The 288,358-nt window shown below is 32.9% G+C and overlaps 12 protein-coding genes across 41 annotated transcripts; 4 read left to right on the plus strand and 8 right to left on the minus strand.

Moving 5' to 3' along the window:
- Positions 1-272: 272 nt before the first annotated feature.
- Positions 273-8,609, minus strand: LOC130629670 (receptor-type tyrosine-protein phosphatase kappa-like). 9 transcript variants are annotated; one of them, XM_057442964.1, is made up of 12 exons: positions 8,207-8,609; positions 7,986-8,131; positions 7,378-7,583; positions 7,045-7,123; positions 6,454-6,560; positions 4,352-4,541; positions 4,153-4,246; positions 3,448-3,593; positions 1,909-2,047; positions 1,583-1,673; positions 1,362-1,507; positions 273-442 (listed from the first exon to the last, which is right to left on the minus strand). In XM_057442964.1, exons 2-9 carry the CDS (start codon positions 8,002-8,004, stop codon positions 1,992-1,994), a joined length of 897 nt encoding a protein of 298 aa, XP_057298947.1. In that variant the 5' UTR covers positions 8,005-8,131; positions 8,207-8,609; the 3' UTR covers positions 273-442; positions 1,362-1,507; positions 1,583-1,673; positions 1,909-1,991. The 9 variants fall into 9 exon arrangements, with proteins under 9 accessions (XP_057298947.1, XP_057298943.1, XP_057298944.1 ...); XM_057442960.1 differs by having other exon boundaries at positions 3,380-3,593; XM_057442961.1 differs by lacking the exon at positions 1,909-2,047.
- Positions 8,610-8,677: 68 nt separating this feature from the next.
- Positions 8,678-14,164, minus strand: LOC130629671 (receptor-type tyrosine-protein phosphatase kappa-like). The gene is made up of 6 exons (XM_057442966.1): positions 14,024-14,164; positions 13,678-13,756; positions 13,087-13,193; positions 10,985-11,174; positions 10,786-10,879; positions 8,678-10,226 (listed from the first exon to the last, which is right to left on the minus strand). Exons 2-6 carry the CDS (start codon positions 13,754-13,756, stop codon positions 9,893-9,895), a joined length of 804 nt encoding a protein of 267 aa, XP_057298949.1. The 5' UTR covers positions 14,024-14,164; the 3' UTR covers positions 8,678-9,892.
- Positions 14,165-14,623: 459 nt separating this feature from the next.
- On the minus strand, positions 14,624-28,168 carry LOC130629669 (cytokine receptor-like). 9 transcript variants are annotated; one of them, XR_008982006.1, is made up of 17 exons: positions 27,660-28,168; positions 24,715-24,859; positions 23,929-24,185; positions 23,571-23,706; positions 23,240-23,375; positions 22,738-22,910; positions 21,863-22,022; positions 21,071-21,418; positions 20,644-20,849; positions 20,311-20,389; positions 19,720-19,826; positions 17,618-17,807; positions 17,419-17,512; positions 16,714-16,859; positions 15,166-15,304; positions 14,840-14,930; positions 14,715-14,764 (listed from the first exon to the last, which is right to left on the minus strand). XR_008982006.1 is itself a non-coding variant. In XM_057442955.1 (16 exons), exons 7-15 carry the CDS (start codon positions 21,966-21,968, stop codon positions 14,845-14,847), a joined length of 1,362 nt encoding a protein of 453 aa, XP_057298938.1. In that variant the 5' UTR covers positions 21,969-22,022; positions 22,738-22,910; positions 23,240-23,375; positions 23,571-23,706; positions 23,929-24,185; positions 24,715-24,859; positions 27,660-28,168; the 3' UTR covers positions 14,624-14,764; positions 14,840-14,844. The 9 variants fall into 9 exon arrangements, 4 of the variants coding, with proteins under 4 accessions (XP_057298938.1, XP_057298936.1, XP_057298939.1 ...); XR_008982003.1 differs by having other exon boundaries at positions 16,646-16,859; XR_008982004.1 differs by lacking the exon at positions 15,166-15,304 and having other exon boundaries at positions 14,624-14,764; positions 16,646-16,859.
- A 150-nt stretch (positions 28,169-28,318) lies between these two features.
- LOC130629668 (uncharacterized) lies at positions 28,319-81,936 on the minus strand. 4 transcript variants are annotated; one of them, XM_057442948.1, is made up of 49 exons: positions 81,833-81,936; positions 81,425-81,705; positions 81,232-81,292; positions 77,612-77,916; positions 75,657-75,798; positions 72,581-72,837; positions 64,015-64,150; positions 63,686-63,820; positions 63,211-63,383; positions 62,938-63,100; positions 56,916-57,260; positions 56,555-56,760; positions 55,230-55,296; positions 54,847-55,151; positions 51,885-52,026; positions 51,343-51,599; positions 49,849-49,984; positions 49,537-49,671; positions 49,056-49,228; positions 48,790-48,949; positions 43,225-43,569; positions 42,862-43,073; positions 41,922-41,997; positions 41,246-41,547; positions 41,025-41,163; positions 40,731-40,951; positions 39,874-40,006; positions 39,648-39,800; positions 38,950-39,119; positions 38,656-38,800; positions 37,600-37,968; positions 36,947-37,210; positions 36,624-36,844; positions 36,425-36,500; positions 36,052-36,158; positions 35,787-35,976; positions 35,073-35,166; positions 34,543-34,741; positions 33,760-33,802; positions 33,406-33,499; positions 32,888-33,170; positions 31,763-31,814; positions 31,215-31,532; positions 31,105-31,131; positions 30,154-30,272; positions 29,852-29,916; positions 29,539-29,708; positions 29,248-29,385; positions 28,319-28,883 (listed from the first exon to the last, which is right to left on the minus strand). In XM_057442948.1, the coding sequence occupies exons 1-49, from the start codon at positions 81,885-81,887 to the stop codon at positions 28,543-28,545; spliced, it is 8,700 nt and encodes a 2,899-aa protein (XP_057298931.1). In that variant the 5' UTR covers positions 81,888-81,936; the 3' UTR covers positions 28,319-28,542. The 4 variants fall into 4 exon arrangements, with proteins under 4 accessions (XP_057298931.1, XP_057298932.1, XP_057298934.1 ...); XM_057442949.1 differs by lacking the exons at positions 81,232-81,292; positions 81,425-81,705; positions 81,833-81,936 and having other exon boundaries at positions 77,722-77,847; XM_057442951.1 differs by lacking the exons at positions 72,581-72,837; positions 75,657-75,798; positions 77,612-77,916; ... (1 more) ...; positions 81,425-81,705; positions 81,833-81,936 and adding an exon at positions 64,705-64,815.
- An 11,947-nt stretch (positions 81,937-93,883) lies between these two features.
- Positions 93,884-132,230, minus strand: LOC130629674 (spindle assembly abnormal protein 6 homolog). Its single transcript, XM_057442971.1, has 20 exons — positions 132,107-132,230; positions 131,672-131,732; positions 130,872-130,951; positions 129,661-129,765; positions 127,226-127,385; positions 110,062-110,139; positions 109,443-109,562; positions 108,682-108,750; positions 107,961-108,008; positions 101,376-101,450; positions 100,693-100,839; positions 100,051-100,098; positions 99,373-99,462; positions 99,012-99,065; positions 98,653-98,706; positions 97,575-97,646; positions 97,101-97,182; positions 96,114-96,229; positions 95,254-95,367; positions 93,884-94,644 (listed from the first exon to the last, which is right to left on the minus strand). The coding sequence occupies exons 1-20, from the start codon at positions 132,187-132,189 to the stop codon at positions 94,333-94,335; spliced, it is 1,968 nt and encodes a 655-aa protein (XP_057298954.1). The 5' UTR covers positions 132,190-132,230; the 3' UTR covers positions 93,884-94,332.
- LOC130629679 (uncharacterized) lies at positions 125,198-126,994 on the plus strand. The gene is made up of 5 exons (XM_057442985.1): positions 125,198-125,367; positions 125,520-125,652; positions 126,212-126,274; positions 126,375-126,449; positions 126,559-126,994. Exons 1-5 carry the CDS (start codon positions 125,288-125,290, stop codon positions 126,751-126,753), a joined length of 546 nt encoding a protein of 181 aa, XP_057298968.1. The 5' UTR covers positions 125,198-125,287; the 3' UTR covers positions 126,754-126,994.
- Positions 132,231-146,859: 14,629 nt separating the features above from the next.
- LOC130629673 (transitional endoplasmic reticulum ATPase-like) lies at positions 146,860-164,154 on the minus strand. Its single transcript, XM_057442970.1, has 13 exons — positions 163,999-164,154; positions 153,112-153,214; positions 152,086-152,261; positions 151,808-151,888; positions 151,329-151,712; positions 150,473-150,516; positions 150,201-150,254; positions 149,909-150,124; positions 149,078-149,355; positions 148,449-148,784; positions 147,684-148,151; positions 147,333-147,493; positions 146,860-147,090 (listed from the first exon to the last, which is right to left on the minus strand). Exons 1-13 carry the CDS (start codon positions 164,010-164,012, stop codon positions 146,973-146,975), a joined length of 2,433 nt encoding a protein of 810 aa, XP_057298953.1. The 5' UTR covers positions 164,013-164,154; the 3' UTR covers positions 146,860-146,972.
- Positions 164,155-164,624: 470 nt separating this feature from the next.
- LOC130629675 (reticulon-4-interacting protein 1 homolog, mitochondrial-like) lies at positions 164,625-170,312 on the plus strand. Of its 8 annotated transcripts, none has more exons than XM_057442974.1 (4): positions 164,625-164,725; positions 167,416-167,512; positions 167,811-167,969; positions 169,100-170,312. In XM_057442974.1, coding segments are annotated over exons 3-4 (1,164 nt in total). In that variant the 5' UTR covers positions 164,625-164,725; positions 167,416-167,512; positions 167,811-167,967; the 3' UTR covers positions 170,262-170,312. The 8 variants fall into 8 exon arrangements, with proteins under 8 accessions (XP_057298957.1, XP_057298955.1, XP_057298959.1 ...); XM_057442976.1 differs by lacking the exon at positions 164,625-164,725 and adding an exon at positions 168,568-168,622 and having other exon boundaries at positions 166,720-167,512; positions 167,811-168,255; XM_057442975.1 differs by lacking the exon at positions 164,625-164,725 and adding an exon at positions 168,170-168,255 and having other exon boundaries at positions 166,720-167,512; positions 168,568-170,312.
- Positions 170,313-170,430: 118 nt separating this feature from the next.
- On the plus strand, positions 170,431-173,836 carry LOC130629678 (ubiquitin-like-conjugating enzyme ATG10). Its single transcript, XM_057442984.1, has 6 exons — positions 170,431-170,572; positions 171,158-171,286; positions 171,762-171,867; positions 172,530-172,624; positions 173,051-173,136; positions 173,698-173,836. The coding sequence occupies exons 1-6, from the start codon at positions 170,471-170,473 to the stop codon at positions 173,780-173,782; spliced, it is 603 nt and encodes a 200-aa protein (XP_057298967.1). The 5' UTR covers positions 170,431-170,470; the 3' UTR covers positions 173,783-173,836.
- A 340-nt stretch (positions 173,837-174,176) lies between these two features.
- LOC130629672 (uncharacterized) lies at positions 174,177-181,551 on the plus strand. 3 transcript variants are annotated; one of them, XM_057442968.1, is made up of 2 exons: positions 174,177-174,315; positions 179,021-181,551. In XM_057442968.1, exons 1-2 carry the CDS (start codon positions 174,310-174,312, stop codon positions 181,466-181,468), a joined length of 2,454 nt encoding a protein of 817 aa, XP_057298951.1. In that variant the 5' UTR covers positions 174,177-174,309; the 3' UTR covers positions 181,469-181,551. The 3 variants fall into 3 exon arrangements, with proteins under 3 accessions (XP_057298951.1, XP_057298952.1, XP_057298950.1); XM_057442969.1 differs by lacking the exon at positions 174,177-174,315 and adding an exon at positions 176,490-176,553; XM_057442967.1 differs by lacking the exon at positions 174,177-174,315 and adding an exon at positions 177,390-178,037.
- A 4,782-nt stretch (positions 181,552-186,333) lies between these two features.
- LOC130629677 (uncharacterized) lies at positions 186,334-190,581 on the minus strand. Of its 2 annotated transcripts, XM_057442983.1 has the most exons (5): positions 189,936-190,581; positions 189,428-189,519; positions 188,576-188,652; positions 188,099-188,258; positions 186,334-186,834 (listed from the first exon to the last, which is right to left on the minus strand). In XM_057442983.1, the coding sequence occupies exons 2-5, from the start codon at positions 189,512-189,514 to the stop codon at positions 186,589-186,591; spliced, it is 570 nt and encodes a 189-aa protein (XP_057298966.1). In that variant the 5' UTR covers positions 189,515-189,519; positions 189,936-190,581; the 3' UTR covers positions 186,334-186,588. The 2 variants fall into 2 exon arrangements, with proteins under 2 accessions (XP_057298966.1, XP_057298965.1); XM_057442982.1 differs by lacking the exon at positions 189,936-190,581 and having other exon boundaries at positions 189,428-189,846.
- Positions 190,582-203,398: 12,817 nt separating this feature from the next.
- On the minus strand, positions 203,399-213,981 carry LOC130629680 (uncharacterized). The gene is made up of 15 exons (XM_057442986.1): positions 213,820-213,981; positions 213,028-213,126; positions 212,559-212,615; positions 211,726-211,753; positions 211,326-211,380; positions 211,044-211,195; positions 210,131-210,253; positions 209,059-209,106; positions 208,816-208,921; positions 207,530-207,636; positions 207,001-207,092; positions 205,571-205,597; positions 205,393-205,469; positions 205,002-205,160; positions 203,399-204,918 (listed from the first exon to the last, which is right to left on the minus strand). Exons 2-15 carry the CDS (start codon positions 213,118-213,120, stop codon positions 204,681-204,683), a joined length of 1,362 nt encoding a protein of 453 aa, XP_057298969.1. The 5' UTR covers positions 213,121-213,126; positions 213,820-213,981; the 3' UTR covers positions 203,399-204,680.
- Positions 213,982-288,358: the final 74,377 nt, after the last annotated feature.

Here is a 288,358-nt window from a genome sequence, read left to right on the forward strand (position 1 = left end):
GATTCATGCACACAGCATTATCATCACAGTATTTAATAGCTGAAGATTCGCATTCATTAAAATCTGAAAATGTCAAAAAATGTTTTTATATATCTTTCTGCCCCAAAAAATAAAATAACAAAAAATAGAAAAAGAGGGCATTTTTTGGTTACAATTAAATGGTTATAAATTAAATGGTGTCAGGAGTAAAATACATTATCAAATATAACAAAAACAAAAGTTTTTGTTATCTTTGATAAGAAAATATATGGAAAATATAGAAAAACTGTTACCCTTTACAACCATTGATGTCATGATAATATCTGCTTGAAAATCTGAACTGTGTAAAAAAAGCTTATATCTGTTTCTTTGCAGAATAAAGTGAATCAATTTCTCAATTTCTTTCACATCAGCTGTTATATTGTGTTGCAAGGTCATGAAAAATTCAATTGAATTTTCGGTCCTGAAATGAAATTACGTCTAAATTTCACGATTAACAAAAATATGTTATAGACGTATGATATAAGTAAACCAGCTTCCAAAACACACACGTTGACATTCATAATCAATTTCAAGCAATCAAAAATGGTGTTCAATGTTTACAATTCGTGCTACTGCGCTTCCGTAACTTTGGATCTCCTCATAAATGTCACGTTGATACTTTAGGACTGTAAAAGCCCTAGGTAACTAATCTAGCTCAATAGTTTTATCACAATGTGTATAATTAGCGAAGTGGTAATGTTCCCGCTTGGGAAGTTGCTGATCCTGAGATCGAAACTGATGACGTTAAGATCCCACATCTTTATACGGACTTTTCAATACATGCAGCTGGCCAGACTATTTTACTCTTTTTGCCTTTTACTATTCACAATTAAACGAACCATTTCTTTGCATACCAAAAAAACTCAGCTGTAGTACAGTTATGCTAGGCTACGAGATTATTTTGATTAGCGCGTGCTAAACCCAACTTTGTTCCCTGTTATGGCCCAAACTATAGCAAAAGCAATGACCAACCAACACAGGCGTAACTTTTAGTACCAAAATATTGTACATTTGTTGATGTGATTTAAAAATAAACACTTCTAATTACTGCCACAGTGGTCAGGCAGCTAGAAATGACAATAAATTTCTTCTTCTCTTTTTCTCATTTTTTTTGCTTTATGTTTCAGGAAACACATTGTTAAACCTCAGAATAAAAAATAATCGCGACTTTCTGATAAAATCCTAGCAAAAAAAATAAATTGACCTGGGTGGGGTTCAAACATACGTCAAACACGGGAGGCACTCAAAATCAGTGAAAAATCCCATTGTCAGACACCTTAGCTCCTTATCAATATCTAGTTTCTACTAGTAGATAAAAAGACTAATAATATAGTGCTTACACAAAACCTCATTAAACATAGCTGCAGAAAATTCAGATGTGATGTATGGATGACCAGGCTTTACAGAATCAAAATAAGGTGTAAGATTAGTTGGTTCAGGATCACTAGAGTTGATAGAGTCTTCTGCTACTATTATTTGATAGTACCTAAAAAAATAGAAACTATTAGTTTACGTAGCTCGTCAAACTTTCCTTAGGATCATTCCCTTCATGACAATTTACCTTATCTAGCTTAGCCCAGCGGATAATTTTAATGAAACAGTGTTTGAGGTAACCATTGTAGCCTTACCAATTGCCCTTAAATCATTTCGTGCTAAAAACAAATAAACAAATATGTATATGGAAAACTCTCACATTAACGAAACATGGTTATTCACGCACAAAAAAAATAAAAACATCAAACATCTTTAAAATCTATCTACTGTGTACAAAGCAACTCAAGACAGGGTGTCTCAAATTTTTTAATACTTCCTAGGTTTATAGCAACACACATAGCAACACACCCTAAAATAATAGATAAATTAATGTATGAAAACTATTTTATGTACCTCAAGCGCCTTCTGCAGTAAGTTGTTATTATTGTATTGGTCTCCATATTTTATGTATGTATTTTAAATTGATGGTGATAGGTCTATTCCAGACTTTCCAAAGAGTAATTCACAATCTGACAAGCAATTTGGTCGATGTCTACAAGTTAATGCCTAGTTCGTCATAAAAGGTTTAAATTCGTACAGCTTCTGTTCTGTTCAAGACAGGCTTTTCACTTGTGTTTGCATAAATGTGTTTTTTATCAATAAGCATCACTGTGCAAAAATTCATCTTTTTTAATTGGTCTCTTATAACTTTTTGAGCTTTATAAGGCACAAATAACAGGGAAACTTTCTGGAAAACGATACAAAAATTTTCTTGGCCACGCCATTGAAAAAAAACTTGCATAGCAAAATGTGTTTTTAGATTGACAAGTTGGAAATGGTATACTTGCCAAAATTCAAAGAAAAAAAGGCTTTGAGTAGCCAGTATTTATTTAGTATAGAGGACAATTAGTTTATACTTGTAGTGGCTAAGAAATTTATATTTTTTTTTAGTTTTTTTACCATTCATACCGCAGTTAACCAACTTGCAACATATGTTTCACCTGAATCTCTTATAATTATACAGAGAGTGTGTCTGTCTGTAACAGGCAAGGTGGATGTGTTCATTTTTCTTTGATGTAGCCGAAGAACTGATGTCTCAAATGTTAAATTTTCTGACGTTACGGCACGACGTCAATAACATTACTTGAACATCCATATCTTATATTAAATTTATGAAGCCATCACAGTGTACTTAAAACTTTGAGGCCACATAACTTAGAAACGAGGAAGTGATGTCAGTGATTTTTCACTGCATGGGTTACTAGGGACCCCCTGGGACCAATTTGGGTAGATTTTCCAAACCTAGGTACCCAAATCCGTTTCAGAATGGACGGGTTAATGAAGTAATCAAAAAACCTTTAAACCCTAATATCTCTGTCAAAGATACATGATCCTATACATTTACTTGATCAGCGTTTCAAGATCTATACGATGAAGGCGTCTGTCAAACACATATCATCCTATACATTATTTTGATCAGCTATTCAAGCTCTACACAACAAGTGAAAGAATTTCTAAGAAAAATCCTTTGATGGGTTTTTGCTGACATCATTAAAATTCCAGTGACGGTTCTCTTTGTCATTGTTCTCCTGTCTAAGTGAATTTTTCCATGGGCTCTATCGACTAGTTTATAAATATAAGAAAATAATTTACAAAGAGGTGGCAAGCCACCGCAATGATGAACTCAACCTGTTAGGTCTTTGGAAATAAGCTAGAGGTTGTACTCCTCTAGAGAACATGCCTCTAAAAGCACAATTCTCCCTTTTTACAAGGAATTAATTAAAAAAAATATAAAAAAAATAAAAAGGACACAACACATTTGAAAAGATGAACAGAACTTTAACCAAGGGCAGGTAGGTTTCGACCCATATAACCAAAAGCTTACTGTTTCATTTAAAACTGCCCTCCAGCAAAACAGATATGTTTCTGTGAGGGAGAACTTTCTAATCGTACCAGCAATAGTAACATCTTCAACACCTTTGTATATGTCGACATTTAGAGGCACATGGGTGGATGCTGTTTCAATCATTAATGTGGTATTGTTTAATCCATATGAACAGTCTAATTTCCAGTATTTTTTAATGGTTAGTTGGTAGAAACTAAAAATGCATAAAATTGTCATTAGCAAAAAGGTAATATTTTCAGCTTAAAATGATAATATTTTGCAGATGTTCCCTAACATATAAACATTTGAAAATAACCTAACATTTTCTATAGGTTGGTAAAAGTCTTTTCCATAAAAATAGAGGGAAATTTGACCCCTCCTTTACGTTTGTCTTAACTATTTTTGGTATACAGAATTATTTGGTTTTGTAAATAGAAAAAGCTCTACTTTTTACTTTCATCGGTTCACTGTCAACCATTGGATGAACTTGATGAACTTGACTTGCTGTAGAATTTAACAAAAATTTCAGAAAATATAAAACAATGCACTGCTAAACACCGTTGTGTCGCAGTTATAGGCACTGAAGCACAGGTAGAAAAAAGTATCAATTTTTAAAAAACCAAATGTTGCAAGCAAGTTACAAGATAAATGAAGACTCAAATTTAAACACCTGTTATATAGAGTTAATACCACATTTTGAAGAATTCCTATGTGTTATAAAGAAGGTTCACAAAGGGTAAAACTATTTTATGGTATTCTTTAACCATGCCTACCGTATTGGTCCAGTTTCATCTGACGCTGAATTCAATGTCAAAACAGTTTCTTGCATTCCGAGCTTTTCTACAGTTATGGGTGGCGCATTGGGCTCTAAAGTATGAAAAAATATGAGATAAGCTAAGTAGTTCTACAAATAAATAAACTCAAGTAAATATAAAATAAAATAAGTAAAATAAAATAAACTCAAAAACACACTGTCATATGGAGTAACTGTAGTTGTTATATTGGAAGCAGGTCCTACGAAAGCATTGTTTTCTGTTTTGACATTAAAAAAGTAGGTTGTTCCTGGATAAACATTTTGTATATCAAAGTGTGTACAGTTGATGGCAATAGTTTTTTGATGTAAAAAGGATGAGTTGTATGTCTTTAATCCCTTCAGGGTAACCTACAAAAACAACAAAACATAAGCAAACACCTGTTAATATGTTAGTTAGCTGGAAATACATGAACATTTATGAACTAATATGTTTTCATATTTTTCTTAATCAGAAGCCACTTTGGTCAGATTAATGCAATAAAGAAAACAAGCAAAGTAGTTCTATTAATTTTATATAATAATACGAAGTGTCTGTGACAGGCATAATGGTTGTGTTTATTTTCCTTTGAGGTCGCCAAAATTTTTTTTAAAGTAACCCAAAAAATTATATATTATTTAACGATCTAGACGTAACGAGACGACGTCAATGTATTTACACTGGTGTCAAAACCTTATTAATTAGAAACGGCTGGAAATAACTGACGTCATTCTCCGTGTGGGTAACTAGGGGCCACCAAAGACCAAATTGGGTCAGTTTTCCATAGCTGCATACCACCCGTTTTGGAACAGGCAGGTTGATGACGCCTTTGAAATACCTTTAAAGCCCAATATTATACACTGGTTTCTCTTTGCTGATGACAGCAAAATTTTTAAACCCTTATATCTTCTTAATCGTTGGTTGAAAGTACATGATACTACACATTATAATGATCAGCGTTTCAAGCTCTACACATGCAAAGGGAAGGAAGGCTAAATAAATTTCTAAAACATTTTTGTGTATGGACGGGTCATTTCTTATGATGATGGGTCTTTTTTATTTCATCTTTGCCAAAGTAAATTTTTCAACGGGTCTTATCAACTAGTAATAATAATATAATACTCACATGCAATCGCATACGCATGTGCAATAGTTCTTTTATGTGAAGCTAGAAATTAACTAATGGTTGCAAACAGACAAATTATGGAATATGACTATAGGTGACCTGGTAGCTTTTTTTCATCTTTTAAAACCTTAAAATTGTGAAAGAGCTTTCATATTACATTTTTGTGCGTTTAACAAGCTCATTTGCACATCTAAGTCGGATGATTGATTTTTAATGTCAACTATGTTCTTGTAAGCTAACAAACAACGGTGGCGCATTCTGTGTGAATACGATGTCTCCTTCTTTCTTTTTGGATGGGTAGTTTTTTCGCCAAAACGGTGTCAGCCAAAAGACTTAAGTCAAAGAAGGTCGACCAAACAACATCAGTCAAACAATGTCAGTCAGTTTGAAAGTCAACATTACTTCTTATATAGAGTCATTAAGTATTGATTAATTTGATATAACTTGATAATACATCAGAAATAAAGACTAATTTATTTTTTAAAAATGAAATTTAGTTAAATCCATCCTCTTAAAATGTGTTAATTGTTCCTGACGTGAATTATATTGTTGGCTGACGCACTAGAGAAAGCTACTAGCAAATATTTAAACTTTTTCCTACGCAAAATTTTGAGCATTAGAAAATACTTAGAAGTAATTCTTAAATAATTTTTAAAAAAATGCTTCAACTAAAATTGTTAAAGAACGTGATCACATTAAAGAAAATGTTAATACTCAATGTAAAGAACACATTTTTAAAATACACACGATCGAATACACTAATTGTTAAACTAATAGACATTGAAAAGTAAGAAAATGTTACATCTTTTGTGATTTCCATACAGTACGAAAAAAAATTATAAAATTTGTAAAAAAAAATTATCATGTAAAAATCTTACCTTTATTTAATTATATTCTTACAAAAATTTTGAGTGTCAATTTACACTACACTTTCACAAACACCATCAGGTAAAAGATAACATTATCAACGCAATGATAAACCTTAGAATTTGTCACAATATTTCATACTTCGAAAATAGGACTAAGAAATTTATTTTCTTATTCTTTTTAAGTGTATCAGATAGTAGACATATGCCTAAGCTCTTCAAATAATATTTATACCTGATTATTATTTCTTCGATTTTTAGAAAACATATAAAATGTTAAATAATACTTGCCAGATATTGTTTTAAAATACCATTAATATGAAGTGAATTTTTCGAAATCAATTTTACATGACTGGGTGACATGATGATCGCTTTTAATTCTCTTGGTTGTGACGGTACTAATATTAAAAATGCACTTCTTTAAATTAAAAATAAAAAAATAAAATTGCTTTACTCCCTCTCATTAATTTAAATCAAATTTAAGTTCTAACATTATGGGGAGGTATTATGATATTTATTTAACAGTTCTGTAAATAAACTAGTGATAACCAATTTAAAATAAATTTGTTATCTTGTTTTAAACTTTTTTTACAAAACCAACTAGTTAATATCACTAAATCATTATCATTACAATAAAATTAAAAAGCTTATGGTTATTACAATTAAATGTTTTTACTGAATAAAATGTAGATATAAATAGTTAAATATAAATTTTTTCATTACCTATCCTTATACTTTTTTTTCACATTCCATGCTATTACTTTATTAAAGACTAACAAGAATCAAACTAAGCTAAATTAATACACAATGTCTACTAAATTATTAAAAGAAAAAATAATTCATTCATAATTAAAAGCTAAACTGTATTTACAAATTGATTACCTGTTGTGTCAGTTTTTACAGCAACTACAGAATTCAATAGTACTGCCATGTCTGATGCAAATGAGAAAAAAGTTTTCATCTAAAAACCAAAGCAAGGAATGAATTCTTTAATTTTAAACAACTACACCTGATAACCTACACTTGTTAATCAGTATGTGTCTTGCTGAAGCATTCAGCAACTGTATTGGTAAGTCTAATTTACACGCATACTGTGTTCCTTTAAATTAAGAATTGGATAAATAAGAAGTTTTAGCTAACTTAAAGTCACACTCTACGCAGGTAGCAGTATTGTGCATAGTGGATAATTGTGGGTGTACCAACATGTTAGATTACCTTACATTCATACATTGTAAATGGTAATAATGGATGAACTGTGGCATACGCTTTTGTGCTTGATATGTTGTCAATAAAAATAATCTTTGCACATCTTATTTGGCAACATTCAATTCTATATTTAGATATGTATTCTTTTCCATTTAAAATCCATCCAAATGTTACAGATGTTGCATTTTGAGTAAGTACAGAAAAGTTTTTTGGTGCTAAAAACAGGAAAAAAAATTATTGAAACAGTGTGTAAAGTGTGTATAACAAAATACAGAACATAACATAACTGGAATCAATATTTTTAAAAATAAACACTTCTAATTACTGCCACAGTGGTCAGGCAGCTAGAAATGACAATAAATTTCTTCTTCTCTTTTTCTCATTTTTTTTGCTTTATGTTTCAGGAAACACATTGTTAAACCTCAGAATAAAAAATAATCGCGACTTTCTGATAAAATCCTAGCAAAAAAAATAAATTGACCTGGGTGGGGTTCAAACATACGTCAAACACGGGAGGCACTCAAAATCAGTGAAAAATCCCATTGTCAGACACCTTAGCTCCTTATCAATATCTAGTTTCTACTAGTAGATAAAAAGACTAATAATATAGTGCTTACACAAAACCTCATTAAACATAGCTGCAGAAAATTCAGATGTGATGTATGGATGACCAGGCTTTACAGAATCAAAATAAGGTGTAAGATTAGTTGGTTCAGGATCACTAGAGTTGATAGAGTCTTCTGCTACTATTATTTGATAGTACCTAAAAAAATAGAAACTATTAGTTTACGTAGCTCGTCAAACTTTCCTTAGGATCATTCCCTTCATGACAATTTACCTTATCTAGCTTAGCCCAGCGGATAATTTTAATGAAACAGTGTTTGAGGTAACCATTGTAGCCTTACCAATTGCCCTTAAATCATTTCGTGCTAAAAACAAATAAACAAATATGTATATGGAAAACTCTCACATTAACGAAACATGGTTATTCACGCACAAAAAAAATAAAAACATCAAACATCTTTAAAATCTATCTACTGTGTACAAAGCAACTCAAGACAGGGTGTCTCAAATTTTTTAATACTTCCTAGGTTTATAGCAACACACATAGCAACACACCCTAAAATAATAGATAAATTAATGTATGAAAACTATTTTATGTACCTCAAGCGCCTTCTGCAGTAAGTTGTTATTATTGTATTGGTCTCCATATTTTATGTATGTATTTTAAATTGATGGTGATAGGTCTATTCCAGACTTTCCAAAGAGTAATTCACAATCTGACAAGCAATTTGGTCGATGTCTACAAGTTAATGCCTAGTTCGTCATAAAAGTTTCAAATTCGTACAGCTTCTGTTCTGTTCAAGACAGGCTTTTCACTTGTGTTTGCATAAATGTGTTTTTTATCAATAAGCATCACTGTGCAAAAATTCATCTTTTTTAATTGGTCTCTTATAACTTTTTGAGCTTTATAAGGCACAAATAACAGGGAAACTTTCTGGAAAACGATACAAAAATTTTCTTGGCCACGCCATTGAAAAAAAACTTGCATAGCAAAATGTGTTTTTAGATTGACAAGTTGGAAATGGTATACTTGCCAAAATTCAAAGAAAAAAAGGCTTTGAGTAGCCAGTATTTATTTAGTATAGAGGACAATTAGTTTATACTTGTAGTGGCTAAGAAATTTATATTTTTTTTTAGTTTTTTTACCATTCATACCGCAGTTAACCAACTTGCAACATATGTTTCACCTGAATCTCTTATAATTATACAGAGAGTGTGTCTGTCTGTAACAGGCAAGGTGGATGTGTTCATTTTTCTTTGATGTAGCCGAAGAACTGATGTCTCAAATGTTAAATTTTCTGACGTTACGGCACGACGTCAATAACATTACTTGAACATCCATATCTTATATTAAATTTATGAAGCCATCACAGTGTACTTAAAACTTTGAGGCCACATAACTTAGAAACGAGGAAGTGATGTCAGTGATTTTTCACTGCATGGGTTACTAGGGACCCCCTGGGACCAATTTGGGTAGATTTTCCAAACCTAGGTACCCAAATCCGTTTCAGAATGGACGGGTTAATGAAGTAATCAAAAAACCTTTAAACCCTAATATCTCTGTCAAAGATACATGATCCTATACATTTACTTGATCAGCGTTTCAAGATCTATACGATGAAGGCGTCTGTCAAACACATATCATCCTATACATTATTTTGATTAGCTATTCAAGCTCTACACAATAGAGGCAACAAGTGAAAGAATTTCTAAGAAAAATCCTTTGATGGGTTTTTGCTGACATCATTAAAATTCCAGTGACGGTTCTCTTTGTCATTGTTCTCCTGTCTAAGTGAATTTTTCCATGGGCTCTATCGACTAGTTTATAAATATAAGAAAATAATTTACAAAGAGGTGGCAAGCCACCGCAATGATGAACTCAACCTGTTAGGTCTTTGGAAATAAGCTAGAGGTTGTACTCCTCTAGAGAACATGCCTCTAAAAGCACAATTCTCCCTTTTTACAAGGAATTAATTAAAAAAAATATAAAAAAAATAAAAAGGACACAACACATTTGAAAAGATGAACAGAACTTTAACCAAGGGCAGGTAGGTTTCGACCCATATAACCAAAAGCTTACTGTTTCATTTAAAACTGCCCTCCAGCAAAACAGATATGTTTCTGTGAGGGAGAACTTTCTAATCGTACCAGCAATAGTAACATCTTCAACACCTTTGTATATGTCGACATTTAGAGGCACATGGGTGGATGCTGTTTCAATCATTAATGTGGTATTGTTTAATCCATATGAACAGTCTAATTTCCAGTATTTTTTAATGGTTAGTTGGTAGAAACTAAAAATGCATAAAATTGTCATTAGCAAAAAGGTAATATTTTCAGCTTAAAATGATAATATTTTGCAGATGTTCCCTAACATATAAACATTTGAAAATAACCTAACATTTTCTATAGGTTGGTAAAAGTCTTTTCCATAAAAATAGAGGGAAATTTGACCCCTCCTTTACGTTTGTCTTAACTATTTTTGGTATACAGAATTATTTGGTTTTGTAAATAGAAAAAGCTCTACTTTTTACTTTCATCGGTTCACTGTCAACCATTGGATGAACTTGATGAACTTGACTTGCTGTAGAATTTAACAAAAATTTCAGAAAATATAAAACAATGCACTGCTAAACACCGTTGTGTCGCAGTTATAGGCACTGAAGCACAGGTAGAAAAAAGTATCAATTTTTAAAAAACCAAATGTTGCAAGCAAGTTACAAGATAAATGAAGACTCAAATTTAAACACCTGTTATATAGAGTTAATACCACATTTTGAAGAATTCCTATGTGTTATAAAGAAGGTTCACAAAGGGTAAAACTATTTTATGGTATTCTTTAACCATGCCTACCGTATTGGTCCAGTTTCATCTGACGCTGAATTCAATGTCAAAACAGTTTCTTGCATTCCGAGCTTTTCTACAGTTATGGGTGGCGCATTGGGCTCTAAAGTATGAAAAAATATGAGATAAGCTAAGTAGTTCTACAAATAAATAAACTCAAGTAAATATAAAATAAAATAAGTAAAATAAAATAAACTCAAAAACACACTGTCATATGGAGTAACTGTAGTTGTTATATTGGAAGCAGGTCCTACGAAAGCATTGTTTTCTGTTTTGACATTAAAAAAGTAGGTTGTTCCTGGATAAACATTTTGTATATCAAAGTGTGTACAGTTGATGGCAATAGTTTTTTGATGTAAAAAGGATGAGTTGTATGTCTTTAATCCCTTCAGGGTAACCTACAAAAACAACAAAACATAAGCAAACACCTGTTAATATGTTAGTTAGCTGGAAATACATGAACATTTATGAACTAATATGTTTTCATATTTTTCTTAATCAGAAGCCACTTTGGTCAGATTAATGCAATAAAGAAAACAAGCAAAGTAGTTCTATTAATTTTATATAATAATACGAAGTGTCTGTGACAGGCATAATGGTTGTGTTTATTTTCCTTTGAGGTCGCCAAAATTTTTTTAAAAGTAACCCAAAAAATTATATATTATTTAACGATCTAGACGTAACGAGACGACGTCAATGTATTTACACTGGTGTCAAAACCTTATTAATTAGAAACGGCTGGAAATAACTGACGTCATTCTCCGTGTGGGTAACTAGGGGCCACCAAAGACCAAATTGGGTCAGTTTTCCATAGCTGCATACCACCCGTTTTGGAACAGGCAGGTTGATGACGCCTTTGAAATACCTTTAAAGCCCAATATTATACACTGGTTTCTCTTTGCTGATGACAGCAAAATTTTTAAACCCTTATATCTTCTTAATCGTTGGTTGAAAGTACATGATACTACACATTATAATGATCAGCGTTTCAAGCTCTACACATGCAAAGGGAAGGAAGGCTAAATAAATTTCTAAAACATTTTTGTGTATGGACGGGTCATTTCTTATGATGATGGGTCTTTTTTATTTCATCTTTGCCAAAGTAAATTTTTCAACGGGTCTTATCAACTAGTAATAATAATATAATACTCACATGCAATCGCATACGCATGTGCAATAGTTCTTTTATGTGAAGCTAGAAATTAACTAATGGTTGCAAACAGACAAATTATGGAATATGACTATAGGTGACCTGGTAGCTTTTTTTCATCTTTTAAAACCTTAAAATTGTGAAAGAGCTTTCATATTACATTTTTGTGCGTTTAACAAGCTCATTTGCACATCTAAGTCGGATGATTGATTTTTAATGTCAACTATGTTCTTGTAAGCTAACAAACAACGGTGGCGCATTCTGTGTGAATACGATGTCTCCTTCTTTCTTTTTGGATGGGTAGTTTTTTCGCCAAAACGGTGTCAGCCAAAAGACTTAAGTCAAAGAAGGTCGACCAAACAACATCAGTCAAACAATGTCAGTCAGTTTGAAAGTCAACATTACTTCTTATATAGAGTCATTAAGTATTGATTAATTTGATATAACTTGATAATACATCAGAAATAAAGACTAATTTATTTTTTAAAAATGAAATTTAGTTAAATCCATCCTCTTAAAAGGTGTTAATTGTTCCTGACGTGAATTATATTGTTGGCTGACGCACTAGAGAAAGCTACTAGCAAATATTTAAACTTTTTCCTACGCAAAATTTTGAGCATTAGAAAATACTTAGAAGTAATTCTTAAATAATTTTTAAAAAAATGCTTCAACTAAAATTGTTAAAGAACGTGATCACATTAAAGAAAATGTTAATACTCAATGTAAAGAACACATTTTTAAAATACACACGATCGAATACACTAATTGTTAAACTAATAGACATTGAAAAGTAAGAAAATGTTACATCTTTTGTGATTTCCATACAGTACCAAAAAAAATTATAAAATTTGTAAAAAAAAATTATCATGTAAAAATCTTACCTTTATTTAATTATATTCTTACAAAAATTTTGAGTGTCAATTTACACTACACTTTCACAAACACCATCAGGTAAAAGATAACATTATCAACGCAATGATAAACCTTAGAATTTGTCACAATATTTCATACTTCGAAAATAGGACTAAGAAATTTATTTTCTTATTCTTTTTAAGTGTATCAGATAGTAGACATATGCCTAAGCTCTTCAAATAATATTTATACCTGATTATTATTTCTTCGATTTTTAGAAAACATATAAAATGTTAAATAATACTTGCCAGATATTGTTTTAAAATACCATTAATATGAAGTGAATTTTTCGAAATCAATTTTACATGACTGGGTGACATGATGATCGCTTTTAATTCTCTTGGTTGTGACGGTACTAATATTAAAAATGCACTTCTTTAAATTAAAAATAAAAAAATAAAATTGCTTTACTCCCTCTCATTAATTTAAATCAAATTTAAGTTCTAACATTATGGGGAGGTATTATGATATTTATTTAACAGTTCTGTAAATAAACTAGTGATAACCAATTTAAAATAAATTTGTTATCTTGTTTTAAACTTTTTTTACAAAACCAACTAGTTAATATCACTAAATCATTATCATTACAATAAAATTAAAAAGCTTATGGTTATTACAATTAAATGTTTTTACTGAATAAAATGTAGATATAAATAGTTAAATATAAATTTTTTCATTACCTATCCTTATACTTTTTTTTCACATTCCATGCTATTACTTTATTAAAGACTAACAAGAATCAAACTAAGCTAAATTAATACACAATGTCTACTAAATTATTAAAAGAAAAAATAATTCATTCATAATTAAAAGCTAAACTGTATTTACAAATTGATTACCTGTTGTGTCAGTTTTTACAGCAACTACAGAATTCAATAGTACTGCCATGTCTGATGCAAATGAGAAAAAAGTTTTCATCTAAAAACCAAAGCAAGGAATGAATTCTTTAATTTTAAACAACTACACCTGATAACCTACACTTGTTAATCAGTATGTGTCTTGCTGAAGCATTCAGCAACTGTATTGGTAAGTCTAATTTACACGCATACTGTGTTCCTTTAAATTAAGAATTGGATAAATAAGAAGTTTTAGCTAACTTAAAGTCACACTCTACGCAGGTAGCAGTATTGTGCATAGTGGATAATTGTGGGTGTACCAACATGTTAGATTACCTTACATTCATACATTGTAAATGGTAATAATGGATGAACTGTGGCATACGCTTTTGTGCTTGATATGTTGTCAATAAAAATAATCTTTGCACATCTTATTTGGCAACATTCAATTCTATATTTAGATATGTATTCTTTTCCATTTAAAATCCATCCAAATGTTACAGATGTTGCATTTTGAGTAAGTACAGAAAAGTTTTTTGGTGCTAAAAACAGGAAAAAAAATTATTGAAACAGTGTGTAAAGTGTGTATAACAAAATACAGAACATAACATAACTGGAATCAATATTTTTAAAAATAAACACTTCTAATTACTGCCACAGTGGTCAGGCAGCTAGAAATGACAATAAATTTCTTCTTCTCTTTTTCTCATTTTTTTTGCTTTATGTTTCAGGAAACACATTGTTAAACCTCAGAATAAAAAATAATCGCGACTTTCTGATAAAATCCTAGCAAAAAAAATAAATTGACCTGGGTGGGGTTCAAACATACGTCAAACACGGGAGGCACTCAAAATCAGTGAAAAATCCCATTGTCAGACACCTTAGCTCCTTATCAATATCTAGTTTCTACTAGTAGATAAAAAGACTAATAATATAGTGCTTACACAAAACCTCATTAAACATAGCTGCAGAAAATTCAGATGTGATGTATGGATGACCAGGCTTTACAGAATCAAAATAAGGTGTAAGATTAGTTGGTTCAGGATCACTAGAGTTGATAGAGTCTTCTGCTACTATTATTTGATAGTACCTAAAAAAATAGAAACTATTAGTTTACGTAGCTCGTCAAACTTTCCTTAGGATCATTCCCTTCATGACAATTTACCTTATCTAGCTTAGCCCAGCGGATAATTTTAATGAAACAGTGTTTGAGGTAACCATTGTAGCCTTACCAATTGCCCTTAAATCATTTCGTGCTAAAAACAAATAAACAAATATGTATATGGAAAACTCTCACATTAACGAAACATGGTTATTCACGCACAAAAAAAATAAAAACATCAAACATCTTTAAAATCTATCTACTGTGTACAAAGCAACTCAAGACAGGGTGTCTCAAATTTTTTAATACTTCCTAGGTTTATAGCAACACACATAGCAACACACCCTAAAATAATAGATAAATTAATGTATGAAAACTATTTTATGTACCTCAAGCGCCTTCTGCAGTAAGTTGTTATTATTGTATTGGTCTCCATATTTTATGTATGTATTTTAAATTGATGGTGATAGGTCTATTCCAGACTTTCCAAAGAGTAATTCACAATCTGACAAGCAATTTGGTCGATGTCTACAAGTTAATGCCTAGTTCGTCATAAAAGTTTCAAATTCGTACAGCTTCTGTTCTGTTCAAGACAGGCTTTTCACTTGTGTTTGCATAAATGTGTTTTTTATCAATAAGCATCACTGTGCAAAAATTCATCTTTTTTAATTGGTCTCTTATAACTTTTTGAGCTTTATAAGGCACAAATAACAGGGAAACTTTCTGGAAAACGATACAAAAATTTTCTTGGCCACGCCATTGAAAAAAAACTTGCATAGCAAAATGTGTTTTTAGATTGACAAGTTGGAAATGGTATACTTGCCAAAATTCAAAGAAAAAAAGGCTTTGAGTAGCCAGTATTTATTTAGTATAGAGGACTATTAGTTTATACTTGTAGTGGCTAAGAAATTTATATTTTTTTTTAGTTTTTTTACCATTCATACCGCAGTTAACCAACTTGCAACATATGTTTCACCTGAATCTCTTATAATTATACAGAGAGTGTGTCTGTCTGTAACAGGCAAGGTGGATGTGTTCATTTTTCTTTGATGTAGCCGAAGAACTGATGTCTCAAATGTTAAATTTTCTGACGTTACGGCACGACGTCAATAACATTACTTGAACATCCATATCTTATATTAAATTTATGAAGCCATCACAGTGTACTTAAAACTTTGAGGCCACATAACTTAGAAACGAGGAAGTGATGTCAGTGATTTTTCACTGCATGGGTTACTAGGGACCCCCTGGGACCAATTTGGGTAGATTTTCCAAACCTAGGTACCCAAATCCGTTTCAGAATGGACGGGTTAATGAAGTAATCAAAAAACCTTTAAACCCTAATATCTCTGTCAAAGATACATGATCCTATACATTTACTTGATCAGCGTTTCAAGATCTATACGATGAAGGCGTCTGTCAAACACATATCATCCTATACATTATTTTGATCAGCTATTCAAGCTCTACACAATAGAGGCAACAAGTGAAAGAATTTCTAAGAAAAATCCTTTGATGGGTTTTTGCTGACATCATTAAAATTCCAGTGACGGTTCTCTTTGTCATTGTTCTCCTGTCTAAGTGAATTTTTCCATGGGCTCTATCGACTAGTTTATAAATATAAGAAAATAATTTACAAAGAGGTGGCAAGCCACCGCAATGATGAACTCAACCTGTTAGGTCTTTGGAAATAAGCTAGAGGTTGTACTCCTCTAGAGAACATGCCTCTAAAAGCACAATTCTCCCTTTTTACAAGGAATTAATTAAAAAAAATATAAAAAAAATAAAAAGGACACAACACATTTGAAAAGATGAACAGAACTTTAACCAAGGGCAGGTAGGTTTCGACCCATATAACCAAAAGCTTACTGTTTCATTTAAAACTGCCCTCCAGCAAAACAGATATGTTTCTGTGAGGGAGAACTTTCTAATCGTACCAGCAATAGTAACATCTTCAACACCTTTGTATATGTCGACATTTAGAGGCACATGGGTGGATGCTGTTTCAATCATTAATGTGGTATTGTTTAATCCATATGAACAGTCTAATTTCCAGTATTTTTTAATGGTTAGTTGGTAGAAACTAAAAATGCATAAAATTGTCATTAGCAAAAAGGTAATATTTTCAGCTTAAAATGATAATATTTTGCAGATGTTCCCTAACATATAAACATTTGAAAATAACCTAACATTTTCTATAGGTTGGTAAAAGTCTTTTCCATAAAAATAGAGGGAAATTTGACCCCTCCTTTACGTTTGTCTTAACTATTTTTGGTATACAGAATTATTTGGTTTTGTAAATAGAAAAAGCTCTACTTTTTACTTTCATCGGTTCACTGTCAACCATTGGATGAACTTGATGAACTTGACTTGCTGTAGAATTTAACAAAAATTTCAGAAAATATAAAACAATGCACTGCTAAACACCGTTGTGTCGCAGTTATAGGCACTGAAGCACAGGTAGAAAAAAGTATCAATTTTTAAAAAACCAAATGTTGCAAGCAAGTTACAAGATAAATGAAGACTCAAATTTAAACACCTGTTATATAGAGTTAATACCACATTTTGAAGAATTCCTATGTGTTATAAAGAAGGTTCACAAAGGGTAAAACTATTTTATGGTATTCTTTAACCATGCCTACCGTATTGGTCCAGTTTCATCTGACGCTGAATTCAATGTCAAAACAGTTTCTTGCATTCCGAGCTTTTCTACAGTTATGGGTGGCGCATTGGGCTCTAAAGTATGAAAAAATATGAGATAAGCTAAGTAGTTCTACAAATAAATAAACTCAAGTAAATATAAAATAAAATAAGTAAAATAAAATAAACTCAAAAACACACTGTCATATGGAGTAACTGTAGTTGTTATATTGGAAGCAGGTCCTACGAAAGCATTGTTTTCTGTTTTGACATTAAAAAAGTAGGTTGTTCCTGGATAAACATTTTGTATATCAAAGTGTGTACAGTTGATGGCAATAGTTTTTTGATGTAAAAAGGATGAGTTGTATGTCTTTAATCCCTTCAGGGTAACCTACAAAAACAACAAAACATAAGCAAACACCTGTTAATATGTTAGTTAGCTGGAAATACATGAACATTTATGAACTAATATGTTTTCATATTTTTCTTAATCAGAAGCCACTTTGGTCAGATTAATGCAATAAAGAAAACAAGCAAAGTAGTTCTATTAATTTTATATAATAATACGAAGTGTCTGTGACAGGCATAATGGTTGTGTTTATTTTCCTTTGAGGTCGCCAAAATTTTTTTTAAAGTAACCCAAAAAATTATATATTATTTAACGATCTAGACGTAACGAGACGACGTCAATGTATTTACACTGGTGTCAAAACCTTATTAATTAGAAACGGCTGGAAATAACTGACGTCATTCTCCGTGTGGGTAACTAGGGGCCACCAAAGACCAAATTGGGTCAGTTTTCCATAGCTGCATACCACCCGTTTTGGAACAGGCAGGTTGATGACGCCTTTGAAATACCTTTAAAGCCCAATATTATACACTGGTTTCTCTTTGCTGATGACAGCAAAATTTTTAAACCCTTATATCTTCTTAATCGTTGGTTGAAAGTACATGATACTACACATTATAATGATCAGCGTTTCAAGCTCTACACATGCAAAGGGAAGGAAGGCTAAATAAATTTCTAAAACATTTTTGTGTATGGACGGGTCATTTCTTATGATGATGGGTCTTTTTTATTTCATCTTTGCCAAAGTAAATTTTTCAACGGGTCTTATCAACTAGTAATAATAATATAATACTCACATGCAATCGCATACGCATGTGCAATAGTTCTTTTATGTGAAGCTAGAAATTAACTAATGGTTGCAAACAGACAAATTATGGAATATGACTATAGGTGACCTGGTAGCTTTTTTTCATCTTTTAAAACCTTAAAATTGTGAAAGAGCTTTCATATTACATTTTTGTGCGTTTAACAAGCTCATTTGCACATCTAAGTCGGATGATTGATTTTTAATGTCAACTATGTTCTTGTAAGCTAACAAACAACGGTGGCGCATTCTGTGTGAATACGATGTCTCCTTCTTTCTTTTTGGATGGGTAGTTTTTTCGCCAAAACGGTGTCAGCCAAAAGACTTAAGTCAAAGAAGGTCGACCAAACAACATCAGTCAAACAATGTCAGTCAGTTTGAAAGTCAACATTACTTCTTATATAGAGTCATTAAGTATTGATTAATTTGATATAACTTGATAATACATCAGAAATAAAGACTAATTTATTTTTTAAAAATGAAATTTAGTTAAATCCATCCTCTTAAAATGTGTTAATTGTTCCTGACGTGAATTATATTGTTGGCTGACGCACTAGAGAAAGCTACTAGCAAATATTTAAACTTTTTCCTACGCAAAATTTTGAGCATTAGAAAATACTTAGAAGTAATTCTTAAATAATTTTTAAAAAAATGCTTCAACTAAAATTGTTAAAGAACGTGATCACATTAAAGAAAATGTTAATACTCAATGTAAAGAACACATTTTTAAAATACACACGATCGAATACACTAATTGTTAAACTAATAGACATTGAAAAGTAAGAAAATGTTACATCTTTTGTGATTTCCATACAGTACGAAAAAAAATTATAAAATTTGTAAAAAAAAATTATCATGTAAAAATCTTACCTTTATTTAATTATATTCTTACAAAAATTTTGAGTGTCAATTTACACTACACTTTCACAAACACCATCAGGTAAAAGATAACATTATCAACGCAATGATAAACCTTAGAATTTGTCACAATATTTCATACTTCGAAAATAGGACTAAGAAATTTATTTTCTTATTCTTTTTAAGTGTATCAGATAGTAGACATATGCCTAAGCTCTTCAAATAATATTTATACCTGATTATTATTTCTTCGATTTTTAGAAAACATATAAAATGTTAAATAATACTTGCCAGATATTGTTTTAAAATACCATTAATATGAAGTGAATTTTTCGAAATCAATTTTACATGACTGGGTGACATGATGATCGCTTTTAATTCTCTTGGTTGTGACGGTACTAATATTAAAAATGCACTTCTTTAAATTAAAAATAAAAAAATAAAATTGCTTTACTTCCTCTCATTAATTTAAATCAAATTTAAGTTCTAACATTATGGGGAGGTATTATGATATTTATTTAACAGTTCTGTAAATAAACTAGTGATAACCAATTTAAAATAAATTTGTTATCTTGTTTTAAACTTTTTTTACAAAACCAACTAGTTAATAACACTAAATCATTATCATTACAATAAAATTAAAAAGCTTATGGTTATTACAATTAAATGTTTTTACTGAATAAAATGTAGATATAAATAGTTAAATATAAATTTTTTCATTACCTATCCTTATACTTTTTTTTCACATTCCATGCTATTACTTTATTAAAGACTAACAAGAATCAAACTAAGCTAAATTAATACACAATGTCTACTAAATTATTAAAAGAAAAAATAATTCATTCATAATTAAAAGCTAAACTGTATTTACAAATTGATTACCTGTTGTGTCAGTTTTTACAGCAACTACAGAATTCAATAGTACTGCCATGTCTGATGCAAATGAGAAAAAAGTTTTCATCTAAAAACCAAAGCAAGGAATGAATTCTTTAATTTTAAACAACTACACCTGATAACCTACACTTGTTAATCAGTATGTGTCTTGCTGAAGCATTCAGCAACTGTATTGGTAAGTCTAATTTACACGCATACTGTGTTCCTTTAAATTAAGAATTGGATAAATAAGAAGTTTTAGCTAACTTAAAGTCACACTCTACGCAGGTAGCAGTATTGTGCATAGTGGATAATTGTGGGTGTACCAACATGTTAGATTACCTTACATTCATACATTGTAAATGGTAATAATGGATGAACTGTGGCATACGCTTTTGTGCTTGATATGTTGTCAATAAAAATAATCTTTGCACATCTTATTTGGCAACATTCAATTCTATATTTAGATATGTATTCTTTTCCATTTAAAATCCATCCAAATGTTACAGATGTTGCATTTTGAGTAAGTACAGAAAAGTTTTTTGGTGCTAAAAACAGGAAAAAAAATTATTGAAACAGTGTGTAAAGTGTGTATAACAAAATACAGAACATAACATAACTAGAATCAATACAAAACTCACGCCATGTTTAAATAAATTTCAAATTGCGTTTTACTGCAAAAACAGAAAACTATCTTAAGAAAGAGCAAATTTTCAAACTAAGGAGTGTAACAAAAGAGTTGAATCTGATATTTGCTAAACATTCTAACCTTCGTAAATTTTTGACAGAACAAATGACGATATTTTAGCAGGGAGAAAATAATTTTGAAACATGTACTGATCTGCACACATATATTCTTTGGTACACTTCAATTTTCCATTCACTTGATTATCACATTCACCAAATCTCAACAAAAACTTGTCAATATTACTCTTAAAAGTGAGTAATGACTTATATAATGTAGTTGGGCTTTGGTTCCAAATCTCAGTGATTGTATAATTTCCATCATTTGAAATTGTTTTGTCATTTAAACTCCATTGTATGTTTGGATGAGTGCCAAATGCTGCACATTGTAAGCTGTTGTTTACTCTGCTAATTACAACACCAGGAAGTTTATCTAACACAGGAAGATAATCTAGTTTGTAAAATCTACCTTTGCTACAAGGTTAAGGTTAATATTTTTATACAGAGGAAGTTCAGATATTGTACTGAAAAAACGGAAAAGATAAACCCTATTTACGAAATATGGTAATAATACGAAATTTCATAATGGATTATTAAATATACTATGTTAATTTAAACATGTTGTGTGATCAGAAAATTTTATATGCTCAGCGGTAAAGTAGGTTTTTATTTTGTTACTGGCTACATGAGTTAAAAGTCCAAACTTTTGTTCTCATTGACATAAAATTTCAAGTCGTTTGGAAGAATGTCTAACAAATTCGAAACCAAATCAAATCTGCTTTGTTATAAGTAATAGTAGCAGCCTGATTCCCTTTTATTTTTTAATGGTTTTTTAGGTTGTGTATATTTATTTCAAGAAATTTAGTCCTGCACAAACCTCCATTGCTTCCCATTATCTCCAATCTTCCACCACACCCTTGATCATCATTTACTTTATTATTACAATCCATTTCATGCAATCTAACGCACTTCGCTTTTAACATAGTTGGAAGAGTAGCTAGTTGTGTTTTGTATCTATCGTTGCTCCCTGTGAATTCCTGAAGAATAATCAAAACTATACCAAGTGAACTCTTTAAGCCTATTTGGTATGGGGCGTTTTGATTCATGTAAGCATGGGGGGCATAAACTGCTCACAGACTGTAACTTTAGATCTGTTTGGTTTTTATTGGCGAAAATTGGCACAAAGAAGCATCAATATGTTGTGACTTAATTAGTGACAAAATGTTTGTGTTAATATGTCATCACAGGAAGTGATAACGTAACATATTGGAAATTCTCATTTTTTATCTTTTTTAAAACTCTTTACAGTACTAGTCATTAAAAAAGTATTATAAGAATGCAAGATATTATCAGAAACATTTACAGGTGTTATGAAGACAAACAATTTTTCTGGGAAGAAAATGAAAATCCATTAGAATTCCTACCCTTTTGAAAAATCAATATTTGAGAACCTTGGTAGCTGTCACAGAGTAATAGTTGGTATATCTATGCGCATTAATATCAGTAACTACACAATCAAGAGAAATTGGATTGACAAGTAACAAAGTGACCTATGACGTCATGACAATAGAAAATACAAATATTCAGTTCTGTAAATTACTAATGTTCCGGTCGATTATATGATGCCGTTTTGTCACTATAACATACATAATCAATTTATTTTTAGCTCTCCATACCAATACACTTGTGCAAGAAAATAATAAGTTTAATCACTTTTAAAATATGTTATATAAACCAGAATACATTACTCACATGTTTGATATTATTTATTTTGTAATCATAAATGGTAGAATCATGTTTATATCCATATTATATTTTGTAGGTCTTTATTCTATCATTCCATATATAACCCAGACCTTGCAGAGCAACTCCAAAAATGTATTTTGTATCGTTAAAGCACACTTGAAGCCAAACGTTTGGATCACCTAAACATAGTATATAAAAGTATATAAAAAATAAATTGGCCATCATGAAATATTTAAAAGCAAAAATTTAAAATTAACAAAACATATCAGGTATGTTAGTTATTATTATCTGTCAAGAATATGTAAGAAGTAATGTAATGTATAAACATTTTGTCTGTTGAAATGTATTTTAAACATAAAGATGTTGTTTGCCAAGATCTCAAAACTGACCACAGAAATATAAAGTCAACAACAAAATATACAAAGAAATATGTTTAAAAAACACAGAAAAGCTTACAAATAAGAAGTGACTTTAAAAGTACGGGAAGCAATGAGGTTTTTTAACATACCAATTTTTTCTTGCCAAGGCATATCTAAGACTATTCAATCGAGCTTTATCTGGCAAATTATTATTTGAAAACGAACCAGAAGCAGATAAAGTTATTCCTGGCTTTCTCCTTTCAACTCCAAGTTTATTCATACAACCTAAACACAATAGGAACTAAAGTTCTATTCAAATTGATCATCAGTACTTTTTGTAATAACTGGATAATTGGTGAGGAGGCTTGATATATCAACCAAATGCTTTTAGAAGTTTTGGATTATTATGTGAAACTTTATATATCCACAATCCATGCAATTTCCAAGTAATCAGAAACCAAGTAATCAGAAACAACTAACTTGTTAAACAACCAGTAAAACCAATCTTTATACATCATCCACTTGATTGAGTGATGATATCAATAATACTGCATATTAATGGAATGTCAAACCAATGTGTTATTATGGAATTCGTTGTACTGTTCGCAAGAAACATCTAAAGAACGAAATGGTTAAGTAGCACTCTTTGTACAATCCCATCAATAAATATTAAAACAAGTTCTCTGCTGATTCCAATAAGTTGAAATCTAAATAAAAGTTCACTGTTTGATTAATACATATATATACAATTAAAAATGGAGTAAAACTTACCAAAACTAATCAAATATGCACTAAGTTATCTTAACCAAGGTATTTCTAACGAAAACTGACATCATACCTTTTCAGATTTTCCTCTTTTAACAAAGTTTAAATACTTCACAGAATCTCCGTAACGCACTTTAAAATTACGTGTTGATTTTGCTTCACTAGTTTGAACTAGCATACCAGTTAACATAATCTTCATACCAAACTGATATCTTAGAAATTCTGGAGTAAATGGGCACCAAGATCGAGAAGAATAAATATTTGGTGGCAACAGCGAAGTTGTGCCATTGATTTTCGGGTAAAATATTGACTGGATTCAAGATGAACATGCTAAATACACACAAAAATCAAAATTTTAGAAAAACAGAAATAAATAGTAGTGATATAAAAAACAGTTATACAAACAAGAAGAAATCAAATATATCAAAAAAGATTTTGCAGCTCACATGCAACAAAAATGTACACAATGTTCACAAATCAAATCAAGCTCATTCATATAAATTTTCAAAAATCATCTGGAGTGGACGTTCCATAAACAGAAACCAAAAAGACCAATTGTATATTATTTCTTTAAAAAAAGAAACTAGGTTAATTTGACTTTCTGTGCTACTCATTTAATAGTATGAGTAATAATCAGCCAATTTTTACTAATAAAATCAAAAATAAACTAATGTTTTTATTAGTAATTCATTGATTTATTTATTCCTTATTATTATCAACGCAGGAAAATTTCTTTTTTATTTTAATGTGAAAGACTATATTTTGTTTTAAAAAATAAATGTTTGAATAAGTCAACAGTATGGTGGAATGACAACCAGTCACACTGAAATAAATGTTGTAGATCAAATCAATTACTTACTTTCTGCACATCCATATAATTTAATTTTCAAACACACAACTTTAGGGGGTGTTACAACTGGATAAATACGAATATGACGAACAGTAAATGCACCCTGCTCAAACCAATGTCGTTTTAAGCATTTAATTGCAGGATATGCAAAGTTCTATAAAATATATAGAAGGTCTTATTCCAAAAAAAGTATTACATTACCTTAGGTAAATACAATGTATGTCATGGTAATTTTCAAAGTTTTCAAAAAGTGACACAAACATTTTTGAAGGTTTAAATTTGTTTTGTAATTTTTACTAATTCTGCCACTTTTCTACACCTGGCAGAATTAAACCTGTTGTTTTAAAAGTGTTAGTGAGCAGGAGAAGTGAAATTTTGTGTAAGATTGTTAAAAGTTTTGTCCTCCAGTGCTATCATCTTTCAGATAAATTATTTTGATTAATAAATCTTTACTGAGCAAAGATATCTTTATGCTATTTAATAAAGTACAAATTAAATCCGATGATTTTACAGCTTTTAAATTTTTTTTTAAGTTTACACATGTTTTGTAGCAAATCTATATATATAAAATATGACCATTTTTAAGGTCAGTAGTGGTTATGGCAAACAGACAAAAAATATTATTAATAAACAAAAAGAACTAAATTTTAAGACTTTTTTTTCAAATTCCAAGCCCGAAGCTGCCACAAAATTCTTTAATAGAGTTTACTCCCTTATCTTAGAACTGTCACCAATGTTATTTTGACTAACCCTTATGACCATGGCTACATTTACACCAGAAAAAGAATACATCCTGATGTATTTTGATTCACTCTTGGTTTGTCACAAGAAGCTATGACAGGTTTGATTGAATCCAATCTTGACACATATTAAGTATCAAAAATAATGAAGATTACACTCTTAAACAACAAAGATATAACCATTACTTAGCACCATGGTTTGTTTGTTATGATCATATTACAATCGCCTACCACCTTCATGAACTTTCCAACATGGCAAAAGGACTGGGTAAATTTATTATTCAGCTTGTGACCTAGTTACCTGCATTCTTATTAGGCGAACCCCTGACTTGCAAATCGAATGACTAATTGTTTATTTATAATTTTTTTCCTTTTCTTAAAATAAGTTTCTCGTGAAATAGCAACGAGTAAAAAATAATTGGCAGGTTCTATGATTTCAAAAAAAGCAGTGAATGATAAGATAGTACCGAATTTTCCAGACATAGACAAACATAACATTGACAGAGATCTTGTTGCCCCTACTCGCCTAAATGTTGAAGTAGATCTATGGTGCCAGTGTGATAAATGTGATAGGATGCCTTCTGAAGTAGAATGTTTTTACTGTCACGAGATAGACTCTATTATATACTTTTAATTACATGGTATAAAATTTTCTAGCTTTGGTGGCACTCCATCACAGAGAGAGCAAATGATTGGCAAAACGTTTTGATCCTTGGGTAGGGAAAAAACTTTTAACTTGTTTTTTTTACTGTTGTTGTTAGTGCAATTCACAACAGCACACCACATTATTCTGCCTTTCAACCCTACTGAATGTGCAATCTGAGTCTAATCTCTCTGTGGCGGGACATCTAGTAAAGAGGAAACTAATTCTTCACTTTTGACTGGTTAGCTTTATAGTAGCTGGAAACAACTATGTAAACGTAAGGCCGAAGACATATTGGACCTTAAGTTTTATTAGCGAATGTGTACAGAATTGGCACAATGTGTGTTAAACTTAAGGTCTAGACACCTCTCCCGCCTTCGATTTTTAATTCATACTAGTCGACAAAGCCCGTGGAAAAATCCACTGAGGCAGGATAAATATGAAAAATAAGCGTCATTCGAATTTTGCTGGCCCGTCTAGACCTTAGAATTAAATTTTTTTTTAGAAATTTGTATACCTGTTGCCTTCATCGTATAGATCTTGAAACGCTGAGCAAGAAAATGTATAGGATCATGTACTTTTGACAAACGGTTGCAGAGATATTAGGGTTTAAAGGTTTTTTGATGACGTCATCAACCCGTCCATTCCGAACGAATTCGGGGACCCAGGTTTGGGAATATAACCCAAATTGGTCCTAGGTGGTCCCTAGTTTCCCACGCGGTGAAAAAAAATCATTGACGTCACCACCTCGTTTTCAAGTTATTTGGCCTCAAAGTTTTAGGTGCACTGTAATGGCTTCATTAATTTAATATAGAATATTGACGTTAAAGTAGTGTTATTTTCATCGCGCCGTAACGTCAGAAAATTTGACATATTAGAGATGCATTTTTCGGCAACATCAAAGGAAAATGAAGAAATCCACTTTGCCTGTCACAGACACACAGACAGACACACTTAGCGTATTATTATAGAGATGAATAATTCATGAAAAACGGTCTTTCACAATACAGAGGGTAAGATTTTTAAGCATATAATACAAGTATAAACCTAGTCCACGTTTTATCTATTTTGGTGAGTTCGGCACGCTACGGGTAAATACGCCACACGCTACATATTATTTTAGCCTTAGGTTAGTGCCTATCATCCACCATCCATATAAACAATCGAAACGAGAGATCACATGCTCTTTTTGTAAACAAGAATGAGATGTTGTTCAGTTGGTTTTAGGTAAGAAAACAAATAACTATTTACTTATTTTATAGAAATTAGTTACAAATATGATTTTTTTGTCACAATGGTAGTTGATTTTTAATCAAACAGTACCTTTAATTAGCAAGAAGAGTAGTTTCCTGTGCATTTCAACTTCCAGAGATAAATTTCATGTGCAGTAAAAATTGATTCAAAATAAGAGCACATATGAGGTCAATCACATAAGGAATTTTATTTCAGAATGGTAGGCTAACTTAATTAAGTAATTTTAAGGGTACACAACATTTTAAACCACATATACAAAATGCTATGCTAGAAATATAAGTAACACACATATAAAAGTATAAAAAGATTAGATTTACCCTCTTAACATTACGGTGATTCACAATCTCTTCTTGCCAAAGATCAACTAAATCATTTGAACTTGTTATACCATATTTGATGTTTACATATGGCACATCCTCTGTATCACCTTGTATTGCAAGACCAGTAATTGTCATAATTCTTCCCAAATGAATCTGAATGGATGCATTTCTACTGCACCAATTGAAAGGACTGTTCAATCGAACAGAAGAAATATTTATATTTGTAAAAGGAGCAAATGATTTTAACCTGTTATCAGGTATTACGTTATTTTCCATCCCAAGCGGCTGCAAACATGGTGCTAAAATTAACAAAATAATCTTAAGGTATTTTTATAATTTTGTAGCAAAGAAAAATAAAGGTATATACACCATCACAGCTTCTTTCTCTCATAATCTAAGTCATACTTTTCTGCAATTTTTAAAAAGAATATTACATTTTTATACGAAAAATAAAGACACAAAGTCTAAAGCACATTATAACAGTATCACACTGCTATTTGATAAAAATTGTAGATTCCTATAACTCATACTCAGCTTAGTTTGAATTGTTCTAAATTCATAAAATTTGGAATAACAACTAAAACAAATATTTTTTTTCTTGTAATAAATCTTGCAATATTGAAGAGTAAAACATATATAAAATCACAAACAAACAGTAAAACAAAATTTAATATTTTCAGGATCATAATGATAACCCTTAACAATAAAAACTCTCTCTATAAATTCTCAATAAAAATTTACAACTACTGAATATGGTATTTGTTAAAATTATATTTTCTTTAAAAAAGTAAAAAACAGGACTCGTGATACAAAAATAGTACAAACTGTACATTATTTAATAAAAATTTGTGAGTTATAAAATCATGACTACAAATTGTTGTTAACTGTTTACATAATATTCTGACTTTTTATTCTTGTTTGATGTCAATTGAGAGTAAGCTACCTCTTCTTCAGTAGGTACTAAACCAGTGTAATGTGTCTGTAACTCTATTGATTCTTTCACATCTTCATATGTTTCATCAGTAACAGGATTTTGAACCACAGATGCATTGGTAACATAAGGAAGATCAGTGTAAACAGGTTCAGGAAGCGATTTGTCTGCAGACTTCGTTTCCTGCAGTCTTTTGAATTTCACAATACATACAACAATAATTATTAATAAAATAATGGTGACACTGATAACAGCTATGATGGTATAGGATTGGCTATTCCTTTTTTCCACTAAAATAGAGATTTAGTTGTTAAATAGTGCAAAAATTAGGATTTGGGAAAACAAGGTACACTTATATTTCAACAGGTAATTTTTACAAACGCTTTATTTTCTTAATCTGCATATTGTTGTTATAAACAACATAATCAATGTAAAAATATAAGAACACCAATTAATCCTAAATTGCAGTAGTGGTTACACTCGACTACTACCCCCCAAAAAACACCGGAGCAGTGATGTTATACTATTGTATAAGAACCTAGTGACAATATGTTAATGATAGCAGAGAAGAAACCAGAGGTATATTATATGTATATGTATGTCAGAACATAATGCATAGCTTAAAAATATGTGAAAGTAATACACCCTCTTTACCTTTTCTGACACAAGTAAAACCATTTCCTTGATAATCTTTAGAACAAGAACAGGCATATGAAAGCCAATCAGGTAGATTCATACATACAGCATTATCATCACAGTATTTAGTAGCTGAAGGTTCACACTCATTAAAATCTACAAGAGTTATAAGGCATTAAAAGTGAAAAACCTATATTGTTCTTCTTTAATAAATACAATTCTGGTTATTTACCAGAACATGATCTTTTGTAAAGGTTGTAAAGTAGAAAAACTATTGCTTTTATATTTAATAACTAAAAAATGAATTACCATGCACAAGTAGGGATGATTTCACAATATCCGCTTGAAAAACTGAGTTTTTTAGAAAAAGGTGATACTGATTCTTCTTCACAACTCCATGAAGAGCTTTTAAAACCTCTTTTACGTCAAGTGGAACAGAGCTTCTCAGAGTAATGACACACTGAATGGATTGTCCTGTTCTAAAATGCATAGGCAAAAGGTCGTTATTAACAAGCAAAATTTTAATAATGGACGGATGCGTGAACGCACAATATGCTTAAAAATATTTCAGCATTACATAAATATTGTCTAAAAGCATAAAATATGTAAGTACAAATCTTACACAGAATTGTTCATTTGAATTAAATCACTTCCCACTGCCATGACGTTCAAAAACAAAAGTTTTACCTAAGAGAAATATTGTTACTTGTACAAAGCTTATTTTAAAAAACCAAAAACAAAAAAACATTCTGGAAAAGCATTCTGCAGTATCACCGAAGACAGTAATGGAATGCTATGAAAAATTTCAGTTTAAGTTTTATGAAATAAAACTTTGCTTGCAAAACTACCAACCAAGTTAAAAAATATTTAGCATCTTAATACATCTAAAACTAAGAACAGGTCACTATATAGAAATATACAAACCCTGTCATAGGCGGCTTCAAGAAAACTTGATTTTAATTGCTTTAGATGTTCTTTTTCCAGAACTTTACCATTAAAGTACACATTGATATAGTCAAAGCGAATCACAATATTACGTTGAGCTAAAGGTAAAGAACGTGAAATTAAACATTTGCAAACAATTTGTTAAAACAACTAGCCATGAACCTGTGAAAAACCAAACATTTCTATTATGTGTATGCTTGAAATTTACTTGAATAGGGGTTATTACTTTGATCATGGATGTGACATCATAGTGTTTTTGATCTCCAGGCTCCCAATTGTTTTAAATTAACTTGCAGGCAAACAAGAGTATTATAAAATAAATACATTGAGTCTGTGTCTTTTGAAAGTTTTTTTCCGTAATTTTCTTTAACAATGTTAATAATTTCCAATCTGGAAACACCATCTACTATAATTTGTCTAATACAAAGTAAATTGCTTTTTATTATTTGTTTTTACAACTCTGTTTGTGGCTTAAAAATTTAGAACCTCATAATTCCGTTTCATAAGAAACGTTCTTTTTTCCAAAAGAATTACCTAAAAATACATGCCAATTATGGTAAATGGTCATTTGAACATTTTCATCAATAAAATGGATTGATATCATTACATTGTACCTGCAACTCCATAATGCATATGGAATCTGTATAAATATGTACAAACAAGCTAAAATCAGAACATTGGTCATTTTTCCCTGGACAGGGCACACATTTCAATTCTGCACACGTGGGGTAATGACATCAATAAAACCTTGAAGCTTAAAACCAATATATTATAAGATGTTAAGCTTTAGACAATGGAGGAAATAGTAAAACATGTTTTCTGCAAACTAATTAATGACAACGTGAAACTATGCTCATTGGTTGCCCTATAAAAAATGTCCTCTTCCACGGAGCTTACATCTCGTAACCAAATAGTTAAATTTTCACTTACTAGATATGTTATAAGTTCGTGGTATATCTAAACAAAAGCATTCGATGGAAAAATATTGTTATAACGTTTTTAAAAATTAATTCATGGGAAAAAAATTAAACTATTAGTACCTGTTACAATAACTTTAATGTTCTCAATATATTTACGGGAATTTGAATGTATTGTCTCTAAAACTGTGCATGTGTACAAACCAGTGTCTTCATTTTTTGCATTCTTTATTTCTATGTTATAGCTGTCATGCTTTAACAGTGTTACAATACTGTCCCCAAATTTTTTGCTTGGAGAAAAAACCTTGTTTGTTCCAAATGCTATGAGCACACCATCCTTTGTACAACTGATTGTGTCTATGTTACCAGTTCTGTATATATTCCAAGTCAAAACAGCTACCATACCAGCACGTAACAACATCAAATTTCTATCTGCTTTAACTAAAGAGAAAAAAAAATTGGGTTTACTTAAATAAAACCATCTTTGGCTCGTGTCCTTACACAAAAATATATTTACACATTTTTCAAAATATTCCCATCCCCAACATAAAATATTATTAAGTGCACTAAGAACAAGATTTTTAAATGTAAATCCACACAAACATGGTTGTTATTAAAACAAAAATCATCTGAAAATGTAAATATAATAACACTAAAGTCTAAAACCATACCGATTCGAAGTGATGTCTTGTCATGGAACCAAGGAGTTGAATAGTAACCTCCCTACATAAAAATTTTTCTGAAAAGTGTATCTAAATTTAAATAATTTTTTAAAAGTAAAAATTCATTTGTGAAGAAAGTTCTAGTGATTCGGTCATGTAAGATATTTTTTGCAAATCTCATATTAATAATAGCTTTATTTTCTGTCTCCATGCAAAATGGTATCACAGTAGCGAGACACACAAAATGCAGTATATAAAGGACAGGCAAACAGGGATTTCCATGGGTCATTGACCAGTAAACAATTTATTTTTTGCAAGAAATTCTTTCTGTGAATGTACTAGTACTTTTTGTGCAATTTAAGTTATTAGAACAGATTATTGAGGTAAAGTGGTCTTTAATAAAACTTATTCATATCACAGAAGATATGAGTAAGTTTTAATTTTTATCAGCCTTTAATAAAACTTACATTACAGAAGTTGATTATCACTTTTATCAGTTACAAAGAAGAGAAGTTACCAGAAAAACAGGAAAATAAACTTCTTAAAAGGTTTGTGATGGTTAGTCAACAAATTAGTAATTATTGTTACATATTGATCTTTCAAGAAATTTGGGTGCTGACAGACAAATATTTGTAAATAAAGTTAAAATCAGAAAAGAAAATTAGCATAGGCAAGAAATAGGCAAAAATAGGCAAGTTGCACAAACATTTTATGCCAATTTTTTATGTTGGAAAAATATTTAAAAAGTAATTTTTGAAAGTAACAAACTTTTTGAACATAAAGTAAAGAAAAATATTTTAATGTTGTAAGCATGTTAAAGCTTAATAAACAACAACAACAAGTAGTGATGTATATTTAAATTTATACCAAAGTAGGATAAAAATAAAGTGTTTGCTCTGCTGCATAAATGCTTAGGGATAATCAGAGATTGATTGTCTGATTATTGCCAAAACAAAAGAACATTAAACTTAATGCAGATCATTTGCTCAGCTAAGAAATCAATTGCATAGTTTTCATATGTTTTATTTATTGTTTAAAAAAACAACCTCTCGTCACCACACTTATTTTTTAGTAGCAAAAGAATCCATATTCTAATTACTTTTACGTTTAAGGATTATAAAGATCACAAGCTACCTGATAATATGCCCTCTGTAATATTGAATACTCAGTACCAGGTTTTAGTTTCACATTCAAAAATGAGAAGAACTTGTCTGTCAAATCTATCTTCTGTCTTAACCTTCTTCGAGTGTATTCTTTTCCATCTCCTAATTTGAACTTATAATAATCACTGAACTGTTCAGCACGAAATTCTGCCGCAACATAAAGATCTTCATTGTTTTCGCCATATGGTTTTAATGAATCATTCGGAGGATCAAGTGATGTTTCTCTGCTTTTAGTTACAATTATTTGATAGTACCTAAATCATTTAAGACTTATAAGAATCTTTCTGTAATAAAAAATGTTTAGGCAGAGTAAATTGAGTTGAGTTATGAGTTAATTGTTACATAGCTTAAATAGGTGAACATTACAAAGCAAATTTAAACTGTAAAAAATATAAGGAGTTTCGCAATGACCAGATACAAAAAAGTATTTATTTTATCAATAGAAAGTATAGAAAAAAAGTAAAAAAGGTACAGTAAAATAAGACATACTTAACATTGTCTGGACCTTTTGATAATTGAATTGTTATTGAAGCCTGTGTTCTTGCTGAATTGTTTTTATCAATTCTTAAAAGATCTCTCCGTTCTGAAATTAAAGATATAAAAGTTAGGCTTTATTTATAGCCATAAAATTAAGTTATCTATAATTGTCATAAAAAATGTTTTAAAACAAGAACAAGAAGAAAACACACACTTGATAAAGAATAGCAAAAAACAGTTTTTTATTTACAGCGGTAGTTTTTTAGTCAAAAGATAAAGTCATAAACAAGAAAAAACATAGTTTTGATGCTAAATACGAATAACATAATCACTCTCTTGGATAATACAAAGTACCAATTAAATTACTTATAGTTTTGCTTGAAAAGTTGCCATACAACTTGGTACCATTCTAAATAATAATAAAAGAAAATAGTGTTCACAACAGATCTGGTAGCAGATTGTTTATTAACTAGTACAGTAGAGTAGCTTCAAACACTGATGATACAATATATTACTTTTAGTGCTTAGCATGTGACGTAATATCAGTCCTATGTTTGCATACCCTAGTATCTTAAATGGGAACTGAAAAATTCAATAGCCCTTAGAAAACACCCTATATTCTGCATTTTATAAAACTTTTGTTTATATTTTTATCAGGCTAGAACAATTGATGTAATGAAAATAAAGTGATTTGATACACTGGGAATTGTATTTTATGCCAATTTAACTTTACCATGGCAGATTTAAAACGATGATATTGATTTGTTATAAATTAATGTTGTCATTGTTGTATATTTCGTTAAAGACGCTATATTTACAGCCTTTTTAATAAACAACAAACCGTTCTTTGATAAATGGCACTATTTTTTTCAAATATTTTGTCAGTGGACTGTTTCACGGGATTTAACAACTAGTAATCTTAATAAGTGACGTAACCTGCAAACAATTCTTGAGCAATACTTGATGAGCTGTATATAAATTTTTGTACCAAAATTAAGAAAGAATGTTAAGGAATATATATAGAATATATGGATGAAATATCATCATTTTTGTACTTCTTTGCACAACCAGAAAAAAAGTCTACATCAAACAAAAATTGTTAAGCGATTTTCAAAAACATTGTCAATGTCAACACAATGAAAACCTTACCTTTGATGTAACTACAGCACGGAAACAAAGGATGAAATTTCCAATCAAAGGGATGTGTACAGTTTTATCATGGATAGTAGGATTTTCTATTCCTTTAAAAATGGTCACATTAAAGTTATGAGGAACTTCTTCAGGATTCAATGTTATAATCTCTTTAGTTAAAATGCATTCTGATCTTGAAACAGCAAATTCATATGCACTAAAAATACATGTATCATTAATCTCCTTAAAATTCGTGACAGTTGAAGTTTGCTAAAATATTTTACAAAAAGAATGGTCTATTTTAGTTTCAATTTTATGCTTTGACAATAAAAGAACTCATTGCGGTAATTTGTAAGAGTTAATTAATGCTCGTGAAACTTGCTAAGATAACTACTTTGCAAAAATTTCCATCCGCAAGAGTTTCTTTACTGGAAGTATGTGCAACAGTTTGACGGCTGCTAATCAAATCTATTTATATTTATTTAGCCAACTAAAGACATTGCAAATACACGCATAGCAAAGTCCACTTACTGTAACACGAGTCTTACCTGATAGGACCTGTATATGATTGCACTGAACTTAAAGAAAGAACCTCCTTGATCATTGGATATTTGAACAAAGACACGCTTGGAGAATATGGTCCTGTTAAAAGTAAAAATTGCATTATAATTGTGATACATAGTAAAATATTTATGTACTATACTTATGCTTATTATGTTGTTATATACTTATGTAATATACTTATGCTACCATCAGTTGGAATAAAATACTTTAAGAACATATATACATTAACAAAATAAAGTCGTTAAACAAAAAGTAAAATAAGTTAATTTCATTAGTGATCTGCCGGTACTGCCTTATAATTTTTGATAATATATTCATTAACATGATGGCACTTAGAAACAAGTTTATTAACTTGTTTTTGAGTTGACAATGTGGACCTTTTCTGTTAATATTTCTTTTAACAACTTTATTTTATTAATGTACGCATGTTTTAAAGTATTTCATTCATGAAAGATAATCGCATACTGCATTAAACTTGCAGTTTTGTAAATACTTTATCCATGTATAAAATTTAAAAAAATATCTAACCCACTTGTCAAAAACACGTATTAAGGACTTTTGTCCGACTTAATCATTCCACATACATATATAGTAACTAGTATGTATTAATGTGTTAATTTGAAAGCTTAACTGTAAATAACTGAAATAAAACAACAACTAGAGAAATAAAAAATCCATGCATAATAAACGTCACTTACTATCATAGTCAGTCTCAAACTTTTGTTTTTTCGACAATGGGCCTGCTCCACCACCAGTGGTGGCATGTATACGAATTGTATAATTTGTTCCTGGATATAAATCTTTCACTGTTAAAAACGTAGCATTGGTGTGGCCTGAGACATCATGAGCAAATTTTTTGTAGTAAGTCTTTTGACCAATGAGTGTAATCTAAATTTTAAAATGAAACATTAAACAGAATGAAAGTGGTTCCAGTACAAAACATAAAAAGTAAGTATTTCTTACATTATAAACTTTTATAATTCCATTTATTTGATAAGGTTCTTCCCAATTTAAATAAATTGTAGTGGGTGATTTCTTTTGAACACTGATATTTCGTGGTTCAGTGGGCTCTAAATAATCAAGAGGTAATAAAACAGAAATACAATATTTGATTTTTGGTTTTAGAAGTAAACAGAGTTTGAAGCCAGGGTCAAGACTTAACAATAATATGGAATATAAATTACAATAACATAAGTAATAAAAACGCTAAATTAAAAAAAGTTTATGACTATAGAATACCAAAACTCTCAGGAAACACCATGTAAAATCAAAACAAAAATTAAAAACACAAAAATAAGAAAATAGATAAATAAACAAAAGAACTATACATAATCACCTCCTTCCAGTGTTTTTGTTTCTACAACATCACTCCATGGTCCAATAAAAAAGTTTTCTTTTGTGTAAGCTCGAACCTGTACCAAAAAATTTTTAAAACAATTGAAACTGTAAAAAAAGGCAAACCTGAAAATCTTCCACTCAATTTTGATAAATTAACGGAAGTATATGCTACAACGGGCACGTACGAAACTAATTACCTGAACTTCATATTCTTGGAAATTACTTAAGTTTTTAATGGTGAAAGACATATTCTCTGAAATGCTTGTAACATTTAAAACAGCTTGTAAATTGTATTTTTCTTTATATTTTATCTCATATTTACTGATAACTCCACCAACAGGTTCAGGTTGAAGCCAAGAAACCAAAATTTCTTCTTTGGACTTCGGCATTAATGTAACATTTCGAGGTATTGATGGAACTGGAATATATAAATGTAAACAGTCAGAATTATCGTAATCCTTCCTAACTATATGGCAAGCAAAATGCTTTCTAAATTATGTAAATAAACAACATGTTTTACCTCCTTCAGCAGTTTTAAAAGATACATTTTTCCTAGTAGATTCAGTCAGCCGATTGTAGCTAGAAACAGTTACAACGTAATCCGTATAGGGCGTTAGTTTGTCAATAATTTGATTCGATGCCCTACCAATAATGGATGTGTTTCCCTTAAACAATAATTTAATCCCAGTTGTGGGAAAGTCGCCAGTTAATTGTCCAAAATATACAGAGATTGTAGCTGTGGTATTCGTCGATGTGATATTTACATTTGGTGGACTAACAGTTGCTGAAACAAAGGTATGAAACATTTTGACTTGTTGACAGATGTGTAGCAATATTATCTTTGTATGTAAAAATGTCGCTACAAAGAATATAAAGTCACACCAGGCTCTTCTCTCTGTTGTAACTAATACTCCAAAAACGGAAAACATTCTATCACGATTTTACAAACTATACTAGTATATTTCTAGCAACCAAATGTTGTGAATTAACTATTATTGTGCCCATCTAAACATAGGCCACTAATTTTTCTTTCGTCAAAAATTATAAAGTGTAGATTTCATATTTTATCTGAATGAAATTTTAAAAAGGCTTTATGTTGAGTTCCACCGGGCAAAAATTACTTAGTTTTAGCTTACATAAGAAAAAAGGAAAATTAAATTTAGAAAAGCATACCATTAAAACCAATATAACTTGCTGTCACAATTTGTTGTCCCTTGTTTGTTGAATCACCAGGATAGTATGCAGCACAAGTATAATTTATATAACATGTTGTGTTACTGATATTACTAAAGTCACATGAAATATTGTTTTCAATAATCCAATCAGTCATGTTTCGATGAATTTGTAAGTTGGAGATGTAAGTACCATTGACGTTATTGGAAGACCCATTTATATTCATGTTATGATAAGCAGATAAATCTTCTGTAGGAAAATTCCACTCCTGTTGAAACCCAGGTTGAGCTTCAACAAAACACTTGATTGATTTACTGGTGTTTTTTACAATTGCAACTGATTTAAGAACTTCTACTTTAGGATGAGTAGCTAAAATACAAACATATATGTTACAAAATAAATCTGATAAACACAATACGACAATTTAATGCTGTATCAATTTTCCCAATTTTAGGCAACTTCCCTTTCATTTTTATTTTAATATTTAACAATTTTTAACTATTGTGTGGGAAATACAACAAAATACCCAAACACTAAACCGGTACATTAATTCATAAAATTTTCTAGGCTTGAAATTTTCAGATATAAGTTGCACGTGTACCTGACACAGGTATTTAATTTCTTATATACAAAAATGCTTTATCAGTACTTCGATGTCTTGCACAACTGTCAAAATTAAAAGTTTATAAAGTTCTATTTGTGTTTTTATGTAAACGGAACGTTCGCATGGCTAATTAGCATTTGAAGCCGCATTAATGTTTATTACGCAATTAACGCTGCTAATATTGTGATTGTTGGTGATATTAAACTATATGAATAATTTTGTAAAGAAAAAACAAAACAAAACTTAAAGTATCATTATTCGTTTTTTCCAATTTTTCCAGTTCTTGAGTAATAAAATTATTGAGTCCAATTTAAAAAAATATTCCATTTCAAATTTCCGTGCAGGGCAAAACGCAAAAAATTGGCTTTTCCGCACAACCAATTATTCGACCAGGCCTTTGTGCAAAAATGTGCTAAGTTACGCTATCTAGTTAGTATCAAAGCAATGATAACCTTTATGACAGCCAAGCAATTCCCAACGCATGCTGCAACCATGTTTGTTCCAAGATGTTGGATGCAAACGAACACATTTAGCAGATATTGGAACGGGAAATTTTCTTACTACTGTACCATATCTACTTGTTGCTCCACTAGACATCTAAAATTAAGACAGAGAATTTTAATAATCTTATCATAAATACACCATAGACAAATTCATCGATTCAATTTATTCAATACTACATATGTAAAATAATAAGTTTTAAATTTTAAATACAAAGTAGGTATAGATCAAGGAAAAACACATACCGTAACAATATTGCTCAAAGTATAATTATATAAAGTTCTGTTTCCTTGATATCCATATGATATATAATATGATAAAACTCTTCCATCATTGTAATATCCTTGTCCTTGTATTGCAACAGCATTAATAAGTTTATGTGAATCAAAGCATACTTGAATCCAAGGTTGATGATCTGCAAAAACAGAAGTCTTATTAGTCTTATTTTCTTAAAAAACTACCTTGGGAACAATAACTTAGGTATTTCAACGACAATTTTCATATACCATGCATGGCATGCTTTCGTTAATAATGTTAGAATGGTTAACCTAATGACATGGGACAATCCGTCGCTGATTTTTATCATTTTGGAATGGAAACACAAACACTTTTTAGCAGGTGGTATATACCGCCCATTTTCAAAAGCTATCATTATATTGATGTCTTGTCATTACTGTTTGTTTTTTCATTTAAGTTCTATACTATAATTTGTGCGTTGTAAATAGTTTGAATATTTAACATCCTTTGATACAAAACTCATTAACTGCCCCGCGTGTTATGTTTTTTAAAGTTACACCTTAAAAGTTTTGTTTGTTAAAATTGTTTATTTTGATCAAAAACAGTAAAAAAAAGACTTATACCCAATATGGACTAAATAAATTCTACCTGTTTCGAATAGTACAGCTAGTTAAAAAAGTTGAAACTCACAAAAAAAGATATTAACCTTTATTTTCATATTTTGTCCAATCTCCAATCATGTTATTAAGACCGCTATTTTTTGGCCCATTTGCTGCATCTACACTACCATTAGCATATACAGACGACGAGCTCAATGTAACACCATAATTACCTTCTATACCAAGTTTGTGCATACAACCTAAACAATTATATATGACGAAAATGTGAGATAATTTAGACAAACACACATCAATATCGGGAAAAATAATTACCATTATCACATCCAACAAACTGAATTTCTCCACACACGTTTGTTGACGATGTTACTATATCAATAACTTTACAAATAATTTCTTCGTCAAACCAAAACATCAATGCTGAATCATCACTTCTAGGCTGCGACAACTAGAGAAAAAATCAATATAAAAATTCAAGAAACAGAACATTTAATGGAAAAGTTTGATGTACATATAATAAACTTTATCACCCAACTATCACAAGATGGCAATATAATTTTTTGAAATCTACGACTATGATGAAACTTGTAGAAGGAGGAAATTTGCAAAAAAATATTATTTTTATAAACATAAACTACATAAACTAGCCAAAAGTTGCCCTTATAGTTAATGGATTAATTCATAAAACCTAATCTTTTATTGTCTTCATTTTCTTCATGTTGAAAAAAATTTCGCATCAATATTCTTGGAAAATTTGACGACATAATTTCTTTCAAATTCGACCAAAAGTAAACAAAAACATAGTGTTTAAACTTTTTTAAAAAAACTAAATATTTAAAGGCCACAACGCATTTGGTTATGCTGCAATTAAAGTTACGAAAACAATCATAGTTTATTTTATCTAATCTGCAAACCATGAAAGCTTTGCAAAAATAGCTTCTTACCAATTTAATAAAAAAAAATAAGAAAGGATGTAAAAAGTTGTTTGATTATTAGTCCATGTTAAAGATAAATGAGTGATGCTTTGATTAACATCAGAACTGTGAAACCTAAAATTTTTAGTCTTTAAAATTAATGAAAATTACGAAATGCTATTTTGCATAATAGCCTTAATACACAATCACTGATATTATGTTAAAATAACACTTTATGTAAATTATCCAAAACATTACCTTTGTTAGCTTAATTTTCTCTCTTTCAGTCATGTTTTTAGGTGACTGCCCATATCTAATGTGAAAATCACTAAAATTGTTGTTATTTAACCTAAGTCCTGTCAATGTAACCCTTTTCCCAAAATGATAACGGATGTATGATAAGTTTTTGCTGCAGATTTGTGAAAATGGTTTAGATTGTGGCAGGTTCAATTGCACAGGAAAGACAGGAGATGAACAAGCTGAAAATAAATAGTAACAAAAATTAGGACAGTAGACAAACCTAACAAAGCACTGAGTAACATTACTACTTACTTTCAGCACATCCATACAATTCAACCTTTAGACAAGCTTGGTTATCTCCAACAAAATGGAATTCGATATAACGTAATGTTATCTCTTTGTTTTTAAACCAGTATCGTCTTGTGTATTTGCTTCGTGGATAATCATACGACTAAAAAAAGGTTTAATGGTCACAACTTACATTTCACACGGCACATATCTCACATTTTTATTACGGTAGATGTCAACCTTACCCTACGAGTGCCACTCGAGGTATCATCCATTTTTACTATTTCAGTGTTGTTCATACTAGATACACTGTATTTGAACCAGACTTGATGAATGGCAAATGAGTATCCTTGTAATGCCATCCCAGTCACTGTCATAAGTCGACCAAGATCAATCTTTAACCAAATTATGCCTGAACTTGCACACCAAAATTTATCACTGTTAAGACGAGCATTTGATGCCTTTAAACCACCATCGGGTTTGGATGATGTGAATTGAATATCATTGATAATCCCATTCTCAAATCCCAGGGGTTGCATACAAGGTCCTAAAGGGAGCTATACATTTTTGTTGTGTCCTTTTTAAATTTTATTATAAAAGTGCTACCTTTTAGTTAAGTTTTAAAGTTGTATTTTGCATATATTGCTGTGTTTACTAAAACTTTGTTTTGGCAAACACCGTTATCAAATAAAGGATTAAATTAAGACAGAAAAAAATGTCAAAATGTCATTAACCGCCACTGTCTAAACACTAACACAAAACAAAAAGTCACATACTACAAACGCTAAATTTTAATTTACAAAATAAAACACTGTACAAATTACGGCTTCCGTGAATTTATTAATTTCCGGTAGTTTCTTTTAACTACGGCAATAGGTTTTCTGAATAAAACAAAACTTAAATAAAGGTTAATGTTCAAACCTGCCGGAGAAGTCTTAACTGAAATTTCAGTACTCCAATTGCTACTGGTACTGGGTGATAATAAAAGAAACCGCATCTATATGAAAGCACAAAATAAGACATTATATAATTTTATTTATATAAAAAGGGTAAAAATAACCCATTACAAAAACTAATATACCATCCTACCCTGTCAGTTTATCTAACCTATCCTCACCTTCCCGTGTTGTAAAAAAATTAAAAGGGTTTTGGAATAATTTATAAAATCTTTCAGCCGGCATCATTTATACATTTATAATTTTTTGCAACACTAGGTTTACATTCACTACTATATTTTTAACTTTATCATTTACTTTACAATAAAAGGCAAGTTTATGTTATTTGTAATTATCTTTCTATTTAATGAAAAAAAGGGAAAACGAATCGGTTTAAACACCCAAAATTACACTTAAGAAATTCTCAACTCTATAAAAGTTTCTCTTCCAATTGCAGCCCTATGATTTGGGACTATTTATTTACCATGAGCACCTTTGCTCTGCATCTTATTCTGAAATCCATGTCAGTTATATAGAAATCGGTTTTGCATTGCTTTGAATATAATGTTCAAAATTCGCGCTCGTTTTTATATAAAAAAACACACAAGACTATCTTACAATTCTAGGTATATATATATAAGCTTTCACCCTACACATTGATAAATTACAAGTAACTATAAGCCAGAAAATGAAAATACCACTGGATCCTTCATATATATTTTATGGGTAGCTTTTTCAACAACCTTAAAAGAAATATATTTAAGATTTGTACGAACTACCAACGTTCAGATTTACAAAAAAATAAAAAGAGGGGCAAAAAAAGCAGAAAAATCTGTAAAATAAGGATCTGTAATAGACAATGAGAAAACTCATGGTGCTTTTAGTTTTTTGTTGTTCAGAAATTAAGTAACCATAATAAGTTTTACCTTGCACTTGTATGTAGTAAAGGGTGCAAGCTCGTAAACTGTAGCAGACGTAGCTGTGTTTGGTATGTTGTCCGTAAAAACGATTTCTCTACAATTCTGTCGACAACATTGAATTTCATACTTTGTTATGTGCATATTCTTAAGTGGTATCCATGAAAAAGAAATTGAAGTTGCATTCTGTGAAATAACTGAAAATTTTTTTACGGCTAAATCTAAAATAAACAAATATTATACTTCTTTTGCTGCACTTTTTTAAGTTAATACGTTAAGAAAACAATTACAACAACTATAAAAATTTTATTTTTATTAATTTATAATAAACCAATTCAGAGGTAACATGCTACTAGAATATATGGGTTATACCTTGATATGACCAAGTGAGATTAAAAGATGTCTTGACAGGAACAGAGGAGTTTTGAAAGATGTAATGATATGCACACACAAATTCTTTAGTACACTTGAAATTCCCGTTTGCTTGTTTATTACATCTGCCAAATCTCAGCAAAAACTGATCAATATTATTTTTAAAAATTAGAAACGATTTATATATTGTAGTTGCATTTTTGTTCGACATCTCGGTTATCATATAATTTCCATCATTTGTGATGATTTTGTTATTCACACTCCATTGTATATTTGGATGTGTACCAAATGCTGCACATTGTAAGCTGTTGTTTACTCTCCTTATCACAACATTAGGAAGTTTATCTAAAACAGGAGGATTGTCGTAATACTAGGTTGTATTATACACTTTGTGAGAAGTTCTTAACCCTCAAACAATTTGTTGAAGGTTAAGATTACTATATTTATACAAAAGAAATTCAGACTATTGAGAAGACATAAGGAGTGATGAATATGAACAATAAAAACACATTGAGTTAGACCCCAATTTAGCCTATTTGAAATTAGTTTTATGATAACATTTATAAAGGGGTTGATATTTAATTATCTGTGTTAAAATTATTTATTTACGGATCAACTTCACATTAAACTATAAAAATATTACTCTCTCCCCTTTTGATGTATTCTCGTTCACATTAAAGAAAATGTATTCTTTTTCTGTTTTGTTTTTCATAGCCTCAATCATAGAAATAAATGACAAAAAAAAAGTTTATTATGCCAATCAAGACTTCGATTTAAATCCCATACCTTATTAGCTTTTACAGATTTTAGGTTCGCATGGTTAGCAGTTAATAAGAATGAAAGCTAAACCACAAACAGGTCTCTAATCTCTTCTTAATAAAATCTCTTTTCTCGAATCTTCTTCCCGAAATCTCATTTTCAAAACAATCCTTTTCCAAAGTGTAAAACACTTCTCTTTCAAAAATCTCAATAAATTCTCAGATCCAATTCTGGTTCACAATATTAGAGTTAGATTTTGATTACTCACGTTTTTGTAAAAATGACATACTAGTCTGATATTTTTACAAAGCACTTTCTTAAAAAATAATCATGCAGTTTGCTTTGTGGAATCTACCATAAATTTGAGGACTCTGGACGGCCTTTTTTGCCATTTATTGTGTTTAGTCCTCTCCTACTAAGCCAAATTGAGTCGGGATATTACTTTATTCATGCAAATGCCTTGTGAACTGCCACGACATAAAGTTGTTGGTAAATTGAGCACGTGTTTTGGGCCACTTGCAGAGAAGTGTCAATATACAGAAGAGAAGTGTGAGAATACAAAAATTGAAAGAGAAGTGAGCCATAGATGCATCGGCATTGTCAACTTTTTTTGTAATATGTAACATGTAAAGGTTAATATATCGCCCCATATCTTAAACAAACCCATCTAAAGATTTTGGCTACAAACAAAGATTTTTCTGGAAAATTATCTCGCAACCCGGTTATGGTCCTATGCAGCTTAATTCCGGAATTGCGCCAGAACCGGATAAACAACATAAACATCTTACAGAGGCCATTTAGTGTCACGTTTTCAAATCTGTTTGACCATTTTGTCTTCCATAAGCTTTTCTTAATTTTATAGTATTTGTTTTCACATGTTAAGGCACATATATTTTTATGGTTTATTTTACCCACGTATAAATCTAAATCACTAATTTTAAAATTTTGACGAAGAACATAGATTTTGAACTAGCTTGTGGCTAGCTATACTGAGTTGTACTTAGTCCTATTCTTTTAAAGTTTATATTCAGTTCGGCATCCTATTATTCATTTGTGTATGGTGTTGTGGCTATCTAGCTACAGAGTTAGCTGCTTTTAACTAAAAAGTGAAAAACGCAAAGTTGCATGAATGTTTTTGCTATGATGGGGCAACAATGGGTTGCAAATGTTTTTGTTTTTGATAAAGTTTCAGCAACATTTTTTTTAAAAAATATATATTTCACCTGAGACATTTTAAAAATATTTCGACTTGAGTAAAAAAGGTTTGTAAACTCTATTTTTATTTTAGCTATCATTGCGGTAAAGTTATTTTTCAAAAAAATATGTTGCAACACTATAATGGTGTGGGCGCTTCAATTGATTTACGACATATCTGTACTAAAGTGCTCCACCTGATTGTGTGGCACATTGTACGGCTCTTATGTAGTGCTCCACAGAGTATAAAACATTGGGTCACACAGTTACTTGTAGCTTAAATCCGCGCTTTGACGCTTCCGGCTAGCCATAAATTTCTTACATAGAAAAAGGTAATAAAGGCACTACCCGACTATTACCAGCATCCAATATTCATTTTTCCATTATTAGGGCGATGATTCATCAAATACCCGTCTACATTGATAACTATATGGCAAATATCAACTTGAAAGCGTATGTATCAATAAAAATGATGAATTACCAAAATTTCGAAGAAATGAGACAATAGGCTCTAAAAGTCAGACCTTTGTTGAATGAAGAACAACTTACTATAGTAGATTCCATTCTAAATGTTTTGATAATAATCACAATAATTATATTATTATGGAAGTTATTACAAGAAATTTGTGTGTTGCTACTTGTGCATGGACAGGTATTGCTGCTACATTATTGCAAAATGGTAAGACTGTCACTCACTTTTCAAGTTACCAGTCTCTGTTTTAGACGGCTCTACAAGTACTGTTAAAGTCAATAGTTACAGTATGATAACTAAATATTCTCTTAAGGCGATTGATGACATGTTTAGGGTTATATGTAATAGCAACACACCTTGCGCTGGTAAAGTTATTGCTTTGAGAGGAATTTTCTTCAAGTATTTTCAGTTGTAGAGAGAACTGGACGAGCACAATTTTTAAAAGTCTGCTTGAAGAGTTCCACTCTATTGCTCTTGACTAGCATTTTTCACCTACATACTCACTAAGAGCTAGATAAGGAGAACAAGTGTTTTCAGAATTTCTTTTAAATCTTGGCAGATGTCTTAACTCCAACTAATGAAAAAGCGTTGGAGATTAATAAACACATTTTGAATCAAATTCCTGGCGATACAAATACGTACCACAGTGTTGATTCTGTTGTGTCAGACAACTAAGAGGAAATTAATATATACCCTATTGAGTTCACGTATGCCACCACACCACTTCAACATGACAATCAGATGTGTTGTAATGCTTTTGAGAAATCTGTGTCTCAAGGATGGCCTTTGCAATGGTACAAGACTAATCGTTCGTAACCACCATGCCAATGTTATTAACTGTGTAATTGTTACTGTTATTTGTAGAGGTGATTGTGTTCTAATTTAATTAAAGAGTTTCACTCTGCCCAAATGATACGAATCTACCCTTTCAAATTAAGCGAACACAGTTTCCTTTAACATTGTCTTATGCATTGACCATAAAAAAAAGTTAGGGTCAAACTTTTGAGAGGGTTGGTATATACTTGCGCAGACCTTGCTTTACCAATGGCGAATTGTATGTTGCTTTTTCCCAAGCACGGTCATTTGCTGCAGTAAAGGTAAAAGTTGTCAGTACTTATCAACAAGTTTATGTAGGGAATAAAGATTCACAAAGAAATATCGTTTTTCCACAAGTGTTGTGAATATTTTAGGTGTCAATTACTGATACAATGTTGACAGCAGGTTACTGTTACCTCTTGAAAGGTATGTGAGCTGTGTTGCGGCAAGTTATTGTATACCTCTTAAAAAGAATGCGTTTTGTGTGCCAAGTTACTGAGGACCTCTTTAAAGCTATGTTTTCCATATTAATATAGTTAATAGAGTTAGTTTATATATAGTTAGTTAGTATTTTACCTCAACTTCCTAAGATTTAGTCAAAAATTTAGCCAGCATTTAAATAACTCTTACATAATAGTTTGCAATGCTAACTTTTTTAGTTTAATAATTCTTTAAAAAAAATTCTAGTCACCAAAACTCTGTAGTGCGTTGGTGTTTACAGAATTGTCTAAACCATTCAGTTATTGTGTTAATAAAACACACAAAAGATTTCATATTTGTGAAAAAATTATTAAATGTTATCCCTGCTACATGTCAAAGTTTGTGTATCACTTGTTTCACATGTTTCAAAGCTTGTTACAATGAGGTTGAAGATTATCCAAAAATTTGGCCTTTGGATAACCTTTTGGCAAAACTGACACCCCTGCAGGTAAAACGAAGGGACCAGCAAGCCTGAATCTATTATACATGGTGTTAATTTTTTTCCTTTTCTCTAGAAGGATTAAAAAACGGAGTTAATAACTGAGCTTTTATTTTGGAAACGTTGCTCCTGCTCTACTTTAAGGTCCGCGCATTATTTCATCCTTGTGTCTCTCCATCCGGCGTTATCGTTATCTTTTGACTCGTGTACTTGCATGGCAGGAAAACAGATGGTAAGATTTAGTGAAAAGAAGTTTTCCCCTTTGGATTTCTTTTTACAGAAACATCGATGAGATTAATACTACCACTTACCTGTTCAGTTATTCTAGGCTTTGTTTTAACAGCTACAGCTGTCATCGACGGATAATGATCGTAATCATCTTTGGCTATTTGTCCGAAAGACAAAATTTGTCTAGAGAGCCAATGTAATATTGTCTACGAAATCCAGTGTAAGGATTGTGACGCTTTTTATGACGGCGAAACGAAACGAATGCTCAAGCAACATGCTTAAGAGCACAAAAAAGCCGTACACAACGCAAATACAGACAAAAATGACATTGTGGACCATTGCTGGAAGAATGATCATATTATTGACTGAGAAAATAAAAGACCATAGACCAAGAGTCTGGTTGTTCAACCACTGATTTAAACTAACGCTTACAGAAACACATTTACAAAATTTGTTTTACAAATAGCAGCAGTCTGATTATCCTTTATTTTCTTCAGTGTTTTCTTAGGTTGTGCATATGAATTTGAAGATTCTAATCAGTATTACCTGCATTTTCTCATATTTTTACACTTATTTTACATATATCAAATTTGCCAACACATTTTTTTAATATTTCCATTTCGTTTTAATTTCATGCAACAGAAAAATCTAACCCATTATTATCGATTGTAAAAATAAGTTTAACAATTTTAGAATTAAAAAAATTTAAAGAGATTTATGTTCTTTGCATTAGATTAATGAAGTAGAAGATTGTAAACTGTTATTATACCTTATGACGCTAAGTCAGTCAACATAAATGAAAAATCACTTTAAAAAAAGACTTAATCTCAGAAACATGATCAACAACTTACAAGATTTTGGTACTTTTTTGGCAATGTAGACTGACTAATTATACAGGAAACTAAAAGATGTCTCCTCAAAATGTCGTTAATAAAAGATAGCTGTATGAATATTTTTCATGCTCGCAATTTCTTGTATGTCATGCAAAAACATGTTAATAGCAATCTTATGTACATTATGGCTTCAAGCTTTCAGTTAAGTAAAACACATTTTGTTTTAATTTCATGTAACAAGTATACCAGAAAAAATCTAACCTATTAAATGAAGATGTGAATAAATGTTAAGGAATTAAAGTTAAAACATTAAAAAAACTAATGAAATTTAGTCTTGCACAAACCTCCATCACATCCCATAATCTCCAATCTTCCACCACATCCTTGATCACGATTTACTTTATTATTACAATCCATTTCATGCAATCTAACGCACTTCGCTTTTAACATAGTTGGAAGAGTAGCTAGTTGTGTTTTGTATCTGTTTTTGCTCCCTCTGAATACCTGAAGAATAATCAGAACTACATGAAGTATACACTTTAAAGCAAATTTACACTTATGCAAAAAACAATTCTTAAAATATCTTATAAAAATAAAATACTTTACTAACATGTTTGATACTATTTATTTTGTAATCATAAATGACGGAATCATGTTTATAACCATATTTTATTTTGTAGGTTTCAATTCTGTCATTCCATGCATAACCAAGACCTTGCAGAGCAACTCCAAAAATGTATTTTGTTTCATTAAAGCACACCTGAAGCCAAATGGTTTGATCACCTAAACATATAAAAAAATATAAAAAATATCCTACTTCATGAAAAGTTAAAAACTAAAATTTAAAATAAACAAAACGTGTTTAGGTATGTTAGTTATTAACAATAAGTAAGAAGTAATGCAATAACATTTTGTCTGTTGAAATATATTTGAAACGCAAAACTGTTGTTCACCAAGATCTGAAACTCACCATGGAAATATAAAATCAACAATGAAATATAAAAAGGAAGTATGTTAAAAAAATCACAGAAAAGCTAACAAATTTGAAGTGACTTTGAAAGTACCAGAAGTAATTAGCTTTTTTAACATACCAACTTTTCTTGCCCATGCATTTCTAAGACTATTCAATCGAGCTTTATCTGGCAAATTATTATTTGAAAACGAACCAGAAGCAGATAAAGTTATTCCTGGTTTTCTCCTTTCAAGTCCAAGTTTATTCATGCAACCTAAACACAATAGGAACTAAAGTTCTGTTCAAATTGATCATCAGTACTTTTTGTAATAACTGGATAGTTGATGAGAAGACTTTATATATTAACAAAACTATGTAAAACTTTACATATCCACAATCCATACATTTTCCAAGTGTGTGTATTTAAAATATTTAATCAGAAACAACTAACTTGTTAAACAACCAGTAAAACCAATCTTTATACATCCTCCACTAGATTGAGGGATGATATCAATAATGCTGCATATTAATGGAATGTCAAACCAATGTGTTATTATGGAATTATTTGCTCTGTTCGCAATAAACATCTAAAAACAATATGTTACTCAACACAAAATAGTGAAGTTGTCACTTAGATCGCGATGATTTATGACTTAAAAAGTGTTATCCTTGAAATTGTTATATCGATTATAGAAACTTTTAAATTCTTAAGAAACATGACGCCCTTGTGTCCTAAAAAACTTAAAACAGGTTCATCTCCTCCAGCGTACTTTACAAATCGTCTTAGAAACAACATATTGTTCTTAAAATATATTATGAGTGTTTACTTTGACGGATGCTCAAAAAAGGAAATAGCTCTAAATATGCATGTTGCACACCATCAAGACTTTTTATATAATAAGTATACTCTAACTATAATTTTCCTTCAAATTATATTCTGTTTATCATACCTAAGCAACAAATATTATTTAATAAGAAATTATAAAAAATTTAATTTTTTTAGGCCATATATGTTGCTAAACTAAACTTTAACAATTTTAGAATTAAAATGTTTTTAGGAGGTTGTATGTTCTTTGCATCAGATCAATAAAGTAAAAGATTGTAAACAATATGAATATAGCTTGCAGCTCAAAGATGTATTATTAGTATCTTGTTTTATAGATTTTTTTCTGTCTTATCAATGCTTTTATTATGCCTTAAGTCACCTAACATAAATAAAAAAAAACATTTTGAAAATTGAACTAATCAAACAAACATGATCAACAACTAAACTAATACATGTTTCCTTAAAATAGTGTTAATGATTATTAACATAGTATCTACGCATTTTAAAGCTAGCTGTATAAATATTTCTTATGCTCCCAATTTTCCACATAGCATGCCAAACATGTTAATAGCAATCTTTTGTACTAGCTATCACACGGTGCCTTCTACAATAGACAATACAACAATAGAGTTAAGTAAAATTCCTGCAAAGGTTGAATCATGAAAAAAATGTCATTTGAATGTTTTAAGTTGAATATATATGTTTAAAATAAAACAAATTGTTAAAACACAAGGCATTTCAAGGAGCCCATATAATATTAATTTAATCTTTCTTGTGACAATTTAGAACTACAAGGTGATAACTGATAACAACTAAAGCAAATTATATTCATCTGCCTTGATTGACCACTTACTTTGCTGATATGTTGTGAGGTACAAAAAAGTTTATTTTTAATAATCCTTTGTGTTTTAGCCCTTTGTTTTCACCTGTTTCACCATTATAAGCTATTCAATGCATTTATCTTAGGTTTCTCCTAGCCAATTAAGCTGGATTAATTTTTAATGCTAAAGATAACAGTTGCATTTTTGCGGTGTTTACATTTTTGTAGTGTGTGTATAGGACGGAACAGTCAGTGATAGAAGTAGGTTACAGCTGTTAACGTTACAAAGAATTTAATACCTTGTTAGATGCTCCCCTTGTGACAATTCTTAAAGACTTTAAATTATTACCAAATCGCACTTGAAAATTATGCACAGCTTTTGTTGCATTGGCTTGAACAAATATACCAGTCAATGTAACCTCCATGCCAAAATCATATCTTAAGAACTCTCCAGCTGATGAACACCAAGAATTAGAAGAGTATAAGTTTGGTGACAACACTGTGGTGGTATCATTCATTTTTGGATTAAAGTCTGATTTCATAGAAGAGGAACATGCTAAAAAAGATAGCAAGTGTTCAAAACAAAAATAAATAAACAAGGCAATTTTACTTATCAGCTAATAAAATATAGTACAAAAAATCTGTTAGTATTTTGCTAAATTATTGAAGGAACTTTTAGCCATGATCTACATATACACTCCATAGATATAAAATAATTTTAAAAATTCAGTCTAGGACAAACACCTTCCTTGTCATGTATTTATTCGGATAAAACATTATATGTATAGGAATGCTGTATTGAAGTCCAATTTATAAAGTTATAATAAAGTAAACTGCTTACTCTCTGAACATCCATATAATTCAACTTTTATACACACAACTTTGCTTTGTTCAACTGGGTAGATGCGAATATGACGACCTGTAAATGCATTTTGATAAAACCAATGCCGTTTTGTGTTTTTGCTGCCTGGATATGCAAAGTTCTATAAAATATGCCGTCTACAATTTTTTCATGAAAACATAGTTGGAATATAAAGGCGAAACCTGAATACAAGGTAGTCTATAAAAATGATAGGTTTGCATTAACACAAAGTACACTAACTATAGGGTTAGTGAATCAGTGCATAAAAAGTTTTAACTAGACTTAAACCTAGGGAAAAAGTTATTGTTTGTATGTAGGGGAAATAATTTTTGCGGATAAAAACTAGTCTTTTAAGGAAACTAGACATGTAGCAGTAATATGTTAAGTATTTTAGGCATACTTTAAGATATGCTGCATTATGCAATTTGGCTCATACTGCTAACAGCGCAGTTAAATTGTTCTGTACACATAAGCATGCTATAAAATGAAAAGAATTCAGGCCTGATCTAAAATACGTTTTTGGATAAAGCTGGGTTAAGGCGAACAAGAAATTTGAGTATGACATAATAAAAAAAATCATTTTTTAAAAAACAATTAAAACGGTAGATAGGTTGGACAATACCACTGCTAAAACAACAGTATGTTACACTCGCAATAAATTTATTTTTATCTGAACATTCAGCATTTTAAGTGGAATTCTTAATTTTAATATTAATGATGCCATTAGGTTACTAAGGTAATTATTTTTCAATATATAAACTTTTTTTAAATTTACTTCAACAGAGTGCAGGTAAAGTTCCACACGCAAATTGTAGCCAGAATGGTAACAATTTCCCAAGTGAAAGCATTTTCTATTTCTAACATCCTTCTGATAGCGAAAATTTATCCCGAATTTACCATGTAAACAATTAATTTGCCGTTGGAAAATTATTATTAAAAATAAAATGAGTTAGGGGTAGTCTTTACTTGTTTACGTTCTTAATGTGTTGCGATTACAGTTTTTAACTTTAATGTCAATGTCAGTGGTGTTAAGAGTGTGTCTGTAAACAACCCAATGACTTGAAATAATAGCAAACATATTTTAGGTAACAAGGGGCCATATTTATCTTTTTATTTTCTAAATGCTTCGTGTTTGTGAAATATTTGTTGTCTATACGTTATTACACTTTTGGGGAATATTACACGTTATTATCTACGTACAAACACTTTTAGCCACGTATAAATCTTAAACAAGCTGTTGGTGTGTGTGTTAAAAATCAAAAATCGAAGTTATTAGAGGAAATGTTAAGAATTTCATTTATAGTGATCAAGAAAATCTTTCTTAACATTGTTGATATTAGGTACTAATGTTCTCAACTTGTTACTATTTTCAAGGTTTTCAAACAATGACCTAAGTTTAATCAAATTAATCAAGTGTGACTGTGTCTATAACAGGCAAAGTTAATCATGTTTCTAATGCTTTTCTTAGATAGCGTATTTAAAACATCCCTTTTTTGCATTTTATAAAAGTTATTATTGAAGATATTATTTCGGTTTGTCTGTTCAGTATTCATGTTACTGTGGAAAGTTTATCATTTCTTGAACATGATAGCTTAGTAGGCGACATTTCGAGAAGTGCAGTAGTATTAGTGGAAGGTTAAGAGCTGACATACAGTTTGTATGCAAGCGTTGCAAAGGTGAGATTATAGAGAATGAAGTATTTCCAGCTTTAATGATGTACAACAGTGGCTCGTTAGAGATAGTTGAGAACTTCTGTTATTTAGGTGATATGTTGGGCAGTGAAGGGGGTGTTGGAAGAAGTGTTACTTGCAGGATAGGTTCTGCTTGGAAAAAGTTCAGAGAGTTACTTCCTTTGTTGACTAGCAGAGTCCTGTCAATTGAGGTAAAAGGTAGGTTGTATGAGGCCTGTGTAAGAAGTGTTATGTTGTACAGTAGTGAGACATGGGCAGTGAAGCAGTAAGATCTTGACCGTTTAGAAAGGAATGATTTGAGAATGGTTAGGTGGATGTGTAACGCCAGTCTGAGAGACCGAAAGAGTTCAGATGAGCTAGGAAGCAGGCTAAGTACCCATAGAATTAAAGATGTTATCCAGATAAGAAGATTGAATTGGCTGAAGCACTTGGAAAGAATGGAGGGGGATAATTGGGTAAGAAAGTGTAGAGACTTGATAGTTCCTGGGACAAAGCCCAGAGGCAGACCGAAAAAGACTTGGCAGGAGGTTTTAAGGACAGACTTGATACAGAGGAAGTTAAGTTTAGATCTAACACAGTCTAGATCAGATTGGAAGAGGGTCATTAATATACCCCGTCCAACCCATGCTAACATGGAAAACCGACGTTAAGCCGAGAATGATGAATGATGATGACTATTAAAACTATTACTATTATTAATACGTTCCAAAATTATCACCACAATTTACACATCATTGTAATTGAGATGTAAGAAGTAATATTGATTTATCAAATGATGTTTTAAGTAAATTATTTTCAAAGAGGAAATATATTAGTTGTGAGCCGACATTGCGAGTAGATTTATGAAAAGGTAAACATTTGTTATTTGAATTTTATGATTCGCAACATCCATATTATAATACTACAGGTATTATAACATAGATCGTATAATGATATTATATGTCCGTCTGTCCGTCTGTCTGTCACGCAAAATAGTAGCCTAGCTGCGCAATGAGCGAGACGCACGCAATGCGGTATAAAAAGGACGGGCGAACCCTTGGATTTTTCCACAGGCTAACAACGACTAGTTATTTCGAAGACTATCAAAAAATAATCCAGCTTATCTATTTTTAAATCTAAAATAAAACTTTGGGACTGGATGAGTGTGTTGTATTTGTGTAATTAGTAAACGTTTTAGTTAGACCACTGCAAAGTCGAATATTTAATACTACATGAACACACGAAGAAAAATATATTTAAAAAGAATTTACCCTTTTTTTATTCATATAATCAATTATCTTTTCTTCCCACAAGTCAACTAAATCATTCGGATCTGTTATACCATACTTTATACGCACATTTGTGACTCCTTGCGTACTACCTTGTATTGCAAGACCGGTAATTGTCATTATTCTTCCCAAATCAATCTGTATGTAAGCATTTCTACTGCTCCACTTGAAAGCACTATTTAATCGAGCAAAAGATACATTCATGTTATTTGAAGAAGGAGTAGATGTTTTCAATCTGTCATCAGGTATTACATAAGTTTCCATTCCAAGTGGCTGCATGCATGGACCTTAAAATTGTAATTCAAAAGTAATACAAAATTGGCTTACGCCTTACTCTTGAAAAAAAAAATTTAAGCAACACAAACCTCCTTTTGTTGTTCTTACAATAATCGATCTACTCCATATCACCCTTGAAACAGTAAAAACTTGCACCTTAATATAAAGATATATAAAATAAAAACTACTTTAAAAAAACCTTTCGGAAAAGTTATAATTCATGATTCATAGTTGTATGAAGCATAAAGAGTGAAATATGATACATTGTCAAAACAAATATGGCGCAACATTTACATAAAGTAAAATTTCCCCCAAAAAAACTAAATGTACAAATTAAAGAGAAGGCTAAGTTTTTGTTTGATTTCGTGAAGCCTAAAATAATAAATAATAGACAGTTCTTTATTGCATGAATTAAGCTTGGAGAACTGATCGATAGTATAAAAAGAGTGGTTACAAATATATTAACATTGTCATGAGCCTGGCGGTTTTGACACTGGTGGGTTGACCTAGCTTTAGGGAATTAGATCAATATTTATCTAGTGGTGTCTGGTAACTAAATAACCAAATAAGTTATTTTAATTATTAATTTTAATTAATTCATTGACCTCTGTCCGACAAATTCCTTTCTTTGTGGTAACATTATAAAACTTAACTTCAGTTTTTACATAACGCGAAGAAAAATAATTATATCCTGTCACAAGAGTTGTATTAACCTAACAGATCACAGTCTATCAAACTGTGTACTCGTGAAAGAATCAACAGATTTCTTTTTAAATTAATATAACCACTAGCTAATGTAAAGAATACTAGTTACCACAGCTTGCTTGAGGAAATATGGCATAGATCATTTCGATTTTATTAACTCTTGCAGAAAATTACTTTACAAGCCTTAGGGTCAAGGATCTTTATTGTTTTAAGTCATTTTAACTTAAACAAAGCTGCGTTCCTTTAAGACTTAAGTTAAAGCTGATCATACAAGAATAAATGATCTCACAACTTTATTCCCAAAAAAACAAATAAGAAAGAAAAAAAAATTCCAAGTCCACTAATACCTGTACTTTTTCCAAGAAATTAACATAAACATTAACATAAAGTGAAAAAAAAAAAGCTTAAACGAGATATGCTAAGATTTATATTAACCTGTATGCTCAAGTATATTAACCTGTGTGTATAAAAAAACTTAAATAGGCTGCAACTGATTTTTACAATTTTGAAAGTGAGGTAAGTTTTATATGTGACCCAAAAACCATAGATAAGCTCATTTTCTGGAAAATAAAAATTAATAATGTATATTTTAATAGGACACACCTTTAATATATTAAACTTCATTTGAGAATAAGAAAAAACTTTTGATTCTTTCTACTTAAATTTTTTCAAAAGACACTTTATGCTAGTATTAATAAAAGCGCATTACCTTGCATTCATAAGTGGTATAGGGAGTCAATTCATTAACAGTGGCAGACGTGCTTGTATTTGGTATCACATTTGTAACAATCATTTCTCTGCAATTAAGTCTGCAACATTGAATTCTATATTTTGTTATGTACTTCTTTTCATTGAGAATCCACGAAAAATTAATCGAGGTTGTATTCTGAAAAGTAGCCGAAAAATTCTTCAGAGCTAAAATAAAATGTTATAAGGAAAACTTAAGAAAATTAGGAAACAATTAAAGCCCATTAGCAATAGCTAAATCTATTATGAGGTGTTTATGATAGAAATTAATCTTACATAATTAGTTAAAGTTAAATATTCTGAGTATATCTAGGATGTCTAACCTTGGAATGACCAGGTAAGATTAAACGTTTTCTTCACAGGAACGAGAGTACTTTTAGACATATACTGATATGCACATGCATATTCTTTGGCACACTTTAACTTTCCATTCTCTTGATTACCACATTCACCAAACCTCAATAAAAACTCTTCAATATCCATCTTAAATGTGAGTAATGATTTATATAGTTCATTTGTATTGTGATTCCTGATTTCAGTGATCGTATAATTTCCATCAGTTGTAACTACTTCGCCATTTAAACTCCATTGTATAAGTGGATGTGTCCCATATGCAGCACATTGTAGGCTGTTGTTTGCCCTCATCATAACAACATCAGGAAGTTTGTCTAAAAATAACAATAAAGAACATCAAAAAAGCATTAAAATCTCAACAAAAACATTCATCTGCTTGTATTAAAAACAGTTTCTAAAAACAATTAGTAATAGGTTGCTATTAACTTTATCAAAGAATACACTTTACTATGTATATTATTTTTTCTAATTATCACCCATGATCAGCTATACATGAAGGTACTGTGTAGTAAATCTTAAGTATAAACTAATAAGAATGTTTTGTTATTATATATATCTAAATTTAGGCTAAGGTTGCAAATGCCTGTTTCCTAAATAAAGTGTAGTTAAGAAAACGTTCCTATCTGAACAACAATGGTAGCCTTTTAACCCTATTTGTTATGAGTTTTTTGGGATCTTGAAAGTATGTGAGCAGGACATAAGTGTTAGTTATAAAATTTGCACAGTTGTAGTGTAAGACAAGAAATAAATTGGAATAACAACTTTTTGATGAGAAAATACTATACTACAAAAAATTCGATATCATATATCAAATTTCATATTTAGGATTGAAGTCATGAAAATCGGGGAAAACGAACTTGAGAGTTGGCAAAATAAACACTTTTCATGTGATCATTAGATCAGAATGTATATCACTTTTCTTTTTGGAGAGTACGATGGTTTCGGGCAATACCTCATGTGAAGTCAATTTTTTTGGAAAATGTACGAGTCATGAAAATATAATTAGTCATAAAGTTTCTTAATTCAAAAGATATTATAATTTGAAATTTATGCGTTCGATACCAAATAGGGCTAAAAGTTATTCACCTCTTTTGCAGGCAGATTATAACGCGGAGAGCACTTAGGGCATTTTCGTTTTGTTTCCATTGATTCATTAACAATGAAATATATAAAATATGTAAATATAGACAACTAAAGTATCAATCTATAGGAAAGGATTTACTAAACAAGTTGAAAAAATAATTATTAACGCTAAACCTGACTTTTTATGCCTTAACACCCATGTATCTAGATGTTGCTTTCATCCAGTTATCATAACTCTGCTCCCTCCGTTTATATAGTTATAGCTTTGCATAATTTAAAAGGTCTTTTTACCCAGGTCTGATAGCCACTTTTTTGTTAAGATAACTCTTTTGATGATTCCACTGACTACATGGACTGTACTGTCCAGTAATGAAAACACTACCATTTCTTTGCAGGACATTTGGTGATTAGATGTTGAGATATTGATCAGCATGAGTTAGTTTGATTTATATTGATAAGTTATAACCGTTGCCAGACACTAGAGTGTAGAAGAAATGGAGCATACTGTTCTTCTTGTGCTCGATTGTAAATTGAATTTTTGGGTGTATATTATTGATATGTTCATGAAATGCGTGTAGATGTATTTTTAAGAAAACGTTATCCGCAAATCTTTTTTTGGGGGGGCGTGATATGCAGCAGTCTCATAAGCCTGCATATATATTTTAGCTACCACAGAGGGAGATGAGCCACCCATAGCCACACCGTTAGTTTGCGTAGAAGTTACCGTCAAATAAATACCATGTTTTTGTGAGTACAACCTAGACCAAGGACATTAGCTTGTCTATAAGGATAAGTGTTTTGTTGTCATACTAATCATTTATTAAAAATTTTGCAATGATATAAAATGTGTCCTAATTCTGTGTACTTTCTGATAAATTTCGAAAACTCTTTCCAGTTTTTACAGTGACCACTCTTCGTGTAATTGCTAAGAATGGCAGCTAGATATTTTGATAAAATTACACAAAGGAGATCCTGTACATGAAACAATTGGGTGTACAGGTATTCCCTATTTATTTATTTTAGAAAGACTATAATCGAGACGGTGAAGTGTCTAAAGTACTATGTTTATTACACAATCTATCATCAATGCTATCGTCTTTATTTAAACTTATCCAGATGTTTTCCTTGTGTCACACTTGATTGTTTCTGTTATATCTCGTTTGAGGCGTGCGTATGGACCATTGTTAATGCTATCATAACATTTGTCAAGATAATCTTTCTTGTCTAAAATGACAGTCTCCGTTGCTGCTGTTCATGTTGGCAAAAATTTACAGGATCATAACGTAGCACATATAATTGTATTGCTACATTTATATTATTTAGGTGCTATAGACAAAGAGTAAGAATAACTTTAAAATTTGAAAATAAAAACCTTTTTAGATGTTGTCACAGTGGTAAGGTTGCATTACATTATTTATCTCTTTACTCTCACCAGCTAATGCAACAACAAATAATAGTACTGTTTAGGCTAGAAACTTTCAGGCAAATAGATGCAAGTATAATAGCGCAATTGCGTTTGCTTCTTTTGGAGCAAACCTTCAGCCCTGCATAGAAATAGACCACCATGTTTTCGAATATGTTGTTAAATAATTCAACGGGCTGGAGGCCTCTAACCTCCTGAAGGTCAAATTTCCGTTTTTAATCTATTGCATACTTATGAAGCAGGTAGAGCACTCAATGAGTGGATGGCTTGATTTGTCAGGAAGGCGTTATGCAAATTGTTCAGAGGTTAATGGGTTAGTCATTTAACTAGTACATGGGTAAAGTTGAGTAGGAAGAATTGAATTAAGCAGTAGCAGAGAATCATGCTCCATCTTTGTTGGCCAGGATAGAGATTTTTCTGGAGACAGAGATTTAGCCAAGCGGGGGTAATTTACAAAATATTTTCCACAATGTCTGCCAATTTAGAGCCAATAGTTTGTACCATTTTTTTAGCCAGATTTTCCATGTTGTGGAACGTCCAACTAATAGACACAATTGTACTACCGTGTTGTAGTATTATACTTACTATTTGACTGTATGCTAATTATTTAGCCCTATTCATTATGGCAGGAAAATGTTTCAGCAATATCATGTTGACTTCTATGTTAAAATTGATTGCTTAGAAAACACTCAAGCAAACTAAACTGCATGCTGGAAGTTACCAGGGTGTGGTAGAACACTTAAATGTACATGCAGAAGACTGGGGAATTCAACCAGGTCGAATAGCTGTTATTCCTTTAAGTTTTCATAAAAGTTCAACTGCCACGGCTTAGAATTATCAGGATGTTATGGCAATTATTGGTAAGTTTAGCAAACTTGATTTATTTTTTACTTTTAAGGTCAATTCCAGGTGGTGTGAAGTTACAGAAAGGTGAATGTGCATCATGATCGTCAATAAGGGCCGTGGAAAAAATCCAGTAAGGCAGAGAAAAGATAAAAAAAGAGCCGTCACTTAAATTTTAATGAAGTCAGTAGTGTCCTGTTCATATACATAAAAATTATTCTTAAAATTTTGTTTATTTGTAGCAATTATTGTTAAGAGCTTAAAACTGTAATCAAAATAATGTAAGTGAGTACATTTAATGAACAGTTGAGAAGATAACTACGTTTTCATAACATAAATGTTGAAAGGTTTCATCAAGTAAGTGTATAGAATCATGTAATTTTGACAAATGGTTGCAGAGATATTTAGGTCTGAACATTCTTTGATGACGTCTTCAACCGTTTATTTCAAAATGGAATTAGGGACCCACGCTTGAGAAACTTACCCAATTTATAGTCCCAGAGTGTCCCTAATTACCAACACGGTGAAAAAAAGACTGACTTCACCACCTCACTTCTAAGTTATTTGGCCTCAAAACTTTAAGTACATTGTATGGATTTATTCATTAAGATATTAACTTTATATTAAAGTTATTAACGTCACAACGTTAGATTGCCGATTAGCATTTGAGACATGCATTTTTCGGCTACATTAAAGAAAAAGAAACACACCCACTTTGGTGGTCACATACAAACACAACTTTTGTATTATTATATAAACTAGTGGTTTAAGCCCATGGAAAAATCCACTTACACAGAAGAACATTGAGAAAGATCCTCTATTAAAGTTTTGATGACTTTAGCAAGGAGCGAAACAAAATTAAAATTAAATGCTTGTTGCGTGTGTAGTAGAATCTGAAATGCTAATCAAAATAACATATAAGATCATGTGCTTTTAAAGAATGGTTAGGAAGATATACAAGTTTAACATTTTACTAATGCTAAAATAAATAAAAAAACTTAAATTTGCTTAGTTGTTATCTAGAAAATGTAGAGGATTGTGCACTTTTGATGGACGAGTACAGAAAAAATGGGGTTTAAAGGAATTCTGTTAGTGGAATTAACCTGTCTGTTCAGATACAGGTGGTATGACTCAACATCGGAGAACGTACTTGGGACCCGGGTGCCCATAGTTATGCTCTTGGGAGTTATTTCCATTCGCTTCCAATTAATTAGCCTTACAGTACAATGCTATGACTTCGCTAATCTTATTTAGTTAATAAAAGCCAGTCTAAATGCATTGGCGTCATGTTGTTTTGTCTAGGCAGGTTACAAGTTAGACACACTTCTTTGGTGACTTCTACAAAAATTTTAGCGACTTCAAAGGAAAACATCCCTTTTGCCTGTTATAGACACACTGAAAGAGGTGTTTAGGATTTTGTAACTCATTTGAAACCGAAATTCTATAAACGGTACGTCGACGTATAACAGAAGAAAACAGAATATTTCTGACATTCTTTACGAAAGATTAAATGCATACCATTCAAACATTTGTTTTACAATCGAAAACAATCCAAAGAAGTTTTTAAATACGGAAATAATTAGATCAAATAATTCTTTGAGTTTTCTTGTGGCTTGTATGGAAAGTAAGCTACCATTTCAATGAAAATCTGCTGTACCGAAAAAAACAAAAGGAATATTTTGTTGGGAGAATTACACAGGGCTAATAGAATAAGCTCTAATCTCGAAATAGAGATGAAAAGAATAGATATTGACTGGAACAAATGACATGATAATAATAGTTAGACAGATGTGTACCTTCAGTCTGAGAGATAGAAAGAGTTTGGATAAGTTAAACATCAGGTATTTATGACATTATACATTTTCCACATCAGACGATTGAGTAGATTAAAGCACTTGGAGGAAAAGGAGAAGAAGAAATGGGTAAAAGTTTAGACACTTGATAGCTTCAAGTACATAGCCCAGAGTGTAACAGCCTCAATGTCAGTTTATTATATCATTAGCGAAATATTGATGCATGTGTAGGACCTTTCTCGAGGTGTTACCATTATTAGTGTACTAGTAGTTTGACTCATGGAAAAAATCCAATTAATTCAGAAAAAATGGCCACAGCAATAAATTGATGCCAGTAATAACTCTGTCCTTATGCAATGCTTGAAATACTTATCAAAAAAAGTATATCATTATAAAGTTTTAATGAGATATTGACAAGATACCTAAATTTAAAAAAATTGGCAGCATCAACAATGATACGTTCCTATAGATATTTTATTTTTAGAAATTTTTAGAAAGCCATTAATTCTATTTTGTAGGCTCTCCAACGTTGATCACAATTATGTATAGGATCATGTGTTGTTACAAACAGTATGAAGGATTCAGGTTTAAAAGTTTCTTGATAATGTCATCAAATCGTACATTCCGATAATTGGTTAACCAACCCCTAAGGAACTTAACCAGTTTTATCATGGGTGACTCCTTTTATGAGTAACAATGTCAGTAATTCCAACATGTATCTAACATGTATCAAAACACTCAAAATTGCATACATTGCACAGTGTTTGCAATATATGAGGCATAAACCAGATTGTAATATTTACTTCATTAGACAAATAAAAAGTACAAATAAAATAAACCAGCACAAACCTCCATTACATCCCATAATTTCCAACCTTCCAGCACATCCCTGATCACCATTTGCATTCTTATTATTACAATCCATTTCATGCAATCTAACACAGTTTGCTTTTAACATAGTTGGAAGAATAGCTACTTGTGTTTTGTATCTGTTGTTGCTCCCTGTGAATATCTGGAGAATCATTAAAACTACACCAAGTAAACTCTTTAATATACACTTGTGCAAAAAAATAACTTTAAGCACTTTTAAAATATATTATAAAATCAGAATACTTTACTTACATGTTTAATATTATTTATTTTGTAATCATAAATGACAGAATCATGTTTATATCCATATTTTAATTTGTAGGTTTTAATTCTATCATTCCATATATAACCAATACCTTGCAGAGCAATTCCAAAAATGTATTTTGTTTCATTAAAGCACACTTGAAGCCAAATGTTTGCATCACCTGCAAAAAATATTTGACTACATGAAATGTTAAAAACAAAAATTTTAAAATTAACAAAAACGTTTCAGGTATGGCAGTTATTATTTTTTGTGAACAATAAGTAAGAAGTAATGCAATAACATTTTGTCTGTTGAAATACATTTGAAACGTAAAGCTGTTGCTCGCCAAGATCTGGAAACTGACCATAGAAATATAAAATCAACAAAAAAACTTATAGAGAGGGGATGTTAAAAAAAACAGAAAAGCTTACATATATGAAGTGACTTTAAAAGTACGAGAAATAATAAGGTTTTTTAACATACCAAATTTTTTTGCCCAGGCATTTTTAAGACTATTCAATCGAGCTTTATCTGGCAAATTATTATTTGAAAACGAACCAGAAGCAGATAAAGTTATTCCTGGTTTTCTCCTTTCAAGTCCAAGTTTATTCATGCAACCTAAACACAATAGGAACTAAAGTTTTGTTCAAATTGATCATTAGTACTTTTTGTAATAACTGGATAGTTGGTGAGGAGGCTTTATATATTAACCAAATGCTTTTAAAAGTTTTGTGATTGTTATGTGACTTTATATATCGACAATCCATGCAATTTCCAAGTAATCAGAAACCAAGTAATCAGAAACAACTAACTTGTTAAACAACCAGTAAAACCAATCTTCATACATCCTCCACCTTGTTGAGGGATGATATCAATAATACTGCATATTAATGGAGTGTCAAACCAATGTGTTATTATGGAATTATTTGCTCTGTTCGTAATAAACGTCTAAAAACAATATGTTATTTATTATCACTCTATTTTATACTTAAAATTAAAATATTTTTACTTAGTAACTAGACAACAGCTAAACCCAACCCACAAGGCCGAAGCCACTACTAGGCTGGAGGCTATGGGAAGAAAATACAGAGTTACAGAGACAGAGAAAGGCCTGGAGATAAAGTCCTAAGGAAAAAACAACTACGTGGTAGAGTTCCACAGATAAGCCGTGCAAGAAAAAAAGGTTGATGAGCAAAAATTTGTATGAAACCTAGGAACCTGAACCATCAAAGAATAACAGTTGGATAAGAGCTGAGTATTCCGTTAGAAAAACTAAGAGAAGTTGTCAGTCTATGCAAGTCATCCGAGCAGTGTCCATGTATGTACTATAAAAGAGCCATAAAGAAGCAACAATTGACACAGATGAGGCCACAGTATCACCAAATATTTTCTTTAAATGGTGGTGGTGGGGGTACTCAACTTTTCGACATTTCGCTATGATCCTTCGCAATTTTTTTCCTCTGCTACCACTTGTTAAACTCGCAAATTACTACTAAACTAACCTGTAGGTTATCTTTGCAGTTCTCCGTATAACGCAACACCAAATAAATCCAATTGATCAATACAGAACATAATGGAACACCACTATATTAAACACAAAGGCTCGTCCAATTCTAAGAAATGAGAAACAATGCCAAAAAAAGGTTTTCTGGCTGAGCAATATCACTTCGTCTCACATGGAAATCAATGTTCTCTTTCTTATTATTACTGGTAAAAAAAGAACCAAAATACATAAAAAAAGATAAAAAAAATAAAATAGATAAAAAGACTTTGTGATAAAATATGCGTTTATAAACTTATTCTATTTATTTAGATTGCTCGCCCAGTTTAAATTATTGTAACTTTGAAGGAGCGATTTATTGCTTGGGTGTTATTTTCTCATTGATAGGCCTGCGCATGCTCAAAAAAGAAAATAGCTCTAAAAAATTCTTGTGTTTCTAGTTAAACCTTCTTTGCAGATTTTATGTTGCACACCATCAACAGGACTTTTAGTATGACTGTTAGTGAGCGACATGATGATCTTCTGTTGCTCATTAAAAAATTATATTTGCAAAATAATAATTTTTTAAGATAAGTTTATAACCATAATTTTCCTACAAGCTTCTGTTTATCATATCTAAGCCACAAACATTATTTGAAAAAATAAAGTTGCCAAAATAAAGTTTTAGAACTACAAAGTTTAAATGAAGCAAAAGACTGTAAACAGTGTAATATAGCTTGCAGCTCAAAGATGTATTAATAGTATCATTTCGAGATTCTTCCGTCATATCTGTTGATCTTCTATCTAGGCGATTACTAATAAGAATCACTTGGTGGTGGGGCTTTAATTGTGTTGAACCAGTATCATTGGTAATAAGTTGTGTTTAGTTAAAGTGGTGTTCCGTAGTGTTGAGTTGAATCAATCACACTAATTTAGCGTTGCGTTATACACAGGAAAGAACTATTGCAAAGATAACCTACAGGTTAATCTTATATATATATTCCTAATTAACAATGGTAGCAGAGGAATAAAAGTGAAATGTCAAAAATTTGGGTCCTCCCACCATCATTAGACAAAGAGACGAGTTACAAAGATTGGAAAAAAGAAGTGCAAATATGGCAATCACTGACAGAATTAAAGGCAGAAAAACAAGGGCCAGTTGTATTCATGGGCTTAAAAGGGAAAGCTAAAGAATCAGTTCTACAATTAGACATTGAATAGCTAAGTGCAGCAACTGGAGTAAAAGCAATTACTGACACATAGGACAAAACATATTTAAAAGATGAGAATCAAACTGCTTACATATCTTATGAAACCTTTGAAAGATTTAAGCCACCGTCTGAGATGAGTATGAATCAGTATCTTATAGAGTTTGAGCGGTTATACAAGATCCAAGAACATCATATGGTACTTCCTGATGGATTGTTGGCATATAGAGTTCACAAAGTGCCAACCTTTCACCAGAGCAGCAACAGTTAGCAAGAGCAACTTTAAATCAATTACGGTATGATGCAATGGTTTGGCAGTTAAAGAAAATAATTAGGGATACTGTGGCCTCATTAGGAACAAATACTGAAGTAAAGATAGAACCAGTTCTTCAGGTAAGTGCAGATACAATTGAGCAAAATTACTTCACTCAAAGAGGGGGATATCAACACTCAAGAGAAAAAGAAGACCTGCAGGTGCTTAAAATCAGAGATATGCAGGAAGAAAAAACAGACCCAACAATAGAAGAATAAATGCACCCGATCAATCTGGAAGTCCATGAAGATGCAATATTTGCTAATCTTTATATCACTGGCCTTTAAACTGTCCACACTCTTATGAGAACCAGGAACCTGAGGATGTTAGAATAGATTACAGTCATTTTAAGGTTACGTTTTTTGCAAAAATAATGGACTGTTGTTGAAGATGAAATGCAATCTCTGATCGGTGAAACCCTGTCATGTGCAGTTTTAGACTGTGGTTGCACAAAGATCGTTTGCGGTAATACTTAGTATCAATGTTTTATTGATAATCTTGAAAATGATAGATTGCCCAAAGAGCATCCCAGCCAAATAAGATTTAAATTTGGAGATAGTGAAGCAATTTGTTCTATGGAAAGAGTGTTCTTACCTGTAGTTATTAGCTCAAAAGAAGTTTATCTCATCATCATCATCATTCTCGGCTTAACGTCCGTTTTCCATGCTAGCATGGGTTGGACGGGGTATATTAATGACCCTCTTCCAATCTGATCTAGACTGTGTTAGATCTAAACTCAACTTCTTCTGTATTAAGTCTGTCCTTATAACCTCCTGCCAAGTCTTTCTCGGTCTGCCTCTGGGCTTTGCCCCAGGAACTATCAAGTCTCTACACTTACTTACCCAATTATCCTCCTCCATTCTTTCCAAGTGCCCCAGCCAATTCAATCTTCTTATCTAACATCTTTAATTCTATGGGTACTTAGCCTGCTTCCTAGCTCATCTGAACTCTTTCGGTCTCTCAGACTGGCGTTACACATCCACCTAACCATTCTCAAATCATTCCTTTCTAAACGGTCAAGATCTTACTGCTTCACTGCCCATGTCTCACTACTGTACAACATAACACTTCTTACACAGGCCTCATACAACCTACCTTTTACCTCAATTGACAGGACTCTGCTAGTCAACAAAGGAAGTAACTCTCTGAACTTTTTCCAAGCAGAACCTATCCTGCAAGTAACACTTCTTCCAACACCCCCTTCACTGCCCAACATATCACCTAAATAACAGAAGTTCTCAACTATCTCTAACGAGCCACTGTTGTACATCATTAAAGCTGGAAATACTTCATTCTCTATAATCTCACCTTTGCAACGCTTGCATACAAACTGTATGTCAGCTCTTAACCTTCCACTAATACTACTGCACTTCTTATGTACCCAATGCTTGCAAGTCTGACAAAAAATTGAGTTACTATCAACCCCTTTCCTGCAAACTCCACAAGGCCACTTTCCAACTACAAGGTCACACTTGGCTGCAATGCTACTAATCATGACTTTAGACTTTGCTGTGTTTACCTTTAGCCCTTTCTCTTCTAGTCCTTTTTTCCACTTCTCAAACTTTTTAACTAATTCTTCCATCGACTCTGCTATGAGAACCAAATCATCTGCATACAATAACTCCCATGGACAACCTGTTCTGAACTCCATCGACAGCGCTTTTTAGACTAGAATAAACAATAAAGGACTAAGTACAGAACCCTGATGTACACCAACATTTACACTAAATTCATCACTAAGTAATACGTTAATCCTGACACGACTTCTAGCATTGCTGTACATAGACTGTACCATCGTAACTAGCCACTCATCCACACCTAATTTTCTCATAGCCCACCAAATAACTTTACGTGGCACTCTATCAAAAGCTTTCTCTAAATCTACAATCTGCAAAATAGAGATTCTTTCTCTTTCCTAAATACTTTTCCTGAAGCTGTCTGAGTAAAAATATTGCATCTGTAGTGCCACGCCCTGGAACAAAACCAAATTGCATCTTATCTATATCAATTCTTTCTCTAAGTAACTTATCAATCACTCTTTCAATAACTTTCATTACTTGATCAACCAACTTCAAACCTCTATAGTTACCCCTTTCTAATACATCACCCTTTCCCTTGAAACAATTCACTATTACACTCGACTGCCACTCACTCGGAATAGCACCATCCTTTATAATCTGGTTAGCAAGACTTGTAATAAGCTCAACTCCAATATATCCAGAAGCTTTTACCATCTCTGCAACAATACCTGATACTCCTGCAGCCTTGCCAATCTTCAATTTCCTAATAGCCTCCACTACCCATTCTGTCTTGATCTGCATAGCTGGCCCTTCTACAACATCATCATCAGACAAATTATCCTCGTCCTGGAGACAGCATTTGTCCTAAATGAAATTCCTTTGTTATTGAGTCAAGCTTCCATGAAAAAGCAGAGGTAGTTCTAGATATTAGCAACGATTTAGTTACAATGTTTGGAGAATACCATCCTTTAAAATTTACCACTACAGGTCACTATTGCATACCTTTGAACAACAACATAATAGAGATGGATAGAAATAGACATGACCACTTGTTACCCCAGGTTGCCTTTGTTTGTGCAAGTGGAAAATCAAGAAAAAGTAAGATTTTCAAACTTCATCGTCACTTTTGCCATCCAAGTGCTGAAAAATTAAAATCTCTCATCAGAGCATCTAATTCCTTCTTACTGAAGTTAAGTTATGAAAGTCATCGATGGAGTCTCAAATTCTTGTGAAATGTGCATCAAATACAGAAAACCAAGACTGCGCCCTATTGTTGGCTTACCAATGTCATCAGAATTTAACTAGTGTGTGGCTCTAGATCTTGTGCAACTTTCGCAATCATTATGGTTTATCCATATCACAGATGTTTTTACCAGATTTTCATCAGTAAAAGACAAAGATGTAATAACAGATATTATTTTTGAAATTTGGTTAGCCCGATTTGGTCAACTAAGGAAGTTTCTAGGTGATAATGGTGGAGAATTTGTTAACAAAGTGTATGAAAAATTGTGTGAGCAGCTTAACATGGGGTTTTCAACAGATGCAGCTGAAAGTCCTTGGTAAAATGGACTATGTGAACGACACAATGGTATGATTCTTTACCAAACAACAAGGGATTCTCACCAAATCAACTTGTTTATGGTAAAAATCACAACTATCCCTGCATCCTCACTGATCATTTGCTAGCTATGAATGACAGAGTTTTAAGGAAAACCGTGGCCCATAACCTTGCTGTAATGCATGCATCACGAAGAGCCTTTATAGCAGCAGAGTCTTCTGAACGTAAACGAAGAGCATTGAGGTATAATGTTCAGTGTTACAATGATGAGCGATATATCAATGGAGATAGAGTTTTCTATAAGAGGAAAGACAGTAAAAAATGACATGGACCAGGCACTGTAATTGCACAGGAGAATAAGCAAGTCCTTGTAAAACACGGTGGAAGTTATGTTGCAGTACACATGTGTCGCTTGCAGAAGTTGGACCACGTTTTGCATTCACAAAAACCTTTACAAAACACGGAAAGGAGTACTGAAGTGACAACTACACAAGTGAACAATTGCATTCCGCTTGAACGTGATAACGTTTTTGGTGAATGTGTTGGTACAGATGATTTTGACAGTAACAAACAACATCAGACGATGTCTCAATGAATGAAACAACAACACAAAAGATATCAACAAATGAAATCACAACCAATCGAAATGTTAGAAATTCGTCAACAGTCCAAGGAATACCAAAGTTGAAGACAAAAATAATTTACAAGCTAACTCCTGACAGTGAATGGGCAAGGGGATTATCCACAGCAGAGCAGGAAAAGTGAGCAGAAAAGGAAAAGAAGGCAGACAGTATGGTAGCTGTTTAAATGTCCAAAATGAAGACACAGGTGAAATAAATTGGTTAGATTTTAAAAGATGTGTGAGTGACTGGCAACCTGTTGTTGAGCAAACGAAACTGAAGAAATACAATTATCGACTTAAGCAACTGTTACAGATGAGGTCCTAAATGCAAAGTATAAAGAATTAGGCAATTGGGAAGACAACAAAGTTTTCTCCAACATAGAAGAAAAGGGTCAATATACAATATCCACAAGATGGGTGGTCACAACAAAGAATATAGAGGGCTACAAAACAGTTAGAGCTCGTTTGGTCAAAGAGGTTTCGAAGAAGAAGAGGTCAAAAATCTGACTAAGGACTCCCCAGCTTTTTCAAAAGAAAGTCTTTGCTTTGTAATTATGATGTTAGCAACCTATGAATGGAAATGTCACACCTTAGATGTCAAGGACGGCATTTCTTCAAGGCAACCAGATTGACAGAGAGGTTATCATAAAGCCCCCAAAGGAAGCAAATACAACAGGTGTGTTATTGAAGATATTATTTTGGTTTGTCTGTTCAGTATTCATATTACTGTGGAAAGTTTATCATTTCTTGAACATGATAGTTTAGTAGGCGACGTTTCAGAAGATCCTTCTCCCATGTATTTATATAATTGCAGAAAAATTAATCAATCAGAAACGAGCTGATAATTACAGTTAATTACGATAATTAACATTTTTGGACCCAGATGTAGGTATCTGCTTCTTCTGTAGGGCTGGTAACCAAATTTTAGGAAGTTGATAGGAGATGCTGTTTATGTGTTTGTTACGTTCTACACTGTTGATGGTTTCTTTAATTTTCCTGGCCGTTGTTCTGGATTTTCTGTCAATGACAACGGGTGTGTGTTTGGAAATTAAATAAAGTTGTATTTGGCCTTGCTGATGCTTCAAAGCTTGGTAACTACGTGTGAAGGAAGAGCTAATCGGCTTGGGGTTGAGAATGTCTTTATATGATGAAGCATTATTTTATTGGATTAAAGATGACTGCTGCTAAGGATTGATTGTAATACATGTTGATGATTTTCTATGGGGAGGATCCCATGATTTTCAAGTGAAGGTCATTTCGCCTATCAGAGAAACTTTTCTCATTGGATCTGAAGATTACTCCAATTTTAAATATGTTGGTGTCAATATTAACTATGACCAAAAGAACTATGTGGCAGGTATGGAACTGGTCAAGATGCAAAACACAACAGACAGACATCGACAACTATCACATGAAGTGAAACAACTATCAAACTTCCGATGCATATGTGGGCAACTAAACCGGATGTCATCGCAATCAAGGCCTGGCATTTCATTTGATGTGTGCCAGCTGCAGTATTTGTGCAGTAGTTGATGATGTCATGAGAGCCAATAAAGTGGTAAAAAAGTTGAAATTAGATCCCAACATTTCCTTGAAATTTGGGAAGCTTACGCTTCCATTACAACTGATCTTATATTCTGATGCTTCATTTGGGCACTTTCAAAGTGGGATTTTTATTTTCCGGAAAGGTGTTGAGAATCTTATGGCACCTATCACATGGCAGTCTAAAAAGATTAAGAGAGTTGTGCGTAGCACTCTTGCTGCTGAGACACTAGCTTTTGTTAATGGTATTGATACATGCATATGGGTAAAGAATGTGATAAATGAATGTGTTGAATACAAATCTAGAAGGCATGTCATGTCATACAGGTAACAAATCATTGTTTGAAGCTGCCCATTCAACAAAGTCTTTGAACTTTTGACCCATTGGTCAGAGTACATTCTTACAACAAAAAATTCTTAAAGAAAATATTTTCACAACAAGGAACTTAATATTCAAAGGAAAGTTTAGCTCTAAAAGTTAAAATGGCTAAACAATCGTGATACACCTAAATCCATTTTTGTACCAGATACTCTAAACAACACAATTTTATACCAGATACTCTAAACAAAAAAAATCCAATCAGTTTCTTACTTCGATTACTAAACTTCACTTCATCCCAAAGAGAACCAATTGAAAATGTATACAATTGTCTGATACATTTCCAATCAGTTCTCTTTGTGACTTTGGAAAAATATTTCTGACAGCAATATTAACTTTATATACTCGTTTGACAACACAGTTTTGCTTTTTACATTTTAGATTCGAAATATTCATATTCGAATGCAATAGTTTTTTATAAAGGGAAGCAACCTCGGTCCCAGAATACAAAAATGGAAAATATAGAAGAACAAATAAGCTTTAAGCTAACCTCATGATAAGTAAATATTGGCATGCCTTCTTTGAGAACTTTATTCAGGATTAATTTGGAGAAGAGACAACCCAAGAAACATAAGAAAATGATCCATGATTTTTGTGCCATGGCCTCATCATGCACACACACACACAAGGTATAATAACATAAAGATAAATTATTGAATTACAGTTGCATTTTTGCATTGTTTACATTTTTGTAGTGTGTGTATAAGACAGGAAAGTCGGTAAAAACAACTGTTAATGTTACAAAGAATTTAATACCTTGTGAGGTGCTCTTCTTTTGACAATTCTTAAAGACTTTAAATTATTACCAAATCGCACTTGAAAATTATGCACAGGTTTTGTTGCATTAGTTTGAACAAGTATACCAGTCAATGTAACCTCCATGCCAAAATCATATCTTAAGAACTCTCCAGCTGATGAACACCAAGAGTTAGAAGAATATAAGTTTGGTGACAACACTGTGGTGGTACCATTCATTTTCGGATTAAAGTCTGATTTCATCAAAGATGAACATGCTAAATAAAGATAACAAATGTTGAAAACAAAAACAACTAAACAAGCCAATTTAATAGAATTGAAATGTATGCAATGCCTATAAAGTACTTGTCATCTAATAAAATATAGTACGAAAAATCTGTTAGTATTTCGCTAAATTATTAATGGAACCGTTAGCAATGATTTATATATAGACTCTACAGATCTAAAATAATTTTAGAAATTCAGTCTAAAACAAACACCTATTTTGTCTATATACTTATTCAGGTTAAGCATTATGTACATAGGGATGACGTACTCAAGCCGAGTTTATAGCTGTGTGCAAATTAAAATATTTTAATCTCTAGATTTGGTGAAACCTGGCACCATAGAAGAATGCAGAAATCAAAGATATTATAACACATAAAGGAGATGAAAATTTTGAACATTGCAGCAAAGCGCAATGAAATACTCAACCTGTTAAGTTTTAGGGTTAAATCATAGAGGTTTTGTTCCTCCAAAGTTACTCCCAAGAAGACAGTTAAACTTCCTTTTGGCAGGAGACACAAACACAGTGAAGAAAAAAAAGAAACACACACACACACACACACACACACACACAACAAAAGATTTCACAATACCAACCTTGACACCAAACGGTTTCGCCCCAAAGCCTCAACCAAGGGGTGTCAGGATTCCAGGCAGTCTTGGTCATAAATGGCGTGCGATCGCACGCGCACACCTCCTCACACGGCATGTGAAATTCGGGCGTGCTCTTTATCACACGCCTCGTTCTACTTCGTACACACGCCAAGCAGAACTGAGCTATTTTAGATTAATCCCTTACCCAAACTTTACCCAATACATAATTGTTCTTCCGCGTTAGAATGTATCTCTAAAATGTATTTCTATTAAATACCCACCTTCATTAAAATTGCTGACGTGCGATACATTTCAAATGTTTTGCGTTGGCATTGCGTCGATAATATTTTTTTTGTTTTTCAGCTGGCAAAAAAGTTCTTCATTACCCTTGTATTGATCTCCTTAAGACGATGACAAATGGAAATGCTATTTACGAACCGAAGGTCAGGGCATTATTAAGTTGAATATCGCAGATGTCGCCGGTGATATGCTTCAAAAATGCTTGTCACAGGCACAGTTTAATGCAAAGCAGAACTGTACAGGAAACTCAATTGAGAGTCTTCGCAGAACATTTCTTCTCACCAAACCGAGGGCAGGGCTTAATTATGGCCTGCTCTGTCAAGTGGGAGAGAGAACTTCTGGACTTCTTTTTAATACGATATACATTCTTGTCGATCATTATTACGAATCGAAAGGCACCGCAATTTTTCTGCTGCTTGAATAATTTTTAGTTAGTGACATGTTCATTTTATGTTTACTTTCTTTTTTTTTCGTGAGTTGAATTAACAAATTTATTTGATCCATCAGTTTCGAATGAAATAAACCACCCGTCGATCAAAGATCAAACAACCGTTTTTTTGTCTTTCAAGAGTGGAAAGCGCTGCGATTCACCATCAATAATTTTTACAAAAATGTGAAGGCATCGACAGTTTGGGAAAAAATGATGGTGTAAGAGAAACAGGAATTTCCCAACATTCTACTCGTCGTCGAACTGGTGCTTTGTCTTTCCAGCTCAAATTCATCCGTGGAGCGTGTGTTTAGTACACTAACGATTTTATTGTCGGATCAAGTCATTGTTAATTGCTGGGAATAACTCCCTGTGGAGTGATGGAAAGAAAGAAGAAATTTTGAACAGCGCAGTCGATTCATACATGCAGAAGAGGAGGTTTGGCAGCATGGAGACACCTGTTCTAGTAACAGGTATGGATCACGATACACGCAAGAGCGACAATGAAGAGAGTAACGAGAGTAGTGATAGTTATGAAACAGACAGCGATGTATAAAAAATCTTTTAGTTCGTTAAAAATATATACCAAAACTTATTTATAGAGACAACAGCACGCGGGTTTCATTTTTAAAATTGTTTAAATAACACTTGCATCCATTAAATCCATGATAAAATGTCTATTCCGCCTGTAAGTGCATATTTGCAGACTTGCTTTATCCGTGCTCCGTCGGCGTTCACCTCTGCATTAGTTAAGAACCGCATGGCTGGATTTCTTGGTAAGACCTGGTTACCAACGACGACGGGGCCAGGCAAAAGAGATTTATGTCTACGTAGTTCTTTTAACTAAGTCAGGAGTCAGTGAATTAGCTAGGATTGGCAAGTTGGCTATGAATAGACTTGCTTATGGATTAAAAGGACCAGGATTATTCAATAATTCTTAGATCTAAAAGTAATCTATTAACGGAGGTACGTGGTTATTCCCGTACCTCACATAATTTAGGTACACGATAGGGCGTAGGAACGCGATTGCGTACCTCAAAATGAGGAGCCTGCATTTACTACTTGGTTGTTTGGGGTCTGGATCAAAGTTGGTTATTCATTTTTCACATGCTTCATTCAATATGGCAGCTTGTTGTGAACATGGTTTGTAAACATTTTGTTGCTGAAATAAATAAGTCAACAAACGAAAAAGAAGCAAATAAAAAGTAAAAAACAATGCTTCAAAAACTCCGCACTGCCGCTCTCCTGAATGTAATAATTGCACGCCAAAATCATAAGGTAGGCGTGCAATACTGATCGCACGCCTGTATTAGTGTAGCCGTACGTACCACTGCACGCTGGTGCAAATATTCATGACCAAGACTGCCAGGCGGGGCACCTCTAATCCGAGGTCCACTAAGTGGTCATCAGGAGGCCCTGGAATCCTCCTCTGTCATCAAATGTTCTTTAATCTGTGCAATATATTGGCATGTTACAAAATAAACAACTTACTCTCTGAACATCCATATAATTCAACTTTCATACACACAACTATGCTTTGCTCAACTGGGTAGATGCGAACATGATGGGCTGTAAATGCATTTTGATAAAACCAGTGCCGTTTTGTGTATTTGTTGCCAGGATATGCAAAGTTCTATAAAATACGCCATCTACAATTTTTTTCACGAAAACATGGTTGGAATATTAGGGCGAAACTATAAAAATGAGAAATTTGCATTGACACAAAGCACTAATAAAGATAGGGTTAGTCAATCAGAGCATAAAAAGTTTTAATCAGCCCTAAACCTAAGGAAAAAAGTTATGCTTTGTATGTAAGGGAAAGGCAGCCTATAATAATGATTGTCTATAATAATGATTGACACAAAGTACAAAGTACAATAAATATGGGGTTAGTCAATCAGTGCATAAAAACTGTTAAGCAGCCTTAAACCTAAGGAAAAAATTTATGCTTTGTATGTAAGGGAAATGGTTTTTGTGAAAAATAACTAGTTACTTCACCAAATAAACATGTAGCAATAAATATATGTTAAGTATTTTAGCATTCTTTAAGACATGCTGCATTATACAATTTGGTCATACTGATAATAGCGCAGCTAAATTGTTTCATACACATAAGCACACTATCAAAAAGCTCTCCTAAAAAAGAATATACTGAAAAGAATTCAGACTTGATGTGCAAAACGTTTTTGAATAAAGTTGAGTTAAAGCAAACAAATAATTTAAGCATGACATAATAAAATAAAATAATTTCTTCAAATAAATAAAGATAGGTTAAACAATACCACTGCTAAAACAACAGTTGATGTACCATACATCAACAAAATATTTATTTTTATGTGAACATTCAGTATTTCAAGTGGTATTCTTAATTTCAATATTAAGGGTACTAAGGTAATTAATTTCAATATTAAGGGTACTAAGGTAATTATTCCTCCATATTTAAATAAATTTTTTAAATTTACTTCAACAAAGTGCAGGCAAAGTTCAATTCGGAAAGTGTAGACTACCATGATTAACTAGCATGATTAAGCAGCTGGTAGTGTTTTAAAATTTAACATTTTCTATTTGTAAATATTAAAATCTTCCTTATAGCGAGAATTTATCCTAAATTTACCTTGCAAACAATTAATTTTATATTGGAAAATTATTATTAAAAATAAAATGAGTTATTGGTATACCAGAGTTAGTCTTTACTTGTTAACGTTCTTAATGTGTTGCAGGTTATTATAAAAGTTTTGTTTTCAATTTTATTTGGTTAAAAAAATCATGAGAGAAAATAAAGTGATTCCATTAGTTTATTTAGGAATAGTTGCTAATCTAAAAAGTCACGTTATTATTGTTTTCCGTTTTAAGTTTTAAATGATTGTTGGGGTCTTTTTAATGAAATTGATAACTAATTATTTTGTGATAATAAACATACAGAGATTTAAAATGTTTTTTAAAGAATTTTTCACAGGTTTTTGTTTGAAACTTTCTTTTGCAGTTTTTTTTAATGAAATTAGAATTAATGATCTGTAACAAAAATGTAAAGTTGAATATAGCATAGTTACTTTTGATAACTTATTAACATGTGGTAATTTGTTTTAAAATCATCATAACAAATTATACACATTATGGTAATTGATAAGATAATATTGATTTACAATGATGTTATAAGTAAGTAATTTTTTAAAAGGAAAAATTTTAGTTGTGAGCTTAGATCGCAAGTAATTTTTATTTTTGTAAAAACAATCAGAAAAGGCAAACATTTGTTATTTTAGTTTTGCAACATTATTTATAAAAAAATAATCCAGCTTATTTTTAAATCCAAAATAAAACTTTTGGGACTGGATGAGTGTCTTGTATGTGTGTAAATAGTAAACTTTTTAGTTAGACCACTGCAAAGTCGAATATTTAATGCTACATGAACAATTAACACATGCAAAAAATACTTAAAAAGAATTTACCCTTCTTTTATTACTACTATCAGTTATCCTTTCTTCCCACAAGTCAACTAAATTATTTGGATCTGTTATACCATACTTGATGTTCACATTTGCCACCCCTTGCGTATTACCTTGTATCACAAGACCAGTAATTGTCATAATTCTTCCCAAATCAATTTGTACGTAAGCATATCTACTGCACCACATGGATGGACTGTTTAATCGAGCATTAGAAATTTTCATACCAATGAAAGAAAAATTAGACAAAGTTAATCTGTTATCAGGTATGATACTATTTTCCATTCCGAGTGGTTGCATGCATGGAGCTAAAAATAGTTAAGATAACCAAAAAAAGTATAACTAAAAAAAACTTATCCATATAATAATATGATTTTATAATAGCTATGCAGTATGTCTTCTTTTTCAAGATAAGCTGCAAGTTTCTTTATTTCATTTTGCAATCACATAATTAAAATAATGTTCGAAATTTTTTTGGCAAAATATTCAAGTTTTTTTTGACAATTAAAACAAATGTTAAGAAGTCAATTTCAATTAAAAGAAAAAGATATAAATTTTGTGTATGTCCAAGAAAAGAGAGAGGTTTTTAAAAAATAAAAGTTTCAGAAATAAATGTGGAAGGTGTGCAAAAAAGCTTATTTTATTGAAAGAAGTTTTAATTTAAAATAAGGAATCAACAGTTGCTAATATGTTACTTTTTTCGCATACTCTCTTTGCAAATGTTCTGTTAGCTACCTAATTCTTTTTTCTGAATTTATGGTTCTTATAACTAGCTACCTATAGATTGTCTGATTGTGTTTAAATTATTTTTTGCCATGTCTAGCCTATTAGAGGATAATAACAATAGAAACCCTGTACATGGCTGAAAACTATTAACTAATGCTTAGGTTTGTGTTGTGTCTCCCTGAGGGTCAATAGGTATAATTATGGGTCAAGTTTCAGGCATTTATCACAAACTGAACTTTCACAAGAAGGCCACATGTATCAATTATTTGATGTGTCTTTTTGTGACAACAGACATCACAGTGATGCTGTTAGGCAGGCATATTGTAATGCTGAAAATAATGAGCAATCCATTAAAAGACATGCAGGAAATGCTGAAAGACAAGCTGTTGCACGCTAAGCACAAAATGATGATTAGGCTGTAATAAACGTGCTCAAGATGTTAAAAGGTAAGCTCTTGCTTAACAAAAGCAAAATCTTGAGTGGTTGCAAATAGAAGACAATCAAATGCATGACATGTTGCTGTTGCTAACAAAAATGCACCATATAATATTGAGGAGCTATGGAATGAAAATATACCACTGTCAGGCTTTGAAATAATGCAATCAAAAATTTATTCCTTTTCCCAGAGCAACTAAGGCAAGGTGTAATCAATATGCTAATCACAAACTAAAAGTCAAGTTAAATTTTAAAAACCAGGCAAATTTTTATGTTGGTATATATATTTTTATCTTTCTAACATCAATTTACTTTTCTTAAGTTAAAGTGCAAATCTCCATAATTTTTCTGGCATATTGGAAAAAGTGGGACGCGGGACGCGGGACCCTGTTAAGTGGGGACGCAGGACACAGGACTCCGGATGCGGGATGCAGGATCCTGGAAAATACATATTTTAACAGTTTCAAGGGACTCTGTATCGAATGTGTAAAATCAGGACCGTTGGATAGAAAATAAGATAAGTCGATGGTAGTCATTCCCAATGTGTGTTTTAAAAAATATACACGTTTTAACAAGGAATAAATAGAAATTGTAAAAAAGAGATGTAAAATAGAAATAAAAATTATACACAAAGCGTGTTTCCAAAATATAAACACATTGAACAAAGAATAAAAAAGAAACTGTAAAAAAGAATATTAAATGATAAAAACTAAGAAAGGTAAAATCAAAATTATACACAAAGCGTTGTCTGGTTTTACGCACCATTCAAAATGTGTCATGAATCGTAAACACCTACCACAATGTTTTTAAGCAAAGAGAAGAATATGAATGCAGGATTTTTTGTTGATATCACACTGACAAACGGTGTTAAGGTTTTTATAAGTGTGACGTTCTTCATCTTGTGAACAAAAGAGTGTACACACGTTTTCTTTATATGACAATACTCTATAAGAATATTGAGGTTGAAAAATGGAACAAAAATTAAGAATATCCTAAGAATATGTCCAAGCTCTAATTTTTACTCCAGATATTAAAATTTGTTTCTTATTATATATCACGTAAACTGAACTTCTTCATCAGTACGAAAGCAACAACGTAATGTGTCTATTACACGTCAAACTTACTCTAGAAAATTAGAGCAATCTTGTTATATCAAAGCTGATTATATGTTTTTATGTGTAGTCATGCTAAGAATATTTCAAGAATATTTGAGGCTGATATTGGTTAAAAAATTAAAAATATTGAGGCTGAAACGAAAAACACTTAAAACACAAAAAGACTTTATCCCGATATGAAAAAAGATTGTATTTACTTGTGTTTAATTTTGAATTCACTCCGGGTTAATATAAACTATAGTTTTTTTTTTGCAGGAGAAAAGAGCAAATCAGTAAAATTTCATCTTTTATTATTTTAAAATTATCTTACTTTTAAGCTTTTTAAAGATCTAAAATGTATCATCTTGTAAATGTTGTGTTTTTAATCACCTTTTCAAAGCACTCACACTCCAGTAGGAATACTTTTTTTATAGAACAAACATTATAAAAAATGCTGACTTATGATCTTTTTTATTATAGCGTGGGTCAGTATTTTGTATCATCTAAATTTTGGTGCATTACGTCCAATGTCCCGATATCAAGATCCCGCGTCCCGAGTCTCAAGTCCCCAGTCCCGACTCAACAGGTTCCCGCGTCCCAAAGTACATTATAATCATAGCTACATTGGTATATACGTTGTTGTTGCATCCTTCTAATTTTCTCCAACACATTCTGTCCTGGTATTGACATAGACATTTTTTGTATCCACAAGATATAATTCTTGCTTTAGCCTAGATGTTTCTTAATTTTAGTCACTATTTAGTGAAATACTTTTAATTTAGTCAAAATACTTATCAGCAAAATTTCCAGTCAGTTTCATATAGTACAATTAGCTTTATTTCAACTAACTTATGTGGTAAGATTTTATATTTCAAAAGTTGCTTTCCTTTTTTTTAACCCCTAGATTCTGAAAAACTCAAATTATTCATAGTTTTTTTGCCAACAAACTTTCGTTTTTAAACCAGATGCTTGGCCACTATTATTTTAACATTGGTAAGCTTAAACACTGCCAGATGGAAAATTTTTTTCCAAATGGGTCTCTATTTTGATATCTCAAAGTTAGGTGATCATTAGTTATAGCTAATAGAGTGGGTGAAATAGCTATATGTTTTCGAAGTTTGTGATTGTTTTCTGCTGTTGTTGGCCGTAAATAAATCTTTTTTATAAAAAAATCATATTTCTTGGGTTTGACCTAATTTTACAGGACATTTTTTTTTATATTTGTTGGTCCTTTGTGACGTCAATTTACTTGACTTTTTTTTTAAGATTTTTAAGCTAGCAGTATCAATAATCTCGGTCTCATGTTTATTGGAGAGAGCAAGTGGCTTTTTTTACAGGCGTATTGACTAGTGACATAATAATACATACCTCCTTTTAATGTTCTTTGAGTAATGGATGTACTCCAGGACCCTCCTAATGTAGCTTGAATCTACAGAAAATAAGACATTTTAAAGGGCATGATAAAAACAAATATAATCTAATATATTTACAATGACTAAGGTTTATCTTTAAAAGTATTAACTTTAAGTAAACATTCAAAGACTTTACTACTTAAGTATACCTTGCAAGAGTAGATACTATATACAGCTAGTCCATCAACTGTTCCTCTTGTTGTACTTCCCGAAAACTCTGCCACCACAATTTCTCTGTCATTTCTTCTTGCACACTCAATGTAATACTTGTCAATACTTAACAAGGTATTGTCAATACTTAATAAGGTATTGTTATCAATGCTAAATGAAGTTTTGTTTTTAAGGCCTCCTTTATATGGAGGTTTCCAAGTAAATGTGAGGCTTGTCTGATGCTGTTCTTCATTTTTGAACTGTGAAGGTGCATCAAGGGCTACAAAAGAGTGTAAATAAGTAATGCCTATTCAAACTGCTACAAAAGATGTACTTCTAGCATATGTAGAAGAAGAAGAAGAATTTGTTTATAGCTGAAAGAAAATATTCTGCACAAGTTCACTTACCTGCCACTGATAAAAGAACATTGATGACAACAAGAATTAAAGATATATACATCATCACAGCCAATTTATATTCTAATTCAAATCATTATTTTTTACATCTAAAAAAAAACAATCAAATTTAATATGTATCATTCATTAAGAATAATTCTTATGATTTTGATAAATTTCCTGATGTGTTCATTAGGAAAAAATGTTTAAAAATTATGGACGCTGTTGACTTTCATTATATACATGACTATAGTTGTAAGTTTTTGATTCGTCTTGTATTTTTAGAAACTAGCCGGGAAACCTGGCGTCGAAACGCCGGGGTAAGCCACAAGTCAAGGTGTGACCCGGCATTGAACACTCTGTGGAGTGCTTAGTAAGAGCTTTAAACTGTACCAAATGATCAAGTGAAGTGCTTTAGTACAGGTATACAGTATGACATAAATTAAGTAAATCACATACACCATTATAGTGTTGCGACTGTAGCATATTTTTTAAAAAAATAACTGTCCAGCAACTATAGGTGAAATAAAAACAGAGTTTACAAACCGTTGTTACTCCGTCATAGCCAAAAACAATCGGTCAATATTATCTTATTTTGGGGAGTTTTTGTAAAAGTTAAAACATTTGTGACACTGGGCTGAGGCGTACAGGCGTATAGGGATAATACCCTTTTGAAAAAAACTTTCTCGCAGACTGTTTAAATAAAAACAACAGAAACAGTCTATTGCTAACACAGGGCTGAGCGGTTAGTCCGGGTAAGCAGTGTTGCACATCAGAACAGGCGTGATTCCTAAGAAAGTTTAAAAATTAATTTTTAGTGGGTTGACCGCTTAGGAGAGGTAAACCAGGTCGCACATGGGCATAGGCGCAACGGCATTTTCAAAAAAAACAGTCTGTTTGTAACAATGGGTTAAGCGCTTAGTACAATTAAACAGAGTTGAACAGGCGTATAGGCATAATACCCTTTTCCAAAAAAACTTCATTGCAACTTTGGTTTAAATAAAAACATAGGAAACAACCTGTCATTAACCGTCCAGCTAAAACAATCGCTCAGCCATTTTATTTGCAGAAGTTTTCAGGAAAATAATAAAAGATGCATTTAGCATAAGAATTGTTGCTCAAGAATATTGTTGTAGCCAAACTGCATTTTTATACTCTCACTTTTTAGCCAACGATAGGAGCTAGCTAAATGGCTACAGCCTCAACATTAAAATAAATGTTGGTAGGATAAAAAGCTCTTATACCATACAGAAAAGTAATAATTAAGGCTCTAACTAACTAGCTAGCCTTCAAACTCTTCGTTCCTAGCCAAAAATCCTAAAACTGGTGCTTTTAAGATCTGTACGTGACTAAAAAACGTGACAACAAACATTTATCTTAACATTTTAGAACATACAAAAAACAAATATAACAAAAATAAAAAGCTTATAGAAGACAAAAAGGTGAAACAGACCTACAAACAACACTGACCACTATCACTTTAAAAACTAAAATGGCCTTCATGTTTCTTTGTTAGCATGTCCAGGCCGCGAAAGTATTGGATTGGTTTTTCAAAGAATCAGGCGTTTTGATTGGTATAGTACGTGCAAGTGGTCAAAACATAGTCAGTTAAACTGTTAGTAAAACTTTCCTATTTGTTTTCTGTGGCTTTCGGCAATCGAGATCACGGGGGTAATTATTATTAAAACTGGCATATTTAAATAATGCATTTATTTTAATCACTTAATTTATTTTTTCAATTAAGGTAAGTAAATTAAAGTTATTAAATTATTTAAGGAAATAAATTAATTTTTTATATATATTTTAATCAATAATAAAATTTACGATTAAACAACCCCCTGGTTTTTAAAAATCAAAAGATCAAAGGGATATTGGTAGCTACTTTGCGTGACAGACGCACACAGGTATTATAATATAGATGTGAAATTCGTTATTTTAAAAATACAAAATTCATATTTTTGGAAATACATTATACAATTCTATTATTTCAGAAATATGAAATTATACACTTTCAAAACAGAAGTTGTTGATTTCCTAGAGAACATCACAAATGTTAGTAAATATATATTAACATTATTAACAGGGTGCCATTTCCAAAATTCAACTTACTTGAACTTAAAAAGCTTCACCTTATCCAAATCAAAACTTGCAAACTACATTGGCCACTTCATTGAAGTTTTTTTTTTCATTTTTTGTGTCAAACAATTCATGTCAAGATCAAAATTACATTGTGAAATATTAATTAAAACTTGACTTAAAAAAGAAACTCATTACTAAAAATAGAATTAGAGTTAGCACAAATTAAGTTTTAGTAGGTTACAGGTTACAGACAAAAAGTGTATAACCATTGGCACTTGATGTTAATCAGATATTAAAAAGGAAAGTAGTTTCTTATAACTTCTTTTCTGGTTGTTAATAACTACTTTTATAAAAAAGAAAGTACATTACAATATTCTAACTAACCTTTCTGAAGCGTCAATAATTCTAAATTACAAAGACAAAGATTATTTAGTTTCATTCTATGAGTTTTCCAGTGGGAGTTGATCATTTTTCTAAGTGCCATAACCGCTTAAAAAAGATAAAATATCCTAGTTGACATAAGATAAATGTTCCTTTAGTCAAGAAAAGCAAAATAATTTAAACGTCTGTTTCCCTGCAGATTTAGAAAACCTTACCATGAAAACTAAGGTTTTTATAATTCATACTATTATCATATTCTAAAACCAGATATTAACATTTTACATATTCGACAATTCCTGACACATAAAATTTAATAGAATTTAACTATCACACATACTTGATAAAAACCAAAAAAAAGTCTTCCACAGTATACACCAAATAAATATCATATATAATGAAATTTTCACTGAATAATAATAACATGTTTCTTCATGTTGTAGAAACATAAGACACATCATGTTGCATCTGAATATTATATTTCCACTAAACCACCAAAAAGTAGATAAAACCATTTCAGCAAATAAAAACAAACATTGTTTGTTTTAGTTTCGACTTATGTATAAATATAAATATATTGTAAATATGATAACCTTATACAAATAGATGCTTATTTTAAAAGTGTTGTCAAGGTTATCGCCTGAGAAAAATAACATTAGCTAAAACAATGTAAAATATCCTTTTATTAAACAAAATAATAATACTTAACATTTTTCTGGAGTTTTAGTTAAAACAATGTTAAACTCATACCTTAAAGCTTCTTCCCTTAACTCACTCCTGGTGAGCATATTGAACTTAAGACAAAAAATTTACGTCATTCTCATTATTTTCACTAATAAAGCATCATAAATACATTACAAACTATATTTAAATATTTAAACCTTTGAAGCAGTACTCACCATAATATACCTTATATGCCATAGCAGATTCACAATATGCCATATTAAAAATTTCTTACCCTGCAGGCCTATCAATAAGGGGAGAGCAGTTGCTCTTGCTCACGCAAAGGCTCGCCCAATTCTGCGAAATGATAAACTAGCTGAGCAATTAATTGCTCCCCCTTCCAAAAACAAGTTTTTCTAGCTGAGCTAGAAAGACTTGGCAGGAGGTTATAAGGACAGACTTGATACAGAGGAAGTTGAGTTTAGATCTAACAGTCTAGATCATATTAAAAGAGGGTCATTAATATATCCCGTCCAACCCATGCTAGCATGGAAAGCGGACGTTAAAGCCGAGAATGAAGATGATGATGATGATGATGAGCAAATCAATTCATCTCACATGGAAATCAATGTTCCCTTTCTTATTATTTACAGTAAAAAAAGAACCAAAATATGTAAAAAGAGATAAAATAAAATAGATAAAAAAACTTATTCTATTTATTCAGATTGGGGGAGAAATTTATTGCTGTGGTGATATTTTCTTAGACCTGCACTGTAACATAAATTTCTTGCGTTATAAATCTATTACAATAATATGCTTAGATCTGTTTTTTCCTGTTAGAGAATTTGGTTACGTCTACGTTCAAGAAACTGACACATTTTTAAGGAAATGTGCAACTTATATGTCTTATTATATGAGATATTACAGTACAATCTGATGCAGATTCGAAGCTCGCATGAATAGTGACACAGTACAATAAAATTACGATAGATTTTTTTTTTAAGAATAATTGCCTCACTTATGACACCACGTGATCGATCATTAAAATTACAATAGGTTGTGAGAATAATTGTAATCTATTCTGTGCAAAATCTCTTAAAATTATTAATTGCAGTAGAAAGTTGTTTATGTTACGTTAGAAAACTACCCATTAGAGTTGAATTAGAAATAGTATTTTAATAAATTTATTTTGATGAAATTAAAAATATGTGTAAACCCTTGCCATCTTATTTGCACAAAGATATTTACGATTTGGTCATATTCTATTTCCAAAATAAAAAAATGGAAATAAAAATGGCAACATAGTGCACATCAGGATAAAATTTTTCTTGTTTGTTAAATCCCTAATAATTTTATAATTATGTATTCCAAAATGACCAATTTTTGCTTGCAAATGTTATCTGTGAGAAGCGAATAATGCTTGTTATTTTATTTAGATGATATAGAATTACCATTTGACCTTGCAGATTATTGAACTCACTTGCAGCAATAGGGTTGAAGATTGACATGTGGTGATAAGAAAATTGTTTACAAATGAAAAATATAACAATTGAATGCGTGGACAAACGGAAAATGATTTTACTTACAAAGTCAGTCGTAATGGAATTGTTAATTAGGATTGATAATGAAATCTTGTAGTTATATATACTTCAAATAAAAAAAATAAGTTTGAAAAAAAATAAGATAAAATGTATGGTGAGTTAATATTAGTTGACTACTGTTAAATTTTGGTTTCCGTAGATATTCGTTCATTGAATTCACAGTAGTACTCCATGCTTGTTTTTGTTGTGCTACATCAAAATAGGTAATAAAACATCTTTTACAAAGTTTTCTTTTTCGCGACCCAGCGGATCTTTGTGGAGAAATTTGCTGTTTACAATTTAGTGCATCTTATACACATTTCGCCCCTTCCATTCGTTGGCAGGTATTAGTTTCTTCATTATTTTTGTTGCGAAATTGCTTATTTTTCTATCACACTGGTTGTACTTGTACCCAATTGTGGTCATCGGGTAGAAGGAATGGTTTTTGTGAGTACTGTTAATTGATTAATTTGCAGTAAAAGGTTTATTAAAGAATATTGAGTATTAAGGTGGAAACATCTAATAAGGGAAGGCATTGTTGAACTGTAAAGTATATGTTGTAGCGTTGTTGTTAAATTGTGCTGGAAGTTGTGTAGGGGTGTCAAGTTGAGAAGGATGTGTAGAAAATTTGAGTTGTTTGTGTAGCATTTTTTGAGATTGCGTGGAAGAAGATATTTGAATGTTGAAGTTAAAACTAGTGTCCTCATAGCCATAATGTAAATCCACATTTTTTTGTTGCTCTTCTTGTTGACTTGGTGATGGTGGTGGCTGAAATAGTGGTTGTTCTTGCAGTTTTGCTGAAGGTGGCTGTTGTCGATGTTGTTGCTGCTGCAATGATTGTTTTCATGGCGGTTGTTGTTTGAGTGATGCTTGTGGTTGAGCTGTTTCTGTGCAGGTGGTTGTTCTTTAAAAACATGTCAAGCCATCCAAAAATAGAGATATAATTAAAGGGGTGAAAATATTTTTGAAATGTAACAAATACATTGATCATATATATAAAGTTATTTCTATTACTGTATAATGCTGTGGGAGTGGTTCTGGACACTTTAATTAGCTGCCGAGATGGAACAGTAGTTTGAGTAGTTTGGGCTTGTATTTTCCTCTGTGCACTACTTTCTGCTTCCAGCCCATTCTACAACTTTGACCAGCCGGTGTTTTAACTTGCTCACCCGTTCTTTGTGTTTACTCACATGGTTGTGATGATCAACGCTGCTGATGGTCTAGTGACAAGATAAGCTCTTTACTGACTGGAAACTGGAACTGGAAACGCTTGCCGAGTCAAGCTGTAAACAACAAAAACTCTGTTTATGTGGGCATTGCTGTATGTTTTCTACACCTTTGCAGAATTTATTTACATTCAGGAAACAAAGTGGCGACTGACAGGTAACTTCTTCTCTGGCTAATATTTTGTAACTTTATTGTTAAATAACTAATGTAAAATAATCAAAGCAAGTATAAAATAATATTATTTTTGTAATTAGTACAATAGATGACTTGCCAATGTTTACAATTTTTAAAAGTTTGTGGGTTATTTTGCACATGTGCAAGCATTTCTGTAGGCAGAAAAAATAAACAACAGACAACAATAATCAAAGAAATCCATCCAAAAAATCTTTAATCTGCACTAATAACCATTTTACCCTGTGCGAGTCCTGCTTTTTTGCCTACAGAAAAGTGCGCGCATGCCAATTGTTCTCAAAATGAAATCAAAACAACTACGTCACACAGAAAGTGGTCTATACACCTCTTTACAGTTGTTGCTCATTTTCTGTATTGAAAAAAAGGAAGTAAACAGAGTGAATTTTATAAGGCTTTGACCGTGGGCATTATGAAATTTTCTCAATTTCTGAGGAAATAATTAATCTCACGGCACGGAAATTTAGTATGTTATTGCCAGTAACCCTTAAAACTTATGCGAGGGAATTGTAACTTTACTTCTAAATATTTCATCAAAAAAATTATTTCACTTTTCGTCATGGTCATGGCCTTTTTAATTCATAATAGTTTACTTCCTTTCTTCAATTCTCAAAAAGAATGTGTGCCAAAATACAGATTTATTTAAACATGGTTAACTAAAACTGTAACTTATGTATACTTTAGAGTTGATTTTCGATAATTTTTTGTAAATAGGAGGTAAGGAAGAGTCAAAAATCGATTTTTTCAAAAAAAAAACGTTATTTCGACATTCTATCTTCAACACCCCCTCTCTAGCAGAAACGTCACACTAATTTTCGATATTTCCCAAATGCAGGATCTTTTGCATTCCCTAGGTTTCGCGTCAACCCTCTATGCGACCTGGCCTAACTATCTGTAAAAATAATCAAAGCAAATGAGATACCCTATCCTATACAAAGTTGGCATGTATTGGCCACTTCGCAAAACTGAATTGTTTTTTCTGTATATTTCTATTTAACAGTTTTTTAACCTGCTAAAAAAACACCTGCTTCGTTTTTGTTTTCTTCTTTTCTATATAAATGCTGCAAGTTCAGCACTAATCAAAAGGTTTTAAATTTAAACTACAAGGAATTTGCTAATGGAATTATTTTGGAACAATCGACAGATTTTTTTCTCCGATTATATCCTTTTGTTTCGTTTCTTTTATAAGACCATTGACCAACTTCAACCCCAGGCACCCTTTTCTTTAATATAATATGGAGTCGGAGGTACCACAGAGTCGATTGTGCTTCAAAATATATTCTGCAAATTAGCTACTTTGTAGTGCCGAGCTATATCTAGCTATTTTATAATGCTGATTGTATATGTTCCAAGAAACAAGTGTTTTATTGATATTTGTTTACTTCTTTTTAAAAAGGAAAATCGATATTTTGATAAACGTCATGGTCAAAACCCCCCTCCCCACAAACGTCGAAATGAAATCGATTTTTGACTCTTCCCTAAGCTGTAACTTGGTATAACTACTTGAAAATTAAAAACAAAACAAACAAATAAGTATTGTAAGTCACCCACAAGCTTACTTCATTTGTGAAAGAGAGATGGCCGCAAAAACCTCGTTGCTTTCACATTCACTTCCTGATCACGCATCTCTGATTGCTCATTTGCTCTTGAGAATATTTTTAATAAACCTCAGCTAAATGCTACTCATTCACAGACCTAATTTTAAAATATCGGGACTATAATATTTACTAACATGGCTAACTAAATTCACGTATACCGAGAATACCGTATTAAAGGTCAGCTCTCAGGCGAATGTGATTTAGCTCATTTTATGGATTTTCTGAGAAGAGTATCGAATTTCACAACTGTGGCCAGCCTTCCTAAATAATACCATATAATTTTTTTATATGAAACTCTTTGGAAATCTGGCCACATTGTAAACACAGCTGCGGTAGGGTCTATCTACACTTTTTCGTATTATACGGCCAGGCTTAGGGCCGGCGCAAAACCGATTAAACATTGCATCAAACATCGACATTTTTTGATGGAATGTTTATTCGGTTTGCATAAGAAAAAAATCGTGTTTCTTGGTGCTTGTTAAAATATGTTAGATAGATATTTTTTTTCGTAAACAAAGGTATATACAGTAGTAAAGTGTTACAGTATTAAATTCAATAAATTTAATTGTTACAAAATCAAAAATATGTAATAATGCTATCTAACTAAACACCTTTGTAAACCAGGAAACTCACAGAAGACAAATAACTAGTCCTATCATTGAGAACCTGTTGAAATATCATATCATGCTCTAGCTAAAAAGATGCTTTTATATAAAAATATGCATGAAAAAGAGAATTAAAATAGCCTTCGTAAAAAATGCTAAATAACAAATGCCTGCAAAGGATAAATAAAGATCTAAAAGTACAAGACTTCATTGTTCAATCTGTGTAGTGTTCCAGAACGTATTTTCATTAAACATTTTTCTTCATCAGAACGGAAAAATATGATCTTTGATCGGTCAACATGTCCTTGAAACTGACTCGGTCCTCCATTTTTAGTTCTTGAAGAATGTTATTTAAAAACCCCTTTCGCCTTTTAACTATCCCCTTGTTTTTTCCTCGTGTGTTTTGTGTCATTGTCAGAATCTACTTACCCTATTAAAATGACTAACATTACCATTGATGCTTCCCCCATTTTGAAGATGCGAATGAATGAACTACTAAACTGCATCACCACTGTTTGATGAAAATACGAAAATCGAAAATTCGATTCCATCAAACATCTGAATTTTATTTAAGCATTTCATCAAATATAGAAACAAAATGGTGGATGAAATGTTGCATCATTTTTTGCGCCGAGATTCTCAGGATCGCCTCTTAGACTTGCTTTTAGTTTTACCAATGTCTAGTAACATTTGGTAAGATTCATAATACATTAAGATATAAAGTGCGACAGGTCGAGGGATTACAAAGTGTGATTTGATTACAAAGTGCGACGAGATTACAAAGTGATACATTACATCGTGGCCGGCTTTTACAAAAAAAATTGCTTATATCAAAAGTGTGCCAATAATATTATTTTTTACAAGGGCGATACAATTGTATTGTCACAAAGTGTCGCCTTATCTATGCCGTTGAAGTAACAACAACATTACAAACTTACGATCTGCTATGGTACGCGTCAAACTAAACTTCAACCGACATTCAATTTTTCAATCTCACGAAAGTAATTTAAAGCGCAAAATTGCATAAAATGCCGCTCCGTAATAACGGTTCCGGGGCCTGTGGACTAGGTTGTATAATTTATGATAAACTTTTCCTAAAAAAAGAAAAATTTAATTTTTTCGCTGTTTAATAAACAAAATGTGAAAAAAAGTTAAAAAAAAGATGTTTTATACTGAAAAATGGCATAGAAAATGGAAACGCCGTGGCTCAAAAATTACTTTTGGAAATGATTGCCTTTGATTATCAAGCCAGTTAGCTAGCTAACTACGTTTCCAAATGCCCGAGAACATGAAACTAACTAACCTCCTTTTATATGTTAAAAATTCCTTAGCTGTAATTGTAATCTAGAAAAATATATAGCATCAGCTGTAGCGTCTTTGTAACGCGCATAATTTTAAAAGATTTTGTGAATAAATAAATCACCCTTTTTAGACTTGGTGTTGTTATCAAAAACATCGTCGTGGTCTTTATGTTAACAAATCGTTCGAATTATCAATATTCGATTGTTATGATTTCTTGCAGTTTTGCGGACTGTATTGCAACTTTGTCTCTGTTCTTCTTGGACAAAAATCTTTTTAAAGCTGCACTTAATGTTGTATGTTGTATGAAGTTAGAGTTGTTGCGTTGTGTTGAGATAGATAAGTTAGGCTAAAGGACGCTGTATTTCAAATGCTCAAAAGATAACTTTTGTTCTAACTAGCTTGATTAAAAACATCGTAGCTACTATTTACAAATGGCACAACACAATTTAAAACGGGTGTTTTCGTTTTTAAAACACTTTATAAAATTTGCTTTAGTGTTACTGTCCCCAATGTGATCTCCCTGTGATGGATTTAGAGTATAATATGTTAAAAGAAAGTTGCGCATAGATAGAAAATTAGCTAAAAAAAAACGATGACTTCACCATACACATGGACCTGTTTCTTATAACCGCTTCTTTCCTAAGTATTGATATCGCTCCATAATAAAGTGAACCAAGTCCTGTGTACAAACAGAACGTACGGTCAACAAAAAAATTCTATTTCTGCTCTCTAAAGAGCATAGACATCAGATTTCGTATCAGATAGAGTGTCTAAAACTGGGCCTATCCAATAGTGGAACGGAGCGATTTCATTCCGATGCTATAAGTGAAATGGCTTTTAATACGAAAACGGCATCGTGTAAACAAAAGTATCGAAACAAAGTGGCGACATGCTCAAGGTTTTTACCTTTTTTGGTTCTTCTACTTTCCCTGTACGCATGGAATGATCTTTCTTTCGTCTTTGAATTCACTGCAGAGCTACAAACTCATCGCTTAGAGATTAACCAGACTAACGAAATATTGCGTTACTGAGAGTGGATAAATCTTGAATCTATGTTTGTTGCCCTCTAAATTGTGTTTTCTAAACTGCGCTTTTAGATGTTCACAAAGTTTCCGCGCTAATAACTTTCGAATGCTTTTAACCAATCAGGGTAAAGTATTTAAGTTCAAAACAAAAGAAAGCAATGCTTAAACGATTTGGATGGTTGAAATCAACATGAAATCGATTAGAAATGAAAAAAAAAGAAGTTAAATTAGCAACTTGGTTCCCAGGTGTTGTGCTTATATAATTGTGTTAGAAAAGGTTTAGCCATTCGCGTTAATTTTGTGACGAGTAAAAGAATTTGAGTTCTGGTGTGATAAAAGCGGTAGACTTAGTTAAGTTAAAGGTCGCCGTATTTCAAGTCTTGTCAAAGGATTATGTTTTGACCTGATTAAAATGCAAACGGGCAAACATAATTTTTAAAACACTGCTTTTTCAAACACCTAATTCTTTAAAACAAATAATGATAAATTCCGCTGGATTTTAAAACTAGTTGACATAAATTCAAAACGTGATGGATAATCCCCCATTTGTCTATCAGACAATAATCCCTGGAAACGAGGATGTGAATGTCCGTATTCTCTGGCAGAAGATTCAGAGTATGTGTGGGTAAAAGGATAACCAGAGAGGCAAGGGCTTTCATTTACACGCACAGACCTTGCTTTTTGCACTGCTTTCTCCTCGTTGCGATGTATATTGAGTTACAATAAAAACAGACTGCACCAGAAGTAACCGCTTTGCACTCGAAGTCAATCAGAATCGCTTTATCCAACATGATAATCCTGTATTGAATATTAATATTAGATCAGCTCCGTTGTATTTATTTAATGAGGCATTTTGTATTGCATGAAAATTTGTAACACATATATTCGTAAACTGAAAGACTTGATAATGGGTGCACTGAACACCCGAAACATTGCCAAAATTTTAGATATAATTTTAACGTAGTCAGAAGTATTACGCAACTACGCCGTTCAATAATACAATAGTGAAACTAGATCGCAGTTTATATAACGCAATTTGGACGCAAGTCAGTCTCCAGCTGAATCCATCCTGTGACATTTATAGTTTTAACAGATAATCATGCGCCAGTTCTGTGTACAAACAGAACGCAGTTTAAAACGGGTGCGCTTCACCGGTCCACTTCAAAATTACCTGTGTGCAATCCGACAGCTCGAGTGTTTCAATGCAATTAGGTCTGAAAAGTTTCGTCGTTGTTATGCACAGGACATCGCAAAAAATAACTAATAATATTTCGAAAATCAATGGTAATGGTATGGTACTAAAAGCGCATGAAATATGGAACGTGTGTTCAGTATTCTACTTGTTCCCAATTTTTTTTGAAATCGAAACTTAACGCAAGAAGCACGGGTGATTTTAACAATCTTGCTATATTTTTTAGTATACAATAAAGTATAAACAATTGTTATGAAATTCCACTAAAAGATGTGAACAGGAAATGGCTAATTACTATTGACTAATTATTCTTCTGTTGTCTTAATTTGTTTCCGTTCTTGTCTGAAAGAAAAGTTGAATTGATTTCAATTGGAACGAACAGTCAGATTCCAAAGTCACCTGATCCACATCATTCTTGAGTTAAAAAAATAATTTTCTAAGATACATGATAAAAATATCGTTTCTTGGAGTATAACTTTTAGTCATAGTTCTAAATACCGCTGGGTAATTGCCACGGTGGGTAATAACGCCACTAATCATTACTACAGCCATACAATTGTCACAAACCTTACCACCGTGTAACTTCTTGTCAGTAATCATTACCACTGTGATACGGCGACAGACAATCGTCACCGTGTAACTGCCACACACCAGTACCACCGTGTATTTTTTAATCAAGTACTACCTTTTTGAGTTGGAAAATAAGAAGATGGTAAAACAAATGGTTTTGCCCCGCGAGGATTTATATTGTCCGAATTGTTTTGTTGCAAATTCGGGTCCGTATTTTCATCTATGTTGGATGGATTCGATTTAGTCTCAGGTTTTTTCCGCATGAGGTATTTCGGATCTAACACGGGTTCCGATTCCTCATTTATAACAGGAGTGGACATCTGCTTCGGTCGAAGAGGATTTCTCAGTTGAGAAACGATGGGGCTGATATTATCAGGCTCGAACTGAGGTTTCTTCAAAATCGGACGATACGGAATCTAAATAAAAAAAAAATCTAGTATATTTAAATTTTTTTACAAAGCATTTGATTTTGTTATTACAACAATTTTAGGTTTAAAGATAACCTTTTTTTTGGAAATTTATTGAATAATACGCTTATTCTCCATAAAAATGGTAGCCAACACTCTGAAAACGCAATATTAAATTATACTAGTCGATGGCCCGTGGATAAATCCACGGGCTCGCCCCGTCCTTTATAACGCATCACTGTGTGTGTCTCGGTACTTGCGGCACCATATTGTGCAGAGACAGGTGACAGATAGAGATTTTCATAGGATAACCAATAAAAAAATTACGAGATAGCAAAAACAATTTCATGTTTCTTTTGTTTTGCGAACTAATATCATTCAAATATTTTAATCACATGCCATTTTTTTCGACTTTACCTATTTAAATCTTAAACAAATTTGTCGGCCCCTTTCGAATGCGAGATAGAGAATTCAGCTATATAATTTACACGCTTATCGCTATTTATTAAAAAAATCAAAGCCAAAGTATTCTCTATAACTCGAACAACCACGACTGTTAGTAATTTATAACAGGTCAAAACAGTAACAGAACTAATAAAAATATAAGGCCAAACATACTCCAGCTTGCTGTGCCAGTCTGGGTGGAATTGCAGTTACTGGATTGGTTGTTCGTATGCTACCTTCCATTTTTGTATTATAGCCAGGTATGGTCTGCTGGGGTAACGAGGAAGGCTAAAAGAGAATGCAGAAACATTAATTTTGGATTTTTTTCTGGGAGTAAAAATCTTTTTCTGCCAGACAAATAGAATGAATTAGATGTGTTTCTTTGACGAAGTAAACAAAGTCAACGTTATCTCTCAACTCGAACGTTTTTTTGGTCTCTTCGGGTATTTCCCATCTATATCTCGAACACCGCAACTGTATCTATAACTTTATATGACACAAACAGTCTTTTTGCAATGTTTTGGCTCTGTAAATGTAAATAGAGTCTTAACTGATTTGAATGTTTTATATCTACATGTGTGAGGGACCTTAAACGACCTGAATGTCATGCGAACAAAACGTAAACACGATTTTTTGTATTTTTTATTTTTTCAGTCCGTTCTTAACCTACAAGGTCGAGATATTATTCTGTACAAAGATTTCGTCCCCGTTCCATATAAGGGGAAAAAATCACGCTTCATTGGCCATTAATACAAAATTTATACAAAAACTTGGAAAGACTCCGAACTCTCTTTTACCCGAACCTCTCTATAACTCAAACGGTTTCGGATTCCCCGTGGCTGTTCGAGTTATAGAGACTCCACTGTATTTATATACTTTTAAATCTACAATCTACCACCACCCAAGTATGGTAAATATTAATTTGCCAAAAATTTTTGGGTTTTCAATGTTAATATAAGCATTACTTGATATTAACGGTACTGCCCATCCTCGACATTGTATTGTTTGGAGACGCCAGTTATTAGAATACTTACCGACGTTCTTGTAACATATGGGATGCGTTGATTGGATGTTGATAAAGTCGAATTGTGTGTTGATGATAACTTGTTTATTGTTTGTTCATTTAATTGCTTATTCAACCAGTTTATAACTAAATATATAAAATATATAAAAAAATAAGTTAAAAATTTTTCTATCTAAAATAAACACGTTCTCTTGCTGTATTTTTCTTTCTTTTTCTATTTTCAACATTCCTGTCTGTCACTTTCAAGTTTGAGATTGAGACTAACACTTTAAGCTGTGATGCAGAAGTAACATAAAAATGATGCCTGAAACTTTTACGTTTAAAGCTGGAGAATGCCTTAAGGAAAACTACATGTTCTTTGTCAAAGAATCTAATGGGTTACAATGATCAGACCAATTTGCAAAGTATCCTTAAGGTAGAGAACACATCTGCAATAAGTAAAAGTTAAAATTATTAATTTTCAATTAGCTTTTTCTTTAACTGGTTTCTTTTCAGGGCGGTACTATCCATATGTTTAAAAAAGATCTCATTCTAGCAATGCTTATAAGGAAGCTAAATTAGAGTGCACATGTATTGGCTATCACAACTAAGACTTACATGAACAACTTACGATTTCTTTGGCACAAACTTTAGCGAAACGAAGGTTATTGTCGTGAAAAATGTGTTTTTTTGCCTCAATAATTGCATACATAGTTTATTTTTTCGTTAAACCCATGAATTCGCTAAGTTAATTTTCACGAAAAATCCAAAATCGGCTAATTCGCTAAATTTTTTATGAAAATTCTGCGATTAATTTGATTCGCGAAAATTTATTTTGTGAAATTTTCTACCTTTAAAGTAAACATATTTAAAAATTATTAAGGTAGGACATAACTAGAAAATATTTCATAGTGAGTGGTTTATTCCTACAGATATAAAGGTATCAGGCGTTAGTATGGACATCAACAGAGAGAAAGTAAATAATCAAAATTGAGACTCTCTTAAAACATTTACCTACCGTTTTCGTTATTCTTTAAAGTTTCTTGACTTTCGTTGAGTTTTTCATTTGTATCGTCCATCTTTTTCTTCATCTCTGCAAGCTGTATAAAACGAGTTGGTAAGACGATATTATAAATCACGACAGCAAAGCAACCTTACGGGCTGAAACTTTTATAGTTTACAGACTGAAATAGGGAAAATTCTGCATAAAAAGTTTTCATAATTTCTGCTTGTTGAAAATAAAGACAAATTTTGTTAATGCGTTTGTTAATGCTTTAAGGTCTTATACCTCCACGATTAAAGGCTGTAAAAAAAAAGTCATGAAAAAATAAAGTCGATTATGGTAATACGAGGTTGTAAAGAGATGAGCTACAACAATTTTTAAGAAGTCATAGGAAAGTGAAGTCAATCTGAACTAGGTAACACGAGGTTGTAAATAAATAAGCAAATGAAAGAAATGAAACAATAACAAAAAATTAGTCTCTTTATATACCTGGTCTTGTAAGTTGTTTATTACATTTTTATCCTCTCTGTGCTCCTTCTCTTTTTGTGATAATATTAAATCCTGAAATATCAGAACTTTTTTAGAGTTTTAAGCCAAAGAGAATAAATATGTTAAGTCATAATAGCAAGTCATGGGATTTTTATTAGACAAACCAAGTGGATGGTGGAAATTTTCTTTTATTTTACCTTCTATTTTTCGTGTAGTACTAGTGTGATTTATATGAGAAAAAGGATGTAAAAGGGAAAATAACCTTAAGGCCGGTTTTCATACAGCTGCATTTTGCGCCTAGTCGTAAAATGCGCCGCGACTTTTATCACATATACCGAACCATTCCCATTTAGCGATTTTTGCTCACGTATTTTTTGCAAAACATGACTGATGTAAACAGACGATATTTGTAGCTGCAAAATTTGAGAGTAGTCCTAGCAATATTTTTATGGCGTAGAAATAAACAACGTTGTAAAATACGTAAGAAAAACATGTGGATGAGACGACTTTTCATAGAAAGAAGAATCAAACTGTACAACGTTTTGCTTGAGGATTTAATGTTGTCAGAGTTTGTTTACAATGTTGTTTCTTTGTGCCTCCACAGACTCATTGTTATTTTGTTTTTCATCTAATTCACTTGATTGATATATATTCTGATTCTCTACATTTATTTGGTTTGACAAAAATTTAACACAGAAACGGGATGTTGCTAGCCATCTTGAAATGATCTAATTAAAAATTCTTTCGTAATTCATGTAAATTTCTACCTTTTGATTGGCTGTTAAGCTGAAGCGCAAAATATAGCTCGCAAAAAGTAGAGCCTGTTCAACTTTTTTTATATCGCACAATCGCATGCAAAAGCGCGGGGTCAGCGGTATTATTCTGATAATGTGCATGCGTAGATCAAAAGTCACGGCGCTTTTTACGACTGGGCGCAAAATGCAGTTGTACGGAAACCGGCCTTTACTTTAACAGAAGTTCTCAAACACTAAGTATTGTTTATGTTTGTGGGAATTAATCAAATTATTACAACGGGGAAATAACGAAACTTGGACAACATTTTTCTTTCGGTTTTTACCTTTTCTTCGATTAACAGTTCCTGTTTTGTCGTCACGATGTTCATCATTTTCACCTGACGTAAATAAAAATACCAAAATTTTCAAAAAATAATTAAACTAAATTCAAACATCATATTAACGCAATCACGAATTAAGACGAAAACATGTGGCGTAGATGGAACCCTCCATCACTTGTAACTACACACAAACAATTTTAATGGTATTGTTCCGGAAAATTAATTCCATAAGCTTTTTGTTTTATTGCGAAGACAAAATCCTAGCTTTTTTTTAAATAGAAAGAAATGAAGTCAACATTGTCACTTTTTACCTTTTTTTTCCACAACACATGAACACAAGGTAATATGGATAGCAAACTTACTCGCGGCTTCAAAGCTTTCATTTCAGTTTGTAGTTTTTGGATTATTTCATTTCCCTAAAAAAAATAACAGACATGTATATAACAAGATATTTGAATGCTGGCTTAATAAAATTATTTTTTATATATACTACATTTGTTTTCTTTGTATTTTATCTACAGTAGCATTAATTGTTCAAAGCAGAACTTGCACAAAAATAAATAAAATCGTATATAGGCTTCTCTGAATAGAAAAAAAGATGGGGTACGTTCTTTTGCGAAGACAGCCTCTTTATTATTTCACCGAAGTTATAAAGAACGCTACCCGCACCAATAGGTGTTGTGTACATCAATAAATCAGATACTATTACTTCCCACCACCCACCTTTATAACCTCTGCTGATACAGAACGAACTGTGTCTTCCAACTGGGTAATTTGTGTCTGTTTCTTTTCAACATCAACTTCAAATCGACTCTAAAAAGAAAAGAAAGCTTATATTTTAGCTCTGGAGAATAGATGAGAAAATTGGAAAAACCGCGATTGAGATTTTAGCGACTGATTAATTTAATAGCTTTGAAGTTACAACGCTTATATCTTATATAATTATATACAGACTTATATCAAATAAAGTTAGGCAAAATTAAAAAGGAATCTTCTGATTTTCTCTCATCAAATTTATCGGGTAAAGAAGTCAAATAGTAAATTATAACTCGGGACAGGCGAAACAGTTGCTGTAACACAGCTGCTGCCATACTACACTTTTTTGGTCAAGAGTTTTGAAAAATAAATAAATTTGTTAATAAATATATTAATAAATGAGGAGTGATAATACTTGTAGCATCACTCGCAACTTTTTTGTCTTGAGCAACCCGTTTAGACAGGGGTGTCATGACAGTGCAACCTTGGTCTGAGAATTTTTCTTTTCTTTTTTTAAAAAAAAAATCGACTAAAGAAGAATATAAACCTGCACTACTTTTAAAATTCTTCTGCAAGGTCTGGAACTTTTTTTAACACAGCCATGTATATTGTACTCAAGTTTTTGGGAACATTTCTCATACATACCTTCTGCTCATTCGCACTTTCTAATAAATCATTTGTTCTTTTTATAACCTACAAAACAAAGTTAAAATACAGCTGATGTAGAAATCAAGGCATTTATCCTTACTGTTGTCTGTCTGCTCGTGCAGACGAGCAAACCGGTAGATTTAATCACTGGCCACCGACTAGTCTGTAATTAATAGCCCCTCCCCCTTATATGGGGTGTTGAAAAATAACAAGTGTCATGGTAATTCTATCAAAGTGTTTACAGCTTCCTCGTAAAGGCATAAGTTGTAGATAGATTAGAATTAATACTGAAAATATATATTTAAGGAATAAAAAAAAATGTTGCAATATGAATGGAAATTTAGTAATACGAATGAAATATAAAGTAGAAACAGTCAAATATTTACTGTTTCTTTTTCGCGGGATTAGCACAACCCTTAGAAGAGCAAGGCTCCTATGATGATGAGAATATTCCACCCCCTCAAAGAACAGTAGATTACAAATAATTAAATGTAAGAAAACTGTCCTTACATGAGGTTTTGTTCACATACGTAAATCTCTTAGGTAACTCACGTAAATTTACTTCATGGTTTTTGTTTTGGTTCATTCAACATGGCAGAGAATATTCAACCCACCCAAACAACAATAGATTCTTAATACCTGTGTTTTATCCTTCAGTTCTTGTTCTAACACAGCAACACGTGTTCGAAGATGATTTAAAGTTTTATCACGCTCGTGTCGATCTGAATCGAGGTTTGTATTTTGACGACGTAAAGTTTGAAGATCGCGTGACGTCACATGTCTTTCCTAGAGAAATATTTTATGTTATCCTCTGTAACTTATGTTGTAACTTTTTATTGGTGTAGATAAAAAAGAGCTACGTAAATCAACGTAGCTGGTAAAACAAAACAAAAATAAAAATAAAAACTAAACAAACATTAACAAAGAAACAACAAAAACATGCCAAACCGCGCATATGTGGGTGGGGGAAAACAGACACAGAGTTCTCATACGCCCAGCAATAATATCGTCATCATTATATCATGAGAAAAACCATTACATCTTCATAAGAACATTTTAATCATATCATAGCCTTATTTGAGAATATATTTGAGAAAATATATAACTCCTAACTTATATTACTTAAAATATTGTAAAAAGAACGTTGTTACAATCGTTTTGGTATAATTAAGTTGTCTTCTAAAAACATCCTATTGTTTCAAAGTAGGAGGTCTGAGACGAAAATCATAGTTCTTGTAGTTAACTTTTTGTTTCGGATAATAGGCGTAAGAAACTCTTTATACTTCCACGTATAGCAGTGAAGACAAAAAAACACATCATACCTCTTCCAAACTTGAAACACGTGATTTTAATTCACGTATCAGTGATTCATATTTGTATTTTTGATCAGTTAAGTCCTACATAGAAAAGTAAATAACAACGTTAATCTCAACGATAAAATGATGATATATCTCTTACCATAGCAAAGCATTTATGAATCACAAAAATATCACTTTTCTGATTAACCTGTTCCCCTCGAGGTGATAGACCCAGAACATAAAGCCTCTATTGGAATACAATTATTGTTCTAACCATTGCATGCAAATAAAATATATTATCTCTCTTAAAATTGTTTTTGGCTGTGGCTGGCATTATAATACTTCAGTGAAATTTTGCAATACTTTTGCATGTTGCGAACATAATTGGGCCATTTTCAATGATTTGGCGACTAGTAACTTTCGCAAATTAAAGAAAAATTTAAGTTATAACAGCCCTCCTTAAACCAGGTAACCGAATTGTGATTTTAGAAAATAATTTCACTTTTACTATATTGACTATATACTTCAATTACTTCAATATTTCAGTTCAACAGGGAAGGGATAGAGGATTGGCAAAAAGTTGTGGTGTTACTAGTTGCAGAGTAGTCAATAGTGAAGTAGAGTAGTCAATAGTGAAGTGGAGTAGTTAGTAGTGAAGTGGGGTAGCCAGTAGTGGAGTAGAAAACGTTAATGACTTGTAAACTAATAACTATTAGTGAGTATTTTTAGATTAATGTAATGCACAAAAAAAATGTATTAACATTACATAATTTCGAAATAAAAGCACGAAGTTTTTTAAAAAAAAATATAAATCCTGCCAAATCAATAAAAAATAAATAATCCCTTTGAGGTTATGTCTAATATGCTCACCATCATATTTTTGACCATGTATGGGACATTTTTTAAATTTCGTGACCTGATTTATGAATAAATTTTTTTTTCTCTAAAATTACAATTGACCAACAGCTTTGTTTAAAAAATTAAAATGAAAATAATATATTTTTTTTAACAGATGAAATTTTCCTTGTTTGTCTCAAAAACGTACTAAGCACCATTATTATATATGATATTAACACCTAAGTTTGGCATAAATAATCCTCAAAATTCACTGGTTTCATGCTCTTACAGCATCTACACCTCATTAGACAGGGCATATAGTCTAGCAATCTAACAAAATGCCTAATTTAACTTTTTATTGTGGAATCTGATAGATTAGGTAGGAAGCTTCAAAAAACCACCGAATACCTTTCCGGGAAAACTTCCGGCGTCACGTGACTGATGGGGTCAAATGCGGCAAAAATTGTGCACAAATCCTGCGATAACTCGTGAACGGTATAAAATATAAACTTAAAAATGGCATATTTGACATCGGCTAAATAAGACCTTTTGAATGATATACAGTTTTATTAGTCTGCTACATATTTGAAATTTTCCTCCTCCGCAGCGTCCGCAAATTTTATTCTTTAAAGTCGTTATTCGGATTGGGCTATGCAAATAGAACTGACTTAACTCTTCCCAAAATTTTCTCTCTTTACTTTTAAGATAGCATATCACGCTGAAATGCGATGCCTGAAATAAACGATTAAGTACTCAACTACAAGAAACCAAACGCTGCAACGCTATTATGTACAAAAATGATCTAAGGTAAATAGTCACTGTCAGAAGAGTCCGTTTTTTCTTCTTCTGATGTCGTAAAGTCTTTTTCCCAATCAGAACTATCTGAAGCTCCTTCCGTTTCATTCATAGCACTGCTTTCTCTCTGTTCCATGTCGTCGCTTGTGTCGTTACTTCTTTTCGTCCCTCGGGGAGTGACTTTTTTCCTTTTCTGCGAAGGTTCCGTTTGCTCAGCTTCTGATTCTTTATCAGCTTCAAAACCATCTCCAGTGTTACCTGTTTTCTTCCTGGATTTACCCCTTTGTCGAATAAGAGATCTTGGCAACTGATTTCCAGTAAACCAAACGGGATTTACAAATTTCTTGTCGTGGTCAATTTTCCATCCGAAATCTTCAATGTTCAACGGAACTATGTGATGGTTTAAGCAGTTCAGCCAAATATAAGATTGTAAATGGACCCGTTTTATCTCTTGACAAACTGAATCTGGGTCAGGTAATAATGGTGCTGAAGATTTCACTTTCATTTTCAAATATTGCTGTACCCTCGTCTGGACATAGCTGTCTTTATCCTTTCCATGGTACATAAATATTTGAAAAAATTTCTTTGCGTTTTCCACCGTCTCATTAGAAATGGAAGTGCTCTTACCCAGTTGATCAATGAGAGCTAAGCCGCTTTTGTCTTTCAATATTTTCTTAAAAACTTTTATCTTTCCTTTATTGAATTTGTAGGCAGTTGTATCACAGCAGGTTAGAGCATGTATCTGAGGTAACACTGTGCAAATTTCAGGGCCAAAGTTATCAAATATCAATCGTACATCAACATACTTCTCGTGCTCAATCTTCATGTGCCATTCTTGTGAGGCGTGGCAGTGTACCATACCATGAAGCAATAGGATAAGCACGTCTGTATCCTTTGCAACAATCACAGCAGGTGATTTATCTTGAGCTGCATGAAGCACGAGTCTCGTGTCTGCTTTCTCGTGGTTGCAATCTTGCATTCGTTCCACTCCATTACTTCGAATAAGCAAAGTTTCCTCTTTGCAATTGATGATAAGCGGGATCTTCAACAACCGTCTGCCGTCTGTACTTCTGAAGAATGAGCTTGCAAGTCGAATAAGATCTTCCTTATTTTCGTTGTTGTGGAAAAACTCTAGCCATTCCTTTCCTTGAAGCATTTTTTGGTCTACACTTTCCAGACGTACTCTGCGAGATGTTTCTCCCCGCGCAATTCTCGTTGATGATTTGATGCTATTTTCCAAATCCGTCAATAGCACATGCTGAAATGTCAAATAGCGAGAGTAGTTTTGGTGGTCGAAAGCAAACACTTGCTTCAGCATTTCTCGTTCTGCTTCAAGATGTCTTTCGAAATTTCCTTCACGAACGGCAGAGACCAGAGCTAGTAAAGACGATATATCTCTCAAGTACGCAACAGTCATTGTTTGTTGAGGACTTTCGCAGCTACTTATCTCACGAACTAACTCTTCAAATTCATCTAATTCTATAACCGCTTCAAGTGCTTCTGTGGATGGATTTTCTCTCAGTGACTTCAGGCTCTCACGCAGACCATCAGATAAAGACGCGTAGTTGTCCCGTAGTTGTTCTGTACGATACTGGACAAGAGCAGCGAATGACTCTTTCAGAATTCGCATACACCGATAGTAATGCTTCCCTCCAAATGCTTGATCTACAGAACCAGCAGAAATTGTCCCTGCGTCAACAAACCAATCTTTGTAGCCAATACACGAATGCCTCTTAAAGATTAATCGCTGGCGAACACGTAATTGGTGAAAGCCACCCATAAGGACAATGATATTCTTATAGAGATCGCTATTCTTCCATATTATCTGCACAAGCCTGGCATATACCTCTTCGTCTGCGTGGGCGAAAATATGTTTTAATCCAAGATCATCCATTACATGTTTGAGGGTGTCAAGATAGTTCTTGCATACTGAAATATCGGGTGGTTGATTTATTACAGGCATGTATTCAATGAGCGATTTTTTCTGCTTGCGATCAGAAACCTTTCTATTGAAAGCAGTCCAAGACCCCAACATTGGTAAATCAGGTTCACCGTCAGTAGCAGGCAGACCACTTGCTAATGACCACGCTACATCTCTGCGAAAGCTTTCTTCAAGGAGCTCTGTGCCTTCATCATCCTGATAAGCGGGAAATGCAAGAGGATCCGCTCTCGCACCAAGATGATATTCTTCAATATTGTTAGTAACAATTTCCTCACAGGGAACTAGTTCTTGAATTGTTGATTTCGTTTCATGAAGAATGCTGTCACCTGTAATAAATCAAAATTAGGGTATTTAATTGTTCATAAATCTGGAATCTGCTCAAGTCTATACATCAGAAACAGAATCTAGAAAATCTACAAAAATTTACCTGGAATAAATGGCTGAAACAGTGTGCTGTTCGTATCATGAGTTATTGTTATCAATGGTCGAATGTAGAGGGTATCCTTTCACAAAACGTTTGTGTACTTCAATCTGAGCGGAGGACCATGCATCATTGTATTTTCTGATTTCATTGTACGAAATTGAATGGCCAAGATTGTGAAGATGTGCGGCTGCCTCTTTACTACCAGTAAGTCTGTGTATTGTCAGTCCTAGCATGGCTTGTTTTACATTCTTCTGGCGAGTGATTAGCGACTGCCAATCTGATGCTATTGACCAAATCTTATTGGCAATGTTACTTGACTGCGTAATGGCATAACCTTCATCATTGGTCTTAAAATTCGGATACATCGTGGCATATATAATATTGTATAATTCAGGCATCGGGCCCTTGTTGAAGTCTGCGATCATTTCATCAGGAGTTTTTGGTAAACTTTCTGGCTCTCGCTCTTTGACTTTGCTCTTGATGAAATTTGCAAGCGAACGAATGTGATCCATATCCCTCAGTCCATGGCCAAGCAGTGTTGCAACGCTATACTCGCAGGGATTCATGAGCGCCGAATGAACAATAACGTATTTCCCTGTTGTAAAAAAATCAATCTCAGATCCAAATTGCTTCACCAATTCTCTCTTCAATGACACAGTGTGCATGAAAGCAGGCTCTAAGTTATTTTCTTCGCATATAACCTTTATGTCTGATAATAACTGGTGGAGAAGATATGCCTCCTTCTTCCCAATTACTTTCCATCCAACTATTCTGAAGAACTCTTCGATTATGAATTGCTTTTCTTTGTCTTTCGAAGATTCTTGTTCTTCTTCAATACTCGAAGGCTGGTTTATTGCATACTTAAGGTAACAGTTTTTATGATAATAAATATCAATGGCATAAAGATCAAAAGACTGTCCACCTTGCAATACCTGCAGTCTTTTTGCGGCCTCGTGAAATCGGTAAGTCGGTTTAGAAATAAACAGCTCAGTCCTTGCATGAATCCTTTGACGAGAGCTTTCCTGTTCGCATCTACCAAGTCCAGCTTGATTATATGATCCACCGTCCGTTTCCCTTCTTTCATTACAAATAAAACAAATTTGTTTTCTTTTTTTGGCTTCTCTTTGTGATCTTCTAGTCTGAACATCACTTGTTAGATCCTCTGATTCTTGTTCGAGAACACTTGTCTTAATTTCTCCGTATCTTTTCCTGTAGTTTTCCACTTTCGTTCCAAATGTAATACTACAATTTTTATGAGCTTTACCAAATGCTTCAATAACATCACCAATTCGCGAGTGAACATAACGAAAAGAGAAATACTTGTCATTTCGATCGATATCAATACAGTTCCATTCTTCTGCAATCCTCTTCAAGTTCTCCCATCCTTGCTGTGAAAAACTTTTTTGGGAATCTTTTTGCGAAAAAGAACCATCACATAATAAACATTTTTCACTTGTTTGTTCAAGACTGAGAAATGAAGACGATAGGGCCATATTCTTTCATATTTTTTGAATGTGGTGAAACAATCGAACTCGACCAGCACATAAGCGATCAAAAAGAGTAATGCACGAAATTGTAGAGAAATGTAAATGATATTCCCATAACTAACAAGCAAGTTCATTCATTCTTTCAAACTTCATTTTCTCACCTAACATAACTTCGCTTTGTCGTCACAACACCGGAATGATCTTCAGGTGCCCCGACTCACATTCATATCAACTCTCAATGGGGCTTTTCCTGTTATTCTATAATATCCATTATGTTTTACGAGTAAAGATATGAATAGCGGTTGTTTTTAGAATCACGTTTTCGAGAATTTCTATTTGAATAGCGCAATTCGAGTAACAACTTTCAAAAAGTAATTTCGTGGTCGCTGCGGAGGAGGAAAATTTCAAATATGTAGCAGACTAATAAAACTGTATATCATTCAAAAGGTCTTATTTAGCCGATGCCAAATATGCCATTTTTAAGTTTATATTTTATACCGTTCACGAGTTATCGCAGGATTTGTGCACAATTTTTGCCGCATTTGACGCCATCAGTCACGTGACGCCGGAAGTTTTCCCGGAAAGGTATTCGGTGGTTTTTTGAAGCTTCCTACCTAATCTATCAGATTCCACAATAAAAAGTTAAATTAGGCATTTTGTTAGATTGCTAGACTATATGCCCTGTCTACATATAAAACTAGCAAACTCAAGACTGCAGGTCAGTTTCTGTTATATATATATTTACAGAAAATAATTTTTAGCGATTTGAACTGTTACAGACTTCTCACTTTTTTGTTTAGTTTACTGAAACTAACGGTGTCAATTTTTGCCTGAACCATGTTTTCACAGCATCTGCACCTTAAATAAAACTAGCAAACTCAAGACTGCAGGTCAGTTTCTGTTATATAGAAAACAATTTAGTGTCAATTTTTGTCTGAACCATGTATACTGGGACAGACAAAGGTTGCTCAATATTTATTTAACCACTGTGTAGTGAGAGAAAGCCTACTCTACTAACAATAAAAAATTTAGGTTCCATCAATAATGTGAATTATAATCGATATAATTAGATATTTTTTTATAAATATGCAACACAGAATATATTTTTTAGCATATAAACTCACCTTGTTATTCGTTTGTGACTCTCTCAACCTGTTTTCAAGTTCTCGAACCTAAAACGAATGACATTTTAAACCAACAAAAAAAATGATTAAGATCAATTCGTGATATCTCAACAACCACGACACACTGCATGCAAGACCCTACATTTCAAGATGATGTTGTAGTCAGAAGTAGCATTACCCAATAATTTTCCTGATTTATGACAAGTTAGAATCAACAGAATATAAACACCAAGCAACATCAGACAAGACAATACTTCTTTTAGGTCTTTCAGTATGTCTCACTCAATTTGATTAATAAAAATCAATAGAAATGAATAGAAATCAATAGAATAAATCGAAATTAATAAAAATCAATAGAAATTAAACATCAAGCAACATCAGGAAAGACAGTTCTTCTTTCAGGTCTTTCAGTAACTTATGTCTCACTCAACTTGATCAATAGAAATCAATAGAAATCAATAAAAATCAATAGAAATCCATAAAAATCAATAGAAATCAATAGAAATCAATAGAAATCAATAAAAATCAATAGAAATCCATAAAAATGAAATGAAAGAACATCAATGTTTTATATCTTAATAGTTATAATCAAAGTAGTATAGCCTACTGGTTATGGGACAATAATTTTTTCAGGCCTTCGAATAACTTGTCAATTTGACCAATAGAAATAAAAGGAATAAGTGTCAGTTTGACCAATAGAAATAAAAGGAAAAAAACCCACCGTTTTATTATATCTCTCATCAAATGTGAGTCTTTCATTCTTTAATCTTTCTTCATAAGAATGTCGCAACTGAAAATAATGAGAAGTGTCGAAATTACAAGCAAAATAGGCGTTTTGTTTAGTTTTTCTTTCACAAAGTTAACTCTATACTTCATCAACACAGCACAAGTCATTTAGAAGTTAATTGAAGTGGTTTAATCCACCCCCTTTTAGGATATTTGATACCAAAAAAGTATCAATGGGGCCTTTTCTATCCAAATTCATTCTAAGAATTGAGAAGTCAGTTAATAATTTAAATGAAAAATATACACAGGATTCCCACTCTTTTTTTCAAAACAAAATTGAGGAGATTTGAGGAGAAAAACTTGCACTTGTAAAAATGAAGGAACACACAGACTGTCATCTCAATATTTTCTTACAAAAGATAACTAAGAAACTTTGCTTCCAATACAAACACAACAAAAAAGTAATGTTTGCAGGCCACAGCAAACACAAGTTGTGGTGATTAAAAATAAATAATATAAAAAAACAAAACATATATAAAAAATAACCAAATGTCAAAACCTTTTTGAGCAGAATTGAGAAGAAAACCTAATTTTCAAAAAAAATTGAGGAGATTTCAGGAGGATTGAAAAGACCTTTTGAATTTGAGGAGATTTGAGGAGTTATGAGGAGGCGTGAAATGAGATAGTAACTAGACAATTATTTTACTCTTTCCCTGGATGTGTAAATATTAAAACTTTTTAAAACATTTTCTTCACCTTCTCTTGGTTTTGTTTTTCTCTGCTGACTTGTTCGTTCAATTGAGATGTTGTCTCGCCCAGTTTATCTCTCAGCTGAATCTTTAACTCATCAAGCTCCCTTGTTCTATCTGCTAATATCTAAACACATCGAATTGCTGGATTAACACAGCAAGATAAAAACATCCAAATTTCTCAGGACTACTGTTCCACATTCATGGCCTATTCATACAAGCCTAACCATCACTTATAGGACCACCATCATTTTTACTGGTTGCTATACAAACTTGAATATAACAGGTTTCGCAAAGTAATTTGATTTTATATAAAATTATTACATGCTGTTTTACAATTAAATAAATAAATAAATAAATAAAAATTATAAAACAAAAAACCATGGAGTCCTTGCTTCTTTCCCCTTTTTTAAAATAAAAGGAAAAATATAAAACCATAAATTAAAAAGCATTGTTTACCAAGATTAATTTTTAGTTCTTGAAGAAAATATTTTTTTCAGTACTGTGTAATTCTCGTGGATAATGCAACTAAGCAAACACCACAGAAGAGAAGGAGACAACCAATAATATTAAAAGGTAACACAAGAAATAAAATCTTCCTATGTAAGAATGTGAATTGAACCTACCTGGTTGGTGGAAGATACTCGGTTTGATAGTTCACTTTCTTTGCTTGAAAAATTTTTTTCTAACACAGTCTTCTCTTCCTAAAAAAAATCAAACCTACATACAACGTGTTTCCTGATATTACATTTGAAGAATCATTCGGTCAAGCAAAATAAACTTTCCTGAATTGTTTCTAAGGTACAACATCTTAAACAAGATGCTTAGTAACTAAAACAATTGTTACGTTACTTCAAAGGGGCTTTGCCTTTTATTGATCCTCAATCTTAAACAAAATATTTACAGACAGTAAATCTTAAAGATTGTCAATCAATTTAGTTTATTCAACTAAATTGGCAGCCTAAAACAATACTAATGTAATACTAATGTGTAATATAGATGACCTTGTTTTCTAAATTGTAAATGTTGTGTGAAAATTCCTGACTAGTGTCTTTTAACAGGATCCTGAGGTGGAAAATGATGTGAGGATGATGAAGACCTTTTTCGTTGCATTTAAGGTATTTAAAGTTAATTATACTGCATAAATTATGCAGTTACATTTACGAAATAGCAACTTTTGATATGCCAAGATGGTCATGGTTTTCTGGATTTTTTCAACATTTGACGTTAATCTCATAACTTTGTGTCGAATTGTAATATTGAAAAAAATGTAAAAGAACAATTTTTAAGTACTATAACATAGGCCCAAGAACAGTTTTTACCTTAGTATACTTTTAAATGCTGTGCACTCGACCAGACCAGAATTTTAGTTAAATTAAGCTATACACAAAATTCCACACCATATTTTCTAACTCTAGCGAAAGTACTATCTTTTGACAATGAAAAATAAATATATTTTAAAATACATATTTGAGGATATATAATTTTGTACAGAAACCTATAAGATAATTAAGTATTTCTGCTGAGGAAGTAACAAACAAAAAAGAACTAGAAATTAAAACTCAGAAAATTCCCAAAAAAAGACATTCACATACTTTTTGGACAAAAATAATTGTATGTGCCTAGCTCTTTGATTATTATTATTAAACCGTTGCTTCAACTGTTAATTGCATTTGCAGCGTAACTTTTGCTTTTTTAGAGCATAGTCAACTTAAATTTTAAAAACCTTATACGGAAGAGAATAAATAAACAGGATACAGAACAAAATACAAACATGCACAGGGTAACTATAATGCCATTAGTAAATGTCCTATTTTATAGAACAATAAAGAAACGTTTTTAATTAAATTGTCAGCTGATATTTTTTTAAGGAATTCTAAGCCTCTATAATAGCCTCTACAATAGAATTAATATAATATAATATAATAACCATATTCGCAGAAATAAGAACAGAATAAGAAAAAAAATCCTCATCACTTCACATCATGCAGATTAATAGACAGATAGTATGGATTATACACAACATTCTACCACTTGTAATGATTCGAATTAGTGCCCAAGATATTTTAACCACCCCTATTTAAATAAACACTTGTAAATGTCTCAAAGCTTAATAAATGCTCATATATTCTAACAAGTGCTTTTGTAGGGAGTGGTTAATAGAAATTATAAAATCTTATTTTAATTCAACCCATTTTAAAAGCCTATGTAAAAATTGAAAAGGACATCAATTCGGATCATTACTAAAATGTATTACACTGAGTAAAAATTTTGTATTGGTATTTATGTAGGAGTTAGTATATTATTCTTTAAGGGAATTTAAACCCTATTTTCAATTATAATTAATGAGAAACACTTTTTGTTTATCAAGTAAAGGAAGGCTGTAGATGCTGGAGATGAGATTTTGATAATGAATAGAATGTGATTTTCCAGGACATAATGAAGCTAAAAATAGATTATTTGTCATATTTGTTGAAGCAAGAAATAGAAAATAACTGTAGCTTTCATATAACTGAAATAGAAATGGCTATTCAACATTCTTTTTGATGGTTTTTTAACATGAATGTTTTATGACTTCTTGGAAATTGTTTTAGAGTTCATCAATTCATTGTGAATAATTTTTGTTTATAGTCCTTGTATTAAAAATTAATGTTTTAAAGATTCAGATAAAGTTTAAAATTTTGATACATTCGATAGAATGCTATTGGATGGACATACAGGCTTTTTTTAAAGAAGTTTAATGCATTGGTTCAAAAAATAATACTTCAATTGTTTTTTTAGGTGCTGCACTAAAACTTTAGCAGCTAAATAATTTTGTCTGGGAGTAAGCAACTATGTCTGCTGATACTGTCAATAAAATGTAGCGTCAAGAAAGGTAATAACTTCACACAGGTATGTATTTCTATGATGTCTATGACATCTATATTACACTGTTAATTTTATTCCTTACTACTGGAAAAAATGGATTTTCAGGACTTTATAAATATTATTAAAATTTTTGACTTTTATCACTGATGATAAATTATCCCAAAAATTTAAACAATATTTGGCAATTTCCTGTTTTATTATAGAATTCTTATATGAAACATTTTTAACATTTTTAGTTGTTATCATTTATTTTAGAAGCAACAGTTCAATAACTACAGAATATCTACTACATTACCAAGAAAATACCAGCAACTATGACAACATGACAGAATGTTAGCATAAAATTGTTTAGTGACAACAAATTATTACATAAGGAAATGGCTGTTTTTGACTTAGACAAAATCAAACATGGAATTCATATGTATTTTATTGGTGGTAAGTATTCTATTGAAAAATTGCAATAGATAAAATGCAATAGACAGATTAATATATAATTAAAAAAAAAATGGGCCCAGCAGGTCTTTTTTTTATTCATTCCATTGAAATATAACGAGTTCCATTATCCGGCTAATACTATTCCGGTTAAAATCTGTTCCGTAAAAGACTTTATTAATTTATTGATTTATTGATAGCAATTATCCGTAAAAATGGCGGCCGTACAGGTGAGCCCCTCATGACAAATTTATAACACCTGTGTTTTACAGATTTAGTAATGTATTTTGGTTAGAGAAAAACTTCTTACAGTCTTTACATAAATAATTTTGATTCTTTCTAGCATGAACAGGATTTTAAGGTCAGTCATCTAATCACTGGTACAGTTGCAAGTCAACAAATTCATCAACCATTCAGCCAACATATTCATCACTTTGCCAGCCAACAAAGTCAGGACACCCACAATCAAGTATGTTGGTTAATTTTATAATTATTACCATAATTATGATAATTTACCCAAGATAACCTCTTCAGTTTGCATTAATACTGTTATATATGTCCTGCAAAGCTAATAAGCTCCACTTGAGTTACGAAAGGAAGTCATGCAAGTAAAGCAACCACCAATTAGACACCAAATAGACATTTACCTTACACATAAATTTTATTCTCATGCTTAACGCTTAAGGCTCGATTTATACTTTGATAATCTCTAGTATGATTTAACCATGGGATTAAACCCACAACTGGAAAGCTCTATCACAAGGTTATCAATTGGCTTCTCTGAATTGCACTAATAAATAAACAAATAAAAGTGCTCAATATTGCTGATTAGAGTTTCTATTCTTTAACACATTTACATTATCCACAACTTGCTTGAAACAATAATCTAATCTACATCCACTCTAAAGCTGAATCTCCACTACACAAGTTTCCTGATAACTTTTAATCAAGTCACATGACAAAAATCACAGATCAGAAAATCTAGCATTAATTTTTTTTTTTTTTTTTTTGGTATGACGAAATATTGGTCTGTCCAACTGGATTAATGGTACTATTTTTAATTAAATACATGGGGAATAAGTGCAGTTAAGTTAAACCGGCCAGTAAAAATTTTGAGATTTGCATTTTTATTTTAGCAGTATTTTAAATTGTTTCAAATTATAGGGTGCGTTTAGTAATGTTCAAAATAAAAACAAAATAAAATAAATCAATGTGTCCAGTGTACCAGCTGGATAAAACGTTTTCTTAAATGTGGCTGGAATATGCAATTTTAGTCTTGTTTTATTTGTAATAAATTTATTTAATTTTTTTTCTTTTCTCTGTATACTAAAACTAACGAGGGTGAACCGTTCTCAGTAGAGAATGATTACACGCATGTGCCATGCTTAACTGTCAACTTTAATGTGTCAGCCCTTAAAATACAAAATGTGGCAGTTGCGTTTGTACTGCAAAATGTTTAAAAATTTGATTCTATCTTATTATTTTTATAACCCATAATTCAAAGATGTACAATATTTTCTTTTTCTACAATTTCGTTTGAGGATTTTTAAACAATAGATCTGCAGTGATATTTTTGGTTTTACAATTTGCTAAACTACTTTTGAAAAACTGAAATGCTTTCTTTAAATTTTTACTTTGTACATGTTAGTGTGAGCATAAGGAGAAAATAAAACCAATTAAAGTGTTTCCCATATTGTTTCTGAAGAAAGGAAATAGTTTTGTTTGTTTAACTCGTGGTCTTATAATATTAGTTTGATATTATTTTTGTAGGTGGGTTACAAATAGTAAGCAAAGTTTTAGTAGCAATTTCTTAAGACACCTTGACAGAAGCCAAAAGCAGTACATAAAATAATTATGGCATGTGCATGTGTGAATCACCGAAATATTCATTTTTATTAATAAAGAAAGGATACTTTTTATACCGATTCTACATGACAGCAAAAGAGTATGTTTTTAAAAAATAAAACAGCATTGTAAAAGCAAAAATATCACTGCGGATCTGCGAATTGTTTAAAAATCATCAAACGAAATTGTAGAAAAAGAAAATATCATTGTACATTTTTAAATGCCATTAAGACAGAATTGTAAAAAGAGCTTAGACACTTGCTTCTCATGTTTGGGGTTCACAAATTTTAACATTTTTAACCTGTCCCCAACATGAAAAAATGCCTTACCCCTGGCATAACGACTGATATTTTTGCAAACATTTTTTCATCTTGGTAATACCAGATAAAAGTTAGGAAAATTCACAGAAGGGCAAGGAATATAAAGCATTTAAAAAAAAGGTTACAGCACAGCACAACATGATTTTGCGTTCTAGAACTTGTGTACATTGAATTAAAAAAAGTTTAAACTTCATAGTCATTCTTAATCATTACTAAGAAAAAATAAAAAAATTTTTTTCATTTTTAACACATAACATAGATCATTAGAATATATATCATGAAATTTGCAGTCCAAGTTGGGCATAATGACCTGCAGCATTTTTAATGTGCTGTAACCTTTTTTTTAAATGCTTTATATTCCTTGCCCTTCTGTGAATTTTCCTAACTTTTATCTGGTATTACCAAGATGAAAAAATGTTTGCAAAAATATCAGTCGTTATGCCAGGGGTAAGGCATTTTTTGCAGGGGGTAAAGAATCTGAAATTTGTTCTTTTATATGCCATTTATATAGAGTATATATATATGATGTTTTTTCAATTTTTATAACTTGAGTATTTGGTGGAATGTATGAAGTATTGTATTTATTATTTGGTGAAAAAAAACAGGTGGTATATTTTACAGACCGGAATTTGAAAAAATACGGACCAGCTATTAGAGCCAAGAACGTTATCAATTTTATAGTGTTTATTTCAAGTTTTTTATATAGCTTGAATATTTGTTGACATGTATAAAAATACTAATACTAATAACTAGCAACTTTTAAGTCCTAATTGTTAGCTGACTTTTGTGAACAAAATCAAAGAAAGTCTATTTATAATCCCAGTATTTCATTTAACAATAGTCTTCTGATCGTAAACAAATTCTCCCAACACGGGCTAATATTTACCAATTTGATTATATTTTTATTTTATTTAGTCATACTAACATTATTAAATATAATTTTGAACAAATTTTGGTAAAATAAACAAATTTCAGAGATATCTATTCAAAACTTGTAGTTTTCAAGTACCACCTTTCATCAAGGACGTCATACTCAAAGTGATGACGTCATAGATGAAACTACCTACTGGCCAAGTTTTATGTTCTAACTCTCAGCTGTTCTCTAAAAATCAAGTGCCCCCCGTGCCTTTACCGAACCAAAAAAGCCCGGGCTTAATAGGGTTAAAGAAAAACAAAAAAAAGAAGGAAAAATTGCACACAAACAAGAATAAAAATAAAAATTTTTCAGGTTAAAAAAGAAAATATACAAACAAATATAATTTAAGAAACACAAAAAAACATTGAACATAATCGTTCTTGAAAAATTTCTCATTGCTAACGTTTTAGCAAGAGTAAAGGGAAGTTTTGCAAAAATATTTTGTGAAGAATTGTCTTCTAGAAGCTTCTGATGATACCTGTGGGTGGACGAAAGGACCAGCTAGACATAGACAGACCTGGTGGTGGAATAATGAGGTTGACCAGTGTATAAAGGAAAAGAGGAAACTTTGGAAAGAGTGGAAGTCAGGTGGTAGTAAAAATATTTACTTAGAAGCTAAGCGTCGGGCTCGTACAGCAGTGTATAAGGCAAAATCAGAAGCAGAGAGAAACAGATTTGCAGATGTGTTAAGAAGGGAAGACCAGCGCAATGAGGTATTCAAGATAGCAAAGCAAATGAAGAAGACTAATCAAGATATTGTAGGTGAGAAGTGTATACGTAATGATGAAGGTGTTTTGGCTAGCACAGAGGAGAAAAGGGTAGCTTGGAAGAATCATTATCAGAGGTTGCTTAACACTGAGTTTGATTGGGACGAGGATAATTTGTCTGATGATGATGTCGTAGAAGGGCCAGCCATGCAGATCAAGACAGAATGGGTAGTGGAGGCTATTAGGAAAATGAAGATTGGCAAGGCTGCAGGAGTATCAGGTATTGTTGCAGAGATGGTAAAAGCATCTGGATATATTGGAGTTGAGCTTATTACAAGTCTTGCTAACCAGATTATAAAGGATGGTGCTATTCCGAGTGAGTGGCAGTCGAGTGTAATAGTGAATTGTTTCAAGGGCAAGGGTGATGCATTAGAAAGGGGTAACTATAGAGGTTTGAAGTTGGTTGATCAAGTAATGAAAGTTATTGAAAGAGTGATTGATAAGTTACTTAGAGAAAGAATTGATATAGATAAGATGCAATTTGGTTTTGTTCCAGGGCGTGGCACTACAGATGCAATATTTTTACTCAGACAGCTTCAGGAAAAGTATTTAGGAAAGAGAAAGAATCTCTATTTTGCCTTTGTAGATTTAGAGAAAGCTTTTGATAGAGTGCCACGTAAAGTTATTTGGTGGGCTGTGAGAAAATTAGGTGTGGATGAGTGGCTAGTTACGATGGTTCAGTCTATGTACAGCAATGCTAGAAGTCGTGTCAGGATTAACGATTCACTTAGTGATGAATTTAGTGTAAATGTTGGTGTACATCAGGGTTCTGTACTTAGTCCTTTGTTGTTTATTCTAGTCTTAGAAGCGCTGTCGATGGAGTTCAGAACAGGTTGCCCATGGGAGTTATTGTATGCAGATGATTTGGTTCTCATAGCAGAGTCGATGGAAGAATTAGTTGAAAAGTTTGAGAAGTGGAAGAAAGGACTAGAAGAGAAAGGGCTGAAGGTAAACACAGCAAAGTCTAAAGTCATGATAAGTAGCATTGCAGCCAAGTGTGACCTTGTAGTTGGAAAGTGGCCTTGTGGAGTTTGCAGGAAAGGGGTTGGTAGTAACTCAATTTTTTGTCAGACTTGCAAGCATTGGGTACATAAGAAGTGCAGTAGTATTAGTGGAAGGTTAAGAGCTGGCATACAGTTTGTATGCAAGCGTTGCAAAGGTGAGATTATAGAGAATAAAGTATTTCCAGCTTTAATGATGTACAACAGTGGCTCGTTAGAGATAGTTAAGAACTTCTGTTACTTAGGTGATATGTTGGGCAGTGAAGGGAGTGTTGGAAGAAGTGTTACTTGCAGGATAGGTTCTGCTTGGAAAAAGTTTAGAGACTTACTTTCTTTATTGACTAGCAGAGTCCTGTCAATTGAGTTAAAAGGTAGGTTGTATGAGGCCTGTGTAAGAAGTGTTATGTTGTACGGTAGTGAGACATGGGCAGTGAAGCAGGAAGATCTTGACCGTTTAGAAAGGAATGATATGAGAATGGTTAGGTGGATGTGTAATGCCAGTCTGAGAGACAGAAAGAGTTCAGATGAGCTAAGAAGCAGGCTAAGTCTCTGTAGAATTAAAGATGTTATCCAGATAAGAAGATTGAATTGGCTGGGGCACTTGGAAAGAATGGAGGAGGATAATTGGGTAAGAAAGTGTAGAGACTTGATAGTTCCTGGGGCAAAGCCCAGAGGCAGACCGAGAAAGACTTGGCAGGAGGTTATAAGGACAGACTTGATAGAGAGGAAGTTGAGTTTAGATCTAACACAATCTAGATCAGATTGGAAGAGGGTCATTAATATACCCCGTCCAACCCATGCTAGCATGGAAAACAGACGTTAAGCCGAGAATGATGATGATGATGATGATATAGCCATAAAATTTACTTGTGCAATCTTTCGTTCTTATGGAAACCAATGTGCAATAATTACATGATACTCACAATTCGAAATTTGCAATTACATCACGATGAAGAGAAATCACAGAAGATTACAATGTCTTTTTTTTAAATTAAAAAATTAAACAATTGTGTGGTTTCTTGCTCATAGAAGTAACCATTTTGTAGTTGAAGTCAAAGAGAGTCTCTTTATTCAACGTGATAGCGTATTGAATATCGTATTGAATATTAATATTAGATCAGCTCCGTTGTATTTATTTACTTAGGCGTTTTATTAATTGTACGGAAACATTTTGTAACACATATTTTCTGCTGTTAATTGGAAGACTTGATAATGGGTCTACTGAACACTCACAACATTGTCAAAAGGTTTTCACTTCCTAAGTCACGATTCGTGTGCCAAAGAAAATTTAGAGAAACAAACATATCAGAAAAAAATGTTTTAAAGCTAACAGTTTTTTATCATTTGCTTGCAACATTACTATAGTTAACCTTGTTTTGCATGATTGGGGGAGGGGGAAATAATTCAAATTATACAACTTTGACTGGATATTTCCAAAATACAAAAATGCAATCAACTTATGATATATAGGTGATTCTTTACCATGGCCCATTTGTACTGGGGACCGCGGATCGAATCTAGCTCACTGCCAGGCAGTATATGTTAGTGATGCACAAAGTAGTTCTTTTTCAACATAATTTATGATATATTTAAATAATTTTATCAGCATTTCTGTTGATTACATACTGCTTTTTTTTTAGATTACAGGGGTTCAGGAAACTTGCGCCATAACCAGTAGATTGGTTACGCTGAATAAGCCTATAAATAGAGAGGTAATTTTAATATGCTATCCTGCACACAAAGGTCATTTGAATTCTAGTTTCTAGTCAAATGTTGACAAAGTATTCAGTGAATGGTCAACATGCTTTTGGTCTAAAGGGAAATACCCTTTTTTAACTTCTTTAATAATTAATTATAATAAAAATAAAATAATGTGTCTTTTCATTTGTATACTTAAATTTTACTGCATTTAGATGAAAAATATTTTTACTATTTCATTTCTACTTATTTTTTCTCTTGCATTTTATAGATGGATTGTGCCTGCACAGATACGTAAACAATGACAGAGAAGAAAGATTTATTAGAGAAGAGAGAATTATTTATTAAATTTTTTTTTTAATAAACTTTATTATTAAACAAAAATTATGAGCTTTTTCTTGTCTTATGCATAGCTTTCCTAAAGCATGGCGGTATGTAATATTTACAAAAGCGAAAAATGAGGCCACAAACACAGTTTATTATGATGTACGCAAAGCAGGAGTGTTAAATAGGAATATATATATAAGACTAACCTGTAGGTTATCTTCGCAATAGTTCTTTCTGTGTATAACGCAACGCTAAATTAGTGTGATTGATTCAACTCAACACTACAGAACACCACTTTTACTAAACACAACGAATTACCAATGATACTGGGTCAACACAATTAAAACCCCACCACCAAGTGATTCTTATTAGTAATCGCCTGGATAGAAGATCAACAATCTCCCTCTATTTTCTTTCTGTTTGGCGTTCAGTTGGTTATTCGAATGTTGAGAGGAATTTATAGCGACTCCTACTCGCTTAGTACAGTGGTCTAGGGGCAAAACTGGCTTTTCACCAAAACCCTCTACTGTACTAGTCTTGGTTAAGTCATCACTACATGTATCTCTCTTTCTTTGTGTGATTACTTGTGTGGAATTTAAACATAAAAATTCTAAAAGATAAAAACTCAAAAAAACTTAATTTTTGAACACAATATTCAAATTTTCATAACTCAACATTTAATTGGTCCCTATTATTCTTCATGACCCCTTTGTAGCACATTCATTAAGAGTGTGCTATTTGCTCCTTGTTTTGTTAACATGTCTGCTAACTGATGTTTGGTAGAAATCCACTTCAATTCAATCTCTTTCTGATTGATACTCTGTCTAAGGGAAGCCATATCAACCCTTAACCGTTTGTCTTCCAAAGATTTTGTTGAATGGGCAGCTTCAAACAATGATTTGTTATCTGTATGACATAAGATGCCTTCTAGATTAGTATTCAACACTTCATTTATCACATTCTTCACCCATATGCATGTATTAATACCATTAACAAGAGCTAGTGTCTCAGCAGCAAGAGTGCTACGCGCAACTCTCTTAATCTTTTTAGACTGCCATGTGATAGGTGCCATAAGATTCTCAACACCTTTCAGGAAAATAAAAATTCCACTTTGAGAGCTGCCATCTTGAAGGTTCCCAAATGAAGCATCAGAATATAAGATCAGTTGTAATGGAAGCTTAAGTTTCTAAAATTTCAAGGAAATGTTGGGATCCAATTTCAACTTCTTTACCATTATCAGCTAGAAACTTCCTTGGTTGAACAAAATTTTTCAAAGATAATATTTCAAAGATAATATCTGTTATTACATCTTTGTCTTTCGTCTTTGTCAATTTTGCTGATGAAAATCTGGTAAAAACATCTATGATATGGATAAACCATAATGATTGCGAAAGTTGCACAAGATCTAGAGCCACACACTGGTTAAATTCTGATGACATTGGTAAGCCAACAATAGGGCGCGGTCTTGGTTTTCTGTATTTGATGCACACTTCACAAGAGTTTGATACTTCATCGATGACTTTCATAATTTCACTTCGGTCATTTAAGAAGGAATTAGATGCTTTGATGAGAAATTTTAATTTTTCAGCACTTGGATGGCAAAATTGACGATGAAGTTTGATAATCTTACTTTTTCTTGATTTTGTACTTGCACAAACAAAGGCAACCTGGGGTAACAAGTGGTCATGTTTCTTTCCATCCATCTCTATTATGTTGTTGTTCAAAGGTATGCAATAATGACCTGTAGTGGTAAATTTTAAAGGATGGTATTCTCCAAACATTGTAACCGAATCGTTGATAAAATCTAAAACTGCCTCTGCTTTTTTCATGGAAGCTTGACTCAGTAACAAAGGAATTTCGTTTGGGACAATTTCTGTCTCCAGATAAACTTCGTTTGAGCCAATAATTACAGGTAAGGACACTCTTTTCATAGAACAAACTGCTTCACTATCTCCAAATTTAAATCTTATTTGGCTGGGATGCTCTTCGGGCAATCTATCATTTTCAAGATTATCAATAAAACATTGATACCAAGTATTACCACAAACGGTCTTTGTGCAACCACAGTCTAAAACTGCACATGACAGAGTTTCGCCGACCAGAGATTGCATTTCATCTTCTCTGATTTTTGCAAAAAACGTAACCTTAGAATGACTGTCATCTTTTCTAACATCCTCAGGTTCCTGGTTCTCATAAGAGTGTGGAAAGTTTGAAGCCCAGTGATATATAGATTCGCAAATATTGCATCTTCATGGACTTCCAGATTGATCGGATGGATTCATTCTTCTATTGTTGGGTCTGGTTTTTCTTCCTGCATATCTCTGATTTGAAGCAGTTGCAGGTCTTCCTCTTCTAAACCTTGAGCGTTGATATCCCCCCCTTTGAGTGAAGTAATTTTGCTCAATTGTATCTGCACTTGCCTGAAGAACTGGTTCTATCTTTACTTCAGTATTTGTTCCTAATGAGGCCACCGTATCCCCAAATATTTTCTTTAACTGCCGTACCATTGCATCATACCGTAGTTCATTTAAAGTTGCTCTTGCTAACTGTTGCTGCTCTGGTGTAAGGTTGGCACTTTGTAGAACTCTATATGCCAACACTCCATCAGGAAGTACCATATTATGTCCTTGGATCTTATGGTATAACCGTTCAAACTCTATAAGATAGTCATTCATACTCATCTCAGGTGGTCGCTTAAATCTTTCAAAGGTTTCATAAGCTAGGTAAGCAGTTTGATTCTCATCTTTTAAATATATTTTGTCCAATCTGTTAGTAATGGCTTTTACTCCAGTTGCTGCACTTATCTGTTCAATGTCTAATTCTAGAACGGATTCTTTAGCTTTCCCTCTTAAGCCCATGAATATAGCTGGCCCTTGTTTTTCTGCCTTTAATTCTGTCAGTGCTTGCCATATTTGCACTTCTTTTTTCCAATCTTTGTAACTCGTCTCTTTGTCTAATGATGGTGGGGGGACCCAACTTTTTGACATTTCACTTTTTTTCCTCTGCTACCATTGTTAAATAGGAATATATATAAAGACTAACCTGTAGGTTATCTTAACAATAGTTCTTTCTGTGTATAACGCAACGCTAAATGAGTGTGATTGATTCAACTCAACACTATTGAACACCACTCTGACTAAACACAACGAATTACCAATGATACTGGTTCAACACAATTAAAACCCCACCACCAAGTGATTCTTATTAGTAATCGCCTGGATAGAAGATCAACAGGAGTCCCATTTACGAGGAAAAAAATAAAGTCTTACTCTGCAAAAACAACAGAAAAGACCAAGGCAAAGTTTTTTGAATTTTTCTTCAAATATCTTCTAAGAATGGAGTTGCTTATTAACAAGGTTTGTGTTAATTCATATTTTTTTCTGTTTTAATCAGTACATCACAGGAGACCTGATATATTTGCTTTCCTCTTATACATATTTCAATTTTTTTTGTTGACATGCTTTGTTGACAATGTATTTCCACAATTGTTAGTCTTACAAATATTATACTAAAAGGGTAAAATAACTGAATAAATTAATATAGAAAATTGATAACTTCTTTTGCTTGGTTAACTAGGAAACACTTGTTTCAACCTGTTGTCCACATAGTTGGGTGATCTCACTTGCTTCAGAAACATCAGTTGATGATATCATCACAAACATAACTTTTCATCAAAAAATTAGAACCCTATATAAATTATGTTCTATCCAATAAAAGCAATTGGAAAAGAAATTCTTTAAAAAAAAATTTTTCACAACACTGTTTTTCCGCATAAAACCAATTTTTTAATACATTTTTACCTTCTTTTCTCATACTTTCATTAATAAGTGAGATAGATCATACATGTACGTTTATTAGAAGGCCAATTTGCAATACAAAAATATACAAACTGAGATGTCTAGAACGAGCAATGAGAACTATTTCGATATTTTTTTTGTTAATTTATTCACTCATATAATCTATTATTATCATTATTATTATTATTATTGCAATTATTTACCCAGGAAAGCCTCTTCAGTTCCTATTGGTACTGCTATCAACGAGGGCGAAGGGGGTACTACAGCATTTAAAGCTCCCATTGGAGCTACAAAGTCGTGCAAGCACAGCAATCGTTCAACTAGACAACCGCCTAAGATATCAATCCTATTCTCATGCTGAACACTAAGCAGAAAGGATAGATTCACACTTTTATAGTCTCTGGCATGACTCGACCTCCTGACAAAATTTAAAGTGGAAAAAAGGTTTGGAATCCTTTTTTTAGATTTTGAATTTAAAATTCCAACTTATTATGCATGACATCATGAAGTAGCTCTAGGTGAGGTATTGGATTTACCAGTTTTAATAAGGCATATGGGTTAAATATGTGTTAAGCCATTTAAATAGACGTTATGAAAATTTTACAGCAATCACAATGAATAATTTCGCATAATCAGCGAAACTTTAAGCTCAATAAAGAAAAGCGATAAAGATTTTTCAAAACAATAAAATATTCCTAGACAACTTTCCAAGTTTTCACACATAAAACAAGCTCGATTTTTTCACAAGAGTTAAGCTATAATTCTGATGCCTAATTTATGCAGCATAATTAAAGTTTGATGCAAAATCTTGAGCAGAAAATAAGCTTGATAAAAAATTGTCATTAGCTCTACATTTCTAGCTTTTACTGGAAGACCCTTATGCAAGTTAATTCTAAAATGGAAGGCAATGCAAGTATCCAATATAAAATCTAATGTACAAAATTTTATTAAAACAAAGATTAGTCATGTGCTTTTAACTTGATACAAATTCTTACAGAAATAAATAAGAAAATAGAGTTTTCTAATATGATATTGAATCACCAATGTTGGTAGATTTATATTTGCCCACAAAGAAAAATTTCAATGCAGGCTTTGTTTGCTCAAATAATTTGATCAGTTTTCCACTCTAAAGCTCTTGGATGCCTCGAAAAAGCTCTTAGCAGGATAAATAGCTTATTCACAGTCAAAAGTTTTATTTCCATTTAAAAACCCTGAAAACAAAACTACTTCTTTTGAATTTTTAAATAAACTACTTTTGGTACCTTTTTCATGCATTAATTCTGCAACAAATCGGAAGATATAAGAAGAATAAAAAAAATTTATGTAAGTAATTATTTTTAGTAACTGTTGATGACTTATTTCATGACTTTAAATACAAAGAGATTATTAGTCAGTCTCAGTAAACTTGATGTTGAATCTAATACCTTTTACTTAAGTGTGAATATTTATTTTTAAATGAGTTTTTTTTGTTTTGTGCTTAAAATAACTTGTTTTATCATCAGAATTTTTGCTTCTGTGTTATCATTATCTATTATAACTTACTGTTTTAAAATGTACTTGCAACACCTAAGGAAACAATAAGTTAAAATGCCAAACAAGTCATTCGAAATGAACAAATAAAAAAAACAGGTCACATTTTTCGCTATAACAAAATATTTTGTCATAGAAAACATTACTTCACTTCCTTCCTTATTGTTATGTTTATTTATCTTCCTATTTTAACATTTTATTTGTTTAATAAATTCCACATTCGTCTGGACCTTTGTTGTTTAAAATTTGTCAGCATTACGAGAAAAAATAACAAGATTGTTTGAAGTATTCATGAAAACAAACAAAACATCATAAGGCAAATAAAACATTTTGAAAGGAAGGAAGATTGTAATGTTTTTAAACAATATCTTCAACTTTATAATCCGACAATTTTGGTTGTGCATACAACACACAATACATACAGATGACAGGTTCTTAGTTTTTTCTATATCATAGTGGGTTTATATATTAGGCTACTGCTACTGATGACTGCAATAAAAATTATATGTGTCCAGTTAGGCTTATTATAATTTAAACTAAACTTGATGAAGCAGATAAAACTGTTTCAAACTTCAAATTCTAGATCTAAATTTGCAAAGAATTCCACACATGCAGGAATGGTGACACAAAGAAAATTAAGTATTCGTAAGGGCATGACCGAAAGACAAGTCAAAAGAAGACGACGCATTAACCATATGATTGACGCCATTTTGAATGTAAGTTTTGAAGTATTTCACGCCAGACACAAATTATCTACCATGTTTATCTTCTTGTCTATTCTTATCCTTACCTATATTCCAGAAAATTATCGAGGCACATTAATGTTAATTAAATGCCCCCCAGGACGTTAAAAAGGCTACAAATTAATTTCACGTGTAATAAAGTTTAAACATATATAATTTTCTAGCAATCGAAATACATCTTGGCTTGATTGACGCAAAAAAATTAGTATTGTCCTGATATGTTTACTCAACTGTATGTAAGACATGCTATTGGGCAGATTTTAAGGATAAAAAGAGCTAAATTGAAAAAATTGAATTATTTTTATTAGATGTTATGTTTGTATTAATTTTCTTTGTGTTATTGTGTTATTTCTGTGATTGTTTATTTTATGCCTCATTAATTTCCTGGAATATGGTATATTCAGCTTGGCACAACGACTTCAAATTTACATGTCCTATTTCAATAACTGATGCATGAACAAAAATCTTGATAGTTCAAGGACCTTTAGCCAGAGTTGTTTTATAATTTTTTTAACTAAATTTTCATTTGCAGGAATCACACATTAAACCAATTGAATGCCCTTACCAGTGTGGTGAATTTGGTCACCCTGACGAGGTATATTATACTTCAATTAACAAACCACGCTACTTAACATTAATAAATACCAATAAGTGCTCAAACTAAAATTTTCAGCTTTTGAATTTGTGTTATTTAGATCATCAAGCACAAAAAGAATTGTCCCAATCAATTTGTTGATTGTTCATTTTACTTGGCAGGGTGTCATGCGCAGGTATGCAAAATTACAAATTTGCTAGCATTTTGACATAAGAAAAAATTCAAGCTTAAAGTGTGAAAGTAGAATGTTGATCAAGTAAAACTATGTTTGAATAAATTTTTAGATGATGCGAAAGGATGTAGCAAAACATAACACCGCATGTAAAGAAATTCATGAATTATTTAAACGTATCGACGCTTTAGAGAGTTTTCTCATAAACATAAAAACAGAAACATTTGCTCTGTGGAATCGTTTTCATGTTATGGATAGAATGTTTTTAAAGTTTACCAAATGGATGGCAGCTACAGCTGTGTCATAAGTATGCAGAAAATTTTAAACAAAGTCTTAGAAAGACTAAAAATACTTTTATTTAGTCGAAAATATGACAAGTCAAAGAAATATGCTTCATAGAGAAGAAAGATTATCAACTTTTTTTGTCTTTCTTGACATTTTTTTTATTTATTTATTTAACATTATTTAGTGATGTAAAGTTGTAATATAACATACTACTTAACTAAAGTTTTTAGCTAAGTTTGAATTAACAATTGCATTTATAACTTCCGATGTCCCAATTTTTTTGCACGTAGACACCTAACTATACAACAAGCCTAATTTTCCATAGACAAAGCTCAATTAAACTTTATGAGCTATACAGTCGAATTAGTAGGACACTATTGTTTAGCAACCATGTGCATCCGTCGTTTGTTCTGATCCTCAAACTTTGTGACTGTTGATGCTCCTGGACCTTTGTAACTGCAGAAAATAAGCACATCTACTATAAAGACACTCACTTTCAAGGATTTTAAACATAAAGCCAAGTAATTTTTTATTTCTTCGTTGTTTCCAACAACAAACTTCAATGACAGGTGAACTAAGTGTTTAAATGGATTAGTTTCAACAACATCCAAAACACCATGCGATGGGCTGGAGGTTGTAAAATGGAGTAGAAATCTGAAACAAAAATAATAAAAAAAAGATTTGAATATGAAATTAACAGACCAAAAATTCTCATTTCAAAAATCACACCATGTATCTGCATGGGAGACACAAAGTAAATTGCATTATTTTAGGCTGTGACAATGGCTTTTTAACTGAACGTAAAAAGTGCAAGAAAATATCCTGTAAAGACTTTCCATGCAGCTAATGCCTAATACTTAAACAAACTATAAAAGCCATGTTTTCAAACTGAGAAATATCTTCAGCTGATTAATATTCTATCACTCATGCCTATCCTAAGGAGTCATATTTTACTTGATGCATTCAAAAGTTGAAGGGGAACTCCAGTAAAAATCACTTTTTTTCTTTTTTCTTTTATACGTACTCAGAAAAGCATAAGAAATCAAAAAAAAACTTACTTCACTTGTTTTCCTTATTTAAAATTTTTGTACTAGCCTTCGCATATTCAACTTTTTTCTCATAAAAAACAAGCAGGCGCAATTTCATTTAGGACTGGACCCGATTATAAATAATGACATCACATCGTGCAGAAAGTTTAGGCGAGTGCAGAGAACGCTCATGTTAAGACCTATAGCTTACATTAAATCGCTTTTTGTATGTAATTTACGTTTAAATCTTTTAAAAATGGTTAGTTGCTTTGCGTTTCGATGTACAATCGGCCAGAAAAGTATAAAGAAGTAAGATTTCACAGAATCCCGTCTGTGAAAAAGAAAGAACTCAAACAAAAAAGGCTAAACAAAATACGTCGTGCAGGTGATCTACCAAGCGATCAAAGTTTTTATACTTAGTTGGTGCACTTCACAGATAGTTCTTTTAAAAGAGATCTCCAGGAAATAAATTTCCATATTAAAATATTGCCACTTTGTAAAAATGCCAATTTAGCTGGTGAACGCGATCAAAGTTTCTCATTTCTTCTCATTTCATTATTTGTACTTATATCCACAGAACACAACCAAATAACGTTTTGTGTATTTTTATAATAAACAAAAGAACATTATACCAATTTCCAATACAATCACCGACAAAAAAATTTTCTAGTTACACATGTATCTTTCGTAGCGCTCAAGTTTCTATTCTTTGTTTTTCAAAAAAAAACCTTTTTAATGGCAGGACATGTCGAATATTGTTAGGGGGTAAATGTACCCATTTTCTTCAATCTTTGTTACTGTTTAAGGCTCTATGTAATGCTGATAATGCAGTTTCTAAAAAAGCTTTGTCAAAACAACCATTTATAAATCAGTAGCTTCTGCAACACATTTATGACCTATCATAATCATAAGAATGATTTTTATTTACACAATAATAATACCCCCATTTTATTAACTTATCACGACCCAAACATTATTCGATCTTTCAATCACGCATTTCAATTGTCCTCCATCACGGAGAAAATTCCAACGTTACATAAAATTTGTTTGCATTTGTGCGGAGGAAAAATATTACTGAACTGAAATTGGCTGTAAAGTAGGAAAGATTTTTTATTGAAGCGAATGATAAAGTTTTTTGAGAAAACGAATGTTAAAAAAAGCGATTAAATATATTTTTTATTTCTTTACAAAGAAAATATTTTGCTAAGAGCGTTGCTTTGAGTCAGTAACAGACAGCTCGTCACTTTGCATCATTATTAATTTCTCCCTTGTGAGACTCAAGAGGTTCGAAGTTGTGTGGCTGTAGCTTTGTAAAGTGTTTTTCATGAAGAGAATTATCTGATTCTATGTTTTCAATTTATAATCTTCGTCATTATTACAAGACGTCTTATCAACGAACAATGTAAACAGTAAGTAAACAAACTTTTAGAAGGTGTGCTGCTGAGCTCACGGACTTTCTGCACAATGTGACGTATGCTCATTTATTCGAACCTAGTCCCCTCGACCTTGCAAATTTATTTAAAATTGAAGATTTTTACAGACCCGATTAAGATATAAAAAAATATTTTTAACGATTGTAAAAGGTTTATTCTAACATTTTTTTGCATTGTCTTATCAAAATAACAATTTTTTCAAAAAATATTTTTTCACTGGAGTGCCCCTTTAAACTTAACACCACAGAACTATTCAAACCAGTCTCTATAAAAGAACTCAAAAAATGGTCATGTTGATAGGTTACATAATTCGGATTTTACTAAAGTAGCCCAAGACAATATGACGTAACATTACATGACGTGAAGTTTACCTTTTATAATGGAAGAATGTTTGGTTTTTGCTTACATCACTAAAGCAAAAAAATAAAACCTCTTCCTAAACTCCTACGTGAGTCCAGAAATGTTTACCTTGGCACTGTATTGTTTTGTTCGGTGATGCATAGTTCCAATAAGTCAATAAACTTTTGCGGAAAAGCAGAGAAGTCAACCAGCAGTCCCTGTTGGTTCTTTAAGCTATTAAAAAAAAAAAAAAAAAGTGAATGTTTTTATTCAAAATTGCTATGAAAATAAACATTTTTTTAACTAGAAAAAATAAAGAATAAACTAAGAAACTATTGGAGTTCTATTATTTTAAGGGACAGAATTAATTTGAAAGTGAATGTTTAAGTCTTTATAAAAAACCCTGTTGCATGGCTGATTCCATATTAGGAAAATTTTTAGAGTTTTAGTCTTCGCTCATGTTGGCTTGAAAATAGAAAAAGCATGGGTGATCAATTTTTAAATCTTTGCATGTCTTTACACAAATATTATATAACTGTTGTCAACCTGTCTTTTATATATCGCATTTCATGTTTCCATAACAGATACACAAACAGACAGATGACAGCTAATTAAAGATATTAATGATGATATGTATACAAATATTTGTGAATTGGTCTTACAATTCAGCATAGAAATACCAATTAATTAATTTTACAATTAAGCATAGAATTTTTTTGGAATACAAACATTGAATGTCAAATTTCATTCATGTTTAAACTAGTAAAAAATACTAATAACAACACTTAAATGAATTTAAAGTTTTTTAGCTTAATATTATTTTAGAGTTCATGCTGTTAGGAAGCAGTAAAGATATTATATATAATGCTCCAACAGTGAATACAGAGCTTTAATTTTCTAATTTTAGGAGAATGTAGGAGGTTTGGAGTTAGAATAAAACCTAAAAAGAAACAATAATCAAGCCTATATGCCAGAGATTGTTTAATTTGACCTAATTTACAGCAATTATAAAAAATCTCTTAGGCTAATTCCGTCTGTAATGTGCATAGTGAATATGTATATATATATGTTTGAAAAGGTTGTCCACACAAAGAAAACAATAGCTTGGGGTGTGTGATTCACCATGCAAGTGTTTTACGTTGGTATGAAAAAGTAGTTAAACATATTTTGACATAGGTTACACAACTGCTGTGATATTCTTGCAACAAAAGTTATTTAAAATGCCGACTTACAAGGGTTGCAACAGGTAATTTCAAAAAAAAAAACTTATCATTTAAAATGTAAATGATGGATCTTATACATGGCAAGGCCTGCATGAGTTGTTTGCAAAAAATACTTACTTTTGGAAATCGTCTTCACTCAACGTCAGTGTTTGCAAGAAAAATAGATCTGTTGAATCAGTCAGTTGAACATATAATTCCTAAAATACAAAGAAATTGGTAGTTTAATAATTTTAAATTGGAAGCTAATTTGTGGTTAGTACTATTTGTTGTGCCCATAGCTTTTATTTTATTTAAATAGTTATAGCTGCTTCTGCTTTTTGCAGCTATAAAATTAGACAAATTTTAGATTAGCAGACAGTTTTCTATTAAAAGAGTATTTCTTTGGGTGTGGGAATTTAATTCACACAGTAAAAATATCTTTGTAAAATGTTCTGGGCACACCCACATGGGAAGTACAAGCAATTTTAATACATCCTTTTTTAAACTAAATGTTAGTTTTTATTCATAGCATGAAGTAACAACCAAAAATTAACTTGAAACAATTGATAAATCTCACAAATTAAGTAGGCCTTTTCTGACTGACCAATTTTCATTTCCATTTCCCTGAGCTTTTTATGACTGAAACAACACTTTCTGACTTACATAAGTTAACTTAGATGTCAATAACAGAGTTTTAAACAACAACAATACCAAACTTTTATTAAAATTTAATATACAATTCCATGACTTTTTGAGCCAATTTTAAAACTTCCCACCTTTTCCAGAGAATGGTGGCCACACTAAATTTGTATGTTTCAATACTTCATCTAAATTATTTAGTGTGCATGTATATGTGCATGCTATTATACACTTTCCTCTTTAAAAAGACTATGCACACCAAAAAAATACCTAAAAAAACATTCTAAAAAAATAGTTACCTTGTGATGAATAGCAGATGATGTTGGTCTCAATGACACAGCAATGTTTAATACTGTTTTTCTGGAAAAAAATAAAAACAAATAACAACCAAAACTTGTATTGGTAGTTTGTTTTCAAAACTAAACAATTATGTTCTACAATAGAAAACAAAAATAAAAAAAATATTGCAACCATTACATAAAGCCAGTTTGGAAAAATTTGCTGACAAGAAACCTCTTTGGAACTTTGGTCTGGAATTAATCCATTGAAAATGGTTTATTTGTTGCAACAACCATTTTTTTAGAAATATGCGATACTACAAACCATTGATAAAAAATATGAATCGCAATTTTACCAATTTTTTTAGAGAGTAATTTGTGAAGATGCCATTTTGATTGACATATTTTAAATTGTGACGTGCTAGTTTGAACTCTGTTTTTTATAAATGAACAAACCTTTGTTCATAATCTTTTAGCAATACTGTCACACTCTTCGAAAACAATGTATTTTCTGAAACAGACATAATGGTACTGTGCATATATGTGTAATTTTTAGTATTACTATAAATATAAAATGCAGTTATTTACAAGTAAAGAACACAATCTTATATATTAATATACAAGGTGTAATCCAGCGTTGTCAGTAGCTGTTTAGTGATTATTTCCTAATCAAAATTTACCCCTGAATTTCCAATACAATAAATTAATGAATGGAATTTTATATATACTAAAAAGAAGGCAGGACAACCACATCATAACACAGAACAAAGTACCATCTTTAGCCAGCGATCTTTTTGGGGCAGCCTAAAAAATATTCCAAATTGGGGCATAACCGCCCAAATGTGGAATTTGTGGAATATGTAAATGTTATAAGTAATTTTAGCTTTTTGTTAATAAAACTTGATACCCTAGATGTAATAGGGGAGAGTTTTTGGCCAATAACAAAAAAAAAAAGAAAAAGAAAATCAAGCCTCTTTAATAAATGAGTTGCAGCGTGACGTAATGTTTTGATTTTGCATCAAGAAGGATGGACATGCGCATGCATGTGCACAGGCAAAAAATATAAACAACAAACTGGGTCAATCTAAAATATTAAGTGTAAAAAAAAACTTATGCTAAAATATCTAATGTCTGCTTTTAAACAGAGAAATAATAGTTGAGAAAAAACAATTTCAATTCACTTTTAACCTTAAAAATGTATAAATTAGCATAAAGAATAAATTTGGCTATGTGGTTCTTCTTTTCTTGCCTGTCAGGATGCACACGCATATACTGAACTTTGTAAATATTTACAACTCACCTATAGCTCTCAATACTAAAAACTAAAATATTTGTTGATAAAATTATTATACCAAATCGGGAAACAAAATCCAGTGTGTTGCAAATCCGTAATTGGCTTCCAAGGAAAACATCAACATACTCTTAAGACTTTTTGCAAAGACAAGTAGGTTGCAAAGCCTAATTGTAAACATACAACATGAACTTAATCTCAAACATCTCTCAAAAAAAATATTATATCTAAACAAATTTCTTGCCCTCTTGCAGGTGGGTACAAGATATAAAAATTGAGAGAGTACATTGTAGCTAAAAAATAGAAGTATATAGGTAAAATTAACATATAAAAATTTGGCATTTTAAATGAGTAAGAAGCATATAAACATTGCCTTATAAACGTTGTTTAGCCACACAGCTGTTTCGAAGCGGACAAAAATGATACGAAAAAATAATTCGAATTACCCTCTCAGTTAAAACAGGATATCTCAAAAACGAAATAAAATTTTTATATTCTGTAAAAAGAATAATAATCTCAGATAAATTGTCCATATTAATAAAAGAAAAAATTTTTTAGACACCTGTCCGAAATTGGTATATTTAGGCCAAAATGTCTAAAAATGACTTAAAAATTATCATTTAGATGAATGTCTTCCACAAATCTCCAGAATAAAGTTAAGGAAACATGTTTTTATGGTCCACATGTTAGGTTAAATATCTGGAATAAAAATTAATTAATTTTATTACTGTCCGAAATTGTCCAAAGGGTTATTTTTGGGCCAAATGTGAGACCTATGTGAAAAACGGCCTTTAGGGCCTCAATGTATGCTTAAAATTCGTTTATTAACTGAATAAAAAACATTACTTTGGATTCTGAGGCCATTAAAGATGATGTAGATGTAATATTTATCTGTCCGAAATTGTCCAAAGGGTCACTTTTGGTCCTAAGAGTTTTTGGGCCAAATATGTGACATCATACATTAAATAAAACGTCATTCAGAGTAGACAGTTTCAACATTCTAGTTTATCATGCTAGTAGAAAATATCTCAAGTTGTGCATAAATAGTTTATTATATACATTAAATATATACAAAGCAATCATGTTGTGTTTTTTATAAATTGTATAAAATAGCACCCAATCTTATGATAAAGCCAAGATTAGCTAGCTAGCTAGCCATAAACACCTTTGATTTCAACAATTTTATCTTGAAAAAGCCCACCAAAGTCTTAACTAAATATAAAAAAGAAGTTTTAAGTGACTTAGCTACAAAACACAATGCAAAATGCAAAACTGTAGGACCAAAAAATAGCTAGTCTTTAAAGAAAAATACAAAACAGAAGAAAAAAGATTAAAAAAGATAACAATTAGCCACGTTTGAAGTTTTACAAGCTATAAGACAATTTATTAAAACCAAGGGTGATCTTATATCAAAAAAATAATATTAAAATCCCTGCAAAATAAAGTAGTTTACTGTTTTTCCCTTACCTCGTCCCCTGCCAAACTTTAGCTAGCTTCAAAATTGCACCGTTGTCTCGCTTATTCCAACATTTTCAAAAAATCCGGGTTTCGGATTGGGATTCCCGGGTCGAGCAATCAAGTCAAAAGTAAACACTGGGTTGCCGTAATTTTGCTGGGAAAAAACCATACCTACCAAAACATTAAACGCCATCACTGTGACTTGCTTAGAAGTTTAGATAATTATTTAATTAGACAGAAAAGGGATCACACTACATCAAATCGATGTGCACCACTTTGGCAACTTTTTCTCCTCTTTTTTAGCGAACAATAGGGGTACTATCTAAGGATACTGCTGCAGTCAATATATTTTGCAACTCACATCTCAGGTTATGGTATATTGCAACCACTTACTCACAATCGTACTCCAATAAGAACCTATCATAATAAATAAAGATACACAAAAAAATGAGTAAATAAGATTATTTATCTTATGCAAGTCAACTACATAAAGATGTGAACATAGCTGTGGCAAAACTTTTAGGCTACCAACTGTATAGAGAGAGTTATTTCTTCTCTACTCAAAATATCAATATTAGACCTTCCGTCAAGCTATATATACAAAAACCGTTTTCTCACAAATACTGGGAAAATACGCTGGTTATATAGATAACATTTGAAGGCAGGTCAAAAAATCTATTAAATCTTTTACCACTCACCACAGATAAAAAAAAACCTGTGATGGGAAAAGGACTCTGTCCACCTCCATCTTTGTTTACATTTGAAAATGTTTCGCGCCACTTGTTTGTATAGGGATAGGGCGCCAACAATGACAATATTCATTGAACGTTTCTATGCCGTGTTGGTAAAAAAAACAGAAACGGGCCCGATGCACCCAGGCAAAAACAGCTCTAATGATCAGACAGATGAAGAGTGTTCCCGTGTGCTTTACATAGGAGATAGAGCTATCAAATGGCACCCACCATAACCCGCCTTAGTCTTGTTCTTTTATCCAAGAATTGCAGTTTGTTTTTTTTTTTAGAAACTTTTTTACTTTTTTGTTTTTAAAAAATGCACTTTGAGAAATAATAAATGTATTGTCACTTTTAAAATATAATATACCCAAATATATAGCATATGCAGGATATTGCCTTGGATTCTCTGACCGAACGCAATTACGGCTCGCTGACTTAAACGCCGCCGCAAACAATCTTTGCCTACCGAAAATAATTTATGGTATATTGATGGTTACCATCAACCTTGTCCCCAGGGTCTTGTGGCCCCTGAGTCGTTATTACAAATCCAGGATAGTGGTTTCAAATAAACAGAGATGACAAAATTCATAGCGAGGCAGTATTAATCAATATTTAACCTGTCACAAAAGCAACATTGTTCTTTATTCTTCATTATTTGAATTTACATAAACGCGGGGTGAATTAGGGAACGATGTTTGAAATAATACCTGAGCATTGGAGAAAATCAGAATTAATAATTGGGGGGAAGGGAATGTTTATTTGAATTCTCGAGTACTAACTTTAAATAATCAGAGCATTACATAGTTTTAGCTCTGGAAATAACATAGCCTGAACATTAAGAAAATAATTCGTCTTTTAATTGCTAAAAAAATATTTTGTTTTCTCGATAAAGTGTTTATAGTTTTCTTTCCACATCTTCCTAAAAAACACAGTTAACAACTACTTTTGGTCAACATTTGCATTTCGTAATCGCCTCTGACTCTAGAATAAAAACCACTGTACTCTGTAATAGCCGAATTAGGGGTTGTATTGCTTTTTCCGGATGGAAAAAAACTTTGAGATTGCTACTCAATGGCGACGCAAGCAAATTTTTACACAGTTTCTTATTTAACAATATTACGCATTTTAATATCATCTCTTGAGTAATTGGGTTGCTTCTTCATTGCGTCGAGGTTAACAGGAAATATATAAGAGAAAGAAAACAAAACAAAACATTGTTTAGTACAGCTTGTTGCTCGAAAGAAAGAATAGTATTGAGCCATTGAATTTTAATTAGATGTTGTTAACCGTCTGGATTTTTCAAGCGGGCAATACGGGTTTTTAGGCATTCTGATTGGCTTAGCGCTCTTGACGACGGGCCGATATTTTGCTGTATTGCCCGTCGTCAAGAAAAATGGTAGCTTAAAATGTAAATAAGCACGTAAAAAAATATTTAAGAGGCATTGGAAATGATTATATAGCTAACTCCTACAATACATTTATCGATAAAAACATTTTCATAGGATAGAAACAAAACTATGTCAAGTTTAACAGTTAAAATAACCAGATTCATCAACATTTCGTCTGGATGCTTCTTCAACATGGGTAGTTAACTAGCTACATTGTCCATAAAAAACGATGATCTGATATCCAGTTTTATCAAAAATACTAAAAACAGGGCGACGAAATCATAAAAAATACATCTCCTCTGTCACGTATTGCCCTCACAAGCTCGGGCAATACTTTGACGTCGGTCAATATTCTATTAAAAAGGTATTTGCGTGAGTTGCGGAATCCGAAAAAAAAATTTGTTTCCCGAAATCTTTGAAATCGGGAAACATCGCAAAATTTAACGTTAGTCGTTATAATTTAAGGGAAAAACGCCGTTCACCTGTCAGCACTTCCTCATATATAAGGGGTGAATTTTTCACAGAATCTTTGTTTTCTAAGTCCAATTATTGTGTAGTTTTGGTCAGTTTTTGCTAGTTTAGCTTACGTTTATTGTAGAAGATACCTGTAGTTCTTGTTTACATTCCGACCAAAGAATATTTCAAAATAAAGGGACTCGGAGAATTTTTAGACTGTACAGAAAACATGCCTTCTGCAATGTCGTCAACATTTTTTAAGATTTCAGCTTTTTGAATATTTTTTAAAATATAAAACATGCTATTACTAAAGTAATATTTGGCTAAATGACAAGCAAAAATCTATATCATAATATCCGTATACATCTGTCTGTCTACTACACAAAATGGTACCACAAGTAGCGAGACACACGCAATGAGGTATTAAAAGTTTGTGAATAAAACTATTATTTTAAAAGTGAAATTTTTATTAGTTATAATTACCAATTCTAGTGAGAACTCAGTATAATTTTTCTTACCACCATGAAATCTGAATACTTAGGGTGGGAAAAATTATGCCAGGTCTAAAATGCTTCTTCCGCGGTTAGAGTACTGACCGCGCATTTTGAATATTTAATTCTATTGTTCTTTATTCACGTCGTCTATATCGGAAAATCCCTTTAATTAAAACGCTTATGGTCGCACTTTCCCAAACAAATATAATTAATTTTTGCATTATTTAAGAGGGTAAAATGGGACCACGCCGACTTTGCACTTAATGGTTGATTGTTAGTCGGGGTTTGCTATGAGAAAGAAAGATTTGCTCAGACATTTGTTTGCTTCTAAACTTTTGTTTGAGAGAAAATTAATTTGTTATCCTCGCAGAAAGCTTAGTTAACTAGGCGAAAATTATAGCAGATGTAGCAAAAATAGTATCTCCGAGATACCTAAAGCATGTAATGAAAACAAAGCTGGAAAGCATTCACATTAACACACTTGCTTCTACCAATGTTTTATTATTATAGCATGAATGCTATGGGTTGACTGTTTTATACATCCAGACAGTAGTAACAGGATTTCTACCTCCGTGTTAGCAATGACAAACAGTTGTTTTTTGAATCAATAAACTTTATACTTTCGTTGACCTTCTTTTTTTGGTAATTTTCGCGTATCCGTACAAATTGTTTCCTGCATAATTATGGTTTTAAACATTCATATAGGGTGTGGAGAACAGTGTATATAAAACTATAGGTTTTTTGTTTTTGTTGTTATTCACGATAATATAATTGGTTAGCCAATTTCTTTTTTTTTTAGATTTTAGGGGTGTATGTTTTTGAGCATGTGCTCATGATTAAAATATACTTTAAACGAACTCGCACGTTTTCTCACATTAACAGTAAATTGTTTTTACAGCAAAAATAAATACGAGAGGTTTCATTGATGACATTTTTATTTCACCGGATATTTCGTCGTATTACTACAAGACATCAACGTATGAACTGTTACAGTTACCGTGAAAGGTCAAAATCAAGCGCTCCCGATTATAAGGGCACCCGTTGTTAAGCGAACCAAATTCTTACCAAGATTTTATTCCCGTTTATAAGCGCACCCTCAGATAAGCGCATATGGGGAAAAGAGATATATAATACAATGTTTGTTTTACTTAAAATGTGAGTTTTTTTCTGCTTCTTTATTTTTGCTACGGATATAGTTTTTATTTGCTGACGTATATACCGCTCAACAAACTGAAGCAGTTAAGAATTTGTTGCAAAAGTGCTGCACTACTCTTAACAATGTGCCACCTGGAACAACCAGTTAAGTTCAACCATTGGATGTGGCAATAAACAAGCCATTTAAAACGTACGTGAGAGAACAATTTGAAAAACATTTTTTTATACTCGGTTGTAAGCGCACCCTCAGATTAGCGCATCAAAATCTTGCTCTTACCACTGATAAGCGCAGCGCTTGATTTCACAAGTTTATATATTATAATTTACAACGGACTCCACAGTACACAGAGGACGTATAAAACAATACTTCTATATGCCATTCGTAAAATGCACTTAGGAGTGAAGTTTTATGCCCATATTAATATTATTAACAAAATTGTTTTTATTATCTGTTACAAAAAAACCGGCCGAAACTAGTACACAAAATTATGTTTTTATTGTTGGTTAGGAAACAACGTTAACCCTATTTGGAATGGGCTTTTTTTTTTTTGGGGGGGGGGGGGAGTTCCCGCGGGGTGTAACTTTTGTACAGTTTGGTTTTAAGTAACGAAACTTGGCACAAGGAAGCATCAATATGTTGTGACTTATTTAGTGACAAAATATTTACGTCGACATGTCATCACATGAAGTGATGACGTCATAATGGAACAATAGTCAAAGAAAATATGTCTTTTTTTATTCAATATGTCTTTTTTTAATCATTTTTAAAGCTATTTACAGCAAGATATTATTAGACACATTTACAGGTGTTATGAAGACAAATCGCAGGCTTTCAAGGAGTATTGTGGCCACAAATATTTTTCTTTGTCGGTTTCATTAGCGTGGAAGTTTCTGAAATGAAATTTAATTGACCTGGGAGTAACAATTTTTCATACTAGTCGGTAACCCGTGGAAATTCCACAGGTTTCCCGTTCTTTTTAAACCGCATAGCGTGCGTCTCGCTACTTTCGGTACCATTTTGCGTGACAGACGGACAGACGTATACAGGTATTATAATATAGACTAGTCGTTGCCCATGGAAAAATCCACGGTTCGCTCGTCCTTTATATTTACCCGTCGCAACAAAGTGGATAAAAATATATCGCATTTGATATTCGTGTTTCCGTAACATCATTTTCTTTCTCAATTTTGTCAGATTTTTTTCACAATTAAGTATGATTAAAAATGCGTGCGCAAAAGTAAGGCTTTTACAGCAAACAGCTACATAGCATCAACCATTTGATACTTTTGCCAAATTTGAAAAATGACGTAAAATCTCCCTTTTGTTTTAATAATTTTAATCTTTGATTGCAGCTAAGGCTTGACGGTCTCCATAATTGTTAAGAAATACTTTCTTCCCGCTTTTCATCGACGGTAGTAAACCTCATTACAGTAACATATTATTATTATTATTATTATTATTATTATTATTATTATTATTATTATTATTATTATTATTATTATTTTATTAGTAGTACTATTCTAACATAGTAGTACTATTCTACCTTTTAGTAGTACTATTCTAACAGAGTAGTATTATTCTATCAGCAGGACTATTCTAACATAAAGTAGTATTATTCTAACCTGTTGTGATAATAAGACCTCTCCGTCATCCATTTCAAAAGGGTAACTTTGACAGATTGTGAAGTACAAAATTGTGCCCTGAATTGTTTCTGGATCTGAATTAATGTCTGCTGTCGACATAATTTGGAATAGTAAACAAAAAAATGTGTTTTTTTCACCTAAGTATCGCTTTAAGCACTAATTGGTCGAAATAATTGAAAATGATTTTTTAGACAAAGATAAGCACAGCAAAAAAAAAGTATGCCGAACATGATGATGGCATTAAAAACTCCTTTTTTGTAACCTAAGTACCGCTTTCAGCAAAGTTTAAAAATCATTTTTCTTTTTTTCACAAATTATGCAGGAAACATAAACACAACAGACCTATATAAGTGTCACCTATCTTGAATTGTGATGTGTGGTTCTAATAGACCATTGTACTTATTCAGGTATTAGTTTTTAGGAGGTCACAGGAACACTGTTTGAAAAGAAAATTTTGTTTTTAAACATAGCAGTTGTAGGCTCTTTATTGGATGAATTGCTTGTGATTTTTTCAGGATTTATGTACTTTTTCACGGAGAATAAACTTTGTTATTTGGTGGAAAAAATGGCGAAAAACAATGCGACAGACATATGAATTGCATAGAAGAAAGGGCTAGCGGTGCAATTTTCTCTTTTTTTAGTCTGATAAACCAACTTGTTTTTCTAAAAAAAATGTTTTTTTAGAAAGAGAGAATTGGTTTGTCTATTTACAAGTAAAAATAATAGCCACACCACGTAATTAACACCAGCCCTATAATATTAATAAAGTACGTTAAGAGGATATGGACAGTATTGGGGTTTTGGGTTTAGAATTGAAAAGATAATTAGAAATTCAATCATAACGGTTAATGAAATAAATAAGCGTTGCTGCAACAAAAATTTATTTGTACCACAAAGCCACTAAAACAAAATATTTTTTAAACAGGGGTAAACATAAAAAGCATTAGTTCTTAATCGTTACTATTTGAATAGTATGTGACGCAAACTGAACTGGACCTAAATGTGGAAAGAACTTATTGTTTCCTTTCGTAATTAAGTCTTGTACGCGGTTGAGCAAATAAGTATTTTTCCAGCAATTCGGAACCTTCCAAGCTTTCTAAAACTCTATACTCTGTAATTGGCCTAAATCTTATTATTTTAGCACATTTGCTTGCAACTCTTTAATGTCACTACTTGAAAACATTTTTCTTCATGTATTGGATTTTTTCGCCTCGACCTCGCTGTCGGATAAGGTGTCATCGAAGTTATCGTGATGTTCAGGATCTACTTCTATTATTTCTCTTCCAGAATGTTTGGTATGGTGAAAATCTACATCACTTACATCGTTGGCGTTATCGTCGGCTTCAGTGTTTAGATCAAAGTATGTCTATAATATCTAATGTGTTTAAACAGAGGATGACACCTTTCCTGCACAGACAATTTATAATAAATTCTTTGTACGATGTTTCGACGTCTTTTTGGATACACTTTTTTACACACATTTGATTTTGCCATGCATTTTAGGCGAAAGGAACCGAGTGCTAAAAACTTCACAACTTTAGTAAAGGAGATCACTTTGTATTTTTCAATGCATATTAAACACAATCGTTGAACATACAAAACATACATATCGTATCACCTTTCCATTTATCTTACGTCAATGCAAGCTCTACCTAGCATACTTAAGGATTAGCTAACCCAACAACCCTGAATTTCTTAGTAGCTCATTTTTTTCATTTTGGAATTCAAGGTTAAAAAACGCCCTGGGGCGTTAATGTTTTTCTGCAGTCACACCCATTTACGACCAAAAATACACGAAATATCTCATTAAAAAATTGAATCAACCTTTTCGGACGTTTTGTCTGGCACCTGAGTAAATCGATAAATAGTGATTAAATAGTTGAATGTCATTAAAGTATCAAAATAATACTTTATTTGAATAATTTTAAACAAATCTTGATAAAAATATCTGTCGAACAATAGATCTTCTTTTTAAAAATATGCTGACGTCAGCAAGAAGTAATGCTGATAGCAATCATTTAAGGCATGGATTTTAATTTTCATATGACAGACATAATTTATACCAAGTGCGCGAGTCAAAAAACGCAAAATCAAGGGAAAAAACTTTAGCGAATGACACCCTTCAATTATTTTCGCGGGAAAAAATTTCGCGATCTGTCATTTCTATAATTTTTTCGTAAGAATTATCTTTTGCGATGGGCGGTGGTGTCGACAGCATTTGTCCTATTTTTGTTTCTTGTCTTTCAGTGAAGTACATGTTTCTACAAAAAAAATTAGCTACACAGCAAAAAAATTCGTGAGGATTAACTTTCTCGAATAGGCTGTGTCAACATATTTTGCGGGAATAAACTTTCGCGATTGGGGCCATAAATTTCTTTCGCTAAAGTTACTTTCTTTGAAGTAACATCATTTCTGCTTAGAAATAAATTACTAGATCTAAATTTTAACATTCTGTTTAAAGTTTCTGACAGCCAAATTAAAGTTGCTTAACAACATATCTTCGTTTTTTCATATTTCGTATTGCCCGAAAATGCAATTTTTCCTGATTTTTGGGTAAAATCCGAAAAAATCCTGTTAACCACGTGTGAAAACTTTCTAGAATGATTTTTGTTAATAAAAAAAAGTTATGTTGTTAGTCACAAGTTTTAAGTATCATCATAGCGAAAGTTATTATATTTTACGGATCTTGAGGACCTCATAGAAATTTAGGGGTATTTAATATTTAAGGCTCTGGGAGGTATGTGACCTAAATATTTGGTAGGCAGGTGTCTAATAGATAAATACGAAAACTCATAAAGTATCATAGCTATGCTTCATAGCAAAAAAAGAGGGGGAAAGGGTGTTAAAAAGAGGGGGGGGCGGTGTTAGTCAGGGAGCGAACCGAATAGTGTTAATCCCAAAACTGACTGAAATGACACAAACAGCCATGCGAATACCTAAAAACTATTCTGAATGCTTACTTGATTGAATGAAGTTTTTTTTCTTAAGAAATATCATTGATAGTTAGTTCTAAATAACAAAATCACGTTGTCTTCAAACAGGGCTCTGTAACAAAAAAGGGTAAAAATTCATATAACTGATATAGAAAACGTAGCCGCAAAATAGCGCTAGCTGATCACGTGGCATTGTAACTTAGATTGTCGATTATTCTCCTGTCTCTGAACTCATCTGCAAAATAAGCTACACCTCCATTGCATAGCTTAACAGAGAAATATTACTGTACAAACTTTCGATTTTTTGAGTAGTATTATTCTAACATTAGAGATAAATGCGTCGCAGCAGGTACCTGTAAGGAAAAATAATATAAAAAAAAGTTTATCATTATACAGCTGCAGTCATGTTACTTCTATTTCCAACATTATTTTTTAATTATTTTACTATATTTCAACGTAGGAAGAATTTTCGCTGAAATGTTGAAACTTGCTTCCGTGATTTTGAGCATCGAGTAAGCTGAGATATGTTTTACTTGAATTTTCGGCAAATTGAAAAATAATAACAATAAAACAAAAGAGACTCCAAATCTTTATTGTAGTGTTAAAGGACATTTAAAACTTACCCCAAAAAATATAATCTGAGCGTGAAAGGGATTATGGGTAAGAATTTATTGCCAATTTAATGTAGTAGTACTATTCTAACATAGTATTAATTTTTTAGCGTTTAAATAAATTTTAGACAAATTCCCTTGGTATATGAAATAAATAACTTATAAGTACACCATATATGAAAGGTTACCACTTTTAATCAAATAGAAAGAAAATTATGGCAATTTAAATTTCATGATAGAATAGTACTACTCAATAAATATAATTATTATTATTATTATTATTATTATTATTATTATTATTATTATTATTATTATTATTATTATTATTATTATTATTATTATTATTATTATTATTATTATTATTATTATTATTATTATTATTATTATTATTATTATTATTATTATTATTATTATTATTATTATTATTATTATTATTATTATTATTATTATTATTATTATTATTATTATTATTATTATTATTATTATTATTATTATTCCGAATATTTATACAGGATATAGCTACTTCAGTGTAGCTATATCCTGTATAAATATACACAGGACCCACATTGATAACACTGTTATCAATGTGGGTCCTGTGTTCGGAATGTATACATTAAGTACATACCGGCAATACCTACCCAATTTTTCTCGCATGGCATGGGTTGACCCGTAGCTGTAGTAAAAGCACTTGCTAAACATGCCCGTGCTGTGGACCGAACCACGGACCTTGTGATTACGAAGCGAACTCTATAACCACAAGCCCACGCGCCACAAGACGAACGCAACTTTGAGATGGCTCTAAGTTGCGTGCGATTTGAACAATTTGAGCGAAATTTATTTTGCAACAAGACAATAGTTATACATAACTAAAAGTTTGCTGGGCCACAACCACCCAAATTTAAAAACACAGTTCATTTTCATATATCTTCTAGCAAAAAAACAACAAAAAGCCAAGGATATTTGCAAAACGAATGTCTTTTTAAAAACAATCTCCAGAACTAGGAAGTTTTGTCTCGTCAAATACTTTCTCTTCTTTATACACGCTATGTTTAACCATATCATCATGCTACTATCGTCCCCAGGTTTTGTTTAATGCAAGGGTGCCAGCACCTTTGGGAACGCAGTTGATCATTATGCATTAGCAAAGTCGACATGCTTGAAAATTCAGTACATGTTATGAATGATAGACAGGTTAAATCTCGTTCCCAGCGCCTGTTGTCTATAACGGTAATCGCCGTCCCGATGTCATAAAGATGCAAGATGCCCTGGGGACGAGTTTTAGACAGGAAGGCAAACTTTGAAACATCGTGCTTTGACCTTTCGGGAAATGATTATACTTTTTTTTAATTGTGATGTAGGCAAGGTGTGACATAAAACTTGGGTTAGTTGAGACAAAACCTTGTCAATTATTTCACTCAAAAAACAGTGCATTGAAGGGTGACTTGACCAATCCTTCTCCAGAGGTCATGCTTGTCCCGCCGTCCCGCGAAACACGAAAACATGTGCAGGGGAATGAAGTATGAAGTTTTTGGAAAACGTCAGATTCAGAGACATTTTAAAAAAGCGCGATATCTATAGTCACATGCTTTTCATTACAATAAAAAATTTATCTAGTGCACGAAAATACGTTTCATACGTCTTAATGTTTGTAGGTAAAGATATTTTTCAATTCCCTAATTCTAATCATTAGGATAAAAGGTAATTCGATGAGAAAGCTCTGATTACTGCATTTAGTGTTTTTTGATGTCATAAGATCACTGTAACATGGTAAACTCGTTACAGAAAACCATTATTGATTTTTAAGTCCAAAATATTGCAAGCACTAGTTATGTATTTGTGAAGGTAAAAAATTTGACAATATTGACTAACGAAATATGTTTTTCAATTTTTAGTGGAATTTCACTTTTTGTCGCAACTATCGGTAACACACGTTAAAAATCTTCACTTGATTTAAAAATACATGCTTTAAAATATTTGAGAAGAACAATATGCGAAATTTACCGTACACCACAATTGTTTAATCACTTTCTTAGATTGATCATATTGATAAGAAAAAAAGTAGTCTGGTGCAAACAATTGTTTTATGTTCATGTTTTTATAAGCGAATGAAGCTAGCGCCCAGATCTCCAATCCTGCACAGAAGTTCAAAATGACGTAGTTTGGTGTTTATTTTAATATGCCTATGGGGAAATTGTGCGATTTTTTGGCTGTTCCACTTCCAAAAGACGTATAGATATAAGCATTTTCGAAGGTTAGCATCATAACAAAGGATCGTGATAAGCAGCTAAGAAAGCGTCCTGAGTTAACGTGTTTCTAAAGACGCTTAAAACTTTAAACGGTATCTTGCTTAGCGAGGTCACGACTAAAACCATCCTGAGACTCAAAATCTCCATAGAAACACAATAGAAATGTTACGGAAACGAGACTTTTATCCAAGTCTGTGATTGCCCTACCCCACTTCCCATATAAATAGAACGACGAGTCTCCAAAGCCTCTTGAAAAAGACATGGTTAAAAACAGCATTTTTGTTCGAAAATAGTTTCTTTTTGACTCTGTGAAGGAGTCTGCATAGTTAGCATGCCTAATATGATAAGGGCGGGATATAAAAAAACTAAGGAACGTGTTTTTACTGGATACATAAGATCTTCAGAGTATTTATTTAATGTCAAGGTTTTCACAGCTGTGAAGTAGTTGCAAAAAGAGCATTCTGCTTTGGCTTGTACTAGTTATTTTTTCGCCCAGACATTATATGGTTGTGAATTAGGAACATCACACGAGCTAGATATATTGAGACAAATTGTACCGTATTGCTGTGCTTGAAAATGTGAACCAATATGGCCGATATTTGCAGTTTTGTATTACCCCCACTGTAAGAATATAATAAAAAGAACTTTCCATGCATGTCAAAACGATAAACATAATTTAAACCAAAAAATATAAATCATGAAAAAGCTTGAATATTTCGTTTGCATTTTTTTTGTTAATTTTCTCACATCCCACAACAAAACTATTGTAAAAAATACATTAAATTTTTTTAATTAAATATAATTTAACAATAACAAAGAACAAGTGAGGGAGTGAGAGACGATACATCATCTCCAAAAGATTTCATTTAATAACTAATAGTTTGTGTTTGTGTTTACGTCGTAACCGAGCGTTTAGCTGTACAGATCGTCGTCAGCATTCTCTTCATATAAATTGGGCTGTTGAGAGTTTCCACCGCCAGGAGCAGCTCCGCCACCGCCACCGCCACCTCCTTGTTGAGCACCCGGAAACCTAAGGATATATGCAAATAAATTAATATCAATTAAAATTTACGGTAACGAAGAAGGCAACCCACTGACAATTTCATAAAAAAACAAATTAAGATTTTTTTCCTTCATCGGTCCCTCACCCTCACCCTAAAGGGCAGCCTAATTTCAACCAGTTAAAATTACTGCGTTTTCTCGTTGCATTACAGGGTGAATATCACACTTTAAAAAAGCTGCCCTGTCCCTCGTCAAAGAACATTTTAATACCTAAAATTAGTTCCTAAACCACGACTTTGTTGCAACGTTTGCGCGAACATTTCGTATTTTCGAATATCGTTGTCGCTAACTGATCTACGAGCGAATTTCATTGACTCTTCGAAATGGTCACGACGAATCTCGGGTACTGGATCCTCTTCATCTTCCATGTCCTAAACATAATAGAAAAGTTAATTAATTGTATTCCAGAAAAGTCATGTCAACTTTGATATCTAATTCCCCAACTACTAATTAATAGGTAATAAAACAGACGCTAAGATGTTCGTAAATTTTCCAATAGTCTTTAGTTACTGAGGAGGTATCTGGTGGTTTACCGGTAACAACATAAGGATTCAAACTTACCATGTCATTATCAGCGTTAGCATCTCTTTGTTTTTCTCTTTCGATATCTTTCTCGATAGATTCTCGAATAGCTAATTTACATGCCCGTTGACAAATCTCGGTCAGATCAGCACCACTGAAACCGTGTGTTACTTTAGCCAGATATCCCAAGTCAATCTCGGTTGAGATAGGAGTTTTACGGAGATTAGCTTTCAAGATGGACATCCTAGATGGTTCGTCTGGTAGTGGAATGTATATAAGCTGATCAAGACGACCTGGACGTAAGATTGCAGAATCGATAATATCTGGCCTGTTAGTAGCTCCGATGATAAACACGTTCTTTTTAGCTCCCATACCGTCCATTTCTGTGAGAATTTGATTGATGACACGATCGGAAGCACCACCGCCATCACCCGCACTTCCACCACGAGATTTGGCGATAGAGTCTAATTCATCGAAAAACAGCACACACGGTGCAGCCATTCTAGCCTGGAATTTTTAAAAAATAATTATTTAATTTAAAAGTAAAATAGAATATGATTATCTTAGAATGTCATTACGCTGTCAATGAAGATAGACCAAGGAATCATGTAATTAGACTAAGAAAACATGTGAATAGACCAAGTAATCATATGGATAGACCAAGAAATTTTGTGGATTGACCAAGAAATTATATGGAAAAACCAAGAAATTATGTGGATAAACCAAGAAATCACATGGAGAGACCAAGAAAGTCATAGGGTTTAAGATTCCTTGAACGATTAAGAAATTATGAGCGGTTTATACCTTGTCAAAAACGTCTCTGACGTTGGCTTCAGATTCTCCGAACCACATCGTCAACAACTCAGGACCTTTGATCGAAATGAAATTTGCCTGGCATTCGTTAGCAATGGCTTTGGCCAACAGAGTTTTACCACACCCAGGCGGACCGTAGAACAAGACACCTTTGGATGGGGTCATTCCAAACTTCAAGAACTTTTCGGGATGTTCGACTGGGTACTGTACCAGTTCTTGCAACTCACGCTTTACTTTCTCAAGTCCACCAATGTCGTTCCAGGTTACGTTCGGCACTTCAACAACAGTTTCTCGTAACGCCGATGGATTAGTTGCTCCCATAGCAAACTATAAGAACAATAAGCAATAATTCGTGATGTAAATGGATAAAAAAATTAGCAGTGTGTTTATATACAAGGTACAATTTTGGGTTTTTAAGGGCGATATTGTAGATATATACCATCAGGTTGACTAATGAAACTGAGATGAAGTTATGACAGTCATAAAATTAAACAAACAAGCAATCACAAATGGAATTAAAAAGTCTTTTTCCCCAAGATTTTTTGCTAAGAAGGCAGGATAAAACAGATGATTAAAAATGTCTTAGAAGTTTTTTAAAAAAATCTACAACCAACACTCACTCTAAAGTTATCCATAGAAACAGCAAGTGAGTCCAACACTTCAGCATCAATAGATTCCTCTTCAAGATCAATTAAATCCATTTTTTCCCGAATCTGCTGAAGAGCTGCTTCGGAGCAGAGTGAAGCCATGTCTGATCCCACATACCCATGAGTTTCAGCAGCAATTTGCTCCAAATCGACTTCGTCATCTAATTTCATGTTCTTTGTGTGGATGCGTATAATTTCTAATCGGCCTGTTGCGTCTGGGATACCAATGTCCACTTCTCTGTCAAAACGACCTATAAAAAATGTCTGTAATTAGACATTTACATTAGCGTGATTTACGGAAAAGAACTATTGTATATTGGTGCTGCTATCTATAAAGGTCCTTTAAAGGGCTTCTAGTGCACAGTCAGCTGTCAATTGCGTTGGGGAAGGTATTGACAAAAAAAAATAAAGAAAGTTTAATTACTACACAGAAACTGGCTTGGAATGCATCATGGTTAGAATTCGCGAGTCATTTTTAAACTAATTTTTAGAAAGTAATTTTTAAAAATCGGTAGGGAAAGGGGGGCAATGCGGCGCCTTTCCCTTAAAGCTGAATTCCCCCACTTCATAATATGGACGGAAAGTGGAAATGGAAATTCGATCTCCACTTCTGGGAAAGCGCGAACAGTATTTCGGCTTGATCACAGAAAATTTGGCTGCTGTAAAACTCAGTTTAACATTTGGTAACAAGGTGTAAATTCAAGTCCAAAGAAAGTTATACTAGAAAGTTCAACAGGGGGACCTGAATCAGCTCACCCCCACCTCTACCTTAGCACGAATAGGGTTTAAAAAACTGTCACTAACCAAATCGTCTTAGCGCAGGGTCGATACTGTTTGGTCTGTTTGTAGCAGCCATAATTATAACATGTGATCTTTGCTTCAAGCCATCCATAAGTGTCAACAGCTGTGATACAATTCTCCTTTCAACTTCACCGTGTGTTTTCTCTCGTTTGGGTGCAATGGCGTCAATTTCATCAATGAAGATAATCGCTGGTGAATTCTTTTCTGCCTCTTCAAAAGCTGAAAAAGAAAACAAGAAAATGTTATACACCGATTATATAAATATGCAATTCAATACTAATACAACCTAGATTACCTTTTCGCAGATTACTTTCAGATTCACCAGCCAGCTTACTCATGATCTCAGGACCTAATAAACAAAAGCAGAAATGAATAATATCATCTGCTTACCACATTGTTACGCATAAAGAATTATTAGGCTAACTGAAATGTTTGTTGCCCTATTTGGACCGTTCGCCAAAGTGAAGTTTGGTAGCGAGGTGTAATGAGCAAGCAAGGTACAAACGACAAACACATAAAAACTAAGAGTAAAAAAACAAAGTTTAGAAATAAAGGTTTTCCGCTCACCATTGATTAGAAAGAAGAATGATCCTGTTTCATTAGCAACAGCCCTATAAAAAAAACATACAACATAGCTCCAGAATCCAAGGTCAGCATTTAGTCGAACTAAAATCATAGTTCATAACCTTTAATCGGAAGAATTTGCTGATCCTGTTAGACCTAAGTTGATTGGATTTTAAACAACTACATAATAACCGTGTTGAAAAATCCAAGGTCAGTCTTTAAATTTTGATGATGTCAGCAATGATCGCTCAATGGGCGCTCCCCTTAATAACTTTTCATAGGGTTGTTCAAATTGAATCAAACAATCAAACTTGGCACACTTATATTACGTCATAAAATGAACAAAATGGCGCCAATAAACTTTTGCTTGCGTCAGCACATTTTCTGTGACGTCATCAGAAGCTTGAAAATTGTTAAAAATGCCACTTTCTGCTTGAAATATAATTACTTTTGTTCTAGAGTGAAAGCTAAATAAAAGTTATTTAACATATCTTCCGGTTTTTACATGGATCGGATAAAAAATTGCCAAAAATTGCCCGAAAATCCGATTTTCGGGTAAAATCCGACAAAATCGGGAAATCGGATTAGTCACATGTTCAAATTATTCCAAATGATTCTTTTTGATGAAACAAAGTTGTGTTGCAAGTTTCAAGTTCTAAGGATAATCCTAACAGGAGTTATTATATTTTCCCCCTTATAAGGATTTCATAGAGATTTTTAGGGGTAGTTTCGAGTCGTCAGCCCCCCCCGTCAGAAATTCTTGAATAATTAGTTGTGCAAAAAATTTTTTCTAGCTCCAGGAAAAAAAGATACGCAAACATTTCAGAATTAAGGTAATAATATGAATTTATTTACGTACCTAGCAATCAGTGTCTTTCCTGTTCCAGGAGGGCCATACAGAAGAATACCTCTTGGTGGTTTTATACCAAGAGCTTTGAACAATTGAGGATGCCTCAATGGAAGTTCAACCATTTCTTTTATTTGGGCTAACTGTTTTCTACAGCCACCAACATCATCATATCCAACTTCGTTTAATGCTTCTTCTTCATCCTCTCGCTTGATAGCCTCCCCTTCACAATGTATAACAGTGTCTGGAGCAACAATGCAATACGGGCTAGGATCAGTCTCAACAACCTTAAAATCGACAGCTCTCATGCCTCCACGAATTTGAAAAAGATCTCCTTTGCACACTGGTCTGTAAGCTTCGAGGAAGTAGGGCTTTAAGTATACATCAAATATGCTCCTGTGTAAAAAGTAAAACAGATGCAAAAACAATATACTTATTATGGCTTATCCCTTGTGAAAAATTGAGAGTATATTGAATGTTTCTTCACTAACCCAGTCAATCCTTCTACAGTGTCATCTATTGGAAGAACATGTATCCTCTTGCCGTATTTCACATCTGGACATGCTTGCACGCTAAATAAAAACAAATTGAGGTTTTACCAAAAATTGCTAAGAAATATTCCATGTATTTCCTTTAATGCGCTACACGTGAAGTTTAAAATATCAAGCAGTGCTTATAGTCAATATTTTAGTTAATAATTTTTCAGCACAAATCTAGCAATAATCCATCATAAAATTAATTTTACATGAATCATGAAAGAAGCACAAACCTAACAATATCTCCAAGTCGAACTCTCAGATTTTGTCGTACTACTCTGTTCATTCCAATTTTATCATTTGTGCTGGCATCGTCATTTGACAACACAATACAAACAGTTTCCTTTTTCCTTTTCCCTTTTAATAGCACAGTATCACCACGAAACAACTGTAATTCTTCCATTTTTTCCTAACAAATATTTAAAAAAAGGGTATATCAATGCTGTTCATCATCATCAAAAAAAATAATTATAATCGATGTATACTTCCCTTTTACCCTTCTTATATAAAGCGTGAGCGATAAGATGTTCATTATAAACTTGTTGGGATAGAGTAGTGTGTAAAATGACAAAACTAAACTATTGTGCAGAGAGAGATTTTAAGAAATCAACTACAATTATGCTGAAAACATTATTGGAATAAATGCTCAATTTTTGAAGATCATACGAGAAAGCAATAATTTACAGCGTTTCAACAACCCACAGACTTTGAACTTGTGAATGTTCACAACAGACTTGGGTTATTTGGTTATATCCGATACCCCAAACTGTGATAATTCTTGTTGTTGTCAGCATGGACTATTTTCTCTTTTGCAGGCCTAATGGTTAATTGTTCGACAAGGCAGATATCGCAAAAATTGCGACTAGCTCATTTCCAATGCTCATCGACAGGCCAACACATTTGCCAAAGCAGAACTCTGACAGAAGATGCTGTTTTGCAATTTTAAAAAACTACCATAAATTCATGAACTGGTTTGTAGCTTTAAGTATGCTATTTGTTTGTGTTATCAATATGCTTTCTTTTCAAAATGTGTGTATCACCTATTTCTATAATGGTTGTTGCAAAAAAATATCCATTAACATGGGATCAATGGGCAAGTGGTCTACAGTGCTCTAAGATCACAGCTGCAAAGAGGTTTTCTTCTCTAGAGTCAGCAAATTTTTTAAAACTGACTTATATTTCTAATTTTAAAATACTATTTGGATGCTTATGCTAATCATTGTAATACAAGAGAAGTGTCTATTGGTATGTCAACTTACTGGAGATAATGTGACAACTGAGTTATCATCTGTTACCGCTTCTTCCACCATGAGCCTGTTTGGCTTAGCTTTTGTTTTAAGTATAGCAGTGGCCAGTTCATCCCTAAGAAAAAATGAACATTATTAATAGGGTTTAATTAAATTAAGTAGTTCTTCTGCTATTAAAAAGGTAACTAGTACTGTGCTACAAGCATTTTGTTTGTAGCACATAACAACCCAACTAATTCTCAATTTCTATGAAGCAATAAAAAGCTGACACAGCATTAACTAGTCACTTAAAATGACTTACTTTTTATTTGCTTCAAAATTATACAGAATATACTTGTGTTATTTAGAACGTCATACAACAGTTATACTTGTGCTGTTTAATAATTTATACAGCAAGTCATTCTCCTCCCACTTAAATTTATAAGAAAAACAGAAACCCTATTTAATGAAATTTAGTTTAATGCTTTTTGCCGCTATAAGAAATTCCAAATCTAAGTTAAAATCTTTAATCTTTTGTTTGTTTTGTCTTTTGCAGCATTAAAATTATTTGGAATTCATAATGGCAAGCATATCCTATCTTGTTTTTTTTGCACATATTTTTCCTATGGTGATTTATTTAACAACAGTCTTACATTTTTTATTAACAACAAAAAAAAAACACATTTAATTAGGCCTCAAAAAATTGCGTGCACATTCAGCACTGTGCACTGATCATGTATGCGACATCAAAGACGGGCCCCGAAAAAAATCCATCTGTCTGTCACGCAAAATGGTAGCTTAGCTGTGCAAGTAGCGAGGCGCACACAATAGGGTATAAAAAGGACAGGCAAACCCATGGATTTTTTCACAGGCTTACTACTAGTTATATATTATCCCTATTCGATTATTTAAGTGATGCAGTAGTATTACATTTTAGTTAGTGCAGTCTTTTTCAGAAATATTTGAGTAGGTGTGCGATGATCTGCATGTGCAAATCAAGTAAGGTGTGCGATGTAAAACCCACGTGCAAAGGATGTTGCGCATGCCATACGAGCTCCGAGGTTAATCTTTGTGGCGCATTCATTTTGTGGTTGAAAAGTGGGGACGTTTTAAATCGTGAATCCCAAACACGATCGAGCGTCTACATATAGCGACTCTCTCAATCTTAACTTCCTTTTCTACATGTCCAAAATAGTATGCATGACTATACCGTCATTTTCATAAATTTATTTTTAATTTTTTAGGTCATCACAAGCAAATAGGCAAAAAAAAAATGCTTCTCTTGGGTTTCGTTTTTAAAATTGTTGGAATAAAAATGACACATGCAGCATTAAGAAAAAACTCAATTAAATTCCGACCTGGTAATGGCAATGGTTTCCAATTGTTTTGTCAAATAAGAAATTATCGACAATTAAGGTGGCAGTAATCCTTTTATTTTTTACATAATTAGTTACCAAAAATTGTTTACAGACTATATATTCATTTTTTTCTGTTATAACACACTTGTCATGATTTTATAGCTAAAATACTGTATCTCTCACCAAAAATATTTAGCCTTAACAATTCCTCTTTAAAATAAAATTTATGAATCTTATACATTAATTCCCTTGCGTGAGTAAAACTGTGAGTCCACGACACGGAAATCACGGGTCACTTTCTTATGACGTGGCTGTACGCTAAAATTTAACTAAAAAGATTAGGGATGTACTTCATAGAAATCGCACATAAGGTGTAAATATATAACCCGCTGCTAATAACGATATAAATATATATACCCTTATGCCAAAAACTCTATGTTAGCATATATATATAGGTATCGCTACATATGAAACGGTATTAGATATTCACAAAGCATACGGACTGTTAAATGAAGTTCCTAGCATAAAACGAAAATTGTGTTTACGATGGCTGTTCTTTTTGAGTATTCTCTACTCTTTCATTCAAAATAAATCTTTAAAAAAACATTTGAAGAAGAGCATGGTTTTATAAATTAATCATAGCAAGGTTCTGTAAGGTTTTTTCATGTTTTATTTTCAGTTTTGATTATATTATTGTTGCCAGACATGTTTTATAGCTAGCATCATAAAAAGCCAACCACCACCAACAACTAGCTAGCTAGCTAGGAATATATATATATATATGTAGCCATGTTCTTTATACCTAGCTAAGTCTCCAGTTTATATTTAAGTGACTAGCTATTAGCTGCTGTAGCTAGCTAATGCTAGCTTTAAACTAAAGATTCCCAGTATATATATTTCCACAAAACACATCAAACGTTATTAACCCTGAAAATTTTAAACATTTTTCTGGGTTTTTTTTGGTTTGCGAAGTTCTTTTCCTCCAAATATTCTGAAAATAAAGTTCAGAAATTACTTATTTTTAAAATGTAAATTTAATTTGTTTCAAATTGTGGGCAAAAACCTTAATCAGCATGCTAAAAGAACTGACTTTTCTTAATTTAAATTACTAAACACAACCATTTTCTTACATTTAGTGTAAACTTTTGTGCGTATGGCTTATATTTAATACACCAAAAGAGCTACTTTGTTGATTTCAATTTTATACTCTTTGTAAGCTATTTTTTTCTTCTTTTTGACATTCCTGTTTTACCACTCAATTTTTACATTTTATAAGTTATTTGGAACAGAATGGTATGAAATAGACCAAAATACCTGATCTTAGTTGTTTTTAATTTACAGGCTGTGTCTGTGAAACTTTAAGGGGAACATTTGGTGGAAGACAATGGCATGACATATACTGATAGAACTGATTTTTGTTGTGTTAGATGTTATATCTGAACCTTTTTGACATTTTATGTTAATTTTGCGAGGAAGGACCATATATATATACACAGAAGAGGAATTCAATTTTACACCTTGCAAGCTTTGTTTTTCTATATTTTGTATAAATTCTTACTGGGGAGGACTCCGTGCAATATATCGAAATGACTGATCCTTCTCGATTTAAATTTGATGTGTTCTAAATCGTATATAGTTTTAGAAATTTTGTGTAAGATTTAATGGGTAAGAGCTAGATGCAATATGTCAAAAAAACTTTTTTTGTTGAATCAGAAGCACTCCCTACAACCATTCTTTTTTTTTACAGTTTGTGAAGCTTTTGTGAGGAAAGAGTGTATGCAATATTATCGAAATAACTGATTTTTGTTGCAAACTGTTTTTCTTTGGCATTTTGGATTAAAATATTGTTTTAGAGAGCATATGCAGTAGATATATGTACTGAAATAGTTAAATTTTGCAAACTTTGATTTTGTCGTTACCTCTCATTTTTTACATTTTGATTAAACTTTTGTGGGAGACCGTCCGTGTGCGAAGGACCAAAATAAGAGATTTTAGTATTATTTAGAATTTGTATTTTGTTTTGCAAAATTGGTGCAAAAATTGACATAAAATGAACTTATATACAGATTGATTGCTGTTATTTAACATGACTCATTATGACTTATATATATATTTTATGAAAATTTGTGACAGAATACTATGTGAGATTTAAAAATTTTGTTTACTTTATTGATGGTAAAACAGCATGCAAATTGCTAAAAGGACTTTATTAATTTTAGATTTAAACACCGTTATTTTGTTGGCATTTTGTCTAAAGTTTGGTGAGGAAGGACTGTATGCAATATATCAAATAATGTTTTATTGCATTATAATTTGTCCTTGCAAATCCCTTTTTTTACACCTTAGATAAAAAATTCTGTCAGAGGCACAATTTATTGTTTATTTTTCACATTGTGTGTCAACCTTTGGCAGGGTTTGCAATAAACTAACTGATTTTAACATATACAATGAGAGAGATTTGTGTTTGACATTGATCAGCTTTTTTGTATATATGTGGTGTTTTGAGTGATTTAAATTTTATGGGTGAGATGTATGTTGAAATGCTTTTGGAAACTTCTTTCCGAATAATTTTCGCATTTGTCAGATGGTCAGAGCAAGTAATTTTAGTAGATTTAGATTTTAAATGTCACATAAATACTGCAGTTGTTGAAAACCTTTAATTTTTTTGGTCATTTATATAATAATGCAGATGTAAGATGCGCACTGCTGTATTGTTTGTTTTTTGATGGACATATATCTGCTACATAAATTAAATGGAATACAGTGGATTCTTTCACGGGAAACAGCTAGTAATTAATTAGTTCTGTCGAATATAGTTTAAGTCTATGAGCTTGCACAGAAAGAAATAAAAGAATTAACGTAATTATTAAAGAGAAAGGTTAATAACAACAAAGAAGCGCATTATGTATAAATTTAAGACGGTCTTCATTATGCTACAATGCACGAGTTTTAACTTTCAATAGCATTTTTGTTTTACTTTAAAATTTTCAGACATACTTGGTGAACCATGCAGCCATGATACAGTGTGCGGAAATCTTTTTATTTGTAATATTTTTCATTTAACAGTGTTCGATGCAGCAGGGGATGCTAATAAAGAATCTTTTGAAAAAAACAAAAGGTTATTGTTAAAAAAATAAGAATAAACAAAAAAATCCACACACCGTTTTAACAGTGTTAATCCAAGGTTCATTTAAAACCAGAAGCTGATCAAAAATAATGAGATTGTATAAAAGTTGGAGCTCGTAGAAGCCGATTTTTTTCTTATGATACTTTTTTAAATAGAAATTTCTGTTGACTCAGCAATTTTAGTGTAAGTTAAAATCATTTTATTATGTATTAAGGCCTATATTTTCAGGAAATAGTAAAAAAAGGTAAAAATAAAACACTGAGTAAATAATTCACCTATTTGGACAGCTAAAAAAGGGTTACTGCCACCTTAAATTAATGATAAAATGTCTGTTCTGCCTGTAAGTGCAATGTTGCAGACTTGCTTTATCTGTGCTCCGTCGGCGTTCACCTCTGCTTTAGTGAAGAACCGCATGGCTGGATTTCTTGTGTAAGACCTGGTTACCAACAACAAAGTAACCAGGCAAAAGATTCATGTATACGTAGTTCTATTATCTAAGTCAGGAGTCGGTGAATTAGCTAAGATGTTTAGGTTGGCTATAAATAGGCTTGCTCGTGGATTTAAAGGACAAGGATTACTTTACTATTCCTATTAAATGAATTGATGTCAGTCTAAATGTAACGTCTGAGCTGTTAACAAATAAGATATACTTTTCTTAGAGACTTCTAAGAAAATTCCAGCAACATTAAAAAAAAAATAAACACGATGGAGTGCTTTAAAATTATTTGGAATTTTTTTATTATCTTTCAAATTCTTTCCTCCCTACAAACATTTGTAACTAGCTAGACCTGGAAATCGTTAGCTTGTTGTTAGAGCACTCGGCTTAATTTTGTAACGGTTTGCATTCCGTGCTTAGCTCTCGTTGAGGTCGGACGTATCTAAAACGCTCCGGTCTTGGCGCGCTAAGTCGAAGAAAGAAAAAAGAAGACTAAAGCTTGAAGAGCTCCTGCTTTGACAGCTAAGTCCTTTTTGATTTATTATATACTGTACTGCCTTCTTTACTTCATTTATATCTTTTCATTTCTTTAATTTGTTGTTTTGTAAGTTTTTTAAATTATTGTTTTTGTTAATAAATTGTTTTTATCCCAGTCAGTTTTTTATCCATCTATCATCTAATATGGTAGCTTTGCTGTGTTGTGGGTTCCTGCTGCTCCTTCTGTGTAACATCGTAAGGAAATGGGCTTGCCTCAGATCCTTCAAACATAGTTTTGGAAGAGCACATAACCGTAGAATGATCTCTCTACGACTTAAAAATAACTTTACTCAGGTAGGAAGCCCCACATTTACGCTAAAACTGATTTTTGTGTTCGTTGTATTTTTGAGCAATACAAAACCTTCGTTCAAAAGTAGCTCACCCAACAACAACGAAATGAGTCGACTAGATAGGAGTTTCTTTTCTATCTCTTCACTTGATGCCTGCAATAGAGTTTCTGAAAGCCAGCTCACTCTCCAATTAAAATTATTGGCTTTATCAAAACTTAAGCCAAGCAGGCACAAGTATTTCTATTTTTTAATCCTCTTGTCAGGGGACATCTGCCTCAACCCAGGTCCTGTTAAGTATCCCTGTTCTTCATGCTTAAAACCTGTGGCAAAAACACACAAAGCACTTTCTTGTGACAAGTGTGGATTATGGGCTCATAAAAAATGTGAGCGTATTTCTGATAAAAAATATCAACAATTTATGAAGACTCCTGAAGATAAACTGTTTTTCGTTTGCAGTCCCTGTCTTTCTCGTAATTTGCCCTTTGCTAATGAGGAGTCATTTGGTGACGAAATTCCGGACAACATCAATATTACTATTGATGAAAACTTTGATTTTGAGGCAATCAGAAATGGGAAGGGCTTAAAAATGGCCCATCTCAACATTAATGGTCTGTCATCCAAACTAGACTATGTTAAACTTCTGCTACATCAAACAAAACTTGATGTATTCTCCATCTGTGAAACCAAAATTGATGACACCATCACTGACAATGACGTTAAAATTGATGGCTATGTTTGTTATAGGAATGATCGGAATAGACGAGGTGGGGGTGTTCTAATTTTTGTTAATGAAAACTTGGATAGCCACCTTTTGAAACACCTTTACTTCGAAAATGTTGAATCACTATGGGTGAAAGTGTGCCTGAAAAAAACTAAACCTATTTACGTGTGTGGGGTTTACAGGCCACCTGGAGGTAGTGATTTGCAGAGTACCGAAAACCTGTGTACTCATTTTAAACAGTGTTTTAACAAGCTCCCAGAAGAGAAAGAAGTTTTTATCTTGGGAGATTTTAACTGTAACATGCTTTCAAAATATGCTCTTTCCTCCAAAATAAAGGAATTATGCTCCACTCTTTTCCTAAAACAACATATTACGGAGCCAACTCGTGTTACTGAAAATAGTAGCACTCTTATAGACTTGATACTTTCTAACAGTTCTTGTATTTCTAAAACCGGTGTCATGGATTTAGGCATCAGTGATCACAATTTAGTTTATGTGATCAGAAAATTCAAAAGGCCAAAATTTGAACCTAAAACATGCAAGGTTCGTAGCTACAAGAACTTCAGTGAAGAGGCTTTTCTGAAGGACCTCAGGAATTTAGACTGGTCATATTTTAATAATTATGATGACCTTGATAAAGCATGTGAGAAACTGAATAAAAATGTTAAAACAGTGGCTGACAAACATGCCCCTTTCAAAACACATAGATTTTCTGGCCGTGTTGAGGCATGGGTCACTGATGAATTAATAATAGCCATCAAAGAAAGAGACTTCTTGAAACGGAAAGCATCAAAAACAAAATCCATCATAGACTGGGAAGCTTTCAAACAAAAAAGGAACCAGGTAATAGGTCTCAAAAATCGACTCAAAAACGAGTACTATAATGACGTTTTGCAGGACTTTCAAAAACGGCCAAAACAACTTTGGAAAACCCTAAAAAAACTGGTTCCTGATAAGTCAGGCAATACTACCTCGATAAAACGAGTAGTCCAAAACGATGGTACAGAAACTTCTCACCCAAAAGAAATTTCCAACACATTCAATTCATTTTTTGTCAGTGTTGGTGCCAAACTAGCCTCTAAATTTTCTTCTGACACTACTAATGTTAATCCACCTGTTAGCGGACACGATTTTCGGTGGGCTCGTATTGAGACCAAAAGTGTCGAAAAAATAATTAGATCACTAAAACTTAATAAAGCTACAGGCTTGGACGGAATTGGTTCACGACTGCTAAAAGCAGGTTCGTCAGTTTTAAGTATTTATTTATCAAGTCTTTTCAACAAATCTTTATTTACTGGTTATGTACCTAAATGTTGGAAGACTAAAAGGGTCTCGCCTATTTTTAAAAGTGGCAATAAAACAGATCCTACTAATTATCGGCCTATCTCCATTTTGCCAATTCCTATGAAAATTTTTGAAAAGTTAGTGCATGAGCAAATGTCTCATTTTATTTCTGAGCACAACTTCCTGAATGACAGACAGTCCGGATTTCGAAAACTCTTTTCCACAGAAACTGCAGTAGTCGATGTCTCTGATTTTATTCTTACTGAGCTCGACCAACATAACTTTGTTTGTGCTGTGCTCATTGACCTTAAAAAAGCTTTTGACACTGTTGATCATAAAATTTTGTTAAAAAAACTATGGTGTTTTGGCATCAGAGATGCTGCCTTTGACTGGTTCGAGTCCTACTTAACGGACCGAATGCAGCTGACTCTTGTAAACGACACAGGATCAGATCTGCTTCATGAAGACGCTTTTGGGGTGCCGCAGGGATCTGTGTTGGGGCCCCTGCTCTTTCTTTTGTATATTGATGACTTAAAATCTGTCATCAATTCAAACTACCACCATCTATATGCGGATGATACAATAATTATTTCGTCTCATAAAAACTTGGATACCCTTGTCTCCCAGGTCGAGTTAGAACTTTCGCAAGTCGACCTCTGGCTGAATAATAACAAAATGACTATTAATACGGACAAAACTGAAACAATCTTTTTTGGCAACCACAGCCAGTTAAAAAAAATTGAGAACAAAACTATCAACTATATGGGTATTCCTTTGAAGAGGAGCGAAAAAGTTAAATATCTTGGGGTAACATTTGATCAAAAAATGCAATGGGAAAAGCACATTAATGACATAAATAGAAAAATACTAATTAAATATTCTAAAATTAGAACCATTGCATCCTGTTTAACACCTCACACAAAAAACCTTTTAATTAATGCACTTGTCATGCCATATTTCAACTACTGCTCCTCGGCATGGGCCTGTGCCACCCAAGGTAGATTGGGAAAACTAGAAAAACGATTAAAATGTGTCCGTACCTTTCTTGGGAAAGAGAGGGAATATTCAATGAATAATTTACTCATCAAAAACGATGCCATATTAGTTTTCAAAGCCATGAATCACATTGCTCCTGATTACATGCGCTCAAAATTCCTTTTGACAAAAAACTGTCATAATCATCAAACAAGAGGAGCTTCAAAAAACAGGTTCACACTTCCCTTGGTCAACACGGAATTTGGCAAAAAAGCCTTCCCATTTAGAGCTGCAAAAGTGTGGAATAATCTTCCAGACCAAGTGACCTGTGATGGAAGTCTGCTTTCGTTTAAGACTTCCATCTCTAATGTATTTGGCAAATTCTAATGGAGATCACTTTTGAATTTTTTAATTTTTGTTTTTTATTCTTTTTCTTTTCAATTTTCACAGATTATAAATGTTACTATGTTTGATTGAGCTGAGGCAGTCTAAGGTTTATCATTTTTTGTTTCTTTTTTGTTCTAGTGGCCCCCAGTGGAAACAATCCACTAACTATAGGTTTTTGTGATTTTCTGGGCTAGCCACTTTAAATATTTATTATTATTATTATTATTATTAACGGTTGTTTTAAAATCACCGTTGCGGTACCTGAAAAGAATTGAAGGGTATTTTCCTTGAATTAAGTGAGGCTAACCACATTAAATAATCTAAAGGAATTGATACCTCAGTATGCTGATATCTGCATTGCAGAAATAACCATGCTAGAAATTTTATTTATTCATTATTTCGCAAAGCACATGCAACAGAAGCAGTGTTACAATGGTTAGTATTTTATCAAAATATAACAAAAAACAAAATGTTGATGCGATGATATGTCAAAAGACTTTTTAGATATTCTTTATGGGTTATTAACGAAAATAAAGATATAATGTTTTACTATCTTAACAGTAATTTAAACGTGCAGGAGATTTTAATCTTCAAAAATCACTAGCACAAAGCTTAATCCTGACAAAGATATATTACTGTAATACCATCTTCACTAATTTACTAAAATTCGAAACATTTACAAAAGCTACAAAGATCTTAAGCAAGTTTCGTTTGCTGTCGATGTTGCAATGATCTGACACTATCTTTTTTGCCTGTAACCAAACGACCGTTACGAACAAATATTATGAAAACAAATTAATCGAACCAGTTGGTTTTCGCAAGGACTAAACTGGAGAAAAAAAACGATGTTTTTTGACGCGTTTCGTTATGTATTCTTACGCTTCATTTAAGTTTATACTGTATAATTTTTCCACTTGTAATTATTGGTTATTCTTGAAAATGAGTGTTGACAACTGAACGTGTCGAAAAAAAATGTCATTTTTTTCTCCAGAACAAATTTAATTGAGGCAAACAATATTGAGAGAACTTTCGGCCACGCTGCTGCCCTCCACTTTAACGACCTTCCGTCCCAACTTCGGCAAGTGGAAAGCTATAATAAATTAACAAACCTAACAAAAAAATACTTTTCTGATAAGGCACAGCCAGACTTTTAAGTTGTTCTGATTTTTAATTTATTTGTCTGTTTTATCTTAGCCTTATTTCGACTTGTCAGTTTTTTTTTCTCACTCAATTGCTCGATTTTGATTACTTTTACTATACTTTTTGATTAATTATTGCGTTTTTTTCTTGTTTCTTCACTTGTTTTACTTATTTATTTGATTTCTTTTGTGACGCTTTAATTTATTCAGACTACCAAGCCTTCTTTAGCTTTAATCAATTATAATGGTTCATTTATCCTAATGCCCTTGAATACGTTTTTACAACTTAAAACTTTCGTATGATTATTTGACTGCTTCTTTTGTCAATGTTCCCTTTTCTCATGTTCATTTTGTTTTTATTTCTGATTGAATTTATCGTTTGTACATTCATTTATTTTACGCATTTCAGCATTAAGAACTATTTTTTGGCTTTTTTGCCATTTTAGGTCAAGTCGGCATACTCTAGGACTATAAGTCTAAAAAGACAGGGTATATCCCTCGATATTTCTGAGGGTAGCAGTGTAAAATATGTACATCTATTTATCACTGAACCTTTTAAGACAGCTATAAAAAAGAGCAGTAGTTATAGATAACTACACTCAATGATCATGCAGGGAGAAATCAATGATGTTAGTCCATATATAAATTATAAGTAAGTTTACTTACTGATTTTGTGCCATATTATTTAATTCAATCTTTCACTGCCACGACACCAAAATGATTTTTATGAAAAGTGAAAGCCAAGCTACAATGTTGGTTTGGTAATTTTGCTGATTCAAGATAGCAGTTGTGACGCATGCGCAATAAAATTCTTCTCGAACCTTCAGAGAGGGCGCGGGATTTTAATTTTCGGGTATCCAGCGAAAAATACGTCGACTAGAGAACACATTAAAGTATGCACATGGCATTGAAAGCCAAGTAACGAAAGCCAAGCCTAAAACTTACGGTGGCCCACAAATGTCAAGGCACAAATCTACCCAACGGCACAAAAGAACTCCCCGGCACAAAAAAATGCCACGGCTCAAAAAAAATATGTTCACAACTTATAAAAATATATCACGGCAAAAAAAAGGAACGGCACAAAGAAAAGTTACGGCGCAAAAAATTGCCACGGCACAAAGAAAAAACCCTCCGAAGGAGAGCACAAATTTGTTCTTATTTATTTATTTATCGAGATTTTTATGTTGTATACAGAGTATTTTGATTAGTTTGAGCCGTAACGTAATCGAAATACTCTGTATACACGTCATGTTCGTTTTTTTGTACTGTGTGGCTCCATACGTATTGAATATCCCTGTTGTTGACAGAAACCTTTTGATCTTGCCCTCCAATCTTTCTCGCAAAAAAAATATGGAATCAGGACGCCCAGCTACACCCTCGTGTTTTGAATTACGTATGTAATGCGTATTCCAGTGCTTAACTATATTATCTAAATCATTTTGAATTATTCCAACAAAGCAGTAGCACAACAATTGTTTATCCAGTTCACGCGTAAGATCAATAACGCCTTGCGATTCTAAATCTTTAAAAAAGTTTCGCCACCAGGAGGATCTGTTTTGCTAAAATAAGACCACCATGATTCTATCCTTAGATTTCTTGTAGACGGTGGATAGCGATGAGCGTCAGGGTTGTCATGAAAAAAGCTTGGATAGTAGCCGTTATTTCATTTTCAGTTCCTAAGTCAGTGATTAACTCCATTGTACAACCATCTGTTTCTGTTATTGCATTTAGGTACATGGAAGCTATACGATCTGGTGATTTGTTTGTTCTAGTCACGCGTAACCACATAATCTTACGGCTAAATCCATCAATACATCCATGTATTTATCATACCCATCAATATGCCATGCATAGTAGGTCCTGGATTTCTGTAAAGCCTTCTGCGCAGTTTCCGAGCCTGTCTCACAACACCAACAGGATCCAATTCTTTTAATAAAGATTGTACTATATTTCTGGGTACTTAAAGACCTTCGATGCGCAATGTGTGTCAAATTGTTCGGTAACCACCACATGATCCTGGACCATCTATAATTTCTTCAACACGTTTTTTTCACTTTTGCATGCACATCGTTACTTATAGAACCGCGTCGTGGGGATAAGCCACGGGGATAACCTACTTAACAGTGTACTTCTGCTAATGTTTAATCCAAAGCGAGATAAATGACCTGAGATTACTTCGTATTCAAAACCACTTTTAAAATAGTACTTAATAACGCTTTCCTCGTCTATTTCTACGTTCTCATCGTCCGTAGATTCGTTTTAAAAAAAAAGGGACATTGTTATATTTTGTGCAGTGGTTTTTTTTGTGCCGTGACTTTTTTCTGTGCTGTGGTTTTTTTTTTTGTGCCCTGGTGCATTTTTATACGTTGTGGATATTATTTTTTTGTGCCATGGAGTTTTTTTTGTGCCGTGGAGTATTTTTTTGTGCCGTGGAGTTTTTTTGTGCCGTGGGGAAGATTTGTGCCGTGATACTTGTGGGCCACCGTAAAAACTAGCATAGACGGGTTCTGAGGAGTTTATTTAAATTTTGGTTAAATATTTTTGTTACAAGAAAACCGGTGTACGAAGTGTTGTCTAACTTTCTGTAAGCTAAAATCCCTAAAAATATTTAACTTCCTCTTTGCAAGTGAAACAAGTTGAACGTAATTTTATTAAAAATCCACTTGTACTACTATCACTTCATATCAAGGGAGACAGCAAAAAATGAAATTTTTTTATCAGCGAAATTTTTCCTACTTTAAAAAAAAACCTTCCAAACTACCAACAACTACATCTGAAGATGTCAAATACCAACAGACAACTCACAATCATTACCCAAGAAGGGGGAGGAGGACTATTCATTAACAACAACAACAACAACAAACAATAAGACATTTTTTGGCGCTCCAATGTAAATGACAATCGAGTGCTGCAATAAAGATAATGTACCTTATCGGTATAAGAAAGACAGCGAAAAAATTAGTCGCAAAATAAAAAATCGGCAAAAATATTAGTCACTTGGGCGAAATTTAGTCACTTTTTGCCTACTAAATTTTTGAATTTAGTCACTAATAAAAAATAATTGCGTAAAACTGATAAAAATTAGCAACATGGAAGAAAAAACGGCAAAAAGGCGGTCGAAAAAAAAATTGGATTGGAAAAAAAATGTCGACAAAAAATTTGGTTGCGGTAATAATAAAAAAATCGGTAAAAAGTTTAGTTGACAAAAATTATTAGTCAACCAGCCCAAATTTAGTCACTTTTTGCCGACTTTTTTATCGATAAGGTAGCAATTTCCAAATTTATTTTCTTTGGATGTGCTGCAGCGTATTTTAAAAGAGATTGAACATAATATTTGAAATCTTCCGCCGCGCAAGAAGAGAATCAAATTAGACCTCCGGGGACTGATAAAAAAGTCTGGGGATGAGGTTGGCATCGGGAAAACGGGCTCAAAATGGAGACAGCACTTTCGTTTTTATAACATTGGCTGGGCGAAGTCAAGTGGTCAAAAGGTTGTCTAGGTTATTTAAGTGAATTCCCAGGACCAGATAATGCTAGTGATATTTATTCCATGATATATAGCTACAATATCCTTATGGTCACAATCTCAAGTGGTTTGGCTTCTAGTCCTGCTGTGCCATCCATATCTCCATATATCATATCAAGTCATTTCTTTCATTCACTAACAAAACAAAGGAGCTGTTTTAAAAATCTATTAGCATAAAAGAGGAAGAGCTTTTTATGGATTGCATTGTATTTAATAGTGTCATGAAATTTTTTTAATTGTATTATCCTTCTAACATTCCAATGTTGAAGTCTCCTGTCACTCTCTCCCTTCGTAGCCATAGCCATCCTAGCTAGAGAGAGTGATAGAGATGAATACATGGAATCACAGCCCCGATATTTACTTGCACATGCATCTAAGTGATTACGTAATACCCGATGCGCGCGCAGAAATGGAGGTAAAAATGTAAACAAACTAAGTGGAAAAGTTACCTCCATTTCTGCGCGCACAGGAAAAACACAGCACTATGATTGAGTGTATTCCTGTGTGATGTTATTTGTTTAATTTTTGGCAGTAATCTTTTTGACTCTGTCTTTTAGCTGGCTGTGTGACAGGAAAAAGATGCTAGAATACACCTTTACGATAATTCGGGAAAACTAACACTTCATCGCAGCTTATTTTATGATCAGAGGGAAGGTAAACATCACACTTTTATAAGAGTTTATTTTCTTGCTGAGTTTTGTTTTTAATAAAAAGTCCCCATAAGTTGTATGTATCTTATAATTATAAACGTTTCCTGAAAATTTAAAAGAAATTGATTCAAAGGAAGTTCAACAACTGGAGAAAACACGCTTTTGTCTCTAACAAAAAACATGTTTTTTACCTCCTCTCTTCCGATATTGTAAAACGATGGAGAGCCATAGGAACACATGTACAATTGAATTATTGTAAAAGTGTATTTGTGGTTTTTATTTGAATTCATTTAAAATCTTAGCAATGCCCTCAAGTGATGAAATGGACCAATAATTACTCTGCTTCAGCTTTTTCCTGCCACACAGATGCCAGAGGCGAAAGAGCTTACCTCTCTGAAAATGTAAACAACAGAATCCATCTACAGACATTTTTCATTAAGAAACAAAACTTGGTGGAAAATGTAAGTTTCATACACTCTGTGTTTGTGTATGCAAATGACACAAACACGGTGCTTCTAAATTTGTGAGAATTATTGTCTTTTTTTGTACTGCAAATTAATAATAAATAATAAAAATTGCTGCATGATTTTGTTTTAAAGTTGGTTGTGCTGATGGGAACTCACATGTGACTTCCATCTACCTAATTCTTCCAATGTTTTAGACTTTAAGGTGGTAGTTTTAAAGACTTCTTGGGGTTATACATATTGTTTTTCTGGAAACTTTTACTGTTGGAGCAGTCTTTTTTCTGTAGGTAGTATATATATTTTTTGTTATAACTGGCGTAAAAAGTTAAATTCTGCACAAGCAATATTGGATGTTATGTGTGCAAATAAGACCCGAGATTCAGTTTAATTTTAGGTGTGTGTGGAGTTGTGCAAGTGCTGATCATTTTAGAGCATTTATATTATTATTATTGTAATATTATATTTGTATAAAAACATAGAAAATAGAGAAAAGTATGTTAAAACTGTAACAACACGTAATACTGAATTTCTTTTATTCAGTTAAATACTTTGTTTATCCTGCTTCCAGTAAAAAAGTTTCTTAAATCCATTACAGGGGCTATTGTTTCAGTGCAGAAAACAAACATTGTAGACGTTCCAGGAGTGTGAAGGTCTGAAGATTTTATTTTATATATATATATGTACAACCAACTCAAAAGTCGAGTCTTCTTTGACTAAACCTTGTTGACAAGAAAGTTCAAACTCACCATAATTATTTTTTTAAAGGAATTATTACTGTTCAAATAATATTTAACCTGTTTGGAGGCAAAAACAAACCATCATTCGAAAACGCAATTTTATAGGTACAATGCCACCACATACTTCCCCTATGGCAAGTAATGCATTGTAAAAAACGAAATTTAATTTTTTGTTGGAATATGCTTATATCATTCTTGGTTTGAAACATGCAAAAAATACATTTTCTGGGTTATTCCTGCAACTTCTATATACACTTTAAAATGCAAAACACATGTATGTTGTGGTATCACGCCTTTCTGCAGTATTTGATTGATATTTTGTGGACTGATTTTTTTGTTATATAGGTATTGAATTTTATGTCTTTAATTACTTAAAAATTGTATATTTAGGCAAATGTTTTGCAAAAAATTACCCAACTTTAACTTGCCAATAAAGAAATTGAAATGCAGTTTGGTTTCAAAGGCGTATCACTTGCCCAGTCAAATGAAATGTGTGGAACTTAATAAATATGCTGATTGCCTTGATGACCTAAAAATTAATGCAACAACATCACCTCCAACTGATAAAGAAATAGGGGCTCATCAGGCTTTAATAAAGGTTATGGCTGCATCTATCAATCCATTTGATATCGAAATGACTAGAGGATATGGTCGAGAAGCTATGAATGTTTTCCGAAGAATGTCAAAATATCCAGAATTTCCTTTAATATTAGGTCGTGATTGTTCTGGAATTGTGATCAAACGTGGCAAACGTTTTCGGCGATTTAAAGTTGGAGACGCTGTTACTTGTGTACGTTGGATTGATGGGCAAGGAACTCATGCAGAGTATGTGGTTGTAAATAAATGCGAGATGTCACTTAAACCATGTAACTTAACACATACAGAGGCTTCAAGTTTTCCATATGTTGGATGTACCACTTGGAATGCGCTTATCCATTCAGGGGTAGTACCCATCACTGGTAGACCAAAAAAAGTATTTATTCCTGGTGGTACTGGAGGTATCGGATCATTTGCTGTACAGTTGTGTCAGAGTTTTGGACATGATGTGTTTACAACATGTGCCACAGATGGTATTAAAATTTTAAACAACATTGGAATTAAGAATGTGATCGATTATACTTCAACAAACTACTTACGTGATCTTGAATCATGTGGCCCATTTGATGTTATGTATGACACACTGAACGAAAAATACTTTGAACTTTTTAAGGGACTTTTGAGAGACATGTCATTTTCAAGTTATGTGTCACTTCGCCCTACTTTACTACCCGAGATGGATGAACAAGGCGTGGCATTGGGTTTATTAAAATCTGGTGGAAAGTTTTTGCAATCCAATTTATCACAACTATCATCTGGAAAGGGAAGTTATAGATGGGGTTTTTTCACTCCCAATGCATTAATGTTGGACCAAATTAGGCCACTAATTGAGAGTGGAAAGATAAAGCCATTAATTGACAAAGTATTTACTATCGATGACGCATTAGATGCTTATAAACATGTTGCAGAGGGCCACACACGTGGTAAAACAATAATAAAAATGACCGAAGACTAGTGATTATGTCTGTACTATGCACTTTTGTGGAAATACAAAAGAAAAAAATTATTACAGTGTGTTATCTTTCCTCTTTTTCATGTTTTCAATACAGTTGTTGCTTATTAATATATTCTAATGCTTTAATCGATTTATGCTAATCTTTTTTCATATAGCGTACAGGTAAAGTTTTAGTTAAACTGCAATTTCATATGCATTAAAAGAGGTTCATGGATGGATGCATAACAAGGGAACGTTTTGATAAAGAATGTGAACAAATTATCAAACGAAGTGCTGAGTTAAAGGATAACTTCACATTGGAATCATCAAAGGTTTATGCAATTACTTTTTTATATTTTAAGGTGAAAAATTGGAAGTTTAGATATTCACAAAGTGTCTACCAGACCTTGAAAATCCCTAAATGTTTATTAAAAATTATCAGTTAATGAATAACCAGCTTCTTGAAACAAAACACTAGACCTATCATGTTTGGTATCCTTTGTTTAAAACATGGGGAGCACTTGTTGGCGACAACTGAATCTACATAGGTTATTGTGGTCCAACTGTTTGCAGGCTGTTTTTGCCTGATTATTTTCTGGATTCATCCTTTATTGGTTAAGAGAATTAAAATTTTGTATTATATGGTTTCTTAAAGACATTACAGAATATACCTTTCCTCTTTTTTAATGATTTGTTGAAAAGAACATAAATAAGGATGTGAATGGCAATTTAACCTGTTAAATATTAGCTTAAAGTTTCCTTTGTTACGTAAATCTCATGTTGTTATAAGATAATTTATAACACTGCTTCTTTTGTACCCGGAGCCTAAAATAGGATCAGGCTGGAAAACTTTCAGACGCTCTCAAATTATTCGCATTTTTATGTGTATATTTTAACAATCTTCCTTAATTTCGCAGCACGATGAATTTTGCAAGTATTTATGTAAACACACAACGAAAATCATTACCGTGGATGATGACAAAAATGTGTATGAGAACAATGAAATGGATGACAGCATGAATGAAGAAGACGTTCCAGTTGATAAAGTAAGGGACTTGTTTATTCTGTGAAACTTTTTGTTTATAAAATCGAAATATTTCTACTAGATAATGTATGTTAGAGAAATGAGTAATTTATTTTTCCACAAAGAAATCACGTCACATTTAAAAAAAAATTGCAGCAAATATAAACAGGGGGTGGCTACATGTCATGATAATTGCAAAAGTCATAAAAAATAATTTTTTCAAGTCATGGATTTTTTTTTAAATCATGGAACTTTTCCTACCCTCGTGCCTGCCTATTTCAATTTTAAACATATCAAGATTTGCGATGTGTACTTATTTTCAGTTATCTCACTTGTTTTCTTTGCCGTTTATATTCTTGACTTCAATGGTTTGCAATTGTAAAAAGTATATTTGGGTACATTTTACTGCGTTCTGTGGACATCCTGCATCCTCCTGTTTGGAAGTTTTGTATCTCTGTTTGCATTTAAACAATTTTATAAGTTTTGTATATTTATAGTTGTCTGCATCAGTGAAGCATTCAGACGTCGTAAATTTCAAACATCATATCGTCTATAGCGATAGTTACAATGTCCCAGTCATGTATTTTACAGCAACTTCGACAGGTTGGTGCACGAATTAGTTGATTCCTAGAAATTAAGCTTTCTTCTTTTTTTGATGCATTGGATATTTTGATCTAAAGTATAAAAAGGATAGCCCGAATGAGTTAGCGGTTTTTTGAAGGGCTACGAACCGGTTAAAATGCTCACATTACGTATATCCTGCGCACATATTAAAAATCCGGCAAACGCGTTTTGCGCAATGAACAGACCAGACCAGCGCACAGACTAGCGCACTCGCTGGTTCAATATTTTTTTTCGAAAAGTATATTACAAAGAAATATTTCAGCGAGACTCATTCTGGATGAAAACATAACCAAGGCTGGGAAAAATAAAAATTCTAAATATATCTATATGTTCGAGTCTGTAAATTACATACATGCCGAAAAAAATAGCCAGTTTGTTTTTCGCCCCCATCAGGTCGACTTTCGTGTAAGTCACTAAAGTCGAAAACCAATAGCCGTTCCGTAAATAATTATAATATTAAAATCTATATTTCGTGTTTAAGGATTTGAAATGCACAAGAAAAAGATCTTCTCCCTCGTTTTTAAAACTTGTGTTACTGAAGCTCCTGTCCAAATTTGTTTTGAAGTCAAAGTTTTGATTTGCTTGAAAGATCTTTTTTTGCGAAAGTTGTTTATGTGTTATGTTACCATCTTATGTCATAGATGGAAGAATAAAAACACTGGAAGAAATATGGCAGCTTGTTCCTGAACAACAAAAGCACGCTTTGCAGGACAAATGGTCATTTATTACTCAACAAGTAATATATTTTATTATGTTTTGTAAATTTGTTTGCCATATGTTCGGGTTGCAAAAAACGGTGCTGTTTCAAAGTTTTTTTTTTCTTTAAAAAACGACTTTTCCTAACTGTAATTTATAATAATTCAAATCTGCATTTCTGTATTGACTGTCGCTTGATATCACTCTGTTAGATTTGAACTTCCATTTGGCGTTTCTAGGACACATTTTAATTTTTAAATTGTCTTACCTATATTTTAATACTCGCTCTCATTGTCTGTGAACCAATTTTAAAAACAGGGCTTTTGAAATGAGAATGGCATTTTAATTGCACCTGTAGTCATAATAATAAAACTTGTCCAAGCACATTTCATTACTTTATACTAGCAGGCAGGCAAGAATGCACGAAACAGTTTTTCTCTATATTCAATGTTTATATATATTTTAGGAGCACCCATATTTGCAGATACCGTGTTATCAGTTACACCCGTGTCACACGTCAAATTTTATGAAAGCTTTGTCGACAACAAACAGGTATGTTGAAAATTGTTCCCGCCACACGACGGTCCTTGCGTTACGCGAGAGCTTGTTACGACGGCCCTTGTTGGCATTATTTTTTAATCGCTTTTTAAATGTTAGTCGAATCGCGATATCAACACTCAACGTGAATGTTGATATGGTAATTTTTTGCGCTGCAAAAATCAGGAAGCGTTGACGTATAGAGACAGGAAAGGGTTTGAAGGACTGATCTATATATAATTTTAATATTAAGCTATTTTAATCTCTCTCTAAAACGATATATTCGGGGTTTTTAAGACGACCCTTTGTCATTAACCCTCCTAGATTTAAAAAACGGAGTAACGGAAGAGATGAAGCTACTCTTCAGAGAGCCCTAGAAAAGGGTTTCGCCTTAAAAATGATTTACTTTTTTTTAAGTGTATCTTCTGAGAAAAATTAATTTTATATGCAAAAGTGTTATTAGCTACATCTCGAGAGCTAAATTTTTCCTTATGTATTGTATTTAGTGATTTAAATTCATTTAAATTTATAAAATTTCCCCCTTCTGTTTTCTTTGTATTTCTTCTTCACTTTTAGCAACTATCTTTTAATGTGGATAAGTGCGATTGGTCCTGTCGTGAATTTAAACCTACCCATGGCTTACTTCCATTCGATACCGTGAACCGTTCCCATGTATTAAGTTAACGTTTGGTTTCTGACGAGACTTATGAAAGATTAAATAGTGCAGCATTGTGGATTGCAAGCAAACCAAGCCGTTACTAGAAAATTAATTTTGGTTTCTGCATCTAGCGATGTTTACCACACGTGAAGTTGGCTTTCTAACAGAATTTTTTACTACGTTTTGTATGTCCTGTGTAGACATCTTATTTACTAAAGTATTTTTTAAACTACCCAGGGAACAAGAATGATGTGAAGATAACATTACTTTTCCAGCGTTCCCCACCAACCACTAAAAATTTAAAATATGTGCAGCAAAACGAAATAAAAAAAAGATAAACTTACAGACGTATTTCTCACAACTTACATTTGTATATTCTTGCAGAAAAATAGCCACCCACAGAAGCCAAACAAACAAACAGTACCTTAAAATTCAAAGGAGTCATTGTAACAGTCTACTCAGAACAAAGACTGTCCACATAGAAGACAGTCCGCATAGAAGACAGTCAACACGACAGTCCACGTTATATCATGGAGGTAGGAATACAGTATATATATATATATATATAGTTTTCAATAACAAACAAAGTACCAAAATATAACAAGAAGCTTTCTTTAAAAGTTTAATTTGTTCTCTGTAGAAAGACATTTAAAAAGTATATTATTTCGTTCGTGAGGTCAAATTTAGAGTTATATTTTAAATGAAAAGGACTGGGTATTAAGTTAAAAGAGACTGACCAGATAAATTTGAAATTACGCCACGGCTCGTGTCGAGAGAACTGCACGGCCGGTGTAAAGCGAACTGCACGGTCGGTGTGAAGTGACTACACGGCCTGTTTAAAGCGAACCGCACGGCCCGTGTAAAGTAACTAAGTAATCAACGAGTTTTAATAATGCTTAAGAATGTTGTTGCTTAGCAATGAAATATCACAACTAAATGTCGAAAATTTTTAGTTTTTCAAATTTTTCATCGAAATTTAAAGAAGCTTTATTTCTTAATGTTTTTACTTATTTGGTAAATTGTATATAAAGTAATTTTACACATAGACAGAAAAATCAATTTAATACTGTGACGTTATGTTCCAAGGGTTTCTAATTCAGAGGCACCAGCACCCTGGAAAACCTGAACTTTAGGAAGTTTAGTAAAAAAAGGAGGAGAATGAAAATTGACTTGTCACCCTCCTACCTCGTTCTAACACCCTCTGAAAAGATGCAATCTTGTTAACAAAGCTTGACCCATTTAATTTTTGAACCTGCAGTAACACGCACAATCAAATAAGAAAGCGCGCAGTAGATTCTGTTTTGAACTTGCGAGGTACTGGAAAATTTGTTCGAGGTAGTGGGGGTTCGAGATGAAGAGGAAAGATAAACTTAAAAGTTAGAGAGACGAATCAACGTGTGTGTACCAGACATACAGTGTTCAAGACAGAAATTTCGTAATGTTTTATAAAACTTAAAAATAACTGGTTTATATTTTATTTATGGTTCTCTTTATTATTTTGATAAATTTAGAATTTCGTGCTTTTGTCGCCACCACACAAAGATGTTCGCGATAAGTTGCGAACGATTCTTTTTTTACACGTAATAAGAATGCGCAATTTTTATTCCATTGTAATACTATTTTTAATTTTGATTTCTATCTTTTTTGTATATCAATTATTCGTAAAAGCTCAATAATTAAAAATGATGTATTATAAACTAAAAGATTCAGCCTTTTCGTGGACAGTTCCAAGAGAAGAATTATTAATCTGCATTTGTAATAAATATGCTTGCACTCCAACGAGACCAAACTTTAACAAGATCAAATACAATACTTCAAATACTTTTCCTTATTATATTTCTACATTAAAAGGCTTTATATGTAGGAATAGAAAAGGATTACTGAAAAAGGAATTACGTCTAGAACTCTTAAAATATAAAAGTTATCAATCTGTGGCCATTCTAAATTTGAGCATAAAACAAGTACTATTTTTCGTACAATTTTTGTTAATACGACATCATACTATGGATTGTACACAAATATATCGCAACAGTCTGATAATATTTTATTTTGGCTTTTATTTCCTTAATGCTTTCTCCCTTTTCCCGTGGTTTATTATTTTTTTTTTTTGGAAGGTTTTGATAATTAACGCATTTTTACATTTCGTAGTGTTCATAACAAAATGTCGTTCCATTCAAGGTAACGACACATCCATGGTTTAGTTGTCCTGAACATAATTATACTGTTTCGTTAGTAACAGACACCTATTTTTTCATCCAAAAATATTTTAAGATTTATTTTTTAATATATGAGAAAAAAGCAGGCTGGAAAAATAAGAAGACTGGAGTTAGATTTTACTGGTGTTTTATAAAAAAGCGTGTACAACAAAAGTTGTGTTGTGTGTTTGGGCCTTAACAGACTAAAAGGTAGTTAATTTACTAGTAGCCAGAAAAAACTATATTTATGACTTTAATATCAAGAAAGTGCCAGCAGGTGCACAGAGAACAGAATGTTTATTTTTGTGAATTCTATATATTGAATAAAATCATAAAAATATAAAAAAAAATTTACTCTCCGTTCCGGAGTTTCTGAATTTTTTAATTAACTATAACATTGTGTTGAAAAAAAGTTTCGCCGGTGGAGAGCGCGCATATGAAGACGATAAATACTTTTTAAACAATAAAACGATAAAAAAATTATCAATTTTTTAAGAACAAAGAAATGAAAACAAAAGAAAAAGATTAAAAAGATTTTTCTTCATGTTACTCGCCCACTATAGAAAATATTCTTAGAGGGTAAGTAAGTCTATTTCTTTACTTTGTATTTGTCGTAAGTTTTTTTAGAAAAAAAACAGGGAATGTCAAATCTACGTTTAGGCACAACATTTTTACAAAAATGTTCAGATAAAAAATTCTAACTAAAACGAAAAGATCGTACCGAAGATATGATTTGTAACTCAGCGAGCTTTACACAAAAGTATAACATCAAACAAGAAAACGAAAAATAAAAGGTGTACTTTTTTGTTTTTCTGGCCATCTGTGTCAACACGTGTAAAGAATTATTTTCTTTGAACTTGCACAGACAAATTTCTTGTTTTCCCAGGGCATTTCGCTTCTAATTCTTCCTCTAAACTTAACTTCGAGAAGGACTTTATAATGTTCAAAATGTTCAATAGAGGTTCCTGAAATTCCTGACTTTCAATATTCTTAGATAGTTGTTAGTCAGTAAAATAATTCACGAGAATTCGCCCCTCGCTACGATCTTTGGTTCACACACAGGGTAGTGTACAGTTCATACTCTCTGTCTGTCACACACAAGCTAGTGTACAGTACATTCTGTCTGCTACACCCACCTTGTTCCCTTCCTGTCACTGTGAAACTCATTCCCTCTCTTTATCATGAACTTCACCAATCTCAAACAAATTGTTCAGTCGCATGCGAGTTCGAGATAGAAAAAGAGAGAAAAGCTAGTGTAGCATAATATATATGAAAAAATTCATGGTCTTGACCCAGCCTACACATGCACACTCTACATAGCAGCGATTCAACAACTATTTTTGACAGAATACGGGTGGCTAGAAGGAGGACGCTGCACCGCCAAAATAGGCACAGGGAGGAAGAGTTCTCATAACAAAGCCTATTTATTCGTTAATGAAATTTTGTAGAATTACCTCCTGTGAAAACAACGTATAACTACAATAACTGTCATTTGTTATGTGTCTACCAGGGGGTAATTAAAGTATAAGGGTTTTACGTGTGTTATTGTATCTGCCGCTTAAGTTATACCTGCTTCAGGATTAGATGGAATAATGAGAAATGTTCGTCATAAGAAGGCGTACTGGTACTAATATACTGATGTTATGGTATGTTTCATAGCTGAACCAATATTTCATGGACATTTACTTATACAATTACAGAGGGATGTTGTGTCTATCTGGTAAAGAAAAAAGTCTTTTAATACTTTTTCTTTTATTACTCAATCCAGTTGACCTATCTTATGACATACGTACCTAACAATACGCTCGTATCAAGAACTTGCTGTCAATGGTTGAGAACTTTCGGAGAAGGTCGTTACTTGTTGGTTGACAAAAGAAAGTACTTAGAAATATTGGAGTTGTGACTTCCTTGTCTTTATATTTTATTGTGTTTCTTTTGCGTCAAGTCTTGTTGTCTTTGGGCTGGTCCCATGAAGTCTGTGACGTGGTGTAACACGATCATTATTACATTTATTAATGAAAAAAGTTTACATTGCCTGTGTGAATGGAACATTTATATATATTGTAAGCTATGAAATTATTTAAAATTCCTTTTTCAAAACTTTTCAAAAAAAGCATTTACGTACATTATGGATGCTCTTGACTAATTTAAATAATTTTCGAAACGATAAGAACAAACTAAAAAAACAATTAATATTTACGAAAATGTGAGTTTGTTGAAGGTTCATGAAGTTTATGAACATTATTATTTGTTTGTTTTTCCACGTTATGCAAAATAGAGCACCATTATTTGTATGTTTCTCCACGTTCCGTAAAACAGAGCACAATTGTTTGTTTTTCCACGTTCTGCAAAATAGAGCACCGTTATTTGTATGTTATTCTACGTTCCGTAAAATAGAGCACTATTGTTTGTTTTTCCAAGTTCCGTAAAATAGAGCACAATATTTATATATCAGCAATAGATACCCAACGCAAATAATCCCTTTACCCCTCCCCCCCTCCCCCTCCTCCTATTTCAAGTAAACGTGAGAGCTATTAAGCCTTTTGTTAATTATTCCCAAGGTTGTGATGAAGTCAAAACATGGTGGCTGGGCCACCATGAGAAAAAGAAGCTTCTTTTTCCCCAATTTGTATTAAAACGAAATATCTCATGCAAGCCATCAATATCTCCTGACAGGCGAATATTATCAGGTGAATAAACCCAGTAGCAATTCGGGAGATTTTACTTTTGCAGCTACACCATACGCGATTCCTTTCCAGATCACAATGACCACTCAGCCATTACTGCTTCCTGAAATAAAATGGAATAGGAAAATGAATTTTTTCGATCAGCTTTGTTCTAAGGGCTTTCATATCTTATTGATGCGGTTATAATAAATTTTAATAGCTTCTTTTAGAAAACCACTACTACATAAAACACTGAGATATTTCACCCTCTCCGAATATATATAGCCTACCATTTTCGTGGTAATCTTGCTTAGCAATTTTATTGGTATTTATACAACATGTGATACGTGTCTTTCATCTTTACTCCTAATTTTTTATAGGTTTGTTTGCAAGCCTTTCGCAAGATGTTATCGTTCAAAGAAAGTCCATTTATGCGGCGACCAAGTCTACCATCCAGCGACGCAACCTTTATTTTGAATGGTTTAGAAAATTTAATACCAAATTTGAACACCAATATCAAGAAAATGCTAAATTTGGATCTCCCCGTACATTCTCAGCAACGCCGTCATTCTATGAATGATATACCGATGATCGAAGTCAAACCACCGTCACCAGGGACACCACCGGCACGACGTCCGTCATATATTGCAGATAACCTAAATAAAGTTTTAAACGAAACTCTTGAAATTTGTAGAATAAAGATTCGTCGCTGCTCTGCCCCATCAATGCAATCATTTCTCGACGTCGAAAAGCCGACGGATAAACCACGTCGAGTGTCGATGCCGTGTATTTCAGCTGAACATTTGCTACAAGTTCCAAAACCGAGTAAAAATAAACGAAGACAACGTCGTCATAGTTTACCATCTGTAGCACTATCGTCACAAAGTGACGACGCATTAAAGCCGCCTGGGAGACGAAATAAGCGGCATAGCGTGACGAACTTTTCGTCGGGTCAAGATCTATATTCTGCATACAGAAGCCAAACAAATATTCCATTTAAAGTTCATGAAATTTATATCTCTGGCAATCATAATAGCTTGGTACACTTAGAAAAAAACATAAATAATGACGTAATTAATAACGATGACCTCATAGTAAACATGGCAGCTAGTATTGAATCAAAACAAAGCGGTTCACGCGAGATCAAAAAAGATTTTTCAGTCCATACATCGTATGACGTCAATTATCATGTACCGGTAACACAGGATGGAGAGAGACAATTAAAAACCGAGTCAGCTGATTATTCAAATAGCTTTTTATTACACGAGAGTGAAAAGCAATTAAAAAATAATAAGGGCTTGGACAATTCATTGATTAACGAGACGCAAAGCTGTAAAACTTTTAACACAATTAATTCGCAGGACGCGCTTGAAAATCAACTTAATTTACAAGACAACGGCGATTCGAATATCACGGAAGACTTCAAAAAGTTGAGAAGTGGATTTATTGAACAAACATTTACACGAGAAGTTACGCCTTATCGTCACATATCAAGCTGTGAAAGTTTTAATAACAATACAATCAAATTACAAGATTTGAATAATCGAGATAAAAACAACAATACTAGTTGTCTCGATTATACAGACTTGAAGAATAAAGGCGGTTGTATCGAAACAAACGGTTTTTGTGGTGTAGCTAAGAATACTTCACTTGGCTCGCAACAATTAATTGAACGTTGTGAAGATTTTGAAACACGAGAACTACTTAATGAGCATAAAGAGTTACACGCACAGAAAGAACGCAACGTGCAACAGAAGCTAGAAGAGAAGAAGAATATTAAAAGTTTTTCAAGTAAAATGAAGTTCGACGTGAAAACAGAAACTCTTATCGACTTTAACGTAACAGAAGAAATGATCGATATAAAGAAATTTCAGGATCGAGAAAAATTAGTGCTCGATTTGAGTGTGAACGACGAGTTGTTCCACACGACAACGACAGCTGATGTTGATGTCACTTTAACCGATGACGTCGTTAATAATAGAGAAAATGCGATATCGTCGGAAAATACCGGAAATTGGTTAATTGACACCAACAGCAAAACAGATTCCAAAGTTACTAAATATAATGAGAGATCTTCTAACAAAAACAAAATTGAATCCTTGTCTGCTACTAGCTCCCCGACTAAAAGTCATTTACCAGAACCACTAGAAAAGGCTAGCAGCATGTCTCATTTAGACAACTTTGTACGAACATCGAAACATTTACTTCAGCGGGGACAGCGAGCAATTTCATTACATGAAGATTCTATAAAACACTCAGATATGTTTAATTCATTAGGTTCCACCCGTCAACCCGGTAGTCATGGCAACCTTGAAGAAAAAACGTCAGGCTCTTTAGATGAATTAGAGACAAACCAGAAATTACGACCAGTTCGAATGAACAAAGAATTTGCGAACGCTATGTTTCGCAAAGCAGTCAGTTTGTGCGAACTACAAAACATGAAACTGAAAGAAAACATGGCAAAGATTGAAAAAAGATTTATTTCGACTGAAGTTATCAGCAAAGACGTCGAAGAAGACACGGATGAGTGGTTTCCACGTCTGTCGTACAAAGATTGCTCGTCTTGTACATCATGTCGGTCAAGATCGTCGTCATATCATTCGCTGCTTTACGATGAAGACACGGCAACGAATTATCAAATTTATCAGCCGACGGTATGTGACGTTAATGATAACACGAAAATCACGTCAAAAAATAACGACGAAACGGTTTCTCCGACCGATAAAATGGCGGCCTTTAAGTCGAAAAAGGACATGTTTGTGAAGCAAAGCCACACAGCTTTGGGGAGTTTTAAAGAGAAACTTCGGAGAACAAAATCCAAAACATAACATGCAAGAAGTTTTTAGTTTTATCTATTTATTTACTTGTTAAGTTTTTAAATCCTTTTAAAATATAGATTTTTATTTATTTATTTATTTATGCTTGTTTGAAGTAACTGCTAGAATCTTCATTTCTATTCCCACTGTCCATAGGTGTTGGTACTTGTCTATTGATAACATATGTATATAGCTCAGCGAGAAGGAATAACTGACGTGAGAAAACAACCCAACGATTGTTTATCTGTAGAGATATGACGCAGTAATGTCACACAGCTGGTTCACTAGGTGTCCAGTTATTATTTATAGTTTAATGTCTGAGTTACTGTTTATCCTGAAAAGAATTAAAAAAAGTTATTTTCATTTCATACAGCACTGAAAAGCTAAAATTGTGCATACAAACAGGGCATAGGTTCCCAAAATTAAGAAACAGAAATTTATTTTTTAAAAAGCATGCGGTAAGCACATTTTGCTAAACATGCTGGCCAACCCACATCTTGTTTGCGGTTCGTAATTAGTGACAACTAACAGCTAAGCTGTTTCTCTTTTAACGGCGTACTAATCGTTGCACGGTCGTGCGTTCAATCGGCACAATGTCCACTGGAAACAGGCTATATAATAATACCATAAGTGTGTTTGTCTGTGTGTCTGTGACAGGCAAAGTGGATGTCTTCATTATCCTTTGATGTCGCCGAAAAACTTATGTCTAATATGTTAAACTTTTTGACGTTACGGCGCCACGTCAATAACACTACTTTAACGTCAATATCCTATATTAAATTAATGAAGCCATTCCAGTGCACCTAAAACTTTGAGGCCAAATAACTTGGAAACGAGGTGGTGACGTCAATGATTTTTCACCGCGTAGGTAACTAGGGACTACCTGGGATCAATTTGGGTAAGTTTTCCAAACCTTGGTCACCAAATCCGTTTCGGAATGGACGGGTTAATGACGTCATAAAAACCTTTAAACCCTAATATCTCTGCATCCGTTTGTCAAAAGTACACGATCCTATACATTTTCTTGACCAGCGTTTCAAGATCTATACGATGAAGGCAACAGGACACACATTTCTGGAAAAAAAATTTTGTGTTCTGACATTTCTCTGCTGACGTCATCAAAATTCATATGACGCTTATTTTTCAATTTTATCCTGCTTCAGTGGATTTTTCCACGGGCTTTATCGACAAGTCTATATTATAATGCCCGTATACGTCTGTCCATCTGTCACGCAAAATGGTACCGAAAGTAGCGAGACGCACGCTATGCGGTTTAAAAAGAACGGGCAAACCCGTGGATTTTCCACGGGCCGCCAACTATTTCTTATAAATCTCTTACAAATGAAGCAGTTCCAATTCTCGATTGAACTAAAAGGGTTGAAAGGAAGGAGATGCACACTGTGCAGCACTCAAATAAACAGCATAATCCATTATCACTAAGCATGCCAAAGCAGTGACGTAGGAAGAAATTCTGTTTTTTTTTCTTGTTTTTTTTAGGATGAGGGGCTTAAATTTAGTGTAGAGGGAAGATTTTGAAAATTGGCCCCTCTAGATTTCCGAAAAACGCATTGAAATGCAACGAAATTGTTTTCAAATCATCTTTTTTAATTTCTTTCACCAACATTATTACAGTATGTTAAGTAAAGAAACGGCTAGATATTTGTTTGGGTACTCGAATCTGGAAGTTCTCTTTTCTCTCATTATTATTTCCTACATAAATGTGGCCGCTGGAATTTATATCCAAAGGATTTTCTTTAGTGTTATGAAGAAAAAATATAGTAGATTTGTGCAACAGATGGGGTTTGAAGGTGAGAAGGAAACAATTTTCTTTTTTCATATTTTTTTAAAAAAAATCAATGGACTTCACCGTCGTGATTGAATACGGCTCAATGAAGTCGTCCAACTGTAGAACTTTGTGTACCTTTTTTAGTATAGAATTTTTAAGGATACACTCATTAAGCTCTTTTCCCCAGGTTCTTCTTTTTCTTTCGCCGACTCGTGAAAACGTTCAATATCACCTACCCTGGTATTTCTTACACAGGGTTTGTCATCAATTAACTATGTCATCATCTAGTTCCCTCTCCTCAGATGATGGTAAGGGTGACCTGGCTTCATCTAGAGATAATTCTTCCTTGCGTTTTCTCTTTAATTATTTTTATTTTTGTACGTTTTTGCTTTTTCGATTTCTTTTCACATGAACAGACTGTGAATACTGTGGTTCACATGTGAACCTTCGACTTCACCACTCTGGTTGAGAGTACATTCCTTTTCTTTATTCGGATCACTAACGTCCTAAGTAGGAGTTGTGGACATCGTTAAAATCAGATAAGGTAGAAAATAAAATACTGATGCAGCGATTCCAGATTATAAAACCACTTAAATCTTGCCGAATTTCCATTCGTCCGACGACGAGATTGACAGTGGTGGACGTACTGACGATGAGATTGACAGTGGTGGACGTACCGGCGATGAGATTGACAGTGGTGGACGTACCGACGAAGAGATTGACAGTGGTGGACGTACCGACGACGAGATTGACAGTGGTGGACGTACCGACGACGAGATTGACAGTGGTGGACGTGGTAGACGTAGCGTGGTGGTAGACGTAGCGTGAACCAGCTTTGTTTACGATACTACGGTATTGATATCCAGTTGGATTTAATGGTTAGGTTGAGAACTCAGTTTTATATTGACTGAGATTTTTAAAATCAAAACTTTGTACATTACTAATTAAGCATAACAAAAACAAAATTTTGGATTCTTATACGAAAGATTTTAAAAGACTCAACAAAATGTCGACGTCATTTACTACTTTTTGTTAAAGAAATGTAACACATTTTGTGAATAGTTATTAACAGTAACGTTAAAAATAGCTAGAAATATATATAAATATAGCTAAATTAGCCAAAAAATTGACTGACAACCGCTCTCTCAATCCAATTTATATCTGTGTCTCTTCAACTACCCAAATATATAAATAGCTACCAATCTGTGTTTATATTCCATTCATTGTCTCTTTCAAAATAGCTATCAATCTGTGTTTATATTCCATTCATTGTCTCTTTAACTACCCAAATATATAAATAGCTACCAATCTGTGTTTATATTCCTTTCATTGTCTCTTTCACTACCCAAATATATAAATAGCCACCAATCTGTGTTTATATTCCTTTCATTGTCTCTTTCACTACCCAAATATATAAATAGCTACCAATCTGTGTTTATATTCCTTTCATTGTCTCTTTCACTACCCAAATATATAAATAGCTACCAATCTGTGTTTATATTCCTTTCATTGTCTCTTTCACTACCCAAATATATAAATAGCTACCAATCTGTGTTTATATTCCTTTCATTGTCTCTTTCACTACCCAAATATATAAATAGCCACCAATCTGTGTTTATATTCCTTTCATTGTCTCTTTCACTACCCAAATATATAAATAGCCACCAATCTGTGTTTATATTTCTTTCATTGTCTCTTTCACTACCCAAATATATAAATAGCTACCTATCTGTGTTTATATTCCTTTCATTGTCTCTTTCACTACCCAAATATATAAATAGCTACCTATCTGTGTTTATATTCCTTTCATTGTCTCTTTAACTACCCAAATATATAAATAGCTACTAACACTTCAATAACTAGCTACATGCACATTGAAATATGCATCACAACTCGACAACAAAATTAAAATATATGAAAATATGATATTGCAAAGTAATATTGTCAACAAACGTATTTCAAGTAAGTTTGAAAGTTTGCGACGACGATTATGAAGGTTTACAAAGATTACGCTTCTGCCTCTTTACTAGAATTATCAAAGTCTACGCGCTGCACATCTGAATGTTAGTCCCGGATTGTTTCTGCCGTAAAGTTCGAATTTTACACCAGTTGGCTGCACCATGGAAATATATACTACACACATTTTTGCCAAGCCAGAATGTTAGCTTACACCATTAGAAATTATCAAATATTTTGCAGGATGAAATAGCGACGATTTGTATTTTTTGTCAGAAACAAGACGAACTCGGGCGCGAAGAGGCGGGGACTTCAAAATCCAGTTTTATACGCCCTGGGCGGTGGGCACAGGTGTTATCCTAATTTATTCAGGCCTCAGACGTAAAATTTAGAAAAAAAGGCTTACAGACATACACCTTAACTTTTGGAGCTGAATTTTTACTGGTGTATTTACACCTTCAACACCATAGCTAAATTCGCCCCTGTCCGCATCAACAAGTAACTCTCTAATGTAACTTAAAAGAGACTACACATGTTAAATAGCTAGTTAGGTAGCAAACTAAAATATTTCGACGCTTTAGAGTTGTGAATTGATACATTAATAATGAGATTCTTTCATTATTTTGTGTGACAGCTGAATCGAAAAAGCTCTCGTGTTTGTTGATAGTGCGCTGCCATTTTGAAAAACGACTCCAACCACGTAACTAGCCTATTGTGTATTTAAGGGATTTCATATTCTCTTTAGTGACTTACACGAAAGTCGAGGTTATAGCAGGATAAAAGTTTTTTAGCGACAAGGACAAAAACAACATCTTAAATCATCTTGGATATCGTATTTGACACCCAAATGTAACTAACAAATAATTCATATCCATATCTTATTTTGCATAAAATTTACCTATCTACCTACTTTCTACGTAATGCTTGACAAAAACATAAAAAATTATTGCATATAAAGCCAGTTGTAGCAACAAAAATGAATTTGAAATCTTTTTTCAGGCATTAATCAACTTCTTTATGCTATTTAGTGTCGCATTTTCAACAAATACAGTCCCTCCTTTGATCTTTGCTTTCTCATCAAAACAAACGTTTGATTTTACTGATACGTATTATATCTCGCAGACAGTAGTTTAAAAAAGAATACTAAAAATATCTACATATGTATACTTTTGCCTTTAAAAATGTAGCAAATTATAAAAAAGTAATTATTTATAAACAGGTTGCCTATATTGTTGCGATAAAGTGGGTATAATTTCTTCTACCTTGACCTTCTGAGTGGTCTGGATATAACGCACTGTTATTCAGAATGTGTGAGGATGAAGCGTAACATCAATGACGGAGATCTTACTTGAGTTGTTTTGTAGCCCCTTCCATAAAATTGTTTTGTTCGTTAATCCTCGGTATCTGTTTTAGAATGTATCGTACTACAATCTTGTTCAGGTTCTGATTCCAATTGGATTACTCTTTTTTTGTTCAATGCTGGTGAAAGTGTTGAAGCAAAGATGCCATTGGATGTAAACAAAGGCGACAAAACAAAAAATGAAAAGTAGTGATTGCATGGAAATCCTATAGGATCAGTATTCAATGATACGTCTTTGATGTTTGTGAGAGACCAATGGCAATTGGTGCGATAATTCTAAAGACAAAAACAGCAAAACTTTCCAAGAAGAAAAGAACTCGGTATTTTCTTATCTGCGTGTTTTCAGCCTTTGGAACTAAAAAACAGGCTCATTTTTTGTAAACATTTCTACTACTAAGACTAGCAAAGTACTAAACGCTACCAGTCTAGTATAGAAGTACTGATAACTTTTAGTTTGCTTTGGTAAAAAAGGTACAAAAAGCTGTTGCAAGCACATGATATTTTGAATTTAATTGGTTTTGTCAATTACAACCAACATTACTAATATTTATATCCCTTTTAACTTTTTAGAAATTTAAAATTTTATAAAACAAGGTTTTTATTTGTTTTGAAGGAGTTTTAACTACCTTAAGTTGATTAAACTTCAGGAAGATTAATTTTCACGTATTTTACGAATTTTATGCATATTTGCGAAAATTTATCTGCGCGAAAATTCTTGGAAAAGTCAATTGCGAAAACAATCTTCGGGAGATTACCAAAAATGACTTATTTGCTAAAATTATCTTCGCCAAATGTCTGAAAAAACAAGCATGCTTTTTTCTTTGTTTCTTCTAATTTTCAGTCTAGGACAAGTTCAATAAAAAGCTACCCTGTCTCAATAAAGAGGCTTAAAAAAAGTAAGTAAGTAAGTAAGTAACGGGAAGTTTTAACGTCCTTGGGTATTCCATCCTAACGGTTGGCTCTTCCTCCCCTCCGACTGTAACTATGTTACATTACCGCAAGAGATATGTATAGCATTGCTCTAACTTGCCTGCCTGCCTGCCCGGTTAGTGGTCAGTAGATGGCACCAAATGGGCGGACAACACTACATTTGTAGTGCGCCGGAGTGGGGATTCGAACCTGAAACCTTATGATTACAAGTCGAATGCGCTCCCACTGCACCATCTCCGCTGAAAAAGTGTAAAAAAAATTCGTCAAACTTCAAAATGGTTGATTCGTTATATCTCGACATTCGCAAAAATTGATCTTCGCAAAATGCATTTTGTTGGCCTCGCGAAAATAAGTTTTCGCGAAAATTAATCTACTTAATCACTTTAAATTCGTTTTAAAAAAGCGAGCTTTGATATCAAAGACAGTATTTAGAATGTTGATCTTTTTTTTTACTTCTCTAATTCTTTTCATTTGTTGCTTTTGCCACTGTTGTGAACACATTTTACGTGTTGTAAAACACATTTTATGTGTTGTAAACGACGAAACTCTTCGCAAGAGCGACTGCTTTATTTGGAATTTACAACACACAAGATTATACGTCTCCATTTACCTTCCAACTGACAAAAAGATCATTGAAAAACCATTTGCAGATCCAAAATGAATCTGGTGGCACTGTATTATTGATTAGGATATTAATTGCAACAAATCCAGTTGACATACATGCATGTTGCAAGAATAAAACGAATGCAACAGCGATCCATAGACCAGTTCTGTAAGAATTGAAAGAAAAAGGGTCAAAATTCTTTTGTTAAAAATTATGTTTAGCATGTAGTTTAAAGTCATAGATTGAAAAATCAAAGTTGTCTCTTCCTTCTGCAAGTAATTAAAAATTGACTTTTTTTATCAAGAACACAAAGCTCTTCACAGAAAACTAAAAAATAGAATGAAAGAACTAAAGCCGAGCAAATCAAAACAACAAGGCAATTCTTTATTCGGGAGAACAGTTTTTAACGGGATAGCACGAGATCGAAGTCGAAGTCAAATATAGAAAAAATATTTGGAAATGTATCGTTATTAACTTCAATACCTATCTGAGATGATTTCAACAAGGATTGGTGTCCATGGACAAACGAACGCTAATAAAAGGTGAATTCTCATGAAAACCTAGAATGTAAAAAACATCTCCCTCTCTCAGTGGATAGTCATGTGTTTAGAATATTTGCATATTAATCCTAATCCAGAAGATGTTTGGGTCACGTTTTTTTTTTTTGGGGGGGGGGAGGGGGAGGGGGTAATTATTTACGTTTTTTTTTATCATTTTGATTCATATTTGCCTGATTGGTCTTCATTTTGTCAAAGAAATGTATAATTAGATCAGGGTTGTTATTCATTTATCATCTAGAGTTTTAGATCTCATCTAGAACTAATTTCATGGAAAATAAATAGATGGGGTGGTAAAATTATAATCCATAATACCCCCAACAAAAAAACAAAGAAACATATACTTCATTGGGAGTAATTACACTAACTTTTCTCGGTCCATAACGTCTTATAATCTATACACAATGAAGATAAATAAATTAATGATGAATGGATAAACAGCTAGCTATGATGACAACTGGTGAACGCATGTATAAGGAGGTAGCAACCTTTAGTATACGTTCAGCATGATAATCCAAAAATAAAGAAAAATAAAGAAAAATAAAGAAAAATAAAGAAAAATAATGAAATATAAAGAAAAATAATGAAATATAAAAAAATAAAGAAAAATAAAGAAAAACAAAAAAAAAAAAATAAAGAAAAATAAAGAAAAATAAAGAAAAATAAATTGCCTTGACGTTTTCAAATATGAAAATATTATAATACTGAAGTGAAAATGGGTTTTATATATTTCCTAACAAAAATACACTAAAAATAAGAATTAAAAAAAGAAGCTTACTCTAGGCGTGACCAAAAACTGGAATGGAAGAAAAAAAGCAGCTACTATCAATAATACTAAACCAATTTCGGATGTAGAAAGACTCATACCATCTGAAAAATAAAACATAGTCAAAACGGAATCATGGGCGGAACATAATCTTGCTTGAGCACCTAGCCAGCTTTTATAACAACCAAACTCTATTTGAGTAATCATATAAACTTAAACAGTATATTAAACCATTGTAAGTTTTTAATTAAGGCGGCCTTAAAGACTTTGGCTCACAATCACCAACAACTTGTGGATGAAATTAACAAACCAGAAACAGCAAAAAAAACAACCTAATAAAACACTTTTAATACAGCTGATGATATGATTTAGAAGTGTGTTGCCAATAATCTACAAGCTACAAGATTTGTGATTTTAAAATTCCCCTTGTAGTTCACGCTAACAAGACCGTGTAATTGCAACTCTTAGAAAGTTCTTTGCTCATGTATTTCATCAATCATTCGTCTAGATGTTTACTTACGATATTCATTGGAAGTGGCAGCATACAACGGAAATAATTCTAAGTTTGCAAATGTTGCGATTCCATAAAAGCAATAGACGAAACTTGCTTGAACGCAATCTTTAATGCTGAAAGAGATATTCCCAATTAAAAAGGCATTATTCTTGCCTACCTGACATAATATAATCGCTCATAAAAGAAGCCTTGATACTCGTGTGCAGTTTATTCCACATGATATATCGTTTTAATCAACCTATGCCACGTACATTTTAGAAGGTGAAAATCAAAGTACAGGGTTTCAATCAAAGAGAATCGTTATACAACAACGCAAATTTGACGAATCATTGTAATCCATAACATCAGCTATACTCTTCCAAGACATCCACATTAATGTTCTTTTAAATGGTTTCGTGTTTTAATTTTTCAATGCCTTCTCTACTCACAATATCAAGACAAACTTCAAGAACACTGCATTATAACAAAATTGTTTACTTACCACAAAAGTTTCATTACTTTATACGTTTTAATCTTCGCAAACCATTCCTGCCAACTCCATTTTTGAACGGACTCTTTTGTTGACAAACAAAAACTTGCACACTTCAACGTATTTCTGTTGTTTATTGACCGTTCACTTGCACGCACAATATCTTTATGTTCCTGAGTTGAAGATTGCAATAATGGGGTCCTTTCAGTAATATGCCTAGATAGTATAAGAAAGTAGTATCAGAGGAAATCCAATCAGAAATAGTGAAGGTTTCGATATTTTTAAAATGCCCAAAACACAAGAAATGGCAGTAGCTAATTAATTCTGTGCCCACAGCTCAATATAATGTTAGATTATGTGGAATGGATACCAATGCAGCAAGAATGATGACTAAATGAGTAAATTGTGAAAAGCGTCCACAATAGTTTTGGTCTGTCTGTTCTAAGACCTAGCAGTTATTTGTCCAAACTAAAGCAGGTATCTTACGATTGGGAAAATAGAAGCAAAGCTTAAAATTAAATCTTTAATATTGTAACTAAGCAGATTTGAAATGTCGAGGTATCATCAAAAAATCTCTGAAATGTATATTTAGTTAAAACATTCTTTTCTGGTAAAAGTACTTCATAACTTTATCGTTCTTAGTGTCATACACCCGTAGAAAAATTGCTCTGTCAAATATTTTTCGATATTCCATATCAAATATTTGACTCCTTGATCTTTTTATTGGCTACAAGAAAAAGCAATTCAAAAAGATTATTGACGAGAGAGCGCGGCGGAAAAATATGTTTGTTGTTATGTTAAGCTTTGTTGGTTGTTAATTTTGAAAGATTTGTTTCACGAACAGGATTTTTTTCTTCTTTTTTTGAGAGGATAATAAAACAAAATTGGATTCGGTAAGTTCCTTATCGAAATTATTCAGTCGCTTTGATGATAAACGACTCAGCTGCATTTTTTGAATATCACAAGCTCGACTAAAATGCACGATAATCGATTCTACCTCATACAATATCTGTTATAAGTATACCGATAAATGTTTTATGCAGATTGTGATTATATACATTTTTTTTATAAACAATGCCAAATGTAAACAATTGTCCCCAAAATTGCCAATTTTAAACAATTGCTAAACAATTTTTTGGTGGCAAATAAGTGATAAATAATAGTATAAATGAAATAATTACTTTGAAAATAAACAATTTGTCACAATTCACAATCGTTGTCACAATATGTTGGGACAAGACAACGAATTTCGAATTTCGCCACAAAAATTAATTGCGTAGGCTCATTTTATATTAGATTCACACATCTTGAACTTGTCAAAGTTCACTTGTCAATGTGATCTTAGGTTTTTTGGTAAATACGAAATTCTTAAAGTGTGCTAATTGTTGCTGACGGCAGCCAGACCATTAATAACGAATTTCGGGGCCTTCGTGGTACCCGACATGAATTATTTCGGGGTCCAGGCGTGCTAAAGAATGTGACTAGCGACTTTTCAACGCTTTCTGCCTGGCCTACTTGTATGCAAAAGTAGCAACTTTACACCCTGCCGGCTGCGGAACATGGACTGTTTGACTGTTTTGTTCATATTTGGATAATGAGTAAAAAACTGCCTTAGTCTCAATATTTTTGTCCACGATTGCAGGTAAACAATGGCCAACAATTTTTGGGCCGAAGTTCAAAAAACAAATTGTATATAAAAAAGTGTATATTATTTTGTCATTTTACCTCGTGTTTTTAATTAACCAGATTAAGTAATATATTTGGATGAAAATATTTTTAATGCCTATTCTTTAAGTCTATGATGTTATTAAAAACAACGAAGATCATCAAGAATTCCAAACCGCTAAATCGTTCGTTATACAATAATTAACAAGATGCAGGCGCTGCATAAACTATCTCGCTATTAAAAATGCACAACTATGAAACATCCACAATGCGGCCCAATTCTACAATTTCTGCTAACAAAAATACAGCCTATCATTCATGGTTATCGCGCGATTGAAACGTTTATGGTCTTAAACGGCATTTAGGTGACAAAATTTTGATGTCACCATCATGTTCAGCATACTTTTTTTGTTAACTGTGCCAAATTTTGTCGAAAATAAAGTAGTTTTAATTTCGGACCAATTTTGGCCTAAAATGACATTTTGGTGACAAAAAATCAAAATTTTGATGTCACCACCATGTTCGGCATACCAGTTACGAGTTGGAAACCTATCCTCGCGGGCGAGATAGTAAAAAGAAAAAAAAAAGTAAAAATAGTTACCAAGATGAGATTCGAACACACGACTACTCCCGTGTCGGTGCTCAGAGAGCCAAAAATTTCCATTTTGGGACGGACAGCTGTATTTGAATACCCTAGCATCTGCGAGCTAGTGTAACAACTGCCCAAAGTTTCATGACATTAAGTTGTGGAAAGCGTGGAATTCATGTCTTCCAGATTTATAAAGCTAAAAAAATGCATGGTATCTTTAGAGTTAAGGTGGAGTATCTTGTAATTTAAGAACTTCTGAAACAGACTTATTTGGCATGTAAAAGAAAACACGATTTCTTGGTTGCCAGTAGGCAAAAAACAATAACAAACAAACAAGCAAACAAACAAACAAACAAACTCCACTCCACCTTAAACTTTTTGGAAGAAACAATACAATCATGATCGCATTTATTGCACAACAAATCGCCAGGAACAAATTTGGCAGAAGGATTCCAAATCTTCCAAAAATAGAATCTAATAGAAAGTAAATCTTTATTAAATCAATAAACAAAATCGTCATCCGCGTTTTTCGTGTGATGGCGCCCAACGAATCTAGTAACCTCATGATACGTGAAACATAGCAGGAGTTACCTTCAGAGAAAACATCTGGATATTGCTCCGATGGAAATGCCACAAAACCTATAATGGAAGCAAGAATGTCATGTTGCAAATAAAGTCTAGATTCTGACTGAAATATATTAGTCATTTATTATGGGAATACGGTGATATAATGACATAACATTTAAGTACAAACACTGTCAATATTGTTATTTAAGAGAATGGAATAGGTAGGATCAATCACTAATTAACCTCGTTGCAGTAAAATCGATTGCAACGAAAACTCACCTGCTACACTTGGTCCAATAATCAAACCCACTGCACTAGAAGAAGATAAAATTGACATGGCAAGAGGCATATTCCTATCGTCGCAAAGATCTGTCATGATGGATTTTGAAATGGCAACAAGAGCTAAGGAAAACAAAGACATTGTCTAAAATTCTTCAATGGGAACAAGAAATTCGGAAAAGGTCTATAGCGTTTATAAAATCGGAAATCACGCAAAACAACGTAATATAGTAATAACTTACTACCCAGTGCTGTACCGCAAAAATATGGCCTGAAAAATGGTTATTATCGTATTTCCAGTCTCATTGCATTTGACAACCATCTAAGTTAGAAGAAGAAAAAAGTTTAGCTTAGCTTTCTTGCATTATTGTAACTCACTACTTTTGTTAACACACAACCGAGGTAAATATTCGATACAGCTCTGTCTAAAAACAGACACATTCTATGCAGAATTCGAAAGTTCCTATAGAATAAATCCATGTAAACAAAACATTGTGATGATTAGAAGTCCGGGATTTTTAAACATGAAAATGCGTAAAGTTGAATTAGTCGGGGCGCTGAGTTAATTTATTTTGGGAAATTTAGGAGAACTTCTGATATTCACACAGCACAATCGTATATATAAAAGCATTTAAAAAACATTTACTGGCCTTCTTGAATTTTCTTGCTTGTCCTATTTTTAGAAATGACGTCACAGCATAAAAAAGCTAACAGCCACAACTATAAAACCCCACAGAAAACATATTGCCGTGAGCATTTTTTGTCGAAATGTAAAACAAAATGGGACTCAATAACGCCGAAGTTACTTTCGGCTCCGTAATTATGATATTAATGCGCATAAATCTTGTCACCAAACCTCTGTATGAGAAAATATCGAATATTTGACAGGAAATACACTAACTAATTTATTATCTAACATATACTTAAAAACCAAGAATATTAATGTTAATCTGAAAATAAAGTTTCTTCATCTTCTGTGTCATCCTCACTTTCGTCATCAGAACTGTCGACTTCAACATCATTTTCGAGAATTATCTCGTCGTTGTCTGATCCTTGATCAACACAGTTACAGGAGCATAAATCTGTGCAAGGCAAATCGTACGAGCTACAAACACAAGTTTCTTTGGCGCAAGATGATGACTTACGGCAAGAGCAAGAAACCATTTCCAATAGAGCATCTGGTGCAGGTCGTCTTAATAGCCAAATGATCTCAAGTTTCTCACCGTTGACATTCCATCCATGTCCATTTGGGCTTGGTAGGTTTGGATTTGCAACCAAAGAATTTCGAACTATCGCTGTGATATATGAAACTCTTTTACAATGATTTAGTAGTGCATCTCGAGTTGGAGGAAGCTGTTGCGGCTCAGGTGTAGGTTTACACGAACAGAACTTTTTGTAGCGTGCGTCATCTGTGTTAGTTGCACTGACTCCATAACCATATCATCTCTTCTCAATTGAACTATTATGCCATTGGTACAATGCATCGACGTTCCACTTAAAGTTTCCGGGTTTATATCATTGTTATCCCAAACAAATGTTATGAATGATGATGGTTGTACGGAGTAGGGTACATAAAACTTCACCATTTGATTTTTTATTTCTTCGTTGGCTAAAAATGTTTCCAGGTATGCAGTTTCGTCATATGATATGCAATGTCTAAATCTGTTCAACCATTTAACCAAATCTTTCGAGCCCGTTTTTCTTTTTGTACAAAGCGATAATAATACATGTTTTGAAGTTTTGTGCTTAGTATTTGAAGCGCTATATATAATGTCCTGACATATCGAAGTTATAGTTGTCTGTTTCCGTTTGTGAGGTTGAGGTATCGAGCTCACAATAGATGTAATTAATTGATTTAACTTTGGTGGAATGATAGTACTTTCGGATAGTATGCTTCTTTCTGTCGGTGGCAAAATAGGATATGTGCACGGCATGTTTCTGATCTCTTCTCTTATTATTTCAGCTGCTATTTTGATAATTTCAATGTCAGTATCACGTTGCTTTTGGCTTTCACGATCAATAAGATTCCGTCGCCGTACATCAATTATAAGCCCCTTAGGTATTTTTTCAGAAAAAATAAATGTCCCTCCATACCGAGGTTGCCAAACTCCGATATCATCGGTGAAATGTTCCGTAACATATTTCAACATAGTTCGATCGGTGATACCGCCCTTTACGGAATGCTTGTTATAAATGTCAACCAAATCCTTCAGTAGTAGCACTTCGCATTTATTTAGAGCATGTAGCTCAACAAAGTCGAAAGTATGCTGCAATGCCTCTTTGTCTACTTGAGTGATTGCAGAAGGTGTTTTAACGGGCTTGGTGAAAGCTCGATAGCATGTTACATGATATCGCAATTCAAGTGCAACTATTCCCGTCCAATCGCGACCAGAAATATATCCTATCAACTCATCATTTGCCCCATTTTGTAGGGCTGCAGTCTGTGACATTCGGATAGTTGAAGTTGGTTGTTGTTCTTCTATGTCGTTAACATCTCCCGTTTCATCGTCGCTTGCTTCAGCTTTTTCTTTTTTCTTTTGTATGGTAGCTAATGTTTTTGGGTGGACATACGCATCTAAACATTTCTGATGAAATTTCAAATCGGAAAGATCGCCGCTCACTAAATCAGTGACATTTTCATCATTTCGAATTTCACTATAAAAAACGGAAGTATAGCGCTGTTACAATAAAGTCATGAAAACCATAAATTAAAAAATAAAACAATATAATCAAACTTGCAACATACCTTGCTATTTTCACTTTTTCGGCTGATTTTTCTGTGAATGCTCTTAACTTTGTTTCTTTCTTGTAATTGTTGTTGTGTATAATACATTTCACTTCTTGCTTACTTTTTTTAGCTGGAGATAGAACGAGTTTCATCGGTTTCTTTGAGCTCATTTTCGATAAATTTTCTTTCGCACATTCATTGCAACCTGTTTTTTATCCCTCCTCCAGCTGTAGAAACTCCCGCGTTACCACATTTAGCTCACAAATAAGAACACGGGGGTTTGTGTTGTTTGTTCAAATGTAACATATTTAGTTTCGAAAGAACAAAAATCTAAACTATCTGCTTTTACAAAAGCATTATATATTTAAAAAAAAGAATGAAATATTGAAAATTGATAACAACAGGTAATAAAATGTATTGTTAATGAATTCATTTTACATTCACCCCCGTGAAATTATTCGATCGGAAATAAAAGAATGTTTTGAAACATTCGATTTCATAAAAATATGGCGGTGAAGGACCGAAGAAAAACATCGTTCATACATGTTTATATTTTTTGTTTTTGGAATATATGCAAGTAGAATCGTTTATACTAAGTATTTATGTATCATCTGGTGAAGTTTTTGTAAGTTCCCCCGAATTTGCACGAACTCGTTTATTTTTCAGAACTCAGCGCCCTGACTAAATGTACAGCTTAAAGTTTAGTTAAGATTGAATTAAATTTTTCGAGTTGATAAAGTCAAACAGGACATGACTTTTTGCGATTTTTATGTCAACTGCTTTACTAAAAAGCTAAATGATTAAGACTGGAAATAAAAGAGAACTTGTTTGTGTTACAAAATCGTCTTGACGATGCACAATACCAATCCATATCGGTCCGTTGTCAAGAGCTCTAAGCCAAAGAGAATGATTTTTATTGCTGAATGCTTGCAAAATGCAGATAGTTAGCATTTAATAAAAATGTCGCTTTGAAATTCATACGGTCATCATCGTTTGAAATGTAAACGGATTACTCAATATTAACATAGTAGCTATGGCAGTTAAAGTCCTTTTTTTTGTTTTACTTCTATCACATATCACGGTATAGAAACATTTTATTCTCATTTTAAATTCTCTCATCGTTGTAATTTATATTGATGGTTAATAACAAACCTGTGGATGCACCCTGTAAAAATCGCGTGGTATCAGCCCATTGGAAATTATATGCAAAACCAAATGCCAGTGTTGAAACCATAAGCGATACTGTTGAAACAATCATGATTAATTTCTTTCCTTTTACATCTGCCGAATACCCCCACAATCAGCTGTAAGGACAATGCGTTAATGTGATTATAATTAGACATACTTTTTTGACGATAACAATGCTCTTCTAGAGTCGTTTAGGTGTTGCTTGCATTTTGCTTGTTTTATGGTCTTAAGTTTGGTGGTATTAGGTTATTGTTTTACTTGGAAATTGCTCAAATTCTAAGAATAATTATTTTAAATGAAAAAAAAAAAAAAAAAAAAAACGCTTGAAAATAGTATTGAGGACATCGACTATGGAATTCTTATGTCAAAAAAACTTTACACGAAGTAGATGCAACGTTTAACAAGACTTCTTTTTCTGTAAAAAGCAAAACAAACAGCATCGTACCGCAAAAGAGTTAATGCAAGGCAAAGCAAGGCAATGCAAGCAACCCACAGCTCAACACACCTGAGCCAAAGCTAAAACAAACCAATCAGAATTAATCTACACCAAAAACAAAGACATTACAGAACATAAAATTAACTAATTACCTAAAAAATGTTTGTCCAGTACTTAAAGCAGAAGCAATGATGCCAACTTGGTACCCTAACATAAAGCATTGTTTATATTTTGCTGTTAGAAATTTCTTCATAATGATTTTCGATCGTGAATAGATTGGATTGTAATAGTGCTGAAAACTTTACTTTGTTCCACGTCGCTTTAATGGAATCAGTTCTTTAAAAGCCTACCAAAAAGGAGTAAATAAAAACGAAAAAAACAAAAAAAAATAAACAAACGAATGCACAACTGCAACAATACAAGAAGTATTTTCATGACTTACCGTCGTTATTAGGTTGGTTAAATTTAAGAAAAGCAGTGAATAATGCGAACAATTAAGGGACGAACAGTAAAGGTTCCAGATATCGAGACTAAAGAGTTTTGACCCAAAACTGTAGCTAAATGGCTAAAAGACTAAAATTAAAAACGTCTCTATATCACACACGAAACTCGCTGTGTCATTAAATTGATCTGTCGTTTTTTTTGTGATCTTTTCTGTATAATTTGATAGGTGTGTGAATTTGATTTTAGACAACAACCATCCCCTCTTTCACTTTGATATTTTGTAAAAAAGATTTACACTCTTTTTAATGTTGTTGCCGCTCGCTTGCAGCTGTTCGTCCCTATCTCTAATGTCTTCATATGCACTGATAATAATTGCGTATTGTGCCATCTATATTTATTATTCACATTAAAAAAGTCATGCCACCAACATTTTATTATGCCACTTTTCTCCTCTCTATAAAATTCAATGAATTCATCAGTAACATTTTTTAAGATATTGCATGTGTCTTAGGTAAGTTAAATTAAGGAAATTATAATTAAGTCAATCTTAGTCAGTTCTTACTATTTTCTTAGCGCACAATAAATTGATCAAGTGAAACTGATTAGGAAAACGATTCAAATTAATCAAGTCATCAAGTTAGCCGAAAATAAATTTTATCCATATATGTATAGTATAAAATCCGTAATTCAGAAAATTACCTGTGTCAGCTTCAGAAGTTCCAAAGGACTAAGAAATAATGTAACAATTGTTCATGTCGACAGTGCCGGATAATACTAACCGCCAAACGTTTAAAGTTTATGATGCACCATTTAAGGCATCTTAATAGGCTCCCAGCTTGATGGAAAGAAAAAAGGTTTCATATTTTTATATTAAGATAGGATGGACAGTTTTTTGATTTTTTTCTGATTAATGTTTGTTTACATTTAAGGTTATCATATTGAAAATTCAGGCATCTCCATGACGTCTCCATGACATGACAATGGTAAAATGGGGAATATCAGCAAGTTGGACAATATAGTTAGTCAACAGAAGAGTATTGGAAATATTTGATACCGCGTTTCCTTAAAAGACGCGACGTTTTTTCGTTCATGTCTATCTCTTTCAAACTTGCACCTGAAGTACACAATCTGATCAACAAAAAGCATCGGTTAAACGATGTGGAATTTATAGAAGATGTAATGAGTAGATTATAATCAAAATAGAATTTTTCCAACCACAATTTGCTCAACGCCAAAATAAACATACCTTGAGTAATTTAGGTAAGAATGAGAATACCATTGTTACTACCATCTTATCGAGAGTCTAAAATAGTAAAGTATGCTTCATATCATTTTTATACAGCCTATTTTTTTAAAAAAAAGATTTTATTTAAGATCATAATCAGATTGGGCCGAACTCCAATATTAATAACTAAAACCTCGGACATAAATTATTGCAAAATAGGGCGGATTTGTAAAGTTTGTGACCACAAGCAATAAAAAAAGCCATTTCCATGTAAGTAAAACGCACTCTGAACTTGTCAATGTTCACTCGTTCTACCAGACTTAAGACTTCGGATCGCTATTTGGTTGTAATCAAAACCTTAAAGTGCACTAATTTTCACTAACGTCCACACGTCCGGATTTTACGAATTTTCGGACCATTTCTTGTAGTTGAGCGAATTGTTCCACAATGCAGACTTTGTGGAAAGGGGGCTTAGGGAATTTTGGACAACACGACTGTCGAAATACAACTTTCGCAGCCTGCCTGCTGCAGAGAACTCGTCAAGTGATGTAATTTCGCTAATTCGAGTAATATCTAAAAAACGGCTTTTTGCCGTTAAAATGTAATGTCCGGAATTGTAGCTTTAGAAATTCAAGGCAAAAAAATATGTGAAAAAAATGGTTGATATTAGAGCAAATGTAACGACGCTTTAAATTATGCGATTTAGACTTAAGAGTAAGGAACAAAACAAAACAGGCTTGCCATAAATTATAATTTTCCGCGCTTTCATAACACATGCCGTCTTCGTCAAGCGTTGTCTGGTGGTGCCAGTTTTTCTCAAGCGAGTAAAAGCCTAAGATAAGTAGAGATAATGTCCGAATTTTTAAGAATTTAAAAACCGATACAAACTTAATAAAAACGTAGACAGCTGCAACTTCCTTCAATAAAAAACTTCCTTCAATGTGCTATGAATGTGTGGCAAAACTAAAAAAACAGCTAGGAAAATAGCTAAATTTAGACAGAGATTGACAAAAAAGCGTTTTGCTTCTGTGTTTCTCTTCTCAAAGGGTGAAAGCAAAGTAAAAATATAAAAATATCTCGCGACTTTTAATATTAAAACGCATGTGAACACTTAGTAAGTTGTCAAAATCCACAAAACATTGAATCTGTCCTTGTTTATTTAAAAAGTGTCAAGATCTAAATTGTTTTCGTCCAAATAATGTATAAGCATGCGGCCAAAATATGTGTCAGAGGCATCTCCTGCAGGGCCTCCAATTTGTCTTGCACTTAAAGCGTTTTGGGATTTCGTTGTATTCTATATTATAAAAGTGTACACGTAATTTCTCTTAAAAAATATATTTGCAGTCAAAAAAGCGACTCTCTTGTTTGATATTTCACGTTCAACTTTACCTTGGGATTTTCTTTTTTGCTCAGTACCCATGTGCACATGAGAAACACCACTCAATCAGATACGCATAATAATACTCAGGAAAGGTTACGGTTGGGAAAACCCCTAGACTTTTCAAAACAAAAGACAAAGTGCAGACATAACAATTTTATTAGCAGAAAGAAAAATTGGCCGATTCTCAGGACTCGTGATTATTTCGAGAATATCTTTTACTTGTGGCTATAACAAAATCCGTATAACAACAGATACCTACCATAACGAATAGTAAAGTAGCAAGAACAGTCCAAGGTAATGGTGTTACACCCTTGGGTTTGATCAGTTTGGTTAAACAGTGTCTCAAGTTCATTTTACCTAAAAGATGAAATATTTTAGGTAAACTGATTAAGCTTTTCATGTACCACTTTTCAAAAGTCAATCTGAGTCTAAAAATGTCGTCGTCACGACTAATTTTTGAACTTTCACGAGAACTTTTCCTGCAATAAAAAACAATGCCCTACGATTGTTTTTGCTTTAACCAGGTAAAAACAGGTTTTAAACTGTTTTTTTATTCTTTAATTTCACAAACACTTATGGTAAACTTACTGAGTAATTGTTTCAACTGTGTTTTTTTTGAAACTGAAGTTAGGATATAGCTTTTTGGAACTGTGTAATATGCCTGTACAGATGCGCGATACAGAAAATCTGTACTAAGCACTTAGGCTGATAGTCTGTTTCCTATGTTTCTAATTAAGCAGAGTTGTAATATAGTTTTTTTTGAAAAGGAGTATTTGGGTGTGCGACATTGTTTACCCGTACTAAACGCTCAGCCTGGAGTAACATTCACGTTTGAACTTTCACCGGGAACATTTTCCGAATTTTAACAACGTTTTGCTATGACGGGGTAACAGTGGGTTGTAAGCTGTGGTTTTATTTCAGCTAAATGTGCAGGAAAGTTTTTTTTGGAAAAATATATTATACCCGAAACACCATAATGTTGTGTGCGCTCCACTCGATTCAGGACATACAGCATACCTGTACTGAAGCGCTCCCTCTGAACACAGTTTACGGATTTATTACTCTACCTGATTCTTAACGCTGGGTAACACTTTTACTTGTGGCTTAATCCGGCCTTTTGACTCTGGGTCCCCAGGTAGTTTTTTTGCTTCATTTAGATTTCTTTTTTAATTGGCTTACTTTTTTAGGGATAAGAACCATATGTAAATTTACGTAACCCGTAATTGTTGAAAAAAATAAATAAAAAATATTATTATAATTTACAAATAGCCGATTTTTCTTATTACGAGCAAGTGCAATTGTCCCGTCAGCATTTACAGCTTCGCTAACTATAAACTTTCCCGCTATCTCGAACTCCGCTATCTCTTATTATTCGCTATCGCTACCTCGAACTAATTTTTGATTCCTAGCAACGAATTAGAGTCGTTTCTGGAACTTTTTGCTCATAGAAACCAGCCAATCATAAGCATTTTTGTATGTGTGTTTGCACACTATTTTAGTTTTAGGTATCTTTTGAGGCTTTCTTCTTGGATTTTTATACGGCAACTTATGAAAAAAACTAAATCCCAGTCACGTCATCTTAAAAACCTTGCTATCTCGAACTTTTTGGTCGGTCCATTTGACTCTTAATGCTAAAATGCGTAAATAATAAATAGATGTTCAAACGTAACTTTGTGCAGTTCTTGCCACCATCTAACTCTAACTAGTATAGGGTACAAGTTTAACGACAACCAAATTCTGATCCTGGTGTTCTAAAGTGACTTGATTTGAGGTAGATGGGTCATACAAAATAGTTTTCATTGGGTCTATATCTTTTCAATGCCTGCAAAGAAATGCGTTTATGACTGTCAGTGTTCCTGTCTCTGTACCTCTGTCAACCCTCAAATAGGCAGCAATGGTCTTATTCTTGTAAAGATAATCTACTTACCGATGCCCCACCAACTGTGGATATCTGTTACTGGTTCATACTTTTACCCGCAGTATTTTTCTACTATTTCCTACTATCCATGCACCAGTAAATAGCAAAATGGTATATGCTATTTTGGCACCCAGTTAACTTGCCAGAATATTAAATGGTATTTGGTTTTATTTTTCTCATATCCAATAGATCTGCCGTAAGCCATGCATTCTAAACTTTCTCCGCATTGCTCTTATCCTACTAACGTAGCTGGACCATCCAATTCTATTTTGATAGCATTTTTAACATTATTAACATCTGTAATGCTTTGTATACCTAATTTTTCTCTGTACTAGATAATTTTTTTTGCCACAAACATGGAAAAACTTCTATTTAGACACTTATTTCAATCATAAAAATTGCTTTTAATGATTTTTGCACATGTATCTTTGTTAAAACAGATGTGCTGTCGAAAACGGTTTATTGGCGGGCCCGAAAATGGCTAAATTCAGAAACACTGGTACTAATTATGATAGTGGAAATTTTTGTTGGTTTCCAATTTATTAAACCAGTCTACAAATATACCATATCAACTTTAAGTCATTGTTTCAATCTTCACTGAATTTATTAGACCTTTATAGTTACGTTAAATTAGTGTGACTAATCGGCTTGGAATTATTTGTTTTAGAAGTTCTGATATAGCATATGATCATTTCGTACCAATTGATCTCCGCTCCAATAGTGTTATATTAATATTGAAATGAAATCAAAATACAATTAAAACAATTATCACAATATACATCCAATTAATATAAAAAAATATAATATAAAAAATATGAAATTGTTGAAAAACTATCAAACAAAAAAAAAGAAAATAACCTTGGGGGAAGGCTATGGAAGAGTGGAAAACAATATTCCCAGAAATTTTCACGCTATAAATTTTCACCACAGATGAAAAAAATACAGAGATAGACAAATAAACAGTTCAACTAGCACATAATCAAACACTTTATAGACTCCAAAAAGCTATGTCAAAATAATTATTATGATCAAAATTATTACTACAACTACATCTAATTCACATCAAGCTTGATAAAAAAATAAAAAAGATAGTCTATGAAAATAATTCTTTAGAACACTCAAACACATTTTGACTGCATCCTTTGTGAAACATGTTTATGGAACATTGAGCATTCTGTAACAATGCCACCGCTCAAAAACGAGGCTTCAAAAATCAGTTCGGCGTTGACTAAGGGGGTTTAATAAGAGAAGGATAGATATAATTAGGCGATTTCCAGTTAAAGCCTAACCTTGTATTGTAGTTCTTTGAAATCCATCCATTGAGCCGCTTTTGCTACATTTTTAAGTTATCACCACGAAACGGTTTATCATTTTTTTTACAACATTGAAGTTGGCATCAATACAGCAACCTGTAAAGGGTGGTTTTAATAGAAACTGCTGAGTTGTGTCCCCTTGACTTTCTAAACCTTCTCGCTTTGAATGTAATGATGCCACCAAAAACAGAACTTTTTATGTGAGATTAATTTGGAAACTTATAGACACAACAATTCAATGATACTGGATATGATTTTAAAATAAATTTCCAACTTTTTAAAAAAACATATAATTAGGAAAATTTCTTTTCCTTTAGTTACTAAGAAAGCAACAAACAGGAACATACCGAAAATAAATTAGAAAATTAAGATTTTTTTAGTACTATGGTGGTAGAAAGTGACCACAGAGTACAAGACGACATATTTCAGGGTAATTCATGCATAACAATTTTGTGGTTCATTTTTTAGATTAGTTGAGTGGTTATAACGGAACTTCACGTCGGTTGGTTATACGCCCATATAACCATATGCCCAGTTTATGATTATACATCAACAAGTGCTGCAACCTTGTTCATCGTCTTCTTGAGAATGGATTATCTTTTTATTGTCTAATGTCGGTGAAAGTGTTGAAGCAAAGATAGCGTTCGATGTAAATAATAGCAATAAAATAAAAAAACAAAAGTATTGATTGAATGGAAATCCTATCGGATCAGTATTCGATGAGACATCTTTGATGTTTGTGAGAGACCAAGAATATATGCTACCGATGGCAATTGGTGCGATAATTCTAAAGAGAAATAATACGTTAAAAAGTCATTATAGAAAAAAGTTGACACGTAAAAATTGAGAAGATTTTATCTGCGAATGTACCTTCCAAGTGATAAAAAGATCATTGCAAGGCCATTTGCAGATCCCATAAGATCTGCTGTCACTGTATTATTGATAAGAATATTAAGGGTGACATAACCGGTTGACATGCATAAGTGTTGTATAAATAAAGCGAACGCAACAGCTATCCACCAACCAGTTCTAGAAAAATAATGACAGCAACTTCAAAAGGGTATTGTATAAATGAAATCAATAAATGAACTAGACTAGTAAACGATCTGTCAAAAAAAAAACGTATCTATAATATAATGCCCGTATACGTCTGTCCGTTCGTCCGTCTGTCTGTCACGCAAAATGGTAGCTTAGCTGCAACGGGCGAACCCGTGGATTTTTCCACGGGCTAACGACTAGTAATATAAAATAACCTACATACCTGTTTGAGATAATTTCAACAAGAATTGGTGTCCAAGGGCTGACGAACGCTAACAATAGGTTACCTCCAATAAAAACCTTAAACATGAAGGAAATATATTGCTTGGTGGTTACGCGCCTGTAATTCTCGCCTTTTAAAAGGCAAGTTAAAATCTGCAATTGTGTGTAATTACACTTACCTTTCTTGAACCATAACATCTTATAATCTGTTCAAGAAAAAACAACAGAACGTAAATATACTGTAATTCACGAAATTTTCGTTAAAACACAATAATGGTTGCTTTACGGATGAAGCTTTTGAGCGGTTGCTTAAAAAACAGAACTTAAAAGTTTACGAAATAAAGTCGTAAGCTAAATTGGGGTGTATAAAGAATTATTTAGCTCAATTAGGCCAACTTATGCTAAGAATGCACGAAATATATAAAAGCAGGGGTAAGTAGGATGAGGAAAGAGGAACGGAATATATACGACGGGCGACAATCTGATTACCAATATATGAGTAAATGAAAATATATCACGGTCCGCAGTGATATATATTTCATTTAATTAATGGACTTAAACCGTTTTCGGAAGACATCTTTGTTGCCCGAAGGACACACCAGAGGCAGCGAAGCCGTTTTTAAAAAAATAATGTTGCCTGTTGGACTTTTTTGTTTTTGAATTTTTTCTTTGTACTAGATCAGTATGTTTCATGCATTCTATACCGTAAAGTAAAAAATACGTTTTCACGTTTTTAGCCAGGTGTAGATTTTAAACCAACGAATTTTCAGATTTTGGCTAAAAAAATGCATTTAGCATGATTTGATTGACCAGTGGCAAAAGGCAATACCTCTTTTATTCACTGTAACAAAAGTCCTTTAAAGCCACCATTATTGATATTTTGAGTGTTGTATTGTATTAAACACGGATTATAATGGAAAAGAGGACGAAACTGCATAGATCGCAACCATAAGCAATTAAGAATGTTTCTACCAAATACGCAGCTCAAATTTGTCAATGTTTACAACCGCAGCGTTATTTTCACAAACAATGCTCGCACAAGCAAGTTAGGACTTAGAATCTTAGATCATTTGTTGGGATCCAAAACTCTAAAGGGCGATAATTTTTATTGATGCCTGCACACCCTAAAAATTCCCCAATATCAAGTTCTTCCATAATGTAGACATTGTGGAAAATGCAGCTACGCATTTTTGACGTCGGTTACTCGGCCTATACTCCTGCCAAATTACCGTTGCAGAACATCGGCCAGGTTATGATGCATGCTTACTTCGGGAACGGGCTTAAAAGCGGACTGTTTCGCAAATGTTCAGGGTGGTAGCTGAAAATCGAAAGCAGCCGCCTGCATGGTTACAGATGCCTGCAACCAAATGTCAATTTTTAGGTAAGTTCTTTTTAGGGTAATTTCTGTTACCTTTGATTGTATTTTTAAATTTGGATGAAATTTAATACAATACAAATCCATTCAGCAGCAGATTATTGTTGGCTCACTTAACCTTATTTGAACCACTGTTGTGAAAAATTTCCATCAAAACAGTAAATAGAAATTCTCAGATTCAGTTTCATAGCCCCAGAACTAAAAATAAATAGTACTTTCAAAAACGACACTTACTCTGGATGTGAGCAACAGCTGTGTTGGAAGGAAACATGCAGAAACTATCAGTAACAGTAAACCAATGTCGGAAGTAGAAAAACTCATCCCATCTAGAAGATCAAGCAACAGAAACAATCCATCTTCTTATACATACGATGATGCATTTATCCCATACTAGTTTACCTTGGTGCTGCTACGGATTTTAAATGCATTAGCTTGTTTATATGTTTAAATTTTATTAAAGTCATAGATTAATTTTCATCTGAATAAGTACGACATGTTACGGCTGCAGCCTTTTAAGTTATCCTGTATGTATTGTCTGAATTAACAAACATGATGTAACGTGAACAATGTCAACTCATAATGAAATTGCAAAGTCTGATTCACCAACGTTTTTTCAAATGTTTAAGCTTTGGCAGAACATTTAAATGTTCTGAAAGTTTAGAATCCTAAATTTTCCAGCATTAATTCACCATTATTATAGATGCGCCATGCCTTAGTTTGATAATTTACATATATTTTATCAATCAATTGAATGTTTACTTACGATATTTAGCAGAAGTGGCAGCATACAACGGAAACAATTCGTAGTTTGCAAATGTAGCGATTCCATAAAGGGTGTTTAGGAAACTGACTTGGGTGCATTCTTTCATGCTGAAAAAAAGATTTTGAATCAAAAGTGACGGTCATCAGACATGGTCAAATTGAACGATAGGATTATGATTATAAAAAAAGATTGAGTTATGGTCAAAGTAGGCAATCTTTTTAAAACGTACATATTGTACTCTTTAAGAATATTTATAGTTTATTTTGTATATTTTAAAACAAGTGTATGTATTAAAAGTTACCGTCCGAGCTAAAACAAGTTAAGCTCGAAAGGTTGAGAGTATATATATAACTATTCGTTAGCACGTGGAAAATCCACGGGTTCGCCTATCCTTTTTTTACCGCATTGCGTACTTCTCACTACTTGCGCAGCTAAGCTACCATTTTGTGTGACAGACAGACAGACGGGTATTATACGGGTATTAGAATATAGATTATAATATAGATTTGAAGAACGCGGTTACAGACCATTCTAAAGCTTTAAAGAACGGGGTTACAGACCATTATAAAGCTTTGAACAACGCGGTTACAGACCATTCTAAAGCTTTGAAGAACGGGGTTACAGACCATTCTAAAGCTTTGAAGAATGGGGTTACAGACCATTCTAAAGCTTTAAAGAACGGGTTTACAGACCATTCTAAAGCTTTGAAGAACGCGGTTACAGACCATTGTAAAGCTTTGAAGAACGCGGTTACAGACCATTCTAAAGCTTATTAGAAGAAAATTAATTCTTTAAACGCCGAAGAAGGAATAAAAGGAAAACAAATTAACCTTCTTACCATAAGAGTTTTATTAATTTATGTTCTAATTTTCGCAAACCATTCCTGCCAACTCCATTTCTGAGCGGGCTTTGTTGCTGTCTGTGTGGTTGTCTTTTGCTGTTCGTCTATTGATTGTTTATTTGCACGGGAATTTAAATTCTCTTTCTTGGAAGAAGAAGAATTTAATAATGGCGTCCTCTCATCATTATACCTACACAATGTCCAAATTTTTACAAGTGGCCAAATTGTGTTGTGATTTATTTTCAGGTATTTTGAACAATCAAGTATAAAAAATATAAAAACTTATCTAACGTCTATTTAAGTGCATAGAAGTTTACAAAAGCGTTTGTAGTGTGTCACCCATTCAGTCTCCTTTCGTTATTGCTAATAGAATAACGAAAGGACTGATGACGAAGAAAATTTTAACAGCATCTGTAATTACTCCAATAAAAAAAATTAGGTATACTTTGAACACTTTGGAAGAAACAGTGTGATCAGAATGACACCAATAGCAAAACCAATCGCCAGAATTAAATTCGGAAGCAGGATTCCAAATCTTCCAAAAATTGAATCTGCAGAAGAGGAGAATATCAGTTTTATCCCAAAATGTATTAGTCTTTACCACCTTGTGCTGTGAGTCAAGCGCATGATACGAAAAATCAGTGCAAAAATAAGGATAAAAATTAAGGTAATTCTACAAATTGCTTACCTTCAGAGAAAACATCAGGGTATTGTTCCGATGAAAATACCACAAAACCTATGAGGTAAGTGACAATTTTATGGTGAAAATGCTACAAATAACTGCACATTGAACTGCCATATATTATTTATATGGCATACGATAAGTGGTACCTCCTTGGTTTATTTCACCCTCTCTGCTGTCCCCTTCCCTCAGTCCCAGCATAAGTGTCCATAAGTATATCCGCAGTTTAGTCTATACTCTTTTAAAGAGAATGAGTTTTTACTACCGCCTTACATAGCATGTTTCGAATATTTGCTTCAAATGTTGAATATTCCTGTTGGTACTGCACTATTCACTTGTCATGACCACTTTCTGTCTTAAAAGGTTCTGCAAGTCCGCCCGACAAAAGGCCTCAGAGACATAGGGAAATGTTCCTTCTAGCACAGTCGCGCACAGACGTGACAGTCAACCATACATTTTACCGGCCAAAATATTGTACCGTTTTTATTTTTTTTACTAATCAAACATTTCCACCGAGATTTGTTGACGATTTTTTCTTCTTTCTTTAGTGAATGGAAAAATCAGGTTAAGGATAATTTCTTAATATCATTTTGCATGTAGGAGTTTTCGACGTAAATTAAAACATTACGTCGCGCCGCGTTATTAACATTACGTTTGTTTCGCGTACACCATTATGTGCAACCGTTGCACGACAAAAATATACTAACAACGCAGTGAACGGATGGTTGCGAGTTAGCAAAATCGGAAAATTAACGTTGTATGAAATCGGTGCATTTTTCAGTCAATGTAAGCATAATAATGTAAGCATTTCAGAAGTTTTCTGGAGTTTCCTTCCATTTTTTTTACAGAAGTATGTTCTATTTCTCAAAAGTCTCAAGAAGTTTCCACGAGTAGTGACAGCACTGTCGTAATTTAGAGGTACAACATATGGTTTGGTTTCCCTCTTTGATTTCTCTCTCAGTAATTCATAATTTATGACGCCAATTCAATAAGATATGTTAAAGTTTAGTGCAAGTAAATAAATTAAACTAAGGTGAAACAAGTTATTACATAAGCAAAGTTGGTAACAAATATTCACCTGCTACACTTGGTCCAATAATTAAGCCAACTGCACTAGTGGAAGATAAAATTGTCATGGCAAGAGGCATATTCGAGTTGTCGCAAAGATCTGCCATGATGGATTTTGAAATCACAATAATAGCTATAAAAATAAATTTCATTCTAAATCCTTTATTGGTAACAATATACTCAAACTTTTATAGCATCAGATATCATTTAAAACACTTGGGAAAACGATATGGCTTTGAAATTTACACCATTAAATCACATTGGAAAGCTGCGTGTATAATGCACGTAGCTTTCCAAAGTAAAGATGATGCAATATGATTTGTTAGAAGTGTCCACGCACGCTTCCAGCAACTTGAAATTGCATTGGTAAGTGAGATAGTTCATTTACCTCAGTTTGAGGGAAAGGAAGAATTTTTTGTTTTTAATGTTATAATACATTTGTAAATTGGGTTTTCTTTACCAACAATTTAATTTTATCAAACACACGTGGGTTCACGTTTTTTGTATACACTATCGATTATTGCTGAACAACATGAAGTTCCACAGCTTTTATTACAACCTGGTTCAATAAAAAAATATTATTAGGAGGGTTTCCATTGGTCATATGTTCATTTTCAGAAAGTGTACAAAGGCAATGTGGAAAAGGGCGAATGCTGACTGTCATTTAAGTATGACCATCCCTTGTAGAAATGATTGATTAGATATAGATATAAAAAAAACTGCTAGAACTGAAAAAGACTGCAGCTTAAATACTGCTGGCCAAATTATAGGTGCTGCTGACCAGAAAGTATACAAGGTAAATGGTACACTAACTATAGCCAATAACAAACCAGAGTAGGTAAAAGGTCTATGTGTGCATTTAAACATTCATAAATATACAATTTATGAGTGGCATAAAAATGATTGTTAACAATTCTCCTGACCTGTAGCAGCTCCTTGAAGAAATCGTGTAGTAACAGCCCATTCAAAATTATAAGTGAAACCAAATGCAAGTGTTGAAAGCATAGTCGCTACAGTTGAAACAATCAAGGTTGGTTTTTTCCCTTTCACATCAGCCATGTATCCCCAGAATAAGCTGAAGAGAAAAAAAGTTAATACAATGAATGATCAAACGTACGAATGTTTAAGAAAACTGCTGATTTGTTTTTTCATATTGTGATCAATTACCATAAATATATAAAAAAAGTCCATGTACCAAGAGTTACCTAAAAAATGTTTGTCCAATGCTCATAGCAGAAGCAATGATGCCAACATAATACCCTAAGATTAAGTTTTCAAGCTGTTGTATGTACCGTCCTATTAGATAATTTTCAGAATGCTCTTAAATACGAATACATCGTAAAGCAAGATTGGTCTTAAAGTTTTACGTTTTTCTCCTTTTATACAGCTTGTAATGTTTTGAACAGATTTAGGAATAAACTCCAAAATAGCACACCAAAATAAACAGAATTAATGACGTGTTTCTACTGGTAGGAGAATATTCCATTTAAATTAATTCGGAAATTGCCGTGATGTTTTCACAAGATCTTAGATTAAGTAGCATTGAAAAATGGAAGGGCATGGTAATAAGACGTTTGTATGCTTGCCCAAATTTTTAACACATACCTGTGTCAGCCTCAAATGTTCCAAAAGACTAAAAAAAATTTAAAAATGTGCTATAAAGGTGGAAGGAACGAAATAACATTAATGGTTTTTTCATAAAATAATTTCTTAAATAAAGAAACAGCTTTTAATTGTTTGTCAACTCCAGTTTAATCATGTCACGAGTACGTATTAAGCCGTACCTATGCTTTTCCTGAACAAGTTAAGTGACTCTTCCATGGTTTAATCATTTGAAAATAAAACTCACATTTGCTCGAATTAAACTCCAGCATTAGGGTTCCTCTAATTTAGTGCGACCAAGAAAACTAATTATTTTCAAAAGGTCACTGTAATAATTAGAGGAAATCAATTAACGTGCAATAAAATTTAATTTCACACGAAAAATAAGAGGAAATTTTGTCCTTAGTCGTGGTACTAAAATAGAGGAAAAAAAATTGTATTTGTTATTTCCTGCAACCCATTTTATGAAAATGTATGGAAAACACGAAGAAGTACATCAATGATGAATGATGATGAAGATGTTTTATCTCTTATAATAGATCTTTAAGAAAAGGAAAAGAAAACGAAAATATATCCCCTAAATTATCTGGTTCGCACTTTTATTAAAGGAAAATCCTGTCGCATTAAGTTAGAGGAAAAAAGCAAAAAAATAGTGAAAAAAGCGTCACACTTAAAAACTAGAGGAAATAAATTAAGGAAATTTTAAAAAATGGTCATTCGCACTAAATAGAGGACACATTAAAATAGAGGAATGACAGTGTATTGCATAACAATTAATTAATTAATTAATTATTTAATTAATTAATTAAAATAAGTTAATTCATTAACAAACGTACCTTGACCAATTTGGGTAAGAATGAAAACACCATTGTCACTATCATCTTGTCAAGTATCTAAAAGTAGAACTATATGCTAGAATAAAAATAGCATGGGCTCGCCATTGGAATGAACTTAAATCGAAATAATTTTTAAAATGTAAAAAAATAGGTTTCAGGAATAATAATGACAGAGAGGGCATTTAAAATTTTAACTACATTTTAAATGCTATCTCTTACTTTTCCATAATAATTGTGTGTCGTTTTAAAAATTGTCAAAACAGTCCAATATCAGGGGCTGGTCATAACGGAAATGTATAAGTATAACGTCTCATGCAGTAACTCAGATTTGTGTTGTTGTTATAAAAAGTTAGTCTGCGATTCGCTGAAAGGAAAAACATGGTTTCGGGCGGCTTTCTCCACATAATGCTTCTTTTTATTATATTGCTTACTTATGACCATGGAATAATCAATGCAGTGACGCACTTACCATAATAAAAAATAAGACAACCACAACAGTCCATGGTAATGGTGTTACATCTCGGGATTTGATCAGTTTGTTTAAAATACTTTTTAAATTCATTTTTATCTGGAAAATAAAAAGTGACAAATAAAATTATACACCGCTATAATGAGATTTTCAGGCGATGATGATTTTGTGAACAGATTTTACAATACACTCAAAATAGAAGACTGGGTAAATTTTAATAGTTAGGTACAGGGCTTTTAAAAAAGAAATTTTCAAAATACTTTTTATATAAAGATAAAACTACCGTTTGATAACGGCTCTAAGTTAGATTATAAATCTATTACGCTTGTTGTCAACATCAAAGCGACTGCAGCATTTATATTTATATATCTTTTTATCTTTATTCTGACGATTCATGCTTCAGAATAATAAACAGAGCCAAAAGTAATGGTAATTTAAGAATCAAAGACGTCTTTCATATCCAGTGGGAAAAGTCAAATATCAATTCTCACTTGTTAAATTTTTTACGTTTTATTATTTTTCTTTTCTTTCACACACTTTTGTACATTATTGACGCTCAAACGTCAATTAGCACTTTGTGAGTTAGTAAGTAAGTGTGCAAGTAAGCAAGGAAAATTTTAATGTCCTTGGGGATTCTATTCTAACGGCTGACTCTTCCTTCTCTTGTAACCATGTTAAATTACCGCCAGAGATACATATAAAATTGCTCTAACTTGCTTGTTTCGCGATCAGTATATTGCTCCAAATGGGCTAGCAGCAGTATATTTAAAGTGCGCCAAAGCGGGAACCCACCTGAAACTTTATGAATGCAAGCCAAGTGAGCTACCACTACACCATCTTCCCAATTGCATATTGATATTATGCAGTCGCTAGGCTATGGAAAAGTCCATCTAAGATGTTTCGTGCTTTACGTAGCACCACTACGACTATTGTTTTATGTTCATTATATACTCTAAAAATGACGCTTTTTTGTCATATTTATCTTAAAGTATTCCAATGAATTAGTTAATAAACATTGGAAGACCTATGCAAAGTAAAAAAGTATGGCAGTTTTGTAACTATTTCATAAGTAACGCATTGTACGATTGAGTTTTCAAGCAGTTATAAAGTAGAGTTGTATTTCAAACATAGTCTCTCAGTTCCCCAAAAATTTATATCTTTGTTCTTACCTATTTATTTTTAAACCATCTCTAACAATTTTACGGCGTTAAAAAAATACTTAGTTCTGTTTAAAACTCAAAAGTTACTAATATACAAATAATCAACCGTTAAATTATTTGTACACAAACTCCTTACTACTGAGCAGCACAGCGTCGTAAACATTTAATAAAAAGCTTCCCTCCATGCTAAAGAAAGCCATATACCATTAGCGAACGTCATGGTAATTACGACATTTTGAGTTAACTTAAACAGCTTTATTACAACAGCGGCTTTCGTCTTTTCAAATCAAAACAAATCAAGTGATATAATGAAACAAAAATTGAATTAATTGCTTAATTCACAAGACGTCTCAAAAGTACTTAGCAGGCTTTCTTTATATCAGAGCCACTGAGAGCTAAAAAATACCTATTAATTTCTTATTCGCTTTGCCTAAACGAAATTAACCTGATTTACTTGCCCGTAGACCTTACAGAATAAAACAAGTTATTTTAAGAAGAAGAGTCTTCTTGGCGTGTAATTGAATTTCTGACACATTCTTTTGCTTGAGAATCACGTGACAACGTGATATCGAGGTTATTACTGCAAGGCCTGTTTCACACTGAAAATAAATTCTACAACAATAAGCAGGAAAAATTAGTATTATTAAAATAGATGCCGGGGTTATGAGACTTTACCGGCTTTTGTGAAATTTCCTGTGTCCCACGATGATGATTGAAATTTTCCAAAACAGTTAGACTTTTTTATAGAGAATAGAAAAGGAAACAGTGTATAAGCACTATATACTTTATATATAAAATTGGGGCTGTGAGGAGTTATATGTTTTTGTGTAACATGACCCTTCGAACAGCTCCACTTAGAGACTTATTTTTATCAGAAAGAAATATATCTTTTTTCTGGACATAAAAATAACGTGGATGCCAACTTCGTCTCCAGGGCTATTTAGGCTTGAAAAATCCGTAGGGACGAGCAGCTATGTGTTTAATTTCAACAAACACAATAACATATAAAAAATGGTTTAATTAAAATTACGATCACATCAAAAAAGCACAATTTGCATACGCACAAACCTTTAACAGTCACAAGAAACGAGATCCACAATATCATCTAAAGCTGCATTGCAAAATCCAATGTCCACCGACCAATATAAACAGGTTAAGAATATTCATGATAGCGTGTATGAAAAAGAAATGAGATCGGTTAAAGACAGACACCTTAAAAAGTTCAACAAAATCAATGACAGATTCAATGATGATACACAAACGGGTATAGAAAAGAGCAAATGGATTGTCAATCTCTCCAACAGACAACTCACGACAGAAGAAACAAACCTTCTATCAAAAGGAATGAATTTCTGCATGACACCAGCTTCAATTCCAAAGAAAGAAATAGTTGCGAAAGTGGAAGAGGCAATTAAAGATCTACCAAAAGAAGAGGCAGACACAGTAAGAGCTAAAGTAAGCCTCACGCTACAGAAAAGCAAAACACCAAAGGACAATTTGCAAAAATCTGAAAGACTGTCATTGAAGAATCTAAAGAAGGACAAAGATATCATAATCCTACCGGCAGACAAGGGGAGAACAACGGTTATCATGAATACACTTGACTACATCAACAAGTGCAACGAACACATCAACAACGGGCCTTACAAACTTCTCAAGAAAGATCCCACAGAAATTATCAAACGAGAAGCGAGGAACATCTTAATGGAGTTGAAGAGAAAAGAATACATCGACGATAAGCAGTATTACCGACTGAAACCTTGTGACGGACCACCACCGCGATTTTACGGACTACCCAAAATTCATAAACAGGGAAATCCAATTCGACCAATAGTTTCCTGCACTGGAACACCGTTATACAACCTATCAAAATTTGTTGCTTCCATCCTCAGCAAATTCACAGCAAGTGACCACAGCAAAAACTCAAAAGAATTTTCGGAATACATCAGAGAAATAAAGATAGCAGACGACGAATGCATGGTATCATTTGATGTCACATCACTCTACACAAATGTTCCCATAAAAGACACCTTAAACATCATTAAAGACATTATCGAAAACGATGCTGCATTCGGTGAAAAGACAAAGATTCCAGTACCGGATTTTCTGCGTTTGGTCGAACTTGTTCTAACCAAAACATGGTATCTGTTTAATAAGAACTTCTACACTCAAACAGACGGAGTTGCCATGGGAGGCCCTGCATCATCAGTAGTCGCAGAAATATACATGCAAGCACACGAGACAACAGCATTAGTCACATCAGACAGACGTCCAAAGGTTTGGAAAAGATTTGTTGACGACGTATTCGCCATAATCAAAAGATCTCATCTAGAAGAGTTCCATGAACACATCAACGGCCTACATCGACAAATCAAATTCACTGTTGAGCTTGAACACGATGGAAGTATCGCTTTTTTGGACACTTTGGTCAAACGCAAGAATGGTTCCATTTCAGTTTCAGTGTATCGTAAACCAACACACACTGACCAGTACCTTAACTTCGAATCAAACCATCAGAAATCTTGCAAAGAAAGTGTCATATCTGCATTACTGAATCGTGCCAACAGTGTAGTCAGTGACACACGGGAGAGGAAAATAGAAATTCGACGTGTAAGAAATGCATTAATCACAAATGGATACAGTCATAAAGTCATCACGCAAGTAGAAAATAAAATGAAGAGAAGATGCAACGGAGACAACAAGGAAACATCAGAGGAATTTATCGCATCAGCATTCCTACCCTTCGTACCAGGTACCAGCGAGATCCTTCGTCGAGTTTCAAGGCAACACAAGATCAAATGCATTCTTACCTCTAAAGACACCCTAAGAAGCACTTTGTTTAAACCAAAAGACAAAATAAACCTGGAAGAGCAAAACAATGTTGTTTACGAAATCCCGTGTAAAGATTGTGATGCAGTGTATATAGGCGAAACAAAAAGAAAGTTTAAGCAACGAGTACAAGAACATATGCGCGCAGTGAGAAACGGAGATGTGAAGAAAAACGAAATTGCGGACCACAGCTGGAGCAGAAGTGATCAGTTTAATTGGGATGAGAAGAAAATCATTGACAGAGAATCCAGAACAACGGCCAGGAAGATTAAAGAAACCATCAACAGTGTAGAACGTAACAAACACATAAACAGCATCTCGTATCAACTTCCTGAGATTTGGTTACCAGCCCTACAGAAGAAGTAGTTACCTACATCCAGGTCCGAAAATGTTAATTACCGTAATTAACTGTAATTATCAGCTCGTTTCTGATTGGTTAATTTTTATGAATTTCGATCCTCTGCAATTATATAAATACATGCGCAACATCATTTTACTTTGCCCGATGATGGGAGAAGGATCTCCCGAAACGTCGCCTACTAAACTATCATGTTCAAGAAATGATAAACTTTCCACAGTAATACCAATGTTAGAAGTTGACAAATTTTTAAAATCGTACCAAGGAGGTATTTTTATACGTCCATGATCGGAAAAACACTTCTACATTAGCATAGGTGATCATCTCTAAGGATATCTAAATTGAGACTGTCATATACGAAATTTTAAACGTAAAAGAATTTCTCAGTGTAAATCTCGATTTCAAATGAACTTATGTACACAAAACCATTTACAAGCATTGTTTACATGCAAACAAAGGCACATCGTACCCTCGTAAATAAAATTTTTGGTGCTAATTATGGTTGTTTTGGGTGAGTGTAAATATTGGAGTTTTATATACCTCCATAGAGAACCCATTGATTCAATGAGAAAAAAAGGATTTCCATGGAGCAATAGAGGATTAACAATTGCCTAATTTAATCATGCGGAAATTTTTTTTGAGAATTTGGCCAAACTTTGGAAAAGTAAGGTGCGAAAATGCCACGAATAAAAGTTTAGATTTTTTCTAAAAGTAATTCACATTGCTAAACTTATTTTATATTAAGGCAAAGATCTATCAGGAACATCATAAGGCGGAAGGTTATAAAACAAGTAAAGCAAACATGCTTGGCAATCCACTGTCTACTAGGTTTAGTGCGTGACACACCACAATAATCCTTAATTCTGCATTTTCGATCGAAGGCGCTGTTGACGAGCACTTTGACGATGGACGCCATTGACACAACAAAATACCAACATTACGAGTACTTTTACTGGTAATGATGGTATTTGGTGGTCTTTGCGTAAATTTTCGGTGGCGTCAGATAAAAAAAATCAATTTCCAGCACCACTTAAAATCTCAAAACAACGAAGAGGCATGGTGTAGTCGTACTATATGGCATAAAATGTCAACAAAGTTGCGCCAGCTCGCAAAAGAACGCTTAACGGTAACCTTAACTTGTAAAGCATATTCATGGTTTATGCCGTTGTTGCAATCAACGTTCGTTCGCTTTCTCCTTTGTTTGTTTGCTTTGACTTTTTCGTCTTCAGAATAATCACGTCACTTGACTTCGGCAGTATATATTCTTGGTATCTCACAAACATCTCCATGTTTTGGCGAATACTCATCCATTAGGATTTTCATCCAATCAGTAATTAATTGCTTTCACAGTCCTGTTTACATTGAATGGTATCTTCGTTGAACATCTTCGCTTCAACACCATCACGGGAATTAGACAAAAAAAGAAAGTTTCCAGCTGATTCAATGTTGATCAAGATTGCAGTAAAGCGCATTTCAAACCCGAGATAAAACTTCTTGACATGATCTTATTGATGTTAGAATTATATTGACTGTAATTTACCAGCATTTAAATTAAAAATTCTAAGTTACAATTAAATGACTAATAGACTTACAGCTAATTTATGGATGCACATACATTTTAATTTATTTATCTACTTTAAATTTTAAACAATATAGTTCACCGAAACATTAAAAAATATTTTCACGTATCGTTCATCGTAATTTGATATTATAAGATAATTAGTTGATGAAGGAAAAATCCACTTAGTTGCTATAGTGTTGAGCTGATGATCAAGAAATTGTATAAGGTCATGGAACGAATGGTTAAAGAAAAAATAAGGTGTGCAAGTGTTTTGATGACATCATCAACCCGTCTATTGCTAAAAGAATTCAAGGATTTAGGTTTGGAAAACCTACCCAATTCGGTCCCAGCTTGTTCCTAGTTATCTTTGCGTCACCATCTCGTTTCCAAGTCCTTTGGCCTCAAAGTATTTTGTGCATTTCAATGGCTTCATTAATTTGATTTAAACTTTTAATTTTAATTAATGTTATTGACGTTGTGCTGTAACGTTAGGAAAGTTATCAAATAAGATATTAATTTTTCGGCTACTTTAAAAAAAATAAAGATATCCACAACAGACACAACTTTTGTATTATTATAATAGACTAGCCGGTGACCCGTTGATAAATTCACGCGTTTGCACGTCCTTTTTATACCGCATTTCGCGTGTCTTGCTACGTTCAATGCCATTTTGTGCAGAGACAGACAGACGGCAACTATTATCATAGAGACGATAAAGCCCATTAAAAAATCCACTTGGGCAATGAACAATGAAAAAGATTTTTATATGAATTTAAATTATGTAAGTAGTGAGCCGTCCATACACATAATTTTTTAAGAAACTTAAGAAACTTGGCGTCTATTGTGTAGACCTAAACACGTTCACCAAGGAAGTGTATAGAATCATGTGCTTTTGACGAACAATGAAAATGATAGGGTATAGAAATTTTGATGACATCAGCAATGCATATTTAAATCTTTTTTTAGAAATTTGTTTCAAATTGTACAGAACTTAAAACTCTGATAAAAAACATATAGGATATAGGTTTACGTTCGACGAACGGTTAAGGAGGTATTGGGGTTTAAAAATTTTTCTGACGTCGACAAAGACTATGTACCAAAAACAATTTTTATAACCGTTTTCAAGTTTTTAAGCCTTAAATTTAGAAGTGCAATGCAATAGCTTTATTAATGCCAATTCAGTTATTGACGTCTTACTGATGTATTAACGGCAGCAAATAGCTAATTTAGCGATTAACGAATGAGACAGAAAAACGCATGTTTCGCAAAAGTCACAGACAGACAGATAAAAGTTTCGTATTATTACATAGATGTCGTATAGGAATGGATTTAGGAAAATTTAATTTTCTGGATTTTAGGTGAATTTAATTTCGCCAATTTTTAAGTAATAAAGACTACTCGTTTCTGTATTCTGACAGTTATAAACTAGCTAGCTAAGTGTTAACTAACTAGCTAGCTAAGTGTTAACTAACCAGCTGGCTAAGTGTTCACTAACCAGCTAGCTAAGTATTAACTAACTAGCTAGCTAAGTGTTACCTAATTAGCTAGCTAACTGGTAACTAACTAGCTAGCCAAATGTCGGCACAGTTATACGTACGAAGCGGTATCGTTATACAATATAGCTCGTTTTTTACCCTTTAATTTTAGTTGATTAGAATCACGAAACACTCTTTCGCTTTAATATTTAAGCAGCTTGTGCAACGTTAATGCCCTGTATAGATATCCGACATTTTGTTAAGACTTACCACAGCGAAATGAAGAATTACTTAGGCTAATTGGATATTTCTTTGCAGTTAAGACTTCATAAAAATGCTCTTCGCTAAATGTCTAACCCAACAATGTATATGCTGAAGCATTTTGGCTTTAGAATCGTAGCAAGTTAGTACTTCCAGTAATACTGATTGACTAAAATAAAAGTGATAGCGAGTAACTTATTTTGAAAATAACAAAATCATGCACAATATATACCAAATATAACTATTTATATTTGAACAGTTTTTTTTAATCATTTTAATACTAATATTTTAATACTAACATACAGAGTATATATAAATATCAACATGAAATTCTGTTTTTTTAATGCGTTCGGTGTAAAATAAAAAGCTAAACAAAGCTTCTAAAATGATTGATTGGAAAAAGTGAAGAAAAATGTTGGGTTATGGAAAAGGTTTCAGGGGGAGTAAGGAAATCGACTACAATGAAAGAACGACGCTATAATAAAAAAATAAGGAAGCAGTCATTATGGAATAAAAAAAAATGTGTAAACTAATTAAAAAATATAAAAGTATTATTCAAAATATACATTGTTTAATTATTAGAAAATACATTAAAAAACCACAATAGCTATAAAAAATGGATCAATCTAGAAAGACATTGCGTGCAATGAATTAAAAAGCCCTACGAATTGAATAAACTATCGAGGACATTACAAAAAAAAAAGGAGAGATCACAGCAGCAGAAAGGAAATCAGAATTTGTGCATACGTTTGAAAGATGGATGGTCGAAGTTTAAAGCAGTTTCTATCATGTCGTCGTTAAAATTGTTCTACAGTTCCCTCTTTAATGTATTCAGTAAACGACTGAATTTTATCAAATTTTTGCTCACTCTGGATAAGAGTCTAACAAAAACGAACTCGAAGTCATGATCTTTTTGCGCGATCGAATGTTAGTTACATCATTGGTGGCACGGTGCCAAAATAGTGAAACAAAAATTAAAGGAACGAAACAATTCAAAAAAGCTGGGAGAATACAGAGTTGTACTGGCAGTGTAATAAAGACACAATAAAAAAAAATCTTTTCAACCGTATATTTTGAAATATGAACAAATCCTGCTCTAATAATTTACAGCATAAAAGTTCAAATTCAATTTTGTCCTCTACCGTCATAACCTTGCATGATAGGAGTCAGAGTCAATGACGCGGGGTCAAAATAAGGTTGAATTGGAACCACTGTAGTAATTGACCTACGTGTACGATCAATTCTAAAAGAAAATGAAAGACATAGAAGAATAGTCGCGGGTAAAATTTTAACCCCACTGCGAATTCTTGCACATGACTTGCTTATACTACCGCCCTCAGGCAGTCAATGAATAATAAAATGGCAATTTTTCCATTTGCAAAAGTCTCTCTAGGTGGCACTTTACGGTTGTTTGTAGGTATTAATAGCTCAATCTTTTAGTAATTATAACAAAATGTACGAAATCGAAGATCCATTTCTATCTGCGTATGTAGAAAATAAATAGATTGAGTACTGAGGAAGTCGGAGATCAGATTAGTTTTGTAAATACATACCAGCTTCATTAATTACCCACTCGTTAGTGACGTAAATAAGAAGAAATTTGTGGTTAATGCCGTATGTGGAAAGTAATTAGAAAAGTTTTATGCTTACTGTCAATGTTTATGTGCAAGATTCGAAATATTTTGGGCATATTAACAGGCGCCATTTGACAGATTTTTCACAGTTCTGGGATTGTCACAATAAAAGTACTTTTAAAACGTTCGATACAATAATGTCGTATAGAAGTCAACTTTTGAACGTGTCTAATTCAGAACGAAATACTCACTTAAAAATTTCTGATACTGGAAAAATTCAATAAGAAATTAATGTCAAAGATTTGGTCTCTAGAAGATATACAATTTCCAAAGAGATCTTATTTAAAGCCTTGAAAGAACTGAGTGACTTTAATAATTCATACAAGACCTAAAAAATACTTATTCTATTTTGAAAAAATACTTACAATCTTTTACTCTCCTCACCTTTAACCTTCAGGTGAATTTTTAACACATAATTGTTTCTTTGATTGACATATTTGGGTATCCACTCTAAAAATCGCACAAATATTTTGGTCAAAAATAATCTGGTTAAGCCTTTTTATTTTACATATTTCTCTAAATTTAAACATTCTATCTTGGGCGTTGCTGACATACCTCCTGGTAGTGAGCGGCACCTAATAATATGCAAAGTGCTCCACTAAAATTGGATTGCATTGTTTGCACTCGTCTGTCACGATCAGAATTCTGATCGGGGTGCAGCGTTCAGAGCAGAAGATGGAGACACAAATGTACTATGATTAAATTTTTTCCGACTACATATTTAGAGTTGTTCCGAATCTTCTGTACTGTTATAAATTTGTCAGTGTTTGCTCTTCATCCTTTTGTGTATAGCTTTCTATTTGGTAAATTCTAACATGGTTAAAGTTTTTGAGACGAAAATTTAGTATTTATTTTCTTTTAATTGATTTGATGTTTAAAAACATTCGATGTGGATTAAGAAAAGAAGCATTTAGTATTTTTTTATCTTCATAGGTCGAGTTTTAGTCAGACGGTTGACCGATTGCTAACTTAGCATGAATTAGAAGTTTTGAATCAACATTGCTCTAAGAGAGCTAAAATTTGCATTTAGTTTATTAGAGTTTTGATTTCCTAAATGCCGTGCTTAATGAGACTATGGAGGTAGAATGAGAAAGGAGATTAAAGTCATCTTAGTGCGAATTAAAATTCCGTTCAATTTGCTATGTTTCCTTTATTATTAGAGTAAGTTTTCATAACAATTTTATCTTTAATTTTTAAGAAATCAACTCTTTTAACCAGTTTTTTAACCTTCTGTATAAAGTCAAATATGCTTAAACTTTCGCTAAAATGTAGCATGATAAAGCTCTGAGTCAAGAGTAAGTCAAAATTGCAAAAAAGAGTTAATAGTCATTTTTCTTTTTAAATGGTGTAATTTTAGAGATCGGAAAGGTTATTTAAATTTTCGGTATGCCTATTTCCAGTACTTTTTTTCTTGTTGACTTACAACTGGCATATCAGCCATTTTGTACTGAAACATAATATTGTTTGACCTGCTAATCCTACGTAATTATATAACTTATAAACATTGTTTTTTCGACCAATGAAATTTGGTGAAACTGATATGCGCCAGAATTTACAAAGACAACATGAATAGATTTAAACTGTCCAACCAGGGATGAATTCAATAGAAACAAAAGAGTTTATTTTGCTTTTTTTCCTAACGTCATGACTAGACAAATTAAAAAAGTTTAATTGCTGCTTTTCCGTGTTATTTTTAGTCTAGATAAAGGCATGGATTTAGCCCGTCCTATATATACCGCATTTCGTTTGTCTCGCTACCGCAGTACCATTTTGCGCAGAGATAGACAGACGACGGCTAATAATAAAGAGATACTAAATTTACAAATAGCATATAAGAACTTAACTTTGGTACTTTTCATTATTAGAAGAGAGTACATGGTGGTTGTGGTAACGCTTTAACTAGTATATTGCGTCTGTTTCTGTATTTAAAGGTGAGTGTTATGGATAGTATTTTGCGTCTGTTTCTGTATTAAAAGGTGAGTGTTATGAGTACCTGTCGGCCATTAATTAAAAATAAAGTCAACTAACATGAAAACTGGTCTGACCTATTCTCTTAATAAAATAAGCAATAAGTAACTGGATTCGACCTCAAGAAGCCAGTTACAGCAATGTTCTTATCGTAGCCAAAAGTTCCTGTATTCCCATTTATCACTCAACCCTGATATTTAACAATTTTTCGAAAACAGGACGTTTATCCTATTGTAGTTTTATCAATATCCAAAAATTTTCGTCACTTGAAAAACGTCAAAACGTCAAGAACGTCACTTTTTCCGAAGGAATTTTTTCCCGCTAAGCTACGTGTAGCTTTATAAATCCAGGCTTTGTGCGTGTGATTTGAATGTTTACAACATCCAAAACTATAAGACGTGCACCTAACTACCTATATATCTTTCTAACAACATTTTTACAGAAATATTCAGCAGCCGTGCCGCAGCACAGTTCGCCTCTCCTTTAAACTGTTTTATATTAAATATTTTTGCACGTTTAAACTTGGTTTCAGATCTCTGATAAGAAGAGATTCAGCAGTTTTTACGTTTATAATCACAATGTGTATTGCGGATACACAAATACATTGTCATGCAGAATATTGTTTGCCTTAAGCAGATGTCAGACATCAACTATTTTCTTCAATGCTTTTTTAAGGAATTCATCCTTAGGCCAGAAACTGGTAATTATCATAGCCATACAGCCAGAGTTATTCAAGAAAACCTACAGAATAGGGTTAAGTAAAAAACTATTTCTTTGTATCTATAAATCACCAATTTTTACAGCATGTTGTCATGGAAAACAACAACAATAATTTAGAATGATTTATTCCTTTAGACTTCACCTTTAGACTACAAAATTCTCCAATTGGCGCCACAGCAAGGCCAAGATCCTGGCATGTCAACTATTAGACATAAATCTTCTTAATATAACAATTTTGATACAAGTTAGGTATGTCAAACTTCGTTAAAAGGTAACTATTGTTCCATACAAAATGGCAATTTTTCGAAATTAGACTGCCATTTTGAATATTTTAGAAAGGATACTTTGAACGTTGAATACAAAGCAAGTATAACGAATCAGCCTCTTGAACTATTGACCCTGAGACACCATGACCCCAGTGAAAGCATAATGTGTTAAGAATATCACATTTTGATTATTAAAAAAATTTTTCGCACATGTTTTGTAGAAACTTGATTTTTCATCGTCGCGTGAGTGATCCTTATACTCACATAAATACGATAACTTTCCTTATCCTGGAATTAGTATAAAATTAAACTTTCTTTATCAAAGGGAATCATTCTGTAAATTTTAGACACGTGATTAATCCAATTTTAACCAAAAATGTTTTTTTCGGCCAATTTTTTGCATTTTTACATGCAAAATCATGTAAAAAACGGAAAATTTGTTAAATAACTTTCATTTGGCTCTACAACTAAAAAAAAAAATGGAATTTATGAGATTGTGGTATTTCCGACAAATTTCAAACAAAAATTTGTCGCTTCCATTTTGTTCCTTTCATGGTGTACTACAATTTTGACCGGACCAAACAGGGTTAAGAATTTTTTTTGGTTCATCAGCAGAAATTATCAATAACACAAAACTGTTATATTTTGATAGCGCAGTGATTATTTCTGTATCTTTTAAACAGGCCTGCAGAAACAATGCTATTTATGGCACCAAAGACGTGTTTTCAAGATTTTGGTAATATATATATTTTATATTTGAGATTATTGGGAATTTTATTTTCTTCAATAATATTTATAACTTCTGTCTCTGTAAGATGCAGTTCAAAGGAAAATTGAAACGGAAAACTATTCTGACTTTATCTTCGAACATCAGTTTTTTCTGGTATTATGGTTGTTATGAGTGAATTTTTATGCAAAAAAATAAAAATTCACTATTATTAAATTAGGAAGGCAATTAACCCTTATCTTGTTTAATTGACGACCAACAAATTTTAAGTTCCGTTTTTTACTCGAAATATGCAATTCTACTGGTGTTTTGCTGCGATGGGTCTTAGAAAGAATTGATTGATGTTCATAAGTGATTTTATTTTTGTCAATTATACGTTGATTTCTTTAATAACTTTATTTTTCTATGATGTTAAAAAATATGCACAATTGGCAACTTTCGCGATCTTGATATTTTACGAATTTATTAAAATTTGCAAAAATAAAAACACTTTTTTTAATTCGATTCGAGAGCGCATTGATTATTTCTGTATCTTTTAAACAGGCCTGCAGAAACAATGCTATTTATGGCACCAAAGACGGTTTTCAAAATTTTCTTTTGATTCAATAATCTTTTCTTTTTTGCAATGTAATTTTTTTCTTTACAGATAAGAAAAACTGCGACTAATATGTCATTTTTATTGCGTATACAAGAATATTTTAAACTTTTCAAACTACTTACTTACTTTAAAGGGGGACTAACTGTCTTTTTCCCAGCTTTTCCTTTATAATTTTGTTTAAAATATTATAATTACCAGATTTTAAACGTATTTTAACTAATGAACGGAGTACTTCTGATTAACTGGTTTTTAGAAAGAATATTTTTTTCGGGACTAAAATAATTACCTTTCTGAAACTTAAGCCGTGAATGGTAGTTAGTAGGAATACCTTGATGGTTCTACCTTCGTAGCGTTCAGTAAGCAGTTCATATACTTTCTAAAGCACGGCACCAATTCTAATGACAACCAGTACTCAGGTGTTTTGGCCGAGGGGTTTTTTGTGCCCAATTTTTCTCGGATATCTTTACGACAAGAACAACTATTGTGGACTACTATTGTGGACGTGAAGAAACATTTAATTCCAGTTCTTATGCATATGGAACATCATAGCAAGTTTTCATTCTTTGAAAACTACACTTCTTAAAGCATACTTTCATTTCCTGTTAACGTGACGAGGAAGATAATGCTATCGTTATTTTGACGTGAATTATTAGTAAAGTACTAATTGGATTGTTAGAAGTGATGTTGGATCAAAATTACATGAATGCTGTTTACTTCCGGTAACACTAACCTTCAATAGGTCGAGTTAACGAATGTTCGAGTTATCCACGGTTTGAGTTACTAGGAGCTAACTGTATTACACAAAACAATTATTAAAAGAAGTTCAAGGGAGCCAAGAAAATGGTTTGAGATAACAAGAGTTCATTCGATGTTTGAGTTACCGAGAGCTAACTGTATGATTGTTATCTGTGCTTGCTTTGGCAAGAAAAAAAGAATTAACAGCTAAAACGATTAACAGTTTTTTAACTTGCCGAAAAATACTGCTTTTATATTTCACTAGCTCAATAATTGATGAGTTAGTTCCTATATCATGTAAATATAAAATAAGCAAGAAATTTATTTAAAATAGTCAGGAAGCATTTTTCAAATTCCCTTTCAGTCTTTTCTCTTAAGGACATATACAAATTTTATTATATATTGAAACAGAACTACTTTGTTCATCACTAACATAATGCCTGGCAGTGAGCGGGATTCGATCCGCAGTCCCCAGAACTGGAGCTGCAGACGAACCCACTACACTACGTGCGGCAATATGCTAGTGGTGAACTCAGATAATTTATCCGGATTTTAGTGATGGACAAAGTAGTTCTTTTTTAATATGAATTACACTGATTATACTCGCCCGTCATGATCGGAGGTCCGATCGGGGTGAAACATTCTCTGTTCACTTGCATGAATTTTATTTTCACGTAATCCGAAGCGGAATATTTACTTGACGTCAGACAGGAAGATGTGTAGAGAATAACGTTTCTTTGTACTACAGTTATAATTGGAATTTTTATATAAATCATATGCAGTCAATATTACTCTATATATAATTGACCTTCATGAGTAGTATTTCATTTTATAATTTGCCATCAACGGATTTGGTTCTGTTGTTTACTTAAAAATTGCTATATATTCAACTCTGTTATGTTGTTGTCGTTATGAGTCTTGTAAATTAATGTTAATAAGTCAAATGATATTTAAGCGCTCAATATATTGGTTGATTTAGTAAGTTTACTTGTCCATAAAGTAAGGAATATTCTGAAATTTCTCGTTTTTTGCAGGTTTTAGATTTTCCGCGATTTATATGGACTTTTGTTATTGCATCAAAGCTACCCTTTTTTTCTTTTGTGTTTTGTTGTTTTTATTATGTTGAAATTTTCATTTACCTTGTTCATGTGCACAATTTATTTCAGTTTTATGATGTAAGAAATTATATCCATTTATAATTCTGTCTTAACCCTATTCGGTCCGGGGTTTTTCGAACATACTATGACCGGGGGGGGGGCGGATTCCGCCCCCCCTCAATAACTTTTCATAGGGCTGTTCAAATTGAATCAAACTTGGCACACTTATAGTGCGTCATAAAAGGAACAAAATGGCGCCAAAAAAAATTTGCTTGCGTCAGCACATTTTCTGTGACGTCATCAAAAGCTTGAAAATTGTTAAAAATGCCACTATCTGCTTAAATTGAAATTACTTTTGTTCTAGAGCGAATTTTTACATTCTGTTTGAAGTTTCTGAAAGCTAAATAAAAGTTATTTAACATATTTTCCGGTTTTTACATGGATCGGATAAAAAATTGCCAAAAATTGCCCGAAAATCCGTTTTTTTCCGATTTTCGGGTAAAATCCGACAAAATCGGGAAATCGGATTAGTCACGTGTTCAAATTATTCAAAATGTTTCTTCTTGATGAAACAAAGTTATGTTGCAAGTTTCAAGTTCTAAGGATAATTCTAACAGGAGTTATTATATTTTCCCCATTATAAGGATTTCATAGAGATTTTTAGGGGTAGTTTCGAGTAATGGCCAATATCAAAGCCTCTGAAAGGTATGGGACCTAAAAAATTAGCATGCAGGTGTCTAATAGATAAATGTTGAAACTCAGTAAGTATCATAGCCATATAACAAAGCAATCAGGAGTTATTAAAAAAAAACCGTCAGGGGGGGCGGAATCCGCCCCCCCCCGGACCGAATAGGGTTAAAATGTTGGAAAATTATATCACATTTACGCGCGCGAATTTTAACAAGTTCTCGTTTGCAGAAGGTATATGTGCTGGCATTTTGCACAGAATAATTAGTGCAACTAAATAACAATATAAAAGCTTGCTATAGTCAGGACACGAAATTACGATTCTATCTCATAGATTAAAAATGAATTTAAAGAGCTGTTTAAACAAGCTGATCAAACCCAAAGATTCAACACCATTACCTTGGAAAGTGCTTACTGTGTTGTTTGTCATCATGGTAAGGACACTACACGTGTTATTATTATTACTGAAATCTTTTACTCAGGATCTTCAGTTTTTATTAGTACTTGTATCTACGAGAGGGCTGTGAAAGGGATCCTAGTGAAGGGTAAAGGGATGACCTAAGAAACAAGGGCTTCATCAGACGCACAGGCCTTTTTTCTTATACCGCTTTCTGCTCGGGTAGTGAAATTGATCCGTGATAGAATCAAAACAACCCGACCCGATTCTTGTTCCATATAGTATGAAATTAGCAATCTTAAAGTTTCCGCGATGGAGGTGAATTATACAAAAATCGACAAAACATTTGACTCAATGGTTTAGGTGTGAGAAACCGATAGGATTCGCAGAGCGAGCGGAAATTGAACAATATTAGTCCAAGTAAAGATTTCAAAAAATTTTAAAAAAGTTTGTATTTCAAATAGGTTTAAATAAACCATCACACTTTAATGAATAACTTTGAATCTGTGCTAAATAATGATTGATCCAAAAAACAGTTTTCCGTAACATTAAAAATGCATATTCAACATTTTATTGTTTAGATAATTTCTCTCTCTTTTTTTTTTGTGGCGATTCCCTTTTTGAACATAAAATAAAACATTGGGTAAGCGAACTAAACTTTGTTGTTAACCAGACAAAGGAGTATACTATTCATTTTTCCACTTTTTATCTACGTAGGTGAGCGCATTGCATGATCTGGTCTGGTATTGCTCACTCAATTAATGCAATCGGAATTTTTTCCTCATTCTAATCTTTTGTTAATTTAAAAAGTACAACAACAGCCTGTAATCTTTATTATATTGAGAAGGAAAAATTTCGAACATTTTTTTTCTATTAAACACTGTTTGCACTTGTGTTCGGCATAAGTATTTGCAAGTGTATCATTAAGATCTATAGATTAATGATGGCGTAATTAAATTTCAACGTCAATTTTAGCAGTTATACTGTTTCTGTAAATCCAGCTGAATGTACTTTATGCGTACTTTTAAGACAATAATAGATAATCAAAGTAAATTACTCTTGCAGATCGCAATAATAACAACATCAAGATTAGGAAAGAACGCTTTATCAAATATCGCATTTTTTTCTCATTGCATAGCTCCAAGTATTAATTGACTAACTTTCCGTATTTCCTCTAAAGAACGCCGCGGCGTTCTTTACAAAATGCAATTTTTAGGTGCGGCGTTCTTTAGAGAGCGGCGTTCTTTGGAGGGCGGCGTTTATTACAAAACCATGAGTGAGACAAAAAGCAGAAGTTGACGTTAAGTATTTTCTTTAAGATTAAATATAGATAACAAAAGAATTAAACTATGAAAAGTCTATTAAACAATGTCAATGTCGCTATCTCCGTCCGAGTCTTCGTCGATAACATGAAAGGACTCATAGCTTTCATTTACATCACAATCGTAAATTTCAAATGGGTTGTCAGAAGATTGGTCTTCTTCCAATGCCTCAGTTGCTTTTTTCATTAAGGTAGCACCAGATGAACAGGACGATCCTTCTTTAAAACAATGGATTTGTCCATCCTCTGATCCATCAAGAGCTAAATTTAAACCACACGACTTGAAAGATTTGATAATCATTTCCGTGCTCAAGCCATTCCATGCGTCTAAAACCCATTGCACTAGCTTTCGTCGCGATGGAGGTTTCTGGTTTCTTCCTTTTGTGAACTGTTGAACACCTTCAACCATCCATTCGTTATAAAGATCGATCATCCGACTCTTAAATGGTTTATTCCATGAGACATCTGGTGCCTGTATATATTTAGTGCAGCCACCGGGAATTATGACATTCTCAATTCTGCCTTTTGACAATTCTTGTTTCACGGAATCCATCATGTGGCATTCAAATGAATCCCAAGCTAACAAGCGTCGATTAAAGGAAAACTTTCCTAAAACTGTTTGCACATAGTGTAAGGTGAGTTCCTCGTTCATCCATGCATTTTTTGAGGACACAACTACGCATTTATTTTTGAATTCAGTATTTAGTTCTTTGCATTCGCGTTTTGCACCACCAAAAACAATAAATGGTTTAAATTTACTTCCGTCTGCCTTTGCTGTCAAGCATACAGAAATTCTGACCTTTTCATGACCAGTCGATTTAAGCATAATTTCTCGTTTGCCACGCTGTGACACCGTTGTAGGTGCTGAAACACGCAAAGAATTAGCTCTCCTATCATGTATCCATTCGAGCAGATCTTCTTCTAAATCAAGATTCTTGATTTTGCAACCTCCTCCTTCTAGTTTGAATCTTTTCGCTGCTCCTTGTTTCAACTTCTCCACATTAGCTCTCCATTCTCTTACTCTTTTTTCATCGACACCGTACTTTCTTCCTGCTTCGCGATTTGATGTACTAATTGCGTGATCAACAACTGTTGTCTTAAATTCAAAGGTAAAGCTTCTTCTTTTTTCCCCTTTATGGGATATTAACTGCTTCTCCTCGTTGTGCGACATTTTTCTAATGAACTTTCACTTACAAACATAAAAGTGTGTAAGGTTGATATATACAGATTGGGAGCAATTATCTTGTAGTATTGTTTACTGGTGTCAACTTTTTCTTTAAACACTATTAACAATCCAAGGGAGTGTTATTTTCGACGAGATCAAAAGCGCGAAAAATGATTTTGAATAGAATTTTTTCTCTATAAGAAAAAGTTCTATTTTTATCAATCGTTGATTGCACGCTCATACGAAATATATGATAGCTACACGTGGAAGTCAGAGATTTGAGAAGAACATGGCTCGAGTGATTCCTAAAACATTTGAAATGTATTTCATCATTAAATTCTCTACAAATATTCGCGGACATCATGTTTATAAAAATATATGGACACCCATTATAGGAGAATCTTTGGTTTGCAAAGAAGACAAGAGAGTAGAGGCTCAAGAACTGGACACGAATGCAATTGGAACGTACAAACTCATGGACGGTAACGAAACCTTAGTGGGACATTCGCCAATAGAGTTGTCAAAGCTGATATCGTTTTTTATTGAAATTGGAGATAATCATGTAAATGCGACAGTTACTGGGAAACGAAAACGAGAGATTGGTTTGAGTGTACCTGCAAAGTTCATTTGTTTTACATCTAGCAAAAGTTATGCTAAAATTCTTCACGGTGAACTGTTAAAGCGTAAAACTAAATATTCGTATTTGTCATTAGATGTAGAAGAATTTTGTGAAAGAAAACAGATCAAATTCATATAAATACCAACTTTTTTTACTTTCCCTATTAAAATAGTTTTTTTCTAATAAACGCCGCATCTAAGGTGCGGCGTTCTTTGGAGGGCGGCGTTCTTTAGAGGGCGGCGTTTATTACAAATTTCCATATAGAAGTGCGGCGTTCTTTGGAGGGCGGCGTTCTTTAGAGGAAATACGGTACTCAATATGTCAAAATTTATCTATTGCAACATCACAAAACATAACATAAATAAATTTGCCATAGTGCTAGAGCTAATTATTTTGCAACATGACAGAACACACAACATGCATTTTTGTGCATCTGGTTTATTGAGGTTCTGTTGACATTATTATTACTAATAAGCAATTCCCTGATAAAGTTTGTTGCGGTTGAAAACAATGTTTGGATGTTTCCTTTATTAAATTTCAAGGAACACGTTTATCATTTCATGGGCGTATTCCTTTTCCCTTTTTAGAATATAATTAAGAGTTAGTCTTACAGATATGTGTACAAAAATAGATAATACAATAATAAATAAATATTAAGTAATGGAGTAATCATCAGCTTAAAGAAGAAAAAGGACAGGAAAATTCGACGAGACATTTTCCCCATTTATTCATTTTACGTAATATTCTCTTCATGCTTTGTTAAAGTTGATTTGATATGAAGAATAACCAGCGATGGCTAAGGGTACCTGGAAAGATAACTCTACCCATCATTATCCTTTTTTTCACGATGGTCTGACCCAACGTACATTTTTAATACGTTGAGTTACAAGATTAAGTTGTTAGGGTCACTGGCCAACATTTTTTCGTGTTAGTCCTGCCTTGTCACTATTAAAAGCAAGTAAACATATATTTACTCATTTCCATTTCAGATATTTGACATGATGACTTTGACAATGGTGTTTTCATTCTTACCAAAGTTGGTCAAGGTATATTTCTTTAGAGTTTAATCTTTTCAACGGCTCTTGTAACTGCTTGGCATGTTTAAAATTGTACTTCTTCTTGGTTCAAAGGTTTTGTACACTGGCGTTACTGTTACGTCGCATCGAATTTTTTTTTCTTTTTATGGTATGCAGTTATGCAGGGTTATCTGTATACAGAAGATTGAGTAATCCACCAAAAAATTAACAAATTAACAGGCGGTTCATCAAAGGAAGGACAAAAGTTTTTCATCTCAACCTTAATTATCTACGCTTTGAACATTAATGACCCTTGTCCAATTATTATGCTACAACAATATCAACAATATATAAATTCAGAATTTACAAAAAAGCTATCAACTGCAATTGCCAGTTGACATTCTTTAATAATTTCGAGAGATTTTTAAAAAAATTTAACATAGGATGATTATGGAGATAGAACGTTTAAATAAGATGCTATTTTACTTCTCGTAGATAATTTCTTGATGTTCATCTTCTTACGAGCTGTAATTACAGTACATTGCCTTTACTAACTTCCATCATTGCACTATTGAAACTTCAAAACAAGAGAGTGTAGGCTTTGACAACCAGAATCATGAGTAATCAATCATCCATCGCGAACACATTTTATCACACGTTTGTTTTATTTTTTTCAGTCTTTTGGAACATCGGAAGCCGACGCAGGTATGTGTTATGATTTTATAATTTTGACGTAACTATCAAATTACCAAATCAGTATTCCATTAACCTTTACTTTTCAAAGATACAGAATTTTGAAAACTTCATGGAAAAGAAATATGGAATCGACGAAAAAAAGAGATGGAAAATTGTCGATAAAGGCGAATATTATATGAATACTTCCTGTTTTTATTTTATTTTTGCCACTTCCAGCTTGCAGCAGGTCAAATTTAGTACACATTAGTTTTTGCACAAATTGACGTATAAATAATAATGTCATATGTGATTTATAGGATTGTAATATTTGTTTTCTTTACCTAAAGTTGGTCCCGGGGAAAAAAGAAACTTTCAAGGTGGACTTTTTAGATGATATTATGTTTCTAATAACGTTAATCGTTGTGGTAGTTAGATAAGTGGAATAAGGATCTTTTTCCGTTTTTTAAAACATGGGGTGGAGGAACGACTTTGCCCCTACTCCCTTACATAACCCTCCCGCCGTTGCCGCAGGCCTGATTGAGTATTCTTATTGCTAGGATATTACGTTGGGATTATTGCTTCTGCTATGAGTATCGGGCAAACACTTTTCAGGTACCTCTTAATTTTGTTGTTCAATGTTTGCGTCGTTGAGCAAAAAAAGTCTTCACACCAACCAATCTGATATCGCATACTATTATAACATAGTGAAAGGTTAATAATCTTCTTTTACAGCTTATTCTGGGGATATATGGCTGATGTAAAAGGGAAGAAACCAACCTTAATTGCTTCAACGGTAGCGATTATTATTTCAACATTGGCATTTGGTTTCACTTATAATTTTAAGTGGGCTGTAACTATGCGATTCATGCAGGGAGCATCTTCAGGTCAGATATGTTTTTATGGAAGCTTGAGTTCATATTATATTTTCATGTATTTGATAATGGCCTAAAAGATACGAAAAAAATAAGAGGTAACCAATCCATTATCAATATTTTACTTTTGTTAAAACTGGCAAACATACAGACGAAAATAGGAAACAGTTTTGTTTAAAACAAGATTGCAGCATTCCAACTAAAAATTAAGAGTTGCTTTAGAGTCAAGTCAATTTAAACATAGCGTTCATGTCATGTTCATGTCGGGTTCATGCAAAATTCTTAAAAACAACTTCGTTAAAGAAATTATAAGTAAGGCCATATGTATATAACAATTAGTTTTCTGTTTTTGGTCAAGTTGAAAAAACATCAATAGCAAGTAACCCATGAGGGACTGCGTTTATACTCTACTTTCTACTTTGCTGCAGCTATTTCCGATTTCCGATTTACTTACTTTCCTAATGGCATGATCTCTGAGCATTCCGTTAGATCTACGGCGATAAAAATCATAACTATGTTTATACACTTATAGCCCTTACTGGAGTTTCAAAGTCTATCTTGGTGGATGTTTGTGACGATTCAAATATGGCGCTTGCCATGTCAATCGTGTTTTCTTCCAGTTCAATAGGTTTTATTATTGGACCAAGTGTAGCAGGTAGTTTTTTTTGTATTTGAAACTGTTTTAAGTGAAATTAACAGAAACGTAATTATAAAATGTTTTGTTATTTTCTAAATAATTCTTGATGCTTCAGTTTAAATGAACCACACAGGTATGCGCATGTTATTTGCAACATTTGTAGTGTACGATATTGTACCTTCTCTTGTAGGATTTGTGGTGTTTCCATCTGAGCATTATCCTGATGTTTTTTCTGAAGGTAAGTGTTTGACTAAATTTTTGCAACAAATGGTAGAGGAGTATTTGAAACTGACTATTTTACTCGACTGTTTTTCTTTATTGTTACACTCGACTGTTTTACTTGACCGTTTCACAAAAAAACTACCATCCTTATTTTTAGATTCTGTTTTTGGAAAATTTGGAATTCTTCTTCCAAATATTATTCTTGCCATTGGTTTTGCAATTGGTATCGTTTTGATTGTGTTACTCCTTCCCAAAAAATCAAGGTATAGTATCTCTAATGTTTACTTTCTACTTTCGGTAAACAAGTTATGGATAATATTTTTTTAATAACTTCTTTTTTTTCAAATGCAAGCTCTTACTAGTAATAATTGAACCACGGAGAAAGTTAGTGTGGAATCATGAATTAGCTTTTGTCAGAATATCTACACTAAGATGGCTTAGACTTATAATATATTGTGTGAAGAAGAATTTTCAGTATACCTATGTAAAATATTTAGAATTATGCTACCATATGAAGATATATGAAAAATTTGTTGGTGTTTTTATTTTTAACTACAACGCCACTTTTTCTCCTGTGTGGGCAAGTTTTGACAAGACTGTTATGTTCAAAAAAATTTTTTCTTTTAAAATCTCTTAAGTAATAAGACGCGGTACTGGAAATGTGCTGGAATGTGGAGCATCTCACTATTGGTGTTTCTCATAATCAATAGACCTGAACAGAAGTAACAATAATTTTTTCCAACTTTGATGCTTTGCACATGAAAAATGTCCAATAATAAAGCCATCTAATGTTTATCCTACGATAAATAAAATTTAAAAATGATACAGACCCAATATTTCTCGGCTGTAACATTCACGCTAAATTAGTGTAGTGTATTGCCACTTATAGAACATATATAGAACATATATATGTTATAGCAAAAAACACGGGAAGACGCAAAGTGATCAGAAGCAAGAACAATTAAGCCTTTGTGAGAAAGAAAATGCATATGAACGAGAACAAAAGATAACATACGCAACGTTTATTCCGCCGACCATTGATTCAGTTCAAAAACAAAAATGGCAGACATGGCTGGCGAAAATTAAAACAGATAAATTGCTAAAATTATTTTGGTAAGCAAGTCTTTCTTAATGTTTGCCTGTTCCGTAGTTTGTTTGTTTACATCAAAAATGTTTTATCTCTCATCATTTATTTTTTGTCTCTGCAACAATAATTTTGCAGCTTCTCTGGTTTCAATATGTTGTGAAACGTGTCTTTTCATTATTAGAGACTGTCGCGGAACAGTTACTCAACAATATTTACGTTATTGGACACCAATTTTTGATCATTCACAACCGTTACAATATACATGTTGTACAATCATTTAGATAAAGAAACGACTTGTTAAAGGATTCAAATTGCAGAATTTCACAATACACCCTAACATTAAAATGTGTTTCACTTGTTTTTAAACAACAAAGTTTGTCACATTTATTTATGATTCCATTACCACTGTCCACAACCAAAAATGTGTGTACAAATTTTCTGTTCGTTAATACTAGTAATGTTACTATCACATAATTAGGCACGAAACCGAGAAGACACCATTATTAAATCTTTCTACAAATGAAGCATCAGTGTTACAGAAGAAAAGCTTGCAGGATGTAACTTTTAATTTTTCGACAAATGAGTGCGTTCAGAAACGTAGCTTGCAATCGTGGGTTGCGAAGATAAAAACATATAAATTGATAAAACTAATTTGGTAAGCACTTTGTTCTTGTTTCTTATTCAACATTTTATTTTATATGCATTTTTAGACTTTTTTGGTTAGCAGGAAAAGACTTTTTTCCTTCACATTTGTTTGAAAATTAGGTACAAGAAGGGGCGGTACATTTTGGCGCTAGAGGGAGCGGTGGTCGTTCCAGCTTAATTAGTTTATGTGACTTTGACCAAAAAAAGCCGGTAGAACCTTGTGTAATAACTAACACCATTGGTACTCATGTTCAGCGCTTTTCCACTTTTTTCGTCTATTAAAAATTTAGTGAAACAGTCTTTTGTTTCCATAAATGACCGCAACACCGAAAGTAACGAAATTTAAAGCATTTTTGTAATCTGATTTTCTTATATGAAAAAAAATTAAGAAATCCATAACGAACATGGAATTAAGTAGCTTGAACTCTTTAGTTAGTGTGTCAGTGTTTATAAACGTTGTCCGAGAGAAAAGCTAAGCGAATATCAAGGATAAATAGACGCACTATTTATTAATACAACATGTTACAAACAAAATGATTTTATGAACTTTATTTACTCGCTTTACGGTTTTGTGCGATTAACCTTTCATTCTCGATCTTAATTACAGCATGAAAGAATGCGTTCAAGTTAATTTCTTGTATTGCTTCATGGGAATTGCTGTATTTGGAAGTCACGAATTGTTTCCATTGTATGCTGCGACATCTGCTGAATATCGTAAGTAAATATTTGAACTAACTATTTTCATAGGGTTCTCATAAGACATTCAGTTCCTTCATTGAAATTATAACGCTGTTTTCAGGATGCCTTTATTTTTAACAAAAAGGAGGGATACTTATAGTCGGTTATACGAGCTTCTACGTCATGCAGGCTTTGTTCTAAAGCTTCATTTGTTCTTTACCGCCAAGGATTTCAATTAAACTTGGAACTTGTTTATTCTTTTAGATGGTATGAGCTATTCCACATCAAAGATTGGTGTAACACTTTTAGTGGTCGCTGCATTGTTTCTTCCCACCGAGTTCTTAGTAATACCTAAAGTAAGTTTTCAGTTATCACTACCTACAAGATAGTTGCAGGCTCAACTGTTCGGAAAATTGCCACTCCATTTAGCTAGAATTTATTTATTTATTTATTTTGTCAAATAGTGAAGTTTTCCTACATCACACTGAAAGCCAGTGTTTTTTGCTTTTTAAACAACACTGAAACCAATAATATACATTACAGTGTGTGCAATGTCTGGCAGTTTTTTTATATCATGTCTCCGTTTTTGTTTATCGGAAGAAATCATTGTGTAGGATGCTTAAAATATAGCTCGCTCATCAGTCTACTCCCAATCTTTGGATCTTCAACGCCCAGGCTGTCTTCGTTTTTTATTTTTAATTGCTGTTTTCAAGTGAAAAAGTCTTCACTTAAAATGGTAATAATACTGAAGAAAAGATTCTTATCAAAATTCTAATTCTTCTTTGTGTGAGAAAAGGAGCAATTTTCGATTTAGTGAAAATTAGAACACTCTAGCGAACCTTCATATTTTATTTGACCTTTCAGTGCCAATATAAGGAAACATTTATAATCTTTCTCAACGTTTTTTTGTAGGTCATAAAACGTTATGGTTCAAGAAAGGTAAGTGCATTTATGGCGTTTTTAGTTGAAATTTTAATTCGATGAAAAAATAGACACAAAATGAACCACAAGGCAGGAAAAAGAAAAATTTGCCAAAAACACGTTAAAAAACGCACTACACTTTCACTGGTAAAAAATACTACATGATTAACTATCCCTATAATGATAGCTGTCTTCTGTCTGTTCGTGCGTCTGTTTGCCTTTTTGTTTCGGAAACACGAAATGCGATATATAAAGGACGGGCGACCCCGCGGTTTTTTATACGGGTTAACGTCTAGTCTCTTTAATAAGAGCCGTATTTCTTCCGTTTTATTGGGTGCGAGAAATTGTCCTGTTACGGAAACACAAAGAATGCGATATAAAACTTCTGGATTTTTCCACGGGCCACCGATTAGTTTGTCGGAACATTTAAGTAACATGCAATATAGATAATTTCATATTGAAGGTCCTCATTGGAAGTAATCTTTTGATAGCGTTCGTGTGTCCATGGACACCAATTCTTTTTGGTATCATCTCGAACAGGTATGTAGGTTATATTAAATCTATAGATTTTTATATTATCTCTTATAATAATACGGAGCTTCTGTCTGTGACTTTTGCAAAGTGGATAAAATATAAAATACATATACATACATAAAACGGTTCTGTAATTTATCAAACTTTAACGGTAAACAATATTAACGTCAAAGGAAAGTATATTAACATAAGTGAAGCCATTACAGTGCACTTAAAACTTTGAGGCCAAATAACTTGGAAACGAAGTGGTGACGTCAATAATTTTTCACCGCGATCCTGTACATTTTCTTGATCAGCGTTTCAAGATCTATACGATGAAGGCAATAGTTACACACATTTCTTGAAAATAAATTTTTGGGTTTGACAGGCCATTGCTGACGTCAACAAAATTTTTAACACCTTATATCTCCTTAGGCTTTTGTCGAATACATATGATCCTATACATTATTGTGATCAGCGTTTTAACATTTACACGTTATAGGCAACGAATAAACTAAACTTGGCCAATTTTTTTTGTACCTGCACTGTTGACGTCAGCAAAAAATCTAAAACAACCTATTTTTCCATTGTCCTTCTGCCTAAGTGGATTTCTCCACGGGCTTTATCGACTAGTTTTTATATAATAACAATTATAATATCATCAATGTTATTTGCGGCACTACTTCGCTTATTTCCAACACAGCAAGTCTTTGGTGCGAACCTTTTCTTTTTGGCCCTGTCTTACATAGGCTTTTTAGGGTGGAGGGGACATCAATAACGAATTGTAATCTTTCCTATCTAACAACTGGTAGCTCATAGTGTTTGTTATTTTTATTTTTCATTTTTTCAGATTGCTATATTTGATGTTGATATTTCCAGTGACATATTTCATTTCCTTCATTCTTATAGATCTGATTTGTGGATTGTCTTGATATTCGTTTTATTCTTGCAAAGAATATGCATGGTTTCTGCCTTTGTTGCAATCAACGTTATAATCAATAATGCGGTCACCCCTGATATGTTGGGATCTGCAAATGGTTTTGCTATAACTTTCTTATCAATTGGAAGGTAACTCGTTCGTTCGTTCGTTCGTTCGTTCGTTCGTTCGTTCGTTCGTTCGTTCGTTCGTTCGTTCGTTCGTTCGTTCGTTCGTTCGTTCGTTCGTTCGTTCGTTCGTTCGTTCGTTCGTTCGTTCGTTCGTTCGTTCGTTCGTTCGTTCGTTCGTTCGTTCGTTCGTTCGTTCGTTCGTTCGTTCGTTCGTTCGTTCGTTCGTTCGTTCGTTCGTTCGTTCGTTCGTTCGTTCGTTCGTTCGTTCGTTCGTTCGTTCGTTCGTTCGTTCGTTCGTTCGTTCGTTCGTTCGTTCGTTCGTTCGTTCGTTCGTTCGTTCGTTCGTTCGTTCGTTCGTTCGTTCGTTCGTTCGTTCGTTCGTTCGTTCGTTCGTTCGTTCGTTCGTTCGTTTCAAAACATTTTTCATTTTAGAATAATCGCACCACTTATCATCGGAAGTACATATTCTTGGTCTCTCACAAACATTAAAGATGTCTCCTCGAATACTCATCCTCTAGGATTTCCATTCAATCACTACTTTTCGTTTTTTGTTTTGTCGCTTATGTTTATATCAAACGGTATCTTTGCTTCAACACTTTCACCATCATTGGATAAAAAGAGGAAAGTTGCACCTGAATCAAATCTTCATCACGATTACATTACAGCGCATTTCAAACCAGATCCCGAGATATAACTTCTTAGTATGGTCATATGATCTTATATTTTTATTGATTGTACTTTGTTACGTTAACATTTCACTATATTTTATTCCGCTAAAGTAACTGACTGATAGACTTTTAACTAGTTAATGGATGTACATACATTTTAATTCATTAATTTATTCTATATTGTAAACGTTTTTGTTTCCTGAAACATCAAATCCAAGGTATAATGTAACTTATTTTGTATAATATATATCAATATATGCTATGTATCAATTGCTGGTTACTTTTAAACGCAGCTCACTGCAAATATTAAAATTGCCCTATATAAGCCGGACTTTGGGGGATAATACGTTCATGAAACCATGAAAAGGGCACATGGAAAACTGCTGACGTAAACTGGTAATGTAAAAGCTAAGCTGATAATCCTTTGAAAATTTCAAGAAATTATTTAATCTTTTCAGCATCAGGGGAAAGAGAAAACGAGAAGATTTTTCTTGCTTGACAAAGATGAAATCTTTGGAAAAAGTTGTATTGTGTTAAAGTCAACTTTAGTCGGAAAAACATTTACTCACATAATTTTGCAAAATTTATTTGCTTCCATTTTTCCTAACGACTACCATTTCCCCCAATCTGATAATTCTGAAGCCATAAGCGAAGTTATGGCTGCGGTGGCAATACGCTGTTAATGGAAAGTAATTATCTAGATAGCTTACTATCATCAATGTTTTACCTATAGCAAATCGTTAGAGCATATAATGTAATCCATATTACTTCAGTCAAAGGAAATCTAAAGGAATTTCCGTGTATTTTTTTTCAAATTTTGTAAGCTTGATTATCCTTATTAAACAAGATCCGATATCATGTGAAGCCTTATTACGAAACATTTGGTAGATACAGTGGTGTTCATTATTGTAAACCGAAGAATTTATCAGGTTTTAATTTTCAGAACATTGTGTTCGAATTATTTCGCTAAAAGAAAAAAATACTCTTGCCGGTGTGCAACGTCGGGTCTTCTCGCTAAAAAAATATTACGATCGCGAATATATTAAATTTTCTTGTGGAAAATATTTTGCCTTTATAGTAGTTTATTAATACTCCCTAGTAATCCATGGAATAGTGACTTCGAATGATTACTTTATAGTCGACCAGAACCAGGGCCAAATTTCATAAACAAAATGTCTATCCTATCCTGTTTTAAAGTATTACTCCTTAACAAGTCGGTAACCCGTGGAAAAAACCACTTATAAAACCAAAGAATTGACGATTAAATACAAAAAAAAAACATTACCAAAAATTACCAAATCAGCTTTAAATTTTGTAAGTAATTTTTTTTTAACTCCCTTTCTAAGCAAATAAAGTATGTTTTTTCTCACTATATAACACACTTCTTTCTTATAAGATAGCATCGTCATGATCGCAAACAGATTGACAATCAAACCCCAGCAGATTAACAGAACAACAATTATGCCTTTACCATTGACCAATTACCGATCAATAGAATAATTTAAACTATGATAGGCTGGTCGAGAAAAAAAGTAGGCTCTCCAACACTAGTACTACAGTATACTCTCGATAAGTGGGACACTCAAGGGACCGAACAAAAGTGTACTACTTAGCGGGCGTTCTACTTATCCGAATTTCCTTGTAAGTAGGGTTTTCATACAAAGGCTTAATTTGTCCTAGTTATCGAGAGAGTTTTTGTAAAACTTAGCGAACAAGAGGACTTTGAGGCTAAATTCATAAATAAGAAATGGTGATAATTGCATTTGCTTTTCTATTTCATTCAATATAACATAAGATTACACTACATTAAACGGAAAAAAACAACCAATGTGTAGAATAGATTTGTTGACAAGTTTTTGATTAAAATCAATGCAATGTCTTCTGTTTCAAGAAAAAAATATGAAGTTATCCGGGGTCCCAGTTATGCGAAGTTTTTTGCTTGAATAGGGTAAGCAAGTTCAAGGGACCGAGAAAAAGTGTACTACATAGCGTATCACTTATCGAGAGTATACTGTAACTATTTTTTTCTGTCAAAGATTTATCTATTGACAACATATGCTTCAGTAAAATATTTATCCCGCCCGAGTGTAACCATATTTTCTAGTATCCTTCCGTGGAACTGTCTGTCCCAGCATGCTATACTATATAAAATTAAAAATAAAGTCATATTGGCGTACCCTGTAAACGTTTACATGTGTTTCAGTTGAAACTTTGGATTGCAACTTTACATATGTTTCAGTTGAAACTTTGGATTGCAACTTTACATGTGTTTCAGTTGAAGCTTCGGATTGCAACTTTACATATGTTTCAGTTGAAACTTTGGATTGCAACTTTACATATGTTTCAGTTGAAGCTTCGGATTGCAACTTTACATATGTTTCAGTTGAAACTTTGGATTGCAACTTTATATATGTTTCAGTTGAAGATTCGGATTGCAACTTGAAAAATCATTCGCAATCTTCGCTTACTTTCTACTTGGGTAAGTTTTTAACGTTTGTGGAAAGTTTTATTCATATTTCAAAGACAAATGTGGGATTTTTGTACATTTGTACCTTTCATGGGAATCGTTGGAAGCACTTCTAACATAATGTTATAATCTAATTGTACGATTCTTTGACATGTTGAAGGCCAATTTAGGATAATGTAATGGTTCAGACACATAGGTAATGTTTTCCTTATTTCTTAAAATTTCGTGTTTATAAACAAAATTATTTTAGGATAAAAAAGCAAATTAAATTGTCTATAAGATAATTACATATGCAATTTAACTTTTTTTCCTAATTTTTTTTTCAAGAAGAAATATTGTGAATATACTAAATATGTGTCTGAACCATGACATGATTCTTAAGCAAATATAAATAGAAATAATGAAGAAATTCCAAAAATTTGAAAAACCCGTTCTTTGAAAAAAATAATGACGTCAGCGTTGATTTTTTATATTACTTTCTATCTCCTTTGTTATTTACGTACAACTATTCTTGTCTTTTAGATCTTTTAGAGAAACCTCAAAAGTAGACCCGTCGGTCACGTGATGGGTTCTGATTGATCTATTAAGAAAATTCTATGTTTTTTCGCAAAAGATTGTATTTAGCAATTAAATGTAAACAAGCATGGCGGTGCAGAGAAAAACGATCGAAGTATGCTCGCGTTTGATTATGTTGTGACTGATTTAAAGTAGATGTTAAGGGCTATATATATCTACCAAGAACATAATTTGGCTCTCTCTTTGAAACACATTCACTGTTCGTATTTGAACAATTTTTTACATAGCTAGCTAACTGCCACACATGGCCCACCAGCCATACTGAAGGGAGCTGACCTTCTAGGTAACATGATGGGGGGGGGGGGATCTCTCCTTTTTTTTCAACCAGCTACTAGCTATAGCTACTATGCAAATGTTTATATATGCAGCAGGGAATAGTCTTTAGTAAGCCAGATGGAAGTCACTAGTACTGGAACGTATAGAAATACCGGTTGATGTCACACGGTAGGCAAGAAAAGAGTTATTAATAGCTCGTCGTGGTAGCTAGCTAGCTACACTTTTTTGCAGTTCTTTTTCCAGAAAAAAAACATAAATTGGTGTACCCGTCTGACGTTAAACGAAAGGCTGTCCTATTTCTTTTAGTGGAATAAGCTGCAGTAAAAAAACTTATCTTAAAAAATTCTGTGATTTACCACCCAACTTTGAGAGCAAAAGTATTATTCTCAGACAATAATCTCGCAAAAGCTTTTTTTAAATGATAAAATCAGAAAATCTCGGCAAACGGTTAAATTCTGGCAAGGCCACTAATCTCTTTTTTGGCCTATGATTTCAGCATTATAGCTTCGTCATAGTTATTCCATAATTTGGGTCTGATTTTAGGATTTTTTTGATGTATTCCTTGAAAATCCTTTTGGAAAGTGTATGCGTGGCATATTGCGTTATATTCAATAAACACTTTAACATTCCATGGAACACAATCTTAGATAAAGACAAAAAATCTATTTTCTTGTTGACGCATTTTAAGAAAAACATGAAAAATGAAAAGTGTAGTGTCTTCCGAAGATGGCGGACGCTTTTCTGTAACGGAAAATTTGTAAAACTTAAAAACCATGAAGGATTTCTGAACCTGATCCTGATTATCATTTATCTTGCGAAAAATTGCATGTGACGATAGAAGTAATTGGATTTGGTCAGTTTTCAGCAAACAATCATGGCAGAAATAAGAATTAGTGAGAATGAACGTAACGAAAATCGGAATATTAATGATGTGGATGAAAACGAAAGTCATGAAAACGAAGATCAGGCGCTATCATACTGCGAAAGGTGTGGAAAAAGATGCAAGTCTGCCCGTGGGGTCCTGCAACATCTACGTTTCTGTAAATCAAACGAGGTGAATGAAGACGAAGTTAGTCAACCTCCACCACAAGCTCCAAACAACTCGTTAGCAGTGGCAGACCAGCGAAACAATTTCGAGATTACTGAAAAATTCTATTGGGGAGATGTGAGAGGAAGCATTGCTAAAGAAAACCTTAAAACGTGTTATGAGAAAATCGTGTATTGGAGACGCAACTTGTTCATGTTGCCAAACGGTGCGGTCGGTAAATCGTTCATTCGTGAAATCACCCGATTGTTAAACTCCTGGTGTGAGAATAGTCCACTAAAAGAATGTGTAATGACAGCTATACACGTTATGCCAGCATTGCTGTTACAAAAACCAACAAAGACCTCAAAAAGTCGTGATCACGTCAATGCTCTTGAGCGGAGGTTAGTATATTGGCGAAATGGAGACTTTCTAAAGCTACTTGCTGAGGCAGCGGCTATACAGTCAAGAATGTCAAGCAAAAACACAAAAAGGGACATCAACACTATATCTCGGAGGTTTAAAGATTTAATGCAGAAAGGTAACGTTAATGGAGCGATTAAACTGATAACGAACAACATGACAGGTGGGGTATTGCCATTAAATAATCAGACTATCGATCTGCTACGGATGAAACATCCCGAAGCAAAAGAGGCTGACGAAGAAGCGATAATGCAAGGACCAACGAAAACAGTCGAGCCGATTATCTATGACGTGATAGATGAAGCCATGGTTTTAAAAGCTGCACTATTGACGAAAGGTGGTGCAGGACCCTCTGGTATGGACGCCGATGGCTGGAGAAAGATCCTCACATCCAAAATGTATGGTGAAGGTGGAAAAGATCTTCGAACTGCATTTGCAAATGTAGTCAAGAAGATGTGTATTGAAGAATTTGATGATGGTACATTGGAAGCTTTGTTAGCATCAAGACTTGTACCATTAGACAAAAACCCAGGTCTAAGGCCAATTGGAGTTGGAGAAGTTTTGAGGCGAATTGCGGGGAAAATTGTTATGAGTGTTGTTAAACAAGATGTCGTTGCTGCATCATCTAAATCTCAAATGTGTGGACAAAAAGCAGGCAGTGAAGCAGCATTCCACGCAATGAAAGTGATGTTTGAAGATGATAACTCAGATGCAGTTTTACTTGTAGATGCAGCAAATGCTTTTAACAGCTTGAATAGATCGGTATTACTACACAACATCGGAATTATCTGTCCTGAAATATCGACTTTTGTAAAAAATTGCTATACGCGACCAGCACGACTCTTCGTCATTGGAGGTGCTGAATTGCTATCTAAAGAAGGTACAACACAAGGCGACCCTGTTGGTATGGCGATATATGCAATAGGAATTACACCCCTTCTCGATTCTCTGGTGAATCTCATTGGTACAGATCATAACAAGACAGTGGCTTTTGCTGATGACCTCACCGCATCCGGCAATCTTGAGTCAATACGAAAATGGTGGGACAATCTGACGCAAATCGGTCCCAGTTTTGGATACTTCCCACAACCAGTAAAATCTTGGCTGATCGTGAAATCAAGTAAACTTGAACAAGCCAGAAAGCAGTTCGAAGGTACATGCATTCAAATTACTGTTGAGGGTGAAAGACACCTGGGTGCTGTAATAGGAAGCGTTGAATACAAAGAGACGTATGTAAAAGCGATGGTGACCAAATGGGTCAGGGAGATCAATCTACTGTCAGACATAGCAGTAACGCAACCTCAAGCTGCATACATGTGCTTTGTAGATGGCTACAAGAACAAATTTACATACTTTCTAAGAACGATCTTTGGCATAGAAGAGTTCCTGACACCTCTCGATGAAGTTATTCGACACAAGTTTATCCCTGCGGTAACTGGTGGTCACATCGTTAACGATAACGAAAGGAAACTTTTAGCACTCCCTCCGAGGCTTGGTGGATTGGGAATTGATGTGTTTTGTAAAAATGCAACGATCGAGTATGAGAACTCGAGAAACATGACAGCCTCGCTGAGAAGTCAAATTCTCATGGTGAACAATGAAGAAGGTGACAAGTCCAAACAACAAATTCAATCAGAACGACGCAGACGCTATCAACAAGATCTTGAAGCATTGCGAGCTGAGATGACAGACGAGGAGAAACGAATCAATGAATCTAATATGCGAACGGGAGTCTCAAATTGGTTGACAACGCTTCCACTAATAGAGTGGGGGTACGATTTGACAAAGCAACAGTTCTGGGATGCAATCAAGATTCGATACAACTGGCAACTGGAACGATTGCCCTCCAACTGCATATGTGGTGTTCGGTTTGATTTAAGCCATGCATTGTCATGTAAAAAGGGTGGACTAGTCACACTTCGACACAACGAGATTCGCAACATAACTGCAGACCTTCTCAAGGAAGTATGTAAAGATGTAAGAGTAGAGCCGAGTCTTCTTGAAATCAATGGCGAAAGATTCCAACAACGCATGGCAAACGACGGAAATGAATCAAGACTGGATGTGAGTGCACGCAGTTTCTGGATTCCTGACCAAAGAGTATTTTTAGACATAAGGGTATTCAATGCCTACGCTCAGAGGTACAGGGATATGGAAATAAGCAGAACCTTCCAGAAAAACGAAACGGAAAAGAAGAAGCAGTATAACGAGCGCGTACTTCAAGTGGTTCCTTTACACCTCTTGTATTCGCGACAAATGGTGCGATGGGCGATGAGTGCAAAGCCTTTTTTAAACGCTTAGTCGATATGATTGCGGAAAAACGGTCCATTCCGGTATCTTTAGCGACGAATGTCATACGAACAAAGATATGTTTCTCGTTGCTACGGTCGACAATTCGATGTGTTCGGGGTTCTAGATCGACGCTAGATAGGGATATTAATCTCAATGACTTTGCGTTGGCGAATAGAGCGTCCATTTACGATTGCATCTAAATGTACTGTTAAATCAATATTAGTTATATGTCGTTTCGTATTGTAATGTCACCCTTTCATTGTTCAAGGTGTTATCTTTCCATGTATAATGTCTTTAGTCATTTGTGTTTTATATTGTAAATTCTAGGTTGGTTTATGTTAATATATTATTAATTGTGGAAAAAAAAAAAAAATTTTAAGAAAAACACAAAACAATTCTTGTTGTTCAATGATCTAGATTATTCGCGATATTTTCAGTATTACATTTTTGTAATTTTCTACTCTAGAGGAATTGTAAATATTTTTTCTTTACGTTAATTGTAACCTGCTCTCTTTAACCCATCTCAAATATATGGGTCGTGATGATAAGACAAAATCTGTCTTCTACTTGCTCCAGTCATTATTTGATTGTACAAACAAGTAATATGAAGAAGAACATTTATCCCGACGAAAAAATTTTCACCATCCGCGAAAGTTGAAATTTGCAAATCTTTTGCCTTTCCCAAAAACTTTGTGCCCATGCATAATATTCATATATTAAAGTTATTATGTATAAAATAAATTTTTGGATAACCTAATTAAATCAGTTTTTGTGAAATGTCAAATGCAGGCTATCAATTCTGCTTATTGTGTATCACAAACAAAAATAGTTGGGTGGCATGAGTACTAAGAGCCTGCTTATACGAGGCGGGCTGGCTCGGTGTTGGCTTGGTTGGCAGATCAACCCGTGTGTAAATAATTCATATTTTATGAGAAAAATCAACCGAAGACATGATCGAATTCAATGCGAAAACAAACCAGAAAAATAAAATTAAAATTGTCCATGAGTATTTGCATAACCGGTGGTTTGATAATTAAAATCCAAGGTTTTTTTATTTTTGTCTTTTGCTTCAACAAAACCACTTAATACAGCAAATAACGACATATTTTTGACAAAACAAAACTGATTTAATATCAAAATGATTGTTTTTGCTTTTGTTTTGCTCGTAATGCGTGTACTTTTGCTTTTTTAACCTGACAATGGCTCGCCAAGTCATAATCATATGAATCGAGTCCACCAACATAATCAACACATCCAGAGTAAAAGAAAATTTTAGTAGTGGTCTACGATTATGTCAAGCTGATTAGGTTAATCACGATGGGCATGTGGTGAGCCACAAATGGGTCAACCCAACTTTTATAATCAGACTCTAGGCTAGTTCAACAAAACAGTTCTCACAGCCCGTAGTTTTTCATTTTCACAACTTTTCAGGAGTTTCTTCAAGAAGCATATTTTTTCAGGAGTAGAAACCACCCTGGTTAGGCACATGATTAAAAATATAAAACGTCAATATACTGAATAAATAGTGTAGTAAATATGTGCGTACATGGGACTTAGCTAGTTATAGCTAAAACTAGCACCAAAGCTACAAAACAGAGACTGGCTACGTAAGTTTCACATTTACATGCAGCTTAAACATTAAAATATTAAAAAAAAATTAAATAAGTGCTTTGGAGTCATCATCAAATACAATTTCTTTAAAGGATCTTCCCACTATACTATTAGATCCGCTTTCTCAAGTTGCACTAAATCAAGAAAAAAGACAAATTAAGAACGGCTAGTGTACAAACACATTACGTGACCGGTCAGGTCCAGAGCTACTTTTGAGTTTTTAAACTCAAAGGCCTCTGGAAACGAGAATGACGCACATTGACATAGTTTTATTGTCATGGAAATTTTTATTCCCTGAATTACATAAGGTTGTTGTCATCATTACACATCAAGACAATTTATCAATTAGGACCTTTTTTCTTCTTCTGAAGTCGCAGGATCTGTTTAGTTGCAAGATATCAACTTTCACAATTGTTGCAAGTTTTTATATATGTCAAGTTTTAAAAAAATCGTATAGAAGAAACATAGAGATTCCTAAGCAAACAAAATTAAAAATTTCGGAACATAAGCAAACCTCAAGGACACTATAAAGGCACGTAGTTGATATTTTTTCATTGATTATGTAGCTTCTTGTACTGTGCTTTTAAACTCTTCGTTAATCTCGACTTCTGGCGCTCATGAACGTCGCGAAAATATGTTTGGAAGTCTTTCGGAATACATTTTTTGTTTAGTGAGGGATCTTTCTTCTTTTCCAAATACAAACACGTATCTTGATAAATTTTCTGTTTTTCTCGAAACACTTTCACATCATTCTCAAAATGGTGATATGCTTTGACTTGCTGTCTATATCTTTTCAATGCTATATTATACAAGATAAGATCTCCTTGATTGAATTTTAAAATAGACTCTTTGATATCTTTGGGAACAATCTCCTCCTTCTTTCCACTTCTTCCAACGTTCTGTTTTCTGTACAAGAGGTCTTCAAATTGACAACACATACCTTTTTTCAGTAGTACAAGGGACTCATCATTGAATTCGCTGATGATAAAGTAGTTTATCTTGTTAGACATCTTTAAAATTTGCTGGGGATTGGTAGTGTTTAGTCCAAGTGTATATAGCTGAAGATTAGGCTGTATTAGCTGGACGTTCGGTTGGTAAGAATATGTTGCCCAAATGTTTTGTAAAAGCAGAGGATGCTTAAAGAAGATTCTCATCGCCTCAAACTTCTCTAAGGTTTTATTCGTTAGCCTCTCCACTGCTTTGTGTAGCCCAACATATCTATACATGGAAAAGAAATGCTCGATCGGATGGCGAACAGATGTAATGGTAATATACGTGGATGGCATAAGTTTTCGCACTGTTTCTTCATCGTAAACCATCTCGTCAGCAAGAATATCACATTTTTCGTAGTGTGCTTTTATAATTCTTTCAATATGGATACGATATGGCCAATTTAACTGCCATTTGTTCACCGAGTCCATACAAATAGTTAGATTTCTTTTCTCTCCGTAAAACAAAAACACGCTTTTCCAGCTCGTCGAACCAGTTTTATGCGTTTTCAAATACACTATGCTTTTTACCGGTTTTGTGCAACTATAATTAGTGCTTACAGACGGGAGTGGGATGTTTTCCTCCCTATTGGACTCTTCGCTTATTTCGGAGGTAGGACTGCATAACTTGTCCACCTGATCCAGTGAATCATGCTTAAAGTGATTGTAAAGGATATAATTAATAAGTAAAGTCAAGCTTGAATATATAAAAATATACACTGCCAGTCTCGTTTTCATGCTGAAAGTAATTTGATTGGTTTCTACAGCAACAACCTGAAAACGAAGAACAAATAGACGTTTCATATATGCTATGAAGAATTTGCTTTGATTATTGAACTAAGTATTATATAGATACCGATAACATTTTTTAATGACATATTATTTAAAAATTTCGGGACAATAAAAGTTTTGAATTTACTTGAACTGCTGCATCTTTTGAAATCATTGAGCACGTTTGCTACGCTAAGTACACTACGAGATATATTTAAAAATTGAATGAAAGAATAATATTAAACCCAGGGTTAGAAATATGACTAATGTTTTATGATATTAAGATGTTATATTTTTATGGTAAAACTTGATTAAAAAAAACCCATTATACAAGTTTCGCTAAAAATATTTTGAAAAAGTTAAAATATTTATGAGTTAAGCTTTTCGTACACTAAGTACATCATCAGACTATAAACAACTCGGTTTGTTTAAAATCAAACACTACTTTGGCTAACACAGGCCACGCCCATAGCAACCAAGGTTCACCCCCCTCTCTCTAAGTGAATATTGTTTTTTTTTTTACCATCTACATATTTAAAAAATGCATAATTTGTATTGGTTTTATTACTTCTGAACTCTAAAAATTGCAAAATTTAGGGAGAAATACTTGCCCCTTGAATAAAAATTTTGCTTCATAAAGGACAGTAGACAGACCGGCGTATTGTAAGATGATGATATAGATAGAGACCTCAAAATAAAAGCCTTAATGAGTGATATGCTCACAAAAATGTTTAAAACACAGTTTGAGTTTACGTTTAAGACTTCCTTTTTGTTGTAATATTGCGAAATGTCTCAACACAAATGGCTTCTCTAGAACTATTCATATAAGAAATTTTTTAAAAACTACAAATCAGACAGAAAAGGGTCGAAAAATAGGAACAGCGAGCCTCGTGTCAAATTTTATTTTTTCTCATAAAATGGCATTACAAATACAAATAGTGGAAATTTTCAAGCTCATGGGCTTCTTGTTTGGAATTAAAGAAGACAATGTTGTAGTTATTTTATTGTGAATATGTTTTGTAGTAGTAGTAGTAGGAAGGAAAAATAATTTCTTCAAGAAGATTTAAATTAATTTGTTTTTATAATAAAAGGAGACAGGCTGAGTACGTTCATGCAAGTTCTTTATTGTTGGCAAACTATTAGACGTTCTTCTGAAATTCATAAAACAAAAATGGTGTTGTAACTCTGTAAATATGAATGCTTTTATTAAACAATTTGAATACTCCGCAAGCATATCTGTGCATGGTAATTACCCTCATCAATATAATTGTAGTGGAATGGGGGTGTTATTAGGCTGAAAGTTGGTAATTTCCTTCGAATCCATAGTTGTGGATGATGTTTAAAAAAGGGAGTGATGTGGATTTTTTTTTTATTTTCTTCAGAGATGCGTTTACTAGTTGACGCGGGTGTTGAAATTTACCAAAATGTCGTGTTAAACCACTCACACTGCTATGAAAAATAACAGTCACTATGGAAACCAGAGACAAGAAAAAGCATAATAGATGTTATCTTCAAGTGCTAATCCACTTTGTTAAGCGATACAATCAGTTGATTGACTTGCATGTTTCAGTAAGAAAGAAAGAATTATAAGGATTCCATATATAATAAGATGCAGAGGCTGCATAGACTATCTCGCATGTCAATGTCAATTACACAACACCGCAACAATATATTTTTAATTTATTAACGGAGTTATTTCACAAAACCTAAAAATTGATTTACAGCTGTGCCTGGCGCGAGGGATATGATGCATTGCTATGATACTTACTGACTTTTTATATTTATCTATTAGGCACATGCATGTGGATTTCTTAGATCCCATACCTCTGAGAGCCTTTAGCCATTTCTCGAAAATACCGCCTAAAAATTCTTATGTAATCCTTATAATGGGTAAATTTATTAGGATTATTCTTAGAACTTGAAAGTTACAATGTATTTGCACAAGGCGTAACGACTCAGTTGGCTAACACTTCGTAACGTGAACCCAGAGGTTGTGGGTTCGAATCCACCCGAAGGCAGTTTTTCTAAAAAAAAAATTGCGTAAAAAAGCTCAATGACGTTGCAATTGACCGTTTGGGACATAGTTAGTCAGTTAGTCAGTTAGTCAGTTAGTTAGTTAGTTAGTTAGTTTGATAGTTAGTTAGTTAGGAGTTGGAAAGTAATACTATCCTCGCAGGCGAGATAGTAATTAAATTAACAAAAAACTAAGCAAAATAATCAATTAAATTAAGCCAATTAAAACAGCAATTAATTATAATGACCTTGTTTCCATGCTTCGGGGAAAGCAATTAAAAATAAAGTAAGAAAGAAAATGAAAATGATTTTACCTTATTATGAAGGCCAATGAAAGGAAAAACTTCAGGATAGTTGTCTACCACGCCAATCCTTTAAAATCCTATCGAATATTTGATTTAATTTCTTAATATTAGAGTGCTCTTATTTAGCAAAAGCCTATAGTTGTGACTTCGTAGTTTATAAATTGTTTAAAGAGCTTGCGCTATAAAACCAGTTAGAGAATTGGCATGACACCCGTTTAAACCCCACCATTTGTTTTAATAATAATTTGTTTAGCGAAAGCCTATAGTTGTGACTTCGTTGTTTATATATTGTTTAAAGAGTTTGCCTCATTTCTTTTGATTTTTTTTACAGTTTTTGTAAGTTTGGTGGCCTGTGAAACTGTTCATTGCAATTTAAAATAGCGAAAATTTATCTTTTCAAAGCAAAAAATTGTCTAAAAGAATCTTCATATATATCATTAGAAACGCATTATAATGGTAATAATTTATTTGTCTATTTGGCGCCTCAACATGTTGGTGGCTTAGGGCCAAATATTAATATAATTTATAATATCAAAATATAATAAATTTTGATTTTCTCAGGGAAATATCCTCCAAATTACTTGCCAAATAACAAGTGTTTGAAAACATGAATGTAAGTAAAATAATCTAGGTTAATTATTGTTGACTGTTATCATTTAAGGCATCATTTATTATTTCAGTTTGACTGACTTCGTATTATTTTCAAATCGCGAGGTGGTGTTATATATGCACAAAATCTTTAGAGAAAATAAAGAGTAATATAATCTTTCAATTTGAGATTTTCTTACAGTTTTTGTAAGATTGGCGGCCTGTGAAACTGCTCAAGGCTAACTATAAACAAGTGAGGAAAAAAATTAAATCTTAACGACTTTATGGTGACGCCAAGCTAATTATTATACCCTTCTTTGAAAGATGCTTATCAAGACTTACCTTTGATATTGTACCGCAAACAACTGACCAACGAAATTACCTTATCAGTTTATCTAAAAATATCTGATAGCTAATTGTGACTTTGTAGTTTATATATTGTTTAAAGAGTTTGCCTCATTTCTTTTTGATTTTTTTTACACGGACGTAAGGTGCGTTGGTAGCTATAGTTGATATGGTTGCAAAAATACTTAGACGTGACTTTTATAGGACGGCCATTTTTTTCTAAGAGTCAATAAAATTTAGTACCCAGCATGCCTAAAGTAAACAACTTTTTAACAACATTTAGACGCGTCAGTCGACAATGTTTCGACTTTAAACTTGATTTTTGTCCATCTTCTACCTCAATGTTGATAAAATTGAGCACTGCCGGATAGGGAAATTAATTCTCTTTCATGTGGACCTGTATCCCGATATCTTAAAGTTGAACGATCACGAGTTAAGTCAATAGACAGAATTTAGGCATTTTGCCCTCCTTGTGACGCCAATTCGCGTCCTACAGGGTCTAGATATGAACATAAATGTTATTAATTACCTCAAAAATTATATCTCCAAAAAATTTTTACAGCAGGAAACATTGGCCGATGGCGGATATGTCAACACAAGATTATAAAATCCAAATCAAGCATAATTTGCCCTTAGAAGCGACTACTATAACATTTACACGAATGAACGCTTGGGGTACTCATTTTGTCACTTTGTTGAGAACAAGGGTACTCGAGGGAGACGCTTATTGAATACATAAAAAAGCATTGAAATAATCTAAAGAGTAATAATAGTGGAGACTCGTAGGTGTTGATGAACCAAGGATGCTAAATCGAGTAAATAGAATACTTGAGATTTCAATATATTTGTGTATAAAAAGTGTCTTCCAAAGTTTCTCAAAACGAAATCAGATAGAAAAATAGACGAAAGGAAAAATATGGCATAGTTTTACATGTCAACACTAATGATGAATCATGATAGCAAAACGTTCACGTATCTAGTAATCTGTACCTCTTTATCTTTCGCGTGGTAGTTTGAGCTGTTTAATTATGGTATCGACGTTGTATGCTCTTGTTATGTGGATAAATATTTTTCTTATACTTCCGACATCTCGATGTTGACCAATACTAAAGGTATGACATTAAGGCTTCGTACTAGACCTCAAACCTGAACAATAATTTTTTATATTTATCGCTTATCATGATAAAGTAATTAAAACGTGGCATGCATCTAATGCCGTTCTACAAAATACATTATATATGATATAATTTATCAATGCTGCGATAAAATTTCTAATATACAGAATGATTTTATCAACTAATTTTTATTTATCACTGCCTTCAGGGGCGGATATAGGATTTTTTCACAATTCTGTAAAACTGTAGATATTTTTGTCAAATTAGGTTAAAACCTATAAAATGCAGAGTTAAAAACAAAATACTATTTTAAAAATACTACTTTAAATCGAGACTTATACTACGAAGCAAGCAACTTTTTTTCTGCTTGTGTTTGAAAACGTTAAATATCTCGTTTGACAGTTAGCATATTGAATAATGAAAAAACAAATTTAGCTATTAGTATTTTTTCATTAACTATACTTTTTAAGTTTCAGAATTAAGGCATTTCAAAATAGGACAATAAAAGGTTTTTGAAGAAAATTAGAAATTCTGAGGCAGTAAGAGGTAAACAATTCTTTTGTAATTTTAAGACAAGGGATTTAAACATTTAAGTTCCAGAGATTAGGAAGAGGTAAACAATTCTTTTGTAATTTTAAGACAAGGGATTTAAACATGTCCTAAACAAATGTATTTACAAAATGCATTTACAAAATATTAATAACTTGACTTTCTTAAGTTCATAAATCCAGATACATACACATTCCTTTAGGATATGTATTTATGGTATTTAATACAATGAAATGTCAGCAATGATATAAATAGGTGGCTAATTCTTTATTTATTATTGATACTGGGCGCTTGATTTGGATTCTTATTGAATGTTCAAAATAGTAAAATAATATTAGACTTAATAATTACCATGAAAACTCAATTAAAACTCTACATTGGATATCAGGATAAAAAAGTATAACATTATAACGACCTTGCAAAGTTCTTATCATTCAATGATGTATATTGAATAATGAGGTTGAAAATCCACTTAGATATGTAAGTCGATTTTCAACCTTGTATTATTCGTTAACAACAACTTTTACGTTGCCCTCAGTCAGTCCGAAATTTGGCAAGCAGATCTGACCAACTCAGCGCTGGAGAATGGTAAGTTTTTGAACTGTTTGCTTTATTTTTTGCTATTGTATTTCATCAAGATTGCTGTTTCTTTTAGAACTTCTTGTCGTGTAAATTTTTATTAACCTTATGTTAGAGTTAACTAGCTAGCTCAACCACCTAACACCTGAAGCTGTCATCAAATATTTTGGTAGCGAGTGGAAATTCTTAGAGCCCCCAGGGCTTCTTGTATTGTATTTAAAAAATCTTGTTAAGGTTTTCTTTGTCAAAATTACATCGACAGGTGTCCTGGGATATTAAAATGACATTTTCTAGCGTTCTAGCTTTCTAGTGTTAAAATTTGTTTAATATAACGTGTAGCTAGCTACAAGCGAAATGACCTTTTCAGCTGAAATTCGCCAGAAGTGTGTTTAATGTCAAGTGATAATGTTAGACGACCCAGTAGGTTGTAACGGCCAAAGACTCTAGTGTTTCATGTTGTGTCTTGAATGGTAAACACTATTACATTTTCTTTTCACGATTGGCATAAATTTAAGGCATAAATGAAATTCTAAGCAATGTTTCATTGTTAATAAAAAAATTCTGAAAAAACGTAGAACCTGTTTTACATCCAAATAACTGTATAAATGTACGTTCTGTGCGGTACTCACTAAGGTATTTGTTATAAAAAACGGTTGTTTTTAGTCTTGTAACGTCTTGTTTGAAATTCAAGAAAATATGTCGACCCATTTTGAAATAACAGTAAAAAAATCGTCATCTATGATAGCATCATCGCAATTAGATATCAGATTTATTTTGTAAAAATAATCTGTTCCTTTATCATATCTCCTATTATCTTCCATTGCATTTAATAAGCCTTTAAATCTTACTTCCGTCGATAAGCAAATTTCAAAATATTTCTGCTTTTCATCTACCATTAATTCTATAATTTTTTCTCTCCCTTCAGCCTTCACATTTTCATTTATGATATCAGAAATAAATATATCCTCCTTTATCAGCGACAAAAATTCTGAAAAGCATATCTCTAAAAGACTGCCAGTATCTAATATATCCAACCTTGACTTCAAATTAGGTAGACTGTCATAAAAAATCCCAAAAGCTGAATCAAATTCCTCCAGATATTTTTTGTAAAATAGAACCAGCCTATGGTTTTTTTCTGCTAACATGTCTTTCATCACAGAAAGGATTTTTCCAATTTGTTTCTTGAGCTTGCATATCTTTGAATTTCTTTTCTACTACTTTCATCGCTGTAATTTTACGCAGGGTTAATGATAAATGCTGTTGCAGAAAATTTTAGGAATGAGCTGATAAAGATTTTCTGGAGCACTAAAAAGTGAACAATATCATAAGATATTATAAGGACATGCCGTTTTCGTTGTATATTTACATTAGCGTTGGTGGAAATCCAGTTTTTGACAACAATATGATTATGTGGTAAAATTTTTGTCAATAAAAAATTTCATCGACTAAATGAGCATATCACTTGGATTTAAAAAGGCTTTTTCGACTGCGAAAATGAAGTTCTTGTATGTGTTTTTAAATAAACCGAGTTATCTTTGAAAATTGTTGTCAATTTAAACAGACTGTAATAAAATCACCAAACGATTAATGAAAACAGGAGAACATTTAAACACAAAACGGTTTTAACAGTGTAAATAGAAAAACAAAATGAAAACTAGAATTACTAAAGGATTTAAGTCTCATACGGAATAATTGCAACCAAGGGTTGAGCATTCGCATGGTACAATTCCTTCTTGACAAATGACACGGTGGTTTTCCACCTATAAGGAATAGATACTTGAAAACAGAAAGTTATCTGAACATAAAAAATCCAAACAGAAAGAGTTTTAATATTCTTTCTAATAAACTTATTTCACCCGGAGTTTATAGAACATATCATTACTTTTAATAGTCTTACCCATATGGAATCAAACATGTCACAAGGTATGTCAGAGAAAGTAAATGGTAACAATAACTTTTTTGTTGACGTCAGCTCTTCTCCTCTGACATCAGTTTGAAATTTGTATAATGCCGCTATACATATATAGTAACACTGTCTGCGTAAAATTATATTAGATGTCGATAAAATTTTAACCTTTTTCTGGAATTTAATGGCAGCTTAAAAAAACATTAATCTTTCACACAATTTTCGGGACTAATACTTTTAAAAGAAGACTAGCCAAAATAGAAAAAACACCAATATTTTATTCGCATGGGCATATATCCTCCATATTTTACAATGGGGTACATCATGGCAGCCCTAAGTAAGGCTGCATTTGTTATATATTAAAATGTTAATACCGTTTCTCTTTCCATCAATTCATCGGAGCAGTTGTTCGGACATTTTACCGGAAACTTGCCGCATGTATGTTAATGCACCTGAATTAGTCAGATAATAAAAGTTATTTTAGAAGTTAAAAAAAACGCACCAAAATTTCTTCTTTTCATGTACTTTACTTCGACAAATGACATGGAAAAAGCTTAGAAAAATGAATAGAGGTAAACATATACAGTATGCGCTTTATAAATGAAACAGATTCTTCGGTTCCTCGAATTTTGGTTATCAAATAACCTCTTCTTAGTCCAATGTAATTTTCTAAGTCGCAATAGTGAGGGTTTGTCAAAAACCGTCCTAACCACAAGCGACTTGTTTTTGTATTTTCGAACGTTCTGGTAAACCATTCGTTTCTTACTAATGAATACAAAAGTAATAGGTTAATAAATATTTTCTGGATGAATGAGCGATCTAATATTTAAAGTAAGCTTGTACTAAAAATTATTCTAATTGAAATGTGAGTATATTTAGTTTTAACATTGAGACATCTTGCATCTATGCTAAGTTTCGTCACCTAAGCGTAAGTTTTATGCCCTTCTTCATCCCCAAATGCTAACAAAAAACAGCATTTAATATCAATCCCGACAGAATACGTTATACATACCTGGGTTTGTGAGCGTAATATCACTAGTTTGGCAAGCTTCTGGCTTGTAAGGACATTCTTTTTGGTGGTTTGTTAGCTTGTGACGTTCCACTTTCCCTTCACAATGTTGAAATGTACAATAAACAAGTTGAAATCCGCATCTCTTTTGTAAATGATCCTAAATATCTTTGAAAAAAAGTTCACCCTGTATTTCTGACTTTTGTAACAAATTCACTTATTTATCTAAACAGTCTTCAACTTTATGTTTAAATCTATATTTCTGGTACAGCTTTAATAACGTTGCACATTTTTTTGCTTTGGTTTCACAAGTAGTCCATACTTTCTGTTTTTTGACCATTAAATTTTCTTCTAAATTTTACAGTAATCTTCTAACAACATATTGCTAATCTCGCCAATCCATCCACATACTTTTTTGGCATGTTGACATTTCTCTTTGCCTAAAGAAATGATCCTATTTATCATCGTAGCTGGAGTCGCCTATGAATATGTAGAATCGTAAGTAAAATATGTCGATTAAAAGCTGTTACAAATGTAATCTTCAATATTCACGGAATTGTGGTATATTGCCCTTCGACAAGTTGGACAGACAACTTGCAAATTGCTAAAATAAATAATTCGAAAAGTCAATATTTCATTATTTCCTAGATAGATAATGACATTCAATTTGCGTAAGAAAATATTGATTGTTTTTTATTTTAATATAATATTATATTATTCAATATAATATTATATTATTAATATAATATTATATTGAATATTAAAGCGCATTATTGCTTATAGTCGTGCAAACAACACTAAATATTTAGCTAGAGTGCAAGCGTTTCATCTATATAATAATACGCCAGTTCCGTGTCTCTGTGACAAGCAAAGTTGATGTGTTCATTTTCCTTTGATGTTACCGAAATTTCCTTTGAAGTAACCGAAAAATGCATGTCTAATATGTTAAATTTTCTGACGTTACGGCGCGACGTCAATAACACTACTTTAACGTCAATATCCTATATTAAGTTAAGGAGGCCATTACAGTGCACTTAAAACTTTGAGGTCAAATAACTTGGAAACAAGGTGGTGACGTCAATGATTTTTCACCGCGTGGGTAACTAGGGACCACCTGGGACCAATTTGGGTAAGTTTTTTAAACCTGGTTCCCCGATCCGTTTCGGAATAGACGGGTTGATGACGTCATCAAAAACCTTTAAATCCCAATATCTTTGCAACCGTTTGTCAAAGATATATGATCCTATACATTTTCTTAATCGGCGTTTCAAGATCTATACGATGAAGGCAACAGGTGTACAAATTTCTTAAAAAAAAATTTGAGTTTTGACGGGCCAATGCTGTCGTCAGCAAACTTTTTAAACCCTTATTTCTCCTTGGGTGTTCCTTGAAAAATATATAATCCTATACATTATTTTGATCAGCGTTTCAAACTCTACACATTACAGTCAACGAATAAACTAAACTTCTCCAAATATTATTTTTTGTATCTGCAATGCTGACGTCACCAAAAAATCTAAAACAACCTATTTTACCATTGTCCCTCGGCCTAAGTGGATTTCTCCACGGGCCTTATCGACTAGTCTCTATAATAATACGCTAATTCCGTGTGTCTGTCTGTCACTTTTGCAAAGTGGATTACATTCTTCAAAATTTTCTTTAACAAATTCTATAAAACATCGCCTATAAAATTGTTCTGTAATTTACCAAACTTTACCGCTAAAATAGTATTGACGTCAAAGGAAAATTAATTAAGATTTAGTGAAGCCATTACAATGCACTTAAAACTTTGAGGCCAAATAACTTGGGAACGAGGTGGTGACGTCAATGTTTTTTCACCGCGTGGGTAACTAGGGACAACCTGGGACCAATTTGGGTAAGTTTTTTAAACCTGGGTCCCCGAATCCGTTTCGGAATGGACGGTTTGATGACGTCATCAAAAAACCTTTAAACCTTGATATCTCTGCAACCGTTTGTCAAAGATACATGATCATATACATTTTCTTGATCAGCATTTCAAGATCTATACTATGAAAGCAACAGGTATACATATTTCTGAAAAATTCTTTTGGGGTTTTCACAGGTCTCTGCTGATGTCTGCAAAATTTAAATGATGGTTGTTTTTCTCTGTTATCCTGCCTAAGTGGATTTTTCCACGGGCCTTATCGACTAGTCTATATAATAATACGCCAGTTCTGTGTGTCTGTCTGTCACTTTTGCAAAGTGGATTACATTCTTCAAAATTTTTTTTAACAAATTCTATAAAACATCGCCTATAAAATTGTTCTGTAATTTACCAAACTTTACCGATAAAATAGTATTGACGTCAAAGGAAAGTTAATTAAGATTAGTGAAGCCATTACAATGCACTTAAAACTTTGAGGCCCAATAACTTGGAAACGAGGTGGTGACGTCAATGTTTTTTCACCGCGTGGGTAACTAGGGACAACCTGGGACCAATTTGGGTAGGTTTTTTAAACCTGGGTCCCCGAATCCGTTTCGGAATGGACGGTTTGATGACGTCATCAAAAAACCTTTAAACCTTGATATCTCTGCAACCGTTTGTCAAAGATACATGATCATATACATTTTCTTGATCAGCATTTCAAGATCTATACGATGAAGGCAACAGGTATACAAATTTCTAAAAAATGTATTTATTTTGTATTTGCACTGCTGACGTCAGCAAAAAAACTAAAACAACCTGTTTTTCCATTGTCCTTCTGCCTAAGTGGATTACTCCACGGGATTTATCGACTAGTCTATATAATAATACGCCAGTTCTGTCTGTCTGTCTGTGACTTTTGCAAAGTGGATAAAATTTCTTTGATAAAGTCTATAAAACATCGTCTATAAATTTGTTCTGTAAATTACCAAACTTTGACGTTAAAGCATTATTGACGTCAAAGGAAAGTATATTAAGATTAGTGAAGCCATTGCATTGACTTTTAAAATTAAGGCTAAATAACTTGGAAACGGGTGGAAATAACTGACGTCACCTCCTGCGTAGGTAACTAGGGACCACCTGGGACCAATTTGGGTAAGTTTCCTAAATCTGGGTCCACGAATCCGTTTCGGAATGGACGGGTTGATGACGTCATCAAAAAACCTTCAAACCCCAATATCTCTGCAACCGTTTATTAAAAGTACATGATCCTATACATTTTCTTTATCAGCGTTTCAATATCTATGCGATAAAGGCAACAGGTATACAAATTTCAAAAAAGCTTTTTTTACGTTTTGACGGGCCATTGCTGACGTCAGCAAAATTTTAAACCCTTATATCTCATTAACCGCTCATCAAAAGCACGTGATTACATACATTTTCTTTGCAGGTGGGTTGCTTATGTCATCAAAATTTAAATGACGCTTCCTTTTTATTTTTATCTTGCCTCAGTGGATTTTTCCACGGGCACTATTGACTAGTCGCAATGCAATTTTATTTATTACAGAAACAGACGTAATTAAACAATAATTTCTTTAATATACATCTAAAAGATTTCTTATGGAATACCAATGTTAAAGATCTCTTTTATTAGTTTGCTATTTTAATTTTTTGACATCAAAGAAATCTAACCTCGTCCCCAGGACTTTTTAGACTTCTTATATTTGGATGGCCTGAACAAGGCTCTAGCTCTAGCCTGTATGTGACGAATTGATTGGCCGTAAAAACTTAATCAACATAATCAAAACGCGCCGAACGAGTTATATTAAATTGAAAATTATGTGGCAAAAAAAAAAGCTTCGAAAAAATGGTGGTTGTTGCTGTGTTGTTGAAGGTGTTGCTCTTGGTTTGTTGATGGTTTTCTTAATAGGGATTTTAAATAAAAACAAAATATATATTTTATATTAAAACGTAAAATGAGTTAAAAAATGTTATTTAGAAAGTATTTTACGAACGCGAAGATTAACAATGATTGTTTGAAAACAGGTTGGAGACTTAGAGATGATGTTTATTTAAAGTCCACTTACCAGACAGAAGAAAATATTTTACATGTGCTGCTAAAAATCACATTTTTGCATTTAGGGTGCTACTAAAATTGTAACTCCCCGAGATCAAAACGGTAAATAATCAATCAACTTTATTGTTGTTCTCGACTGCACATGTATATATGTATTGGAAGGGCGGGGTAATAATTCCTTTTACAGTACCCACTTTACGTGGGTATTTTGTAGTGATAATGGTAGTTTTGTACTACTCTGAAACCATATTAGTTGTAGTCTATATTTTAATTAACTCTCTAATTAAAAGCTTGGAGTCAGAAGTGAACAAAAGCAAGGTATAAGAATCTCGCGTTATAGCGCGTAATAGTCTATTAACATGCAGCTTTGACTAGCAGGAAGATCGAATGTGCGCAGAACGGTATCAGTTTAACATAGCCTTCATCCAAACTTTTACTTAGACTTTCAGCTGACCAGAATGTGTAATAAAACAGAACTAAGTATAAAGTAGTGACGTAGGTGAATATTTATCATAGCACTGATCATGACGGGTTATTATAATACGTGTGAGTCATATTAAAGAAGAGCTACTTTGTTCATTACTACCTTACTGCCTGTCAGTGAGCTGAATTCTTCGTTGAGAATGAAATACGGATGAGCTATGATAGATATTCACCTGTGTATACACACCATCCGGATAAACTTTCTGAGTTCATCACTAACACATTGCTGCACATAGTGTAGTGGGTGCGTCTGCTGCTCTCAGTTCTGGGGACCGCGGATGAAATCCCGCGCACTGCCAGACAGTATGCTACTGATGAAAAAAGTAGTTCTCTTCAACATACAAAATAGTTGTTGTTTCGCTTATTTATGTCTCAAGTTATTGCATTTTCTGTGCACTCACAAGGCATTCTGTCCCTGTTGTTGAAATTAATTAATTTGTATTGTGAGATCTCTGTTAGAATACATTATGTGCACAAATACAATTAACTTTAACATTTTGGTACTTTCCAAAATCACCGCTGTTCATGGTACTTCAACAGTTTGTTTATTTTATATTATATTTGGGGAACTTAAAACATCTGCCACAAATTTTCAATTTATTAAATTTGTAATCTATCATTTTTGTAAACAACGAAATGCAATCTTGTCTTACTAAATCTACTGCGAGAAATGTTACGAAAAAAGCAGTGGTATTTAATTTAGAATCACGTGTATTGCTCGATCAAGTATGCTTGATCAAAAACTTGCCAGGGAGATAAAACATGGGATTACAGAGGTGGCAATCATAAGCAGTGGGTTCACAATAAAAATCCTTATAAAGTGTAATTATTATGAGGATTCCATTTTAAGATTCCAGACGAACTTGCTACACCTGTCGCGAATTACGGTATTATGGGCATACCACGAGCGATGTGTATTCTGTTTACTTACCATCGGGCTTGAGAACAGTGTTTTGTGAGATGGGTATCAATCATGATGGATATGCTTTTATTTTCAATTCTCTTTCCAATTCACAGCCCTACACCATCAACACCTAATATAGACGGACAGATGGGTTTCGCGTCTACCTTAGTAGGTACAACGCAACTCACGGCCCGTGAAAAAAGCATATGGGTCGATATATTTATATAGACACCCTTCCGCATTCCAGTCATCGGCAAAGGCAGAAAGAATGTATCAAGGTCAATGGAAAAGCCGTAACATTTAGATATTGTGGCAATTACCACGAAGACAGAAGCTAAATTGTATTTTTCCAGAACCCGCTTGAAAAACTTCCGTCCTCTTATCACAATAAAACGTTGGTTTATTAGCGCGGCGGACTTGCAGTTAATTGGAGGAAAAATGCAATTCAACCTCCTTCAGGACGGCGCTTGCCTATCAATTATTTCTTCTTCACTGTAATATTTTACGGAGGGTGTGGAGCCTATACATTAAGTGATCGATGGTTGCACGCAACATATCCAGCGCTTGGTACTGCAATTGGATTAAGATGAGATTTGTGTCGCTTGAACTTATTTTGTTTTTGTTCCTAGCATTATTAAATAAGCATACCGATTGTAAAAGTTAACTTTTTATAACATACTTGCTTTCCTGCTTATCGGAAAACTAATTATCTACTTTGTCGTCACTTTGTTTCTAGTTCAACATACGGTAGAGAGTGTGAGCAGGATATTTTGGTCAGTAACATCTGATTGCCACCCAGAATTCACTTCAAACTTGCTGACTTTAATCAATAAGGCATACACTATTGTAAAAAAATAAAAAATTACACCACCATCAGGTACATAGTTACGCCATTTTCTGTAAAGCGACAATAGTGAAAAATCTATAATCTACGGTCCTTATATAACATTACGTTTTGCTTGTCCCGTTCCTCCTCTTATGACAAAGCAGAATTACGCCAGGGCGGTGTAAAATACGCCTACACATATTCTCTGCATTTTTGCTTGATATCGACGTTCTGCGATCTTATTCCAGGTCGAGGGAGCATATTTAACCAACGCGATGGTACACAGCCTTATACAGTTATCATTCAATACAGATCAACTGGTGGATTGCGTGCTCACCTGAGTAAGCACACTGGCAAAGTAAAACCGTTTAATTGGGAAATTAGTCCATATATATGTTTGGATACTCTTCTCAGAACAGACTTTTTGAAGGTATTTTTAAAGGTTTCAAAATAAATGGAAACAATGTAACATTTCACAATTGTGACGCCATTAAGAGAAGTTACTTTGCATTTCTTTATAACGCGCGTTTAAAAACAATCCCTCTTATTACAAAAGTAATTTGATTTACGTGCGCCAAGGAGTTGCAGTTAATTGGAGGAAAAAACACAATACACGCTCCTTCGGGACGTAGCTTTCCACTGAAATATATTTTCCCCACTAAAATCAGTTACGGTGGCTGTGGATCGAACGCGTCCAGTGAAAGATGGATGAAAACGATATATCCGTCACTTCGTACTGCAATTGGACTCAGATGTCGCTGGGACTCATTCAATTTTTGTCAACGAGCCTTATGTGTTTGTTATGATTCTTAAATGGAAAAACTAACGATTGATAACAAGTTGTGTTTAAAATGTTCATTATATTGTGAATATAAACTGTGTTAATTGTTTTTTATTTGTGAGCTTTGGTTCTTGAGATTTTTAAGGACAAACTAGTCCTACCGGCGCCGCCATAACAGTGTCGAGTAGAACTTTCTGTTTGTTAAAATACTAACTTGTGTGACGTAAGTCCGCGGGGATGTAAACAAACGCATTCTGAATGAACAAAGCAAGGAAATGCCAAACTGTAAGATAAGATAAGTTAAGATGAGATACATTTATTGATTTATTTAACGTCAATTTTTATACAGGTGGTAAAAAAAAGATAAATACCAGCTCTTCAATGAAATCTATTTTTAACACTGATTTCAAAGGAGTGGTTGGTTAGCGTTTATATATTGCTAATTAAAATTGACGATTCGTAAAAAATAAGAAAAAAAATCTTTTCAATATAAAAAATTTGATGCTATGCACAAAATCGACATTTGCAGAGAAGATTTGGAATGGCTCTAAATTTTTGCGGAGCGGAGCGAAGAGGAGCACCAGCGTCCCAAGCGCAGCGAAGCTATTTTCCTCGTTCCCATAAATATATTAGAGCGTAACGAATTTCCGCGTTTTCTCCTTGTAAATTAAATTTTCAAAGCGTCCGATTTTTGACCCACTTACCTAAATATTTTTATAGTCATTTCTTCCGTTAAAATTTGATTGGTCGAGATCATGCCGTTTCCAGTTGAGATCAGGTCGGCATACAGTTTAAGTCACGGTCACTCTTACTAATATCACGTGACATTTCCTCAGACACATAGCACTTGAAACGAAAATTGCGCTGATAGCTATATTGTTGGTCGCAATGGACAGAAGGGCATTTTCAAGAAAGCAAAGAAAGGGTATGTTAAGCTAGTATATCACTATTTTTTACATGTAATGAGCGCCTTTCTAGCCTCACTCACACCTAAAGCCGGCTGGTATAAGACTGCCGACTTATCTGCAATAATAACAGAACTTAGATAGCATATAGCTAGCTAGCTACTTGTTCTTTGCTCTTTTTTATGCTACCTAGCTCGCATAAAAAAGAACAAACAGTGCCATATAGCTAGCATAAAAAAGCTACAAAGCTAGCATAAAATTAACTACTTAGCTAGGATAAAGCTACCAATGTAGCTAACATAAAATTAGCAACTGTAGCTAGCACAAAATCAACTCCATATCTAGCCTAGCATAAAAAAATTCTTTTGGACACATTTTTTAGCTACAGTAGCTAGTTAGCTATGTACTACACAGTGCCTGAGATAATTCTACTCTGTAGGAATATCCCATCACATAGCTTGTTCTAGCTACTATCGTTCACAACCTTTGTTGTCTCTTTCAATTTTATACCAAAAAACAAGAACAAAAAAGTTTAGCAAAGTCAGCAAAAGAACAAATCTAGTTAGATAATTTGCAGACAGTGCGTTCTGTTCCTGCTCATGATCAATGTTTTTATAAAGGTATATTACGTGTAATCGTTTACGTTGCTCAGCCACAAAAGGCAATTTTAACATTGAGGTGGGTTGGAGAGCCATATTTTTTGTGTACGATTGTAGCTACATTGTACGCAAGTCAGGAAATAAACTTTTTAAACCCTGCCGTTGAGCATACACCAGTGCGGCTCAAGTTACAGAAACGGAAATTATTTCAATAAAGATGTATCAGGAAACTTTTTCAACATCTACATTCGTTATTACGTTTACGTCAGGCGTTTATTTAGATTCTGACAAGCGGTTCTTGTGTAATTATCAACACCTACTGAAAATCTTCATATATAAGTATATATATGATTCATTCTTTGGGTTCAATGAACAAAAATTTCAGAAAACAGAAAAAATTTACTGTTCGGGAAATCTCATAATTTTTAAACCAAAAAATAATTTTCTGATAAAGGATTATTTTTTCGTTTTTTTTAACTTGACGCAAACTGTACACTGATGTCGGACACCATTCTTGTTCCGTTTAATCCTTTTTAGTATTTTCTGATACATCAGGTTCTAAAGAAAACATGTCCCTGGTGCAAGTAATATTGCGTCCGGAACACACTCCGGTACTGCTAATGCGGAAACCCCAGGAAATGCTTCATCAAGGCGAAGATGAAACCGATTAATCGATTACCCTAGAGTATGTTGGAATTTTTTTTTATCATACAATTCATTATACGATTCAACCCAAAGGGGCATCTAAAAATTTTTGCTTGCAAACCTAGAGGACTCAGTCCCACGCTCCACAACACTTTCTGTATTGATTTCTCATTAAATAAGGCTAATATAAAGAAAAAAGCAAGTATGATGGAGAGTATGTCGGATTTTGATTTCCGCGCCTTTGTCCCTTTATGCATACAAAATTCTGCCGTTTTTGTGTCAGTTTCCAAGCGATTTAATATGGTCATTCTTTGGTACCTTTTTTAGTAAGCGAGACAAGATTTTTTTAACACGGCGATGGAGTTGTTTTTGTAAAGATGGTACCAAACGTAAATGGTGCCGTTGAGACCAAGTCAGACTACACTTTTTAGCCACGTGATACATAAATCACTTTAAGTAATATCACGTTTTCTGGGAAACAAAGCGCTTCAAATAGAATTTTCGTTAATCTAAGCTATATTGCAACTGACGGAAGGGCTTGTTCAAGAAAATGAAGATATGTTTAGCTGGTATATCACTATTAGCTAACTAACATAAACTAGCTAACATTAAACTACCGACTCAGCTGGGATAATAATAGAATTTAAATAGCTAGGTAGTTTTTAGCTGGCATAAAACGGAGCAAACATATAAACAAGTAGCTAGCATAAAACTAGTTAAAAAGCTAGCATAAAATTAAACTTAGCTGGGATAAAACTACCAATTTAGCTATCATAAAATTGGCTACTTTAACTAGCATAGAAAAATTATTTTTAATAGATTTTCTATTAGGTAGCTACAATACCACACGAAAATTATGAGACAATCTGACGTTTTTGCAAATTTTCGACCCCCCTCCCCCCAATTAAAGGTTGAGGGTAGTAGCTGCCTGTGCTGAGCAAGTGTACAGTAAGGCAACATTGATACAGGGGGAAGGGATGGAGAACCCTTATTTTGACTTATTTTTGCAGTTGTCTCAACATATTTTGTCGAGGATTGTCTGAATTTTCTGAAAGGGAAACCGAAATTACGGGAGATCTGTTTGGTTCTGTGTGAAGCTATTTGGTCATTTTTATACACAGTGTGAATGTGGTTTATGCTGAGTTGTCAACTTTTTAAAATCCATAATGGTAGCCTGAGCTATGTCAAAGTGGCCTTTTTTGCTCAGCTTGCCATTTAAAAGTCTCGTTGCGAGCTATTGGGCACTGTTTAAATATCAGGGATAAGTAAAGGACGAATAAGCTGTTTGGTGTTTCCTGTTCTGTTTTTATTGTGATTTATGCGTCTGTATGGTAAATAAATGTGCCACAGGAAAGTAAACATAACAAAAAGTACACCGGTGGCTGGGCTCGTTATATATCTTATATTTATAATTTAGATGAACCAAATTATTAAAAACAGAATACCTTTGCAGACGTCTCTGCAAATAAGAATGTTGTTTCAGGAGTCTTATATTACAGGAAGGAACCTGTTAAAGCGCTTTCCGATGTATTCCAAGGCAAGCATATACCGACATGCAAGAAAAGTTATAGGGACTAGTGAAGAAGACAAACATTCGGAAAACAAAGGATGACCCCGCAAACTCACGAACAGAGATTAAAGGGGTTTCATTAGGTAATTCACCGTCAAGAGGCTGAGAATTGCAGCTGGAATAAGAAAGGATGTGCACGATGAAACTGTGCGACGTGTCTTGCACAGCACTGGCTATAAATATTACCACTCACAAAAAAAGGGACTGCTTTCTGAACAAGACCTGAAGTTGCGTTTGCCATTTTTCCAGATGATAAGGAGGTCGTTCATTTCCAGCCTGTGAACAACAGGGATTTCCTTTGACCTGGACAGTGCTAGATTCCAGCATAAGTATAACCCAAGCGACGAGACTATTTCCACAAGGACCATGGCTTGGCGTCAAGGAGACGAGAGGTTGAACCCAACTTGCACGGCCAAATGCAATCATGGTAGTTCTGATTACAAAGTGGCACATTTTCTTGTGGCCATTAGTCGTAGGCAGGGTGTCATTTTTTTCTTGATTTATTTAACGTCGGAGAAATAACTATGTACAAATAGTTTCCTGATATATAAATAAATAAATAAATATTTTCAAATATACAAGAAACTAATCAAAACAGACAAAAATTTGTATATTAGCTACCATATCTTTGCTGATGATAATGCATTGAAATTTGTCAGGGATAGCAATCATTTTATTTTCATGTAGCCATGCTAATGCCTGCTCAGACTCCCCTTCTAAAATTTTAATGAAGTTTGGAATTGAATTGGAAAAGCTTGACAATGTATTATCATCAGCATAGTTGTGTAGGTCACTTCTGGTTATAAGAAGAAAAATGCCGTCAAGAAAAATATTAAAAATTATCGGTCCTAAGATTGATCCTTGCGGCACACCTGAAAGAATCATTTGGAAAAGACTGTAGTGTCCGTTTATACCAGTAGATTGTTTTCTATTTCTTAGGTATGACAGGACAAATTTTAGGGCATTGATTTCAAATCCATATGCCTCAAGTTTAGCGATTAGTAAATCATGGGGCCCGCAATCGAAAGCTTTTGATAGACCCATTAAGAGTGCACCAACCAGCTAATTTATATTAAGTTTTTTCTTCTTTTCTTTTAGTAAACGAATTAAGACAAGCTGTGTATTATAGTTTTTCCGATAGGCTGACAAAAATATTGAAAGTTTCGATTCTATGAAAGATATGATTTGATCCTTCATTATGTTTTCATAGAATTTTGAAAATACATTCAACACACTGACATGTCTAAAATTAATTTCTAATGCTATGTTTGTCTTTGCCTCCTTTGTCAAGAGGTGCTACCGTTGCACGTTTGGTTCCATGGGGAAAAATAATCAATTTTATGCTGCTGTTTATAGCACTTTTCAATGGGCCAATCAGATATTCACTAGCTAACTTCACAAGCTTTGGAGGTACCTGAAGAGGAATTTATGTTTAAATTAGTAAAAAGTTTTTTGATTGTGTTTTGTCCTCCTCAAAGTTGAAAAAAATTATATTTTCGTTGCAGGCTTTAATTTTGACAATACTCGGATGACTCTCTTATGTTTTAATTATGTCATTAATTAGTTTCTCTTTGTCTACGGAATTTCGATCAATTGATATCGGCTTGATTCCACTACTTTTTTCTACAATTGTTATATAGTGATCATTAAAAAATTCAGCAAGCTCACTTTCATTGGTTATCTGAGCACCATCTTTGATAATCATAATGTTATCGTTGTTCAAACCATAAACATATAGCTAAACAGTATCTCTTATCAACATCCTGAGATTTGGTTATCAGCCCTACAGAAGAAGTAGTTATCTCCATCTACAATCGTGGTCACAATATGTTGGGACAAGACAACGAATCTCCAAGTTCGCCACTGCAAGTATTTACATAGGCTCATTTTATATTAGATTCACACATCTTGAACTTGTTCAGAGTGTCAATGTTCAGAGTGTCAATGTTCAGAGTGTCAATGTTCAGAGTGTCAATGTTCAGAGTGTCAATGTTCAGAGTGTCAATGTTCAGAGTATCAATGTTCAGAGTATCAATGTTCAGAGTATCAATGAGTGTCGATGTTCACAGTGGATTTAGGACTTTGGATCTTAGGTTATTTGGTAAACACGAAATTCTTAAAATGTGCTAATTGTTGCTGACGTCAGCAAGGCCATTAATCACGAATTTCGGGGCCTTCGTGGTCCCCCATGTGAAATAGTTAGGTGTGTGGGCGTGCTAAAGAATGTGACTAGCAAACTTTCAACGCTCTCTGCCTGGCCTACTTGTGTGCAAAAGTAACGACTTTGCAGCCTGCGGCCTGCTGAGCATTGACTGTTTGACTGCTTTGTCCATGTTTGCATAATGAGTAAAAAATTGCCATCTCAATATTTCTCAATATTTTTGTCCACGATTGTAGGTTCGTAAAATGTTAATTATCGTACTTAACTATAATTATTAACTCGTTCCTGATTGGTTAATTTTTATGAAATTCGATTCTTTGCAATTATAAAAATACATGCTCAACATCATTTTACTTTCTCCAATGATGGGAAAAGGAGCTCCCGAAACGTCGCCTACTAAACTATCATGTCCAAGAAATGATAAACTTTCCACTGTAATATGAATACTGAACAGACAAACCGAAATAATATCTTCAATAATACTGATAATGTTGTTTTTGTTGACAATATGAAGGAAATAGAATTTATATTAAGGCAAAATGGTGATTACTCCATGAAAACATGCACAGATATTTTCGTACATCGTTTTTTCGTGAGTTTTTAGCGCATAATCTTCGTAAACCTGAACAAAATATAGCCATATAAGACAAACGTTCTTACCTCCAGTCCAGATGATAATCATTTTTAAAAAAAGTCAAATAAGGAGAGTACTATTTCCTTTTAGAAATGAGGTAGAAATGGTGTTTCAGATGATATCTTTAAATTAATAAAAAATAAAAGATCCATAAAGTTCTTTTTCTAAACCTTGAAAGAGTATTTTTATCTCACAAATTTTGGCACTGCATGTTTTGCAACTCACATTTGCATAAAATATCGGTATCCCTTTGATGTTTCCTTATTTCACGAAATAAACGTGAAATTGGTGTCAAGTCATGTTATTTCATGAATTAAGAAAAAGGTGAGTTTAAATTATACAAATTAAACATGTTGTCCACTGTGGACTAAAAATTAGTTTGTGAAACACTTCAAATTTTGTCGCTGTCCACAGCCACACTTCAAAGTCGCAAATCTTAACTTTCTTCCGAAAATTAAGTTCAGTGTGAACGCATAATCTTACTGCATAATTGATTAGATGAAAATAAACTTTATTTTAGTTATAAACATAATGTTTAATAATGAACGCGGTGGTGGGAACTAGTATTAACAGTTGAGCTTGAAAAATACAGTAGCTTAAGGATACTGTAACCCCCTTCAGGTTCATTTTTGGCATATTTTCCTGATATTTTTAAAAAAAGAATCAAAAATATTTATTGTTAAGAGTGATAAAATGAGGAAAAATCTATTTTATCTTTTAGTGTTTTCAATAACGTTCTCAATGTTTAAAATTCCTCCATTATATTTAATCTGTATAATAATTAAAGAGAGTTATGCAGAACGAATAAAATATTGCATCTCTACATATAACATAGGAAACATTCACACTTTAATAATCTATACAATATATATTATTATTTATCATCCATACCTTCTTAATTTATTTCTTTCTTTTTTTCGTTTTTATCCTGTTATGTTATGTTATGTTATTCTGTTGTCTGTTTAACAATAACTAGACCCATAGTTCTGCGAAAACACTTTACCTTTAATTTCAAATAAAATATTCATGAGTTGTTAGTTATTCATAACGTTTAAGTGGGTGTAACCATGATTCTTGTAGGTAAAAGCAAAGGTATATTTTTGTTGATCACTTTCCTCCATCTTGTTGAAATTGTACAAAAACAAGTTTGTTGCGAAAATTATCTTTGGCTACAAAACTTTGCTTTTTTTAACGCAGAAAGTGAGGAAATATCGAGTTATTGATCTATTATGCTTAAAAATAGATAAATCTATCATAAAACAGCTATTGTGACACAAAATATGCTATATTTTTGGAACCACGTGTTGTTTTGAGTAAAAAAAGTTTTTTAGAGCTAATTAAGAGCTTCGAAATGATATTTTTTTCAACGAACAAAAATTTTACTGAGGGGAGTGTTCGACAAAATGAACTGGAAGGGTGAATTTTTGTATATAGTTCTTTTTCTCATTTTTGGATTTTTTTATGGAAATATTTCATCATCATTCTAGAGATAATTTATTTGGCTTTCAGAATATATATATTTGCTAGGGTTAATATAGCGAGCAGAGGAGATATTTTAAATACACTGAGTATGTGTCTCAGGGGTTACCGTATCCTTAAGTAACATTAAACCATAGTCAAGGGTTTGTGTTGCTTATATAAAAAAAATGAAGTCAAGAAGAAGGATCATTGAAAAAAAGGCTTTGACGTGATAAGTTTAGAATAATATCCTACGATAACAAGTAAAAAAATACGTTTGTCCTTAACATTTCCTTATTCATAAAATAAAATAGAACTGACTTAATAACGATAAGTTAAATACAAATAAGAGAATTAAAACCTCGTAGTATTGTATGTGGGTCAATTTCTTCTGATAACTCAAGAACAAGTTATGCTTGACATTTGGTTGTGCCATATAAAACGTATCGCATATAGACTATCACAACACCAATTTGTTTCTAAGCGAGAGTTTATTGACGTCTTAACCCTATTCGGTCGGGGGGGGGGGGGGGGGGGGGGGGGGGGCGGATTCCGCCCCCCCTGAGGTTTTTTTTTAATAACTCCTGATTGCTCTCTTATATGGCTATGATACTTACTGAGTTTCAACATTTATCTATTAGACACCTGCATGCTAAATTTTTAGGTCCCATACCTTTCAGAGGCTCTGATATTGGCCATTGCACGAAACTACCCCTAAAATCTCTATGAAATCCCTATAATGGGGAAAATATAATAACTCCTGTTAGGATTATCGTTAGAACTTGAAACTTGCAACACAACTTTTTTTCATCAAGAAGAATCATTTTGAATAATTTTGACACGTGACTAATCCGATTTCCAGATTTTGTCGGATTTTACCCGAAAATCGGAAAAAACGGATTTTCGGGCAATTTTTGGCAATTTTTTATTCGATCCATGTAAAAACCGGAAGATATTTTAAAAAATTTTTATTTAGCTTTCAGAAACTTTAAACAGAATGTAAAAATTCGCTCTAGAACAAAAGTAATTATATTTTAAGCAGATAGTGGCATTTTTAACAATTTTCAAGCTTCTGATGACTTCACAGAAAATGTGCTGACGCAAGCAAAAATTTATTACCGCCATTTTGTTCCTTTTATGACGTACAATAAGTGTGCCAAGTTTGATTCAATTTGAACAATCCTATAAAAAGTTATTGAGGGGGGGGGGGGGGCGGAATCCGCATCCCCCAGTCATAGTATGTTCGAAAAACCCCGGACCGAATAGGGTTAAAGAAGTATTTACTACTGAATTAAATTTTTTTTACATCTCATTTTTCTTTATTCTCGTTAAATTGGATTCGTACTTTTATTGTAAAAGAAAATGCATTACCGTGCCATTGTGTTTCTATAATACTATTATTGTTTATATTATATAGCCTAACAAAATAACTGGGTAGTTAATTAACTTAGACACCAATAATAAAGTACCATGATCTATTAAAAGAGGCACAGTGTGTGTTCAATAGAGGGATATATAATACAAAGGTAAAACAAATGGAAGCTGCAGTTTAGCTAGTTTGCCAAACCGTTAAAACATTAAAATGAAAATTGGTGACATTTAAAATCCTAATTGATATTCTGACCTGAAAACATGTGTAAATAAGTTATACTTACAGATGTGAGTCAAGCTACCTCAAGATATGGCAAATTACAGCAAAAACGAAAAAAATAGCAAAAATGGGGGAAAAGTGTTATAAAAATTACACTCATCTTTTACCAGAAGTTCCGGCGTAGCTCCCTAGTTTGAGCAATTAGTACAGGTAAACTGTGTCAAACATCAAGTGGAGTGCTAACAGTACAAATAAAAAACACAGGCCGTTAATGCTATGTTAAACCGTACCGAGCCTTATGTCAGACACTGGCTAGAGCGTCTAGTAATGGTAAACCACGTGTTAGTTACTTCGCATATCGGGAATATCTTCTTAAACGATAAATAATACTTAAAGGGTTAATCGATTATTGTGAAATGTCTACAGATAAACGGAACAGCTTAAGGTTACTGTAAAGGAAACAAATTTTTTTTTTAGGTTTTTTGCAAAAAATTCATGACATATAGAAAAAAAAATTCTCTTTCGAATGACATATTTTATATTCCATGAAAATATTTGGATCATCCTTTTTTTCTGGAAAAAGCCTTTTCAAAGGTTTTATATCCTTCACAGCTTCGAGAAAATATGTGCAAAATGAGTTGAGCATATTTTTTGTAAACATTATGCATGATATGAGACTACCGTATAAATATATGCATAGTAATATTTTTTAGATAGTTTACTTTTACCATCGAGCCTTTATCAGTTGTGACAACTGATGAAGGCTTGCTTGTTAGCCGAAATATATTTTGTCCTAATACATGTGTTATAAATGAATAAATGATGTTGTCGTATAAAAAATCATTAAAACAATCAAAGTTAAGGAGTATGCATATAAGCTCTCTCTTGTAACCCTGACTTCTGTCTGTTAATAATTCTGAACGCGTGCACGCATATTCAGCATAAAGAAAAAGTTCACACTTCCATCATCTTTCTGCATACTCAGTTTACACATTTTCATAACACTTACGAAAATCTTTAAAAACAAATATCTCGTTAGTAAATTTTTGCATACATGCCTTTACGTTTGTGGTCTCTTTTTCCGCAAGCTTCCTATTGGCTCATTGAATTTTTCGGTAATGGAAAGCTGAATAAATTACGCACAAAAGGTTCCCGGAGTTTTTTGTATAAATTACTGATTAGCGAATTATGGGGATAGAAAGAAAATAATATGCATTTTATTGAATAATTATATATAATTACAAATAATTTCATAACGACAAGTGGAGTGCTAACAGTACAAATAAAAAACACAGTAACGCAAGTACATGGCAAAAAGCTAAATTGCAAAACTATATACTTGCTTTGTCAAAAGTACGTCAGGGAAAAAGCATTCGAAAACCCTAACAGATTCCGTTAATCCGGTAGTCCTTGCAGAATTTCTCCAATTTTTCGAAATTTTGTCATGAATATACAATTTGTAATGCATGCCAAAATCAGCTTTTATTATATTGCATACAGTAAAATGTCAGAAATAAATGGTTACTTGTAACTCAACGTTTTGACGCCGGGTCCCCCAGCTAGTCTAATTAATAATACCAAGGAATTGCATTTTGGATTTAGTCTCGTTTGTTAATTCTAAACCTATGATCGTAGTCATAACTACTTCTATTTCTTTTTTGTTTGTTTTCAAACTAAGTAGGATCCAACTTTATGGTCAAATCTTAGAGATCTTAAATTTTATAAAGTTTTTAGTCATGTTGCAGGTATAATGAAATATTTTCGTAATGTCGCTACACCACAAGCAATAATATTTAATAAATTGACATGCTAAGACGTCTTCTTTTCTATCTTATGAATGTTGAGTGTAACGCAGTATTGTTAAAGTCACAGATTACTTTTTGTGCATTTGGGGAGACCTTAATTCTGCTATAATTTTAAAACATTAAAGATTCACGATGAGTTGCGTTACAGTGGTGTATCAGAGGCGGATCTAGGGTTAGGCAGCCTAGGCAATTGCCTAAGCCTACCTATTTTTGTGGCCTCTAGAAAAAAAGTTCTATAGATAGAATAATCTATAAAAAACAGAATTATTTTTGTAAATTATGTTAGCATCCGCCGATTTTGTTTTCATGACGATATGCGGTGTTTTATTTTTTATTGATATGTTTTACTCAAAAGCAAACCCGGGGCGATCTTAGACAAAATGTCGAGTTAAATGTTAAAGTTAAATGAAAAAGTTTTGAATTTGGAAACCCTTTCAGATATTAAAAGGATTGGAAATGCTGGAGGAAAATATTTTTTCCACGTGTGCCATGTTGTTGTTTCAAACCAAACCTTCGTCCTGCCTCTGCAAAAAACGATAAATTCGTTGCTTTAAAGTAAGTAATACTTTACATATTTTTTACTGCTGCTGGATTTAAGGCACTTTTGTTTCAGAAACTACTCTTAAAAGTGGTAAACCAGATGTTTTTACAAAACGTGTGAACGTGTGATTTAAATCTCTTTCTTCTCAAAGGAAAAGGTTTTAAGTTGACCTCGATCAAATGAGTTGTTTGTTTATTAAAGCCCAATGCTAAACGAGATAACTGAGGCAATTTATGTAACCACTGTCTTCTCGGTCAAAAAATGTTTCGAGGTGTATGTTAAGAAGTTTGGTATAGAGTATTGCTAGCTACAGCTGCATGTGTATTAGTTGAAATTTTGTTGGATTTTTTGTTTATTGTCTTAAGGTCACAGGCTTCGTGTAGCCGTTTACGCAAATGTGTATCTTTTTGTCTGTGTGGAAAAGGAATAATTTATGTAAGATAAGGAACAGCTCTATCATAAATGCAAAAGTGTAAGCTAAATGTAAATAGGTCTATAGATCCCCTTTCCCTGGGGATCTGCAGATAGGTAATATTTAAATGTTGTCAGTCCCTGAAATCATAAGAACTTGGATATGTGCTCCTTAAGCAGGTAGACGACAAAAAGTTTAAAATACTTTCTGTTCTCTAAAAATCGATATTTACAGTATGAGATATACTTAAATGTAAAATGGTTCTACCTCGTCCCAACGTCAAATTTACGTTTAGCATATACTTTTCGATTGTGAGTGTCCTTAAGAACTAAGAACCGTTGGAGCTTTTAAAAAGTAGATTTTATATGTAACATCCCATTGCCCATTTTAAAACCTTTTAGGAACACGAGAAGATCCTTAGCTTTCCCATTGTGATAAAATTGCTAAAGGAATTACATGTTAAAGTTCTGCTACAGACTGCAAGCCAATGAAAATATCGTGTTAACTTATGCATATAGTAGGAATTGTAGAAATGTCACTTTTTATATGAAAATCTTTAGAATTGACCTAGTTTTTTGAACATAGTTGACAGGAACATGTGAGGGTAAATAATATACAGACTTGTTAATTGTTTTGATGTTGTTTTTTTGATTTCTAACTCTCTTCGAAATTAGGATTGGATTCTTACTCTACTCTTTCGCTTGGTCGAAATCTTTAAGCCTGCGAGGTCTTTTCATATAACTTGTTATTTTTGCTGTGATTGATAACTGTTAATTAATGGATAACTTATGGTGTGTTAAAACAAACCGCACCACCGCCTGGTAACTTACGAAATATTAGTTAAATGGCATTAAGAAAAGAATTTTGGCTTAGAAAAACAACCTACGAGTTTATATTTGGAGTAGTAGGCATATTCCTTAACTAATCAAGATTAAAATAAAAATATGGGAAAAGAACAGCAGAAGAAGAAATTACCTTTTCAAAATGACAGCTCGGCTTTAACTTGATTCGGTTCTTTTGATACATTATTTGATCTTTCATCAGACACACTGTCTGTGCAAGCAGGTGTTTTGCGGGTAGGTGTTGTCTGAGTAGGTTTTGATCGAGAACCCCCTTTTTTCGAACCTTTAAATTTTCCCTTTTTCTTGGATCCATTGATTCTTCAACATTTCTGGAAAGTTAAATGGATAATTTTTCGCAAAGCCATTCCATAAAACTGCAGGAGTACTTCTGGAAAAATTTGCGATTGTTCATTTAAGTATTCCTTTTTTGTAGTAAAACATGATCAAGGCTTCAAAAAATACGTACCAGAAATCTTTAAGAGCGTATCTGAAGCTTCTTTAAGTTTTCGTGATGTACCATACCTTATCGTTAAAAAAAGTCGGAAAAAGTGACTAAATTTTTGCTAGGTGACTAATATTTTTTGCCGACTAAAATTTTTTGCCAACTTTCTTATTACCGATCAAACTTTTTTTCCGACATTTTTTTCCGACATTTTCTTTTCCGACCACTTTTTTGCCTTTTTTTCTTTTTTTTTGCTATTTTTTATCAGTTTTACGCAATATTCTGTATTAGAGACTAAATTCAAAAAGTTAGTCGGCAAAAAGTGACTAAATTTTGTCCAAGTGACTAATATTTTTGCTGTGTTTTTATTTTCCCAACTAATTTTTTCCCGATTTTTTTACAGATAACGTAGTCTGTTGTATCTAAATACATAACCAAATCTTAGCTTAGTCTCAATTGGAAAATTAAATAACCAATTAATTTAGTATCTTCTCATAACACTGATTGTTAAAGTGTCGAAAGAAAATTTCGACACTTTAACAATCGTGCATAAGTTAACACGATATTTTCATTGGCTTGCAGTCTGTAGCAGAACTTTAACATGTAATTCCTTTAGCAATTTTATCACAATGGGAAAGCTAAGGATCTTCTCGTGTTCCTAAAAGGTTTTAAAATGGGCAATGGGATGTTACATATAAAATCTACTGTTTAAAAGTTCCAACGGTCCTTAGTTCTTAAGGACACTCATAATCGAAAAGTATATGCTAAACGTAAATTTGACGTTGGGACGAGGTAGAACCATTTTACATTTAAGTATATCTTATACTGTAAATATCGATTTTTAGAGAACAGAAAGTATTTTGAACTTTTTGTCGTCTACCTGCTTAAGGAACACATATCCAAGTTCTTATGATTTCAGGGACTGACAACATTTAAATATTACCTATCTGCAGATCCCCAGGGAAAGGGGATCTAGAGACCTATTTACATTTAGCTTACACTTTTGCATTTATGATAGAGCTGTTCCTTATCTTACATAAATTATTCCTTTTCCACACAGACAAAAAGATACACATTTGCGCAAACGGCTACACGAAGCCTGTGACCTTAAGACAATAACCAAAAAATCTAACAAAATTTCAACTAATACACATACAGCTGTAGCTAGCAATACTCTATACCAAACTTCTTAACATTCACCTCGAATCATTTTTTGACCGAGAAGACAGTGGTTACATAAATTGCCTCAGTTATCTTGTTTAGCATTGGGCTTTAATAAACAAACAACCTATTTGATCGAGGTCAACTTAAAACCTTTTCTTTTGAGAAGAAAGAGATTTAAATCACACGTTCACACGTTTTGTAAGAACATCTGGTGGTTTACCACTTTTAAGAATAGTTTCTGAAACAAAAGTGCCTTAAATCCAGCAGCAGTAAAAAATATGTAAAGTATTACTTACTTTAAAGCAATGAATTTATCATTTCTTGCAGAGGCAGGACGAAGGTTTGGTTTAAAACAACAACATGGCACACGTGGAAAAAATATTTTCCTCCAGCATTTCTAATCCTTTTAATATCTGAAAGGGTTTCCAAATTCCAATCTTTTATTTAACTTAGCTAGCATACAATTGCTTTGATTTATTCTAGCCACTTAAGGTGCTTCTAACCCAGCTAATCCATGTTGAAAAAGAAATATCCACTTGTCTACCATGTAACCATACCCGTGGTCGTTTTAGGCGTTTTAACTTGAAAACGCACCGACGTTTTAGGCGTTTTTTCTTCCCATTTCAGAATTTCATTCATTGGAACTTGAAAAACCGCGGACGTTTTAGGCGAATCGACATTTTGCCTAAGATCGCTCCGGGTTTGTTTTTGAGTAAAACATATCAATGAAAAAATCGATAAAACACCGCATATCGTCATGAAAACAAAATCGGCGGATGCTAAACAATTTACAAAAATAATTCTGTTTTTTTATAGATTATTCTATCTATAGAACTTTTTTTCTAGAGGCCACAAAATTAGATTAGGCGCACAATCAAGAATTTTCCTCGTACATCGGTCCTAATTATACCAAGCGTTGTGTATTTTCTCCTTTTTATGACCATTAACTCTTTCATTTGTGTTTGGATTTAGTTTATTGCAACTCAGCATTTCTAACCATACTCTCGTTTCCTGGAAATACCTAATTCCCAATCCCTTCTGACAGCATTTGTATCCTTATTACGTGCCACATCAACAATCTGCAGATTTCTCTTGGCATTGTGTCACTTTGACGTGCCGATAAGAATGTCTTCCAAAATGCGTTGATGAACATCAGTATAAATTCGAAGCATTTCTTCTGTTAAGAACATTTGAAAACGGTCCGGCAAATATTCGAGAGGATTATTTGGGCAAAGGTAACTTCAATCGTCAAGATTTTCAGGATGTATGCAAGTTGGCCTTTCATATACAAAGTTGGCTTGCTGCACATACCAAGGTGGCTGTTTCACATATGAAGTTGGCTGCCTCATAACGTATAGTCCTAAACTTCGAGAATACAAGAATCTGACTGTCAATGACATTTGTTGCTTGACAGACTTGTCCAAAGATTCGAAAGTAATAGAATGTTGTCACATTCACTACACAAAACAGACGTTTCAATTTGTTCCTATAGCTTTTTTACGCCCACGCGCGCTATCGTACTCCATTTATGGATTACGCATCATATCGATAAATCTTTCTGATTCAGAAACTTTAAAGGCAAATGCTCAAAAGTTATAGAATACATCCTTAATTAGAATTCAAATCACTACGGAAAGCATTGTTGCCATGATCAGTGGGCAACCTCGTTAACTTGTTTAAGAGAATCACTGAATGTGACATTCAGGCTCAAAAGGAGAGGTCCTAATTTCATTTGTGTATACCAAATTTCGTGGTGGAGAAGTTACACATTGCGAGAAGTGTAGTTAAGAATCAATTTTGCATTAAAATTTTCTTTCTTTTCTCGTCAGCGAAAGTAATAAATCCAACTACAGCAGCACTCTAGCATCTTTTACCACGCCAACCACTTTAGCCATTCAGCACTGTTTGACGTCCTGCTTCTTTAAAGTAGTTGCAAATCCTTTTTAGGACTTTGCACCAGCTCGAGGTTTTTATAATTTAAATGTTGTTACATCTTTTCTAGCACCGGATTCGATAGGTCATTTCACCAAAAAATTACTTTTGGATATTTTATAGAACAAAAGTCAACAGCTCCGAAATTTGTAGTTTTGATTCTTTCAACAGGAAAGTTCTTTTTTAAGTAAAAAAACTGTCCATTCAGAAAGTTTATTTCTTTAAAGTTTAAATTCTCTTATTAACATTAAAATATATTGCATAAAAAACCTTGTTGCCAGGGCGTTTTGCATCTTTTCTGTCAATAATGAAGAAACAGGCGCTGGGAAGAAGGGTGTTGCATGAAGTGAGCTAGTTGCTGTCGAAAGGTTTAAGAAAGTTAAAACCAGGGACTATATTTTGGACTTTATAAATATATTTGAGCACAAATCTATAACTTTAGAGCAAACAAAATTCAAAACTGTCAATATACTTTCTGTGCTGTGTCGTTGCATGGCTACGAATGGCAAATCTCTAACGCGGTGAAGTTCCAAAGCCATAAAACCACGAAGCAGCAAAGTCGAGGGGCTACGGAGCTTTAAAGCTATGAAGTGAAGATTATAAATTCTAAAGAGGAAGGAAAGCTGTGAAACATTTGCCTTCAGATTCTCCTGTAATCCTGCATTTACGTACTTTAGAGCCCGATTACCTCCTTTAACAAAAATGCAACAATTGGGAAGAAATAGTTGAGGGTACGTATTGTAGTCAAAAAAATATCTTAGTTACGGCAGATAGCCTATTTACGCTATGTGGTTCTGTCATTTATGCCTGTGAAAATGCACTCGTCTCTCCGAAACTTTTTTAAGTAACTTAAACCTGTTAATTAGCATTAACTATTCAACAAGCCGTCTGTTTACCTAATTAGAAGAAATTAAAATACTGTTTGTACTGTTTGACGTCTTATACCTTTTCGAGTTTTTTTTTAATTAGTGTAGTGTATAATTAAATTGTCTGTCTAATGGCTGATATAATTAATACGAACAATAATATTCTTGCACAACACAAGGCCATCAAAAGTTTTAGTTTTATTTTGCAGAGCTCTGGTGACGAGAAGACCACATGATACGCAATACGAAATATATTTTACTGTACTGGACTTTGTCCAGCTAAAACTCTGCTTATAAACGAATTTTTGGGCACTAAACAAACGAAAGTTCAAAAATATACTTCTCTGTAGTTAATTTCAGTGTTGTAGGTATAGAGAATCACCAGTTCCATCAATTAGTTGTATTTAACGACCTTTTGGCCGCATACATAATAGCACGTCATATTTACAAAAATAACTTATTTTGCAATAGGTGATATGAATACATAGTATCATCGTGCGTAATATCATTGCGCAAATAGAAATAAAGGAACATACGCAATATTTCTATTTAAAAAAGGTTTATCACAATGAATTAATCAAATTGTCATTCAGCTCTAGATCGTTGTTATTCCTAGCGTTGGAGAGTCAAAAAATTCTCCACACAAGAGATAGACTTGTCATATATTACGTTTTACATTTTTCTTAATGATTTCAAAGTCTGAGTGATATATTTCCCAAAACTGGAAATATAATCAGAACGCCACGCTTAGGAATAGTTTAAAGGATTTTTGAAGGGAGCAGCAAGCATTTTAGGTCAGCATTACCCTGGCGGTAATGTACTAATTCACGAGCATTTTAATAAGACAACAAAGATGTTTTTCTTCCTTTATTCGACACTGACATATCTGTTATGGAAATACTTTTCGTTTTATGAAAAACAATGTTTTTTTGTTGTTGTGGATTCCTTTAACTCCCACAGATTATGTCTGAGTTATCTCATAACAAAAATCCTTTATTAAACAAACGTTCAGTTGAAAGATTACAGTATATAGGTAATTAATTGACGTTCATGACAGAATAGATTAAAGTAGTTCATGGCAAAGTATAGGTGAATTTTTATTATAGCACATCCGTTTGTCTTTTAACAGGAAGTATTTCCACCCAATCCAACCTTCTAGCATGACGGGCTAGTAATATTGGTACCTGACGTAAATGGACATACCGATTTTTCATGATTAAGGATACGGTAACCCCTGAGACACATACTCAGTATATTTAAAATATCTCCTCTGCTTGCTATATTAACCCTAACAAATATATATATTCTAAAAGCCAAGTAAATTATCTCTAGACTGATGATGAAATATTTCCATAACAAAAATCTGAAAAAGAGAAAAAAAATTATAAACAAAAATTCACCCTTCCAGTTTATTTTGTCGAACACTCCCCTCAGTAAAGTTTTTGTTCGTTGAAAAAAATATCATTTCGAAGCTCTTATTCAGCTCTAAAAAACTTTTTTTACTCAAAACAACACGTGGTTCCAAAAATATAGCATATTTTGTGTTACAATAGCTGTTTTATGACTGATTTATCTATTTTTAAGCGTGATAGATCAATAACTCGATATTTACTCACTTTCTGCGTTAAAAAAGCAAAGTTTCGTAGCCAAAGATAATTGTCGCAACAAACTTGTTTTTGTACAATTTCGACAAGATGAAGGGAAGTGATCGACAAAAATATATATTCGTTACGACTGAAAATCTTATGTCGAGAAAGACCAAATCAAAGACCTTTGCTTTTACCTGCAAGAATCATGGTTACACCCACTTAAACGTTATGAATAACTAACAACTCATGAATATTTTATTTGCAATTAAAGGTAAAGTGTTTTCGCAGAACTATGGGTCTAGTTATTGTTAAACAGACACAGGATAACATAACATAACATAACATAAAGATAAAAACGAAATAAATAAATAAATTAATTAAACAGGCATAGATACTAACTAATAATAATTTTGTATAGATTATTAAAGTGTGAACGTTTCCTATGTTATATGCAGAGATGTAATTTTTTATTTCTTCTGCAAAACTCTCTTTAATTATCATACAGATTAAATATTTTAAGGAATTTTAAACTTTGAGCACGCTATTGAAAACACTGAAAGATAAAATAGACTTTTCCTCATGTTATCGCTCTTAACAATAATTATTTTTGATTTTTTTTAAAAAATATCAGGAAAATATGCCAAAGAATTGAAATTAAAGAAAAATTTTTTTTTTTTTAAAAATGACTCTAAAGGGGGTTACCGTATCCTTGCTGCACCCAGTGTAGTAGGTTTGTCTGCCACTCATATATCTACTTCAATATGATTGATAGCAATGGGCGCAATTTCCTAACACGTTATGGCGGTGCCTTAGAACTGCTTTTAAGGTACTACAAGAAATATACAGAAGCTAATGCACCCCATTTTCATGAAAATACTCATGAAATAGTAATAGCTACCCAACTGGCTTTGTAATTCACCCTTAAAATCTATATTTGTAAGTAAAATCCTAAAATTTGTTTCGTTTAGATTTATATATTTCTTGAAAATTTGACAACACATTTTTCCTTCACAAACATAAAAAATATGGAAACTTTTGGAAGAAGTCATTGCTAATCCGGTACCATTTTAATATACAAACAGACATAGAGATGTTGACAGCAAATTTCATCAACCAAAATAAAACACTAATCATTTTCGTTATAAGGATCTCTTTTGTAAAAGACTAAATTTAAACAAGAAAAGCCTTGTGTTATTAAGGTGGATTACCAAGAAAAAAACTATATCGTAGAGGATTGTCTTTCCTAAAGCTACTTGATGAGGATATCATAGTATGTGACAGTACGACAAAATTAAGTCAAAAATTTCATTGATTGGTTGCCATGGTTACCCGTTGCTAGGAAAAATATAGGCAAAATATATGACATTTTGCTGCTCGATGCCTAACCAAATAACTGAATAACGTGCACTATTTCAAGCGGCTTTTTGGCCGTGTATGTTCCTCAAGGGTGACCTCTATGGATTAAGTGGCACGCATTTTTCGTAAGGCTGACTCGTCTCCCAGAGAACTGATGCGTTATTTCTTGGACGAAAGAAACAGGGAACAGGGTGAGACTGGCAATACATCGACAAAATAACTGATAGACAAAACTTCGATTTGAAAATCGGTTTCATTGAAACACTAGGTGGTACTAATGCCTGCATCGGCAGAAGGAATTGCAAAGTGTGTATGCACCAATCTTGAGAATTCTTGTTTCGCGTGGGTACCGAACTTAAATGGATTATTTTAAAAAGATTACTTTATGGACATTCCTGACTTTTGGATCAACAAAAGGTGTACAGCAGCACAATTTTGACCTAAAAAGCACCAAATACCTAAGAGC

Source organism: Hydractinia symbiolongicarpus, chromosome 2 (assembly GCF_029227915.1).
Source record: "Hydractinia symbiolongicarpus strain clone_291-10 chromosome 2, HSymV2.1, whole genome shotgun sequence".
Lineage (NCBI taxonomy): Eukaryota > Metazoa > Cnidaria > Hydrozoa > Anthoathecata > Hydractiniidae > Hydractinia > Hydractinia symbiolongicarpus.

Coding starts and splice junctions, on each gene's coding strand:
- LOC130629677 (XM_057442982.1), bottom strand. CDS start 189,622: ATGATTACTCAAATAGAGTTTGGTTGTTATAAAAGCTGGCTAGGTGCT. Junction 188,653..189,427: donor AGTTTTTGGTCACGCCTAGA/GTAAGCTTCTTT, acceptor TTTACATTCTAG/GTTTTCATGAGAATTCACCT. Junction 186,835..188,098: donor ATCTTTTTGTCAGTTGGAAG/GTAAATGGAGAC, acceptor TTTTGTCTTTAG/AATTATCGCACCAATTGCCA.
- LOC130629670 (XM_057442957.1), bottom strand. Junction 6,561..7,044: donor TGTAAAAACTGACACAACAG/GTAATCAATTTG, acceptor TTTTAATATTAG/TACCGTCACAACCAAGAGAA. Junction 3,594..4,152: donor GATGAAACTGGACCAATACG/GTAGGCATGGTT, acceptor ATGCATTTTTAG/TTTCTACCAACTAACCATTA.
- LOC130629678 (XM_057442984.1), top strand. CDS start 170,471: ATGGATGGATGCATAACAAGGGAACGTTTTGATAAAGAATGTGAACAA. Junction 170,573..171,157: donor TCACATTGGAATCATCAAAG/GTTTATGCAATT, acceptor TTAATTTCGCAG/CACGATGAATTTTGCAAGTA. Junction 171,868..172,529: donor TTTTACAGCAACTTCGACAG/GTTGGTGCACGA, acceptor CTTATGTCATAG/ATGGAAGAATAAAAACACTG.
- LOC130629672 (XM_057442967.1), top strand. CDS start 177,990: ATGAAAAAAGTTTACATTGCCTGTGTGAATGGAACATTTATATATATT. Junction 178,038..179,020: donor ATGGAACATTTATATATATT/GTAAGCTATGAA, acceptor AATTTTTTATAG/GTTTGTTTGCAAGCCTTTCG.
- LOC130629679 (XM_057442985.1), top strand. CDS start 125,288: ATGTTTTTAAACAATATCTTCAACTTTATAATCCGACAATTTTGGTTG. Junction 125,653..126,211: donor TGATTGACGCCATTTTGAAT/GTAAGTTTTGAA, acceptor TTTCATTTGCAG/GAATCACACATTAAACCAAT. Junction 126,275..126,374: donor AATTTGGTCACCCTGACGAG/GTATATTATACT, acceptor TGTGTTATTTAG/ATCATCAAGCACAAAAAGAA.
- LOC130629671 (XM_057442966.1), bottom strand. CDS start 13,756: ATGAAAACTTTTTTCTCATTTGCATCAGACATGGCAGTACTATTGAAT. Junction 13,194..13,677: donor TGTAAAAACTGACACAACAG/GTAATCAATTTG, acceptor TTTTAATATTAG/TACCGTCACAACCAAGAGAA. Junction 11,175..13,086: donor GTATTTTAAAACAATATCTG/GCAAGTATTATT, acceptor TTGTTTTTGTAG/GTTACCCTGAAGGGATTAAA.
- LOC130629674 (XM_057442971.1), bottom strand. CDS start 132,189: ATGCACAGTACCATTATGTCTGTTTCAGAAAATACATTGTTTTCGAAG. Junction 130,952..131,671: donor CATCTGCTATTCATCACAAG/GTAACTATTTTT, acceptor TTTGTATTTTAG/GAATTATATGTTCAACTGAC. Junction 108,009..108,681: donor ATGAGAGATATAATAAAACG/GTGGGTTTTTTT, acceptor CATTCGTTTTAG/GTTCGAGAACTTGAAAACAG.
- LOC130629668 (XM_057442948.1), bottom strand. CDS start 81,887: ATGATGTATATATCTTTAATTCTTGTTGTCATCAATGTTCTTTTATCA. Junction 55,152..55,229: donor TGTAAGAACAACAAAAGGAG/GTTTGTGTTGCT, acceptor TACAATTTTAAG/GTCCATGCATGCAGCCACTT. Junction 35,167..35,786: donor GTTTGAGACTGACTATGATA/GTAAGTGACGTT, acceptor TACTTTTAACAG/GACCATATTCTCCAAGCGTG.
- LOC130629669 (XM_057442953.1), bottom strand. CDS start 21,968: ATGTTAAAAGCGAAGTGCGTTAGATTGCATGAAATGGATTGTAATAAT. Junction 20,390..20,643: donor TTACAATGTATGAATGTAAG/GTAATCTAACAT, acceptor TTTGGTTTTTAG/ATGAAAACTTTTTTCTCATT. Junction 17,513..17,617: donor TACAGTTACTCCATATGACA/GTGTGTTTTTGA, acceptor TTCATACTTTAG/AGCCCAATGCGCCACCCATA.
- LOC130629680 (XM_057442986.1), bottom strand. CDS start 213,120: ATGAATTTAAAAAGTATTTTAAACAAACTGATCAAATCCCGAGATGTA. Junction 207,093..207,529: donor TGCCACTTCTGCTAAATATC/GTAAGTAAACAT, acceptor TTGATCTTCTAG/ATGGGATGAGTTTTTCTACT. Junction 205,470..205,570: donor GATGTTATGGTTCAAGAAAG/GTAAGTGTAATT, acceptor TTCATGTTTAAG/GTTTTTATTGGAGGTAACCT.
- LOC130629673 (XM_057442970.1), bottom strand. Junction 151,713..151,807: donor ACTGTAGAAGGATTGACTGG/GTTAGTGAAGAA, acceptor CTTTTTACACAG/GAGCATATTTGATGTATACT. Junction 148,152..148,448: donor TCAGAGACGTTTTTGACAAG/GTATAAACCGCT, acceptor TAAAAATTCCAG/GCTAGAATGGCTGCACCGTG.